Below are 288,358 nucleotides of genomic sequence, written 5' to 3' on the forward strand. Positions count from 1 at the left end.
CATGGCATCAAGAAGGGCACACAACCAGCTGCTTTCAGTTGACCCTGTTGTCAGGTGAGCAAAGACTTGGACAATGTCAGAGGTCAGCAAGTCTGGCCGGTTAGGATGAACCGGGTGGGGGAGGGGTTCACATGTTCGGATGTGAGAGAATGTGATGTGTGGGGGATGGGGGAAGAGAGCTCAGTCAGTAAAATGCTTTCTGTGCAGGAAGGAGGCCCGAGGGCTGGAGAGAGCTGAAGCCCTGGGGTTTGCTGGCCAACGCAGCTAAATGGACCAGCCCTGTCCAGACCAGTGAGAGACTCTGCGTCACACTCCACGAGCTGGATGGCCTTTGAAGAACAGCAGATGAGTCTGTCCTTTGGCCGCCACACACACCTTCACGTTACCCCCGAATGTGATGTTTGAGGTATAACCTGTTAAAGTTCTGTATGTGTCTAATCTTCCGGAAGCTCAGCATCTGGCTTACTTGGAGTTTGCCAGTGAAAGGCAGGCATGTTTCTCTGGTTTGGGGGACATCTACTGCGTTCTCTGCTGTGACAGTTATTTCCTGCTTTCTTTCCTTGGAGCAGGCCCCGGGCTCATATGCATCCCTAGAATGAGGTTCTGGTTTTTAAGTTTCCAAATGAAAACTTCACATGCACCGAAAGGATGGACCTAGATTCCTTCTAACGAATGACCCACTGCCCGTGCAGTCATTACTGCCTGTGGCCTCCCTCACCTCCATCTGGGATGCTGTCACTGTGACCAAGAGGGGCCCAGAGGTTTGACCAGATGGCTCATCTCCAAGGATGTGGACCTCTCCTTTTGACTGGAAGCACATAGTAGCTCCATAAGGAATCTCCTTGGCTCCTTTCTCCAAACCAGGGAATGAACTGGTGCCTTCTCCATCCCAGGCTTGGCTCCCGAGTCAGCTTCAGGAGTCTCGGGCTGGTGCTTCACAAGGGCATGTGACTTATCCAAACCCTGCCACTCTCAGGTGACTCTGTCTCCTAGGCCTCAGCATAGGAGTGCTGGGATTACAGCGTCCAGCAGAGTGCATGGGATCCACAGAGCGAGCTCAGGGCATCAGGCTTGAAGGCTAGTGCCGGCTAGTGCCGTTACCTGATGAGCCGTCTCCCCAGCCCATGCACCCTCAGGCTCACAGGTGGCCATCTTTCCTGCCCCAGGCATGGCAGGTTAGAACTGTGTCTTCCTGAATCTGATGCCCTCCCTGGTGAATGACTTGTAATCCAACTGCACTTTATTGACTGGTGGGACCCCGGGCTTCTATCTCATTGATAACGGAACAGCTGAGCAAAGCTGCTGGCCTTTGATGGCAACTTGTGTTTTTAATAAGCCCCCTCCATACATACTATAGGAAAAAAAACCCCAATATGCTAATTACTTTCAACTGCCACATACTGGGAAGGTTTTGACACACAACTGTTCACCCCACAAGGTGAGAAACAAGCACCTGCTTAATTATTCTGAAATCAAAGATATTTCCTTTATTGGCCTGACTCCAGGATCAGTCTGTAGGCGTGTGTCCTCATAGCAAGTTAATGTGTGTAGTAAAGTGTCAGTACCATGCAGTGCAAAGCTGTTCAGAACTACATGTACCACAGGGGCTGGAAGTCATGTTCAGTTAGCCGTGGAACATCACTTTTGAGGAGTAACGGACCACGGTCACCTTGCCCCCGCGTTAGGCATGGCACAAGACTTGAGAGATGGCTGTACTCTGGTCTTAGACACGTGAGGGAAGACTTAGCCTCAAGAAGATCCTGCTGTCTTGGGCCACGCTGATCCTAAAAGTGAGACTGCTCTCCAGCCGGCTGTTTGGTTGCAGCCTTTATTTTCTCTAGGGTGTGCTTGCCCTACCTGCTCGGCTGCACTGTACAGATCACACCTGCTCTAGATCAAGGCCGTGGGTCAGCTGTGCTCCAGGCCCTGGCCAGACACGCGGTGCACGACTAAGCTTCTGGTACTGTTGTGTTGTTCAACTGCCTTGCAAACAACTCTGAATTTCTCGAGTAAAACACCAATTTATAAAATGAGTTCGGTGAGCCCTGGCTTAAAACCAACCAACTAAATAGTTTCCCACCCCAAAGGAAGCTTGAGCAAGTTTTCACTGCAAGTCAAACTTATCTGCTTATAAGATGGGAACCTCCAGACCCTTCCAAGGACAGAGACTCTTGGGATCAGGGGACGTGGAGCTTAGAGAATAGTGTGTGTGAGGTGCAGTAGTGAATCCTTGGCACTCTGAACCAGCAAGAGGCTAAGAGGTGGCTGACCAGTTCTGAATGTAGACCAGGGTCCGAAACCACTTGCAATAAGATCGCAGGAACGGCCGACGCGTCGCAGCCACACAGACCAGGTAACGCTGCTTCTAACGTTGACTTATTTTGAACATTTATTAAAAAAGCAAAATGTATGTTCATCTCAAATATAACAGTTAAAAATGGAGAAGCAATACAAACAACGTGTTAGCCAGCAGCATCCGGTCCTCAGCTTGCCCACCCGCTTCAGTCAGGTTTGGGTGAGCTCAGTCACTGCCTGCCTGCCTCCTGCCTTACAGCTAGCCCAGGTGAAACAGACTCATATAAAATTAACAAGTTAGGGTTAAATAAGCTTAAATAAGAGCGTTAAATACAAGACACTTTGTCAGAGGTTCTGTACAAAGATAAACAGGTCTGGGTTGTACACAGGGCCCTGCTGGTACTCAGCAGCGGGGTCTATGGGGAGGGCAGACTGACTGACTGCAGCAGAGCAACTATGAGAAAGCAAACTACACGCAGAAGTGACTACCAACAGGTCCAGCTGTTCACAAGGCATTCGCATCTCTTTTCTTAAAAAAAAAAATTCAGAACACTGTTAATATTCAGGCACCGTTTGTTCCTGCAAATAAATACGTCTCTACGGCAACAGTGTTCGTGCTAGTGTTAAACTTCAGGGCTTGTCTCTGACAGAGCTCTGCAGACTGCTTACTGCACCCTTCTTATTGCTATGATAATGTGGCTGTGGAAATAAACTACTGTACATCCAAAAAAATAGAGCACCTTTAACATTAAAGTACACGTCGATTATCTGCCTCCCTATTTATTTACAGTCCGACAGCCCCGCTACGGTACACTGGCTTAGCGTCTCTGCAGGTCACCCGCTCAGGTTAGTGACACCTAGTTCTCTCCCAAAGGGAAGCTGAGGCCAGAGCATCGTCAGGGAACCATTCAGCTTCTGTTAGCATCCAGCAGTTACATTCATCTTCTGCTGCAGCCACCTGGGAGTCCAGGCCCCCGACCTGCCTGCTGGGGTGAGTAGTGAGACACAGACAGACAGTGAGACATCTACCTACAGGTGACAGAAAGCACATGTAAAAACTGCATTGCCGACTTGGAAGGGACCACAGGGAGGCAGGCTGGCAGGCAGGCTGACTGACCAGCCCGGGGTCCCACGGTGAGGAGCGGCGAGCTGATCAGACCTTTTTGTCAATGGTGCTAAAAAACCACTCGGTGAACGTGCGTAGCTGGGCTGTGGCGGTCTGTGACTCTTCCTGCAGTCGCATGTTGTCCTGCCTCAGGTGCTGGACCTCAGCCTGCAGCACCGCCTTGTCCTGCTTCTCCTGTGTGGCAGAGACAGAGGGTGTTACAAGGTCAGCTACTTCCACTGAGCTGCACACGAGGGTCCCAGGGTCTTGCCTGGGTTTTGTTGTTCACGCAGAGCCACCCTAGGCTCTTGGCTCCCTCCGTATGTTCTTAAGGAAGAGCAGAGCTGCTGTGTAGGAAGTGATACTACCCCACACCACTTGGAGGAGACATGGCCAGGCTGGTGGGAACCCCTCCTGACTTGAGGGCTCCTTTCTACCCAAGACTGGCCCAGTGTGGCAGCTGCGATGCTAACTCGGGGACAGCTGTTTGGCCTCTCACGCCAAGCGATTCTGGTGCTGGCATAGCTCCATGCTGCCTTCAAAGATGGCCTCTCAGGACTACGTAATAGGACTTTAAAAGTAACTGCCTTCGATGCTTCTACCATGAGAAACACTTGACAGACTTCAGATCTCTAGAGCTGAGGGGCAGAACAGTCATAGCAGCTACTGCTCTTAGTGGCTCACTGCTGTGATACACAGTGGGTGAGCGGGGTGAATCACTCCCTCAGGGCGTCTGTCAGGGCGTCTGCTTCCACCCTTCAATAGCCTCCCAGTTCCCCAACTCTACCCTGTCCATGCGTCTTGTCTTTAAGGCCTTCTCAACACTAATGGACAACTCTAGAGGCTGGTTCCTCCTCTCTCTCCAACCCACACTTCAGCCCCTTCTAGAACAGCTTCAGGTTTTTACATCCTGGCCCACCGCCATGCCCTGGTTCCAAAGGAAGCTTCCTGGTGTCCACCTCCACTGTCTTCTAAGCCCACCTGGACGGTCCCATTCCACCACCTGCCCCACACCACCATGTCTTCCTTCCCCAGTGCTCCTGCAAGGAAGGCTCTTGTTCCTCTGGCAAGCTGGTACAGACCTCCTCGGGGAGCTCAAACTCTGTGTTTCCTGATGGACTCATCAAGGGTACATCACCACTAATGTGCTACATACCCCGGGGGCCCTTGTGCCTCTCTTGTTGTCCTAGCTAGACCAAGTTAGTTAAACTCAACTGCCCTGGTGTCCATATCTGCAAAGGAGATAAGCAGTGAGCTGTGTCTGTCTGCCTGGGGCTCTGCTGGCTTAGAACAAAGAAACCTTAGTCTAGGCAGACTTGGGAAGGAGGTCCCTGGAGCTGGTGTGTGCGCGTGCATGCGTGTGTACACACACACACACACACACACACACACACACACACACACACATCCCCTCTATCAGGATCACCTTAGCAGGAAGTGAAAAAGCAGCCTTGCTGGCAGCTCAGCTAAATACCCAAATACCCCCTGGCAGTTTCCCCTGCCCTTGACCTTAACTCTAGCTCCTTAGCTGGTGGTGGGAGACGGTGACCATCAGAGGTCAACACGTGAGTGTGCACGTGCACACAGACCCACATGTGTTTAACGTGTGGCAAAAGCTGTCCCAGTGCCCATCCTAAGTCAGCTGCTTCCCTGGCACACTAGGTAAGAACTAGACTCTTGTATAATTAATTTTCTTCACTAGTTCCTTCCGGCTTGGCCAACCCCATCCATGTTTACACCAGCTATGATGTAACACAGCAAACCAAGCCTACATCCCAGGAGGCTTCTGAAGCCCTCTGTGACTCCATCTCCCTCCAAGGGCAGCAAAGGCACCTAGCACAGTAGGGGCACTGCAGTGGGAACCAGCATCTTGTTCCTCTGGAGAGAAGCCAGCACATGGACAGACTGACTGACTGACTGACTAGCTGACTGACTGACTGACTGACTGACTGGCTGGCTGGCTGGCTGACTGACTGACTGACTGACTGACTGACTGACTGACTGACTGACTGACTGGCTGACTGACTGGCTGGCTGGCTGGCTGGCTGGCTGGCTGGCTGGCTGACTGGCTGACTGGCTGGCTGACTGGCTGGCTGACTGACTGACTGACTGGCTGACTGGCTGACTGGCTGACTGACTGGGCTCTTGAAGGTCTCATCTTTGGTGAGTAACAGATCCTCCTCTGGGTTGGCTCACATGTGGCTGTTGCAAGCAAAGCCTCAGGGGATCTCACATTTAGAAGACATAGACACTCGCAGGCCTATTTACACGGAAAAGAGGCAGACCTGAGTTAATTCCTGGGAGCCACAGTAGGACTCTATGTGCCCTCAGGGGAAACCCCACACCAGCTGCCGGTGAGAAGATGAGAGGAGACAGAGGGAACCTCCTTCCCGGATCCAGGTCGGCTGAGGGTCTTATCCATGTATTTGCAGGAATTAAAAGGGGCTCGATGTGGGCAAAGCACTCGGAGGACTCCGCAATCACATACCTTCCGGAGGTCAGTCTGCAGCTGTCGGAGAATCAGTTCTAGCTGGTTAACTTTCCCAGTCAGTGTGGAGGGTGATCGCTCCCTGGGAAATGTACAATTAAGAGGATTTAAGAGACTGAAGGCTAGGATGTTGCTTGTGTTCATGTTAGCAAACTTTTCCCTGAAAATACTGTGTGTAAGTTGACAAGGTCCCCCATAGCTACCACCATGAACTCAGAACTGGTAAGACACTGAGGATGGTAAGCCAACAAAGCCAGGCTTATTTAAGTGGAGAAGAGGCAGACCAGAGTTAAGTCCTGGGAGCCACAGTAGATATGACTTCCCTAACCTGTAGGCAGATAATTGGATCAGGGATCAGATCTGGGAAGAACTGTGCTCTAGGCAGGTCCACAGCATGAGTGGCCTGGCTGGCCAAGACTGACTGACAAGGGGTCATGCCTGGTGCTTTTGTAGTAATTAGGCAGCTGACTGGAGGTTGGCTTCTGTGGCACAGGCAGCCAACAGGCAGGATCTGTCTATGCTGTGTGAAAGTCACATAGACCAGTGACATCTCTTCCGGTATTCAGGTCAGTCCCACTGTAAGACTCTCTCCAGCCTGGCCTTGGATCCCTAAATTTTGGGACAGTGGGAGGGAGGGTCTACATACCCTGGTGTATCCATGAATTCTTTGCCACTGGTGGGATCTACACACAAGGACAGCTCTGGGGCCCCTTCTAGTTCTTGTCCATGCTGGAGGTCGGTCAGGGTGCAGAAGGAGGCCACCCTCTGGTCTGGAGAGGAGGAACATATAGAAAGGAGGTTGGTGAGAGCCACCAGGCCCCGTGACTTTGTACAGACCAATTTACTGAATGGAATCTGCTGACCCTCCTCACCACAATGCCCTGTTTGAAACAAAATGGAGAAACAGAAACTTAGGCAAGCCGGTGGCAATGACGAAGCATGAGGCTGGCTGCCCTCCGCAGGGAGGGTATGGTGCATATATACCGAGCTACAGAGCAAGGCAGCTTTCTCCTTCCCACACTCCCAGGACTCTGGTTGTGTGTGGTTTAGCAAGTGCACGATGTGGCTGTGACAACCATGGAGATGGACCCTGCTGCAAGCTCCTATGAGCTCGAGAATGTTCCCAAGACAGGACAGCCAGGGCACATGTCCCTGTGCACCCCCAACACAGTATGTGGACCACCATGCAGGCGTGCAGATGTATGAAATGTGCACCACCATGCAGGCGTGCAGACGTATGAGATACAGAACAATCTACAGAACAGCAAGAACTGGTGTCAGTCACCTAGGTAGGAGGCATGGTGACAGAGAAGCCCGAGTTCCTCGTCTGAGTCAAGACCTGAAACAAGATTGAGAACTCTCCTGTGAACAGGAACATCTCTCGGACGTGGAGAACCAGGGATGCTTCTAAGGCTCGAAAGATATGTGAGCAGAGCATGCATGGGTGCTGGCATCTGTATGAATAGGTGTGTGCTCCTGCCTCTGAATGTGTAAAAGACGCAACCAGGTATTACACAGTGTCACACAGCACGGTGAGGTAACATGTTTCATGTGTTCTCGTTAGTAGTGTCAACCACAGACACCATCACTGCAGACTGACAGGAACGATCCACGCTTCGAATTTAAGAACAGTGACGGTGACAGCAGTCAGCTGGGCCTCTCACTAGAAACTGCTGGGGAAGCTCAGAGGTGCAGCAGTGCCAGCAGCAACAGCCACAGCAGGGGAGACTCAGGGCCTCTTACCACAAGGCATTAGGAACTTGGCATTCAGTGTTTCCAGAAAGTGGGGTTGGAAAGAAAAGCAGCCTAGCCTCTTGGGGCTGAACTCTGACCCAGCACTCAGGCCAGTAATGCTAAGGTAGGCAGGAAGCACCCTGTGGTTACAGAACAGCGCTTTGCCCCTGAACTGAGTGTGTGTGCATTTGTAGCTGGAAAGGGAGGGATAAGACCTGCTGGAGTGCGGAGGCCTCCTCCTCACAGGGACTGATTAGTGGGGAGGAGCGGTAGCCAGGCACACTGGGAGATCTGTCTCCTGCTGGCTGCTGCGCAGGCCTCCTAATGAGGTGACCTGCCTGTTTGGTTGATGTAGGGTCACACACTACCAGTTAATTAAAAAGGGTAGCGACGCTGAGGCTGCCAGAAGCACATGATGGAAAGTCACTGCTGCCATACAGCACTGAAGGCACAGAGGCTCACACTGCCCTGGGCTTGCAGAAGGCGTGCTGAGTCCACTCAGAGACCAGTCACACCAGCATTCTCCAACTGCATACTGCCCTTCCCAACCCCCAACACCTGCTGTTGGCATGCAGGTCCTTTAACTGACCTTCTGTGACGCTCAATGTAACCTACACATGACAGAGATCCTGTGCCCACTCAGCCCAACAGGGAGCCACATTACCCACGCAGTACTTGAACCTCAGCTCACATGGGCAATAACCTGCGTCTTAGTGAGTGATCCACATCTGCAGGCCTGCCCCACATCTCAGTCGCCAGCTCTCAGAACCACGAGATGCTCCTGACATCCTAAGGATGAACGGGAGCAACTAACTCAGGACCTGTGTGTGTGTGTGTGTGTGTGTGTGTGTGTGTGTGTGTGTGTGTGTGTGCTGGGCCTCTCACTGGCCTGGACCACTCACTGACTGGGGTAAGCTGCCTGGCTGGTGAGACCCGAGGCTTCGAGAGCCTCTGCTTTCCTGGCGCTGAGATTACAGTGCCGTGCATGGCACTGCTCAAAGGACCATGTGTGACTTTTGACATAGGTTGGCTGCTCAAACTCACGTCCTTATGTCTGCGTGCCTAGCACTTGACTGACTGAGCCTTCTCCCCGGCCCTTTACTGCTAGGACTTTTCAAGAGTCCCTCCCTTCTTTCCCTCCCTGCCTCAGTCTGACCCACAGCCATCGGCTTTGATCCTGTTCATGAGGTTACATCCTGTTAAACTTAGGTTTAAGCGAGCACACTGTTAGCACATTATCAGAAATGCATTGACACAGTGCCTGCCGGGCAGCACAGCCCAGCCACACCACAGTGATGAGTGCCTGAGTTCCCCATTATCATCACAGGGCTCATGACACTGCAGGCAGCACAATGGCAGAGGGTCCCAAAGCTCGGCGGATTCCAAATGCAGTTTCTAAGGGAGGTGTGTTGCTCTTGAACCATTGGAAAGTAGAGGAATTACTAAGGACATGAGTCTATATAAACACATCATCAGCAGCAGAAGATAAACTGTGCACCACATGGTGGACGGTTAAAAGACCTTACTGTGTTTTACAGGCAAAGGGCACCATTACATCCCACACCAAATGGAAGCAGAAACAATAGACTCAAGCTTGGATGGGACCCAGCCAGGTCTTAAATGTGACTGCCACAACACAGGGCAGTTGCTGTCCTGGGCCGACACCATTAGCACCTAGATCACCCTCTCCTAGACCAAGGAGATGGCTCCATTCTGACACCATGCCTTTCCAGTGGCAATGTGGTCACCTACCCACTTCTGATTCATTTTAATTTTGCTATATTATTTTATATGGGACAACTGGCTATCAGCCAGTTCTTAGGAATGAGATGTCAGGTTTGAGGAGGGGATGTGGTACATTTTTCTGGCTTGGCTATGAATTGTCACCGTGCTTGAAAGAGAAGATGGATTGCTTATAATTCACAGAACGACATTGGCTTTGAGTGTCTTTGTGGTCTCCTGGAGCAGCAGATGCTCTCACCCTGAGCAGGTGAGCACCTGTGGCTCTCGAGCATTGGAGTCTGCATCAGCATCATCTGCACACGTAGTTACCGTGCGTCTTCTTCATTGTTTATTTAGTTACCGACGCACGCACGCACCCACCCGTTGTTTAGCAGAGGCAGCATCTCCCAACGCTCATTCACACTGGACACACCCTGGTTCTCTCTACCTCGCTCATTATAAACCTTTCTCTGCAGTTCACGTGTCCCTTTTAAAACTCACTCACTCAGGCGTCTAATGCTTACATGTTTTTACCTGGCCATACTGTATTTCATGTTTTCTCACTACTCTGTAATGAAAGCTTCCAAATGAGGATACTGATTATTGTTCACTTTTACAAAGTCGACTTTTCTAGCTTCTAAATCTAAACGGTGTATACAATCGCTTTCTCTCTTAGGTGTTCAATACATTCTGATGCCTATGTTCTTTGTTTTTTCAAAAGGACTTATTCTATTTTTGAATCATTATTATGCTATTTTAATTATTATTGATTTATAATAGGTTTCTTGTTGAATACTGTTCATCTCTTTTTAAATGGGTGCAATTAAGTTCTTAGCATATCTATAGATAGCTGTATTGAAACTGCACTTATCTCAAATTAATTCAAAAAGGACTGTCATTTTTACCACAGAGGATTCTATCCATTCCTGCCCTTGTCTATATTAAGACTCTATAGTTAACAGTGTCTCCGTTTTCTCATTGTGATTCCAACAAATGACTTGATTTACAAAGAACACATAGCTGGATCTAGCTGATTGGCTTACACTGTCCCTCACTACTGCTCCAGTGACTGTGTGTGGGATCTAAGCCAACTAGACCTTCCTCTGCTGTGTGAACGTGCCACCCCGCCATGAGGTGTCGGCCCCAGTCCTAGCCTTGTGTCTGACTGACCCACAAGGACCACAGGTATCACAGCCTGGGACTTCTCAGATCAGATGACAAGTCATCACAGAATGGCTGTTATCCTTCTGGGGACTCCATCCCACACGACAAAGTGCCACGCCCCCAGTTGGGTTCAGAGTTTAGCCAGGGTACGACCATTCCAGCAGAGTCCTCTGGATGAGCCTGACACAGCCAAGTTCCAGGCATGTGGCCCTGGTGGCCCCTGAAGCAGAAGAACCAACCACTAAGCTGGGCCTTAGCCAACTCAATAGCAATGGAGGGCACGGAGCACTGATGGCAGCAGCCAGACATTTTAGGATAGGTCGTTACATAGAAACAGTGGCTAAAGAGTCAGGAACGCTTTGAAAGGTTGCTCATCTGGTTAATTTTAGAGAGTTTGTCTTTTGAGACAGGGTTTCCTCTGTGTGGCCTGGGCTGTCCTGGAACTCGGCTTCCTGAGTGCTGGGATTAAAGGCAGGTGCATGACAATTTTAGAGTCTTTAACAATTCCAGTCGATCCTACTAGATATACAAGCATGACTACAGTTTTAAGCCACTGGAATTTGTTCTTTTTTCTCCCTTTCCACACAACGTTGGTGATGTGTTAAGGACTCGAAAACAAACGTCAAGGATGTGGTTTCGGTGGGTTCCTGTTGTGGTTTGCATGTGTGCTCTCCACGACCTCATCAGTTTGAACATTTGGTCCCACTGCTGGGGAAGGTTGTAGAACCTTTAGGAGGTGGAGCCTTGCTGGAAGATGAGGATCTCGGAGGACCCTAGGACTCTAAAGCCTGGCCCTATCACCAGTTCCCATGGGACAGTGGACAGGAAACTTGGCAAAGTCTGAGCGGGTTGGGAGCCCTGGAACCCAGAGAGGACCATAGGAGCTTCATCTGCTTCCAACCAGGTCCCTGTCACATGACCACACTCCCTATATGGGAACTCAACCTATGGCCACATAGATCAGAACAGAGATCTCTATGCTAATGAGGTATCTCGGGGTCCTGAGAGTTTAGCCGGTAAGCTTCCATGCCCAGACATCCCTTCCTGCAAAATGTATTTAATCTCTGGTCCACCCCCAGGAGGTGGTGTGCACCCATTTTCTACAATGAACAATCAACCAACAGTTTGGAATCAAGGACTGTCTCTCTCGTCAGAACTGTGGTGGGAGCATGGAGGAAGCCTTTGTCTACAGAGTCACGATGCCTAAGTCTCCTGCAGAAGCCTTTCCAGGCTCCTAGAAAATCACTGCTAAGCTAAGGACAGTCGCCCATGAACTGAGCCAGAGTTTCCCATTCCCCTGGCCCTGTCCCAACTCTGTTTCCAACTCCCTGAGATCCAGCGGGGTCTGGATGTCCAGGAGTAATGGAACCCCTGGTCCCAGATCCTCATAGCAGGTCTGTGGACCACAACCCTCCCTTTCAATCCTCCCCCCACCCTCCGCTTTGGCTTCCCACATCTTAGGCTGCATTTCCCGCCTCCCTAAGTAGTGCATTGGCACTTCCCTCATGGGGCAAAATGCAGAGCCACACCACATCTGGTTCCTTGTCTGTGTTCTGTGTGGACACAATGGGATCAGCCAGCTCCCAGTGCCGTGTGCTGCTACACCATGCCTTCTCTGGTGGTTTCAATATGCTTGGCCCAGGGAGTGGCACTATTAGAAGTAAGTGTGGCCTTGTTGGAGGAAGAATGTCACTGAGGGCATGGGCTTTAAGACCCTCATCCTAGCTGCCTAGAAGCCAGTCTTCTCCTAGCAGCCTTCAGATGAAGACGTAGAACTCTCAGCTCCTCCTGCACCATGCCTGCCTGGATGCTGCCCTGCTCCCGCCTTGATGATAATGGACTGAACCTCTGAACCTGTAAGCCAGCCCCAGTTACATGTTGTTCTCATAAGAGCAGCCTTGGTCATGGTGTCTGTCCGCAGCAGTGGAAAATCTAACTAAGACACTTTCCCTGCCACTGTGAACTGTGGATTGGAGTAAAGCTCCTCCCTGCGTGCTCTGCCACCTTATTTCAGCAGAGAAAGGAACGGGGGCAGCTGCCTTGTTGAATTCCTGACGAGCCCTGTTCATCATCATTCCCAACTGCATCATGTAGACCATCTGGGAATAAGGATACATCCTTCCCGAGACTGTGGTAGGATCTCTCAAATCTTATCTTTTATTAGAAATCAGTCCCAATTCCATTAGAAAGACTTTTAGGAAATTAATGTAATCACTCTTAATTACCTCACCGACTATACCTCACGATAATTAAAGCTTCTCTTATTAACTGGTTAGATTCGACTGTAAGAAGGAACGATCTCAGTCTACAGGATCTCACGTGCGCCTTCTCCCTGCAGTCAACACACTGAGGCTGTCTAAATCGGGCTCTCTTTCAGAGATTTGAAAATAAAGAATTCTATTACACAAGAAAGCTGCCTCTAGATTTCAGGAAAGCCTAGCACAAGGGCACCATTATCCTTTGAAACTGAAAACAATTCACTGGGCTTGGTGGTTCTGAGTGACACTTGGTTTTGGAACATTCTCGATGGCTTTTCAGCGACCTCCACACTTTGCCCTTTGTTCTTCATCCCCATTGTTTCTTGCAATAAATACTCAATTATGTCACCATGAAGTTTATTCCTATGCAGTTGACATCCCTCAATAACTTCTTTTAATCTTTCTTTAGTGTCACCCAGAGAACATGTAATGAGAAAGCGAAGGAATGAGGGGTGGGGTAGGGAGAGGTGGTACCTCCTATTCAGTGCAAATAGAGCCAGCCTGGCAGAAGCCTCAGAACAGGGCCAGGTGCACTGGTTCCCTTCATTCAGAAGATGGCCCAAAAGCACTGTGTTGAGGGACAGCTACTGGAAGTCAGCTAAGGCACAGGCAGAGGGGACCGTTGGCCAAGGGACTTTCTGAGCTGCCATCTACAGACTGTCTAATGACAGGCTCCCTTTAGTCTTGAAGCTAATTCCTAGCACTGGGGAAACTGTACCTGAGTTTCCTAGGGAGCGCTCTGCTTCTTGTGATATTAGACAGGGAATCCTGGGCCCTGTGCTCTCTGACAGGATCTCCTCCTGCTGCCCAGGCACACGCTGTACCTCATCTCCTGCTCAGGCTTTCAAGTTGCAGGGAAGACAGGCCTGGCCAAGGCCTGCATTCTGCAGGGACTGCAAGGCCCCAAACTCCACAAGGTCTCCTGACATAGGCCTGGGAGAGGCCTTACAGAGCCTCTGTCTTCTCCAGGGGAGGACAATCTGCTGCAGCCTCAGTAACCTCTCTCACACTAACTCCACCTTGCTCTCCTATGATTTGGGAACGTATCTGCTAAATGCTAACCCACATTCAAAGGAAACCTCCTCCCTGACCTGCTTCCTCAATGCACTGGAACTGTTGTATTTTAAAATGGATTTCTTTTTCCCACTCCTTCTTTAGCTCCTGGATCTGCCTAGTTCTGCTCCACCCGACAAGGCTGGACTACAGGCAGACATGCAGCCAATGTCCAGCTTTGATGAGCTGGGAATTCAAACAGGTCCTTACAGGCTTGTTCAGAAAGTGCTCTTACCCACCGGACAGTCTCCCCGGACCCTCTTCAGCTTTCTGGAATCTTTTGAAATGTAGTTAAGTTAGTTTTCATACTTTTCCCACTAAAATGTTGCTGGACATTGTATATCTCTTTAAGAACTACTCTTTATGGCTTTAGGCTAAATATTCAACATGTGCCACCCTTTTCGTCACTACTCAGTCATAGAGAGAGAGCCGGGCTATTCCTTAGTTCTTCTTGCACAGTTGTCAGAGTAATATTTCACACCATCTCCAAAGTTCAGACCTCAAGTTTCATCTCTAGTTTCTTGAATTGTTTCATTGTGTGTGGTCAGCAAACCTGGGAACACATCCCTCTCTGGTGGTGCTCATGGCCTGGTGACTTATCCTCTGGTGGTCTCAGTAACACACAGCCCTTCTCCACACTCACCATATTTAAACATATTCTAACAGTTATAACGGGGTGGGGGTGATTCTGGTGCCTTGGCTGTACTCCCGAATAACACAAGAGTCCAACACCCAGCTTTAGTTCAGTGAAGATGGCCTTTCTGGTGAGAATGAGGCGAGGCAATGGGACACTTGACTGTCAGGGAGGGACTCTTGTCTGGACTTTCTACGTAAGACTCGTGTTGTCTGTTGTATGACTTTCCCTGAGCTGATGAAAGAAACATGTATTCATTCCAGATTCAGAAACAGCCTTGACAAACCAAAGGGAGGACCCCATCAAGGAGGCGGGGTGAGCCAGTCAGCTTTCTGGGGTGACTTAAGGGAGCATGAGCAACTGGGAGGCTGCTTCTGCATCACTGAAAAGCCCCGCCCTACCCTTCTACCTCTTTTGTGCTCAGGGTAAGAGGGCACGGCAACTGAGTCTGAGGTCAGGGTCCCGTGAGTGCCCTCCTCATGAGGGAGTGCTGGTGGGCTCAACCAGCAAGCTCAACGACCTGCTTGCAGATGTGCCAGCTGCTACTTATATCAACATGGTGCTAAAGCCTGAATCCACCACCGTCAGCAGTTTGCAACAGTGAAATGATTAAGGATACGATACCATTCAGACTGTTTCCAGAAGGGAGATAGTCACTAGTGGGAAGCAGAGAGGGTATGTTGACTTACAGTGTCCCCTCTCAGCTGTCATGCCCCCAGTAGATATGCCAAGAGGCACAGGTATACAGAAGGCCTCTTCAGTGGGCTAGGTCACAAGAGGAGAGGGTGGGTTACAGTACCAGACTTTGTCTTCTGTAGCCTGGCACCCCTCTGGGAGATGATCGAACCTGCTTTCCTGAAGCCTGATGTCACAGGTGTGAGGGGCCAATGGAGGCTCTGAGCCCTAGGACTGCATACTCTGATTAGGCTGGAAGGCCCTGAGTCTCAGAGTGGGCAGAAGGCAAGACAGCCCCTTCATCTGCTGTAGAGGCAGAGCAAAGGAATGCTGGAGTGTCAGTTTGTACGCAAGATTTCCATGGCCCAGTGTGTCTGAGATGTCCCCATGGCCCAGTGTGTCTGAGATGTCCCCATGGCCCAGTGTGTCTGAGATGTCCCCATGGCCCAGTGTGTCTGAGATGTCCCCATGGCCCAGTGTGTCTGAGATGTCCCCATGGCCCAGTGTGTCTGAGATGTCCCCATGGTCCAATGTGTCTGAGATGTCCCCATGGCCCAGTGTGTCTGAGATGTCCCCATGGCCCAGTGTGTCTGAGATGTCCCCATGGTCCAGTGTGTCTGAGATGTCCCCATGGCCCAGTGTGTCTGAGATGTCCCCATGGCCCAGTGTGTCTGAGATGTCTCCATGGGCTAGTGTGTCTGAGATGTCCCCATGGCCCAGTGTGTCTGAGATGTCCCCATGGCCCAGTGTGTCTGAGATGTCCCCATGGCCCAGTGTGTCTGAGATGTCCCCATGGCCTAGTGTGTAATATGTCCCCATGGGCTAGTGTGTCTGAGATATCCCCATAGGCTAGTGTGTAATATGTCCCCATAGGCTAGTGTGTCTGAGATGTCCCCATGGGCTAGTGTGTTTGAGATGTCCCCCTGTGGGTTAGTGTGTCTGAGATGTCCCCATGGGTTAGTGTGTTTGAGTACTTGTCCCCATCTGGGGATGATGCTTTGGGAAGTTGTAGAAACTTGAGAGGTGGGGTCATGTTGGATGGAGGAGGTGAGGAATGAAGTTTATAGGAAGCCACTTCCTGGTCCACTGAGGTGTGAACTAACACCCACTGCCCCTAGTCAAGGCCTGCCTGCTACCATGCCTTCAAGGGTTCCTCTCAAACCACAACCTAAAGGAGGCCATTTTCTCACAAGCCATTGTTTGTCAGGTTTTAGTCACAGTCATGAGAAAGACAATACAAGTGACCAATGGCAAAAATTCCTAAGAGTTGTGGCTCCACATCCCACGAGGCCCAAATACTGGGAAGTAGGTTCTTCATCCACTTTGTGGACAGTTCCCAAAAAGCTGGAGAAGGATGTTCCCTAGGTGGTAGCTTCAACTAGATAGTCACAGCATCAATGGTGATCAAAAGTAGCATGGCAGCTGGAGGGCTCTCAGAACTCAACTGACCCATGGTGGCCCACTGACCACAGGCTTAGATGGAGCCAAGACCCACACAGAGAGAGACTTGCAAGGGGCAAACAATTCTGCTGGAGTCATCTGTGCTAAACTCCGAAGCTCTGGCCTCTGGTGGGTCCCCTCCCATGTCACCTTGGTGTGCTGCAAGGACAGGCAGGCTTGCTTCTCTCACAGGGAAATGGAGCTAAGGAGGAAGGGGGGGGGGGGCTTGTGGGTCAGGTGACAGTTGGTGCAGGGAACAGAATTTAGGGATTCAGTCCTCTGCCAAGTACTTATCAAGTAAATGGCCACCTCTAGATGCTTCCCCTCCTGCCATTTTTAAAGATGGGCAAAGCACTCAATATTTGCCAGATGATCCAATCCACAGATGTGCCCTAAGCTGCAGCCAGGCCCCACAGGAGTGTGCTCCCTGGGCACACAGGAGGACTCTGGGTGTGGGCGAATCTTTACCTTCAAATGCTCGTGCAGCATCCACAAGGTGGGACCAGTCTAACCCTGCAGCTGTGTCTGGCAGCGGCATCAGGCCGGGATCTGCACACTTGGACTTGTCTGATAAGGACCCATCGGAGAACCAGAACTCATCTAAGTAGAAACAAAATCAGAGTGTAAGTCAGTCAGCCTGTTGCCACCAGAGTCACAGCATGGGTGCCACTGTCCCAGAGTCTGACAGTTGACAGTCAGTCAGTCAGTTAAAACACGGGTACCCAAAGACAGTCAGAAGGGCAGTCAGTCACAGCATGGGGACCTTCACCCTCAGTCAATCACAGCATGGGAACCACAGATCCTACATGCACATTAATATGAGCAACACAGTACCCTATATAGACGACTTGTCTCTCAGTCCATCAGTCACTGTCTACACGGTCAGTCACAGCACGAGCACTGTGACCCACAGTAGGTCACAGCTCTGCTGCATCACTTGCACATAGTCAGTCCCATATAAGCACACAGTGCCTATCTGGAGTCAGTCAATGTATCGTGCCACTAGTCCCTGTCCTTACAGATAGTCAGAGCATGGGTACTACCACTGTCACAACCAGCCGGTCACAGAGTGAGTACTATCGGTCCCTACGTACAGTCTGTTAGTCTGTGATTCATTGGTCCATCAGTCCCTGAATAGGCACCACCGTCCTCAGAGAGTCAGTCAGTCACAGCACCAGCAATGTTGATCCACCCAGGGTCAGAGTCAGTCAACGGGGAGAGCATGTCCAGACTCAGTCATGGTGTGACCACCACCGTCCCCAGAGTTGGTTACAGCACAGACACTACATTCCCTCTCACAAAGTAGCCTAGGAAACTGTGTAAAACATTGCCCTGCTAAAGTAGGGACCCTTGAGATGCTCTCACCCAAAAGAGACAGAGCTCTGTCAGAAGCAGCCAACCCGAGACCAACGAGGTGCTGGAGCGCAAGTGGGGGTGGGGGCGGGGGTGGGGTCAGCATGGAGCCTTGTGGAGCATCCTCTCTTGCAGAAGCTTTCACTCCCCAGATCTGAGTGCCCTGGGATCAGCCCCCATTTTCTCAGGGTAGCTGTTCCCCCTGAAAAAGTGCTGCAGCCTCACGCTGCCTTGAGACAGCTCTCAGCCATCTCTTTCCTGAGAGACCTCGCAACCATGCCGAGGTGTGGTGATGTCTGAGGAACAACGTTCAGTGAAGCTGCTTCAATTAACAGGCCGGAGAGAGAAAGGAAGTTGCCTCACGCCTGTGCCTGTGTGTAGAAGTGGCTGCTGGCTCACTTTCCTGATTCCACAGGACAATCCTACTGCTGCCTCACCAGAAGCCTCCAGCCCCCCATCACTTCCTGAAATGCAGGTCTCCTTCAGTCATGCGTTTTCCCAGCATTCCTTTTCTCCTTAAGTGCTTAGGTCATTAATAACACTCATTGCTAAGAACTCATTCTGCATCTGAGAATAAATCCTGAGAGGGCCTGACCGGACACTTTCAAAGTGGAAGCCTTTTCTGAACCTGCCAGGAGCACGGCTTGCAGCTGCATGTGGCCGCATGTGACTAATGAGACCAATCATAGCAAAGCCACCTGGCTGGCTGAACCTGCAATTACGTTCAGGGCGTAATTAAGCAAATGCACCTGTGATTTCTGCACCTCCATCCTTCTGGGGCGCTGAGGTGCTGGCATCTGGAATGGGACAGGCGGCATTTGCACAGGTGGCCTTGAAGGACACCCACAGTCTGTTCCCACTCCACCACTGCAGCCTGAGCAGATCTCTCACAGTGACACCAACCAGACAGGGCTGTTTCCAGGCGACCATGCTGAGGTATGGTGATATCTGCCCAGTGCTTCCAGTCTTTCCTATGAGGGATGCGATGGAGCCCCTCCTACCTCTGCACACTAACAGCAGCTCATGCCTGCACTCTGCCCTGTTGAGCGCTAAGCCAGCAGTAAGGGTGGAACAGGAACTGGGAGAGAAAACACTCAGGATTTTTAGGTCCCTCCTCTGAGGCCTTCTCTGGGGGTACAATGGAGGGGTCATTGGCCAGTGGCTGTATCAGCAGAGTAAGGACAGTGGCTGGCCGGCCTGACAAAGGAGGGATGGAGGTCTATGTGGGAAGGGAAGGGACAGTGGCTGGTTCTAATTTAGAAGGTGGGTACAGTTAACATTCCCCTGTGGAAAGATCAGCGACTTAACGAAGAAAACGGTTGGCAGACTTGGGCTAAACAAGTCAAGCTCTGTTTCTGGGGCGAGGCACAAATAAGGATGTTGGAGCAGAGGCCCACGCAAGTGGCTGGGGATGCAGACGGGTGCACCTTGGCCAGCCCCAGAGCCCGCTGTCAGAAGCACCAGGGCAGTCACCATGAAGAGGTGCTGGGAACTTGGGAAGTACCTGTGACACCCGCCTCCTCAGCTTTCAGACATGCAGGGAGTAAGGGTGGGATACGGCGTGCACAGCTGCTCAGCGTCACTGTCCCTGCGCTGTGCGCTGTGGGGACTCTGCAGACAGACACTGAGGAGGGAGGAGAGGAGACTGTGAGAAGTCCCCTCCAGCCACGTCTTTAGATGGAGACTGCTCCATCATATCATATCATGGGAGTGGGACAGCTGAGTCACAGTTGGGCTCAGCTCTGAGGCTTTGTCACTAGGAGACGACAGACAGACAGACACACAGGCTTCTGCAGAAGACAGGCTAGGTGATGTGCTGTGAGACAGAGTGCTGTCTAAGGAGGTGACACTTGGTTGAGATCCGAGTGACAAGGGGGAGCTGGCAGATGCCTGATGCACTACTGGCATAAGAGCTAAGGCTGAGTGTGGGTAGATTTGAACCTCTGCCTGAGGCTTGACCTGAGCTGGGAGAGCCTCAGGCTGTGGCCGTCTCTCAGACAAGCCAGGAGGCACCTGTGTCTGCTGCAATGATCAAAATCAGGCACATGTAACACTTTTTTCTTCCACTGAGTAGAAATGAGGTGATTAGGAATAAGATCTGCCTTTTAAAATTAATTTTTTGTTCAAACTTCCAAACCAGCAAATCTGTTACATGTCTTTAACCAACATGAACTCTGCCAGCATTACTGGGAAGCCAGCAAGTGCAGTCACCATGACAGAGGAGAGCAGATCCTGCATGGCCCCATTATGGAGCCAGCGCTGGTAGAACATTCTCCATGGTCTGGTGGGGAGGAGGAGCCACCACTCTGCCTGTGATGCACACACTGTACCTGTTCTGTCCTCCAGGTTTCAGGGCTTCTAGAAAAGACCCACTTGTCATGGCTACCCACAGCTATCCTTTCAACTCTAACTCTTTAAGGCTTGGGGGCGCCTCAGGAGATTCAGAAAGAAAGTGACCAGCTGGTGACAGCACTGACTAGCTCCCTGGCCACCAGCTCCGTAGGCACAGTCACAGAGCATATGGTAGCACGAGACTAACTCTCAGAATAGCATCTGGGGCAGCGCAAAGCCAAGAAGGCGCATGCTATCTAATGCTCAGGTCAGAAAAGATGATTCACTCAGAAGGGCGATTTACAAAATGGTAACTTCCTGGGGGCCCCAAGGAGGTGAGAAGAGAGGGGCCTGGTTGGCCTGAACATATTCAAGGGGACAAGTGGGCATGTACAGCTTAACCTGGACAGAACCTGGCAATTTCTCTGCTTGGCCATCCCTGCCCATATTGCATGAGAACCTACATTTTGAGCTATGGGTAGTGTGTAGGCCCTGCTGCCCACGCAACATACTCTCCATGTCTGGACACCAGTCTTGTGGATTCCTATTGTCCTCCACTGTCCTGACTGACTTATGCTGCAAATGCTGAGGGTTCCCCTGACAGCAACCATACAGCTCTTGAATGTGAGCTTCATGGGTGACAATGTTGTATCCCAATGTCAAAAGTCTGACAAAAACTGATACCCAAGCTAGAAGATGTCACAAGGACACTGCAAGTCTTCATGTGACACAATGTTTAGGTCTCTCTGAGAATCTAAGAGATATTCCTAGACACTTGCTTCCGAGAATCAGGCTTTACACTGTAACTAGCAACTCAGTTTGCGGACACATTCTCAGAGGGCTGTGTCCCCTTGGGCATCTGTCAAACAACCAGGAGGGCACAGGATAAATAGATTTTTGGGGGGACAGATGGAAACTCTCATGGTTCCTGAGGTGGTGGACTAGGAACTAGCATCCTCCTAGGATCCCTGATGCTTACGTGTGTTCATGGGGACGCAGTGGGAAGGGACTCAGCGCTTTTGTGGGGGAGATAAGTCACTACATTTATCTCAAGGTTTCTTCCTTACTACAGTCACACACTTGAGTTCTTACTTGTCTCCCAGAGCAGTATCTGAGCAGTGTCAGGCTCCAAGAGGCACATTACCAAGTAAGGGAGTGCACCCAAGAGCAAGGGCCCTGAGAGGAAGCACAGGACAGGGGCATCTGCTTCTTTCCTTAGGCTGTGCACAGCTCTGAAAGGATTCAGAGAAGCTGCCTCAACTGCTGCTACTAGGAAAAGGCCACACCCAGCTGCACCTCCCCCCCTCCCATTGCAGCAACACAGTAACAGCAGAGACCAGTGCTCACAGCAACAGTGACAGCACAGACCAGTGCTCACAGCAACAGTGACAGCACAGACCAGTGCTCACAGCAACATAGTAACGGTAGAAACCAGTGCTCGCCACAGGTGGACCCGCAGGAGGGAAATTCAAGAAACGAGATTTTTAGGGCAGTGAAACAACTCTGCACAACACTGTGGAGACAGACACGCATTACTGTCTGTCCGACATGTGCAGTGTGAAACTGAAAGCAGGGACTATAGGCCTTGATGGCAACGCTGCATCACGGGCCTCCACTATAACCAGTGTGCTGTGCTGCTTGGGGTGGGGTGGGAAGGGGGACAGCACACTTAGGAAAGGAGTTTCCCAGGAGCAGGGAACACATGAAAACTATAGCATTTTCTGCTCAGTCCTTGTAAGAACCTAATACCTAAGAAATTAAATTTATACCATCATCACCATCACTATTTATTTTAAGAAACTGAAACTAAGACATTATGTCTGTCACGGGGGAAAAAGAAGGGTTGAATAGAAACCCTGGCTACAGAGAACCCACTGGTTAGCCACATTTGTACTGTGGAAAATGGGAAAACAACAAGAGCATAAACAGAACTTCAGCAGCTTCACAAACACTCTCAAGGGACACTCAGTGGCCATCCTGAGCTACGGGAGAGAGACCCTGTCTCAAAAGAGGCAGTGGGGGTGCGGTGAGGGAGTGTGTGTGTGGGTTAATGACACTCCACCAGGGACGCAGACACATGTGTCTGAACTTTCGTCTTGCTATTGAGAAACTCAGAGGCTTTCTAACAGGCAGGGCACTGTGTTCACATAAGCACTGCACAAGATGAGGTTCACCCTGGTTTGTTGAACATTATTAGAAGCTGTATGTCAGAGAGCCTGGGGTGTTTATATACACTGCAGAAATTAAACTGGTTCTACAGATAGTTCTTTCTACGATGGAGTTTTAAAAACAGTCTGAATATAAATTTATAGTTCAACCGCCATCCTCTCTGTGCAACAGGAATGGAGGCCAGGGGTAGGACCTAACCTGAGGCTGTAGCCGGCAGTAGACACTAACATAGGCTGCAGAGATGGCCCAGTAGGTAAAATGCTTGCTGTGCAAACATGAAAACCTGAGTTTGGGTCCCCAGTACCCATGACAAAACCAAGCGTGCAGGTGCAGGCCTGTAGCCACAGTGGTAGCAGGGGAGACAAGTAGATCCCAGGGAACTGGTGGCCAGCCAGGCTAGTTGAGATGGCAAACTCCAGGTTCAGTGAGCGAACCCTATGTGTGTGTGTGTACAGTGTGTATGTATGCGCGCGACTGTACACACTAAAAGACACACCATATAGGACACTAAAAATTACAGTTTTTACATTTGACCTGTGACTATGGTGCCGGTGTGGGCTGGGACACAGGGACAGCAGTGATAGCCGAGGGTCATGAAGCTGTACCTAGGTCTCGCAATGCCCGCCTGTTACCACCTGCGACCAGGATTGTGAAGAGGAGGCTAGACTGCTTGGTACAACCTGAAAAGCCACCCTATGCCACTGCTCCTCTTTGAAAAAGTTACAGACTCCACACATTGCTTCCTTCAGAGATAAAGTAAAAACCGTTTTTAATAATAACAATGTCTAATGTAAACCACCTTGAAGTCTGCTATTTGGAAATGACTTAGGAGACAGAGAAATGGTGCCAAACAGTTGACATCTCATCCCTTGTGTATACTTGGATCCAACTCGAGGATCCCAGGGAACCACAGGCACCCATGAGTGCCCCCACCCAGCCTTCACTTACTCCGTAAGCTCCCCATGCTGGGTGCAGGGTGGGTTCTTGGAGGCAGCGTACTGTGGTAGGGTGGAGTCGTGCTGAAGAGAATGTCGTTGGGCAGGGCCTGGTCCAGGATGGAGCTTCGGGAGCTGGCGAAGGAAGAGCCCCTCCGGTTGCTGCACACACTCTCATCGGACAGTGTTCGGTACAGGGACCTCCGTGGAGACAGGTTCCCGTAGAATGAAAACTAGGGGTTGTAAGGGCAGGGGCATTGACAATGTGAAGGTCTGAGGAGTAGTGCTGCACACCTATAATCCCCAATACGTGGGAAGCTGAGGCAGGGGGACTGCTGAGAGTTCAAGGCCATCTTGGGTTGCATGGCAAGTAAAGGCCGGTCTTGGCTACCATCCCAAGACCATCTCAAATCCAAATCAAACGCCCACAATAAATCTGCAGTTGGAGCTGTCTGCTGTGCTATGGCTTTCTCAAGCTTCCGCTAGCCCTGGAAAGTCAGGCATGCAGGAAGGATCCTGGACCATGCCTGACTTCAGAGTTCCCTCCTCTGATCTGACCCTCTGTGACACACAGTCACATTAGACAGCTGTGGCTTTATTCCTTCTGAAAGGTTAAGCGGAGCTGTGGAAATACGCAAGGCTGTCATTTCAGGCGGCTGATACTCACAGAAGCACACACTGGACTGACGGTCATTAGCACCGACTACGTTTTAATATTAGGTAATCGACAGCAGGGAGGTCCAACTGAGTCTAAATAACAAAACTAATTCTGAATGCTGACATTTCCAGATATAAATGTGCTTAAGAGAAGTAATTTAAGTCTAGTAAATCCTGCTGTCCACTTAAAAATTACCACTTGCAAAAGTCTGTATAATTTCTGGAAATTGAATTACAGTTAATGGGACAAAACCATTGTGAGGGTTAGCTTTGTCAACTGACATAGCTCTAGGGCCATCTGGGAAGAGTGTCTCAGATGTCTGCTTCGGGTTAGCCTGTGGCATGTATGTGGAGGCTGTCTTTGGGTTAGCCTGTGGCATGTATGTGGAGGCTGTCTTAAGCTAAGTGATGTAGGATGACTCGGCCTGCTATGGGCAGTACCATTCCCTAGGCATGGACTCCTAAACTGTGTGCAGTAAGTGGAGAAACTGAACTGAGAGCAAACACACACATGCGCGCACACACACACACACACACACACACACACACACACACACACACACACACTTCTCTCTGTTCTTGTCTGTGGGTGTGCTATAAACCAGTTGTTTGAGGGTCCTGCCTTGCTTTCCACACATTTATGGACTGTAATCTGAAATTGAAAGATTAAATAAATCCCCTTTTCTCTCTTTAGTTTTTTTTTTAAATCACAGCAAGAGACAAGAAAGTAGGACAACCAGCTATAAAGGAAGGCACTGACATCACTGCGTTAAATCTCAGATACACTAAGACAATTCCAACAAAGAAGCAGGGACCGAACCTGCAGCACTCTCTTGGCACTGAACCACTGAACCACAATCGTCTCATACCAATACTGTTTCTAACACACACAGAAGTGGCCATTAACATTTCTGGATGTGGCAAGGAGGCTAGGGACTCTGCTATTGCCTATGTTCTACCCATTCTGTCTGGCTTTCCAGTGCAAAATACAAGGTGTGTGTGTGCGTGTGTGTGTGTGGGTGAGCTGCAAAGCCTACTCGTAACTGAGGAAGCAATTTGTCTTTGAAGAAAACCCACAGGTCAGGTTGAGCACAGCTCAGCCATTCTGAGACGATGCTTGCTATGGAGTCGTCTGCCTTTGAACCCAAGCACACACAGTTTCCTGACCGGGATCTGATACAAGCTTTGAGAAAAGGCTCCTTGTAAGGCATTCTGGAGGGATTCCCAGTTCACATCCCTGCAAGTTCTTTAGAGCTGCGTGCTGGTGCTTAGAGCACAGTGGACAGGGACAGGTGCAGTGTCTGATGGCACTGCTGCTCTGGGAACACAAGGCAGCTAACCGTGGTAAGATGCACAGACTAGTGCTCACAGCCATCCTAGGCAATGTCTGGCTTTCCCAGGGAACCACAGAAGCCTGGGTTACAAGTGTGAGAGGGCTCTGTTCTAGAGCCCAATATCAGTGTGTGCCCCACAGTCTGCTACCAGAGCCTGGTTACTTGAAGAAGCGATTGGCCCACACTTACTTAGGCTCTTTTCATTACTCTGCATTATTGCAAACACTGCTTTGTCACTCATTCGTGTGGGGCACAGACATAGTCATGGTGCACTGTGAGGGCAGTTGGTCATCTCCAGAATGCAGGCCATCAGGCTTGGCAGCTCCTGCTTTGCATTATGTTAGGAAGTGACTTAGGGAGAACTTGGGGCAGGCGGGGAGCAAAACAAAGACAGGACTTCCTCCCTGAGAAGGCACTTGAGCATGAGGAGGGCCTTCTCTGAGAGCTGTGGCCTGTGGGGCAGAACACAAGGCTTGACAGATGGGGTTGCAACCAAGCTCCATCCACTTCTGGAGCAGACAGCCTCCCAGGACGACCTGGGCAGGGTACAGGCTGCAGGTCCTGGGGGAGCTGAGCAGTGTGACCTCACTGGCTGAGGTTTGATGGCCAGTTGTGTCTAGGCACCATGCTAGGCTCCTGTGTGTCACTTCCTAGCATAGCCCTGGCCCTAAAGCCATAACCTTTATCGCATCAGCACACAAGGGCCCACCTGCATAACATGTAACAGGTCATAGCTGGAGCCAAGACCTGAGGGGAGCCTGCCTGGCTTCCAGAGCAACTCCAAGAATACAATGGCCGCCCACCCCAGCCTCCTCAGCTTGTTTGTCTTCTGAAGGAACTGGTAGTGGCCAGGGTCAGGGCTGGGCTGCAGCTCTTGCCTGGAATGTGCAAGGCCCTGGGGTTCCATTCTCAGTACTAAAAACAAACAAACACCGAACCCTGACACCCGTGACAGTGGCAATGGCCACTGTACACTGGGCTGTTGGTGGGGAGCACGTGAGTACCCAGAGTTGCACCACAGCCCTCATGGTCACTCACCTTCCGTCTCCCCTCCTCCACTAAGGGGCTGTCAGGCAGCATCAACTTCAGAAAGTCATCTTTGGACAGGACGTGCTGAGCTTCCGGAACAGAGTCTCCTACTACTGCCGGGTGCTGACTGGCTGTAGACATGATGTCCATCTCGCCATATATCCTGACAATAAACCAGAGCACAGGGTCAGAGGAGCCGCAGCCTACCTAGAAGAGGCCCCTTGGCGGTCAGACGAAATGTCCAGGAAGAGTCTGAAGCTGAGGGATAGCTCAGTTAGTCTGAGGACTCGAATTCAATCTCCCAGAACAGACTTTAAAGTCATGTTTGTGTTCTTCGGCTTGGCAGATAGAGACAAGCAGATCCTTGGGCCCGCTGCTCAGCCAGTCTAGACTTAGGAGGCTCTACACCAGTGACAGACGCCATCTCTAAAATCACAATGGGTAGTGCCCAAGGCACATTAGTCAAGGTTGTTCTCTGGCCCAAACGCACGCATGCACTCACTCGCTCCACTGTGGAGGCCCACAATTCTCAGTGCACCATCCCCACCCCCACAGCGTCTCACATCTAGACAATGCACTTAAATACAATTAGATCTCTGAGTAATTCAGAGACCTCCGATTCCCAAAGTCTAAGAAGAAAACACTAACTTTAAAGTAAGGCCAACCCCGCCCCAACCTTCAAGAGTCCATGCCCTCTCCATTAGCCATGCACTCACACGCACGTGCAGCCCATGCCTACACCATGGTTCACTCCTATAGCAGAGCACATGATTCAGACCTACAATTCAGGGTTTCCTGGGCTTCTCTGAACAATACCAAACCTTTAGTTTTTTCCTATTTTCACAAACATGGGCATCCTCCCCCACCTGCCCATAAAACCCCAAGAGTCCCACAAAGCAACCAGGTGAAGTGTTTTTGCATTTATGTTCTCTGACTGTGGGGCTGATGCTGCCTTGGCCTTGAGACGCCACAGAGACTACACCACCCTACCCCAGCCATTACCATGACTCCACTGCAGTCAGCTTTCTGGATAGAGGGTCAAAGACAGCAGAGCTTTACACTTTGCTACAGATAAAAGCCAAGGGCTAGAGATGGCTTCAGGTGGAGGGCTAGCCTTCACCAAGTTCAAGTCTGATGGGCGAGCTCCATCCCAGAATCCCTGTGGTGGAACGAGGGAGTCCACTCCACATGTGCCATGGCAGCCTAAGCATTACCACCACCACTATCACCACTATCACCACCACCACAGCCGTCACCACCACCACAGCCACCACAGCCACCACCACCACAACCACCACCACAGCCACCACCACCACAGCTACCACCACCACAACCACTATCACCACAGCTACCACCACCACAGCCACCACCACCACAGCCACCACCACCACCACAGCCGCCGCCGCCACCACCACCATCACAGCCGCCGCCGCCACCACAGCCACAACCACCACCACCACAGCCACTACCACCACCATCACCACTGCCACCACCACCACAGTCACCACAGCTACCACCACTACTACCACTACCATCTCAATAAAGTGAAGACTTTAAAGAAAGAAACCTAAATTCCAACATTTAAAGAGTTTAAAGCAGAGACCAGAAGTGGAGATGGCCCAGTGGGTAAAAGGCTTGCCTTGCGAGCAGAGACTTGAGTTCCTTTCCTTCCCAATTTGCTTTTGGTCATGGTGTTTTGTCACACCAACAAAAACCCTACCTAGAGGATAGATGGACAGACAGACATGGCAGGAAGGGTGTACAATGACTAGGGTTACACATATGACAGGAAGCCACTTACCTGGGACATTCAGTCACTTCAGGTTCCTCAGGTGGTGGGCTGCCTTCTGACTTTTTCCAGCCGATGACATATTTGTTTGCTGCTCCTTGTCTGTGGTAAGGCTTTGCCACAGCCCCAGGTACCTGCTGACCACCGCTGTGAGTGACGATGTAGACTTTGGAGCTGTCCAGAGACCCAGTGCTTTTGGAGCAGTGAGTGGAGGGGCTTCCTGAACGGTGAGAGCCACTGTGGAGACAGCCAAAGGTGGCATCATCTCAGATGCCGCAGAGACCTGTGGTCCCTGGGCATGGGCTGGAAGGCAGGTGACCTCTCTACTACATAGCTCCCTGGATAGGGGGCTCCCCATGCTCAGACGTGGCTCTCTTGTGGCAGGAACAAGCTGAGAAACACAACTGAGGAAATACAGCCAAAGGCAGGCAAGGGGCAGGCCACTCACTCAGTGCCTAACATTCCAACTCAGCTGCCCAGGCCTCCAGTCTCGTAAGCACAAAAACCCGAGGCCAAAGAGGCGCTCTGGGGCAGCTCCTCATGGACTTCTAATCCCCTAACCTGTCAAAGGAGACAGCTGCTGCAGAAATCCCCCCTGAACACCCTTCCTCCACCTAATGAAGGACGTGCACCGCAGGCAAGTATCCAAGAACCCTGGGCAGCTTCCACTCGGCGGTAACATGAAACTCTCCGCCACACAGATTCCAGGAGTCCCTGAGGTACCCTGACTCTTGACACCAGGTCTCTTACAAGTGGCCTGAACTTTGAAAAGATGCTACAGGGTCCAAGACCCCGAGGTGGCTTTTATACAATGGCCAACTTTTATCCAATCCTGAGGAGGGTGGGAATCTTCCAAGAACTAGAATTCCTGTGATTTCTGGATACAATGTTATCTCGAACTGAACTGCATTGAATAGTATAGTGAAAAGCAGCGAGAATGTCTCCCTGGCACACTGCCCCATCCTCTGTTTCCACCACCCTGGGCAACAGGGACTCCCTGGCATAGTGGCTGTCTCACCACAGCTTAGCAGCCCACACCCAGCCGAGGTCTAGCTTTCCCATGGTGGTGTAAAGTCACGGACAGCAGAGCAGACACAGGTGCTGGGCGGATGTTCAGTTTTGTCAACTTGACTCTGATTCCTGAGGTGACAGGTGTGCCTGTCTGAGAAATGTTGAAAACCCACCCTAAATGTGGCCAGTGTCATCCTGCACACTGAGTCCCGGACTGGATAAAGGGAGACAGAGGACCGAGCACTAGCCTCGTCTCTGCTTCCTGACTGCACATGCTGTGTGACTTTGTTCTTCTGCCTCCACGTCTTCCCCACAATGACAGACTGTACCCTCAAGCCACCAGCCAAAATAAACCCTTCTTTCCTAACTGGGACCTCTCAAGTGAGACTCGTGCCTTCTGTTCTGTAGACACTAGAGAAGAACCCCTTCTCACCTGGGGACAGCCATGAACACAGCCAACAGGTGACAATAAGTTTTAGCCACAAGGGGAATAAAGACAGGGAATCTGGTTTTGGGCAATGTCACTTGGCCTGCTGGGCCAAGCAGAGCCTCGGTAGTTTAAGATGGTTGGGTTACGTGAGTTAGGGTGGCACAGAATGTTACCCCTTGGTTCTATGACCTACGAGGATGCAGTTTTACCTTACTGGTTGTTACCCAGCACTGTCCTTCAGTAATGTCCAAGAAAGGGCAGAGGAGGGCTCCAGGGAGAACGCTGGCATCCGGTCCTCAGGAGCAGAGGCTATGACCAGAGACTAGGGGCCTGCAGGCCCCACCCCTTGGGGACATGCCTATCAGGGTTCTAGGTCCCGAAGGACTGTCCCATACGGTTTGTGCAGCCATGCTCTGGCTGGAAGCTCTGAGAAGCCGGAGAATGGCCCAGAGCCCTGGAGAAACAGCACCAGGGGCAGGAAGTGAATGAGAGTAGAAGCCACACCTCCTGATTAGATCCCACTGAGACACTGACACAGGAGCTGCTTCTCTGAGTCTTTCAAAGAGAACGCAGAGACCTGAGATTATCAGCCTTTAAACCAGCATACAGATGTCTGTCAAGCAGGATCACAAACCCATGCAGACACGTATTATATATCTGTATTTAGAATATAATTCCCTTATATTTAGCTCCTTCCTTACCCCCAACACTGGAGGTTGGATCCACCAAAAACTGGAGCTACTTTACAAACAAGTCAATTAATTTTGAGACAGGTCTCACTGACATGTCCAAGCTGACCTTTAAGTGGAATATACCCAGGAGGCCTTGGTTAACCTCTGAGTAGACAGGACTAGAGGCCTGCACTATCAGGCTTAATCAGCTGTCTTCTTAAAACTCCCCAGTCGAGGGCTGGGAAGACAGTTCAACATTTAGGAGTGTTTACCGCTCTTCCAGAAGACCCAAGTTTGGTCCCAGCACCCACACTGGGTGGATGACAACTGCCTGTAATACACGCCAGCTCAAGAAGGCCCCAACTGCCTTCTGTTCTCTGAGGGCAGTTTCCTATGTACACACATCCGTGCTCAGACCCCAGACCACACCCCAGCTGGACATGGCCTGCCACTGGGCTTCAGGGGCAGGGATGGTGTGATGGTGTTCATGAGCTCACACAAGGGGCTGAGGTGAGTCCCCAACAAGGAGCCTGCTGCTATGCCTTTCCTCCTCCAGGATCTACAACTGTTTCTGACAGGCATGGTGAGATGGCATCATGTACAAGTGTGTTGCACAGTATTCGCAGTTAACCTGGGACACAGGTGGCCTGCAGGATGGACATGGCTGACAGACACTAAAGATTAACCTGCTTACAGCTCTCTAACAAGAGATATCAGGGTCACAGGTTGAGCAGGGAAGAGACAAGCGACACTGCCCTCCAATTGAAAGAAAGAAGAAAACCGACAGGACAAGAGTAACACGCGTGCCTTGACAGCAGAGTTCAGGAGATGGCACTGCTGTGAGGTCAGAAGGCTGGGCAGTCAGCAGTGACAGCCTCAGGCCCCGCCTACACTGCTCTGGGCAGGGCGGGTGCAGCCTGGCACATACTGGCTCACCTGGAGTGAGAAGAGACCTCACTGAGGTCACCCATGCTACCGTCTGCAGCGCTGCTGGAGATGGCAGAGGCATAGCCATGCAGGGTATACATCTTGGCAGGGTCCTCATCAGCTCCTGAGACATCGGCGGCATCTGCCCACTGTTCCGCCCGGCTGTGGATCAGGGACCTGCTGCCCGTCAGATGCATTGGGCCCAGGATGGTGGCTGGCATGCACGGTGTGGTGTCGATGCCGCTGTCAGTGGAAGCGCCTTTTATGTAGGTCAATCCCAGCAGCTCGGGGTCCATCAGGTCCCCTGACCCAAAGTGCTTGTCATCACTGTTGCTGGAGGTGTTACTAGAGAGAGTGTTGCTGCTGGAGTGGCTAGAGCAGCTCTTATCCCCGATCTGGAGAAGAGGACAGAAGATGGCCGTGGGTAAACCCCCAGATACTGCCCTCCCCAAACAGTAGGCCAAGGCTTGGGCTGAATTCTACGTGTGCCCCAAGCCAGCGATCAAAATAGAAATGGCTCTTCTCCTTAACAACTTAGTCCTGTGTGTGTGTGTGTGTATGTGTGTGTGTGTGTGTATGTGTGTGTATGCATGTATGTGAGTGTGTGTGTCTGTGTGTATACACGTGTGTGTGCATGTGTTTGCACCTGCAGTCAGGTCCTCTTTGTTCCTTTGGATAGCAGTCTATTTCCTTTTGGAGTGAGGATCTCTGACTTTTCCCAGATCAGCTGCTAAGTCCCAGGGATCTGCCTGCTTCTGCCTCCCCAGTGCTGGGGTTACACATGTACACCCACAGCTGATTACACATGTACACCCACAGCTGGTTACACATGTACACCCACAGCTGGTTTTCAGAGGGTTCTGGGGATTGAACTCTGGCTCTTAAGATCACATATCAGGCACTTTACCCAGTCTCCTCCACCCAGCCTGGTCTCATGCAGAGGTCCTGCCTCCTGTTTCCTCCATCACTGACAGGGGCGAGCCAACCATGGGTGTATAACACACAGATGCTACTGAGAAGGATTATACAGACAGAAAGATGCAAAAGTCAGGTAGAGGAGGAGATCAGAAATGTACATTTATAAACCTCTTGCCATTTACAGCCAGTACAGCATTTCTCTTACAGGCTCCAATGTCACCCCAAGTTTGGTGAAGGAGACCCAGGTCTGAGTCATAATGGTAAAATGTCCAGTTAGCCCCTGTATGCTTTCTGAGAGCACAGTGCCATTTGGTTTCTGTGCAGAGAAGGACTCTGCATCTGTGAAGCGCCCTGCAAACAAGCAGGCCCTCGGAGCTAAAGCCAAAGCAAGTCCCAAGAAGGAAGAAGCCAGACTACACTGTCTGAAAAGCGCCATACTTTAGGGGAGACCAATGTCACATGTGACTCAAGAGATCCCCTCTGTCCCTGGGCTCAGACTGACTCAGCCCATCACAGTCCAGGAACCAGCAGGACAGGGCCTTGGAGCCAGGACAATGCATCTTGCCCAGGCCATTTCCTGGGTTTTGGACATCCCTCTCTTTTCCTTCACACCACTGGACCCTTATGCAGATCCTGGCTTCTCTGGTTTCAACCTGGTCTCTCCACACGTCATCCTCTATCTACTCTTGACCTGGGCAGTGACTCAGGCCAGGTCAGGGCGTGGCTGCAGGAAGAACTGCTGTGCACGGTTACAGAAACTGCAAAGCTCAGTGCGGATGTGCTGAGGGGAGGGGAGAGTATTACCCAGGAGTTGGTTTCTTTCCCCTCGCACATTTTCCTACCTCACAACTGCAGCTCCTTTGTTCGGGGTCTCACTGAAGCTGTTTCTCCTACCAGACTCGCCTCTTGGGAGACTCCATGGGGTAGAGAAGTCAGTATGTGGGGAGTGCTGTCAGTGGATTGTTAGCAGGCCGTTTGGCTGCTACGGTTACGGACATCTCAGTGATGTCAGCAGAGGGACCTCGCTGCAGCCCCTCTGACGAGACGCCTGTTTCAGTTTCCACTATCGCACTGTCCCATTAAGTAGCTAAGTGGTTGACCAGCTAAACCTGGGGGAGGATCTCATCACTATCACCCTGGACACCAAGGTTGGGAGGGCTGATGTGCCTGTTGGCTTTACCAGGAATCTGCTGTACAGCCTTTCTGAGTCCTTCATGAACTGAGAAAATTAAAAAATAAAACCTTTCCCATTTCCTTCCCTTTTTTATCCTTTTTTTTTAAAATAGTGTCCTGTGTGGAAAACAACATGCACTCAATCCCAGTCACAGGTATTGACCTACTGTGTGCTGGGCTATACTCTACACTCCCAAGCACGGAAACACTGTATGTAGTCCTACTGTGTACTGAGATGCATCCTATGTTCTTGAGCACTGTGGACAGGTGTGCTGTACACCCCTCTATATGCTGACATACATCAATCCTACTAAAGGTGCGATCGACCACACACAAAGGACTCACGTGAGACAGCTTATTGGGGGAATCTTTGCAGCTTCCGTCTTTCTGCAGCGCTCTTTCCTTATAGGAGCTCAGGACTTTGGAAGGTGGGCCATGCCATTTGGTTTCTGTGACACAAACAGAGTTGAACCCACAATTTCCAGTGTTAGTGAGAGGGAGAAAAACAGGGTTCTGACTGTTTGGAGCAATCAAGCAGGGTGACTTTACTACAACTTCCCAGGTTACCAGTGAGTACACAGGAGGCAGCAGAGCTTCCACAGAGGGACTGGTTTCTCCAGGCGTTATAACCAGTTATCTAAAGCCATACTATAACCAGTTATCTATAACCATACTATAACCAGTTATCTATAACCATACTATAACCAGTTATCTAAAGCCATACTATAACCAGTTATCTAAAGCCATACTATAACCAGTTATCTATAACCATACTATAACCAGTTATCTAAAGCCATACTATAACCAGTTATCTATAACCATACTATAACCAGTTATCTATAACCATACTATAACCAGTTATCTAAAGCCATACTATAACCAGTTATCTATAACCATGCTATAATCAGTTATCTAAAGCCATACTATAACCAGTTATCTATAACCATAGCTACCCCAGAGCCACTCAGTCACACCAGAACCAAGCCGCAGGCACTGCCTCTTATGCTGGGAGAATCAGCCAAGCCCTCTCATCTAACTCACAGGGAAATGCATCAACTATGATTGTCAAGTGAGTGAGTGGGGACAGGGAAAAAGTATGGGTCAAGGGACACCCTGGAGGCTGGGTCACCAGGGTTGCATTACCTGGAAGCCTGCCTCCCTCCATGAGGTCCTCATGATCCCCGGATCCATCACACTCCACAGAGCCTGGGCCCTGGGGCTCCAGCAGGAGAGGGGACGGACACCTGCAAAGGAGTCCAGTTATTCTTTTTTTTTTTTTAAGATTTATTTATTTCATGTATGTGAGTACACTGTGGTTGTCTTCAGATACATCAGAAGAGAGAATCAGGTCCAATTACAGATGGTTGTGAACCACCATGTGGGTGCTGGGATTTGAACTCAGGACTTCTGGAAGAGCAGTCAGCACTCTTAACCACTGAGCCATCTCTCCAGCCCCGAGTCCAGTTATTCTTATCTGACACCAACAGCCAGCAGACAGATCAGGGGTCAGAACAAGATGGCTGAGGTTTCCTACGGAGGCTACCACCATTCCAGGGTGTGTGTCATCCCTGGCCAGTGGAAACACAGTATCCAGGCTGATCTCTCCAGAGCAGAGGATGCTGTTTCACCAGGGCTGACACACAGCTGGCTTCAACAGACACACACACTGCCAGCATCAAGTGCAGGTCGTCCAGCTCTGGGGGAGCACAGTGATCACCTTATTTTTGACTAAAGCATGGACACATGGGAATACTAATGTTATTAAAGAAAAGAAAACCTGACTAAGTCTAGAGTCTGCCCATTATGGAAACAGGAAAAAGGAAGACATAATCTTAGAAATAAAGGAAGTGAAGAATGTGTTTGTATTGCAACACAATTCTTATGGGCTGAATCCATGCTGTGGATCTGAACCTACACAAGTTTTACATTTATATAAAAACAAATCAGAGCACCACTCTCATTTAACCACAGCTACATTTAGAAAAGGTATTTGATATTTAGCTGTGAAGACCTCTGTCTAAACATCTGAGGGGAAAAGCTTGGTGTCCACTTCCAAGCCCACATTGGACAACAGAATGCTTGGACTCGAGTTCTGCTCTGCACCAGAAAACAGTGCCATGGTCGCCAGGGTCTTCCATGGACAGGCATGTTCTGTCCACGCCAGCCGAGGCCTCCACGGATGACTGTGTTCTGTTCACTCAAGGGCCCAGCTGCTGACCACCATGGATGGCTGGAGTCACCACAATACACATCTAGAACTTGAGTGCTGTGCTACACGGTACCTCAGGAGTCCCACATATGGTCAGCATGAGTGTGTGCGTGTGCGTGAGTGTGTGTGAGTGTATATATCTACAAGGGTCTCCAGTTGTGCCCACACTGCTGACTCCTGTGGTATGATACAAACCACTAAGGCTCCTGTCAAGGAGGCCTCTCTGGCCAAGGGAGCTACTATGTCGCTTCTCCAACATGAAGTGGAGAAGCTTCCATGGTAATCTCATTCTCTGGCTCTCGGGAACTGTCTCCTATTAGCAGGTTGAGTCAGGGGAACTTTCTGAGAGTTCCTGTCCACAAAATCTCAGATCTTCTCTCTTGTGTTCATAAGTCCATTCCATGTCACAAAAAAAACAGGGAGGACCAGGGAACACTGTGACAAAAATGGAGTTTCCTAGCAGGGCCTGGTAGCACACACCTGCCATCCCAGCACTTGAGAGGCTGACACAGGTGGATTGTCATGAGGTAGAGGTCAGCATAGGCTACAGGGTGAGCCTCTGATTCACTCAGAAGACTGCACTTGCTAACAATGCTTGTTACAGGCGGCTTGCATGCAGCTCACACACAGGAACACTTGAGTGAGTCCCAGGTACAGACACAGGCTCCCCAGGGAGACAGAGATGGGACGGAGCCATACCCATCATAGCCCACTTGTGGTCTCCAGGGTCCGCTCCCACCAGGTCCCGGGTCGCTGGACGATGACTGGTTGCTGGGAGAACTTCTGGAAGAGAAGATCAGCAGCAGCAGGGTTACAGATGCTGCAGTCCTGTCCAGCCCACCCATCCGACTTGAGCTGTTTACAAACAAATGCTCTATGTCCATTCACATCACAAGGTGAATGGAACCAATGATGGATAGGTAATGAGAATTGGTGAAGCCCCAAGACTTCTGGGATTTCTGACAGAAACCCATGACAGGAAGGAGAAGAGGGTAAGTGGACATTTGCTGCCTAAAGACGAAGGTGCAATGATGACTCCAGAGGACAGAAAACCAGGCCCATGGCAGGGGCGTACAGTCAGGAGAGCAGCCCTCGTACCTGTTACACAGAGCCTAGTGCAGGCCACAACTGGGGCCAGTGCACAAGTCAGCAGGAGCAAAGCTGTAATGTGGCACAGCACTGACTTTCGTATGGCCACCTACTGTAAATTCTACAGACCCTTTTCCGAGTACTTATGAGATGTCACTGATAGAAACAATACTCGCCAGCATCCCTCAGGCTCTGGGGCACTCTGGTCTCCTCTGCAATTCTCTAGACTCTTGATAATTAAGGGGGGCTCTGCTGACTCTTGCCCCAGGTGTGTGCCTGGAGCACAGGAAGGCTGTGTTTTATGATCTTTAAGTATGGAGGCTTGGAGCCCAGAGGGCTTGATTAATGTTAAAACATTCCTGCACCCCCTGGGAGTATAAACTAGAAGAGGCGAGAAGGGCTACACATTCTGCTAACTCTGGTAAATATTTGTATAGGCTTACAGTGTGGAGTGCCTGGTTCTAAGCCCTTCAGTGATGCTGATCTGGGCAGTCAATTAGGAGGTTGCCGGGGTCTATCCTTCTCTTCCAGATGAGGGAAGTACATCAGAGAGGACCAGGGGACACAGCCCAACAGGCAAGCAAGACCCTGGTTCTGGTGTGTCCTGACAGGTCTACTAGATCAGAGTGCTCAGGGGTCAGCTGCCCAGAGTGAAGGCACACATCTCTGTGGTGTAGGTTCCATGAATCTTTAGATAGGGATTACACACAGAATAAACTGTTGTGCTCTCAAACATAACCTATGCAAGTGTCCTGAGCTCTCATCAGCTTCTCGTGTTACTGCATTTAAGCTGGTTGGATTCTGAGCACCACTGTGTGCCTGAGGCTAGCCCATCCCTCTGCTTGCCAAAACCCACAACGAGCTATCCCATAACCAGCCAGGCTTGGTTAGTACCTAAGGAAGCTGTGGTGTTACCTGGTGCCATCGGGCAGCTTCCTGTCAAAGGATGTACTTCGTGGGATGGCAGCCTGGGCCTGCTGCAGCAGCGGCTGGCACTGGAGTCGGTCTGGTGTGCCAGGCACAGGCGAGGCTCTGGAAACTGGCTGTAGGGCAGGGGTGGGCACTCGGTGCCATGTGGTGTTCCTCCTAAAAGGTGTCTTGTACTCACAGGGCGTGCCCTCGCTGTCCAGCTTGTACTCCACCATGGGGATCCGGCAGAGCTCTGAACAGCCCCTGTGGAACCAAGAAGAGGCGGTGAGACTACAGCTTTTTGGAGGACCCAGGCAAGGCCTGCTCATAGTTGAGGGGATTCTCCTACAAGTGGCCCTGTGCTTACTGGGACCAAACTGGATGGCACCTTACAGCTACCCTAAGAGGCTTCCTTCCCTAGATGCTCGAAACTGTTCAGCTGCTGTCTGGCCCACAGCCAGACTGGGATTCTAAAAGATCCAATTGTGGCTTTCTCCTGTCTGCCAACATACCATAGGCTGGTTGGGGTGGGAAGTGCTGCACAGTGGGAGGGACCACAGCTCTTTGGATGCCATGGGTTATTGTTAGTTGTTTTCAAAGCCCTTCTGTATCCCTACAAGTTCTGCCTACTGTCACGGGATATCAAAGCTCAGAGATGCTGCAAACCTGCTCAGTATTAATTGGCAGGGTCATGGCCAGACCCAGGTGCTATAAATGTTGTCCACAGAGTTAGACACAGACACAAGACATTGTTCACCAGGGCCCAGGCATCAGTGTCAATCACCCAACTGGCCATGCTGGCTCAGCAGTCAGCTTCTGAAGGCAGTGGCCCTCTGGACACTCAAGGTGAAAATTGTCTTCTAGCCAGCTTTTGAAAGAGCTGCTCCAAGAACATCACCCATTAGCAGATGCTGGAGGAAAGTTTGCCTGTCCCTTTCAAAAGCACTGCAGAGGACAGCAGGAGCTCAGTATCACCCCAGCTCACAGAGGGAAAACTGCCATGCTCTGCACAGCCCACAGAGGCTCAGGGAAGAGACACCAGGATGACCCACTGACAGTGAATGCAGAGGCTTACGACGGGGGCTGCTTAGAAAGCAGGGTCCATGAGAAGTCAGACCTAGGCCCTGAGGTACAACGGGCAGGTAACAACCAGAGGGTCCTAGAGAGCAGGCTCTGAAATGAGGAAAGATGAGACTTAGCCTCACAGCACTTAATGTAAATCCAGCCTGTCCCCAAAGACTGAACAGGGATCACTCCCACCAGAAAGAAAACAGATGTCTGTTCCAGCCCTTATAGAGAAGCTCCCCAGCAGCCAAGGCTCAGATACTGACAGACATTATAAGTAGGTTTTAAAGTCTCTAGCCTGGCAGTAGAAAGGTAAACTGAGGTACTCTTCCAAAGAACTTAGAGACATGAGAAAATTCAAGGTGATTCCAAAACACCCATCTTTCACCAAAAAGAAGTGAGGGTGGGTAAGGTAGTAGATTAAGAAGAAGCACTACCAAAAGGCCAAAATATCAGAATCAGAAGATATGAAAACTGGATCTGAAGGCCCATAGGGCACAAAGCATGGATGGATGAAGAGCCACCTATATTTACAACGTGCCCTGTGGAATTTAGATCCAGGGTCAGAGACCGGGCCTGGGTTTGGCAGGATACCTGGGTAGAGGGCTGGCCAGAGCTCTGCTCTCTGCAGTCATGCTGGGAGGCTTCTGATTAAAACCCTGGCTGAGGGGCTGGGGTTTTAGCTCAGTGGTAGAGCACTTACCTAGGAAGGGCAAGGCCCTGGGTTCGGTCCCCAGCTCCGAAAAAAAGAACCAAAAAAGAAAAAAAAAAAAAGGAAAAAAAAAAAAAAAACCCTGGCTGAAGATAATTTCTAATTGCTCCAACCTTGAAGCTAGGGTTGAAGAGAGAAGCGTCAAGAACAGCCTGGCTTGCATCTCACAACCCTGAGTAGGTGATGGTGCTGCCCTTGGGGAAGCAATCCGGAGAAAGCCCACCGTGACATAGACCTAAGATGTCTTCCAAGGAGGCTCTAACCACCACACACCTGTTCCCCACCATCTAACTCCATCCACCTCCCCCAGAGCCAAGCTTACTTTACATGCTAGCTTATATTTCTCTGGATTTTTCTGATATGAGTCAATATTGAAGTTCAGATTTGCCCTGGATTGTGTTGTTTTATTCTGAATGGAATCTGAGGAAACATTTACCAAAGGACTTTAGTTTATGAATATTTTGCTATGTAATTAGATTCAACTCCTGCAGGGACTGCAGATTCGTCCACATGGCCAATGACCTCGGTGGAAATCACAAAATGGGACTTTACAGTAAGGCTACACCTGTGTCTGCTGTCACTTCCCATGAGTGGTCACCTGGTGCAGGGGAGCCCAGGCTGTGTGTCTCTATGGCTCTGCCCACACTTCTGAGGCCTGCACTTGCAAAGGGAAGGCAGATGGCCGAGAATGGGGTGGTCTACTTAATTCACACTTATGGACTCTAGCTGTCAACAGCACACCACAACTTAACTTGAATCCTGGAAGAAAGAACGGACATATAGGTGTACACACACCTCGTGTTTGAGGGGAATGTCATGCATAAGGGAGAGTAAGGAACAGAGCAGAACTGTCTTTCCAAGTATCTCAAAGAAAGACCTATGCAAGAGGCTTTTCAAAGGCAGGCAAATAAATTAAATAAATATATAAACAAAGAAACAAACGTGCAGCCTTCTGCCACAAGCGTTAGCTATTCTTTCAGGCTACAAGTGAAGCTCAGTCACTGAGGTGCTCACACTGCACAAGCATAGGAGCCAAGTTCAATTCCTTATGTTACCCAGAATGCCAGAGGTAGAGTGTGTTTGTGGTCTCAATGCTGGGGAGGTGAAGACCTGCAGCCCCGGGGCTGACTGACCAGCTACTCTAGAAATCACTGCAGTTCCCTGAGAGACGATGTCTCAAAAAACAGGGCAAAGAGCCCTGAGGGAGAGATCTGACATGGACCTCTGGTTTCTACACACACATGCATCCACATTTACATGTTTACTTGCACACATATGAACACACACATGCACACTCATGTAACTGCTATTAAGGGACAGTTTCACAGCACTAACTCTAAAAAGCAGATTCCTGTGGCTAATATGACAAACTTCACAGACTGTAATGGACGATACCAGACCTGCTCAACCTTAGCTCTGCTCCACAGGTCTCAGAAAATTGTCAGAGAATGCACATACAGAAGAACTGCAGGGTAGCCCTCAGAGACCCCCTTGCAGAGGTGGACCTGCCTGAGCCTTGACTTCACTATCTCTGCTTGGTTTGGATGTGAATTATCTCCACAAGTTTGTGTGTTTGAACACATGGTCTCCAGGTGGTGGTGCTGTTTTGGGAGGTGAGGCCTAATGAGGAAGTGGATCTTTGGCAGACAGACAGGCCTTGAGGTTGATGGCCCAGGCTCCACTTCTTGTCTGACTCTGCTTCTACTCTGAGATGTGAGGAGTCCTAGAGTGCTTCTGCTCTATCTCCTCAGATCATGAGACAGGACAACCCCTCCTCCCTTAAGCTACAATGATCAGGTATTCTGCCACAAAGACAAGAAAGCAGAGCCTATGTGGCTCTCACAACCCACTTCAGGGACATCCTGGGTTTTCTGGATAACCACTCAGACTACTGTAGGGCCAGAAGAGACCCAACTAGGTCAAAACGACCTCTCAGAAAATGACATTTGTTAAGGGAGGTGGGGGAGGCTCTACCACTCTTGTATGTAAGTAAAACCTGTCAAACAAAGAAGGCACACACACTCAGACAGCATCGGGACATAGTGGCTTCTTTTCTACACAGAGAACCAGGTCAATGTGCAGATGCACTGACAGCATTAGGCACACTGTGAGCTTTCTTGCCAATGAGATGCTAACACATGTTGGCTTAAGCTGTGGATGTGATCCCTAGCTTATCAACAGCAATTTCCTCTTTGCTCCACAACATCCACTTCAGAATTCAGTTCCCAGCCTAGGTAGAGATCAAGAGAAATCTAGCCTCTGGGTTAAAAATAAAGTTGATTTTAGCATTTCCCCTCTCTCCAGTGACTTCTCTGACTGTAATCTCTTCACCACGCAGCCTGAGAGCAAATGTGTTGCAGGCCAGGGTCACCAACGATGCACTGGATAGAGTGGGGTTTGCAGGAGGCTTCAGAAGCACCTTTTATTTTGTGCTGTATCTGAAAAGCAATACTGACCTCTGAACTCACACGAGGACTTTTGGGATAGTTTCAGCCTGTACAGGAGTGCCTGTTGACTGACATCCAAGGCTCCCCCTGCTCCCTAATACTGGGCCCCCATCTCTACCACTTGTTTTTCCTCACTGTTGACAAAATACCTGAACAAAGCAACCCACAGACGTGTCCAGGTTTGTCTCCCAGGTAACTTCACACTCTGTTGAATCGACAAGGTTAGCATCATCCTATAGAAGACTGTTTGGCTCTATAGTGAACCCCACTTCCTGGCTTTGAACCATATCTAACAAAGAGGTTATGTCAACTGCCAGTCATGGGTGACAGAAAACCACACTCACTGTGCATGTTGTCAGGTTCAGGAAGGCCCCGTGACAGTATCAACAGTATCACCTGCACAGGCCTTCCTGTAGCACCCCTCCTTCCTAGCATAGTCTCTGTTGGCCTCCATAATTTAAGCACTTGAAACAGTCACCACTGGCCAAGCTGGACTCTTGCTTGGATCAGAAGTAGGGCCCCATTATCCACAGCTTCCTCAAGATGGCCATCCTGGACCATCCTAGAGTCTCTCCCACTGCCAGTCAGACACTCAACACCCATCAAACTTCCCCATGAAGAATGAGTTTGGACTTGGGCCTAAAATCCTACCCTGCCAGTATGTGATGTTGACAATGACTTTAGACTCTGAAAATATTGTGGCAGCAGAGAGCACAGTCTAGTCTGGATCATACAAAACACACAGACTCTTGACATGCCAGCAGGGCTGTGTACAGAAGTCTTCTGAAGGAAGCCTGCACTGGGCAGCAAGCAAGAAGCACAAAGAAGACAGAACTACCTTGGAATAGAGTACAGTACTTCACAGACGGGCAACCTCACTTTCAGTTTCTACAAAATGGAGGAAAACGCAAAGGCTTATAAAGTTCTACCCCCGACCCCTGGAGCTGGGGACCGAACCCAGGGGCATGAGTATTTCTAAGTTTATAGAATTCTGGATTTTAATTTACACACACACACACACACACACACACACACACACACACACACACACACACACACACGCACACTATTCTGGAGGTTGGAGAGATGGCTTGGCAGGTAAAGATGCCTACTGTGCAAGCTTGGAGGTCTGAGTTTGAGCCCTGAAAGCCATGTAAAGGTTTCAAAACCAGCTCTATGAGTCATCCCAGACCTCTGCATGCACTCTAGCATGCACGGCTACATCATGTGCACACAAGTATACACACATAAATGTGAACTGAACAACTGGGTTGAGTCACAGTAGCCATGGCCTGTGCTCAGTTACTTGATGGTGAGCACACCCTAGCTCAGGTACAAGCACCACCTGGCTGACTGTTTGCAAGTGCTCCTCAACAAGTTTCACAGGTGCTCCCGGGAACCCATGCCTCACCTAGTACAGCACACGTCACATATTCCATGTGTCATGTGAGGTTGTGATGGACCAAGAAGTCACCATCTCTCAGAGTTTTCTCAGAAAACTCCAGAAAAAAAATGTTTACTGCGTTGTAACACTTGCTATGTTACATGGAGAAGGTTCCTGGTAGCCACAGATAACAAAGGGCTACCATCTAAGAAGGGAGCACCTGGCTGTCCACCATCTAGGCCATTGGTAACCTGGCTGGCATGGTATAGCCACCATGTTGCCCCTGCCTTCCTGTTATCAAACAGTAACAGCACCATGTGTAAAATGTAAGCTGGAGCTGGCCAACAGGAGGGTGACAGTATCTTACAAAGGCCTGCACAATCTTTGTTATCAGGTAAAAGGGTGCGCAAGTCTCTGTTTTAAATAGTCACTGCGTGCACAAGAAGAACTGTGTAAGAACACTGGGCAGACTAAAGGGGACCCATCAGGGTGAAGAGGAGGCTGTCTTGTCAACAATGCAAGGGATCAGCCATTCTTGGCACTGATTTGTTGGGAATTATGACTGAATGAATTGGACCAACCAACAACTGCACAGGTGAATTACCGAATAAACAAATGGACAGCAGAGAGAAGAGCAGATGATGAAAACACGCAATCCAGCAAAGGCTCTGGGACTCTAGGCTCACACTGAGAGCACAGGTATATCAGTCAACTGGCAGGCACACCAGGACTGAGAGGGTGTGCCAGGTGGCTTGGTGGCTGCTAGAGCCTCAAGTCCTGAACGGTTTCTATGTTTCACACCAACAGTCATTAAAGGGTTGGTAAGACAAGAACAGACACAACACCCATTTTATTATCTATACAAACAAATTAGAATTGTAATCTAAAATCTCACTTGAGTCCAGATCTCTCTCCCCCCTCCCCACCCCCCCTCTCTCCCCCCTCTGTCACACACACACACACACACACACACACACACACACACACACAATCAAGCTGTTAAAACAGAATTTTCTTCCTATTTCTCATTTCCCATCCCCCCTTCTCCCTGTACTTCAGGGAGTCAGGCAGACAGGCAACAGACAAAGGCTTGGTGCACTGGGCTTTAATTTTATAGAATTCTGTGGGAGCAATCATTTTGGCTCCAGATAACCCTTGGAAATCTCTGCTGTCCTGTGTCACATGGAAATGTGGACCCTTGTCAACAAAGCACAGAGAATCACAGGAGCCAGATGTACAGCCTGGTGTTTCATTTCCATTTTTATTGGACATATTTACTAAACTCGCTAGCAGTGTGTGGCAAGTCATGCATGATTCCGGAGAGTCATCACTTCTCATAGACAGCGGCATTCGAAGGATGCCTTGTCCCTAAAATGTCACTGACAGAATGTGAGGGTTAGCGGTGGGGCCTCATCCTTGGAAAACAGAAAAAGATCTTTCAAGAAAACCAAAACCAAAAACCTAACAACATTGTGTATGTAAATGTGGGTGGGTAGGTACATGTGTGCCACAGTGCCCATGAAGTCACAGGACAATTCTGGGTGTTTATTCTCACCTTCTACCTTGACGGGGTCTCCTGTTCACTACTGCACACCAGACTAGCAGGCCCATGAACTCCGTGGGTTTCCTGGCTCTACCTCCCATCTTGCCATAGAACACTGGGCTTACACACTCCCAGGGTTGGTCTCATGTGGGTCTCGGGATCCAAACTCAGGGCCTCATGCTTCCTGGCAAGCCTTGCACCTACCTAGTAATTTCTATCAGAAAGACCTTAATCAGTGGCAGCTTTTTCTGCCCAGTAGCCTGAAGGAGCCCATTCCTCAGCTCATTTCCATTTGAAGAGTCATCCCATGATGCTCCAGTTCTGAAGTGCATGAATTTACTCAAGGGTCCTGGCCCCCACAGGAGATCCCTTAACAAGCTCCCCTCCTCCCTCACCAACTCCATCAAGAAAGCAAAAGTGGCCCTGGTTTCTTTCAACTGGGAGCAGGGTGGGGGCAGGCAGCTGGACTGTCCTTGAGGCTGGATCAGAAAGGACTTCAAAACAGGCCTGGCTTTTGATGTACACAAACACCATCCCCACAGAAGATTTCAGTCACCTCAGCAGTGATGAGTGTCACCAGGCATCGCTGACCAGAGGACGGCCTGAAGTGCCCATTAACCTGAAGGCCCCTCAGGCTGCGGGCAGAAGCAGATGGGTTCTCAGTCAAATTATTTTGTTACTGATACTCTAAGACAATTTCTATCTACCTATGCATCTGTCTGTCTGTCTGTCTGTCTGTCTATCCATCCACCTATCTATCTATGAACGAAGAAGCACCTCCCACAGTTTTCCTTATAATTAGCTAGTTTTGCTGTGTGGAACTTGCACAGAGGACCACTGCATGGTAAAAAAATCACATAGATGTGTGCACATGCACATAACTGCTCATATAGTTCCTTTCCTTCCTGACAGGCTCTAAGAGCCAATTTATGAAAGAAGATAGAGGTAATTTTCCACACCACAAATCAAATGTGATGTCAGAGCCTCAGGCAAATCCTGTATCCTTAACTATAGGACTATGGAATCGAATTAAGCTGCCCTTAAAAAGAGTCCCAGTTTTATTTAAAAGACTTATTATTTATTGGTGTACATGCACATGCATATGTAAGTAGCATGTGCACGCAGACATCAGGGGTCCATGGAAGAGGGCATTGGATTCCCAGGACACAGAGTGAGAGGCAGCTATGAGCACCAAATGTGGGTGCTGGAAGCTAACCTCAAGGGTCTTGTAAGAGCAGCACGTGATCCAGCTCCCTGGCTGTCTATCTCTTCAGGCCCATAGTGCTCGGATTATAAAGTGCACCACAGCGTGGCTAGGACTCTAGCGTGTATGAGGCTATGGAGAAGATGGAGGGTTTCAGGCCAGCCTGGGCTACGTAAGAGGCTATGGAGAAGATGGGGAGTCTCAGGCCAGCCTGGGCTACTATGTAGTGGGCTCTGCTTCCTGACAAGAAATCTAAACCAAATTCAACGTAATCCAACATGGAAAAGTCAATGGCTACCCAGTCTCCTTTCAGCAACTTTTCTATGTTTTCTTAACTCTATAAATGCAGGTTGGGAGTGACAAAGTCTGTGGGATGTACAGGTTGAAAGATTAGAGCTAGCTCAAGGCCAGCGGCCTCAAAACCATGGGGTTGGGAATGCAGCTTGGTACTTGCCTAGCATTCCTGAGGCGTTGGCTTGATCTCTAGCAACACAGGCACACAGGTCCACGCACTCCCTCTTTCCTACAGGGCCTGACTGTGCTGGAACTTGACTGGGCACACAGAACATCTGAACACAGCATGTACCACTGTCAGGGCCCACGTATCAGAAGTGAAAATGAATCAGGAAGAATGAAAATACTAACTTTAGAAAAGCTCAAATTCAGATTCACAAAGAAGGAGGAACAACCGGGAGTTCTGCTTGATGAGTTCTGGGTCAGTTCCTTCCGCAGAGGTGATGACAGAGGTGACTAAGCACTGGAAAGGAGCGGACTGTGTGCTCGGGGAAGAACATCAACAAAGGTGGAGTCTCTGAATAATAAATATCCTGGAAACTTCCAATTGCATTTAAAACAAAGAATTAATTACAGGCAGATCCAGGCAGATAAGAAAGTCTTTTAAGAGGAAAAACATGCTCTTGAGGAAAAGACAGCAGCAAAAACACCCACTCTGAAGTTTTGTTTGTTTTAGCTGAAAAAACAATTCAATATTCTTTAGGAAATTCTATTCTTTGAAATCATGTGCTCAAAATACCAGGCATAATGAGAATGTTACTATTTTTATATCTAACATTCTTAAAAGCTCCTAGAATTTCTTACAGAGAAACAGTAGACTAGACCTACATAAGGTCTGGAAACATTTTACTCAGCTCTGCAGTTGTCTGTCTCCAGGAGAAACTGAAGACCTGACTCTTACTGAGAGAAGAGACACACATCTGTATCCCACCACAGATGCGCTTAAAAGGTGCTGTCAAAGACGTTCACTTACAGGATACATTAGCTTCTAGAAAGGCTGAGAAGAAGCTATGCTCTTATTTCACCTGAGTCATGTTTTACGAAATATTTTTTATCTTCCATTGTGGCTTCTTTATCTTGTGTGGCTCCTGGGGTCCTGGGGCAAGGCAGTTGGGTCTAATGGGCAGAGTCTGGCACTGTGAGGCTCTGAGAAACTCCTGTGTGGGCTTCACAGGATTTGGACCCTTAACTCATGAAAGACTTCAGCTCTTTAAACCTTTATTTTATAAACCTATTGGCAAATGTAGAAGCATGGCCACTGAAAGACTAGGGCTAGGGCTGCAGCTCAGGGTGGAGTCCATGCCTAGTGTGCACAAGGCCTCTGTTCTATTCCCAGCATCACAAAAACAAACACACGAGACTGGGAGCAAATGCTAAGTGCAATCTAACAGACTTTATAAACTGTCATATTAACCAGAGACCAAGATGACACAGGAGTGGTTTGTTTTCTAAAAGATCCCCATTTAGGGACAAGCTCCCCAAAAGGGCAGCCATTAGAGCCACCTGTGGTTAATTAAACTGATTAAAGTGAAAACCCCAGCCACACTTCAAATGTGTGGCAGCTGCACGCGGCTTGGGCATGGCACAGATGCGACCAGGCATGTGCCGCTGGGAGCGAGGAGAAAGGACACCTTTGTGTTATGAGTCCAGAAGGTAGATACAGCCAATGTACTGTCCTCATAAGAAAGCCCCCTGTAATATGACAGGAATTTGTTGGGGGAGGGTATCAGGGAGGGGCCTGAGAGAGGAAGAGGGGAGGGAAACTGCAGTTGGGATGCAATATGAGAGAAGAATAAATTAATTAAAAAGTGACAGAAACTGGGGTTGGGGATTTAGCTCAGTGGTAGAGCGCTTGCCTAGGAAGCGCAAGGCCCTGGGTTCGCTCCCCAGCTCTGAAAAAAAGAAAAAAGAAAAAAAAAAGTGACAGAAACTCGAGCGAATTTAAAGCAATCACTTTTCCTCCTCAACTAAAATGTAGAGGGGACACTAATCGTGCTAGTCAGTTCCGAGTTCTCTAAGGGATCAGGGTCCCTACTGTGCAGATATGATAGGAACATTAGGGTGACTTCGCTCTCTAGGACCACACAGCAGGGCCCCAACCTCATGACAACTGGATGGAACCACAGATGCATGGTGAGATGGCCGCCAGAGCCCCACGGCACCCACCAAATGGGCTATGGTCTTCAGGGAGCACAGTTCTAATTAGCATCCTCTGCCTTATGGTGTGATAGGCAGGCAAACTTCTAACACTGAAATATGACCTTGTCGTCCATGCACACACATTAAAAGAGCCATATGAAAAACAGTGTCAATGTTTTAAATACAGTTATGACTCTCGGCAGTTCTTGCTGAAGGTGCAGAGGTTGGCAGACTTCGTGGTGCTGCCTTGAGGCTGAGTACCAGGATCGTCTGTGCACAGCAGACACCACTTCCCTCATCCACACCCGTTCCTTCCATCCATGTGCGGATACCTGCTCCCACACCTCTGCGGCCTCACTGTGAGAACTGCACGGCCCCAGAATCTGCCTGTTGTCCCACATCCTCCAGACAGGCAGCCCTGTCTTGTTAATTGATCTTCCTGGTCTGAGGTGTGCAGGCCGTGAAGGCTGTGCTATGCACACTCAGTCCTGATGGGCCAGGTGAGTCAAATGGACCCACCCCCTGGTCTGTGGTGACTGAGTTTCACAGTCACATGACCATCTAAAGCCCTTTAACTATTACACCAATGACTCCTGTGGCCCATAGAGAGAGAGAGAGAGAGAGAGAGAGAGAGAAGAGAGAGACAGACAGACAGATAGACAGACAGACAGACAGACATCGCACTGGCTCTCTGAGGATCCTGCAGGCAGTCAGGAACGCCTCTGGTGACAGTGCACACTGCCCAGCCTTCTGGTCTTACCTGCGGGGAGAGCCATCCTCATGGGGCTGGATGATAACCACTTTCACAGTCACAGATGTCCGCAGTAGGTCAATCATCTGCTCATGGGTCAGTGTGGCCACGGCCACCTTGCAGATCTCCACAAGCCGGCTTCCTTGGCGAAGGCCTGCCTTCCAGGCAAAGCCAAAAGGTTCCACATCGGCAACAATTCCTTCAAAGTTCACGTGGAAGCCAAGCTGACCCAACCCATTCCTTCTCAGGGTCATTTCCACAGTCTCACAGCCTCGCGTTACTATCTAAGGGGGAAGGAAGCTGTTAGGCAAGTTTGGTCTTTCTTCCTGGCTACCAAGGACAGGACCCCAGTGGAGACCCACATGCATATTTATGAGTAAGTCCTTCTCCCTTGTCTCTATCCTCAGCCACCCCCGTCCCTCCAAGTGATCTGGAAGGTATCCGAATCTAGAACTCACCATGGTTGCTTTGAGAAAGAGCAACAGAACCAAAGCCCGGTTTTACTATGGCTCAGGTGGCTGCCAGGCTGGAGAAGCCTCTGACCTGCACCCTGTGAGCTCTGCACGTGCTTGCCATTCCCTCCACGTCCTGTCACTAACAGGACTCTGAAGCACTTGAGTTCCTCTCTTTTGGAATGAGATGACCCCATTCTTTCCACCTCAGACTCTGAGGCCTCCTGGGTACTTTTATCTAACTGGAAGCAGCAACATCTGGCCTGAAGTGATTCTGGTCTCCTACTTGGTGCCTGCCCCCGTGTTCAGGAAGGGCCCAGGAGAGACTGGACTGTGAGAAAAGCCCTAACTGTCCTCCACGGGCTGGCCTGAAGACTTCCTAGTCTGTCCTACCTAGCCATAGGAGTGATCACCTATGTCCATCGGGTACTGAGGGCTCTTCTGACCAACATGAGGCTTTGCAGGTAGCAGGAGCCCTCTGTTCCTGCAGCCACCCTTCCTTCTGTCACTTGTGCCATGAAGGCTAAGGTCCACCCCAGGCAGCTCCAATGACAGTCCTCCGGAAGACCAGGAGTCCACACTGTACCCCAACAATGTGAGAGAGCCAGTTTAGTGGCTCGGTGCCACAGTGAGGTAATGAGTCACTGGTACCCTCAGAGGCACTGATGGAATGTGGCTTGCAACGCCATGAAAGGAAAACACGGCTCATTAAACATCATTGAAGATGATGACATCACTTTTCTGTGGGAAATTTCAAGTTGGGAGGTATCATCCTCCATCCCGAAGCCCTGGGGGCAGTGTGCAGGAGTTTCAGTTTAATAAACTCTGCCGTGCAGGAACCTGGCTCTGAACACAGGCATTCCTATTATCCAGCCCCGTGGCTGTGAGCGCAGCTGGGGCACTGTGCCTTGCTCCCTGCATCAGCATCTGGCCTAGGTTTCCATGGTTACAAAAGTGCACACACTGCCAGTTGGCTTCTCTCAGACCAGCGCGATGCTGGGAACTCAGCATAAAGATAGCGCTGGTGTGAGCCAGGAGGGAGGTACGGAAAGGTGCACGTTTTCACTGATCCGAGCTCGAGCTCGTTCCAATGGAGCGATCCCTCAGTGTCTAACATCCACAGGCACTTCCTCGCCTCTTTCCCAACTTCGCTCTAAGCACCACCCCAACACAGGTGGCATCCAGGATGCCTAGGATCTGGCAGATGAGAATACAGCTGCTACCTGAAATGTAACTGCAGATACTGGCCACACAGCATCCATCAGCTGGTGCCGCTCCTGACTTCCTCCCTAGTGTTGTCATATGTCACGTCCCCAGCTTTCAGACATCCCTGAAGGCAAAGCAGGCTCTCCTTGTCCCTGAGTGCCCCATGCAGACGCAGTAACAGCAGCCTCCCACCCATGCGCCTGGGATCAGCCCCATGATTTGTGGGGCCCACTGAACAGTCTTTATTCAAAGTTGAAATGTAATGGGGAACCCTCTATCCAAGCATGGCCCTCTGAGGATGGCTTTCCAGGACTCTCAGGTGGCACATCCAAGGCCCCTCTGGGAGTAAGCTCTCCTCTGGTATGCACAGCGTGCACTTCTGGCTGTACTCTGCACCACAGGCAACAGACAGTGAGCTCTCTATCTGCAAAATGTGGGGTCCCTACCACCTCTAACTCGATGTCTTATGTGGACATTGCCTGCAATGACTGTAACCACTCCAACACTGACAGACACTGGGTGATCCAACTCTCTCATCTAGCCTTGCAGTCACAGAAGAGACTCCCTCTGTGGGAAGAAAGGACAGGAAGTGTGATCTGTAATCCTTTTTAATGATTCTCAGTTGACTATGCAGTATGTCTCCTTGGGAGAGGATTACCAGTGAGATGTTTTATGGCGGTTTCGTGCCTTCTTCTTGTGCTGCACCAAGCAATCCAGACAGCAAACATTGCCGTTGCTCTACTGTACACCCAAAGAAAATCTGAATTTTGCTTTGTTAAAGTTGGGAACAAAAATATGACTATTTCCCATCTTGGGCACAATGCTGGGGTTTGGTGTTAAAAGTCACATTAAGCCGTGGTGACGCACACTTGTAAGCCCAGCACTTGAGAGGTTGAGGCAAGAGGATCTCAAGTTTGAAGCTGGCCTGGGATATACCGTGAGCTCTAGACAGCCTGGATTACATGGAAAGTCCCCATCTTTTAATCTCTCTCTCTCTCTCTCTCTCTCTCTCTCTCTCTCTCTCTGTGTGTGTGTGTGTGTGTGTGTGTGTGTGTGTGTGTGTGTGCGCGTGCGTGCGTGCGTGCGTGTGTGTGTGTGTGTGTGTGTGTGTGTGTGTGTGTGTGGTGAGGTTTCTTCCTTGGGATTTGAGGTTCGAGGACAAGGTGAGGCTGGCAGGTCCCAGGGATTCCCTCATCTCTGCCTGCTCAGTGTTGGGAAGACAGGTCCATGGCACCAGGCCTGTTCCACGGGTCTCAGGAGGAAGTTGAGGTCTTCATGCTTGTACAGCAAGCTCGTCGATAACTGACTCACCAGCCTGACCCAGCCCCAGACCTTAAAGGGTCTCCTCCTCTTTCCACAAGTCTTTCTCTGGACTGATGACTGTTTTTGCTTTCTAACTTAATGTCTAATTTTGTGAAAAATGAGATGTTAGCACCACATTTAACATTTTTAAATTAAAATATTTTCTATACAAACATGCAAAATGGGAGGAGGGCCCAGTCGTTAGCAAACAGCAGATCTGTGCTGTTTTCAAGGGTGTGCAGTGACATTACCAAACTTATGATTGCCTAGGTTTTCTTCAACTGTTACAGAAATGGTTCATAGCACTCTTTGAGGTTGGCTCAGCTCTCCTAGTCATGTGGTTGTTGTTGCCTTTTCACTGCTTGTGTTCACTGACTCTTGTTTAAAACAAAACAAAACTGTAGGCTGTGAATGGTCAGTTGGTGGACTGCTCAACTACCACACAGCCATGGGTGTGAGCTCCAGCACCACACAAAACTGGACATGGTAGATACAGTTGTAATCCAGCACTTAGGAGGTGAAGGAGACAGGTGGATTACAAGTTCAAGGTCACTCTTGGCTACTTGTTGTGCTTAAAACTGTCTGGGCCATGAGAGACTGTCTCAAGAGAAAACCAAAGAGAACCAGGCCTCTCTGAAATAGCAGCTGCTTTCCCAAGCCCTGAGACTACAGTGGAGTTCCCTCAACACTGGGACTCTGAGGTAGAAGCAGACAGCGGGAGACACGAGCCATACTTACTACCAGTCGTTGCACTATTTCTCGGATGTCTTCCGAGGAGTTATCCACGGAGGAGAGCAGGATGCACTCTCCCCTTTCGTAGAAGATTTTGATGCTCACTAACCCTGATGTCCAGCCAATCACGTCCCTACAGGAACAGTTAAACACGACATTCTTGGACTCCTTCTCTATCAGCATGATGAACTCATTGGAGATCCCCAGAAGACACTCAATGTCTGCTGACTGGCCAAAGTCCCGCGCCACCACGTGCCACATGATGGCCCCGATGCTAAACAGGTGGGCGTCCTTCCTGGGCTTTACCCGCTCCTTCTTCTTCGCCCCCAGGGTGATGAAGCTAAATTTTGCAGAAGTGTCCACTGTGGTGGTTGTGACAAAGTTCTCGGCTAAATCCTTTAAGTATTCTTGCCTTGTTCGGGTAGCCATGGCCCGGAATTTCTCTGACTTATGGGCCGCATTTTCTGCGTTGATTACTTTGGCTAAAAGGAAGTCCCGGAAGACGGCCGACTTTGGAAAAGTTACTCCTTTGGGGATTGGGGGACCGAAGGGAGGGACATCCTTTGACCTGGAAACTCCAACGCTGAGGAGGAAATGACATGGGATGAGTTATGGCTCTCTCCTTTAAGGTGACATGTTTCCACACTTGCCGGACAAACGTGAGGACCCGAGTTTACATCCCAGAAACTACCTCAGTGAGCTCTGGGCTTCACTGAGAGGCTCTGTCTAAGGAAGATGAGCCACTGAGGAGTTCTGACGTTAACCTTGGCCTTCCATATGCATGCACGCGCGCACACATGCAATGTGCACGAGCGCATGCACACTCACGTGCGCGCGCGCACACACACACACACACACACACACACACACACACACACACACACACACTGAAGATGTTAAAGTTAAGAAAAAAATAAACTCCCACATGCCCAAGGCAAGCAGCAAGGCAGGGAGCGCTCCTCTCAACGTGCAGAGTGGTCATTATCTTAGTGGCCTCCTAAGGTACAGCCCCAGACAGAAGGGAGGACTCAGAGCAGGCCTAATGAAGATGGCCATGGGGCTCTGAAGCACACACAGGCCTTCAAAGTCATCAAAACAAGTGTGGGCTCTGGGCCCCAGTGGCCCTGCCTGGAAGTCTCTAAGATTTCACTTGCCATTCACTTCCCTGGTGGTGGTGGGTGGGCCACACTATCCTCCTGAGAGGCTGGTGTCAGCCACAGGCCCTGTTTAGCCTTTCAGGAAAGCAGAAAACTGAACCCCACTCCCCTGAGCCTCCATGCACTTCCTTTCTCAAGGGAGGAAGGCAATTACTGCTCACAAAAATATAATTAGAATGTTCTGAGGCTGGCTAGGAAACGCAGCTCCATGGTAGAGCATGTGGCTAGCATACACAAAGCCCGAGGTTGAATCCCCAGCACCACCAAAAATAAATGACAATTATTATCAGGCAGGTTACAGTGAGGCTCAGTTCCTGTCCAGCCTCGGCTATTCAGTGGGAGGGAGGGAGGGAGGGAGGGAGGGAGGGAGGGAGGGAGGGAGGCTAGGCAGTTATGAAGCTAGAAGATTGAAAGCCGATGGGAGGTGGGGCCCCAGCTCACCTGTAGCACACATTTTCTGTGCAGGGGTTGTGCACCTTGACTATGACAAAGACATGCTGGAAGTGCGAACGGATGTTCTTGGGGGTGAAAGGGAGAGCACCAGGCTCTTGGAAGACGATGGTGACGATGTCGTTCCCGATGTGCCTCTTCCTCAGAAGCTGTGCAGGAAAGCAACACCCAGAATGATACAATGTACACTAATGCACATAACCTGCTCTGCTCTGCTGAGGAGGGAACAAAGACCAGCAGAGCCCTTCCTGGGCTCCAGCGGCCTTGAGCATATTGACAACTGGGTGGGCCACAAGTAGAAGACCCCCAGGAAGAGAAACGCAATATACAGTGTCATCAGGGAGAGCATGGTCCTAGGAGGGAAGTGGGTTACCCTGGGCTACAATCTCACCCGTCCCTTTTACATAGGAATTTGCTTCTATTTTCTCTCCTCTTATTCAGCTATTTCTTTCTTTCTAAAATAACACTCTAGTGATCAAAATGCTTTGTAAGATATGTTACAGTTTAAGCACTTCAACTTAGAGAGGAGACAGTTCAAGGAGGAGTGACCTCCTGCACAGAACCCTGGCTTTCAGGCTGGCTTGCATTTCTGAAAAACAATAACAACAACAAGAAACCCAAAAAACAAAACAGGAGGCTGCGTCTGAGGGCAGCATAGGTCTTCAAACTAATTAACTGAAATGTGGCCTTTTGAGGCAATCTAGATTAATTAATGAATCCAGAAATCCACTACGCTAGCAGCCAGAAAATCTATTTTTTTTTTTTTTTTTTGTAATCTTGCAAAACTCAAAGTCCAGGGCGATCCCAGAGCTGCAATGTTCTAAACACATCTTTGCTTCTGACACCACTTCTGACTGACGAGAATGCTTCTCACTGCAAGCTCTTCTTGGACAGTTCCTGTTTGTGTGGAGCGAGGCCTTAGCACACTTCATGGGGACAGCCCTCTCTGCTCATGAAGTTTGGATCTCAAATGTCTCCCAAAAGCTCATGCAGGAAAGCCTCTTCCCCAAGCATTGGCGCTCACTGCGGGATTCTGGCAAGTCAGTGAGGCCTCAGGGCTCTGATCTCCAGTGGGGCTGGAGGAAGCAGGGCCACTGGGAAGTGCCTTGGAGGCCGCTTGTGCTCAGCCCTGTCTCCCAGATGCCAGTGAAGCACAGAACTTTCCTCTACAGGCCCTTCTGCCTCACGCAGTAACCAGAAACAGTCAGGTGACACGGGCTGTAGCATCTGGAGGCTGTGTGAGCAGTAACTCTTTGCTCATCCACACTGACTTCTCGGGTGTCTTCTCAGTGAGAAGTCTGTCCAGGCTGCATCTGCTCCATGCTCACACCTAGGTGCCCCTGCTCCCTATTGGTTGGTTACATTCCTATAAATGTACCTTCCCAAGGGCAGGAGCTATACCGACTGGCTTCCTGCCTTCCACAGGCATGCCCAGCACCAAGCAGGCCCACAGGAAAGCTGGCAAGCATCGAGAAAGCGGGCACATGCACTTCGGATGCAGCCAGTCATCCACAAGAGAGCTGTGCTGTCACTCCAGGGCTGGGCCAGTCTCGGGCAGTGAGTTGCCCTTTATTGGCAACAACAAAGGCCATGACCTTTGCCCTTCCGTATATTTGTTACCTATAGGGCACCTCTCACTGTCCAGAGCATGACATTCAACTTTCAGAAAAATAAAACGATCCCTCGTGAGCTCCATAGCTTTTACTTAAACATAGCAGAGAGCCAAGGAAGTGGAAGGAAAAGTTCCTCCAGAAGTGCTCTCCATGGCGGTGATATCCACGGTCACAGGCTGGATGCGTCCTGCTCGAGTCCTGTGGTTAAATTTCTAAGCATGGGGACATCACTGTACTGTATTGCATAGCTGCAGACTCACTGAACCCTCCTGTTCAAATGTTTAGTTTTAACTCTAAGTAAAATGTACCATTTCAAATTAATGTGAAAAAAACACAGTGAAATCTATAGTAGACAAAATTGGCAAACCAATTCTCCCTGTTTGCTGACACCTGAAAGGCTTACTTTTGTATGCTGTGACCGACCTGGGAAGCAGAAAGGAAGCAGCTCCTACAGTGGAACTTGGCCTGCTGCTGTGGTTGCTCACACCTGTAGGACACACAGCAGGACCTGTCCTGAACACCACTCGCTCAGAGCTGCCAGCCTACAGGACTTCTTAGAGTGCCCCTGGGACAGCGCTAAGAGAAGCTGGAATAACCTTGTTTTACATGAGTGAAGTATGTCTGTGTCTGACTTGTCAATTGCTCGTTCTGTACCAGCAGAGAGCCACAGGATGGCAGGATCATGGTGGTGTCACTTCCGCATCCCATCACCAGCCTTACATCTGTAAACACTCGTCTTTCCACACCTGCTCAGACACTGAAGGGCAGACAGGCCTCATGCCTGCCTACAGGCAATCTAGAGTGGACCAGAGATTGTCTCACTGCTGACTGGTTCTAATAAAGACCTGATGGCCAATAGCTGGGCAGGAAGGAGGGGGCAGAACTTCCAGGCAGAGGGGACAAAAGTAGAGGAGGGAGATTAAGAGCTCAAACTTGGAGGGAAGAACCAGACCAAAGCGCAGCAGAGAAAGGGATGCAGCCAGCCATGTGTGGGTTGCAGGCAGGAGACTGCCCAAGCAAAAGGCCTTACTTTAAACCAGGATAGAAGCCTCCATGTTATTACTTATACTGCGGTGGGTGGTCTGAGAATGCCCCACTGTGAGAACCCGAGGCTGTGTGCGAGGGCTCTACATCACCTGCCTTCAGAACAACCGTGGTGCACTGTGTCCCCTGGCACTCAGACAACCTCTGAGCATGTGGCAAGACCCCAGCTCAAAGCACCAACCAATCAAGGGAGGCAGGCCGCCTCTGTATCTAGCAAGACCTTTATGTCCAAAGGCAACATTCTGCTCCCTACAGAAGCACAAAAGCGAGCTGGCACTTCTTGCCTCCTATCAACAAGAGTTCCACAACCTTGACTTATGGCTCGTTCATCAGTGACTCACCGTCTCCTACGGTCACATTGCTGCACAAACCGGGTGAGCAATGGCACTTTACAATGAAGATGAAGACAGAGACTAAAGTAGGGTCAGCCTAGCCCTCAGTTTCCACAGCAAACCTCCAGCTGTGGCATTCCTACCCAGGGAGGGGGAGGACGCTAAGCACAGAGCCACCTCTGCACTTTGTCCTGGCAGTGACAGCTGAGGGAACATAGGCCTAGGTGTGACCTGCTCAGGTAGTGCTGGAACCAGCCAGGCTGTTCTACCAACGCACAGTTCTCATCAGCTGAAGCAACCAGGATCCAGAGGTACAAAACACCCTTTACAGGAGGGCTTGCCGACAGTCTCAACAGCCCAGGCCTAGCCCAAGCCTTACAGCCTGTAAGCCTGCTATGAGCCTAATACCGAAACCCATAGGACCCGGTTAATCCTCAGGTAATTCATGGGCTTGATGCCCCTTCCAGTCAGGGCCACACATGCACTAAGAAGAAAAGGTTATGGTATTCTAGGCTCCACACTGTCTCCTCTTTTATGAGGCCACTCTGAAGAAAGGGTGTCTCAGCCAAGGTGAAGTCTGAAGTTACCTTGTGGGATTCTGGGTGACGACATTACATGACCACTGAGCTGTGGTCTGCTCAGAGAAGGAACACACAGGAAAAACAGCCACTGTGAGCTTATCCTGTGTAGAGACATGGGGGCCAGGAACATCTGTAATCCCTGGGGCAGGTTAAGGCTTCCTCTGTGGGACGGGGCGCAGGCCTGCTGAAGATTCCCAGGTTTTTTACCGCCTCAACAAGCAGTTCCTGGATTGATTTATTACAGGAACAAACACATGAAAACGGATCCTCTGAGGACGAGTCTGGGCCAGTTAGCAAGGTACGAACGCGCTGGGGCTAATGAGACCAAGTGAACAGGCAGGGCCGGGGCTCCCGCTGGGCTGAGTCTATGGCAGTCACCAAGGGTTTGGCGGGCCCTTCGGACTTTTCTGCTCTTGGTATTATGTTTGTGGGCATCATTTGTGGATTAAGAGGACCCATGATACAATTTTAATCCTCATGCCCAAGGTCGGAGAGCACCACTGTTTAGCTACAGAGCATCTCGACGGCACATGCAGTCAGGACTATTAAATGTCAGGCTGAAGAAAAGTCTCCAAGGTCACTAATGCACCCAGGCCTCACCTTTACACAGCACATCTTCAGGAATGGGAACAAAGCCGACATGCAAATCTAGCCACCTAAGAATAGCTGTGATCCACATCTATGGGATCATAAAATGGTATCAACAAAACCCGGGCACACTGCACATGACACTGTTTTAGGGGCTCACAGCCAGAACTGGTAGTGAAAGCTAGGGATCCCAGGAATCTAGGAAGGTGAAGGGGAAGAACAAAAGTATACTAGAAAGTACTGTGGTAGCTCAGGAAGATCAAGGGACTGAGCCTGAGAGAGAACATTCAGCTGGTGAGCACCAAGAAGGGCGGGCAGTGAAGTTGCAGCACCCATGCCTCCCGTGCTCCCCAGTGGTCTTCCCAGCTCAAGGACCTTTGGGGCTTAGAAGTAGCGAGAGGAGAACAGGAAGTTGGTTTCTTCTTTAGGAAAAGTGTAAGTTTTGACTCAATGTATGCATTTCACACGTGTTTAAGAACTTAGAAAACTCAGGGCTGGGGAGACAGCTGCTCTCCCAGATATCTACCTGGGCTGGGTTCCCAGCACCCTCACGGTGGCTCACAACCATCTGCAACATCACCCCCAGCAAACACCCATACACACTGCTGGTCTGAATAAAAGTGGCCCTCAAAGGCCCATGGGGAGTGGCACTACTATGCGGTGTGGCCTTGTTGGAGGAAGCGTATCACTGTGAGGGCAGGCCTTGAGGTCTCAGATGCTCAGTATAGGCCCAGTGTGCCAATGTTTTCCTGCTCCCTGCAGATCCTGATGTGGAATCTCAGCTCCCTCCCCAGCACCAAGCCTGCCTGCATGCCGCCATGCTCCCTGCCATGATGATGGGCTGAACCTCTAAACCTGTAAGGCAGCCCCAGTTAAATGTTGTCCTTATAAGAGTTGCCTTGGTCATGGTGTCTGTTCACAGCAATAAGACCCTAACTAAGACACATGTAAAATAAATAAGTCTAAAAAATTAAAATAACATAAGAAAGGAAGTGAGATCATCCTCTGCTGTTAATCACGTTTGTTCTTCGGATGCATCACGGTCAGGCCACACCGTGCTCTCTGTGCTTCTGCCTGCACAGGGAGGCAGGTGCAGTATCCAGAATGTGAGCACCAAGCTCAGAAACAAATGTGTCTCGTTCTACCTTTACTCTAATACACACAGCCCGAAAGACAGACAGCCATGACCTCCCGAGGAGCCTCCAGACTCGGGCAGGGCTCGTCCTTCAGTCTTCAGCTCATCTTGGACAGAGCCCAGATTCTAGAGGTCCTGGGGTAGAGGTGCTGCCCCATGGGACCTCCTTAAGTCCCCAAACTCTCAAGCTCCTGGAGCAGCCACGCCATTGCCAGTATTTGTTGTCATTTCTACAGCTTGGTTAGAAAGCTCAACTCATCTTACAGGAAGAAAACAGCCTGCTAATCACTTTGTGAGGTTTTAGGCATCGTTAAGCTTTCAACACTTAAGTGTGTGGGAGGGACGGCCAGCACGGAAGAACCCTCTCCACACAAATGGTCAACACACGTCACTAAAACACTGAACTAAAACCCGGGTGAGGAACAGCAGCAACACCAGCTCCAGCCTGCACTGCACCGCAATGACCATTTTCTATGAATACATTATTTACCCATGTGTAGAAACCTGTCTGGTCAACTTGGTTGTTCTCAACATTAGCATGGTTGACATGGGGTTCTCTTAAAGAATATGTGTAGCCAGATTCTCAGTTTCCTGATCAATGAAAAATGCAATAACATAGCCACGAAGGCTCCATCAGCTTACCAGGAGCAGCCTAGGACTTATAAGCTGAGTCTCACTCTCACCCAGGGTCTGCACAGTATACATGGGAAGCCAGAGGGACATGCTGGTGGACATGGAGGGTGGGGGATACCGTGATGCACACAGGAGCCCTTACCTGCTGCCTGTTGTTCGGCATATATGGAAGCAGTGTCGACACATGGAACATGAGTTCGAAGTCTTTATATGTGGTGTAGAGGGAGTGAGTCCCCGTGGAATCCGCTGAAGACAAAGTAATTATAAAGCTAGTTAGGCGAGCACAGAATCAGGGCTCTTCCACTCGGACAGTGGTTGCTGCACAAGGCCCAGTGTCTGTAAACCTGGACATAATGCCTCAGGCACTCTCTGCTCAGCTCTGGCAGCTCTTACTTGGAGCTGCCCCACCCCCACTTTCCTGTCAACTTTCTACTGAGCATGCTGTCACAGACTCAGGGACCCATGAGGGGAGACTGGTCTCTTTCTGTCTGTCCTTCCTGCATGAACACACAGGTTAAGATGCTAATGTGAGGCTGGGGAGATGGGTCAGTCAGTAAGGTGCTTGTCAAGTGTGGGCACCTGAGTTAGAATGGCAGCACCCATGAAAAACTCATTGAGGCAGTGAATGGCTGTGTGATGGTGTGGAGACAGACAAGGAGGTTGCTGGAGGCCAGTGTAGCCTCGTCAGTGAGCTCCAGGTTCAGAGAAGGACCCTGTTTAAAAAGTCAAGCGGATGGACTGGTGACAGATACCACCACACAAGCCAGACAACCCTGGGACCCTCACAAACCAGCAGGGCATCAGCCTGATGCACCCATAACATTTCTGTGGAGACGGAACTGGCCCATACACACGGCCAGACAGCCTGGGAGATTTCATGCAGCAATGGGAACCAGGTGCCCTTCCTCAGCAACGTGGAGAAGGGAACAGACTGCTCAGACTGTCCTATGACCTCCACAGGCCCCTCACGCTGTATGTGTGCTCAGAGTCATACATGAGGAGTAAAGAGTAAAAGGCACACGGTGGAGAACGACCCAGGAGTCTACTGACATGATCTCCACATGAACATGCAAGTACCCACCATAATGTACACAGACATGTATGTACACACGCACACACCACACACAGATGTTTAAAACAGGAAGTGGCGGCATCTGAACTTGACTACAAAGCTAGTCATCGGTTGTTTTAAATGTATATAAATATACGGACGTGTATATACAGCAGCACACAGGCTACTCATAGACACATGCATATAAACACATGCTCACACAAACACACAGGCCATTTGCACACGCATGTGCACACACAGGAGCGTGCACTTGCACACGTGCTTACTCTTATTGTCCAGCTGGGCACGGTACTTGCTGAAGCCCTTCAGCCGCACTCGCTGGCCGAGGAGGTCCAGGAACTCCTCGAAGGCCGGCCCTGCTGTCTCGTTGTTGTACATTTCCTCTTCCGTGCTCTGCCCGGCTTTGCAGTACAGGATCCCGATTTTGTGCTGGAAGCTCAGCTGAGATGAGAGGAGACATGATGAGCTTGGCAGGGACCGCAGACCTGCTTGCTTCTAGCCAGGTCAAAGCCGTGGACGCCTGGGATCCAGCTCCCAGGACAGAATGCTGGGAAACATCCCAAAGCCAACTCTAGGAGGGAAAGCCCCGAGGAGCAGCGTCTGTGGCCCGAGTCACGTGGGAATCGAGGGAGAGTGGGCAGCCCTGTTGAGACATGAAGCTAAAGTGCAACTGCACAAGCACCTCGTCTACCACACCGCACAGCGTAACTAGGATTCGCTTCCAACTTCAAACAGGGGAAGGCCAAGGACTTAGAACATTTTTTTTTTTCTCTGCCTCGCCTGTCTTTCTGTTCTGTAATTTATTTGAACATTCAAGGAAAAATGTTGGCTCAAAGGAGGGAAATCAAATCAAATTAAGGTCGAGTAAGAAAAGAATTCCTTCGAGGACTGCAATACGTGTTTGTGCATAGAAAATGTTTTGTTTCCATCAAAGTAAGTTTGGCTGTACAATTATAGTCATTTCTCACATTTTTGACTATTTTGAAAAGAAAACATTGGCTGTAGACACGATTCTCAGACAGAGCTGGAGCAGCAACTTAACAGCTCCTGCCACAATTCTACCTCAGAGTCAATACCGTGTTGAGGTGGAGGCCACAGATTTCCTCCAAAACCAGAAAAAGACTAGCTACAGTTTCAGCAATTGATTATTTTTCCCAAAGACCTACTTCTCAGTCCTGCCGGCCAGAGGCCTTGAGCATCCTAGCAGCAGCCGAGCCTGAGAGGCTGACAGGCCATAAACGTCACTGACTCCCTGAAGATGCAGATCCGTAACTCGTTGGACTTCAGGACTGAGATGGGAAACTCAGCCTCTAATAGAACCCACAGTGGAGCCCAGCAGTAAAGCAAGACAGAGGGACCGGCAGTTCTTGGAGCAAGAACACAGTCTTATTTTACCCATGGTGAGAGAGTGCCGGCTGAAGTCTCCCCATCTCTTTGATGGTTGCCTGCCGTCCGTCCGACAGAATCATTTTTCTCTGCTGACAGATACTAGGGTGAGTGGGGAGTGTGAGGCCACAAAGCTCCTTCCTCATCACAAAGATGGCGGTGATGGCTCTGGCCTTGGTGGGCTGAGGAAGACTGTGTGTTATGGGCTTATTCTTTGCTGTGCTCAAAAAGGAAAAAAATTCCCCTCAAAAGAAAAAAAAAATCACCTAATTTAAAAACGCGTTGTTGTCTCTTTATGAACTGGGCCAGTTGGGCCTAAGTTGCTTGGGAGATGGTTTATGACCTTCAGTGCTTTGGGGACACTGAGGGAGTTGACTGAAGTGAGAGGAGTTGACACCAAAGTGCCACAACATGGGCTTTGCACAGTGGGCAATCCTTACATCCTGACTTGTCCATTACCACACAGTCTGCAGTGTTCACTATCAAACACCGAGTCAGGGGCCATGCCCCTGTGTTCTGAGGTGTGGTTCAGGCTGGCTGAACAGAGCCTCCATGGGTCTGCATGCATTTCCTGACCCCCCCACACCTGGCAGACTTCTGGAACCCTTGGTTCTGAGATCCTGGGAGGCTCCCAGCTCAATACTGTGCAGACTCTCTCTGCCAGCCAGGCGCCCAAACCCCACACTGTCTAGATCCAAACCGAGAATGGGGTGGAGTTTCCAACACTAGGCCTGCGTCATGGGCACCACGACCTTCGGGAAATGATGACAGTCAGAATTTAGACCTTGCAAATACAGGGAGATGCACAACGTGACCAGGGACAGGCTGCACCCTGGTTGTCACCACCATACCTCCATCGCTCACTTGCTCTCCAGGGAGTTGCCAGTAACACGGATCATTAGGGAGAAATGGGTGCAGGGATGCAGAGCCACTGGCAACAATGTGACCATATCTGGGAAGTGACTTACTGTCACTTGGACTCTTAGAAAACTAAAACATAGTCACTGCCTTTGACAAGCAAACATTCTGACTCCCTTCTTCCCAGACCGCTCTTCCAGCCCTCACCTGCTGAGCCCGGGCTGATCTCAGCACTTACCTCAAACTCCAAACCAACCTAACCCACCCAAGAGAAACCGCAGGCAGGGGTGTGAGGGAAATAGCAGAGCCAGGGCCTGAGAGCCGGGGCACACTCACTGGGGTCTGGGAGCCGGGGCACACTCACTGGGGCCTGAGAGCCGGGGCACAGTCACTGGGGTCTGGGAGCTGGGGCACACTCACTGGGGTCTAGGAGCTGGGGCACACTCAAACACTAGATTGTCAGTTTCTTGTGGCTCAGGGCTGTGAGTAGGATACACACAGAGACAACAGGGGACTCAGCCACATCTATTCCTCTTGGGTCAGGATCAAGGCTGGCCACTCTGTCCCTACACCAGAAGCTTTAGGTAGTGATTTGAATAAGAATGGCCTCCATGGGTTCATAGATTTGAATGCTGAGTCAGCAGGGGGCGGTACTAGTGAGAAGGGTTAGAGGTGAGGTAAGCCTTGTTAGGGGAAGTGTGTCACTGGGGTGGGCTCTGAAGTCTCAAAAGCCCACAGTAAGCCAACATCCCCCACCCCTCTGCTCATGAATCAAGAGGTAGGACACTCAGCTCCTCCAGCATCATGTGTCCCTGCATGCCACCACACTTCCTGACAGAATAATGGGATATCTGTAAGCAAGTCCACAGTTAAATGCTTTCTTTTATAGGAGTTGCCTTGGTCACAGTGTCTCTTCACAGCAACAGAACAGTGACCAGGACAGCTTGTCATTATCCACAAAAAGATATAAACACAAGTGAAGGAAGCAGGAAAGAAAGGCTATGAACTTCCTTGAAATCCAGCTGCTCAGAGTGCAGCGGCTCAGCCCCGACTCAGCCCCACAGCTCACTCAGTTGGTGATGTGCACCTGAGGCCTGGGGAAAGCAAATGTGATGTCTACCTATGTGTCTGGGCCACGTGGCCAAGAGGGGAGGAGCAGCCAGCCTTCAGGACAGACTTTGTCACAGATGCTCTACTGAGGTGTATGTCTGGAGACATCACAAAAGACCCACCTATGAATTCCCTGTGTGTGAACTAGAGCAGTCTCTAGGAAAAGGGAAAGAAGAAATGGTGTAAGGAGTACTTGTTGCCCATACAGAGGGCCACACTTCAAGTCCCAGCACCCAGATGACAGCTCAGAATCACTGCTGACTCCAGCTTTAGAGAACTGATCCTCTTCAGGGCTCATACATACACAGGAAAACACCCACAGCACAGGGAAAGGCTGCAGAAGGGCTCCGCGGCCATGAGCACCTGCTGTTCTTCGAGAATCTGAACTCTAGCGTCCATGTGGGGTGACTCACAGTTCAGCTACAGGGTATTGGATGCACTTTTCTCCACAGGCAGCACATACATGTGGCAAGTGCACACACACACACGTGCACACACACACATACACACTGGCATTCTAGAAGCTGGGGGGTTAATTTATGGAAACACATTTCAAAGCCCTCATGGCCCCACATCATAATTTCTTTTCAGCTCTCCACAGCGTTCTGGCTCCTTGCTTGAAACATCTTACCAAAATCCAACAACCAAATGAACAAGCTCAAGTCTCCACACTGTGTCCTGAAGGGAAATATGGCCAAGAGCCAGTCACAGGAGACCAGTAGGGCTACAGACCCCGAGACAGAGGAGCCACAGTGAGGTTAATTACTACTTAAATATGTGAACTCCTTCTTGTGTAGGCACCAGTGGTGTCCAGTTAGAAGGGCGGAGTCAATTGGGTGGTGCCAAACTGCATCTCCTTCAGGGGTAAAAAGTTCTCCACAGCTATTGCCCAAGAGCCCTTTATTTTCATGACACAGGAGAACTGTCAGAGCTGAAAGGTCAGCTGATGCCTAGGTCAACATGTCATCACAGAATAAAGCCACGTCAGCCAGGAGAGAAAGCAAGGAAACAACTGGAGTCTGCCTCCTTGACTGGCTCCTGGACATACAACTCTCAGACAGCATCCCCCGAGGCTCACAATGACAGGCAGAACTTCTTTCTGGACCTTCCTGGCTTATGGCTTCATGAATCACCTGCCTCACCGTGAGAACATGGCAGGCTATAGCTGTCATGCGGTCTGTTCCCACAAAGCAAAACCACATGGGTTAGGGGAAAATGCAGCCTCTGTGGAATTGGCTACAGTGGTCTATGGGGCCTCACACTTTACATGGAGGCATTTATTATAAATGGTTTCAAAGGAAGGAACATGAGAATTTAGTGTGACAGCTCATGTTTATAATTCTGGCTACCTGGGAGACTGAGGCAGGGGGATTTCAAGTTCAAGACCAGCCAAAGACACAGTAAGTACTTGTCTGGGGGCGGGGTCACACAAATGGAAAATTCCATTTTCAATCGTACAGTCCAGGTTTGCATGAGCTTTCTGGCCACACGCTGTACGCACCCCTTGTTCTGGCCACACGCTGTACGTACCCCTTGTTCATCCAACTTAAGCAGCTGCTCTGGGACTTTGGGGGAGTTGGCTGCTTGCCGCAGACACGGGATACTCAACTCCGGGATAACGTATTCCAGCACTTCCTTGAGGGGCAGGCCCCGGGCAGTGCCATGCCGGGCTGTGGAGGGGACGGCATCTTCTAGGATTGCTCCTCTCAGAGTTGTGAGCTGTGGCAAATGAGACTCTGGTTAGGATCTGTGCTGGTCATTCACAAGGGGACTGACAGTATATCAAATGGAAACAAGGCTCTCCCTCTGAAAACATCAAATAAACATGCCTTTTATCAACGACATCCCTGTAGCGGGATGGGAAGACATCGGGACGGCTGAGACAACCAGGTGAGAACCTATGAAAGGAGCCAGGGCCTCACCAGACAACTGAAGCTCTGAAGCCCCTGGGAAGGCTACTGAGGAGGGGCACAGGCTGAAGCCCCAGCACATCTTCCTCCTTCCATCTGTGCACTTCTGTTTCCACTCCTTCCCATGTCTTCTATTGAAGACTGAACACATACTGAACACTCTTGGCTGCATGTGGGTGGGTGGCTGAGAGGAGGACCACTGAACCCAGTCTTGTGCTTTGCTCTATACCTTGGAAACCTGACGCAGTGTTCTGGGTGAGAATATAGGCTCATATATTTGAATGCTGGTCCCTGGTTGATGGAACTGTTTGGGAAGGATTAGGAGGTGTGGCCTTGTTAGCCTGGAGACAGGCTTTGAGGTTTCAAAAGCCCAAGCCTTTCGGTTAGCCCCGTCTCTACCTCCTGCTTATAGATGTGAGCTCTTAACGATGGTTCCAGTGCCATGCCTGCCTGCTGCCTGTTCCTCCCATGACGATCATGGACTCTAACCCTTGGTAACCATGAGCCCCAATAAATGTTTTCTTTTATATTGCCTTGGTCATGGTATCTTCACAGAAATAGAAAAGTAAGGAAGATGTCTGGGCCACCATTCCAGGATGTCATGATAGGGAAAGCCACCTCCCTGTGGTCCAAGAGATCTTATTGCTTGACCTTGGGAACTGAATGTCATCCCAGAGGCACATGGCACACATACTAGCCCTTCTGTCAATAGGTGGAAGGACAGTGACTAGCATGAAAGCCACCATGACAGTTGGCCACATCAATTATTTAAATTCCTAACTTTAGTCTGCACAGGTCTGACTGCACAGCTGCCACTCAGGGCAGGGCTTAGCTCACATGGACATAGTCAGCGTCAGGTTATCAGCATCAGCACCCAGTCAGTCTGGCTCAGCAGACATCTGCAAATACCAGCTGGGACACAGTGTCACCATGCTTACACAAGCAAAGGAAAGTAGACTCTTTTTCTGTCTGACCTGAAGTGGTCAGCTGGCACACTGTGGAAGATATGCCAATCAGGCCCCACTCCAATTATGTGGGCCAAAGGACCAAGACCTGCTGTGCAGGGGACCCTGATTCCTTAGGGTGGTTGATGTCTGATGTTTAGAAGCACTATGTGTCTAAAGACCTCAGTTTTTACTCAGTATGAGGCCCATGGGGCACAGCAAGCTGTTCTCCATGATGTGGGCTGGACAAACATGTGGTTTTAAACTCATTTCTAACTTCGGACGGGAACTGTGTAGACCACATCTGTTTTCCTGTCTCAGCCCCAGAACTGCCCACCTTCACCAGGCCACCCTACTATGCAGCATGGTGAGCTGTGGTCACCTGAGGGCCAGGACAGGCTTCCGAGTGGTTACTTAGGATGAAACCACACAGCCGCCTCTCTGTGTCCTGGCCATCAAGATGAGGCTTTCTAATTCATAAGTGTGGCAATGGCGGGGAGAGCTGGACGCCAACAGCAGCTTCCTACCTCACTTGTCCTGAAGGCCACCCTGTAGTTGAACTGCGACCCTTCTTTCTCCCTGGGATCTTCCACCTTCTCCCTCCGGATGCTGACCGCCACAGGGCCGAGATTTTCATCTATTCCGAAGTAATTCTGGTGCTCTGCGATTCAAAAGAGCAGATTAGGGAGAGAGCAGTGCTGGGGCAGCAGTTCATATAGTGGATCCAAGAGCAGTGCCACAGGCTACACCATGATCCTTCCCACAGCTGGCCCTAGACCAGCTTCCCTAGCTTGTGTCACCTCCTGGGTTACCCGGCTCCCCGTCTGCTTTCCTGCTCTGCTCTGCTCTGCTCTGCTTTGCTCTGCGTGTCACCGTGTGCTGAGGCTCCCACGTCAGGGCTGTTGCTCTGTAGATGGCACCATTGGGAACATCCTCACACTGGGGGGGGGGGGGGTCTGCACTGCTCCGTTCCATATGGAAGGTGGCCTTCTCACACTGAATGAGACGCCTGAGGTTACCCAATGAGCCATTCAGACTAGCCAGAGTAAGCTTAGCTATCAGTGGAGTGGCAAAGGTCACCATGTCATTAAACTGTCCCTGGTGTCTAAGGAGAAATTTAGAGACAGGAAACACATGATAGTTCCTGGGCTGTGAAGGTCACTGCTCCTACAAATCCAGTAACTCCCTCCATCAAGCTGTCAGTTCATCTTTCCTTTCCCATAAATCCCTGATCCTTGAAAAAACACCCAAGTCACATAACCCCATGGCCGGGAGGGACCTTGGGGTGTCCCATCTACCAGGCAGAGGACATTACAGGACATACTTCCTAATGGACAGTCACCAGCCTGCATGCCTCTGTGTAACAGCCACATGGCAGGGGACACGTAGCAGCGTGGACATGGGGCACATTCAAGGACGCAATCCCCATTCACAATGCAACCCTCCTCCCAGTGATGGCTACTCCCTGTGCGATGGACAACTCTCTGGACCACAGAACAGCAAAGAGTCACTCACTATGTCTCCCTGTAGCATCCATATTGATGTTTCTTCAGAAATAGCCCAACTCACCACACACAGCTGAGGCAGTCGGGCTTTGCCAAACACAGGAACAATTACCATATACCCACTGACACAGTAAGGGGCACGCCTATCGTTAGCAGCCCCATCAGACAGTGATTCACACAGAATCCAGCGGGGAGGGGGTAGATGAGACCCCAGGAACTGTTCATCCATGCTCTGTGACCCACAGCCTGGTCACTTCTCCAGGGGTAATATCCTTCAACCATGATGTTTTTCCCCACCCTTACAAAAAAACACCACATTTATCCCCTCCCCTCTGAATGCTACCTTCTAGGTTTTAGCTATTTTTGCTCAACTCTCAGCTTTTGAGTTTGGGAAGCCTGCAGCTCTGCAAGGGTCCTAGCTGTGGTTTTGTGCTTGAGAACTTCTGGAGCAATCTGAAGTCACCAAAGGGGCAACTGCCTGCTCCACTCCAGCCAACACTGCCCAAATTGGTTCTGAAATACATACAGGCCATTTGTCTTATACTGCGTGGGGACCAGAATAGTGTGACACAGATACTCAGTCCTTCTAGAACCAGGCAGAGCCAGAAACCACAAAGAGCCTACTTTTGGGTGAAGGTGGGTCAGTTTCAGAATGGAGAAAGCCTATGTGGTAGACACAGGACATGCTGCCAACAGTCAAGACAGTGGGCAGGACAGTGTCACCAAGCACATCAGGTTGGAAGAAGCTGGGCAGCCATTTGCTTCTGTAATCAGTGGTTTAAAACCACTCAGTAAAACAGTACGAGGACGTTAACTGTCTACTTCAGTGTGTCTTGTTCTTTTGAGATGCATTAGTGACAGGGCCCAGGACACTGAACCTGCCTTACAGTGGAACATGCATTAGTGACTGACAGGGGCCCAGGACACTGCACTGAACTCACCTTACAGCAGAACATGCATTAGTGACTGACAGGGTCAGTCTGGAGCTTTCCCAGCCACAGCTAACCTTCCCTCCATGTATTTGGTATTTGGGGCTCTACTGCTCTTGGCCATGCTCTGTAGCACTCTGGTCTACAGAGTCACTGGTCTCTCTTCACAGCTGTCTTTCCTGTGACAAACACTGTTTAAGGCGGCAGTGGCACATAAGCCTCCATCTAAGGTGACAAGGAGTGTAGCGTAGTGATCAGAGAGTACAGGACGGCGTCCCTCTCACCACTCTGCGGACCTAGGTCCCAGCCACATCTTGCTTCCATCTCTGGCTCTGACTCCTTCACACGCCTACATTTCTGAATGCAGAGGTGGAGGTGAGGCCCCCATGGTCCACAGGCACCATGCCTGTGCCTGCGGACCCCTGTGGACCCCTTAGCGATCTGCCTCACCAGTCTTTGCTAGGAACCTCCCAGTGGGGCCTTTAGTTTTAGTAAGGAGTCTGTGGATGCCTGCATGTGTTTCTAAAGAGATTAAAATTTTCCCTGGATTTGAGAACATGCTGTCTATCTCCTAAATAGAGCATGTCCACAGACCATGAAGATGTGAACAGTCTACGCTCTGTCCCCTCCCCCACTTCCTCGGAGGGAACAAAGGCGACTCTTTTAAAGGACATCCTGTACCCCTTTCAGGAAAGATCTGTGTTAATTTTGTTCTGAGAAGCCCTGCCACTCTGGACCAAGGCTTATGAGCAAGCCCCTCATGGCTGTGTGCATTCAGACCCTGGCCCCCCACTGCCTGGCCTTATTTCTAAACCAATGAGCTGATGATTTCCATAAAATTGTTTCAAGAGTGAATCAAACGAAATCCTTCCCAGGCACGGCGGAAACCACGAGGAAGCTGTTGATAAGTTGAATGAAAATCCACACATCACAAGAATACAATAGAACATGATAAAAAGAAGTGGTTAGCAAGATCGCAGTGTGGGAATGAGAGTCACGGTATCTTGGTGTTGTATCCTGACTGCTCCATCAAGAAGGGGGGAGAGGAAGACAAAGGACTCTGTGTGTGTGTGTGTGTGTGTGTGTGTGTGTGTGTGTGTGTGTGTGTGTATGCCTGGGACCCAACCCAAGGCTGATTCTAAACTCCACATTATTTTAAAAAGGGAGACTGGTTCATTGCTAAGTCACCAATGAGTCGAGCAGACCAGGAAGGCCGGGACTGAAGAGATGGATGAGGGCGGCTTTGCCAGGCCGTCCATGTCGGTGGTAAAACACACTGCAAGATCACAGAAGCTGCAAGCCCCAGCACCCATGTCCTCCAGGCTTCTGAAGCCGGTGACTCCTGTATCCTCAAAAGTAGCTACAGGTTCTCTGCCTTTCAGCAACTAGCTGGCCACTGTTTTCGCATGACTGGGATGACATGGCACAGCTGGGCCCCTTCCCTCTAGTCAGCCGTGTGCCTGTGTTACAGATCGCCGGCTATCACCCCACTTTAGGACCTGTGGTCAAAGATCCTGCCATAGAAGACTACTGTGACGTCACACCCAGCCTTGAGAAGCCCATATTCCTACATTATGAGTCCATTCCCTACACAGGAAGACTGAAGTATTGGTGTTGCCACATGCCTCTGACCCAAACCTAACCAAACCACTAATAAGCTTGGAAAACCCACAGCACTAGAGTGAAATAATAAAATGTTAAAAATATTGCACTTGCTTCATATAAAACCAATGAGGTCCATGTTTTAGAAGGGGTCAAAGGTGAGAGGTTATATGACCTGCTGTAGGGTTGCGTCAGACTAGTCAGACTACTGCTGCAAATGTCCGTATGCAGACATCCTGGCAGCTGCACTCCTGTAAACAGCTCTCAGGGATGCCTTCCTTCACAAGGGAGGTGAAAACGAAGCTGTGGGCTGGGAAGATGGCTCTAGATGAGTCACTTGCCACACCCCTCTCCACAGACAACAGTGTGAAGACTAGATCATAAACCTCACCCAAATGCCATCTAATCCCTGACACACAGGAGAGCAGAAGCAGGGGGTCCCTAAGGCCACCTGGGAAGCCTGACCAGTGGCACCAGTAAGTGCTGGTTTCAGTGGGAGACCATGCCTCTAAAAGAAGGGTAAAGAGTCCAGAAGAACTCCTGGCGCCAACCTCAGCTCTCCCAATGCATGCGCACATATGTGACGGCACGCAAGGGATGGCGGGAGCCACAGACAGCCACCTCTGCTTGCTGCAGTTCTCAGTTGAATGATCTCAGGAGGAAGAAGGGGGGAGGGGTAGGAAAGGGAAAGAGGAGGAGAGGCAGCAGGCTGCTGGGAAAGCCCCTTGGTCCAGCTTCTATGCATTTTGAGGTGGAAGGGGCAAGGAGCTTGGAGCTGAGCAGATGCAAAGTGGCTTTACCAGATCCCAGAACCGATGGGACCTTCCCCCTCACTGTACCAGAGCAGAATACCTCTGAGGTCTCCACTTTGGCCATCCAGCAAGCCTCACAGAAAAAGCAGCACCCTCCTTCCTGTTTCCCCATGGCTGACCTAAGACCTGCTGAGGTCTGGTGTGAACAGGCCTTTGCAGGTTCTTACACTGACTCCCTGTGCCCTCATGGCCTGTGCAGGAGAGCAGGGGCCTGGCACTGTCCCTTGGTGCCAGAGTCCCAGGTTCATCTGGGAAGTTCCTCTTGCTATGAGTTCCTGGATCCAATGGACCTGTTTGCAGCAGTGATGAGGGCCAGGGAGAGAAGCAGAGCAGAGTCCATCAACAGTGTCCCCTCAGGGAGGAGCATGTATCTTAGAATAGTCCTCTTGCTGGGTGGCACTCTGCTCACCCTCCTGAATTTAACAGTGACTCCCTTTTAGTCACCAACTCTACAAAATGGGAAGAAAAGGCGGGGACATGAAACTCAAAGGAAACAGTCATGACTGACTCAGCAGAGAGTTTAGGGGATTCATAACTCCCCCAACCCTCAGCCTGGCATTAGTGACACAGGGGGGAGGGGGGTGAGTATGTGTGGAGCCAGGTGGCAGCTTCACCAGACACTTCCAGCTCAGTCCAGCTCCCTTCTGCTTCTCTCCCCATCTTTAACCATCAGAACAAAGTGCTGCCTTTAATTCTGTGTCCGGCTGTGGCAGAGACAATGGCCTCTTTCAGTAGAGAAGGCCTCCCTCACACACTCATGTAAGAAATGCATGGGGCCCATGTGGAGTGACAGGAACTGCTCTAAGTCCTTTGCAGGACGCCCAGCTCACCTTAAAGACAGAGCTGGGTGGTCTGTGCCTCCGTGAGTGTCCTCTGCTGGCCCAACCATAGTCCTAGGTAACCAAGCATGGACTTCCAAGCTGTAGTTACCACGGACAGGCACTTCAGCCATGGCAAAGGGGCAGGTCCCCAGTACCCCAGACACTAAATAGCAAAGTGCTGTTGTGACAGGAGAGAGGGATAGTGCAGGGGTTTGGTTTGTAAGACTGGCCACTGAACTCAGGGTCTTGTGCATGGAGGCAAGTATGCAAACAGCTTTAGCTCCAACCCAGTGTGAAACTCTCTTCTCTGCCTCCCAGCATCCTTCATTCTAAGTGCTGCAGAGGAAAGCAGGCTCTGGAGAAAAGGGAGCTGGGTGGGAGGAGCGGTCAGAAATAATGAGATGTGAACCCCTTCCTTACCTACGCTCTATTAGTAAGTATAATAGACTCACTCACTGATTCTCCAGAGTGAATGCTCATGGAATTGTACCTTGGTTTGTCCTTAGGACATTGGGGAGGGTGTGTGTGTGTGTGTGTGTGTGTGTGTGTGTGTGTGTGTGTGTCTCCCAGGAAGGACTAAAGTGACACAGCAGTGTAGAAGAGTCCCAGGGCCCCTGCAGGAAGCCCCAGTTGCCTACCTTTGCCATAGAAGAACTTGCGGTAGTAGTAGGCCCCGAGGTCAACGTGCTCTATGATGTAACGTTTGACCTTCTCCCTGTGGATGGGCTGGTTTTCCCGTGGCACCTCCAAGACAGAGACACCTGCGTTGGTACAGTGTGAGCTGAGGGATGACTCAAAGGAGCAGCTTTCCCCAGAGCTGAAAGAGGCTGAGTTGGCCCGAGAGAGTGCAATGCGTCTGTCGCCCTCCCCACCGGTCTCGTTGCGAAAATATGGGCAGCTGAGGACCAGGTCGTTGCTCTTCCCATCGCCCTCATCAGCGTCTGGGTTCTCCTTGGCGTTGAGGTCCTCCTTGCTGCCCAGTGGGGACTCGCAGCCTCCAGCCGGGCCTACAGGAACCGGAGTCTGTGATGCAGCCGAGGCCCCTGTGGTGATGTTCTTTCTCTTGCCCACACTGGCCCGTGTGGCCATGGCTTCATTGATGTTGAAGAGGATACTCTGCACATCATAATGGGCAAAACACCTCTGGCAACTCCATGGGCGGATGCCCCGGTCCAGGCGGCCCTCCTCCAGGTCAGAAGTGAACTTGAAGGTCTCGTGCTCACTCTTGACTGTCCGAAGTTTTCGGAAGAGTGAGGTTTCCACAGACTCTGACTTTAACCTGCGTTTGAAGGGCTTGTCTCTGTCCCTTCCCATCAAGAGACCACCATCCATGTAGTCCAACCCTGAGATGCGGACGAATTCTCCTCTGGAAATCTGGGCTGCAGCATGGAGACTGGGGGAGATGGCGGTGTCACAGGGAAAGAAATCTGGAAACCCAAAGGAGCTGGTCACTTTAGGGTCGTAACTCTCTATTCGGTACCCTCGGAGCATGGCGAAAACATTCTCTCCAGACAGACCCTGCCTGTCAATAGATGAAGTGCTCCCGTACTCCCTGTGCAGGGCTGCTCCCGTGTTTGGGTTGACCGCATGTTGGTCCAGGACATCCTCGGTATCGATGTCACTGATGGTGATATCACTGTTGCTCCTCTGCCGTATGGGGTGGAGCCCTCTCTGGGGAGAATGCACGAAGATGTCTCCGATGGTGTACTTTGCCTCTACAAAGTCCAGGTCTAGCTGCTCCTCTTGCTGCCTGTCAACCTGGTCATTTTGGCCATTCTGGATGATGGAGGTGGCACTCTCATAGCTGGACTGAGAACGGCTCTCCCACAGCGTCTTGCAAGCCAGGTCCTTGGAGCAGTCCTTTTTAGGAGGCCACTCAGACACTCTGGCCCTCACACCCATCTTGGGTACTGCTGGGGTACCATTGGCTGGTCCACCACCACCTCCACCGCCCTCACTCAGACTGGACGTGTTTAAAGTAGCAGGCCCCATGCTGCCATTGATGGCTTTAAATTTCCGAGCAAAATAATCGTCAGACTGCATGGCTCTGGAAGGGTCCTTGAATTTGGAGGCAGCTCTGCCAAGCTTGTGCTTCTCTGCCTGTGATGGCCTTGGATCACTCATGTCCACGGAGGCAAGAAGCAGTCATCAGCAACAGTGGTGTAAACTTCCCTCCATGGTCATCACACAACACTACAGTAAACACAGACAGAAAGGTCTGCTGCCTGGAGTTTCTTTTTCATCAAAGGCAAACAGCATCCTCAAAGCACACGGTTTCTCCAAGCCACGATGAGTGTGCTTTCCAATGGCTGTGGTGACACTGTCCTGGCTTCAGCAGCACCGAGTGTCCCTCAGCACTCCTTCGCCTGAATTAGAAGACAGAGAACAGTCAATTGTGATGAACACAGTTCAGGTCAGTACCCGTCTACAGGCGGGTTTCTCATCTTTCACCCCTCCCACTGATGTCAACCCTCCTCATACTGTTCACACAGCTCAGGTGTGCCTGACTATGCTGTTGTGCAAGGCTGACCAGAACTCTCACAGAAAACCACAGCCACCACTCTTAGAGAAGCTTTAGCAGGACACAGGATTCACTTCAGGCACCACACCTGAAATACCGTAACAGATGTAAACGTATGGAGCAGAAATGTGATCAAATGCAGTTTTTGTCTTTCTCTTCTATTTTATCTTTACCCATACAAAAATGTTGCTAACACCACATACTTTCTCAGCTCTCACAGGCTAGGTGACTTAATCATGAACCCGAGAAAGAAATAGCTCTTGTCCCTCGGGTAAGCATCCAACTACAGTTCAGTCGACCAAGATGAAAGATCTCAATTGGCTAAGCAGGTTGAGAACTTTGGGGCCAGTTCCTGGTGGCCAAGACGAGTAGATGTGCATTTTTGAGAGGTGCAGACATTTCCCTAGGGTAGGCCCTGCTTTGTCCCTAATACTAAAAAAAGCTGTCAGCTGCGCATGGCCTCATGCTATTTACCCCAGAGCCATTACGTAACCAGGGAGATAAAGGAATCTTAGGATGTGACAAAGGGAAAGAGAAAATGCAAGAAGATGCACAGACATCCTAACCTGTGTTCTCAGACACGAGGGAATGGCTACCTCTTCTCAATCACCTAGAATTACTATTTTTAAGAGGATTGTAGGCTGCTATGAATTGCCGTTATTTCCTATACAATTTAGACTCTGACGAAACGGTCCCTGGAAACCACAGGAATGACAGCAGAAACACTCTGGCCCTTTTAGACTGACTGAAATGCATTTGATTCTGTGAACTAGGCTTCTGCAGAACCCATCAGTTCTGTGGATGACTGCTTTTTACAGACAATAAAAATTTAAACTTAAAAACTTATGCTGGCTAGGGAGCCGCCTGGGTGGGTAGGGGTGTTTATATGACAGCATAAGGGCCTGAGTTGATATTCTGAGAAGCCGTGTAAAGGCAGGCATGGCTGAAGTATCTGTAGCTGCAACACTGGCAGACAGAAACAGGGGGATCCATGAGTCACTCCTAACATCCCAGCCAAAACGGCCAGCTCCAGGTTCAGTAAGAGATCTTGTCTCAAAATCTAAGCAGGAAGGTGTGAGAGGAAGTGAGCTGCTGTACTCTCCTGGCCTCTCAAGAGCTCTTACGGGGGCACACGCTCACATACACAAGCACATCATGGTGCACACACTCACATACACATGCACGCGTGTGCCCCACACCCTCTGTCTTTAATGTTTGGTATAGAGCTACACGGATCCCCAACCCGGACACTCATCTGTAGGTTCCTAGTATTACTTTGTAGATCTTCTGTGTCGCCACCCTACCCTGGCACCTCATCGTCACTCAGTGAGCTAACTTCTGGAGTCACTACTCTGGCCACTTTCAAGGACAACAACAGGATGTAGCAGAAGAACCCAAGACTGTCAGAAGAGAAGTGGACAGGACACACAACTTTCTGCTGGGGATGGAACCCAGGGCTTTGTGCGTATCAGGTGAGCAACTCTACCAACTACAGCCCCAGCTACAATGAGTCTTGCACTGTGTGGTGTCCTAGGCTTCTGCTGCCTATCAAAGTAAACAACCAGCCCTCTGTGGGCCTGAGCAGGAGACCTGCGGGGAGGAGCTAGGGAGGGCAATGGAAGGCAGCTCCAGGACAAACAAGCTCAAGGCCTGGGAACTTGAGAGGATCGACCCTCAGCTACCACCTAGGGTATTCATCTGAGAAGGACAAGTCGGAACCACAGCACCCCCCTGCTTCAGCACAACTGTCAGTCAGTAAATAAGATGCATTTCCACATCCTCCGTGAGACACCAGTGAGCCTTAAAGACTAATACTCTGCTTGTAACTGAGTCTTTTATCAGCTGCAGCTGTAGCAAATGGTTGAAATCCACAAAAGTGCACAAATTATGAGTCCCATTCATAGAAAAAATGGTTAAAATTATATAGCATATTGATACTACAAGGACAACTGTGGGGAAATGCGTATTCTCCATAGTAGAAGCCAACCAGAGCAGTCTGGGGAATGTGCAGGGAAACAGAGTTCCCCACTGTGACCCTCCCTGTGGCCAAGAGGACAAGAACTAGGCTGTGCCTTCTCTGGCGGTCTGTCACCTGAGCCATCCAGATGCTCAGTGTTTAGCCTAGTATCACGGGAAGCCAAGACCAAATGCTCATCAAACTGCCTTCAATGCACATCAGATCTGTGGTGACCTGAGAAATGGGTTTTATAGTGGTTCATCTTCTCTGTCCACCTGACTGGATCAGGACTCACCTAGGAGACACATCTCTGAGCCCACCTCTGAGGGCATTTTCAGAGAGGTTTTGCTGAGGAGGAAAGACACTCTTGGACGGTGAGGGAGTGAGCTGAGCACCAACATTTATGTCTCTGCTTCCAGGCTACTGAGACACAAAGTGACCAACTGCCTCAGCAGTACAGCCCCCTCCCCACCATGTTGGACAGTACTTTCTGATTGAAATCTTCCTGAAATTGACTTTGTCAGACATTTTGTCACAGCAATGAAAAAGTAGCCAAGACAGCTGTTATTAAATAGCAACCATCATTGACAGGAAGTTCAGTCAGAGTAGGACAGCTTTTTTTGTTAAATCTGGGCAGAAAAATAAGTGCTTCATTCAGAGAGTTTTTAAAGTAAAACAAACACGATCTGCTAGCAACAGTAACAGGGCCATGAAAATGCAGAAAACGGGATTCTTCACTCTGGAGTTCTACAATATGGGGTAAGGTACACTTGACTTCTACCTTGGTCTAAAGCTCACACTGGAATTAAACTCCACGGTTCTTAGGCAAGCCTTGCGGGAGATTTCCCCAGTGTGGGCTTCCGGACAGCAGATCCCAAGGTACAGCTAGGATGTTTTTCATCAGAGTTCAGGACTTCACGATGAACTTGAAATAGTTAATCCCTAGAGAAACCCCTTATGATGAGCCCATGATTTACAGCCTTGGGGGACCAAGGTAAACAAGGGAACTTGGGCCACAGGTATATCAGGTGGGATGCTAGTGTGATTGCAAACCAGGAACCAGCTAGTTCCACATGATGGGCAGGGCCCCAGACTGTTACACAAATTGTCCTCCATTCCTTGCTGCCCTCCTCCCCGACATCCCTTCTCACAATTGTGTCTGGCCCTGAGCTGGAACTCATGATCCGCTTACATCTACATCTACAAGGGTGCAGACCTGGCCAGGATGGAGCAGGGAGCAGGAGCAGTCACGTGGGTCCGACAGAGACCCCTGTTTGCGTCTTTGTGTCCCCTGCTGGCTCCTCCTCCTGGGGCTTCCTGCAGATGCTGGTGTTCCAGCTGACCCTGGCTACCTTCTCTCAATTCTGGTGCATCCTGGAGGTTGCACACACCCTCTCAATGCTGAGGGTTCAGTATTTACCCACAACCTAAAACTCCTTCTTCACTCAATGCTTCCCGTCTGCACTGTGACTGCTCCTGCTTATGGTCCAGCCTCCTCAGCCCTTGTCCAGCACCACCACACAGCAAACTCTCACACAGATGTCTCAGGTCCACGTCCAGCCACAGCCATCAGGTTTACTATGCAGTTTCCTCTGACATGTGCTTCCTTCCCTCTCTGCTTCAGCTGCCACCAGCCTAGTCAGACCCTATCGTAGTCCCTCAGAACAAAGCTTGACTGACTAAGTCAGCAGCGCTGTACCCATCCCGGCCGGGCCTTGCTGGAGCCAGACCTCTGTCTCACATGTGCTGACTCCATGTTCTTACCCAGGGTGCTCTGCTGCATGCTTCTTACCCAAAGACTCGGCAAGGCCTTCCTCCCTCTCCTTAGCCACATGTCTGCCTATTGAAGTCCTACACACAGCAAGTCTTTCAGAAGTTGCCTCTGTGATACAGTCTCAGACACACTATCACGTCTTCTTAAATATGGATGGAAAGAATCCAGTGGGGGAAACGTTTCTAACAAAAAACTAGATGTGCATTTCCAAATATGAAATTGGACCCTATCTAATTCCACATATGAAAATCACCCAAAAAAGATAAATTAGAAAAGTGCAAAAACTATAAAACTCACAGAAGACAAGCACCGGGTCTGGGGAGATGACTGGGAAGGAGCTTGTCCTGCACTCGTGAAGCCTCCAGCACTCACATAAACGCCGCGCTTCCTGGCTCATGACTTATACCAGGGGTGATTGGGGGTGTGACAGGAGGATCCCTTGGCCCAGTGGCCAGCCACACTGAACGGGAACACTCCAGGACAGTAAGAGATCATGACTTAGACATTATGGAGACTAACTGAAAAAGACGTGTAATGTTGATCTCTGCCCTCCACCCCCACAAACACTAACCCTAACCTGCATTACCCCACCCCACACACACACAAGAAACACAGCCCATAGAAGCTGGGAGTATGAGCTCGGCCTTGGCAGCGGCTTCCTGGATAGAGCCACCAACAGCACTGTCACCAAAGAAAATGACTGGGAACTGGGCTTTGTCAGAATCAGGATGTTTGTGTATCTAGAGACTACTGCAGAGTGAGGTAGGCAGGCAGCCCTGGAATGGGAGGGCACGTCTGGGAACAGCCTGGGTCAGGGTAGAGGCCCAGGGTGTCTAGGTCCCAACCACAGCAGGAAGCCTCTCCCTTGCCAACAGGTCTGAGTGCTTCCTCCCTGGGAGCTCCTTGCCCCCACATCTAAGTAACTGGGAGCCCCAAAGTCACCATCTAAATGGCCTTTTAAACTCCTAAAGACTGCACAGTGTAGCACGAGGCAATCACCTCCACCCACAACTTCCGGTTTGATCTTGCACAATCAGCAGACTGCAAACCATACACTGTGGGGTCTCATAAGTCCAAAGACGGACAAAAGAATAAAGGCCTCCAACATCAAGACGACGTCTCCTGCTCACACAGGAAGCACCCGAATGCCCGAGATCCATGCGTACATGCGCCTTTTAGGTCTAGGCATCCAGTGTTTAATCTAATTTTCCCTCATGAAATGGCTGGCTTTGGCTCAAATTGAATCAGCATTTCCATTATAAATCTCCATTTCCACGTTTTCTGGGTTTGACTGTAAAATGTCTTTTGTATGAAATCTGACACCGGCAGAAGCCTGAATTTTAATGCTTTTCATTGGCAAAATGTGTCCTCCCCTCAACCCCTCCCTGCCAAAATCAGAGTCACAGTTTTTACAAGTCAAACACCTGGAAACATGTCTACGAGAGCAAGCGAAATCCAGGGTGGCTCCTCCACCGTCCGATTCCTACCTCAGCTCCAAAGCTCTCCTGTGGGTTTACTATTCTTCTATTAAACCAAGCATCCCCAGACATGTCACATGAGGAGACTTGACCTTCTCTCTGAGCTTCGAGTGCTGAGCCTGCACAGCTCTCTCCTGAGGATGGGGACACACTGCAGCTAGAAGCTGGGGCTGGGGTGGGAGGTGCTCTGCCTTCCAGGTCAGTCAGAGCTGTCACGTAACAAATAGGCCTTGATGCCGGGAGGATGGAGCCCAAAAGGGAGGGAAACAGAGACCAGTCATTGCTGCCTAGAATAAGCCAGTCTCTCAGTATGGCCAGAGAAGTTTCCCATCTCTTACAACAAACAATGGTCTCTGATTGCCACAAGGCTCTATACTGGTGGCCATGAGACAAAGGCTTCTCCAGTGTTTTAGACACACAGTGCTACCCTCGTATGAGAGACCTACACAGAGAACCAGAGGAAATCTGACTGAACCCCAGAAGTTTGCAGACACTTAAGACCACAATGTGGCTTTGAGGATGAAACCACAGCTCTGCAGACCTCGTTGGTTACTCTACTGAGGGACAAGTTCCCCTCACCAGCTTCACATGGTACCTGTCATTAACAAAAGCTCTCAGGACAAGAGAAAATGGGTATTAAATTAAATTACCACCACCACCACCCCCGGGCTGGGGCAGCTCAGTGCTTAAGAGCACAGACGGCTCTTCCAGAGGACTGAGTATGAATACCAGAACCCATTTTGGGTGGCTAACAACTGTCTGGAACTCCAGTTCCAGGAGCTACAACACCCTCTCTGGCCTCAGCAGACAGTGCACACATGTGGCACACACATAAATACATGCTAGTAAACACTCAAAAACTGAACAACAGGCTTTGCAAGAACTAAGAGACAGCCCACAGCACCACTATAAAACTTCATGGAGAGAGTTCAGGAACCAATCCCTCAGAGACCCTTGGCTACGTCTCCCCTTTGAATATTAACTATAATCACCTTACTCTGAAAAGTCATCAATAACCAACTTTTCTGCAGAGATTCACAAGTGACAGAGGAGCAGCCGTCAGAAAGTAAACGTCAGCCCCATCTTCCCTTGGGTCCCAACAGCTGAGGCTTGTCTTACCTCAGAGGGGAGGGGACTGGCGACAAGAAAGGAAGAGAGAACCTGCAAGAGAATCTGCAGATCTCACCCTCCCTGTGTGGTTGTGAGCAGTGAGTGAAGCACACCCTGTTTGTACACACTGGAAGCCGCATATGACAAACCAGGCTTTACCACCTACTATTTCCGCAGACACGAGAAACAGCCAAGCTGTCCAAGCATCAGCAAGAAGCTGCTCGGGGAGCCTGTGCTCTCAGGCTGTGCCGCGGGAGGCAGCGCTGTACCCTCTGTCTAGCTGCAAGTGTCCCTGCTGCTCAAGGACCATGAACTGAGGAGACCCACGGAAGGCAATACTCTCCCATGCCTCTACCCCAGATGGGTCCCTTGTGTGGTACACAAATGTGGTCCCATGACCTGGTGAAAATTTTTGTTGTGAAAACAAAACCAAAACAAAAAACAAAACAAAACCAGTATCAATATTCAAGATGATTTAATTTTAAAATTACTATAAACACGAAGTGTCTTAAACACACCTAAGTACATCTACCCACAAACCCACACATCCCTGTAACCCCCAACATAACCTTTGAGTTTTTTCCTTCTGTACATGTGTGCATGCGTGCAGGGGGCGGGGGGCATCTGTAGAGGCCAGAGGTCAAACTTGGGCATCATTCTTCAGGTGCCAGCCAACTTGCTTTGTGAGTCAAGGTCCCTCCATTGTCCCGGGGTTCCCAGATGAGGCCAGGCTAGCTGGCCAGCAAGCCTAGGGGCCTGCCTGTAGCCAGCTCCCAAGGCAGGGATTCCAAGTGTACAACACCATGCCTCGCTTTTTAAAGAGACTGCTGGGGATCAAACTGAGGTCGTGATGCTCACAGAGCAAGGACTTTACCACCAGAACCATCTCCTAAGCTGACAAGTTTTGTCTTCTTATACATGGACAAGCGACTGACTCACTCCCACATCCCACATTCTAGGCCGTGGTGGACGACAAAGGATGGTACACAGGCTCTGTAATGCTGAGAGACCTGGATGGCACCATCTTTCCTCCTAAAGAGCAGGTTCCCAAACACACTTGCTACCAGTTTGTTCAACATAAACCAACCAGTGGGTAGGAGGGCACCATGGTAACATTAGCCCTGCCCACCTGCCAGCTCTCCAGCCATTACAGGCATTTGAGGAGCACAAGCACTGGGACTTGACACATAAAAAGGGATATGAAGACCAGGAAAAGCAAAACTGACCTCAGCAGTTCCTACCTCACCACACAGGTTCCAAAGTCAGACGGCGGCCCCTTCTGTAACGACTGTCAGGTCTGCAGTTCTTACTGCTTGCTTTTCACACCTGCTTTTAACATCTTCTTCCAGCATGTGTGCGTGCACATGTGTGTGTGTGTTGTATGGGGGTATGTGTAGGCATGTGTGTGTATGTAGGCTGGTGTGTGTGTGTGTGTGTGTGTGTGTATGTAGGCTGGTGTGTGTGTGTATGTAGACTGGTATGTGTGTGTGTGTATGTAAGCTGGTATGTGTGTGCGCACACACATGTGTAGGTTGGTGCATGTGTGAGCACATGTGCAGGCTAGACAGTCGCATTAGGTATTTTGCTCAGTCACTCTTAAACCTCTATGACATTTATTTGCTGGTTTATTTTGTGTGCACACAGGAGTGCATGGCATGCATGTGAAGACATGTCAGGAGACCACTTGCAGGAGTCGCTTCTCAAATTCCATCACAGGGCCACTCTAACCTCATCGATGAGCTTCAGGCTGAGTGACAGATCCTGTCTCCCTCCCCCAGCTGGACAGTGCCTGAGGAACAATCCTGAAGGAAGTTGCTGTCTGGCCTATCCCACACACATTCACGTGGGGTGCCCAGCACAAACATAGGAACACAAGACACAAATATCCAAGACTCAGATGAAAACAACAGGCAGAAGGCTGTGGGAGGAAGAGGCTGGCTTCCCCAGATCATGTCTTAGGGAGCCCAGTCAGCTTTCTGTTACTAAAAAAAGGTTCCTGCTGCTGGGTACTTAATAGGGGAAGTTTAGCTCCAGTTCTGGAGATTTCTGAGCATGGGGTCAGGATGAGCAGAGAAAGCCAAGAGCTCAGGGTTAGGGGTCCCTCTTCTAACAGTTCACTCTTACAAGAACTAGTTCAAGGTACTGGGGGAAAGACCTTCATCCCTCTGAAGGAAACAACCAGGGGTCTTTCCTAGTCCCCACCTAACCTTCAGAATTTGGACTAAGCCTCTACTCTTGGGCTGTCTTCTAGTCAACTGTCTGATGAAGTCTGCCTTGCAAGGTATGTTCTGTGCAAAGATGTTGGAAATTCTTCCGTATCTATGGTCACCTATGTTCCTCCTTGGAGAAGTGGTGGTAGTTTATTTGTGACTTACTGGGTATTTTCAGGTACTGAATTTCTTTTAGTTTATCACATATCTTAGACATTAATCCATTATTTGATACATAGCACACAAAGTTTCCCCCATTCTATGGGCTGCTGGTTCAATCAGTTAGATTGTTTCCCTTGATGTAAGAACCTTCGTAAGTTCAATTACTTTGGGAAAAGAGAGAATAGTATTACAAACAAACAAACAAACAAACAAACAAACAAACAAACAGACTCATCTGTGCCAGCTCAGAACATATCATGAAAGCTGGGTATGGAGCTCACATCCCAGCACTCAGGAAATAGTGATAGGAAGATCAGGAGTTCAAGGCCAACCTCACTGTGTAGAAAGGGCTACATGAGACCTCATGTCAAAATAACCAAGGCAATTCAAACCTAGTACCTTCAGAGACAGTGTGAACCAACAGTGACCCGGCCAAGATAGCGTCTCCAGTCTTCAATCCTCTCCTCTCCTAGTCTCTCCTGTTTCCCTCAGACCACGTGGAAAACATCCTTGACCTATCGGTGCAGCAGGAAAGGCTTCTGACCTGTCTGCCCAGAATGGGTGACTGAAGAGGCTCCAGGCAAGTCTTCTATCCACTTAAGACCCAGAAAGTGGTTTCTCACAGTTGTAATAATTGTCAGCCCACGTGACAGACGCAGCTGGGTCAGAGTGGGGCAGGGCCACCCATGTATTCTGGCTCCAGAGATACCCACATCCCCAGCCCATGTTTAGAATTAATTCTTGTTTTAGGAGTCTAAAGACAGACTTGGGGGTTTTCCTGGATCTCTTTGTCTCTCTTCCCAATGTAGCCACATAAAATAAATCTCGATTTTTCTGTTTTTAAGTTTTGACTCTTCTAACTGGTTGAACCTGACTCTGGACATATGTGGTAACCTAACCTCCAAGTTAATAATACCACAGGGTCCATCAAACACCAGTGCTGTGCAGAGGTGATCTCCAGATACACAACAGCCCAGGAAAGACCCAGCATGCATCCCACAGCAGAATCTCAGTCTTTTCAAACACTAATCCCAAGTGCAAGTTGAAAGCCAATTTTCTAGAGAGGTAATTACATAATCCACTTTTTACAGTCAAGCTTTGCTACAGCATAATTAGTTGAGCAAAAGGAAAATAAATACTCAAATGAATATTAGTGCAGAAATCATGGAGACGCTCAAGGCAGAGCCTCCCTGGCTTTGATGACTTCCATGAGGCTCAGACAGAGCTGCTCTGGAGCTGTGCTGAGCTTGGAGGGTGAGCAAGCACAACAGAGGAGCCCACCCCACCCCGGGACCAGCACAGACTGCACACAACCCCACCCCGGGACCAGCACAGACTGCATACAGCCCCCTCGGCTCTTCCTGTCTCCTGGCAGCCTTTACTCAATTCACAAAGAACTTGGAACCCAAATGGCTCTATTGTGTGGCAGGTACTTCCCACAGCGTGAAGACTTGTAGAAGACACAAACAAACAAGAACACGCTCAATAAAGACACTGTTCATCTACTCTTGCAGCAAACATGAACTAAGCCCTTTCTCAGCCTGGGAGCAAGCCAGCACTGCAGTAGTGAGCCTGAAGAGAGACAGTTGCTCACCTTGTGGAGACCACATGCAAAGTGGAAGACAGTACAGTGCCTGTGTACAGACAAACTGTAAAGAGGTGGCACATCACACAGGGATGGCGTCCACCCAGAGAAGGAGGTTGCAAGTAGGGTTAGTATAGGACAGGAGAAAAGATGTGGGAAGGTAAACGTCAGCAGAGGAGTGCACCTCCACAGAGACCCAGGGGCCTTGGCGAGCCAGAGGCATGGAGGAAGCTGGCCAAGAACAGAGGAGCTTGCAGTCACTGCAGAGGGTACAGGACCCAGAAGCCACTGCCTGCGCTTCTGCTTCTGGTCTGCCTGGTGCCTCACGTGGCTCCAGCACGTCCATGCTGAGGCTCTCCTGTGATTCTTCCCTTCCTTGTCCACCTGCCTGTTTGCTCTTCAGTAGCAGGCTCTACCTGTTCCCTGAAAGGCCCCTGCTGTGTGGGCTGCAGGAAGTATCCCAAAGGAAAACGCCCATTTCAAGGCACCAGTGGTGGTTTGGGGTGACCTGTGTCAACCACAGAGGTGCCAAGGCTGCTTTGGAAGGCCTAGTGCTGAATGCAGTGTCCTATTTGTGGAAAGGTTATATAGACAGATGTTGTTGTTAGAATAAGTGAGGTCACTGGCAGCCTGACGGGACAGATGAGTGAACTTAAGAGGAAAAACTCTTTCATGGCCCTGCTGGTCCAACTTGAACTTGGAGTTTGAACATGCAACCATATGATGGGCTTTACTCTGCTCCTTCCTCCTGCTAACCTTGACTGTGTGTGGTGTGCGCACGTGTGGGAGGATAGTCTATCACTGTTTACACCGACCCTTGAAACAAAGCCCTCTCACTAAGCTTGGAGCTAACCTGGCAGCCTGCAAACTCCAGTGAGCCTCCTGACCCCACCTTCCACAGTGCTGAGGTCTCAGGTCATGACCTACCTGTGGCTGTGTTCAACTTTTTCAAGGACACTGGGGTCTTTGAACTCAGGTCTTCAGGCTTAGACAGCTAATGCCCTTATCCACTGTTTCCACCTTGAATCTCTGTCTCTAACTCTCTGTATCCCTGCTACCGTAGATGACAAGCAAGAAGGAAGGCTTCTGGATCATTCGGAAGCCAACCAGAGACAGAGGCTCCCGGTGAACTGGGTTTGATGGAGGAAACCCATAGGGAGTTTCTTCATGGCAGGCATGGAGACCAGATATGCACAGCCTTGAAAAGGGTCTAGTCTCATACTGTAAAAAACGCTCTGTCCAGTTTTGCTGCTGTGCGGAAATCCTGACTAATAAAGCCACTCCATCAGTTCACCTTGCTGCAGGCGGAGGAAAGTGATGCTCCTCCCAGGAACAGCTCTCTGGTAGCCTGGCAGAAAGAAGGCTGAAAGAACCAAGACACAGCGCAGGAGGAAGGCTGCGCTTCAGCAAGGCAAATATTTACTGTTCTCAGGGCTTTAAATGTGAACATTCTTACTCAGTCACCCGCGAGCCAGACTTTATCACAGTGCTTTGGGCTTGGGGTATTTTTTGTCTTCTTCTGTATTTTCCAAACCAATAGAGAAATTGCAGTGCCAGGGTAGCTTAGCTTAGGCAAACAGGATTGCCAGTCTTCAGAACCTCACAGCCACCTTCATTTGCACAAGAAATAACCCTGACAGCAATGGTACTGCCAGCCAGGACTGTGAGAAGCATTTGGAAAACAGCTGACTGTGCCTCTGTGAGCTGCTGTCAGTCACTGCAGGCAGAAGCAGCCTGTCAATCTCACGGGCATCACCAATGGCTCCATCGACTCAGCTAACATCCACACAGGCAGGCCGCACAGCCAGGCCGGCCCGTCTCTAACAGGGAAGGCAGTAACAACACAAGACACACAGCAAGTGTGGCCTAAGACAGACACTCTGATACACATTTTGTAATATTTAAAATATTCAAAAGGAGAGACACTCGAGAGTACTTCAAACGGGTGCCAGGGAGATGGGCCAGTGGTAAATGCTTCCCTTGCGAGTAAGTGCAAGGGCCTGAGCATGAACTCGAGATCCCACACGGAGGAGCTGGATATTGGAGCTCCTTGTCATAATCCTGATGCTACAGAGACAAGAGGACTGACTGGTGAGTTCTGGGCCAGTGAGAGACTATCTCTAAAAAATAAAAAAAATCACTGTGGATAGGCACACTGAGGGTGACCATGTGTTGCTTTGATCCCTCTGCTGAGTACTGGTAACCACTGGGGCCATTTAAATGCAGTCATAGCAGAGACACAAAGACAAGACAAAGGGACAGGAATCTGGGAGTTAGCCATAGTCTGCCGGCAAGCAGACCCTTGGACACACAAGCTGCACAGATGCCCACCACATACGGGCACATGCTCACCACAGAGATGATGCCCTCCCATGGCTGTGCTAAAAGAGGGGACTGAGAAACACGTGTTTACACTTCAGGACCTATTTTTAACAAACTGTTTTCCTAGCCTCTGTGCCACCAAAGCCTTTCTGCTGTGCTCCCCTAAAAATAGTGATGCTTTTACTCCTGCTCAGAACGGCACGCAGGCTCCCCCCACCCCTGCCACGCGGTTTCTTCGATGGGAATGCACTCAGGAAGAATGCAGCATTTACTATTTTTGTGACAATATGGCCTTCTGTAACACACACAGCTGATGCTGCCACGTCGGAGGACGACTTCCTGCAGCAACTGTGCTTGTTCTGACTCCTGGCCTCCAGGCTGCAGGAGCTGATGACTTACACAGTCCCAGAGTTTGATAGTTTATTTTTACCAACAGGCTCACAAAGGGTCAACTACTTTCTATTACAGTAAGGAAGTAATTTCCAAGTTTAGGGGGAAGGAAGAATTAGCATTCAGCCTTAGCTGGCTTTCCCAGACAGCTTGACATAGCCTAGAGTTAGCTGAGAGGAACTGCCTGCAACACTTTGGACTACAGGCATGTCTGTGGGAAATGGTCTTGGTTTTAATGATGTAGGAGGGCCCACCCCAGTCATGATGCAGCCACATTCACCTGCAAGTGCTCTTGTGCTGCCTAAGAAAACTAGCTCAGCATTAGCTGTGAGTAAGCCAGCAAGCAGCATCCTTCACGGGATCTGCTGCACTTCTCAGCTTAAAGTGAGTTCCTGGTTAGACAACACTGCACTGCCTAGCAGGCAGGCCTGCCTCCAAGTGCCTCCTTTGAGTTTCTGCCCCGACTTCTTACAAAGACGGCTATGACATGCATTGAGGTCAACCCTTTCCTCCCATGGTCAGAGTGTTCTATCTCACAGCAACAGAATCTAACTAGAGCACAGAATACAACTACACACCACCCTGTGACTACAAAGCAAAACCAGGTCCCCTTTCTATGTTCTCTCTTAGAACTAACTACTCATGAAACGAAAGCTATGCTCACCCACCCCAGAGGCTGTTTACAAATGTGAGGCTATCGTTCAGTTTTCCAGGATGCCTTTCCTTTGAAATCAGTTATAACCCCAACATTGAAAGAACATGCATGTGTGCTCCCTGCCATGCAGCTGCTCCTCCCTGTACAGAGAAGACAGTGACACATTAAAGAGGTTAGAGGCGGGGGTTGGGGATTTAGCTCAGTGGTAGAGCGCTTGCCTAGCAAGCGCAAGGCCCTGGGTTTGGTCCCCAGCTCCAAAAAAAGAAAAGAAAAAAAAAAAAAAAGAGGTTAGAGGCACCACAGTACTTCTATTGCTTATCTGCATTACTCCATATGCGAGCAAGGCCCAACAGGAGACATCTCAGGTTCTTCTACCAGAGAGAAAAAGTAGGCTCCACCTTCAATACCCAAGTGTGTCTGGAACAGGTGAGCCCAGCTCTGACCTCGCATACCTCCTTCCTGGGTTGCCTTAGACATGCCGACAAGAGAAAACAGACTCTGACCTCAGCAGAGCCCCTAACCTGTCCAGCTGTGTACAGGACCTCAGAAGCTACTATCCAGTCCTATATAAAAGACACAGCTGAAATATAGTCCACTCCACATTAAGCACGATGTCACACATCTGAAATCCCAGCACTCTGGAAGCTAAGAAAGAGGTTCACCACAAGTTCAAGGCCAACTTGGGCTGCACAGACAGACAAACAGACAGACAGACAGACAGACAGACACACACACACACACACAAGAGAGATGCAGGGGATGGGTCTGCCTTTGGTAAGGAAAAGAAGATGTCAAGGAAAGGACCTTAGGGTACAGAGAACTCCCTCATATTAAGAGTTATAAAAAGTGGGGTTGGGGATTTAGCTCAGTGGTAGAGCGCTTGCCTAGGAAGCGCAAGGTCCTGGGTTCGGTCCCCAGCTCCGAAAAAAAGAACCAAAAAAAAAAAAAAAAAGAGTTATAAAAAGTACAACATCATTTCCTAACTCAACCACCCCACGACTAAGTCATGTCCATCACAGGAGGAGAGGAGGGAAGATCTGCCCATCACAAGGTATGAACCAGCAGCTGTCAGGCAGCCTCCTGAAGGGAGCCACAAGGTCCTCAAAGGGCACTTTGAAGTAACAGCAACCAGGGTTACAGAAAGTCGTGAATGATCTCTGTAGCACACAGGCTCAGCTAGAACAGTGGTCTCCAGAAGAGTGGTCAGAGCCCTGAGAATGCTGTGCTGGCGTTAAATGTCACCTTGACACAAGCTAGACTCAATTCAGGGGAGAGAACCAGAAACTGCCTCCATAAAGAACAGGTTGTAGTCAAGCCCGTAGTGCATTTTCTTAGTTAGCTCACTGTGGGCAGGGCCACCCCTGGGCTGGTGGTCCAGGTTTATAAGAGAGCAGGCTGAGCATGTGACAAGGAGCAAGCCGGGGAGCAGCACCCTCCATTAGCTCCATGCAACAGCTCCATTGCAACAGCTCCTGCCTCCAGGCTCCTATCCTGTTTGAGGCTGGGCTTCAGGCAACCCACTGGGCTTTAGGATATAAAGGCAAACAAGCCCTTTCCTCCCAATGATAACCTTTTATCACAGTGTTTTGTCACAGGAGTAAAAACTACAACAAAGACAAGCATGCAATTTAAAGGGCTATGGCAGGGGTTCTCAGAGGTGCTGGGACACGAGGAAGAGTTCTACAGAGGCAAGTATCAGAGCTCAAGAGGTCGCCTGTCCTAAAACTCATTGGCCAATGCGCTGGAGACAGACCCAGGCCATTGGAAATCCCAAGTGGCCAGGAGTCCTCGTCCTCTAATCGCTGTATCTTCTCTCCAAGGCCAGGTCTGAGCTGCTGCTGAGGTCAGGGTTTTGGATGGTTTAAAATGTCCTCAGAGGTTCATATATTAAACACCTGGTCCTGAGCTCCTGGTCTTTCTTTGGAAGATTCTGGAAACTTCTGGAAACCTAGTTGGAGGACAAAGGTCACTGGGGGGTGTGGACCTATAAAGTTAGACTTGGTCCCTTGTAACTTCCTTGCTCTGTTCCTGTCCACCATCGGGCAAAGAATCTTACCCCCCATACGTTCTGGCCACCATGTTTGATCCAGATAGAGCAGGGCAAGGAACCACAGGCTGTACCCTCTGAACCCACAAGCCAAGCAACACCCTTTCTCCTCAGTGCCCCTCATCCCCACTACGGGCTGCCTGCCTCTCCCATCCTCCTTAATGTTTCTGTTCCTCACAAATGCTGTCTCTCAGCTGCTGTCTTTGGTATGTCACACAGCCTCAGAGAGCCCAGCTCTCTTCTGCCGGGGCCAACCCAATGTGTCCATTACCAACAACACACCTGCCTGCCTCACAGAGGCAAGGAGGAAGAAATCTGAGAACTCCATTCCTGGCTACACTTTCTTACCTGCCTGACACAGAAGGCCAGCCAAGTGAATTAGTGCTAAGAACTGTTCCAGGGAGACAGAAGCCCCTGGTACCTGCATGATCACAGCTTTTCTCCAGTCTACAGATAAAGCACAGGGTCGAGTCCCTGCCAAGAGCTCTCTGTATGAATTACTATCCCGCATCAACAGTGCTGTTGGCTCGGAGATTAAGGCCACACAGAGTAGCAGCTGCTGCCCTGGAAAGGACATGCCGGACACACTGTGCAAACAGAGCCCTGCCTGCAGCTCCCCCTGGGAAACCTGCCCCCTCCCCACCACAGGACCCGAAGGATCAGCTCCTGGGATTCAAACTGAAGAGAAAAGCCTCCAGCAGGTAAGGTAAAGAGACAATCCTACACTGCAGAAGACATTTGGAAAGGGTCTGAAGAGCTGGAGAGATGGCTCAGTAGTTGAGGTACTTGCCACCGACCAGAAGACCAGAGCTCAGCTTCCCAGCACCCACTACAGGAGTCCAGATGCTCCCACACCTGTGCAGCTCACTTGTTATCTCCTGAAGAGGCAGAAGCAAGTGGGTCCTTGGGGCCTACTGGACAGTTGGCCTGGCTAAACTGGCACACTCAAGGCCAGAGAGACCTTGTCTCAAAAACCAAAGAGGTGGTCAGAATGGTTGAGCAGGTAAGAGCACCCGTGCTATTCCAGAGGACCCAGATTCAATTCCCAGTACACATAACACACTGCTCATAACTGCCTGTAATTCCACTTTAAGAAAATTCAACACCATCCCTGCACTCTGCAGGCACCTGGTCCTACTGTACACATAAGCACATAGATAATTTTTTAAAAATATTGGACAGTGAGAAACCGATGGTTGATCTCAGGTCTCTACACACATGGGCACACATGTGTACATGTATAAACACACAAGACAAGGACTTGGGACATGGACTGAGGACATGCTCAAAGAGCAAGTTTTGGCATCCAGACAGAAAGGGACCCCGGGTAGGCAGTCCAATCCTGAAGCCTCTGCACAGCTGACTCATGGTCTGGCCTCTAGGTGCCCGAGTAAGTGACACTGTGGGCTCCTAGGCAGACATTCTCAGCACAGTCAAGACAGTGACTTCGCTATCACAGCAGGTCTGAGATGCTGACTCATCTCAGACAGAAAGGTCCCTTAATGAAAGTCTGAAACCTGTTCCTTCTGGTTGCCATCCTCCACACCTTATGTCCATGTCCGTTCTCTATGTGTGCAGTACTTGTCCATGTCCGTTCTCTGTGTGTGCAGTACTTGTCCATGCCCGTTCTCTGTGTGTGTAGTACTTGTCCATGTCCGTTCTCTGTGTGTACAGTACTTGTTCATGTCTGTTCTCTGTGTGTGCAGTACTTGTCCATGTCCGTTCTCTGTGTGTGTAGTACTTGCTGGAGTTTGACTTATCCAAGCCTTTCAGCCAGTGGCTATTTTTTTTTTTAACCAAACAGAAAATTGACACAGCCAGGGTCCCTCATTATCCTAGCGTGAAACCATCCTCCCGTCTCAAGGAAACAGTTCAGTGTCAACAGCACTAAATTAATGCTGCCTTTGTGAGGCTGACGCTAATTTCTGCAAAATTTAATTTGCAAAAAGTAGCCCAAGGCTACTGCAATATCAAATTCACTTGATGTGTTAATTTCACACTCCAGGGTCTTCATCCCAAGAGTGGGGGGAGGGGGCAGCAATTATATAAAGTAGCAGAGAGCCTGAACTTACCCAAGCAACCCTGACCCCAGAGAGTAGTCCTCCCAGCTCAGCAGCGAGCCAAGGCCCACCTTGCCTGCTGCCAGCCCCTAAGAGAGGGAAGAGGAGGACTCCAGAAATCCACCCACCAGGCTGAATCCGTCCCTCTGCAGAGCTCAACTCCTAGGTACCCACATCCCGCTCAAGAAACTTTGTCTTTAAAAAAAAAGAAAGAAAGAAAGAAAGAAACTTTGTCTTTCACAGAAGAAATTGAGTTTGCATTTAAAAACCAAAGGCAGAGGCTGGATGGGTCAGTGGGTACTGTGCCTGTTGCACAAATGTGGATCTGAGTTTGCAGCCCTAGCAGCCATGTTTGCAGTCCCAGCCACTGGGAGACAGACCTGGGGGCTTATGACCAGCTACTCTAGTCTTACCAATAGCCTTAGACTTAGTGAGAAACTCTCTCGAAATATAAGCTGGATACTTCCCAAGAAGAGACCTAGCTTAGCCTCTTACCTACAAATGCACACGTATGCACATATGCACACAGTCCTGAGTATGTGCACACACCCCAAGTTCTCGTTCTGATACAGGTGACAGTGTGGTGGCTGCAATGAGGAAGATGTCACTTGTGTACCACAGACCCTTCACCTGCGCCTACTAGTTGGAAACATGACAGCAGAAAGACAGGCAGAAACTGGTAACCTGACTATCACAGTGACTTATTTAGTCAACTCAGACCCTTCAAGTTTCTCCATCACTGGACTGCGTCCCATCGGTCATTAATGAGTCTTCTAGACAGCAGTTCTCAACCTTCCTAAGGCTGTGACCCTTTAATGCAGCTCCTCATGTTGTGGTGACCCCAACCACAGAATTATTGCATTGCTACATCATGACTGTATGTTAATGTTATGAATCATAATGTAAACAGTTTTTGGAGACAGAGGTTTGTCAGAGGGGTCTCGATGCACAGGTCAAGGACCGGTGCTCCAGAAGCTAAGATTTCAGAGGCCATCTTTATACTCTACCTATCACTGAGCTGGTGTTTACCTCAGGCCATGCAGCTCAGATGGAGGACGCTTTCTAGCCACTCGAGGGCTCTCAGAGGAGCAGTGTTGCTCGATGGTCCCTCTTGGTCTAGAAGAACAACACTCAGTTGCCTCAGCCTCTTCAAGTGTCTCATGACGGACATTTATGGCTGTGGGCCCTGGGCTACGTGAGTAACAAGTTGTAAGTCAGCTGGAAATGGAAGAGACTACAAAGACAGAATTTCTCACAGAAAGAATGGAAGGCAGCACGGCTGGACAGATGAGAAACAGCTAGGATATACGGACAGTGTGGGGTCTCAGAGAAGCGGATTTCAGAGCCCAGGTCTGTACTAAGAAAGGTGAACAACCCCTCTGTGCTGAGCCTTGTTTGAAGCATGACACCTTTGCTCCTGAAATGTTACTAACCTGTCAGCTCTGTGACTCTGGAGACAGAAGCGGGGAGCAGCGGCCAAGGCTGGTGTGACCACCTCTGTGGTGTGGACGACTCTGTGAGACCCTGCCTCACATTTTAAAATGTGGAGAAGTGTTTTCCTAGCGTGTGCTCACAGGTCCCAAGTTCAATCTCTAGTTGTACAGAAAAACCCACCATGGTGTCTTGAGGTCCACACCCCTATCACTTGTATAAAGAGTCATCTTTCAGGCAATTCCCACCTCCCGTTCTCCTTGTGAAGAGATCAGGACAACGCTGAACACAGACTGGACCTTCTCACCACATCCTCATGATCTGCCCAGCTCCCTAAGCTCATTTAGAGTTAAGGGCCAACAACTCTGAGAAGTTGTCCTTTGATTGTTTAAGTAGATTTATAAGCTAGGCACAATGGCTAACATCTGGACTATCAGCACCCAGGAGGCTCAGGCTGGAGGACAATTATATTTGGAGGATTATCCTGGGCTACAAACTGAGAGTCTTTCTCAGCAAACAAAACAACTAAAAATGTTTGAGTTTTTTTTTTTTTTTTTAACAAAGAGGAACCCGTCTTCATGAAATGTAAATTAGACTACAGTTCAGACATGTCCCTACCAGGCTCTGAATCATCCCTGAAGTGAACCTATGTTTTCTTTTCTTTTTTTTTTTTTTTGGTTCTTTTTTTTGGAGCTGGGGACCGAACCCAGGGCCTTGAGCTTCCTAGGCAAGCGCTCTACCACTGAGCTAAATCCCCAACCCGGACCTATGTTTTCTAATAAATCATGTTCACAGTCATATACCCCAGCGTGCAAAAGTAAGCATGACAGTGCAAGACTCAAAGACCAAGATGGAGGCCAAAATAAAATACTTACCAGTAGTAACTCAGCATACAAACATACTCAATTCTCGAGATTCCACTCAGCATGTAGGCTGGGGCCAGATGGACATCTCACAGTCACCCTGTGTCACAGGCCCTCCAACAACAGAAAATCCGGACAGGCCAAGCCAGCCCCCTGCATCTGGGTGGGATGCTTAAGAAGCCTGTGGGCCTTTCTGCATTGCCAATAGGTATAGAACAAAGGAGAGAGAGTGGGTCCGCTCTTTCTTGCCCTGGGATGAGCTACTTATTGTCTGGGCTTTTATGGTTCAACCCCTGATGATCCACATGGACGGCTCTCTTAGTAGGGTCTGGTGGATAATTTATTTTCTGGGCCCTACCTTAGGCCTACCAAATCAACACCAGAGGTGACAGGGAAGAGGATACAGGATGCTCTGTGCAGTGACCTTGGTAATGGATCTATGAGTCAAGAAGATGTTTGGAAATCACTGAACAGCTTCCACAGTTGAAGTGAGCAGGTGAGCATAGAGCCAGGCCCCTGGGGAACCCCAAGAATGCATTAATACCAACTAGCTGCCAGCCTGGACACTGACAAGCTCAAGGAGCATCAGAGACACTGAAGAAGACAAGTGGGAAAGACGGCTCAAATGGAGTCAACCTAAGTGGAGTCCTCTACGCAGCTGCACACCTGTCCCCACAGTGGCTCATGTCCAGGAGTGCGCACCCCAAGGCCTGGAAGGCCAGCCGTCTGCAATGTCCCAGGGTTACATGGACAGCTTCGAATCTACCACCCCGACAAGTAGCACTAAAGAAACTTTATTTGGCTAATCTGCTAGAAGAAACTTAGTTTGAGAATGAACTTCATGAAGTTGTGCATTTGAGAAAGTCAGTCTCACAGAGTAAAGTCTAGAGTGCTGCTTGGTACAGCATCTTAACTGAGAAGTACCAAGGAAAACAAGTGGCCGGTCTATCCCGTGGCCTCGGGAGAGCATCAGGCTCTATGTGAGGCTGGCATACTTTGGTGATGGAAAGCAAGTCAACCCTTCTATCCTGATGACAAACATAAATCAGAAACTAACAGGATCTAACTGCCCAACTGTTGTTTTTCATCCTCTCTTGATTCTGCCAAAACAGTGTCTCATAAAGACCAGGCTGGCTTTGAACTCACTGTGCAGCCAAGAGTGACCATGAACCTGTCATCTTTCCACTCCTACCTTCCAAGTGTTGGGCTGTCGGGCCTGTGTCACCACCTGATTATGTGTTGCTGGGGATGGCATCCAGGGCTTCCTTCATCCTGGCCAGGATGCTGCCAACTAGGCTGGTGACACGTCTAGCCCAAGTGGTCTTCAAAACAAAGGTAAAGTAGTAACAGGACTTGCATTCCCGATTGGTCATTAGGCCAGGTCAACGGGATCCCTTGGAGAAAACAACTCCAGACACAAAAGACTCAGAAGGAGAACCCACTTCCCTTGTTCACTTTCCCCAGCAGCACATGCTGTGCATATTTCAGCATGTTTTTAAAAGGAGGAGAAATAAAAAACTGCAACTTAACCAGTGTGTGTAAAGCAGAGCTGGAAAACTGCATGGAGTGCTCCTCAGACACCGGAGTGCTCCTTAGACACCGGAGTGCTCCACAGACACCGGAATGCTCCACAGACACCGGAGTGCTCCTCAGACACCGGAGTGCTCCTCAGACACCGGAGTGCGCCACAGACACCGGAGTGCTCCTCAGACACCGGAGTGCTCCTCAGACACGTGGCATAGCCAGACAGGACCAGCAAACCTCTCGGTCCCCAAGTACTTTCCAAGGAAGGAAAAATAAATAAATAAAAGGAAGAGAAGATGTAGAAGAAAAGAAAATCCTACACTCCTGAACAGTGAGGCGGGAAAGCCTGCTTGTAGCTCAGCCTTGTCAGACAGAACACAGCAGCCTCAAAAGGTTCAATAGCCTTTTTATAAACCTATTGTGTGGAGAAGTTCCTAAAAATAGTGCGGTTCCCAGGCAGGCAGATCACAGGAGCAATGCCTGCATGCTAAGCCTCACACAATAGACAAAGGGCAGGAAAGGAGGGTAGAATGGAGCTCCCTCAGTACCAGGTTCTTGAGACTGGCTGCCTTCCTCCTGACAGTCCCCCAGGCTCTGTGTGCTCAGACTGCTGGGTGCACCACGTCTACCCTCACACCCTCTCCATGACGATGAGAGGGCAGGCAGGTGATGGCAGAGAAGTCAAGCCAGGACCCATGACTCATTCATTCGTGGCCACCGAAGAGAACTCTGTAGTTCCTTGAAGGCAATGCCTGTACTGTGACAATTTCCGTGGTTCTGGCTCATTTTCCCTGGAGCCAAAGCATCTTTTCCACCTCCACTGTCTACGGGAATCACCCCGGAAAGCCAGGGAGCTCACTGGTGAGTTGGCTCTCAAATACCAAATACAGGCTTTTCAAGTTTTTAGAGGCAAGGCGGCTCAGCAGGTAAAGGTGTTTGCAGTCCTGGTGACCACAGTTGGGTTCAGAACCCATGTAAAGATGGGAAGACAACTGACTGTCAAGCTGTACACACCGTGGCACGAGGTCCCCCTCTCCAATACACAGATTATATTATGACATTGATTACCTCCAGTACAGTAATACTTTCAAACAGTGTCTTGATTGAGCAGGTAAGAGCTTAATGCAACACTGGGCTTCTGACCAATACAGCAAAGCAAAGCAGGAAACAAAACACTTGGGTACAGGGCTCGCAAAGTGCCAACCGTGCAAGCATGAGGACCTATCTGAGTTTGAGCCCAAGAACCTGTGTAAAAAAAGCCCAGCATGGCACGCACATGGCTGGGAGACAGTCACAGGTAGGTCTTTGGTTCATTGACCAACTAGTTTATTTCTAAGAGAGTTTATCACCAAGCTAGTGAGAGTCTGTCTTAAACAAACCAAAGGTGGCGGGGGGGGGGTGGGGGGGATAAGGTGGAAGTCACCTCAGGAGTAACTACCTGAGGGTGGTTCTGTCCTCCATGAGGACATATACATATGTACCCACATTAGAAATGTACGTGTACACACACACACACACACACACACACACACACACACACACACACACACACACACAGAGAGAGAGAGAGAGAGAGAGAGAGAGAGAGAGAGAGGGGCATACCAGTCTAGAGTGAGCCATTATCAATGTGGAAGCCTACACAGTCTACACAACCAAGAGATCAATAGCACTGCCCCTGTGAGCACCGGCCCTGTGGAGCACCGGCCCTGTGGAGCACCGGCCCTGTGGAGCACCGGCCCTGTGGAGTGCACACTCTGAGAAGCAGGAAACACATAACAAACTGAAAACGTAAAATCCACATTTCAATTCCTCCATCCTGATTTTAAGTTAGCACTTACATTTTCTTTTTTTTTTTTTAACATCCTTGCCATGAATTCTTAGTGAGGGGACAGGGCACACCGAAGATGGAAAAGTAACTGTGCTGAAGCTCTCTGAAGTACTTCTTCACTTGTCTGCAGTAAAGAAGCTGCAGATGGCTCACCACAAGCCCTAGAGGACATCCTGACCCTGTGGCCATCCTGCACAGACCAATGAGGGTACTCTGCAGATGCTGTGTCCCCTTCCCATGCCCAAGCTATCAGAACAGTGAAGGAATGGACCCCGAGAAACTGGAATTTCCAAGTAATCTCATGAAGGAAAAGGCTGATGGCATCTGGTGCCAGACAAAGGAAGAGCTTGTCTGCCAGCAAGAGATGTCACGCAGCTCTGACAACCTGTCAGATCACTGTGCAGGGCAGACTGGAGCTGAGAGGATGACGGTCAGTGACGTGCAGGACCACACTTGACCAGCACCGCTTAGCTGTACACACTCTCGCCCTCAATTCCAACCTAAACCTGTCAGGACTCTGAAGAATAGAAGTTGGGAGAAGGGGTCACTGGATATCTGGGCTCCTCTTCTGTGTGTATGTGGCCACATGGAATAAATCTCCTTTCTTGGTTTTCCCTGTCACTTGTCCCTCTCAGTGGTCTTGTGAGGACAGTAGCCACTCTAGGGGCTTCTAGGGCCCGGCTCCGACCCTAACAGCCCCGTAACAGCCCCCTCGATGTGGAATGCTGCAGGTCCAGAGCCAGATTTATCCTGGGCCCTTTAAAAGTGGATTAGCTTTTCACTTCTGTATCAGAAGTTACTGAATCTTGAAGCTTAGCCCACTCCTAACTACCCCAAACCCCGAGGCTAAAATTGCTGAGATAACCCTGGAAACTGGGAGGCCTGTCACCTAGGTTCTCACCAGCAGAATGGAAAGTGCATTTATTTCCAGGCACAGAACAAAAGGAGGCCATAGAATGCAAGTCATCCCTTCCCAGGTGGAGGATGTCACTCAGGGTCACTTGTGTCGGCTGCCTGTGGTCAGTCCCATCTGGCTCAGACTGAATTCTCACCGTACTCCCTACAGAACAGTGATTATGTCACACGGACATACAGATCTGGATAAGTGTTCTTAGCAACAATTGAGCTATTCTTTTCCCAGCAATCAGTTAAATAGCTTCATCAGTAGTGCCAAGTGCCCCATTAATAAAATCCACCAGAAACCTTGAGAGGGCGGTCATAGAGCTACCTTTCCAACTGCACAGGAAGGAGCAATCCAATCCTGAAGCAGCTGATTTTGCCCACAGGAGACGCTCCCCACGCAGCTCACGGGTCAAGGAGGCTCAGAGCCTTCACGAGGACCTGCCCATCCCAGAGGCCCGGGACTGGGCCGTGACTCTGCAGTGCATTTTGCCTCTATGTGAAGTGAAGCACCTAAATCTAGGGTTAACCTGGGCTCAATCTCCAGCAGCAAACCAAGGGTTCCGGCAGGGTTCCGCGGGTTAAGTGAACTAACCCTGGCGATCTGCTGTCAGTGCTCAGCTGCTAACCAACATTAACGTGAAGCTTCCCTTCACTAAATTGCAGGTCCCACCAAGTTCAGTTTTGGGGTGTAAGGGGTTGGGGTTTCTTTGTGCAGCCCAGCCTGGTGCAGAGCTCACAGCCCCCCTAAGTCCACACAGTAGCGTGTTTGTCTACATGTGCACCCTGTGTCCAAACGGCCGAAAGCTGCGGCTCCTCCCTCCCTCGCTCTGAGGCCTTGGCCAGATCCCAGGCATCCCATCTCCATCCTCACAGGATTCGGATCAGGAGGTGCAATGCCAAGCACACAGAGATAGACAAAAAGATGACGGGCACTGAGCTCAGTGATTAATGTAAACAGAGAAGCTGGTCAGTCCCTGACTCCATGCTATGGTCCCCAGGCGGAACATGTGCTTAGGGTCTCTGTTTACCGTTCAAAGTGGGGGTGGATGGCCAGGCAGGTGCGAAAGGACTGAATGGCCCAAGGTCTCCAGAACTCCGCCCCTAGGAGCTGGAAGCACAGGCGCCTGGGCTGCAGTGCTCAGGATGTGGTAGATTCCCCAACTGCTCTCAGACACATGGTTAATTAACAGAGACAAGCCTCCGAGGAACAAAAACAGTTATTTCACCAAGGAATCAAAGTCTGAACGCTACCCATTGTTCCTCAGTGAATGCCTCCTTCAGGAAACCTTCCACTGCTGCTGCCACCAAACAAACGCTCTGTATAAACAAACAAACTGAATAAAGGAAGCAGCTTATGAAATTACAATGTGTTCTGTGACAGAGCCCAGCCCTCGCATTCATAAACCCAGAGCCGAGGACTCAGCGCTCCTCACTAAGGGAGAGCACGACCGTTCGTCCTTACAGTGAGAAGGCTACACTGTAGGTGTGTCCTTCCATATGTGAGGATGTATATGCACGTGTGTACATGTGTGGATAGAGGTCAGAGGCCACACATGTGCTACTGCATGTGTGTGGAAATCAGAGTTCTCTCCTTCTACCGTGCTGTTTCTGGGGACTGAGCTCAGGAAGTCAGGTTCGCATGACACAAGCTTTTCCCACTCAGTTATTAGTTCCCCTGGGGTGGGTGGGTGCCAACAGTTGTGGCTCAACTCATACAGAACTCAATATGCAAATCAGGCTGGCTTCGAACTCACAGATATCCACCTGCCTCAGATTCTCAGTGCTGAGAGCAAGTCTTCAAAACCACACCTAGGTAATTACACTTTTTAAGATTTTTTTTTATTTATTTATTATATATAAGTACACTGTCACTGTCTTCAGACACACCAGAAGAGGGCATCAGATCTCATTACAGATGGCTGTGAGCCACCATGTGGTTGCTGGGAATTGAACTCAGGACCTTTGGAAGAGCAGTCAGTGCTCTTAACCACTGAGCCATCTCTCCAGCCCCCAGTAATTACACTTTTTAAACTTGCCTGGATTTTAAAAGTGACTGGATTTACAGGAAGTCCACGGGTTCCAGTTACCTTTGGAGAGTGATCCTCTATTGCATGTATGGATTGTATGAAGTAATACTCTTATATGTAACACAATACACTATGATCTGACACACTACAGATCCCTAACAGGTTTGGCAGGCGTCAGACCACTCACCCTGAAATACACACGAGGGACTGCCCAGAACCTCCCTTCCCATGGTGACCCACTCAGCACTGGTCTGGAAACGGGTGCTCCAGGTGGAGAGATTCGAGCACAGCTCTCCTAGGTGAGGAAAGGCCAAAGGGCACTCAATCAGCTGTGTTCAGGGAGCTCCAGCCTCAGCCAGCCACCTGGCTCTGACAGCACTGACTTGTCACCCAGCTGGAAGGACAGATGTAGCGTCACAAGGTTCCTTCCTTAAAGCAAAACCCTGCAGTCCTGCCTACTTCCTGTTCTGGAACGTTCCTCACATCTTTGCACTGTTATTTCCACATCAGAATTTACTTAGGCTCAAGGGTTTCCCTGAACTCAGGAAGTGGACTGGGTCTTCTGGTTCCCATCAAGGGGGAACAAGGCCATGTCAGAAAAGCCATCCTGGCCTCTGTGGCTGCTCCTCAGCAGTCACTCACTTCTGTAGAGACATCCACAGCCTCACCAAACACATGAGCCTCACACACTGACCCTGTGCAATGAGACAGGATGCAATGATGCTGGCATCTCTGATGGTGATATCCTGTTCTTGTTCAAACACTTGCCCTGACAACATTAGAAAGGCAAGCTCAGCTACAGCCGCCAAAGGCACACGCAGACAGAGAGACAGACAGACAGACAGACACACACACACACACACACACACACAGAAACAGGCACACATACAGAAAGAAACAGATAGACTCACAGAGAGAGAGAAACAGGCACGCATAAAGAGACAGACAGATACACACAGACACACACACACAGAAACAGGCACACATACTGAAAGAAACAGACAGAGAGAGAGAGAGAACAGGCACGCATAAAGAGACAGACACAGACACAGACACAGACACAGACACACACACACAGACACACACACACAGACACACACACACACACACACACACACACGAGAATCACAGCAGTTACATGTAGCACCGAGTCCTGGACTGGCCACTGGATGGAGGAGAAGGATGCCAAGATGGACAGGCACCCTGCGTCAGATGAGGAACTGAACTAGGATGCTGGTAACAGATGGATCATAGATGGGTCAGTAGTAAATAAATAACTCAAGGTTGGTAGCTGAACTTCTGTGACTCAACCCACACATTTATTCCTAAGAAACAAATACTGACGTTCTTGGGGGCAAAGGGTAGAAGATCCCATGTGAGGTAGAAATGTGCATGTGTGTGAGTGGGGACTTGTGAGTCGGGGCAGACACAGGCTCTTTCAGAGAGAGACCTGTCTCACTTCCTGCTGTTTCCATGTATTCTGTAATTCATGTAAGGAATGGGGAAGCACCACCTTGACTCAAGGCTGAGAGGGTTAGCCAACAGTCATTCCCATCTGGCCCAGCCGTCTTAGCAGTTCACCTCAGCAACCCCATCGTGTCCTAGACCCTCCAGGGCCGTGGACTTCAGGCAGCCCTTTGCCCACACGATGCTCACCTGAGCCCCTGTCACCTAAGGGGCACTCTCCTACACAGGTATGCACAAGTTGATTATAAAATGCATATCCTCAAAAACACACGGAGGGACACACAGAAACTCATCAGTGACTTGGTTTGAACCCCCACCTGCACCCCGTTAGGCAACTCTAATGTTCAAAGGAGGCTGCGTGAGCCCTGTTACCATGTCTGCTACAGCACTGGATACACCGGGAGAGCACAACCTGCCCAAAGAACCATTATTGGGACGCAGGAGTCCAATTAAAACATCAAATAGCCACGGAGTGTAACTCGGTCTGCACGGTCTGCATGGCAGCCTGCAGCAACTTACCTAAAAAGACTGCAATTTCCGATGGCGGAGCCTGGAGCTCACACAGCCTGCAGCAAGAACCTGCAGGAGAAAACAAGAGACCTGGTCAGATTCCTGAGGGACATTTCAACAACAGTTTTCAGTGTGCTCAGCATCCCTGGGCGACCCTCGGGATGTCAGATTCAGGCCCATCAAGGACACCAAAGCATTATCTTCTCTGTTTCTGCCTCCTCTCCTGGGGTGTAACGGAGCTGCTGCAGTGAGTGAGGGTGTCAAAGGCTGACCAAGAAGTGGGTGAGAGAACCCAGCGGTCTGCTCTGCACCCGTGGCAGAGGCTTGCAAACACAGCCTCTTTGTGCAACGTCACTCTTGCCTTAGACAAGTAATTTTGTAAAATACTGTTTATAACAGAAGGTAAAGGGTTTGTTGTCAGCTTTTCCACATACTGTTCACTGTCATTTCAAGACGTGCTTTGAAAGGTGTACTCATCAGTGTAAGATTGTGTTGCCTACACAGATGTGCATAAGCCCTAGAGGCCAGAAGAAGGTGAGAGGGTCTCTGGAACTGGAATTACATTGTTGTGTGCCACATGTGGGTGCTAGGAACCTGTTAGATTACAAGGGCCAGATGAATGGCTGGGGTGCCTATTTAATGTATTAAAGTAGACACTGGCTACCAGGTTCTCCCTCAGGTCCTACCTGCTATAGGACCCTTCTGGCTAGCTAGGACCCTGCCCCCTACCGTGAACTCTCCAGCCTAGGGAGCTGGAGAGTTTTCCTTATGTAACCCGACCATTTTGGTTACCTGCCCTCTTTGTACCTTTGTACCTCCAGGCTGTTGTCCCTGGTTCCCTCTCCCCACAGGGATCAGGGTCATGTCCACCCTGGACTCTCCCACATATCTGTAACACTTTCTCCTCCATCATACCTAGGAGTAATCATGTACCTTTGGTTTTTATTTCTTCTTCTTTTCATTCAGAACCTGGATCCTTATCACTGAGCCATTTCTCCAGCCTCAACAACCACCCGAGTCCTAATTCCACCACAGGAAACACAAGCACGTCACCCAACAGTCTTTGGAATCACAGTCACTTCTAAGTGTCATGGAGGAGAAGGTGTTCTAGATTACCCTGTTAAACCACAACTGCTCCTGGTGACAGCACTGACTGTTTGTAAACTCACACTGCGAAAGGAAAGGGAGGGAAAGAAGGGAGTGGCAGGGCCCACTGGCTGCTGCTTCCTTGAGTGAGGAAAGCTGTGTTCAGGGAGCACTTCCTGCTTGGAAGGTCAGGATTCTTGGTTCTTGGCCCACAGTGCAGTTCGGTTGGAAAAGTGCTGGCCTAGCATGCATGAAGCCCAGGTTCCGTCCTCAGCCTCACCTAAACCATGCACTGCAGTGCACACTTGGGGTTCAGCACTCAAGGGGTGGAGACAGGAGTATGGGGCGGGAGGAGTATGAATGAATATGAACTGAAGTCAGGCTGCTCCACAAACCACGAGCTTCTCCATCCACAACTCATTTTTAAAGCAGTAGTTATAAGAACTTCTGCAAACTAAAGCTTCCTCAAATCCGCACTCCTGTGTGACAGCACGAGGACCCAAGGTGCAGCAGAGAGGATGTGGACCAGAAGGAACCCAGAAGCAGGCTTCCTGCAAAATGAGGCAGCCCCTAGTAAGGAGGACTCACTGCCGTCCTGCTCAGTAGCTGCTGGCTTGGTACCATCATGAGCCACTTCAATATGACATAAAGACAAGTTTGTCACTTATTCAGAAGGCTGTCACCGGCCTGTTTTAGAAAGCCTACCTTCCTAATTCGGCCTCCATTTTTAGGAGCCCAAAGCAGCTGATGAAACGTTACTGAAGCCCCTTGGCAGCAGCTGGATTTCTTACTACATTCAATGACCAATCGCCCTTGCTCTGAGGTTCAGAATCAGAAGCACGGTCAGCAGGTCCCTCAGCCTTGCTATGGAATCCAAAGAACTTAGAGTGGGCTCTAGAGCACTGGTTCTCAACCTTCCTAATGCTGTGATCCTACAATACAGCCCCTCCCACTGTGCTGACCACAAAATTATTCTTACTGCTACTTCATAACTGTAACTTTCTACTGTTGTGAACTGTGAGTATGTGTGTTTTCTGATGGTCTGCGGTGACCCCTGTGAAACGGTCATTCGACCCCAGATGGGTCCTGACCCACAAGGTAAGAACTACTGCTCTAGAGCTCTGTGTACAGCAGCTCTCTTCCCAACCGGCTGACGGTAGAGCTGACCGAAGTGTCCACTGATGGGTGAACAGACAGAGTGTGGCCCATTCATACAGTGGAATGTTATTCAGCCTGAAGGAGGAAGGAAATTCTGATGTCTGATACATTATGGCTGAAGCGTGAGGGCTGCTAAGTAAGATACATGAGTCGCAAAGGGACAAAGGCTGAGACAGAGGATTTCTCTTAGATGGGGTTCCGGGAGCAATGTAGACTCAACGCAGAAGCAGAATGGGTTCAGGAGGGAAGATGAGGAAGTTGCTTTAGCAGGTTCAGAATTCTAGTCTTATGGAAAACCACAGAAGGACAGACAGAACAGCTACATAAATATATGAATTTACTTACTTGCCAAACTGCTTATTTTACAATATAATGCCCCAAACACCAAAATATTTGTGAAAGATTTGCTATGAGTGTTCACTGACCTGCCTGTCCGAATATCACAGCCACCACTGGGCCAATCCCCACAGGCTGCCTCCTCCCTTCTAGCCACTGTAACAGGACAAGAGCACACTGTGTATGTAATGGTCTCTACCACCGAGGCTGCGCAAGAGGATGCTCCGTGTAACACACTGAGCTATCACCAGGGAGACCTATGCGGGAGACATGACTATATTACAAATAACAAGTATCTCTTGTGAATACCGTATGACCTTCCAGAGTTTAAGAGAGAGGTGCTTCTGAAGCACCTGTGTTTCTCAAAGATCAATATTCCAATTTTCCTGTAAGGAGGGTTCTGTTCTCGAGTGTCCCTGTGGGCATGCACGATGAGATGCCGACTAGTTTGAAAAGTCTGCTGCTGTAGTCAGCTTCAAGCCGCACTTCTGGGTTACAGTAACCAGAAGAGAGCTGCTGTACACAGAGCTCTAGAGCAGTAGTTCTTACCTTGTGGGTCAGGACCCATCTGGGGTCGAATGACCGTTTCACAGGGGTCACCGCAGACCATCAGAAAACACACTATAACTCACATAAACTCTATAGTTTATGGTGAGGCCCCCTACACAATGAACATTCTGGAAAAGCTCCTTCCCATCCCCTGATGCAGCAAGCATCCCATAATAAGCCAGCAAAGCCCACTCTTTTAGCTGCTTTTGTTTATGGCCAGAAAAGGAAGCCACAGATTCTGAGTAGCAGTGAGGACCCGGGAGCCTGGCCACACTTCCCCCTTCACAGGTGGCTTCATGAGGTAAAGGCTGTCTGGGCTGGGAAGGGAGGGCACGCACAAAACTGGGTTTCCAGCAAAGCAGTCTCCCCAGCAACAGTTATGTGTTGGGACACAGGGAAGGGGTGGGGAGGTCCCCATTTCTAGGTCTGTGGAGGGACGCCTCTCAAGATGCTCTGCTTGGAAACAAGCCATGCGGACATGCCCCTCCCCCCACTCCTTGCTCCTACCAGCAGGCTTCCTGATGGAGTGAGGGTCTGAGGAAGGGCAGCCAGCACAGACCCCCAGTTACTCCTTTCAGCTCTTCCTCCAACTGTGGGAAGACAACTGGCCAGTGTTCAGGGAAAGCCAGCGCCTAAGCAAGGCTGGGCTTTGTTTGCTTCTTACTTTAACAGTGAAATTCTTGGAGCTGAGTAGAGTGTTTGCCACATGACCTTGAAGCCCTGAGTTTGATCTTCAAAACCCAGAAGAAAAGTCAGGCATGATGGTGTGCTCCTGTAAACCAGAGTTGGGGGTTAGAGGCAGAGATGGGTAAGGTCGCTGGAGCACAGACAGCTCAGCTGGATTGTTGGACCCCAGGCCAATGGGGGACCTTGTTTCATAAAATGCTATGAACGGAAGCTAAGGAAAGACGCCGAAGGCTGACTTATGCTTCTGGACACCTGCACATTAAGAACATAAACACGAAGCAAGATCTAGTTTCAAAATCATATTTGATCATGATGCTGGAGGACTTCAAGAAAGACATGAACACACTTAGGGAAACACAGGAAATCATTAATAAACAAGTAGAGGCCTACAGAGAGGAATGGCAAAAATCCCTGAAAGAATTCCAGGAAAACACAATCAAACAGATGAAGGAATTAAAAATGGAAATAGAAGCAATCAAGAAAGAACACATGGAAACAACCCTGGATATAGAAAACCAAAAGAAGAGACAAGGAGCTGTAGATACAAGCTTCACCAACAGAATACAAGAGATGGAAGAGAGAATCTCAGGAGCAGAAGATTCCATAGAAATCATTGACTCAACTGTCAAAGATAATGTAAAGCGGAAAAAGCTACTGGTCCAAAACATACAGGAAATCCAGGACTCAATGAGAAGATCAAACCTAAGGATAATAGGTATAGAAGAGAGTGAAGACTCCCAGCTCAAAGGACCAGTAAATATCTTCAACAAAATCATAGAAGAAAACTTCCCTAACCTAAAAAAAGAGATACCCATAGGCATACAAGAAGCCTACAGAACTCCAAATAGATTGGACCAGAAAAGAAACACCTCCCGTCACATAATTGTCAAAACACCAAACGCACAAAATAAAGAAAGAATATTAAAAGCAGTAAGGGAAAAAGGTCAAGTAACATATAAAGGGAGACCTATCAGAATCACACCAGACTTCTCGCCAGAAACTATGAAGGCCAGAAGATCCTGGACTGATGTCATACAGACCCTAAGAGAACACAAATGCCAGCCCAGGTTACTGTATCCAGCAAAACTCTCAATTAACATTGATGGAGAAACCAAGATATTCCATGACAAAACCAAATTTACACAATATCTTTCTACAAATCCAGCACTACAAAGGATAATAAATGGTAAAGCCCAACATAAGGAGGCAAGCTATACCCTAGAAGAAGCAAGAAACTAATCGTCTTGGCAACAAAACAAAGAGAATGAAAGCACACAAACATAACCTCACATCCAAATATGAATATAAAGGGAAACAATAATCACTATTCCTTAATATCTCTCAATATCAATGGCCTCAATTCCCCAATAAAAAGACATAGATTAACAAACTGGATACGCAACGAGGACCCTGCATTCTGCTGCCTACAGGAAACACACCTCAGAGACAAAGACAGACACTACCTCAGAGTGAAAGGCTGGAAAACAACTTTCCAAGCAAATGGTCAGAAGAAGCAAGCTGGAGTAGCCATTCTAATATCAAATAAAATCAATTTCCAACTAAAAGTCATCAAAAAAGATAAGGAAGGACACTTCATATTCATCAAAGGAAAAATCCACCAAGATGAACTCTCAATCCTAAATATCTATGCCCCAAATACAAGGGCACCTACATACGTAAAAGAAACCTTACTAAAGCTCAAAACACACATTGCACCTCACACAATAATAGTGGGAGATTTCAACACCCCACTCTCATCAATGGACAGATCATGGAAACAGAAATTAAACAGTGATGTCGACAGACTAAGAGAAGTCATGAGCCAAATGGACTTAACGGATATTTATAGAACATTCTATCCTAAAGCAAAAGGATATACCTTCTTCTCAGCTCCTCATGGTACTTTCTCCAAAATTGACCATATAATTGGTCAAAAAACGGGCCTCAACAGGTACAGAAAGATAGAAATAATCCCATGCGTGCTATCGGACCACCACGGCCTAAAACTGGTCTTCAATAACAATAAGGGAAGAATGCCCACATATACGTGGAAATTGAACAATGCTCTACTCAATGATAACCTGGTCAAGGAAGAAATAAAGAAAGAAATTAAAAACTTTTTAGAATTTAATGAAAATGAAGATACAACATACTCAAACTTATGGGACACAATGAAAACTGTGCTAAGAGGAAAACTCATAGCGCTGAGTGCCTGCAGAAAGAAACAGGAAAGAGCATATGTCAGCAGCTTGACAGCACACCTAAAAGCTCTAGAACAAAAAGAAGCAAATACACCCAGGAGGAGTAGAAGGCAGGAAATAATCAAACTCAGAGCTGAAATCAACCAAGTAGAAACAAAAAGGACCATAGAAAGAATCAACAGGACCAAAAGTTGGTTCTTTGAGAAAATCAACAAGATAGATAAACCCTTAGCCAGACTAACGAGAGGACACAGAGAGTGCGTCCAAATTAACAAAATCAGAAATGAAAAGGGAGACATAACTACAGATTCAGAGGAAATTCAAAAAATCATCAGATCTTACTATAAAAACCTATATTCAACAAAATTTGAAAATCTTCAGGAAATGGACTATTTCCTAGACAGATACCAGGTATCAAAGTTAAATCAGGAACAGATAAACCAGTTAAACAACCCCATAACTCCTAAGGAAATAGAAGCAGTCATTAAAGGTCTCCCAACCAAAAAGAGCCCAGGTCCAGATGGGTTTAGTGCAGAATTCTATCAAACCTTCATAGAAGACCTCATACCAATATTATCCAAACTATTCCACAAAATTGAAACAGATGGAGCCCTACCGAATTCCTTCTACGAATCTACAATTACTCTTATACCTAAACCACACAAAGACACAACAAAGAAAGAGAACTTCAGACCAATTTCCCTTATGAATATCGACGCAAAAATACTCAATAAAATTCTGGCAAACCGAATTCAAGAGCACATCAAAACAATCATCCACCATGATCAAGTAGGCTTCATCCCAGGCATGCAGGGATGGTTTAATATACGGAAAACCATCAACGTGATCCATTATATAAACAAACTGAAAGAACAGAACCACATGATCATTTCATTAGATGCTGAGAAAGCATTTGACAAAATTCAACACCCCTTCATGATAAAAGTCCTGGAAAGAATAGGAATTCAAGGCCCATACCTAAACATAGTAAAAGCCATATACAGCAAACCAGTTGCTAACATTAAACTAAATGGAGAGAAACTTGAAGCAATCCCACTAAAATCAGGGACTAGACAAGGCTGCCCACTCTCTCCCTACTTATTCAATATAGTTCTTGAAGTTCTAGCCAGAGCAATCAGACAACAAAAGGAGATCAAAGGGATACAGATCGGAAAAGAAGAGGTCAAAATATCACTATTTGCAGATGATATGATAGTATATTTAAGTGATCCCAAAAGTTCCACCAGAGAACTACTAAAGCTGATAAACAACTTCAGCAAAGTGGCTGGGTATAAAATTAACTCAAATAAATCAGTTGCCTTCCTCTATACAAAAGAGAAACAAGCCGAGAAAGAAATTAGGGAAACGACACCCTTCATAATAGACCCAAATAATATAAAGTACCTCGGTGTGACTTTAACCAAGCAAGTAAAAGATCTGTACAATAAGAACTTCAAGACACTGAAGAAAGAAATTGAAGAAGACCTCAGAAGATGGAAAGATCTCCCATGCTCATGGATTGGCAGGATTAATATAGTAAAAATGGCCATTTTACCAAAAGCAATCTACAGATTCAATGCAATCCCCATCAAAATACCAATCCAATTCTTCAAAGAGTTAGACAGAACAATTTGCAAATTCATCTGGAATAACAAAAAACCCAGGATAGCTAAAGCTATCCTCAACAATAAAAGGACTTCAGGGGGAATCACTATCCCTGAACTCAAGCAGTATTACAGAGCAATAGTGATAAAAACTGCATGGTATTGGTACAGAGACAGACAGATAGACCAATGGAATAGAATTGAAGACCCAGAAATGAACCCACACACCTATGGTCACTTGATTTTTGACAAAGGAGCCAAAACCATCCAATGGAAAAAAGATAGCATTTTCAGCAAATGGTGCTGGTTCAACTGGAGGGCAACATGTAGAAGAATGCAGATCGATCCATGCTTATCACCCTGTACAAAGCTTAAGTCGAAGTGGATCAAGGACCTCCACATCAAACCAGACACACTCAAACTAATAGAAGAAAAACTAGGGAAGCATCTGGAACACATGGGCACTGGAAAAAATTTCCTGAACAAAACACCAATGGCTTATGCTCTAAGATCAAGAATCGACAAATGGGATCTCATAAAACTGCAAAGCTTCTGTAAGGCAAAGGACACTGTGGTTAGGACAAAACGGCAACCAACAGATTGGGAAAAGATCTTTACCAACCCTACAACAGATAGAGGCCTTATATCCAAAATATACAAAGAACTCAAGAAGTTAGACCGCAGGGAAACAAATAACCCTATTAAAAAATGGGGTTCAGAGCTAAACAAAGAATTCACAGCTGAGGAATGCCGAATGGCTGAGAAACACCTAAAGAAATGTTCAACATCTTTAGTCATAAGGGAAATGCAAATCAAAACAACCCTGAGATTTCACCTCACACCAGTGCGATTGGCTAAGATCAAAAACTCAGGTGACAGCAGATGCTGGCGAGGTTGTGGAGAAAGAGGAACACTCCTCCATTGTTGGTGGGATTGCAGACTGGTAAAACCATTCTGGAAATCAGTCTGGAGGTTCCTCAGAAAATTGGACATTGAACTGCCTGAGGATCCAGCTATACCTCTCTTGGGCATATACCCAAAAGATGCCTCAACATATAAAAGAGACACGTGCTCCACTATGTTCATCGCAGCCTTATTTATAATAGCCAGAAAATGGAAAGAACCCAGATGCCCTTCAACAGAGGAATGGATACAGAAAATGTGGTACATCTACACAATGGAATACTACTCAGCTATCAAAAACAACGAGTTTATGAAATTCGTAGGCAAATGGTTGGAACTGGAAAATATCATCCTGAGTGAGCTAACCCAATCACAGAAAGACATACATGGTATGCACTCATTGATAAGTGGCTATTAGCCCAAATGCTTGAATTACCCTAGATCCCTAGAACAAACGAAACTCAAGACGGATGATCAAAATGTGAATGCTTCACTCCTTCTTTAAATGAGGAAAAAGAATACCCTTGGCAGGGAAGGGAGAGGCAAAGATTAAAACAGAGACTGAAGGAACACCCATTCAGAGCCTGTCCCACATTTGGCCCATACATATACAGCCACCCAATTGGACTAGATGGATGAAGCAAAGAAGTGCAGACTGACAGGAGCCGGATGTAGATCGCTCCTGAGAGACACAGCCAGAATACAGCAAATACAGAGGCGAATGCCAGCAGCAAACCACTGAACTGAGAATAGGTCCCCTATTGAAGGAATCAGAGAAAGAACTGGAAGAGCTTGAAGGGGCTCGAGACCCGAAAAGTACAACAATGCCAAGCAACCAGAGCTTCCAGGGACTAAGCCACTACCTAAAGACTATACATGGACTGACCCTGGACTCTGACCCCATAGGTAGCAATGAATATCCTAGTAAGAGCACCAGTGGAAGGGGAAGCCCTGGGTCCTGCTAAGACTGAACCCCCAGTGAACTAGTCTATGGGGGGAGGGCGGCAATGGTGGGAGGGTTGGGAGGGGAACACCCATAAGGAAGGGGAGGGGGGAGGGGGATGTTTGCCCGGAAACCGGGAAAGGGAATAACACTCGAAATGTATATAAGAAATACTCAAGTTAATAAAAAAAAAAAAAAAAAAGGATCGGAACCCATCTGACCCCAAGTAAAAAAAAAAAAAAAAAAAAAAAAAGAACATACACACGTACATACACACAAAATAAAAACAAATAAACCCAAGTTCCATGCCAGTATACTGAGATCACTCCAAGTCAAAACCAGGTATGCTAAGCCATGTCCCGTCCATCTCAGCCCACAGTCCCTCGGCATCCTGTGCAGCTATGGTGGCCACCACACTCCCTTCACTGATCTGAGATCCAAGCACATGAACAAGCAGACACCAACACTGGCTTAGTCCGCTTGCCCAGTCCCCAGAGCCCTCAAAGCCCAGCTCACACCTCAGAAGACGAGTTGAGAACAGGAAGAGTCAGTGCTGTGTGTAGAACACACGCACTAGGACTGTGGTCCCAGGGTACTTTAGTACGTCAGATGGCATCAGTCTTCCTGGAACTGTGCTTTGGACACGAATGTTCCTGATGATAATACATGTTCAGCATGCTGACCATCTGTGCACATATACACACAGACACACACACACACACACACACACACACACACACACACACTTACAGATACAGACACACACACACAGACACACACACACAGACACACACACACAGACACACACACACAGACACACACACACAGACACACACACGGCATATCAAGATCCTGTGGAATTCCCTATATCAATGGCACTAAAACTTGGGTGGTTTAAGACATACATACGATTACTCTGGTTCCTTTCAAGTTACTCAGGAAAGGAAGAGAAACTGGACACAGAGACAGACCCTTTGAAGCCATTTAATATCAAACAAATATTTACGTAGCAGATCTAGCACCAGCATGCAGTTCTACACGCTGTCTCCACCAAGATGAAATTCTTGGCAACAGAATCACTGCCTAACGCCTGGCTTCCCACAGAATGAATCCAAGTGTCCTCAGATGGCACAAAAGAGACTGCTGGTGGGTTTCTCCTCACTAGAGAGGAGGAAGTCATATTTGAGTTGGAAGAAGACACAGAGGAAAGGAAAGGCTTAGTAAGGCAGGAGACACCAGCCGGGCCCCCATCCTTTACCTGAAGACTGTGAGGAAACTACCAGACACACTTCCACTGACTTTACACCTAGTAAACTCAGTCAGACCTGCCCCTCTCACACGGGGGACCTGGATCACCACTCATGCCTCAGACAGCACTCACCTCACAGAGCACTCTCACAGGACACTCTCCTCTTCTCTGGCATCTCTAAGGGTGAACACAATTAAAGAGCTTCCTGGTGCCTTGTTCCACACTGCACTCCAAGGACGCTGTGCTTTCTGCTCCAACGTTTTCAGTTTCTTACATGATTTCTTTTAATGTCCATGCCATGCAACTGTGAGTTTTTGTTTTTTTTTCTTCTTCTTTTTCTTTTTTCTTTTTTTCAGAGCTGGGGACCGAACCCAGGGCCTTGTGCTTGCTAGGCAAGCGCACTACCACTGAGCTAAATCCCCAACCCCGAAACTGTGAGTTTTTAATAGGCAGTAGCCTGAGGTGCATTTGGCAGGGATCAACAATTGTAAAGTGAATTAACAAAAGCAGGCGAGCTTCTTAGACTCAAAAACATTGTCTGCTGCCATTGCCTTTATCCTATCCCCCCAACTTTGTGATATTAACTCTTTTGGGGAGTTAGCAGTAAATTACTATCACAACCATATGTGGAATAGGAAATTTCCTGCCTCTTTCAGCATTTACCATACACAAAATGAAAAAGGAAAACTTCAGAACCAAAACTACATCCCTGCTACACTAATGCTAAATACATTCCTGACACACAAATGCTACAAAGTTCTACCCCATAATGAACACAAAAGGCAAACTTGGAGGCAAGGCAAAAAGCTCACCCTGCAGCCTTCCCACCCTCTGTCCACGCAGCTACCAATCCTGCCACTCTAGCTCTCGTGCCCAGACAGTTGGCTTGGGCACAGGGTGGAATAGGGAGAGGTCACCAGGCACCTGGGGAAGCATCCTCAACTCCACCCAGTCTGTAAAACAGACAGGTGCCGTTTTGGTGATGGGAAGCAGACTCACTCACAGGATGCTCTGTGTCAAGAAGTAAGGCACACCACTTAGCATCCCTACCCTGGCACAGCAACGGCCCCTGGACCTGGCACACACAGCTGACCTAGGCGTCCACAATCATCTGCTAGTTTGCATCAGCACCCGCTTACAGACAGCGAAACATTAGAGAGGAGAAGATATCGTTTATACTCATTATCTGAAGAGCTGAGCTCTGATCTAACTCTGGACCACGCAGTGCAATGGTGGCCATGCTGTGCTGTGCTCTGTGCTGAGGCCGATCGGAGCTCCGACTGAACAGCGTCTTGAACGTGTTCAGCCAGGGCGCCCATAGCGTGAACCTGCAGTGGTGCTCATTAAATCAAGGAGAATGAATCAAGACTTGTGAAATCCAAGTGCATTTTCTATTTTAAGGATGCAGATTAAGAGCAACCATAACAAACTAAGAAAAGACCAACTTAAACAATTGCCTGTAGGCACATGGCTGCGGTTGATAATTCCCCGATTCTGCTGCCCCCCGTGTCTATACCCTCCATGGGGCAGAGCTCACAGTCACATGAGTTTCTTCATGCACGCACACCCTGCTTATCATTCTCTTGAAACACAAACAAGAGTCCATGAGCTCCCGTGAGCTCTGCAAACAAAAGAAAGGTACTAACGAGAAAATAAACTAGTTCAGCTGTGGCCCCCACAGGCTAAACCACTCTGGAAGAGAATCAGTGAATGTATCCATTTGAAATTCTGTAGCTGTCTTTTCATGTGGGCAAGGGGGCGGGATTTGGCAGGAGAACAATGAGTATTTCCTCACAGAGCAGGGTCCTAAGTTCACACTTTAACACTGTGCACACCTAGGGCGTAGGTCATCACTTACATACATTCCCAGCGTCTGCAACCCATTTCGTGAGAGAAAAGTTCCAAAAAAGCTTTGGAGATGGAAGGCAAGAGACTCAGCTTTCACATCATTTGGTAGCCCACTGCATCCAGGAGTATGCGAGTTTCATCCCTAGTTCTCTGTAGCAGACAGGTGAGTACACTCTATTGCTCTGGTGCGGGCAACGGCAGAGTCATTTTCTCCTCTGGACCCTATGCTCTCTTCCACTCCCGACTTCCCACTCCAAAAAGGCCCCGCAAAGCGCTGAGTGTCCACCAGACAGCCAACTGCAGCACTGCAGCAACCCAGAGCAGAGAGCGACGCATCTGCTGAGGCTCTCAGCCCTAACAACCCGCAGAGGGAGAGCTGAGTGAGGAGCAAGCTCATCGCACTGGTGGGGAGCGTGCAAATCAAAGGGCCCCAGGCAACAGGGAAAACAAGGAGGCAGGTTTGTAGTAATGCAGCTACCGACTTGCAAACACCCCATAAACGCCTACAGAACTGAATTAAATCTCTCACAGCTTGAATTAGGAAACTGTGTGATGAGAAAGACTGGAAAAGGTGGTGCCTCTAACTGCAAAAATAATTACTATGCACAGCCAACCAGGTAGGACAACCGAGTGGGAATATTTCAAAACACGGGCCAACACCAAAAGCTAAGGATGGCTTCATGTGGGTTCAGGAGCCAGTCCAGGAAGATTCCACAGGAAAAAGCAAGTGAGGCTCACTGTGTCTCAGAGCTGCTGCTGCTCCAGACAGAATGTGTAGCCAGGACTCTGCCTCCAACCGCAGTCACACTCATGTCCTCTCACTAAGAACCTGGGTCCTTGGGACAGTGTGGCATCGATAGGTTCCAGTTCGACACACCTGCAGACTGTCGACTCCTGTGGGAAACAGCAGGACCCTCTTGCCAGGCCACAGGGCTTCTCCAGCCCATGTGCTCCAAGCTCCTAGAAGAAACCCTTCTTGCAGTCACACAAATTCAGCAACCTTTAGAGAAGAACGCAGTGGGGCAAAATGTCAACTCACAGGGAACCTGCTACCCACCCCAAAGCCTTCAAGACATTCAATAAAACCAAAGCACAAGGTGGTGGCCTCGACCCACAGAGTCAACTAAACACTGCTGTCAGCAGGATAGATTCTGTCAAAGGCAGAACCACTGACTGAGAAATCCTCCTAAGAAAACCATACACAAATGGAGTCCCCTGTCTACAGTGTGGATAGGACAGAAACACTGCGGAACTGAGAGTGAGGGCAGCTGTCACCAGCAGGAAGTCCGTTATGCTAGGTCCACTCCAGTCAGAATCCTGTGGCCAGTGGGGAGCATGTTACTGTGTTGAGAACTCCAGAAGGGCACCACACAGCTGCCTGAGGTTAAGGGCCATGGCCAAGACAGACTGAGGAAAGAAGACCGAGTCAGAGGAAGGTGGAGGGCTGGGCAGGTGCAGCTCATGACACTGTTATTTTATTGTATAACATATTTTATCCTTGACTCATTTTTATGTACTAACACAAAATTGATTTTTTTTACACCCTCCATCTGTGGCTCTAACTCCCTCAAATTGTTTAGACTACCAAAGATGTTCACTGGGTCATGTGCCAGGTACTTAGTCACTGTCCAGAGCACAGGGCTGCTGGCACCCCTAGTGAGTGCCATGCCTTAGCAGTTCACATGCTCCTGCTGCTATGACAAAAGGCCAAAGACCATGTCACTTAGAATCACAAGTTTATGTGCCTCTGCATCTGCAAAGTCCAGGATCAAGTGACCATGTCTGGGGAGGGCCTCTGTGCTGTCACACAGTCATGGAGGTCACTCAGTCCCAAAAGATATCATCTATTCAGTAGTCAAGTAGTCACCCCTGAAGAGCCCCACCTCTCAGTACTGTTGCAGGGCAAACTCTTGCCCACAAAGAGACACCAGATTTCTAGTCTATTTCTGAAATACTGAACTGATACATAACCAAATCCTGATCTTTTCACTTACCACACTCCTGTGCGTGTGTTACGTGTGTGCAGGCTAGTGTGGTGTGTGTGTGTGTGTGTGTATGTGTAGCCCAGCCTGCACTGGCTACCCAGCAGCCTCATAGGCCTTCTACCCTGTGCCTCTAGGGTGCTGCTGGGATTACAGGCACTGCTGCCCTAGCTAAAACTCCAATCAAGTCCTCGAGTGTCTACACAGATTTTACCAATGTGCTCTCCAGCTGCTCTGCATCTAGGGCTGTTAGCAGCTCTCAAACTATGTGCTGGGACCACAGCAGTCTCTTGGGGTTCCTAATGGTTATGCAAATCTAACTATTTTCACAATAATTCCAAGATAGGACCGTCTTGCTGTGTCAGTAGTAGAAAAGCAGCAGCGTGTTACATGATAGCCCGTGAGCAGTGGGCAAGGTCATAACATAACACAGCAGACTACTTGGTCACCACCCGGGCCATAGAACAAGGCGCTGTCTCTAAAACTATAATTAAGTTTGGTTTCTAGCATTTACATGGAAAGCTCAAAACATCTGTAACTCTAGTTGCTAAGGATCTGATGCCCTGTTCTGGCTTCCACAGGCACTGCCCCCTATGCAGTATATACCTGCAGACAAACACACACACACATAAAATAAAATTTAGCATCTACGGGGCTGGGGATTTAGCTCAGTGGTAGAGCGCTTACCTAGGAAGCGCAAGGCCCTGGGTTCGGTCCCTAGCTCCGAAAAAAAGAACCAAAAAAAAAAAAAAAAAAATTTAGCATCTACAACAGAACTCCTAAGCTTAAGACTCAGAGATCACTGCAGAAGAGGGGAAGAGAACAATTCTAAAAGCCAGAGAAATGGAGAGTTTGCTGTGACGCTGTGTTTCCTAGAAATGTCAGAAGCTACTCACCACTAATGCCAATGTGAACAAGGAGAAGCTAACAAGGCCTCACCCTAGACAAAGAACTGCAGGCAACTAAGGGAAGCTAACAGTGGAGAAACGGTCCCTAGCCAAGAGCACATAAGACAAGTGACTCTCCAATACTACAGGGTCAGCTCTGAGAATATATACATACAAGTAACACGGCAAGGACTGAGCAAGCTCCATTATGTATTTAGGAACACAACACACACACACACACATACACACACACACACACACACACACACACACACACACACAGAGAAAATGAGACCATGACTTTGAAAGCCAGCAAGCAGGGGTAGAGCACAGGACGGTTTAGAGGGAAGAAGAAAAAGAAGTAATGATCTATTATAATCTCAAAAATTGAATATTTTAGACACTTACATGGACGTCTCCTTCACTGTTGTTCAGGGACAAATGAAAGTAAATGGTCCTGTAAGATCTGGAGATCCAGAGCATCTGTCACTCCTGGGACCACACCTTGGGAGAGACTAGGAGTCACCGAGCTACTTTGTCCCAGGATACAGCTGCCACTAGAGAATAAACTGTTGAGGCCACTCAGAGACAGTTTAAACAGAAGGAATGAAGTGCTTGTTCTAAAGGAAAATAGAAACACTATGCTTCTTACAGCCCTCTGAAAGGTGACACCACCCACCATGCCCTGACATCTCCTGGTCGGTGTCTGCCTGGGCTCCACAGTCCTCGGGCTGAGGCAAGTAGAGTGAGTCTCGGCCTTTCCTCACATCTAAACTTGCTTATTATTTCCAATATGATGACTGCTGACAGACCTCACACGAACAAAGCAAACGTCTCTGAGGTCCTCCATCATTTGTAAGGATGGAAAACTCACACACAACAAGAACCTGGGTTAAACTGGCCCAGAGTCAGTCTCCTCAGACATCACTAAGGCAGCAGCTCCCCTGAGGAAATGCACGGGCGATGAATGGGAAAGAACTGGCTCTGTGAAGGAAGGAAGTGAGCTAACATTTTCTAATTGTCTGACTGACAATGCAAAGGTGGCCCCATTTTAATTCTCTGAATCAGATACATATTCACCAAGGCCTCTCTCAGGGTCAAACGCTTAAGAGGTTTGAACATTTGGGTCTGAGTCTCCGACAGATTTCCCGACTGACTAGCAGCCCGGGCACTACAGAAGAGTGCAGTATGTAAATTCATCCAATTAGCTCCCTGCTCCTGGTGCTGTCTCCCAGGTTCACTAGCATCTCACTGCACGGTCTCTGTCACCACTGACTGAGAGACTTCTCACTCAATTATTGATTTTTCTGCCAATTAATTACCATAGCAGGAGTCACTCAGGCTCAGCTTTGCAGGGATTTTTCTCCCCAGTCCCCAGTCTGGAGTCAGGGGAGGAAGGAGGAATCAAAATAATTGAAACCCTGAGGATGAGACAAGTTCTAAAAACATCTTCTGCATAACTTGTAAACAGTTCAGTTGTCGGCAGACACTGGGGTGGGCAGACTTGTTTCCTACTTGGTCCTGGGCTTGGCTGTTTTCCAGGGAGAACTTTGTTCAATCCTGCCAACAACTTTACTCCACAACTCTCGGGAGAAATGAGGTTTTTTGACTCCGGGGGAGGGAGGCTAAGTGACTGTGTCTTGTTCATAAGAGTGAGTGAGATGCATGAGGTACATGCATGAGGAAAAGAAATAATTTCTCATTATCACCTCCAAAGGAAAGGCAGTTTTACTTCCTGAAGTAATGATTGCACAGCCAACGGTGCTTCCTGTTGTGAGACATGTGGGGTAACAGGGATGCCACACACAGAGACTCAGCCTGTCTCCAGCAAAGGCTTCCTCCACAGGGTCTCCTGAGCCCATGAGGGTGTGTGCAATCCAGACACCCACTACTACCAACTCTCCTGCCCTCTGCCTCACCAGGGAACTGAGACCCCAGGACACCTTACAGAACGCACAATGTGACAGGCCACCCCATCTCCTGATGCAGTTTTACTGTGAAAATCCCTCACAGGCTTGGGGGTTTGAGCATTATGTCTCTAGCTGATGGCTTTGCTTTGGGAGGTTGTGGAACCTTTAGGAGGTGGGGCCTCATGGGAGGAAGCAGATTTCTAGGGGCCTTGAGGTTTACAACCCAGCTGTCTTCCTGTCCTGTCTTTACTTCCTGGTCCACTAAGATTTAAGCAAGCAGCTTTGTGCTCCTACTGCGTGCTTTGCCTCTATGGCGGACCACATCCTTAAACAGTAAGCAAAAGTCAGTCCTCACTTTATTAAGTTGCTTCCGTCCACATCTACAGCAACAGGAATAGCAGTGGATCGCTCTGCCAGCCCTACCCCACTCCAGGGTCTTACCACTGCCTGCTTCTGCGGCCTGTCTCAGGAATGCCCACAAAGGACTGCGCTTCAACAGCTGACAGCAAGATGCATCAAGGGGGAATTATGTTTGCACACAACCTGAGTTTGCAGACGGTAAACAAGTTACAGCAAAGCTCAATACAGCTAAAGGAGAAAGAAACGTAATTCAGTGAGAGCAAGCAACAAACAGCAAGGCTGATGGATGAGGAAAGCAAGCCTGTGTCAGACACTCTCCTGGGGGTTGGGAGGACACAGAGAAAAGACACAGTAGACTTGACAGCCTTGTGAACCCAACTCCAGCATCTCTCCTCCAGAAGCACAGCTTGGGCCAGGAGCTATGCACAGCCAGAGGCCAGCCTGTAGAAGCTAACAGTCCCTCCTCCCGTCCTCCCCTCCTCCCAATCTGCTCCACCTCAAACAGGAAAGCTGGGATGAGACCCTGTAATTCCTGCACACCAGAGTGAGACAGTATCTCCCGTGTGGTACACATGCACCAGGCCAGTAACCAGAGGGAAAGGAGAATTACCAGATGCACATGCAGACAGACAAACCAGGCTCCTAGGTTATATCCATGCAATTTACAACACAGAAAAGGCAATAAACCTTGGCCCCACTGAAGGTCTGGCAGAGACAAAAAGCCCAGCAACACAGTGGGTGTGGGTGTGGGTATGGGGGGTGGGTTCTTGGTTCTGGACTACAGACAACAGAGGTGGACTGCAGAGCCCCCTTGCCTTGTGTGGGTCCCACCTTCAGACATCGGTCTAAAGGATAACCAGGGGCATCTAAATGGGAAGCATCAAAAAGTTAGCAAGTGCCTGGAGTTCAAGTATTTTGGACTCTCCCACTTCCCAGACCAACCAGAAGATAATCCAGCTATCTGTACTGCAGAGCAGAGGTTTCAAAAGCTGCCCAATGGTGGTAGTAAGTTTTCCATAGAGCAGGCCAGAGATAGAGCGACCCCTGTGGGAGCTGCACTGACCAGCCCAAGGCCACTGTAACTGCACAGCAGACAGGAGGTGGCCAGCTCTGACCCTGTCTGCCTCACAGGCTTTGGAACTCCCAGAACCAACTGCCTGCACAGCCTAGGATGCTGTTGGTTGGGTCCTCGGGGTCATCCACAAGCAGAGCTGTGCTTGGCTTCTAACCCTTGCCTGGTGGGAACTTGTGTGACTGCTACAGTTGCCTCTGTAAGCCCTTTCTCTGCCTAGCTAACAACAGCAAGGGCTTTCTCTTAGCTGTGTGTGTGTGTGTGTGTGTGTGTGTGTGTTTGTACTCGTGCACATGTATATGAAGACCAGAGGTCACCATAGAGCATTATTCCCCATTCAGCTTGCTTTCTGAGACCATCTATCAATGGACCTGGAGCTCAGGGTTAGGCCAAGGAATCTGCCTGTCTCTGCCTCCCAGGACTGTGGCTTTTTATCTGGGTCCTTGAGTCAGTCAGGCCTCAAACTTCCACAGCAACCATTTTACAGACTAACCTGTCTTCCAAGCCCTTTCGCATTCTCACTTTTGATTTCCTAAAATGTGTTCAGACTTTCACGAAGAAATGCAACACTGTTGAAAAGGCAAGAGTCCTGGCCTCTAAGGGGCACCTGTCACAGAAGGCCATGCCCACGGCACTGCGTCAGGGACTCAGCCCTGTGCCCTCTCTCTCCATCACTGCTGAAAGACTAGTCCCATATGGCTACAGGGAGCAAACCACCAGAGGGGAGGGAGGGCAGGGGAGAGGGCAGGAATATAAAATTATCGGTTCTCACGCACATGCGCAGCCTGACTGGAGGCTGCTGATAGCAAGAGAAATATTTAGCAGACATTCACAGACGCTTACTGCCAGAATTAAAAACGGGAAGCTGGGCAGACAGAAGTCACTAAGGAATGAGCAGCCAAGACACACTTGGTCTGCACCCTCTGCCAGAGCAGCGAGTGGCAGCCATGTCTCCAGAGGTGAACATTTCTAAACCGGTGCAGTGGAGCAGGGCACCTGCTGCTGGCTTCTCAAAGGTTCTTATCTGGGGAAAAGACTTCACCACCTAAAACATTCACCTCTTTAAAAAAACAACAACCACCACAAAAAAAGTGTTTTATTATATATTGAGTCTAGTGGCTTCACATGGAAATAGTTCTAGTTCGTGTGTAAAAATAAAACAAAAGGTGAATCCTTAGGCATTCGACAGACTCCTGACCTTCAGACACTGGAGGATCAGAAAAACTGTGTGTGTGTGTGTGTGTGTGTGTGTGCGTGCCCGTGTGTGTGTGTGTGCGTGCGTGCGTGTGCGTGTGTGTGTGAGTGTGTGTTGGGCCAGGGAGATAGCTCTGTGACTAAAGTGTGTGCTGAACAATCAGGAGACCTAAGTTTGGATACCCAGCGCCCAGATGGAATCCAGGTGTGGTGGCGTATGCCAGTGACCCCAGGCTGGGACTGGGGCTGAGACAGGTGGATCCTACAGGTTCCTTGGTCAACCAGTCTAGCTGACAGGGCAAGCACCAGACAAGCAAAGATCTTATCTCAAAAGGCAGAGCTAAAAGCCAGAGAGCCATAAATGACAGCTAAGATTGACCTCTGGCCTCTACTTACTCATACACAAACACCACACCACACATGAACATAGTGTGTAGACACACACACACAGAATGTTATCAAAAAGTTAAGTAGGAAGCCTTCTAGAAATTTTCCTGCAGAAGACATGGTTATAGATGAAGATTCCAGTTCTGGAATCTTACAGCCCTGTAAGTCACTGGTCATAGAGGTAACAAAGGTCCCCAAACCGATACGTGCCACTGCTATCATTCTGGATTGCTCACTGAAACTAGACAGTAAGGTCTAGTGCAAAGACACAACATACTTTGGTTGCAGGATATAGGAAACTTAAGCTAGAACTGATGTGAAAATGTCTTTCTACCACACACTAGCTTTCAAAGTACTGGAGAGTGCTCCACAGCCATGGGGAGAAGGCACATCAGTGGTCTTACCCAGCCCTGTACCGTGTTCTTCATACTAATACAATGCTAATACCTGCCAAGCAGGATGTGCCCATTGCTCCCACAGTGTCACAAAGGGGACAACCAACTGCTTTTGGACTGGATTTGAGGCCTGCCCCACAGCAGGGAACATATGCCTTGTGCTGCAAACCTGGTCAAACCATGACCATGGCTCAGGAGGTCATGGGCCCTAGAGGAACCTATTATAGGCGATTTGGCACATGACAGATTGCCAGCCTGCCTTTGAAATATTTATACCATGGATTAGTCTTTCCCTCAACCTTGAGAGAGTCTCTCCACAGTAGGCAGCACCTAATGCCAAGGGTCACAACTGGTTAAAGTGCTGAGAATAACTGCCTGAGTGAGCCCTAAATAGGACGTCTATCTCAACACGGACCCTCCCCAGGGATCAGGGACACCATAGGAGACAGGTGTGGAAACAGATCCAGGTACCAGCGCACCTGAGGAGTCTGCGAAATACTACCTTCTGGACAAGACACATGACTTCACATATGGACGAACTGTAGCTCTGTTACCTGTACAAGATCCAGTCAAAAGCATCAGTCAACATCCCAGGAAGCACTAATTAAACTTACTAAGCTCAGAAGGCTATTTTTAAACGGCACAGGGGGAGCACATGTGGAGATGCCGCAGCAGCTTTGAATATGTATTGCTCTTGTAGAAGATCAATGGTTCCCAGTATCCAACACCCGCAGCTCACGAACACCTGTACCTACAGCTCCAGGACTGGGGGTCAGACCTCCCGTCTCTGACTCTGCAGATCTGTCCACTCACATGTGTATACTCACACATGGACGCAAACACATAACTAGAAATAAAACATCTCTTAATAACTTAAAACACTTAAAGAAAGGAACATGAATGGGGGAGTGACATGCTGGGAGTGCCCGAGGAGTGGGAGGGGTGCTGAGGACAGAGGTGATCACAACACAGTTTACATGTATGAAAGTGCTAAAGAACAAATAAAAGATATTCTGCTTTTATAAAAGCAATCCGAACCTTTCCAAACTTTCCTTAGAGAACTTTAGAAAACTGAAGGATTAATTAATATAAAATAAAACTATGCACTAGTATTTAGTTTTATCAGGAAGGGAAGGGACAGGGACAGACAGAAGGGGAGGGACGTTTTTAAACATGTCTGTTTCTGGCATGTAACAAGAAAATGGAGACAGATTAGTCAGGGTTGGTGGGAATACGGAAAAATGGCTCCTTGGGCTTTAGTATCTAAGCTTGGCAACTCCTGTGTTAGCCATGCTGGCCCTCTGCATGTCCAGGTAACTGCAAACCAGGTTGGCCCACTGCACAGCCCAGGTAACTGCAGACCATGCTGGCCACTGCAAGGCCCAGGTAACTGCAGACCATGCTGGCCACTGCAAGGCCCAGGTAACTGCAGATTAATCCTGGACTGGCTATGCCCAGGAAGTGAGCAGTGGCCTGCCTCATTTGTCTGTACAGGACCACAATGGAAGTCGTCACATCTTACATTACTCACACACAGCACCAAAGCAACCTTCTTTTTTTTTTTGGTTCTTTTTTTTTTGGAGCTGGGGACCGACCCCAGGGCCTTGCGCTTCCTAGGCAAGCGCTCTACCACTGAGCTAAATCCCAAACCCCGCACCAAAGCAACCTTAAAAAAGCCAGGGCTCTATTCTCCCTGGCGTCTTGGGTCAGCTCTGCCTCTGAGCTGTCTTCACAATGTCAACTGAGGCCTTTGGTCCCACATTTCAGAGTCCCTGACTGGGACAGAGGCTGGGGAGTAGCCAGGCAGCTCACACGGGTTATGCTTCTGACCTCCAGCCACAGCAGCCGGTTCAGGTATGTGTGGGGTATGGGGGTAGGGAGGACTGTCCTTAGGCGGCTCCTGTTAGACTGTATCTAGGATTGAATTTTATTAAAAAGGGAAGCTCTGTTGCATAGGAAACCCAAAACCCAGCTTCCTCGAGTTCTTATCCCCAGGGTTCTCTTCATAAAATGATTTATTATGGTTTCATTAAAGTGATTAGAAACTGTCCAAACTGTAAAGCGTTGCTAGGCATCTCCAAAGTCAGCAGAGTGGAAGAACTGCCTAACAAGTGCTCAAACTCAGGAGGCAAAATCTCCACAGTGCACGGGGCAGGTGCAGACGTCCCGTGTATGCGCCCTGTCATAGAAGCTGGGTCTACAGAGCGGCTGCGGGGTGTGCACAGACAACGGGCATGACACTCAGGTCCTGGGCCAGCTCCATAGCACAAAGCTATGCCAACAACTCCCCCACTCGGGCACTCAGGACCTCCGGCAGCCCCTGTGGAGCAGGCACTGAGGCACAAACTCCTCATAGACAAACAGGGAGAGGGGCATGGCTAGGCAATGAGGTGGCAAGTCTGCAGGACGGCAGCTTCTTCCTCAGCCTCCTACCACCTCTTAGGCCTGGTAGACTTTTGTCTCCCAGTACCAGACCCCATTGATGGGTGGGTCCAGCTTGCTCAAGGCCTGCCCAGGGTCTGCCACACACAGCTCTGGCCCAGTCAGTTATCCTAGTTTCCCTAAGCCGACCAACCCTAAGTCAGGAGGAAATTAAAAAAAAAAAAAAAAAACAGAAACAAAACCCAAGTCTCACCCTCAAGCCTTCGAGCCCTCAAGAAGGGGCTTTGGTGGTGGAGGTTTGGTTTGGTTTCTGAGTCCCAGCCTCTGCTTTGCAGAGGGTCTTCTCCATGTTTGCCGTTTCCTCTTTCCCACACGTCTCCCACTGGTGACCGTTTGCTGTGCTTGAGGCTCTGCGGCTCCCTGTTGGGTTTCAGGTCTCTCCTGCCTTTTAATTCTTTAACTGGCAGAGAAAATGAATCCATCTGACCCTGGCCAGGCGTACTAAGTCCCCTCCCCTCTAACCTTCCTATGGCCTCATTCTTGCCTCCTGTCAACTAAAATGGACTCACATAGGTGACTCTGACAGAGGCCACACAGCTGACAGCAGAAGAGGCTGAGCCTCAGACTAGAACAAGAGGGAAAGAGAGGGCATGAAGAGAAGACAGCGCATGGGCAAGAGGGGCACCATCTGATCAGAGCAGAGACGCTAACACAGTAGAGGGAAGCGTGGGAAGGCTAGGAGAAAGGCCTTGGACAGCATGGGCCAGAGCCAAACTTGGTGCTCTTTCACTCTGCTCAAGTCACACAGGGGCCTGGTTTGAAGTTTTAGAAAAAAATCCCAGCACTCCTCTTCCCCTAGAAGCTTTCCCAGGCCCAAGTAGCTCAAGATGCCCAAATTTAACACGAGCCATCTTGGAGCTAGTCAGCACTTCTCCTGAAATAATCTATCATCATGGAATCATTTTAAATTCCTAGTCCCTGAGACCATACAGAGACCATGCAGAGTGCCAACATTACAGGCAATGACAGAGGAGCAGAGCAGGACACAGGGAGCAAACCCCAGACAGGAGTCCTGGGTCCTCACCTAAGGCCACATCACTTCCTGGCAGCCCAGGTGATGGCATCTCATAGCACCTCTGACACTCCTCACAGGAGGCAGAATGAGGTGGGGACACAGTTCCCAGAAGGCAAATGGCAGTGCAACTTCTCAAATGCCTGGTGATTCTCAAGAGCAGGCAGGCTTGAGAAGATCACAGACATTTACAAAGGGCTCGCCCGGAGGAGCCTGTGACAGACGCACGGGTCCCAGGTCCTACCTTACTCCAGCTCCCCAGGCACCCTTCTCACTCTGCATGATGGACTCTTATGGGTAGACAAGGCCTGGCGTCTCTCAGGGACTATCTTTCCACACTTAACCCTACCTTAGCTGACGTCCAGCACAGAGAGTCCCAAGCCTTGGTCCAGAGACGCCTCCCTCGGACACAGTGGCTGAAAATTAAGCTGTAGAAGAGAGCAGCCATGCGGCATGCCCCACCTACATCTGAGGATAAAGTTGAGCCTCGCTCAATCGCCCTTAGAGACAGCAGGGCAGGCCAAGGGCAGAAGCCCTCACCCCTCTGTGCCCCCACTGCTCTTGGCTGCCAGGCAGCTCCTGACTCCCTTCAGCCATCACCTTCCTCAGATCCTGCTCACTCCATTCCTACAGAGGCAGCCTGCCAGGGCCTCTCTCTCAGAGCCTGCCTCTGAGCCTGACTATCAGCACTAACTTCTGGCAGGGAATACCTGCAATCAATCTGTGAGGGGAATGGCGTTCCCTCCCCTCCCCACCAACCCCACCCTACCCCATGAGCAGGATAGGGTCTCACCGACATCTGAACGTTGTTCCTCGAAGTCTCAAAAGAGAAGAACCAGCACTGACTGGGAACAGATTGGGATGTGTGGAGTCAAGCAAAACTGCCTCTGCCTATACTCCCAGAACTCAGGAAGCAGAGGCAGGAGGATCACTGTAAGTTCCAGGCCAGCTATAGCTACATAGTGAGACTCTCTGTCCAAAACAAGCGTATCCAAAACCACCATGAAGCAAGTGTTAATGAAACAAAACAAATCAAAGCTATGCCCTGCCCCCTCCCAACCCCCAGGGTGGACACTCTCTTGGGTTCCACTCTTGGGAACCAGGAGAGGAACTCTTGTCACCTCCCTGGCTGCTTCCCCAGTTCCTCCCATTCGCCAAGCATCCTTCTAGAAGTTTGGTCAGCCACAGGTTTAATTGAGGGGAGAAGAGGACAGCGTAGAAAGCCAGGAAAGCCCAGGTCAGGCAAGAGGCAGTGGTGGATGAGAGAAAGGTGAGTGCAGGCCTGAAAATGCTGTGAATTCTGACCTCTCTCCTAGCTCCCAACCAGAACCCTCCCTTTTCCATAAACAGTAGGAAACAGCAAGACTACAGCTGGGAGGACCTTCCAACACAGGAGTCCTCAGTGTAAGAGGACTTGTCCGCTGAGAGTGGCTCCAAGGGAGAGCTCAGACATTATGGGACAGGCCCAGTCACACACAGGGAAGGACCTGACTGAAACCAGCAGCACAGACCCAGGTGACACCAAGAAGGGTCCTGATTGAAATCAGGAGAACAGTCCATGTCACATGTGAGGAAGGACTTCATTCATTCATTCATTCATTCATTCATTCATTCACACGACTCTGGAACGCTACAGAAAATAGGAGAGCACAGACAGAGCCACCATGCTAGCTGGAAAGTTGCTACTGGGCCAGACATAACCACCATGGCTATCTTAGAGCAGCAAAGATGTGGAGATGTGCAAGAGACTGGGCTTGTTAGTGTCCCCCACGGAGGGCGCAGAAGGGTTCCAATCTCTACCAAACCATAGGTGAACAATCCTGGGGTGGGACCTGCTAGGGGTGAGGCTGCCCTGAGTGCTAATGGATTCCCCCAAGGTGAACTCGGTTGGTCGGATCTATCTGGGATAGATAAGCATCTCTTTTTATCTCTTCAGGAGAAGTCACAAGACAGCCACATCATGTCAACAATGTATTCTAAAACATCAACATCCTTAAGGAGGAAGGGCAGGGTGAGTTCAACAAACCCACTGTGCTTCTCAGAGCTCCCCCGTGTAGAAGCAGCAGCTGTTTATGACCCACTGAGAGGCTCACTAGGGAAGAAGAGGTTTCAAACAAGCAGCTGCGGTTAGCAAGAAGTGACTCCCACCTGCGAGAAGCCCCATGCCCAGGTTCTATCACTTTCTTATGTAGTCAGAAGATGGCCTGACTCACCTCGTCCTGCCCAGCTGTAGGCCTGAGACCACTGGGTGTAGGACCTCATCCTGAGACTGTCATCAGAGCCAAGCTGGGCCCTCCAGTCTCCTCTGTCAGGAGCCAATGAAAGACAAGGAGCATGGGAGACTCTGCCAACCAATCTCCATCTAAAGCTCCTTCCTATCAAAGTCATGTGAGGGAAAGACCGAACTTACCAAGTACCCTAGACACCCAATAGCTGTGTGTGGCTAAACTAGCAAGTTCACTTCCCAGATGGACACATCAACTGAATAGATTAAGTCTAGGAAGGCAACTAAAGCTAAAGAGGACAGTAGCGTGCATGCACGCGCGCGCACACACACACACACACTCTGATACACCTAAGCTTATACCAGAATCTGCTCATGGGGAAGCTGGTCACTGAATTGCTTCTAGAATGGCCACTCATTTATTCCACACAGTGTGCTGGTCACGTGAGATACACAGGCACTTAGCTGGCAAGTGGAGCTCTGACCCCAGCGTGGTTGATTCAATAGGCGCAAACACTGAGGTGTGTGTGACAAGAGCACGATGCAGGCCTAGGGTACAGGAAGGCCATATCAGAGAATCAGAGATGGCCAAGAGGGAATGGGGCAGGAAGGCTAGGAGGAGAGCAAGTACTAGGATAGAGGCCACAGGAGAAGCAATCTGGGGGTGAAGAAGAGGATTAAGGGTCAGGGCCAGCCTTGGTAATGACAAGAGAGAACTGACTTCAGCCTAAACAGGTGACAGGATGATGTGGAAGTCACAGAAAGCTGGTCATCACTCTTTATGGTTCAGCAAGAGAGGCTAGTATGGACTGTATAGGGAGAGTAAACCTTGATCAAAGTCATACAGTGAGAACTGCATGTGGGACGGAGCCTGCCACATGTGCTAACACTATGCCTTGACCTCAGAAAGCATGGCCAACCTCTGTGCCCTCCATGAGACCTTGACCTCAGGATGTCCAAAACCAGCGGTTTACATTGTTGCTCTGTGTGGCACTCCTCCATTAAAGCACAGCTTGCGGTCATCTTGGAGTTACCTGGAGTCCTTTGAGGTACACATGCTACATAATAAACACACAAGCGTGATACAAAATCTCAGTCTGGCCCAGTTGCTGTAACAACAGCATGAGATAGCCTTATAAGCACAGCTGTTTACTTCCCCCTGTGCTGGAGGCTGGAAGTTTAAGGACAAAGCCACAGGCAGGCTGGGTATGAGGGCTGGGGGTACCCACTTTCTGGGTCATGAAAGATACATGCTGTTTCCAAAGGATGAGGTAGAAGAGATCTCCTTCATGGGTTACTAATCCCAGGCCTGAGAATTCACCTGCTATGCCCCACCCTTGTCTAATGAGCCACCTCCTAATACCATCATCTTGGGAGCTAGGAGTTTAACCTGGGCAAGAGAAGGAAGGTATGTTCAGCCCACAGCATGAAGGGACTAGTAAACCAGACAGAGCTGGCCCAGGCACAGGACAACTCCACTCCAAGTCTGTCTGACCTAGAATTGGGCTGAGCACTCCCCTAAGGCCTTCTACAAAACCAGGCTACTGTCTGGCTAGAGACTAGCCACCCCCAAGAAAAGACCTTCAAACCCCATAAAGTTAAGCCTGTCCATTTAAATTTAATTCTGTCCTTGCTTTATTGTGCAACAAAATCCACCAGCTCTGATCACATTTCTTCCCTGAACACACACAGAGAGAGAGAGAGAGAGAGAGAGAGAGAGAGAGAGAGAGAGAGAGAGAGAGAGAGAACCTACTTGGAAACAGAACATAGGAATGTACTTTAAGCCCTGGGGTGCAGCAGAATGGTGGTTTCAGATTCAGATTGTACACTGTGTAAATTAACAGCAGTGGCTGGGGTAGGGGGAGGTCACACATTACAGCTGACAACTTGTTAGCAAGCTGACTCTTCCACTAGAATGGCTGCAGTCACACAGATTCTGTAAATACACCCCAACCCCCACCCCCAAGCCTGTGCTGCTATGGGCTCAGTCTGACCATGGGGCAGGATCCACTGGCACCTCCCGCACCCAAACGTCCCGCACCCGAATCTCTATGCCCTGTCAAGTTTACCACCCAGGCAGGAGACCTAAGGCTGCATGGTGCTGACAGCTATCAGGCAAGCCCTGCCTGTAGTAACTGTGGCCAGGACGCTTTTACCATCCAGGGAAGTTGCACTGTATTCTCTATACTGTCCCCAATACGTGTGGTCAGATCTGGGGAAATCCAGTCTGTGGTGCTCCTCAGGGGAAGCTGCCTGGTTGGTTTCATCTCGAGGCAGCACACAAGGCTGAGTTCCCCCTGAACCTGGAGAGCACCCTTGTTCCAAGTCTCCCCACAGCACTGGCCAGAGCTGTGGCAAATACAATTCTGCCGGCAGCAAGACCTAGGTCTCTCACTGCCAGGATTTCTGCCTCACATCACAATCTGGAAGCCCACTGCTCAGCAGTCTTGCCCTGTTCTGCAAAAGTGCATGCCCAAGAACAAGCCACTGGCCAAGCACTTATCTTCCAGGCTCCTATGCCAGATAAGAAATACTTCCCCTGGAGCCTGTCTCAGACTTATCAGATGCTAAACTGCAGGGCAATACCCCAGTGAGTAGAGAAGAACAAAACAAAACTGCTGGGCCTTGCTCGCACACACACAGTACTCTGCCAGACTCGGGGCACAAACCTGTGCCCTGGAAAGGAGAAAGAACACAGTCACACTGACAGCGTTACTAGTTACCACAGGATAATCAGCAACAATCATTTCTTTGCATTTTGTGCTATATTAAGCAAATTTGAAAACAATTATAGGATCAACTTTTATAGTCACTTTCTATAAGTAATATGCCTGATTTTCTGTGGTTTTGTTTTGAGACAGGATCTCAAAAGGTAGCGTGGCCAGCTGCAATGCTCTATGCAGAGCAGACATGCTCCCACCTCCCACCTCTCAGGATTGAAGGCATGTGCATCCAGCACCATGCCTTGTTAAACAAGTACATCTACAGCCTCTTTATAGGACTCCAGTGTCAGTCACAGTACAAGTCAACCAAGGTCCACCCTAGGGTACTAGGGAGTTTATGGATTACTTATGGAACAGGGTGCCCCGAAAGCAATCACACCACAGTCACAGTGTATGAAGGTTAAGGATGTTATACTCAGAGGATAACACTCTAAAAACACTCACTCTTGCTTGTTTCAAACTCTTGAGTACAGTGAGAGGGTCTCCTGTAGGCAAAATCACCTCCCTACCACCCGCCTTACACACACACACACGCACACACACACACACACACACACACACACACACACACACACACAGAGCTAGAAGTGGGAGCTTCCAGTGTTCAGGGATTCGGGGCCTATGATACTGGGGTGACCAACTAAAACAGCCATCAGGAGCTGACATTTATTTTGCCTGGGACTATGTACTTGTATATATTCATGAGAGATAATGTTCTAAGTTAGAGCACAGGCCCTGAGCACCTCCGAGGGAGAAGGAGGACAGAGAAAACCTGCCTTGGAACTATTCGCCCAACTGAGCCACCAACCTGAAGAACCTGAGGACCAGAGGATCCCAGGACCCTGACACTCACTGTGTGTGCAATTAATGAGCATCTAGACCCTCCTCTCCTGTCCCACTCAGGGTTCCTATTCCTGCACAAACATCGTGACCAAGAAGCAAGTTGGGGAGGAAAGGGTTTATTCAGCTTACACTTCCACATTGCTGTTCATCACCAAAGGAAGTCAGGACTGGAACTCAAGCAGGTCAGGAAGCAGGAGCTGACGCAGAGGCCATGGAGGGATGTTACTCACTGGCTTGTTTCCCCTGGCTTGCTCAGCTTGCTTTCTTATAGAACCCAAGACTCCCAGCCCAGGGACGGCACCACCCATAATGGGCTGGGTCCCCCGCCCCTTGATCACTAACTGAGAAAATGCCTTACATCTGGGTCTCATAGAGGCCTTTCCTCAAGAGAGGCTCCTTGGGTTGGGGATTTAGCTCAGTGGTAGAGCGCTTGCCTAGCAAGTGCAAGGCCCTGGGTTCAGTCCCCAGCTCCGAAAAAAAGAAAAGAGAAAAAAAAAAAAAAAGAGAGAGAGGCTCCTTTCTCTGTGACAACTCCAGCTTGTGTCAAGTTGACACACAAAACCAGACAGTACACCTTCCACACAAGACTTATGAAGAACAGGTGCGCATCCTTTCCTCCATTAAAATCTCCCACAATGCACTGCAGCATGGGGCTTTACATAAAGATACTTCAGAACCTTGACCACTACCAGCCTTTAATAATCAACCTGGCCTGAAGCCCAAAGGCACCACTGCTGCAGGGGGCAGATGTATGCCTGGCAAATGTGGCCTGTGTTGAATACTCGAGACTCAGGGCCAGCAGCAAATGGCCGATGATGAAGGCTTCTTTCTCTTTGCTCTTGCTCTTTTTGTTTGTTTTGTTTTTTCATGACAGGGTTTCTGTGTAGCCCTGGCCGTCCTGGAACTCACTTTGTAGAGCAGGCTGGCTTTGAACTCAGAGGCTCACCTGCCTCCGCCTCCTGAGCGTGGGGATTAAAGGTGAGCACCACCACCAATGAACGGTGAAGAACTTTTCTATACACCTGGATCTCCCCCAATACCAGAAAAGGTTCACACGGCATCAGATATGACACAGGTGACAGCTTCATGGCATTTATCCCATTCATACCCTGTGAAGAACAACCCCACCTAAATCAACTCTCACATTACTCCCACCTTGGCCTTGGGGTTTTTCTATATCCCATAAACCAAAATAAGCTACTTAAATGTGTGATGAAAGTATTAGATGTCACTTCAAAAATGTGTGGATACTCGAATTTTATGCAATTATTTCTGAGGGAGTGGGCTCAGAGACATTTAGAGAGATCCCTAGGAAGCCAACAGGGAGGCCAGCTGAAGAAGGGAGCCGTGCAAGGCAGTGAAGATGTGTCACTAACCAGGGAAGCATGGGTGCTTCTGAGGAGACCTCACCCAGGAAAGCAGGGGCAGGAAGAGGTGCCGAGGGCCTCTGGCCTGCAGGGAGTGCACTTGGCTCTCAAGTTTTAAGCATGGGAGGGTCATCCCCAGGAAGAATAAAGGATGGAATCTGTCCAGAGGCCCAAGGCCGGGAGACTGATGGGAGAGCAGCTAGTGAACAAGAGAGCCTTGTGCAGTCATGAAAGTGCCCCATCATGCTGTCTCGATGTGGGAGCAACCAGCCGCACGTGACCACTGAGCATGTGAGAGGCAAGGCCAGCAAGATGGTGGAGAGTCTGCATTTGTAAGTGCAGTTTGTACTTACCGACACCATCACAGTGGCTGCAAGTGGCCACTTCAATACCTGCCCGTCTGCTGGCCAGTCCAGAACGCTCTCATGACAACTCAGAGGAAAGGGAGACATACGGACAGGGGACAAGAGGAGCATGGGCAGACCAAGCAGGTGTAAGTGACTGCTGCCAGATGACTGCAGCAGGAGGGACACTGAGAGCATGGGGCGCTTCTGGGTTAGGAGCAGGATGGGAGGCAGGGTTAGGGTCATGGGAAGGACTGTGGATAAGGTCAGGGTTAGGATTAGGGTTAGGGGTTAAGGTCAAGGACTATGGTTACTATCAGGGCTGTAGTTAGGGTTAGGGAATGGTGTTCTTCAAGCGGTTCCATCCAGCATCCAGGGGAACCAGAGCCCTTCCGCAGACCCTGTAACCTACAGCTGAAGGGAGAAGGGGGCTTCCCAGGTAGCCAAACAACAGGGTCATTCCCAGCTAGGGTCAGAGAGAGGTTTCTCCAAGCCTGTGTCGTAATGTTCACTATCACCAATCACAGGGACCTTCAGCTTGAACACAACAAGCGTATCCTGTCACTAAAGCGCTCGAGATTGGCTCTCCTTCCTGGTTGTCCTGAAGCTCCAGCATTCTTCACACAGCAGCCAGCCTGAAGGAGTCCTGGAAGTCTGCTGTTCAGACTCATACTGTGGGGCCAACATAGCATCCTGACCATGCCGGGACATGATTTCAAACCTCACACTCCACTCATCCTACTGAGATTACACTGGCTTGTGAGATACTGTTTCTAAGTTATAAGAACAACAGTAGGACAGAAAACAGCATTTCTGATTCTCCACTGATACTGCGTGGCTACAAACTGCTTGGGCATTCACTGTCTGTGTCCTTAGTCAGGGATGGCTACCACCTGCTGACTTGAGATGATGCCACGCTAGCCTCTGCCATTCCAAAGATACTTAGGTTTCACACTCGGGACACCGGGAAGTTGGCATAGAACACTGAGTGTGTCACAGGTATCCCATGTACTCTTTAATTCTCTCATGCCATACTTGCATGTAAACTGAATTCGGGCATTTTTGCCCCTCACTCCCTTTCCCCTCTGACTTCCGTGGCTTTTGTTTTTAGGCCTAGGGAGGTCAAAGACCATAAAGTCGTTCCCCAGGCTGAGGGATGGAGGTCTTCCCAGCGCAGCAACAGTGAGCTCCTCAGTGTGAACCATCATTTCACAGCACTCCTCTCTGCCCCTCTTCAGAGCCTTCAGGGGAAATGTGGAGAATGGTCCCCGACACCCTGTTAGGACCCAGTGCCCAACAGTTACTCTCCACACCTTGGCCGACCTGGAGCCTCCACCTTAAGTGCAAGTCGCTTCTTTTACGACACAGACCAGGCCTCACAATCTGCAGACGTTTCATGTCCACACACTCTGAATGCATAGATTTGAAAAGTGGACTCAGAACTGCTACTCAAAGGTAATGCTCAAACCCAGCTCTCCTACAGCACGTAGGCTAATTCACAGAGAGACAATTAGCCTTTGACACTGCATTTAATTTAATAAGCCATTTCAGAATTTTAATAGAAGCATTCACAGGCGAGAGAGAGGAATGAACTATTTCTTAAGACCTTATAACTTACAAATTAGCTAATTTTTATTTTTAATGTAAATGTCAAAGAGCAAGGTATCAAAGGGCTGGCAATTTATAGCTAAAAAGACACATGGAATTTTCTGAGTCAAGACATCTGTGTTCTCAGAGATAAGAGAAGCTGCAAGGCTGTTTTCAATAAGTGCCAAAAGTCTATGCTTTGTAACAATCTGGGGAAGATGTGCCCCATCACCCTGGTGTCCTGAAGGTAACGTCACAGGAAGGGCACCTGTGGGGTTAAAGGGTGCACATGAAACCAAGCCAGCTGGCCCCTTACAAACAGGGAAAAAAATAAGCAGCCAGCATTAACTGTGGTGCTTCTAAACTATGCATGTATATTATGTAGAGTGCATAAATGTGTGCATATGGAATTCTGAAGTAAGAAGCTTACAGGAAAGGAAAAACTAGGGAGGTTAAAAACCCAGTGTTTGCTAAGTCTCAACAAGACGAACAGTCCTGGAAGGAGTCTCCGACAGGAGACTAAACTCAGACCATCGCTCACAGACCATCGCTCACAGACCATCGCTCACAGACCATCATCGCTCACAGACCATCGCTCACAGACCATCGCTCACAGACCATCATCGCTCACAGACCATCATCGCTCACAGACCATCGCTCACAGACCATCGCTCACAGCGCTTTCTGAAGCTACAGAAGCGTTTGGTAGACACTGGAGGTGGCTAACAAAGTTGCTAGTTAGTTGTCTTTAAAACACTAGCTAGTTAGTTGTCTTTAAAACGTCCTAAATACACTCAAAAGAAAAAGGAAAATCATACAGGGAAAGAAAACGAATCCAAATTACTAAAAAGACTGATCAATGTTAATGGACACACGTTAACTCAATCACTCTAATATATTAATAGCATGTTTTTTCTCTTACAAAAGTAGTACATTCCTTTCAAAAAATCTAGGAAGCAAAAGAAAAACTAATTACACATGTCTGCAACTAACAGCCATCGTAAATGTTTAACGTAGTCTTGTGCTAACAATATGTGCATATCTCATTTCCCTGGGACACTGAGACCATATACGCTGCTCGGCATTAACATTCTGGGAACGCTCTGCCACATCATTAAATAGCCTTATGAAACAAGATATTAAATTGACATAAATTACTTGATAGTGTGGAGTATCATAATTTATCGTCCCACTGCCAACTCTTTTCACCTTATAATTGATCTCCTATTCAGTACATTTATACAGAAGCCAGCTGTGACTGTTTAATGGGGGCAAACTCCCGCCTCAGGATTTCTAAGCTCCCACTTGGCTCAGTGCTCAGAAGACGCCCTAGAAGCTGTGGAGCCTGGAGGAGTGGGTACAGTCCCTCCTGCACCCTTCCCCAGGCCTCTCCCCGGGGCTGGAGCAGGACTACATATTTCAAAGTCTTCAGCACACACAGGGGTTACCTAGTCCATATCTGTGGTGGGGTATGTGCACATGTGTGTACATGCATACAGGTGTCCTCAGAGGTCATCAGATCTCCTGGACCACTACAGTGGTTGTGAGCTACCCAGCTTGAGTGCTGAAATCCAAACTTCAGTCCTCTGCGAGAGCACTTAGCAAGTGCTTTTTTTCTTTCTCTGTCTCTGTCTTTCTTTCTTGCTTTTTTCTTTCTCTGGCTCTGGCTCTTTTTTTCTTCTTCCTCTTCTCATTTTTTTTTTTTATTTTTTTCTTTAGAGGCAGGTTCCCTATGCAGCCTTGGCTACCTTGGAACTCTTGATGTAGATAAGGCTGACCTAGAACTCACACATATCTGCCTAACTTTGCCTCCTAAGTCCTGGGATTAAAGATGTGTGCCAGTAAACCTGGGCAGCAGCCCATGCTCTTCACCACGGATACTTCTCCAACAAGGCAGGAAGGAGGGGACAAGGGTCTCAGCCCACCTCTGACTTCAGCTGAAGGTTTAAAAGAAGAAGAGCTGAACTACTGTTTATTAACTGTGGCGAAGGGGTGTGCATGTGCTGTGGATGACCTGTGGAGGTCAGAGAACAAATGTTGGTCGTCAGTTCTCTTTGTCTACCAGGTGGATTCCAGGAATTGAACTTGGGTCGCTAAGCTTGGTGACATCTTTACCAACTAAGCCATCTCAGCAGCCTGAGATGTACACATAGGCAGTCTTGGGGGAATTGTGGTCTGAACACTGACAGAGAAATCTCTTGGCCAGTTCCCCCAGAGACAATCCATCGTGATGGGAGGCTAGGGTGAAATAAAGCCCTAGTTTCCACATTGCGGTTCTCTGTCCCTGAGACTTCACTGTTCCCGGGATCCATGGTGACTGCAGTCTGGATAGTAACTTGAGCCTCTCCAGTCCCCTGGGGTCTGGAATAGGAAGTGGTAAATGGTAAAAGTGGTAAAAGCTGCTTGTGTCCCAGCCTTGAAGCGGGTAAGTCAGGCTCCTTAAATGACCAACAGGCCTACATGCAGTCAGGTAGTGACTGCATGTAACAGACAGACAGACAGAGAGAAGGCTGAGATACCAGGCTTTCAGCGGTCAGAGACCACGTCCAAGCGAGGAGCCCGGTCTTTTAGCAAAGGCACTTCTGAGTGCCACTGCAGCCTGTACTTGTACCCACTCTAGCCACTCGCTTGGAAAATACGGAAAATCATTGCCTCAGCCTCTCAACAGAGATATAAGTCCTGGAGGGAAATGATAGAGGACAGACCACATGCAAACACGGTAAGGCCTCCAAAGTAACGGGTTAGACAGAGGGAGGCCCTGGAGTCCACACTCTTCTCAATATACCCTCTCTGTGCAGGCATCCCCATCATGGCTGCCCTCTCGGTGCTTTTCTCACACAGTGACCTGAGCAGGTGACTCGAATTCTGAAGGGTTTCCTTTCCACAAGTTCTACTACAGGGGAGTAATCATCACCATAGCAGTGGCGCACGGCCAACAGGTTCAGGCTCATCTGGCCAGGGGGACTCTGAGGTTCCATTCCTCCACTCTAAATTCACAGCCCTCACGTAAATCTCCTGAGAGGTCCTCAATCCACCAGCCACAGGGAGAGACCAGCCTCCCTAAAGCCAGGGTGTTATCTGACCCCAGCCCACACCCCGCCCTTTAAAGGGAGTCACCACCTCCCCATTACTGCTCCACATTTTTACCCTGCTCCTCTGAGAAGTAATTTGGGACAATCGTTCCCCTCAAACCACCAAAGACCTGTCTTCCTCCTGTAGAACTGGATTGGCAAGTAGCTGACTAATATTACAAAGGCAGGCAGACGACTGTGAGATTTTTATAGTTGGCAACTGAATAGAAAAACATGAACAATCTGGAAGCTTGGTGTTCACAGGACAAATTAACCATGGGCCCGCAGAGTGGAAATCTTACCCCCAAGAAGGAATCAAAGAGAAACCCTGGAATCTGAGATCCTGTATTTTACTTTGGGAGCAAAAGTTGAAAATGACTTCACTGAACTTGGGAGCGAAAGTTTAAAATCACTTCACTGAACTTTCTGAACTTGTCTCAAAACCTACTTTCTGATCCAGTACAACAGTGCTGGACTGGAATGCTAGTCATAGGAGGCAGAGGCAGGAGGATCGTAAGTTCAAGGCTAGCCTGGTCTACCCAGCAAGACCCTAAGACAAAAAAAACGCCAATTAATCAACCCCTTTCCCATTTTTATCAACTTGCCTTTAGGACAGAGTCTTTGAGAAGTAGCAAACACAGCAGACTATGCATACACCTCCTGCCAACAGTATTCAAATTCAACCCAAGCAAGAAGCAAGCAAGCTTATCACAGCACGATCTTTACGCAGCTCCTTGGTACTTACTGGAATGTGTGACTGGAATTTCACTGGGGTAGGCCTTCAGCCGATTTGTTTGGTTACAACCACTAAGCAGCAAAGAAACAAGACATCCTTCCTTAAGTTGTCAGCATTGTTTCCTTAGGGTTAACTGTGAAATTTAAATGGCACCTGTTAAAGCCAGCAATTCTGAATCTCTGTAGGGTTTTGTTCTTTTACATTTGACTTACTATTAATACCCATGTGGAAGTATTCCATGTACATCTGTGTCCTGTCTATAAGTCCATCTCACCAGAACCCAGGTAGGCCAGAGTGGAGGGAACGGGCCTGTGGGCAGCCCTTGCATTTCCAGAGAAGCTCAGAAGGAATCGCTCACACTGACAGGGGCCTGAGCTGCACCCCAGTGCCCAGGACAATTCTCTATCCAGCTGGGGGGCAGGGAGAGGCCCTCTGCGGTATGCACTGACTGAGACAGTGCATACCAGCACTTGGAAGACAGAGGCAGGAGGATCAGGAGCTCAAGGTCGGCAACAGTCAGTCTGAGCTACTTGAGACCCTGTCTCAAAATAAGTTACTATTTAAGAACAAAAAGACAAACTGCCAAAAAGTGTTTCTAGTAGGCCAAATCACTTCATCCCAATTTAGAGAGCGCAAGCTATGTCCCTCCAGGTCCCATGACCTTTTCATATCCACTGGACACACCGGCACCTGAGCCTCAGGCAGAGAAGACTCTGACACAGGACTGCGGGAATCTCTCCAGATTCGGGGCGTGGCACAGCAGGCCTTTCTTCGGAGTCCAACAATAACACTTATGGGGAGGGTACTGTGTAAAAACCACTTCTCCAAGGGTTGCCAGAATCTGCAATTTCTCTGGCACCTCCTCCTCAATCCTCCATGAAGACAGGAACTCTGAGAAACTTTACCCTGCTGCCAAGAATCCCCCTTCAACTCATGGTCAGCTACACCACTGGCCAATAAGCCATAGCATCTCAGTGTCCCCTGGCTCTGCTGATGCTTGCCCTGACGGCACCAGCAGAAGGGAGTCCAGTTAATGAACGGCAACTTATGAGACACTTGTGGATCAGTGTGGGTGTCTGTCTGCCAGTGGTCAGTCAACACATGGCCTTTGGGTTTAATCAGACACCCAGAGCCCCCAGGTCAGTGTTCTTGCTTTCACACAGGGGTATATTTTACGTAAGATAGCGACAGTACCCTCAGGTTCCACAACCACCATTAGGTTCCAGGCCACTCTTTTGTTCACTACAAACAAAGAGATATGAAAAAATCAACAACTGGAGCAGAGAAAAGGCTCAGATGGCAAAGTGATAGCTCACCTCACAAACACAAGGTCCTGAGTTCAGATCCTATCATAAAACCCAGAACCCACCACAGAAAGACAAGGTCCTGAGTTCAAATCCTACCATAAAACCCAGAACCCACCACAAAAAGCCTAGCATGGTAGTCTATCTTGAGAGCAAGGAAAGCAGATAGGCAAACCCCTGAACTCATGGCCAGTCAGTGTAGATAATCCGGGCTCCAATATGACAGTAAGAGATCACGTCTCAAGAGCAGTCGGCAATACCTGAAGAGCCACTCCCAAGACTGGCATCTGTCCCCGCACACAGGAGCACATGCACACAAGGGCGTGAACGCACTCGGACACATACATTCCAAACTTCTGCAGCAGGAACAGAATACAGGCCCTGCAGCTGCTTAGCCACAGCCACTGCCCCAAGTCAGATGGAAGGCTCAGGGAAGCTCTCTGCTCAGTCCACAGCCTGAGCAGCTGCTCCCTGACCCTGGGGAGGTCGCAGGTCCACAGCCTGAGCAGCTGCTCTCTGACCCTGGGGAGGTCGCAGGTCCCCCCAGCTCAACTCCTAGACAAAGAAGCAAGCTCAGCGCCACAGTGGCCACACCTGAGCAGACAGCAGCAGAGAAGGGCGGAGAAGGAGCTTGGCCTGGGTGTGGCCTCCGTGGTCCCCGCCCTGTGGAGGCCTCTAGTAGAGAGGAGTGTGGTGGGCACAGTGAATCCCCTGCCAGCCAAGGCTCATCTCAAAAGGGGAAAGGGGATAGCTCACCCTGCAGACCAAAAGGCCAGGATGCCCTCCATTCTATGAAACGGTCTCCAGTGTTGTTTCACCCAGGGTCCTGCCCCCTCTAATCAGCTAAACTGTCCAACGCAAGCCACAAGATTCATTCAAGAACATAAAGGTCTCTACCTTCAGAGAAAAGGACAACTGTAGCTCCCAGGGGACACAGTCGGCGCAGTACAGACTGCACAAAACCAGATGTGGGAGAGCACACTGGAAATCCTAGCACCCAGGAGCAGGAGGCAGGAAGATTAGAAGCTGGAGACCAGCGTATACTGAGACTACTTCAAATTACAAACAAAAAAGATAAGTTGCCTTCGTGGACGGCTCTGCACATCCTTAGGATACACGGGGAAACTAAGGCAGGCCCAGGAACGCTGACCACATTACTACCAGCCCCTGGACTGACCCAGCCCTCAAGCAACCACAGACTGCCCCACAAGCTCCAAAGTGGCCACTAGTGTGAGCCTGGGCCGACCCCTGGAAAGGGCACTGTAGGGTGCTAGCAGCCAGTGGGCCACTGAAGTCCTCCCCTGCGGATGGGACAGAGCCCAAACGCCCATGGGGATTTCTAAATGCATGGACCCCAGCGCCCCTGAGTAAGCTGTCACTCTTACGCCAGTCCTGGACTGTCCATCCCTTAACCTTCTGTTCTGTGTCTGGATTGTAAACGGGAGCGAGGTCTTTCATTACATCCTCAACCCATGTCTCCAGCCGCACCACTTTCCAAGAGTCTGCCCTCACTCACATTCCCACTGAGCTTACTCTCCTCTGCTCCACATGGAACCAACTGCATTCTGCAGCACAAGGCAGCAATGCCTTCAACAGCAAAGACTTTAAAACCGACCGGGGAGCACAGTTAGAACGTCCGCTCTTCCCACAACGGAAGAATACCAACGGCAACACCAAGATGCCTTCTACCACCAAGGGCTGAGACTGCAGACCTGAGCCTGGCTCAGAGGAGCCCACGGCAAATCCCAGACAAAGGCAAGCCTGCTCCTGGGTATCGGACAGACTCCTCCCGGTAATGCTGCATGGTGAACAACTGCCCCCCCGTTCATGGGTAAACTGAGGCTCTGGTGAGAAAGCCCTGGACAGCACAGCCATGGGCACACACATGCTACGGTGTAGGATTAAAGTCAGCAACCGGAGCCCAGGATGAGCCACTGCACTGGCTTTGCTTTCCCAATATGTGATGTCTCAGGAGTCACCTGCTATGGAGGCAGACTTCAGGGAAGCCATATTCATGAGCGTCAGCATCAGACAAGGAGTTGGGAAGCCTGGTGTCAACTCCACAGACCTAGACATAAGCCAGGGAGTAACATAAGTTGGGAGTAACAACAGTTCCCAGCTTCCCCTGAGGTCAGGTAAGGTCATCAGAAGAATGAGGACCAAGTGAGAGGGACCCTTAGTCGCCCACCTCTCGGACGTCCAACATTCCTTTCTTCTCAACAAGTCTGAGTGTGGACCACAGTGAGATGGGGATGAAGCCTTCTGAAGGAGGAAGAACACGGGAGGAGCCTAGGTTCAGGTAGCATCACATCACACAGACCTCAGGCTGTGCATCCCAACAGGATGGCTGTCAGGCTCTAGACTTGAGTGGGCCTCCACCAGACAGAGTACCGACCAGAGCCAGCCTGACTCTGTGCTAGAGTCTCACATTGACAACAAGTGAAGCCACCAGGAGCTGCAAACATTGAGTAGAAGCTGTAACTGCTCAGAGCTGGAGAGGCTGGAGAGGCCTGGGCACCTGAGGCTTCGGCGACTGAGTCAAAGGTGCAGCTCTCAGGTCTGAAAGCTACTTTTAATTCCTCCGGGATTTTACTGCATTAGCCAGTATCACCTCAGCATAGCAGATCTGAAATCTGGTCTTCCCGGTTTAGGTGGTTTGTGTCCTCCAGAGATGACATCATTAAACTGAATTCAAGGAGTTGGAGCAACTGTTGTGTTTGAACTAAAAATGAGTCCTCAGCTTCACAAGGACACACCCATGTCTTCTTTTGCCTCAAGTTTTCCAAATAGCACACCCAGCTGAACAGCTGAGCTCTACTGACCCATCTTCAAAGGCAAAGCAGTTGAGCCAGTGCCAGGAGCCCCTGCCAGCCCTGTGCAGATGCCAATACTCAGAGGCCAGACTCACCTGAGTCTCAGAGTGCACAGGGGTAAAGCACCAGGTGGGCGGACGCCTGAACAAGGTAGGAAGCCACTTATAAATGTGATGAAGGGACCAGGTGATAGAAAGCTGCCCCTGAAATCACAGGCCACTGAAAGCGATCCCTGAGCCCACAGGGAGAGCAAAGCAAGTGTAGAGAGTGATATAGTCAAATGCAGATCTAAAGTAAATATAGTAATATTTCTATGCGTAGCTGAGAGTGTAAACCTTGTAACTGAGTTGCTATTTATATCTTCTCAAGAACATGCAACACTTCACAGTAGAAAACTAGAAACTGGGGTGGGGGTGGTGCTGGCTGTCCAGGAAGGGACAGGAGAGAAGTTCTGGGCAGTCAGTACACTTCACACCCTGACTGAAGCATAGGTCACAAAGGATTACATGCACGTCAAAACTCACGGGATGAACAACACAATTAAGATGTCTGCATTTCGTTCTAGAAATTTCACCTCAGGTGACAGGAAGTGCTCAGTCATGAAAAGCAAGGATTCCGCACTTACAGCTTATGTGGAAATATAGTTTTTAAAACAGACAGCACTGGCATGATGGTGCATGCTTGTAACCTTAGCATGCATGAGGCTAAACTAGGAAGGCTGTCATGAGTTCAAGGTCCATCTAAGTCGTGAGCGCCATACATGGAAAGGCCCCGAATCCCAGCCATTTTCCAAAGCTCAGCTCTGGGCTCACTGTCTCCCACTGCTCTCTAAGCACCCACAATGCAGGGGCTCTAATCCGAAACAGATAGGGAAATGCCACTGAGACAGAGCGTAAGGATGTCTATGAGGTCTAAAACTGTATGACCTGACTGTTGGGGGTTGGAGCAAGAGGCTGGAGTAAAGGGTTCTGCCCTCGGAGGTCTGAAACGCTAGAGGTCCCCAGGCTTCTTGGCAATCCATCAATGGCTCTATCAAGCAGACCTGTAGCCTGTAATCCCCCACCCCCATCATTATTAAAACTGTCTGTAAGAGCCGGGGGGAGGGGGAGGGGGGACGGATCACAGGGTAAAGTGCCTACTGTGCAGACATGAGGACCTGAGTCTGATCTCTAGAACCCACATAAAAAGCGGAGCAAGGTTTGTGATCCCAGCCCTGGAGAATGGAGAGACAAGAACCCCTGAGTCTCTCTGGCCAGACAGTATAGCTGAAAATAACATGGAAGGACACCGACTGTGACATCAGAGGTTGACCTCTGGCCTTCACATGCACACGTGCACCCACGCACAGCACGAAGCTCTAGTTCTCTTCTGTAAGACACTCCAAATAGCTGCGGCTCCTTCACGATTTTTTTTTCTTATTTTTTTCTAGCTTTACATTTCCCAGAAAGGATGGTTAGATTTGGTTTTTAGCTGAGGCTGGCAGAGACCAGAGATTGCAAGGAAAACTGGTCTGAGGGCTGCTGCAGGAAGGTGGAGCCTCCGTGTGTCCCACCCCCTCCTCAGCCTGACACACACACACACACACACACACACACACACACACACACACGCATACCGTGGCCTAAGCTTTGCCTCCATGATGCAGTCAGTACAAGGTGAGCCCAGCCTCTCCCCACCTGCCAGCCTCAGTGTTCCCTCACTGACTCAACATCCCCTGTGCCCCAGGCTTATTCTAGAAAGAACCAGGAGCTGCGGTGCCAAGCTAAAAGGATGGATTTAGAAAGCGCCACTGAGCCAGACGCACAACAGCCACCAGACATCGCCCGGATTTAACTGCCCTAAAATTAGTTGCAAAGCAGTTACGGGGACTGAGTGATTGCGTCAGAGCCCCTGGCTGGCCAGCTGCCAGCATGAAACACACCCACCGCTTTCTCGAGCAGGGAAACAATATTTTGGCACACAGCCAGTTTCAGAGCCTGTCAAATGCAAGCTTCGCTGTTAACGTTTTCTAATTCAGTGACAAGGTGGACAGAGTCTATCCGGGCTGCATCTGCGAGGGTGTTATTTTCTTTGTTGAAAGCATTTATTCTTCGGGTGAGTAGAGAACTGTGGATGAATCCTTTTAAATATTTAAATGCCTGGAATTTATTTAGGGCTTCACATTCAGCTGGCTTCAACAAAGATTATGCAAATGTAGCAAAGGAGAAATGAGAAACAAGACCGTCCCCCTTACAGTTCTGTTAATCTTGGCAGAGATTTTTTCAGAGCTGAAGAAATGGCCTCTGAAGGACCAGCAACTTCCAGGCTGGGCTGCTATGACACCGGCACCCCAGCATCCCTGATTGAGAAACGCAGCTCAACACTAGCCCTTGGCACCCCACTCTCAGGGACAGTAGCTGCCTCCACCACTCTCCTGTGCCCCCACCTTCCTTCAGCCCTCCCTCTTTTCTTCCTTCTCTTCAATTCATCTCTCCTCCCATGACACAATGAGAAGCTGCCTTGACATAAGGCAGCTACAGTGTTCAGGACAAGACAGAGCACCACAGTTGGACCCAAGGGACCCAGGTTTGAAACATTAAAAATGCACAAGATCCAGGAAGAGCACACTTTTCATTAAACCACTGCGTTTTTAATAGGAAACAAATCCCACTGGCCTTGAGGAATTCCCAGGGAGGAGCTGAAGACGCAACTCAGTTGTTAACGAGACTGTCACGTAAGCATGAGACCTGAGTTGAGCCCTGTCACCCCTGCACACACAAAGTAAACCTTCCTAGTGCAGTGTGCTTGTGATCCCAGAGTAGGGCTTGTGGTGACAGGTTAAGTCCCTGGAGACCTCTGGTACTTGGGGAAGGCTGTCCTCTGGCCTCCTCAGGCATACGCACGCACGCACGCACGCACTGAGGAAGAGCAGGAAGGCTCGCACAAAGCTGTCTGGAATTGGCCTTGGTTCTGGCCCAGCACTCCATCTCTTTATGTCAAGCACAGCAGTCTCTTTCATTCCTACTCATCAGAACTTTCAAAACAGAAGTCAGACCTGTGATTCACAGAGAAGGCCTTAGAATGGACCTTAAATAAGACCTGGTAGTCAACTGGATGCCCCTACTATTTAGCTGCCATGGCTGACCCTTCAGGCCCCTCTGCTCTGCGGGGTATGAACAGAAGATTGCTGTGAGGTTATAATTGCAGCTGAAGGCAGGGGATGTGGCTCCTGGATGCAGTGCTCGCCTCACGTGCAGGAAGCCCTGGGCTCCAGCTGCACTGTACTGCGTAGACCTGGCATAGCGGAGCATGTCTGTAACCCCAGCATTCAGGAGGTGGCGGCAGGAGGATTGGAAGTTGAAGGCTGCAGGAGTTCGAGATCAACCTGGACTATATGAGGCTGCATCTCAAAAGCAAACGCTGGAGTTACGCAGTGCGTTACGCAGTGCCTGTCATACCTAAGTCATTAGTGATATTCCAATGCGCCTCTGCTCGTCTTCAATGAAAGACAGTAAGCCAGGGGGTGTGGCCTGTAACGTGCAGACCAACGTCTCACACATCACCATTCCTAGAAAGAGCTTTAAGGGTTGATCAGGCAAGGACAACAGAGTGCTAGAAACTCAGAATTCATTTCCCTCCAGGAATCTGTATCAAGAAGCCCAAGCCAAGGCTTCCAAGAGAACTTGGCCTTCCCCTCAGCCTCACAGGGCTGGGCCCAGCCTGGGAGACCAAACTGATACTGGGAAAGGGAAAGGCAGCCCGGCAGCCCAGCAGCTCAAAGGAGGTCTCCCAGGTTGGGCAGAGCCCTGCTAACCCCTCTTCAGGAACTCCTGCCTTCTGCAGCTGCAGTCAGCCACACCTACAAAGCTCAGTGGCAGCCACTTCCTGTGAACCTGAGAAAGAAAGAAAGAAAGAAAGAAAGAAAGAAAGAAAGAAAGAAAGAAAGAAAGAGAGAAAGAAAGAAAGGCTGCTCAGGGTGACTCACAACGGAATCCATAACTTACTTCAACAAAAATCAAACCCACAACTACAATCATTTAACCACAATGGTCAGGAACCACTCTTGTGGCACAGACTTCTGAAGCCCAGGGAGCACAGTAGGGAGGTCCCTGCCACAGGATAAAGATGCTCTAGGGAGGAGACAGGGGAGGCGAGTGCCTGCAGCCCCTTAGGAGAGCTGCAGGCTGGAGCTGCACCTGCTGAGGATGAGAAGGGCCTTCTTAGGGGAAGCACAGCAGGTAGCTAGACCCACCTTTCTGTGGCTGCCATGCTGCTACCTGTACTTGTTCCTATGACCAAATACCCGATAAGAAACAACTTAGGGAGGATGCTCTGACCCAGTTTGAGGCTACAGTCCATCATGGTGGTAGGAAAACGCAATGGCTTGCTTGCATGTCTGTGGGCTCAGGAAACAGGAGCTCAGGCTGGTACTGATGGCCAACTGTTAACTGTGGAAAATGAGGGCAGTTGGGCATGTAAAACCTTACACACACCCGGTGATCTGCTGTGCAGGTTGCCACAGACTTCTGAGAGGATGGAAGGCCCTGCCCATGTCAGCAGCACACTGCTGCCTTCTCCGTGCTCTGTGGCATGTTTTCAGTTTGGTACTGTGGAACTGTGGATTCAAGTGGTTTGGAATAGCTTATTACCATGGTTAGAGCCATAAGGTCAGGTCCCAGTAACCTACTTCAGGCCCCATTTCTTTCTTTCTTTTTTTTTTTTTTTTGGTTCTTTTTTTCGGAGCTGGGGACCAAACCCAGGGCCTTGCGCTCAGGCCCCATTTCTTAAAGGTTCTCAAAGCATCTGGGGGCCAAGTAATCCAACATGAGCCTATGGGGACACTTCACATAACAGGGAAACATGGCACCTCCTTGATGAGCTAGGGACAGTGTGTGCCACCATTCAGTCCCTTCCTGTCACACAGAATTCAACTGTGAGGCTGCACTCACTCTTCACATGCTTCTGACGAATATCTGCATGGACAGGTGACATGTCACATCCCTCCGTATTCTGTGCAGGAGGCAGGAGGCAGGTGTGATGGTGTGAGGCTTTCCCTGCAGCCAAAATAAACCTGAGCCCCTCACCCACACCAACACCCAACCAAGGCATCTACAAGTAGTTCCAGGGACCAGGAGAAAGGCCACCAGGAAAGACAACAGATACACACAGATACAATGGATAAACAGAGCCCATCGAGAGTGGAGTAGCCTGGGCTCCTGGAAACCCTGTTTCCACCAGCAGAGCATTCCATGGGGGAGGATGAGGAGCTGTGGTGTAGGAGAAAACACTTCTACTTCTATCACCTCAAGAACAGCTTTCTTAAAGTTCATACTTTTGCTCGTATTTTATGATGGCCATGGCATCTTGGCATGAGAAAGCACATAAGCAGATCTAAGACACAGTGCGCGCAAGTGTGCATACACTTTATTTTAGGTTTTGAGGCAGAGTCTTACTATGTAGCCCTGGATGGCCTGAAATGTGTCGTGTAGACTAGGCCGGCCATGAACTCACAGAAATTCAACAGTTCCTGCCTCTCTTGGTGCTGAGGTTAAAGGCAAGACCCAGGATGCCCAGCAACATGTATGTATACATACAGACACATGTATTCATACATGTGTATGCACATACATAGGCATTCAGAGAGATGTACAGTGGAAAGAGCCTGCAGATCCTTCTACAAAACAGCCATTGTTCATTGGATTAAGGCATTAAACACTTGAAACAGTAGTATTTCACCAGATGAGTGCCCAAACTGTAATTCCTAAACCCTTGTTAGACCGTTCAACTCAAAAAGGACACAATCCAGCTACTCCGGAGCCACACGAACCCCATGGCTCCACAGGAATCAGATTTAAAACACACCCCGGAGCACAGAGAAGGCAAAACTGTGCTGGTGATATGGGCATCAGACACTGCACACCTCCCGGTCTGTGGAAACATGCACAACAGGTATGCACGATGTTTTACACGCCCAAGAGCCCACGTGCATAAGGGTGCCGTGCCCATGTTCCGTGGAAACAACTTCAAACACGAGCTCTTTGCTCTGGTCCTCAGTGTAGGTTACTGTGCTGCCGCTTCCCGTGATGCCAGCCCTGAGGCACCAGAGTGAAATCCAGGCTGGCCTAAGGAGACACTGGCTCCAAAGCAACCCACAGCAAAGGTGCAACTGGACACACAGTGTCCACCTGTCTGCACTCACTCATCTAACTGGCAAGGGCCTTACCTGGGTGAGTCTGTGAGGTCAATCCCAGGGCATTAGCTGGGTAGGGAAGACCTGCCGTGGGCGTGGGTGGCGGCATCCCATGGACTAGGGCCAGGACGGAATACGAGGGAAACAGGTGAAGACTGTTCCACATTGGGCCCCCTCCTCTCTTGGCTTCCTGCCTGCTATGATGTGAGCTGCTAGGTCATGCCTCCTGCCACGGCAGCTGATGCCTCAGAAACCACAGCCTTAGCCATGGAAAGCTAACTAACTCACTTACCTAGGACTTCTGACTTCACCACAAATAAGAGGAGGTGGCACAGGCCAAGTGGGAAACATGTGGACAGGGTTCCAGATGCCCGTATGACTGAAGGAGGACAGCACACAAGGAAGGGGTGAGAGCTGTAATGATTAGTGCTCTAGTGAGATCTAGACTCTTGTCGCCCAAGAGACAAGCCTCTGGGCACGCCTGAGTTTCTAGCTTGGTGTTAACGAAGTGGGTCTTCACACTCACCCTAAATGTGAGCAGTGCTATCCCGTGGCTGGGATTTCCACACTACATAAAAAGAAAGCAGGCTGAACGCCAGCCTGCTCTCTTTCTGACTAAATACAATGTGACCAGCGGCCTCACACCCCTGCTAAGCCTTTCCACCATGCTCACTGTGAACCCAAATAACAACCCCCCTTCTCAAGCTGCTTTCATTACAGCAACAATCAATGTAACTGGCTGTGCACCAGACCGGGGAAACACGGGCTCTTCCCTAACTGCAAGGGACACAGGACCATGCGAATCTGAGGGCAAGAGCAAGGGTCCCACACTTTCTGTTGAGTCCTTAGAAAGCCACAGGTCCCCTAACACGTCAGAGCCAGTCAGTCATTAAGTATACATTTCCTAATCACTAACTACAGGCAAAGCAGGTCTAACTAGGGACACACTAAAGCACAGACTCACTTCTGACTTAGAAAAACTCAGTCAGCAGAACTTGTAAAGCAAGTTAGGTGCCGTCTTTCATAATAACCCGTGAGAAGGGGAAAGAGACTCAGCCAGTTCCAAAAATCAAGCACTTAGCATGCACTAGTGCTTGGCTATAAGATCTTGATCCCTCGGACCCCCCCAAATGGGAGCCCCTCTGGCTAAGAATCACACTGGGTGCCCACAGAATTTATCAATCCCACCAAGGGTGCAGGAAGCAGTATAGAGGGTCAGCTATGGTGCATTCAGCATTTTCTTTCCTTAAATGAAGGAAGGGGAGGTGTGCATGTATGTCCCATGCGTGAAGCAGAGAATGCCTTTGAGGAGTTAGCTCTTTCCTTCCACCACGTGGGTCCAGGGTTCAAACTCAGGAGTCAGACTTGGTGGCCAGTGTGTTTACCCAGCCCAGCCTGAGGCGGCACTCCTTTAAGGTGTTAACAGAACCAATTCCGAAACAGAGGAACTAATAACAGTGACTGTTGCAGGTTCTGGACTAAGGGACTCTCACCAAGACAGCAGCAGGCCAGCCACAGATGGGGAAAGCAAGCAGGACAAGGCCCTCGGAGCTCCCTGTTCCTCCTCTGTGTGCTCAATGTCAGCCAGGAGCTCTGCTCACGGGGCCCCACTTTGACAGCTTTGAGGCAGGGATGAATGGCTCTCTAGAGCTCTGGTTCACAACCTGTGGGTCGTGACCCCTTTGGAGTCACATATCAGCTATTTATGATTCCTAACAGTAGCAAAATTACAGTTATGAAATAGCCACAAAAATAACTTTGCAGTTGGGCATTAGCACACCACGAGGAACTGTATTAAAGGGTGTCAGAGAAGGCTGAGAGTCACTGCTCTAGAGAATTTGTTCTGAAGGCCCCAGAAACAGTAAAGTTACAATGACAAGGTAGCATAGGCTATACGTGTATTCTATACGTTCTATATATTCTATAGAAACTTCCTTATGTCAGGCCTGGTGGTGCAGCTACTCAAAAAGCTGAGGTAAGACTAGCCTAGGCTAGTAAAGGAGTTTAAGGTCAGCCTGGGCAACTTAGTCTGAAAATAAAACCAGAAAAAAGCAAGGCAGGTAATGGCTCACTGGTAGAACACCTGTCTAGCATGTATAAAACCAGAGTTCGAGTCTCAAGCATTGCAAATAAAAATTAAAACCTTTTGAGTGCTGAACCCATCAAAAAATAGTGTTCGATCCCTACTCCCACAGGCCCAGCTGAGTGACTACAGGAAGGCCCCCTTTGGAAGTTGTCCAGAGGCTATCGGGAATGAGCTCAGTCAACTTGCCTGGTTGTGCTAAGGCCACAGGTTCAGTTCTCAGTGCAGTCAGAAACCATGTGGTAGGATCTAGGCACCAGAGAACCTTGGGGAAAGCAGGCTGTGCTCGCTAAACCTTCTGCCCAGTGACAGCCTCATTGTCCTGTGAAATAAAGGAAAAGGTGTGTGGGGGTGGTCAGATGAGATGTGAGGTCACTTTGCTAAATGTTCTCTCCAGCTAATCTCTGTCTCTCTCACACACACACTCACATACATAATCACATGTACACACACATACTCTCACACACATGTACACACACCCTCACACACATGCACACATACTTACACACTCACATGCACACATTCACACACATGCACCCACATATACATACTCTCACACACATGCACACACACACCCTCACACACACATACTTACATACACACTCATACGCATGTGCATGCGCACACATCTTTTCTCCTATTATTTTCTTCTTCTCTTTTGTTGTTTGGAGATGGGGCCCCAACTCTGTAGTCCAGACTACCCTCAGACTTCCAGCAATCCTCGTGTCTCAGCTTCCTTAGTGCTGGGATCACGAGTAAGGGCTACCACATCCAGTTCTATGTTATCTTGATTAAATGCACGATAATAGTTAATAAGTAATATTTAAATAATATGGTTAGGGTAGCAAAGTCAAATGCATAAATCTAACCTCCTTAAAAGTCTGCTTTTATGTTGTTTTTCTGTGAGCCAGGGTCCTATGGAGCCCAGGCTACTCGCTGAGGATGGCTTTGAACTTCTGGTCTTCCTGCCTCTGCTCCCCAGTGCTGGGATCATCAGAGTACACCACCACATACGGCTTGGTTCTGTTTTCTAAATTTTGCAGATGAATGATACGTGGTACACATGAAGCTATTCATGCTCTGCTGAAGTCCTTTCTGGAAAAGAGATGCTGGCATGACAATTATACTTGGCTCACAGCCTGACTTGCTGCCCATGACTCAGTTTCTGCCCAACACTGCACAGGAACCAGGTCTCAGGAGCAGCTTACACCACAGTGGCTCTGGCAGGAGAACAGCTGCAGATCTGAGCTGCAGACCCCAGCCACTGTTGTCGCTCTGTACTCAGGGTCAGAGACCAGCAAACCAATTTACCCCTGAAGTTGGGAAACATTTGAATTCCAGATGCATGGTTACCACCCCTTTAAAAGGGTCATAGCTAAATGCGATTGGCAGAGAAAAGCAATTCCTGAGTCACCGATTTCAAAGGTAAACCTAGCAACTATAAATCCATATAAGGAGGTTCACGATACACAAACTTACAATACATGGAATCTAGCAGAACTCGTAATCACGGGAAGTATAAACCATTCTGGCCAGAGAGACATTTTTATTGCTCTAATACATGTATTTTAAACAATAAAGAAACAAAAGGGACTGGTAAGATGGCTCAGTAGGTAAAGGCACTGGCTGCCAACCCTGAGTTCAGTCCCAGGAGCCCTCATGATGAAAGGAGAGAATTGACTTCTATAAGTTGCCCTCTGACCTACACATACACCATGCCATGCACACAGACAGACAGACAAACAGACAGACAGACACACACACACACACACACACTAAATAATAAAAAATGAAATGAAAAAAAGAGAGAAAGAAACTGATAGTTTTGGAGTCAAAAGGAAATGTGCTCTATACTTTATCCAAACTCACCTGCAAACTAGAGAATGACTCCTCAAGGTTCTCGCCCCTTCTCCTCACCCATAAAGGAAATGCCTATGTACGCACAGGAAGAGAATCTAGGCCTCAGGTCTTTGTATTCTGCAAGGCTTGACTTCACATTTCATTCAAGTAAACAATCATAGTCCAAGTTTTCTTAAAATTCATTGTCTTTGTAAAGACACATATCTGAAACTCCCTCCACAAAGAGATCAGAAGTTTAAAGAATCAATTCCAGGTTTCCTAAAGCTGGAGTTAACAAGTACTGCTGGGGCAAAGGGTGAGGGCAGACCCATGTAAACAGAAGCACAGTTGCGAGGTCTGTGCACAGCATGGGCGAGCCAGTTTCAATTACCAGATAATAACGATTTGTACTAACACCTCCTCAATTTCAGAAATAGATCTAAGTGTCTAACCAACTGTCCCTTTTCTGTCAGGTGAAGAGGATTCCCCAAGCTCTGAAAAGGTGACTAAGCTCAGGTATCAAAGAGCCCAGGCAAAATCAGATTGGGGGAGGGAGATTGCACCTTCCAAATGTATATTCCATACTAAGATGATAATTCCACTAGTGAGGCTAAAAGTTGGCGTTACAGAGTACTAAAGCAAATGCTCTTGACAAAAGCCTAATGTTTTACAATAACAAAATCATGTTCTAAAAAATACATACTCAAGCCAGACAGTGCAATTCTCAGCCCAACTCTCAGCCTGCACTCCCAGGCGGAAGCTCCACCCCCACATCCTAACTGGATACTGTGTCACACTCTCTCCATCCTCCAGAGCAAATGTCTACCGGGCTTCTTATGCAAGTTCACCTCACCCCATCTATAGGTAGCACGTGGGTACTGAGGAAAAGTCTTCCCAGTTTCCTTACGTTTCCCAGACATCTACCCAGTCGGGGCTTTTTCCCCTTCAGCTTTTTATGAATACACTTTAATTTAGAACATACAAATTTAACATGTCATATTTTAAGCCAGGCAAGCCACAAGAAATAACTATAAAGGCCAATTCCAATTTCTTTAGCTAATAAGTCTGCCTACTAGGGCAAGACTCGGGCTAGCTGTGAGGTTAACTTGTACAGCAAAAGTACTGAATAAGAACTGGGGCGTGGCAGAGCACACCTGTCATCCAAGCCACTCATGAGGCAGGGAGGACCACAAGTTCAAAGCCTGTTTGAGCTACCCTGTGAGGTCAGCCTCAGCAGCTTAGTGAGACTTCTTTCAAAATAATAAAAAGTGGCTGACTGTTTTGAAATAACAATAAACGAGGCTGGAAATGTAGCTTAGTGGTAGGGTGCTTGTCTACCAAACACCCAAGCCTCTAGGTTTACGTCCCAGATCCGACCCCCTCCAAAACAAAACAAAAACAAAAAAAAAACAAAAATCAAAAAAACAAAACAAGCAAACAAACAAACAAAAAATGTACTTAACCCAGAACATAAAACCTGCTGGGGCCACTGGATCAGTTAACTAGAGGGGCTAGTTTGATGACTAGACTGTACTAGTCATTAAAGAGCAGTGCTGGGAAAAGACGAACCAGCTCTCACCAGGGGAGAAGGAAATGCAGAGGTCTGTGACACAATCCTCAGTATGACTCAGGCAGACGCACAGGGCTACAGATCTTTCCTCAAACGCCGCTGGTCAACCCTTAGGCATGAACAGCCCTGCACAAGCCCAAAATTGAAGATAGACTGTTCCCCCCACCCCTCACCCCCCCTACCCGTATTAGATCCCATCTCTGCCTGTTCCGGAAACCTCTAAACTAACCCCAGCCAGCGATTAACAGCCCGCAGAAATCCATGCGACCTGTAATCACCAAACCCACCCGAGAACTCGACATCCTCCAAAGAAGTCAACGCGCGATGCAGAGCGGAGTAAAATGCAGCTCGCTCACGTTCATCTTTAGAGACCAAAGCCCACTTTCCATATTCGGGGAAAAAATTAAAAAAATAACCAGTTTAAGCCTTACAGGGTTGAGTAGTATGTCTCAAACAGTGCAGCAGTTTGGGATAGTTTCTTCCTTTCGTTCCAATTTGTTAAGACGTTAAATAAATAAATATAAATCCCAGCCTAGGCTGCAGACGCAGGAAACTCAGTCGGGCAGCGGATTAAATGCCCGTCATAAGAAAGCCATCTAGTGTTAAAGTTTAGAAGTGAAACCGCAGACAAAAGGAACATTTCTGGGACTATTTTGAAGTTACTGGGAAAACCAATGAGAATAATCAAGACCCCCCGTTTTCTGCGGGTGACTTGGGTTTCGGGGTGTTTTTCACTCTGCCCTTTCCCCCCTCGCTGCTTGGCCTTCTTTCTTAGAGCCAGCCACCCTTGCGCAGACCGAGTCAACTCTGAGCAGGATCCAAAGCGCCTAAGACCTGTTTTGAACAAAATCAGGTATCGCCGAGCCCCAATTCCTGAGGGCGCACTTGCTGTCCGTTCGCCCGCTCTGACGTTGGCCGGGGCTGAATTAATGTAGCCGAAGCCGGTTAATGACGACAAACGTCTCCCCGAGGGGTGACGCCAAGTTGTCCTCTGCTCTCGCTCTCGGGGAGACGAGCCGAAATTGATTCCTCGGGATACTGCGACCAGGCTCAAATGAACGTGCGGGCGCTGCCGGTCGCTCCCGGACCGCGGTCCTCACCCGCGGAGACGCGAGCCCGCGCGTACAAAGGAGCGGGAGCCCCGGGGGAGCGGCCCGCAAGTTGCGCGCAGCCCGGCAGGTCCGGTCCCCGCGCCCTGCGCACCGCGCCATCGGACGCACCCCGCACCCCTCCCCCGGGCACGCACCTCGGAGCGGCGGTCCTCTGGGCCCCGCCAGGGCCGGCGCGCAGAAGCCAGGGCCTCGCCGCCCGCCGCCGTCCCGCGCTACCCATTGGCGCACTCCCCGCGCGGCCGCTGCGCCCGCGGCTCGAGCTGTCGCCAGGCGCCGCGCTGCGTCCTCGGCCGCCCGGCTCCGTCTGCAGCCGGCTCCCGCCGCCGCCGCCCGCCCCGGCACCGCCCCCACGCGCTCCGCCCCCGCCCATTGGCCGGTGCCCCGACAGGCCCCACCCCGAGCGCGCCGCCCCCTTTCATTGGCCGGTGCCCGGACGGTCCCCGCCCCTAGAGCTCCGCCCACGCCCATTGGCCAGTCGGACAAGCCCCGCCCCGGGCGCTCCGCCCACGCCCACTGGCGCGCCTCCTGGCCAGACTCGCCCCTCGCCGTCGGGCGCGCGCGAGCGTCCTCGGGGGAGCGGTTCTCCCGGTCGCAGTGAGCGCGAGCCCTGAGCTTACAGGGGCAGGCGACCGGCTTCGGAGTGCTCGCAACCCGGGGCTCCCTCGGAGCGACCAATGCTCTTCGGGTGTGGACTCTCAGCCCTACAATGCTTGCACCATATCCGGACCCCTGAGAGTCGCCAAGCCTGGTGAAGCCTGGGGGACGCGCTTGACGCAAAAGTGCAAGCCACAGTTGCGCGGGCCGGGGAACCTGTGCCCGGAGCCAGTCCACGCCTGCTCTCGGTGTTCCGGCCCTGTCTATCCCCGCCGGGAGCCTCACCTGCGGCCCGCTGCAGAAGACCTGCGTTGGGCTCTGTTCTGACCTGCATCCGCACAGGCGGGAGGAGCAGTAAATAAGGCCAGAGCCAGTGGCAGGATTTTCCGAGCCGGCTTCACCTTGCGTCCCCAGAGTCCTGATCCGGTTTGTTTGGGACTTTGAACTCCTCCCTGGGAGAGATAAATGTTAATAATGTTATCTCTCCTTCCCCTTCGCCGTGCTTCCTACTACGCGCACACACCCTGATGAAGTTTAAACAGTGGGCCCCCACCCAAGCGGTATTTCTCCCGGTGCACATTGTCCAATTTCTTATGTATTATTTTATAATACCGGAACAACGCGTAGGAATGGGCCTGGTAAAACATGCCGGCAACCCGGATATGACATTACTAAGCTCCCGAGATTTCCAGACTTTGAGGTCTTTCTGGATGGTCTCCCTATACCTAGTGTTTGCGAAATTGTGTATGCATTCCACAAACACGGGATAAACGACCCGTGCTGCTTGTGCTTCCTGGGAAGCCCTTTTATCAGCCCCTGCTCTGTTAGTGGTGGTGGTAGGGGGTGGGGTGGGGGGGTGCAGGTTAAACCCAGGCAGAGACTGGAATACAGCGCCAGAGAGGAAGGCAGGGCATGGCCATGGGCTCAGGTGTCTGACAGAAAACGAATATAAAATGCCTCTTTTGGCGAGGATAAGGAGATTGCTGAAGTTTCAGAGAAAAATACCAACCATGTAGTATTCAACTGAGCTTCTCTAAAAGCCAGTGTGAGCCAGATTCCTCGGCAGTTAAGAGCACTCCTTGCTTTTGCCAAGGATCTGGCTGCTGTACCAGGCTCCCCGCGGCAGCTCACAACCATCTGTAACTCCGGTTCCAGGGGAATCAGACGCCCTCTTCTGGCCTCTCTGGGCATTGCATTCACGCAGTGAACATGCATGACTGCAAGCGATCTCTCAAGCAAATGAAAGGTAGTGTGAGCTATATCCTAGGTTCATCATCTCCTGTCACTGTCCCCCAAGTCTCCCTCCCTGCCCTTCAAAGACCTCATTACCTTGGGAATTCTTAAGGAAGCAGGCTCTAGGAACCCTTGCCCTACAATTCTTCTACACTTTTTTTAAACTTCTGATGAAGTAATTCCTACATCACTCTTAAGATTTCAAAGCTGTGCCAGCCAATCCAAGGAGTTGAGCTGGCCAGCCATCCTGCCTGCTGCTTGTATCTGTTTTCCTTTTAGCACAGTAAAGCCAGTTTAATTTTCTTAACGAGCCACAAGATTTGACCTACAAGGATACTGGCAGGGCAGTAAAATCCAATGGCTAACTTAGTGAAGATATGGAGCCTCACCTTTAATTCCTCCTTTCCCTTTCTACTAAAACCTTCCTCTTATAGCCTTTCTTTTATTCCAAACGAACAGTCATAATCTGGAACAAACGGGTATTGGTTTTGTGCATAGTTCAGTGTCTGATGATAGACCCAAAGGGCTGGTGGCCACCATAGGAGGCTTCAGGACAAGGAACAGTTTGAGAGCAGGGAGGTGCTCTGGCGCCCACAAGGAGAGCTGGTGTCTGCAGAACAACTTTGGGGAGGGCAGCAAAGGCCTTGCCAGAGCTGTCAGCTGGGAAAGGAAGGAGAGCCTGTTGTGTAGCTTGGCTGAACTGCACTTGCCTGACTGTGTAAAGCTCAGAGTTCCACCGTCAGCTCCAGGGGAAAAAAAAAGGAAAAAATTAAAACAGGAGGAGATAAAGAGACAGTGCCAATAAGAGGTGGCACAGGGCCTGCCTGGGAAGCAGCCGTGCCCTCTGGCCTGCCACAGCGTCTCTGCTTATGTAATGCACACAAGGATGCCGTCTTCCTCTGTTAGTCCTGTTTGCTTGTGGTTGGCATTTGTCTTACATGTTCCCCTGTGTACCGCAGTAGAAGCCTCTCACAACAGGGTGTGGCCTTGTAAGTAAAGTAGCAAATGCCAGGCCCTGCAACATTTGGGTTTTGGTTTTGGTTTGTTTGGTTTGGTTTGGTTTGGTTGGTTGCTTTTTTGTTGTCATTGTTGTATTGAAACTAGGTATCTCTGTGCAGTTCTGGCTGTCCTGAAGCTTCTATGTAGACCACACTGGCCCTTGTTCACAAAGATCTGTCTGTCTCTGCCTCCCAAGTTCTGGGAGTGGCAAAAATGTATCTATTTATATCTGTTTACGTCTTTGGTGTTTCTGGGTGCTCTAGCTGCCTGGGCATTTACACACCAGAAGAGGGCAGCAGATCCCATGGCCTATGGTTATAGATAGCTTCGAGCTGTCACATGGGTGCTGGAAACTGAAGTAAAGACCTCTGAAAGAGCAGCCAATGCTCTTAACTACCCAGCCACCTCTCCGGCTGCTACAAGGTTTTAAGAAGTAGCTTCAGTGGCTGGAGAAATGGATCAGTGGGTAAAGCCCTTGGTACAGGGGCCTGATGACCTAATTTGATCCCCAGAACCCATGTCAAAGTGGAAGAGAGAACTGACTCTATAAAGTTGTCTTCTGATATCTACAGGTATACAGTCTCTCTCTCTCTCTCTCTCTCTCTCTCTCTCTCTCTCTCTCTCTCTCTCTCTCTCTCTCTCATTCACATGCATGTGCATGTGATATGCCACTAGTCCTGACCAAAACAAGGCCTGTATTCCCTTGAAGTGGAAACCAAGAGAATGGTGTATTATGGGACCCTGTGCTAATTGCCATTGTATGACATAATGCATGTCCCAGGAGTCCAAGAATGCCACCTGCTAAAAACCTCAGCTCTGTAGCACACATGGAAACCTGCTATGCCCAGGCCACTCTGGGAACAACAGAAGACTATCTTCTTTAAGTAAGGAGGCAGCTGCCCTCAGGAAAAGGAAACATAGCTGGATTTCTGCAGGGAGCAGATTTAAGCTGTGAAAAGCTGTCATATTTAAAATGTCACTGTGAACCTAAATTAGCATAGATCTCCACAGAGACCTGAAAAGACTCTTTGAGTAGAGTGACCAAATTTAAGGAAAAGTTGAGAACGATGGCCCACACCTGTAATCCTGGCACTTGGGAAACTGAGGCAGGAAGATTGCTGCAGACTCTAGGCCAGCCTGGACTACATAGTTAGTTGTGGGCATGCCTGGGCTACTACTTGAGATTCTGTAAAAGAAAACAAAACAAACAAACAAAAAACCCTTATCGACAGGTACCTTTCAGCAAAGTTTTTCCTGACCTTAAGTGTGTTTCACAGATGAGAAGTCCAAGATGTTGGTCTGTGTGCCAAATACCATGGACCTCTCAGACTTCCAGGATGGTGGATGATTTCTTTTCTGATGATTTAAACTCTTGGCCAAAGCTACTTACAATTCCTATTCCAGTGTCCTCAGGCCAGGCCTTCAACCAAACAAGGAGGCCAACTGTCCTCAAAGTTGTTTCGGGTCCCATTGCCTCAGTATAAGGAGGAGGAGCAGAAGCCACTTGTCAACCCAGAAGGGTCTTCACCACCGCCCCAACTCTGAGTCTCATTAGCAGATGGTTTAGAAGCTTCCAGATACTGGGCTCAGAGGACTGAGTCTATCTTGGAAGTGTGTGTCACTACATAAGTAACATCTTATGTACCCGTGCAGCTAGATGCATAAGTGATATCTTAAAATTCCATTTCTCATCTAAATAGCTAGAATAGATGATAAGGCCCTGAGGGTGGAGGTGGGTGAGGCCTCTGAGTACAGAAAACAGGGCAGGAGCCGGGTTCACCATTTCTACCCAACGTGGGGCTGGGCAAGAAGTTGGTGGCTGAGAGACAGACAGCCCATGAGCACACTGCAGAAAGGCAACGGGACTGCTTCTCCTGTTTCACATCAAGCAGACTCCAGGGTCACACCTCCGTCCTCTGAGTGTATTCCTGCTGAGCAGACTGCTCCGGTGGGCAGTGTCTGTCTTTCACTTCGTTTTTACAAAGTGAGCAGTAACAATGCACTATTAAGTTGGACTGATCTGTGAGCCGCTGTTGCTTCTCGCCACTAGGTGGCATCTATCAGTAGTGAGGTGCAGGAGCTGCAGACGCATTCTGCCAAGCAATAATTCTTGAGGGATCAATACAAGAAAACATTTGTATCCTCTTATATACGCATACATTCGCTTCTTACATGTGATTTCTTTTTGATCCTGGCTATGAATCTACAGCCGCCTGTCAGTTGGTCAACCATGGAGGTCTTCAGTAACATTTTAAAGTTGTTAATTGAATACTGAACAGCTCTGGGCCCACAGTGGGGATGGCTGCTGTGTAAGCCTGGTGACCAGAGTTAGATCCGTGGAACCCAGAGTGTAAGGAGAAAACAGACACTTAAAGGTTGTCCTCTGCCCTCTACATGAATGCCTAGGTATACTCTGTGTGTGTGTGTGTGCGCGCGCACACACACACACACACACAATAATAATAATAATAATAATAATAATAATAATAATAATTTAAAAATAAGATGTGACCATTTTCACTGTGCTAGGCATTACATTAGACACCTCACAGTATTTGGTGACAACTCCTGAATCACTCTGAAATACCAGGTGGCACAAAACTACTCCCTTGGTTTAAAGAAGTTGGAAGCAACCTGGGGAACCGGTGTGCCGGTGCATTATTCTGCTCGTCTCCACCATGCATTCATTCTTTCAACAAGCGGGGGACTGGACGTCTGGATATCGAGTATTTTAAGTGCTCTGGGGGAAGTTCTTGTTTATCAGCTTCCATGACACAAGCCTTGAAGAAGTCGATTTAAAGAATCTGCTCCACCCTCAGTTGTCTCTGTTGCTTCTGCCTCTGTTGCGATGAGGCAAAGCAGCAAGGTGGGCTGCGTTGAGGAGAACCGAGCTGCTCACCTCAGCAAGGGAAAGGGGGCACAGAGGTGGGGGAAACCCGTTTGAGGTACACTCTGAGAGCCTACCTTCCTTTAAAAGTCTCTCATGCTGATTTCCCAGTACCCTGCCGCAGTAGCCCATCAATTGTAGACCAGGCAAAGGATTCGTCGATGAGGTCAGAACCCTTGTGTTCCGGTCTTCACAGAGCCCCGCCTCTGAACGCAGCCCCGCCTCTGAACCAACCCTTTAACCCATGAGCCTTTGAGGGCGTTTCAGATCTGAATCCTAACACAGTCTCATGAGAATGCAGATTTGGAAATGCTCACAACACTTAAATCACATAAAGAAACAGATGTTTGGGGGGACATTCTTACAAGCTACAGGGGAGAGACCAAGCGGAATGCAAAATGTCAGTCAAGACCTGGTAGTCACCGCACCCCAGTTCCTCGTGGAGATGCCTCCTCCGCCTGACATCTGCTTGTCTGCCTTATAGCTACACTCTTTACTTCCAGAGGGGAGCCTCTGTGGTAAAAAAAAAAAAAATGCTGGGGAGAGATAGAAAAGCAAGAAGAGCAGAAGGCAGCCAAAGAGACACCAAGTGTGGCCAAGGACAAGCTGTGCCAACTCTAGCGGCGAACCTGAAGACTGGGTATCTGAACATGCCTTTGTTGTTGAGAGAGGGAGTCCACATTTCAAAGTCAACAGGTAGAGAGAAGGGAGCCGGGTGTGGTAGCTGGTGCAGGTAATCTCTGCTCCCGGGAGGTGGAGACAGGAGGACTGCCCTGAGTTCAGAAACAGAACAGGAAGGAAACATAGAACAAAGCCATAGAGCCTTGGTCCTCCTGACCCCAATGTACCCAGAAACTGAAATCACAGACTCAGAAAAAAAAAAAAAAAAAAAGAACCCTGACAGTAACAAAATTTTACTTCCTTATTTCCAAAAAACGCTAAGGAATGACTAACCAAAGGACTTGTGGCAGCCATTCTGGGGAAGCAACCAACGCCCTCCCCTCAAGTGAAGCACCGGTTTTGTCTGCAGCTCAATGGTGGACACCCAGTCTGTCAAGCTTCCCCCACGGCAGTGCTCACTGTGCACTCAGGATAGATATTGCGATGATACTCTGCCTGCCTCTCTTTCTCTGGCCTCCGTGATCCAGAAGGGAACCATCCTCAGCCAGCCTTCTGGCTGAAGGCTGAGGGAGAGCATGAGGAAGTCTGGCGGCCATGCCAGATGAATGGGTAGCCTGTTACTGAAGCAGGAGCAGCAGGAAGCGGTATAGTGAGGTCTCAAGGTAGCAGGAGTTTGGATGCAGTAGATTTGAGACAATCCTGTGGATCCAGAGAGTCACCGGCTGACTGAACACCCCTCACTTGGCTGCAGCTCCTCCATTCTCTCAGCATCGTCTTCTTCCTTCCCCACCTCCACCCGGCCAGCTCATGCTCTTTCCCTCTTAGATGGAGCATCTTCAGGGAGCCTTGACACCCCACACTAGGCTAAGTCACCCCACCATGAACCCTTAGTGATTTCTTACATGCGACCAAGTCTTTCCTGTCAGAATATGACCCAAGGAAGATAAAGGTTTCTCATTTCCTCCCCCATGAAATAATTACGTCAGAGACCCTAGTATTAGTCCCAGACGGTCCTCTGCACCCATCTCTGGGGGGTCCAGGGAGTGTACCCACTAGGCTATCTTTGCTGTAGGAGGCTCTGGTCCCAGAGGAAAAGGCCTCTCTTAGCACAAAAGGCCACAATAGGTGACAAGGAACTGTGTAACTAGAAAGGACAGGTGGTCTTGAGACATGACAGCATCTGTCACTTGCACTGACCTGGGAGAAACAGTGCTGGCCTTTAAAACCATCACTTAGAGGCCGGCCAGAGAAAGAACTCACTGGGTAAGAGCACGGGCTGCTCTTTCACTGGGTTTCATTCCCTGCACCCGAGTGGTAGCTCACGACCATTTGTAACTCCAGTTCCTGGCCATCCAATACCCTCTTCTGGCATTCAGGGGCAGCGGCTTTATACTTGGTGCACATAACATATGTGCAGGCAAGAAAAATTCATACGCATAAAAATTAAAATCTAATTTTAAAAAAATCATCACTTTAAACCTGGGTGTGGTTATTCGCAGCTGTGAACACAGCATCTGGAAACAGGCAGGAAGTTTGAGTTTGCAGTTAAGGGGGGAGCTACACAGTCTGTTTAAATAGCAGCTCGGGCTATAGAGGGAGACTTCCTCTCGAGACACCAAAGATGAATGAGTGCATAATCTGAGGGGGAACCTTCTGGTGTCTTTGGAAAGTCAGTTGTGTCAAATGATGTTTTGCTGAGGCCCACAGGTGAAAGGCTGTTTTGCTGAAACAGACACAGGTGAAAGGATGTGTTTGCTACAGCAAACATGTGGAAGGACATGTGATGTTTAGATGGACTATAAATATGACCCCACACACAAGAGAGCTTGAACAATGGCTTCCCCTTGCTCTGTCTGACCAGTCTTTGTTGACGACACACATGCATTGGTTTGCCTTACATTGCGTTGCTAAGCTTCACTTGTAGTGACTTGATAGAGAGAAACTCGCCAAAGAACTTCCCGTGAGGTTCCTGTGGCTTCGTGTTGCTTCTGTGGACTCCAGCTGGTTGGTGAGGGCCTCTCGGTTTCTTCTGGATTGAACCGCCCTTTCCGTGTCGTGTGCAGTGTCTGCCGAGTGGCCTGGGCTGCAGCTGCTGGTTTGTGTTTGGTGTTTGCTAGTGGACTGGACAGAGAACAATGGATATTGGGATTGCCGCCAAAGAGCTATTTCTAAGAAGGTCCACTTCCCTCGGTTCTGAATAAGCTTTCTTTTCTATTACCTCTGGTGGGTGGTGAGCTAGAGAGGAGGCTGAACCCTTATTAAAGTAGGTTGAGAAAAAGTTATGGCTACATGTGGTGTCCAGTGTGGCTTAGTCTGCTTCTGATGTGGTAGAGGAAACTGCAGATTACGAGGGGTTAGCAATGTTGCATGAGTAGACTGGCAAAGTAGCAGCTACTGCTGCTGGGTGGCCTCCTACTGTGTTGCCAGAGGGCGTTTTCTGGTTTTGCTTCGTAGTCGCCATGTATACCATTTTGAAAAAGATGGGGAGGGGAGGGGCTGAAAACTCAGAAAGTTCACCCAATTCTCTTGTGTTAGAAAAGATGGCAGAGTTGGCTCTGCAAGGAGAGAGTTTGCGAATAAAGGTCGAAACGCTTGGAAAGCAAAAAGAGCCAGTGGGAGGGAAACAGAGTTTAGGCTTAATGCCTGAGACTTCGAATGTTCCACAGGATGAACAAGGGGAAGAACATAGGCTGGAAGGTAAAGTGCTGCCCCGCCCTGCTCCACGGACTTTCACTACCAGCTCCCAAAGCAGCTCAGTGAGATAAGGGGCCAGGAAGAGCAGGAGGGGCCCCAGGGACAATGGGTTAATGGGCAACAAGTATGGCACCAGAAGGTTTGCTCGGGGCTACACAGGCACACCAGCCTTCCAGTCTTGGTGCCACCTGTGCCTGCTAAGGATGGCGTACAGGCTTGTACAGGCTTAAACTGAGTTGACCTGGCATCCGATAGAAATGCTAGACTTAAAGCATTTTAAAGCAGGCTGTGAGAAATATTTGCCAAGAATAATCAATTAAAATTCAGTGGGACCAGTAGCATTTTTTAAATCAACCACATGTGTGTGTGTACATATGTGTGTATGTGAGTGTGTGTATAGTGATGTGTACATGTGAGTGTGTATATATATGTGTGTATGTGAGTGTGTGTGCATATGTGAATGTGCATATGTGAGTGTGTGTGTGTGTGTGTGTGTGTGTATGTGTGTATGCATAAGTTCTGTTAACTTATTTCTTGCAGCTTTAGTCAGCTCTCTAATCCTTCTCCCCAGCCTACAACTCAGCCTCTTTGGCTCTTTTGGAACAAAACCTAGCATCAAAGTGAGGTGCTGCCCTGCTTCTGTGGGTGCTCTGAGGAAAAAGAAGGCACCAGAAAACGGTAATAAGAAGGAGGGGGAGAGGGACCAGGCGTGCCTCAGGTGGCAGGCTCCTTGCCTAGCATACAGGAGCGGTAAGGTCAACCCGAAGCCTATGTGAAACTCTTTGTTTGTAACCCAAGCACTGGGGAGGTTAGCTAGGGATAGTCAGTTCAAAGTCATCCTCAGCTACATAGTATCCGGACTAGCCTAGGATACACAAGACCCTGTATCAAAAAGCAAGCCAAAACAAAACAAAATGTAACCAAAAAAAAAAAAAAAAAAACGAATGAAAGTGGGCCCACTCCGAGGAAAGGGCTGGCTCTGGGCTGACTCTGTGGAGGATGGGACATGATTACCTTCCTGATTACTTCTCAGGGGCTCACGTGACCTATAGTTGCTTTCACACTACCTGACAGAAGCCTGCTCATTCAGGGAAGGCAGGTCCTGCCACTGACACTCTCCTACGGGAAACTTAAATCTGTCGTTCAGGAAGACAAAGCCACTCATTCAGAGAATCTTATCACAGCCACGGTTGCCTGGGACTGCCGTTTTCTTTACCAGGCCTGGGAGCTCAGGGGTCTGAGGTCCACCAACTAGTTATAGGACTCTGGGGATATATTCAGTCACCAACACCTCGGTCTGCTTGGGTACCATCCCCAGCATCACATACATGGACTGGATGTGGTGGCCTTGGATGGTTTACGATGACCTTGAACTCCTGATCCTCCTACCTCTACCTCCAGACAACTGGGGTCACAATCTTGGGCCACCGTACCTGGCTCATGTGGGGCCAGGAAACAGAACTCAGGCAGGTCAGGCAAGTGCACCACCCACTGAGCTCTATGCCCAGCTGGATGCCTGTGTAGCCTTTTATTCGAGATAAGAGGTGGCACTCCTTTTTGGAAGTGCAGAGTACGGGTGACAGCTATCGTTGGTCTAGGACACACACATCCTCTGATCTTCCAGTAGTTAAATGGCTGCCGTGTGTCTTTCTCCCTACACGCTCTAGGACCTCACCGCAGCCAATGAAGAGGTGGTACTGTCCACTCACCCAGAGCCAGGGTTGGCAGTGTGACTGCTCCACTGATGGCCTGCAGAGTTGGGGCTGCTGTGTAACATCTAAGTCCATGTTGGGAAAGCACCCTGGCCTTGCCTTTTTTTGCCTTACTTGTTCACTCTTGGAATCCTGTGCTGTTGGGATGCACAGGCAGCCATGGAGAGGCGTGCGTGGTGGAGAATGATGCCTTTTATGGAGTGCTCGAGTCCAGTCAGGTGAGCATACATCCTGACGGTGTGTTCCAGGGCTCTGTGGAAGCCCTTCCGCCGCTGCCGCTAGAGACAGAGAAACTCTCCCTGTGGGCAGACTTACGGCAGATTGACAAACAGATCCCATCCTTTGCTTGTTTAAAGAGACAGAGGGTGGTCTGAAGCCGAATCACGGGATCGTATCTAGTCTTGCCTGATATTAGAAACTAACCGTGCTCAGGCCAGGTTAATACGCCAATGGGGAGGAGACAAAGGCTACTTCCTTGCTTGGCCAGAGGATTTTTGTGTGCAGTTCTCTGGGCTCATCCTGAATCTTGATGTCTCAGAGAAACTGGATGATTTTGCTGCCTCCAGGTCTCTATTCCAGTTAGGATTTAAAAAAAAAAAAATAGTGTGTGTGCTGTGCGGCTGGGGAAGGATCGAAGACTCCCCCCGAGCACTCTCCGTCTCTGCCCACAGTTTCTCCTCCAGCTGGCAAAGCAGCAGGGACCTTGGTGCTTGCCATAGCAAGGTGGCAGGGGAGAGGGGGCCCTCTGTGAAAGCCACACAGGTCTTGGCTCGGGACTCTACAAGGGCCAGGATCCACATGGAGGAGACATCTTTAAATGAGCAGCTGCAGACCCACAGAGAAATGAGACACAGGTAGAAACTCATCCAACCTTACAGGCAAGGACAGATGTGAGGTACATCTCTTTTTTGTAAAATATTTAGCGTTAATGTTTCCAAAAACAATAGTTTTAAACCACCTACTCCTAGAGCCAACATGAGTGCTTCCTGCGATTTCTCCAGATTTGAAGACTCCCTCTGAAGTTTTGTCTCCCGGGCCTCTCCTTGGGCTGTGGTTCTCCGGTGTCAGTGTGCTGGTTCACCCCAAGCAGAGGAAACCCTGGTGTTAAATGCTGAAGATGTTTCCCAGGTCCGATAGAGAGACGCACTGAGTCGCACTGAGTCGGCTTGCAGATGAGCCCTCCGTTAGTAATCGGGCCACCTGCCTCAGGGGAAGCAGAGCAAAGGAGATTCCTTAGTCTACAGATTATAGAGAAGAGGGTCTCCCCGTAAGCAAATTACTGGGGTACTAAAAAAAAAGCGTTCTCAAGCCTATAATTTACAAAGGTAATCTTATTTTCCTACCTTAACCTGGGGCTGCTATATGCTGGAAGCTTAACAGTTCAGGGAACGTGCTGGGCCAGAGGTAAGCCATGGCTGACCCCCTCCACGGAGGATGATTTGTGATCTAACACTTGCCCTGAGCCCCAAGCCAACACACCTTGTCTCCCTTCCTCCAGGCATTTCTCTTGGCTCTTAACTCTCTCCCTCCAGTCTCTGGGCTTCTCCGGGCTGGCTCTGGCCTGCACTAGTGTGGTTCTGCAAGCTTCCTTGTCTGTCCTTTTCACCTCTGTCCGGTTCTAATCCATCCTGTTCTCCGTCAGGATATTAGGAATGACTTTTATAAGGTTTGATGTAGTTGTGTAATTTCCTAGGAAGATCCCCAGAGTTCCGAGAGTGCTTTCCCCTGCAATATTACCTGCCCTTTTGTGACTAAATCTGTCATTTATTCAACAAAGGGTCTTGGGCCGTTGGTGGCTCCACTTGCACCCACAGAGATGCAGGATCAGAAAGTAGCCTAGATCCTATCAGGGAAATATCCTCCTGACTTGCAGGGCAGAAGAAAGGAAATTTCAACCACTGCTAACACATTCTGAGAGCATGATCTTTTACATTTAAAAAACAATCTAGGCCCAAGGCCCTGGGTTCGGTCCCCAGCTCCGAAAAAAAAGAACCAAAAAAAAAAAAAAAAAAAAAAATCTAGGCACTGTGGGCCTTTCTTTCTCTTCCAGTCCTGGGTGCTGAGGGAGCCGCCGATTACCGTGCAGACACGGCCAAGTCCAAGAACCACACCACACACAACCAGTCCCACAAATGGCACAGAAACGGCATCAAGAAACCCCGGTCACAAAGATATGAATCTCTTAAGGGGGTTGACCCCAAGTTCCTGAGGAACATGCCCTTTGCCAAGAAGCACAACAAGAAAGGCCTGAAGAAGACGCGGACCAACAATGCAAAGGCAGTGAGTGCTCGAGCAGAGGCCATTAAGGCCCTTGTGAAGCCTCTGGCCATCAAGCCCAAGATGCCAAAGGGCCCCAGCCGCAAACTCAGCCATCTGGCTTTCACCGCTCACCCCAAGCTTGGGAAGAGGATTCAAAGCTACATGGCCAAGGGTCATAGGCTTTGCCAACCAAAGCCCAAGGTTCAAACCAAGGCAGAGGCCAAAGTTCCAACTAAGGCCCAGGCCCCTGTGAAGGCCCCATAGAAGAGGCTCCTGCCAGTGTGAAGACAGACGGACTGCTGTGACACACCCACCTACACGCTATTGCAGATGACCAGTGTCCTATGCTGGTTTTTTTTTTTTTTTTTTTTTTTGTTCTTTTTTTCGGAGCTGGGGACCGAACCCAGGGCCTTGTGCTTCCTAGGCAAGCGCTCTACCACTGAGCTAAATCCCCAACCCCTCCTATGCTGTTTTTACAAATAAACCTGAGACAAGAGAAAAACCAAACAAAACCAATAATGGCTACAACAAAAAAAAAAATCTAAATTATTATCCAGGCCTGGCAGTGTGGGTCTGCTGTGGTCCTGGCTACCCAAGGGGCGGGGACAGCATTACAAGCTCATTAGCCCAGAGACTGTTGCTCTGCCTCTGGTCCTTTCCAGAACCGGAGGATTCAGCAGTTGCTGCCTCAAGACAGCAGGCGGCTAAACCAGTGTCAGCTGGATCTTTGAATCCTTCAGTGTGCAGTATACCGAGCGTTACCGGCAACAACCAACTGGGCATGGTAGCCTCTGTTAATGGTTAATCTCGACAGTCAATCAAACGGAAGCTTACCGAAGCATAGTACCTCCGGGTGTGTCCATGAGCATGATCCAGAGTCAGGGAGACCCAAGGGCTTTGAGCTAACCAATGGGTGACTGGCAGAAGCCCAAAATGATAATAGCATTGATGGGAGAAGATGGGAGGTGCCAAGCAAACCTAGCTGGAGGAAGGAAGTCACTGGGCACACATCTCTGAGGGCTCTGTCTGACCTTTTCCTCTGCTTCCTGCCTGCCACAGAGTGAAGGGTAGTGTCTGCCACACACTCATGCCACCTTGATGTAGCCGGAGTTAAAACTATGCATTGAAAGCATGAGCCAAAAATACATTCTTCTTGGTGTTCCGTTGTGCACTTTGTCATAAAATGAAAAATTAGCCAAGATAGTGAGGCTTCCATTTAAGTCCTGAATGTGTTTCCCATCATCCCTTGGGGGTGTTTTTTTGCCTATGCTGCTTCATACAGCTCATAACTCAGAAACTGACAGATGCATTCCAATTGGTAGAACATTGAGTCATGGGGCTGGTCATGGTGGCGCATGCCTTTAGTCTCAGTACTCAGGAGGCAGAGGCAATTGGATCTCTGTGGGTTCGAGACCAGCCTGGTCTACATAGTGAGTTCCAGGACAGTCAGAGCTATATAGTAAGGCACCCCTCCCTCCCCCGTCTCTAAAGGGTGAGCACAAGAGAGATGGCTCAAGTGGTTAAGAGCACTGACTGCTCTCCCTGAGGACCTGGCTTCAATTTCCAGCACCCACACGGTAGCTCACAACCACCTCTTATTCCATTTCCAAAAGGTCTGATGCTGCCCTCTGACCTCCACAGGCATTGGACACACGTGCACAGACGTGTGTTTTTGCCTAAACAGCCATACACGTGAAAGTATGGGAAATCTGTTTTCAAAATCGAATGTCAACTTTAGAAAGTTTTGTGGTTAATTTGACATAAACACGTGGGTGTGCACGAGTGGGTGTGCACAAACACATGGTTGTGGGTGTGTGCACAGACATATGGCTGTGTGTGCACATGAGTGCGGAGGCCAGTGGCTGTTGCGGCATAATCTTTCTCTATCACTTTCATCCTGATTTTTTTTTTTTTTGACACAGGGCCTCTCACTGGGCCCAGGGCTCAGCAATTAACTCAGCCAACTGGCCAGCAAGCTCCAGGGATCTGCCTGTCCCTGATCACTCTCGAGGCACTGCTGTGACAGATGTGTGTTGCCTTGCTTTGATTTTCATGTGGGTGCTGGGGTCCACAGTCAGCCCTCATCCATACATGGCAGGCACGTTACCCACTGAACCATCTCCCCAGCCCCTTAATATAGACATCATTTATTACCAGACACACATTAGTGTTCAGCTTGTATGCCTATCTCATATTGGTTCATTCTGGAGTCTGTGTTCTTCTAACCTAATACCAAACTCCTCCCAGGAGTTATTTCCCCAGTGACTCTCTCCATCCGGTTGGTAAATATCTAAGGTCTCGCTCGATCAGCAGAGCCTGATGGTGCAAGTCTGTGACCCGGGCACCAGGAGGTTAAGCCAGGAGGATGAAAAGTTCAAAGACCAACTGAGCCTGGGAGTGAGTTCAAGACTAGCCTTAGTACCTTAACTAGACCCTGTCCCAAAGATTTTAGCAGGGCCGAGCTACAGTTCAGTGAGAGAGCTTGACTAAGGTCAGATTCCTAGCACTGAACATGAAAAAGTAGATCTGGCAGGGTAAAAAAAGGAGGGAAGGGGAGGGGGAAAAGAGCAAGGAAAAGAAGAAAGGAAAAGGAGGAAGAGGAGAAGGAGGAGAAGGAGATTGAGGAAGAGGAAGAGGAAGAGGGTGAGAAGGAGACTGAGGAGGAGAAGAAGGAGAAAGAGGAGGAGAAGGAGATTGAGGAAGAGGAAGAGGAAGAGGAAAAGGAGGAGGAGGTTGAGAAGGAGGAAGAGGAGGAGGAAGTAGAAGAGGAGGAAGAGGATGAGGAAGAGGAGGAGGAAGTGGAGGATGAGGAAGAGGAGTAGGAGGAAGTAGCAGAGGAGGAAGAGGAGGAGGAGGAAGAGGAGTAGGAGGAAGTGGAGGAGGAGGAAGAGGAGGAGGAAGAGAAGAAGGAGGAAGTGGAGGAGGAAGAGGAGGAGGAAGAAGAGAAGGAAGAGGAAGAGGAGGAGGAAGAGGAGGAGGAAGAAGAGAAGGAAGAGGAAGAGGAGGAGGAAGAAGAGAAGGAAGAGGAAGAGGAGGAAGAAGTGGAGGAGGAGGAAGAGGAGGAGGAAGAGAAGAAGGAGGAAGTGGAGGAGGAGGAAGAGGGGGAGGAGTTGGCATGTTTTCCCTGGAGGAAGCCAGCCATGTCTGGTTGCGTGGAGAAGGATGCATGAATACACATAAAACTCAAGCTCTGGGTCTGTATAATCTTTGTCATACGAGTCCAGAGCTTACACAGTTCACACACACACACACACACACACACACACACACACACACACACACACACATACACACACATGCACACAAACACAGAACGGGGGAGGGGGAGGGGAAGTGAGAGGAGGAGGGAGGGAGGGAGAGAGAGAGGACATTAAGATGAGAGGACGTCAGGATGAGAGCACTCGATGCTCTTTGCATTCCCCAGTTCAAGAACCAGACTCTGAGGTAACACGACTTACTCAAAGTCACAGCTGGACACCAGCCCTCAGCTCTCCTGTGAAGTCTCTCCACCTCCAGTCCACCTGTTGCTTCCTGGGTGCGGTGTCTGTAGACCCAGTTTCTCAGGGCATAGCCGCCAAAGGCCGGTTGGCTAGAAATATATAAGACAGAGAACCGTGGGCTTCCGGGCAGCTGGAAAGTAGCATGTGGGGTTCATTTTTTACCATTTGTGTGCACTTGTGAGCAGCCATAGCAACAGAGTCACCTGAAAGAACCAGCAGGGGATGGACAGAGGGACAAGCCCTTGTCTGCACAGGGAGTCAATAGCAAGCTGGATACAAACATCACCAGGCAGGAGTAAACTCAGATCAGCAGGGCCTGCCCCACTGCGGGGAAGAACCCAGTGAGGTCATCTGTGGATGCATAATCCTGCTCGTGTGTGTGTGTGCATGTGTGTGTGTGCATGTGTGCGTGTGTGTTTATAACTACACGGGTCAGCGTGTGCATGTCTGTGTGCACAGAGACCAGACAGAGGTCAGCCTCAGCAGTTTTTCCTCAGGAACCGTCCATCTTGGATGGTTTATTTATTTTATGTATATGTCACTGTAGTTGTCTTCAGACACACCAGAAGAGGGCATCGGATCCCATTACAGATGGTCATGAGCCACCATGTGGTTGTTGGGAATTGAACTCACGACCTCTGGAAGAGCAGTCAGTGCTGTTAACCACTGAGCCATCTCTCCAGCCCCATCTTGTTTTGTTTTGTTTGAAACAGGGCCTCTCAGTGAGTGTGGAACTCACCAAGATATTGTGCTGGTTGCCTGGTGAGCCCCAGAGAGCCACCTTCCCAGCACTAAGAATACAAGCATGTAATGTTACCACCACAGTCTAATCTGCTTTTCCCTGTACATTCTGGGGATTAGACTCAAGTCCTCAGACTTGCACATTACCAACAGAGCCACCTCCGTGACTCGCGTGTCGTGACTTGTCAACCACAGTAATTCATAAAACTGCAAGACATGGATGTCAGGACCACCAGGCCTGCAGAAAGGCTTCAGGGGTACCCATTGGACTTCCTCCCCACAGCAAGGTCAATAGCAAAGGTTTCAACCTTCTTCCCAGAGAACCAGTACGAAGGTGGCTGAAGGCACAATGGAGTCTCATAGGGCATAGGCTAAGCCACACTGGCTGCAGAAGACCCTCAGAGTCTGTGAAGACTAGACCTTAGACTGAGCTCCGGTGACTCCTTCCCAGGCCCCTCCCTTCCAGGGTGGAAAGACAGATTAGTGGTCAAAGACTTTGTGCCAAATTAGGACACTCCCTGGTTCCCAAATTTCTGCATCAAATTCTCTGAGCTGTCAAAACAAAAATGTAGCTCTCACCTCATGGGGAATAAGAGAGGGGTTTGTTCTAGAGTCAAATGTGAGTGACCGTGACTTGGGAACACAGATGCAGGTTCCTTGACTTCCACGGGACAAGGCAGTAACAGTTTCATGAGGTTTTTATGGTTATAGAACAAAGAAGTCCATAAATCAGGTCACTAGTCGAATATGTATTGTGGGATCCTCAGAGGGGGTTTGTAACAAGTGGGGAGTCTCTGTGATAGATCTCAGATGCTATCTGGTGACATTTAGTCTAGGGGCCTGTTTCTACATTCCAAAGAGATTTATCCAGTAGTCCTAAGGATATAAGGTAGACGATGCGTGCCTATCAAGAGGACATACATACTCTGGATCCCCCAACTGCAACATTCCAGCAGCCCAGCAGCCTTGTGTTGTGGTTAGCACAAATTTGGCCCTTTTTCCTGAGAACTTCAGAGCACAGAGTGCTGAGAGACTCAGATGGGGATTTTTAAAGACCTGAGTCTGCAGCTTTGGGATGAGAGAGTCCTGGCTTTCTGGGCTTCATGCTTGGGACCCACAACCACACCCTTCCCTTGCCAGCGTGAAGGTTTCTCCCTTCTGCTTCTTGGGGATACACCACAGCAGAGGTATTGAATCCAGTTCTCCCAGGTTATCAAGGGACAGCTTAACACTGTTCTCAGGGGTGTTTGCATTACCGTGCCTTTGCCTGGGCGCTGTTCACGACAACAGAAAGCTGTGAGTGTTTCCTGTTCTGTTTGGTGCATTGCCAAATGATATCCACAAACTATCTGTGGCGCGGTTCAGTGTTATCTTGAAATATGAGTGTAGCTGATGGGATTCTCACGGACAGATCGGCCATAATCTTAAACACGTTTCGATAAGATCCAGACTTAGAGGATTACGTCACCACAGAAGGCTGGCCCCATCGGTCCGCATTGAAGATCTGGGACAGAATTTGTTCACAAAGGGGTCCTTAATAAATAATAAATAGGGCAGGGAGAGAAAGCCATCATTTTAGACACATGGCTGGAAACACCTCTATTGATCTTTGCCCACCCCCCCCACAAAACCCACATAAATATATAATGATGTTATTGAACCAGATTCCACCAAGAGAATGAACCGTGGTATTTGAAAGAGGCATCTGTGAAATTATGGGACGAAATTCTAAAAATGAGATAAGAATGAGTCTCTCTCTCTCTCTCTCTCTCTCTCTCTCTCTCTCTCTCTGTCTCCTTGGAGGGATAATCAATCCATTTCTGATTCCTGTTCCTAAAATAAGGTTCCCCCAAAGCATTCCTGGAGTTGGAAGCAATCCTAGAAGGGGATGAGTCACCACCCCTGCCTCCTATTAGGATGTGTCACACTCGAGTTTAAATACCAGGGCGCTGCGTACCTACTGAGGGCCGTGCCTAAATGCAGGGCAAAGAATGATTCTTGACCCTAGGAGAGGAAGGGGAAGAAGGAATCAGTATCCAGAAGGTTCCTACTCATGGTGCTGCTTCTGGGGTGCAGAAAGTACAGGCTGGGGAGCAGGCAGAGAAATGGCAACATTTGGAAGGTTCTGTATCTGCAGGAGTGGTGTGGTTTCAGCCTGGTGTTCCTCTAGAGGACGTGGAACAGGGCATAGGTTCCCCTACACGTGGCCCGCCCAGGACGTCCCATGGAAGACCGTGAGGGCCCTCGTTCAATCTGTCTTCTGCTTCCAGACAAAAGACAAAGGTCTTCCTTTTAAGTTTTACTTATTGCTCTGACAAAATGCCTGGCCAAATCGACTTAATGGGGGAAGGGTTTTTTTTTTTTTTTGGCTCGCCATTTAAGAGGAAGTCCGCCATGGTGGTGGGAAGGTACCGCGGCAGGATCGTGAGGGCGGATGGTCACATTATGTCCACAGTCAGGAAGTAGAGTGAGAGGGACAAGGCTGCCCCAAGTTGGCTTTCTCCTTTTTAATCCAGTCGTGCATTTAGGGCGGCTCTTCCCTCCTCTGTTAAGCTAATGCAAGTAACCCCTAGCCAGCATGCCCAGAGGCTTATTTCCCAGGCACGTCTAGATCCTGTCAAAATGACAGTCGGCATTAGCCATCACACTGCGTTTTCCCAAAGCAGATAACAGACGGAGTTGATTCCGAATAGAATAGTTACGGAGACGGCTCTGGAAAACTCGCTGTAGTGATGTCACGGCACTTGCAACGTGAAGGGGTGGCTTGGGGGACACCTGCGCAGCCAGGTGGCATGCAGGAGGAGTGCCAGATTCAGACTCAGCGTCTCTATGCCGCAGAGAGGTGGAACCTGGCTTTCCGTGTCTCAGACTCCCAGCGGAGAGGGAGGGGAAGACGGCCTGTGCAGCCTCTCATTCCTAATTGTCCCCCACAGGGAGAGAGAGAGCAATCGATCTAGGAAAAGACTACACTGAGGAAAAAGGATGGGAAGAATATCCAAGAGTGCGGTCCCCAGCACGTCCGCTAAACCCGAGGACTGCTGCTTCCTGACACGAGTCAATTCCTGCCTGGAGGGAGGAGCCATGGAAATGCTGGGACTTGTGAGAAGAGAGTGGACTTGGTCATCTTCCTGTAGTTCTAGACAGTCTGGAGTGATTGAAGCTGCCTAAGAACCGCAGCCGTGGGTCTGCCCAGAGGGCCAGCCGCTGCCTCTCCACACTGCAGTTCATGGCCAGCATCTAAGCTAAACTCAAAGAACCAGGATTTGGAGAGGGACGCATATAAAACCCCGGCCCACCTAAGTCTGGAAGCTTTTCTTTGGCGTTCAGGTGTTATCTATCAAAAATCCTTTTTTGTTTCCTTTAGGGTTTAATATATATATGTGTGTGTGTGTGTGTGTGTGTGTGTGTGTGTGTGTGTGTGTATGTATGTGTATATATGTATATATATGTATGTGTATATATGTATATATGTATGTATGTGTGTGTATATATGTGTGTGTGTATATATATATATATACATATATATATATATATATATACTGTAGCTGTCATCAGACACTCAGAAGAGGACATCAGACCCCATTACAGATGGTTGTGTGTATAAATAAATAGTTCAATAAATAGTTCAATAAATAGTTAATATGTATTAAATAGCATGAGAATTATGTCAGAAGGCGGCAAGACCAGCATTCGTAGAGATAGAGATAGAGAGAAACCTAAAAGGGGATGCTAAACTTAAAAGATGTCCAGGCTGAATGGTACAGGTCTTTAATCTTAGCTCTCGGGAGGCAGAGGCGGGGGCAGGTCTGAGTTTGTACATATTCTACAACCACAATAAAGAATGATGAATGAATGGATGGATGAATGAATGAATGAAATACTTCTATTTTTGTGTGTACACATGTGGTGTGTATATTTGTTCATGTGTGTGTACGTGTGTATAGGCTCGTTGGTATGTTTTTATAAAGCCAAGGTTATGTGTTAGAGAGTTTGGTATGATATGGTGGGAGGGGTACCTCACCGGGCCCATGCTGAGGCATCCCTCCCTCCGAGGTACCGGCCATACAATGGGTATAGTATAGAGTTTATTTGGGGGTGTGAGAAGGGGGTGTAGAAGAACTGCCAACACTCAACTCTCGTGGCCAGCCTTTGTTTCTTCCTCAGTGGATCTCCAGCTAATATGTTGAGACAGGGCCTCTCCCAGAACCTGGAGCTCACCAATTCAGTTGACCGGCTGGCCAGTGGTTCTCCATCTCTACAAGCACTGGGGCTAGAGATGTTCACACAGTGCCTGCCTTTACACGTAGCTTCTGGAGATCCCACATCGGGTCTTCACACTTGCCTGGCAAGCACTTTTCTAATGGAGCCGTCTCTTGGCCTTTCCCAAAGAGGCAAAGGCCAGTCATAACATCTCACCTCCTGGGAAGTGACAGAAGAGAGCTGAGCTTGAGGACAAGCCCACCGGGGAGAAAGAAGCCTGAGCTTGGAGCTCTGATGTAGTGTGCGTGTGTGTGTGTGTGTGTGTGTGTGTGTGTGTGTGTGTGTGTGTGTACATGCGTGTGCGCATGTACAGGACCATTATCACAGATACTCCACACAATACAATTGGTTAAAGTCCCTCAGAATAAACAGTTCTTTACCTGTCACTGTACTGGTACCTGGGCAGGGAAACAAGCATTACATGAATGGCTGTGTGCTGAGATGACCAGGCCCTCGATGTACCTACTAGACAAAGGCAGAGGACCCAGGCAGCTGGAGGCTGGGGGGCGGGAGGACAGGGGGTGCAGGGCAAGCTACCCAGAGCATCGCTGAATTCCTACACTGGAAATGTACATGGTGTTTGATTTATGATGGGGGCACGGAGATTTGGGGTCAGGCCCATTAAAGAGGAGCATCCCTGAGCCTGTACCTGAGCCGAGAGACTGGGGAGGTACCAATTATATTGTTCGGCTGTCTCTTCTGTTCTGGAAGTGTCTATTCCTGCCATGTCATTTATGGGTCTGGAGAGAGTCATAAAGCCACAGAGCAGCGGCAGATGAATCTGGGCTATTAGAGAAAACGAGGTGGATTTGGGGGATCTTTCTCCTCCATTTCCGAAGGCTCTCTCTAGACCCGAACGCCCCAACAACCTCGAGTACTTGGAAGGACCGTCTGTCTTCCTCCGTGAAATTTTACTCACAAAGAAAGCACGGCTCCACGCCTGGAGCCCTTTGGGCCTTCTGCAGTTAATGTTTTACGGTCTGATAATTATGTTATAAAAGTCTAAGTAACTCAGAGGATGCTTTTTAGAATCAGGGTCTGAGAAGAGTGTTCGGGCCAGAGAAGCAGGGTGTGAAGGATTAGGAAAAATCTTTTGAATAAGCCAGGGTGGCCCAACCACCTGCTGGTGCAAGCAGGGAAGCTGGGGATGTGAATCCAGCTGCAATGCCAGGGCAGGGATGGTGGGACCCCAGGGAAATAGTTCACTGAGTTCTGGAGGGGAGTCCAGGGGTGCAAAAGAGGGGATTGGATGGGGTTTTGCGCTCTGGAGATACAGGGAGGATCCAGACTCATGGAGAACCCCACCCACATATGAAAAGTACCAGCGAGAAGCTTCTGAGATGGGGTTAGTTCCTCAGTATCAGGCCATGTGCTTGGACTTAGGTCAGGAAACAGGACAGCAGGTTAGAGGAGCAGTCACCTGGAAGCCCCTCCCTCTGAGCTACCAAGATGGCTGCTCTGGAAGCCCGCCTCAGTGGATCCTCCTTAGAAGTGATCTGCTGGCAGCCTTTCTCTTACCCATCCTTCCTCGCCCCACCGTGTGTTCAGTGAGTGTCATTTACAGTCTCCCCCATCATGGGGGTCTGACTCTGAGCTGATGTGGATCAGACGCTGCTGTCACTGAGGACCCAGCAGCTTCCTACCCTCCCATGTGTCACATCTTCATCCAAAGACAAAACTACTGTCCTTAATCAGACCACTGGCCAGCGTAGGAGCGCATGGTTGCTGGTTTGTTTTCTGTTTCACAAGTATTCACTTCCTTGTCTTTATTGCCCTCAATCCCATGACATTCATCAGTTTACCCCCCCCCCCCAAATCCGAGACTTCATTACACAATCCGAAAGCTTCTCTTTTTCCTTCCTTCTTTAATGAAACAATCATTCTGACGTTGGGTAAAGATCTTTTATTTGGCCCATGTGAGTAGATGTGGCCTTGCTTCAACTTGTGTGCAAGGAGTCACGGCAAAGGAGCTGTCAGTGTCCACGACTCCGTTATTAGGGGAAGGTTTTTTATTGTGAATAAGAGAGAGAGAATATCCAGAGGCATCTGGATGAATCCAGAATAGAGAGAAAGAGAAACAGACCAGATGTGGTGAGGGCACTGAAGTGAGAGAGCTGAAGTGAGTGGAGATACTGAGATAGCAGGAGCATAAGAGAGGGGGAGGGAGAGGGGGAGGGGGAGGGGAAGGGAGAGGAGAGAGTGAAGGGGGAAGGGAGAGAGAGGGGAGAGAGAGAGAGAGAGAGAGAGAGAGAGAGAGAGAGAGAGAGAAGAGTATACAGAGAGGGTAAGAGGAGAACGAGAAGTAGAGAGTGTGGACTATAGGAGAATGAGTTACTGGGGGAGCAGAGGGCCAGGAGCTGGCAGGGACTTTTAAATGTATAACAGGTCCTTTATGCTGAGGGAGCCTGGAGACAAGCCTGGGCTTTGATCTGCTGAAAGGCTAGGCAGGTCTGTGTTAATGGAGACCCATATGCCTGTTCTGCCAGAGGTCAGAAAAACGAAGCCTTTTGGCAGATGAGAACGTGCTTCACAAATTCCTGAGGAATGTTGGCTTTCACCAGAAACCTGTTCTAAGTCCAACTCCAGCTCACTTCTAGATATATAGACGACCTGAGACCTAACTACCGTTATTAATGCATGGTAGGCCCTTAATAAACGCTAAGATTAACATAAAGTAGTAACTGCTTTCATTGTTTGCTTGTTTTGTTTGAGACAGAGTCTCACTGCATAGCCTTGGCTGGCCTGGAACTGGCTGTGCAAACCAGGCTGGTCTTGAACTCCCAGAGATCCTCTCGACTCTCCCTCTCAAGTACTGAGATTAAAACTGTGTACTCCCACCCCACACCCAGCCAAAACGTCACAAAAATCACTTTTAAATAAAGAAAGAGGGCTGGAGAGATGGCTCAGTGGTTAAGAGCACTGGCTGCTCTTCCAGAGGTCCTGAGTTCAGTTCCTAGCAACCACATGGTGGCTCACAACCATCTGTAATCAGATCTGATCCCTCTTCTGGTGTGTCTGAAGACAGCTACAGTGTATATAAAATTAAAAAAAAAAAGAAAGAAAGAAAGAGAGAAAGAAAGAAAGAAAGAAAAATAAAAAAATCCCATAAATTTTAAAGAAAGGTAAACATTCTTAGGGCTTAGTTCAAAGTTCTCTGATGTTGACAGATTATATTGGAGAATCCTGTGTATTAAGATTCTAATTTAAGCAGGTGTTTATGGTTCTGTCTCTGTTTGCTGGTAGTGTCTGAGCTCCACCAATTCACCAGCTCAGAGAGGAGAAGGCAGAGTTCACAGTCCCTGTTTCCCTCTGCTCAACAGACTGGAAGGGAAGGCAGAGTCTCCTCTAGGAATACCCGGGTGCTGACCTCCTAGAGAGCTCAGGAATGGGGTCTAAGTCTCCCTTCAGAGCATGAGGTCACCGCTACATGCCAGACCTGAAGGAGAGAACTGGGGCTGAGACAGCGCTGTGGAGGTCACCAGTGGAGCAGTTCTCTAGCCGATCTTAGCTTGTTCGTATTTCTTTATTGGGGGTGGAGGTGAACATATATGAACCAGGGATTGTACAGTGTGGAGGGAAGGGCATGAGACTATCCAGGAAGGGAAGGTCATTGGCTGAAGGCTAAGGGTACTGAGATGCCTCATTAGCATGGAGAGGCAGCCTAGGTGCTGCACTACCTGACTGACTGCCATGGTCCTCCCAGGTGGGGGTGATGGTCATGTGATCCAGAGCAGGGAGAGGCAGCTCTGCTCCTACTGTCTGCTCTCCGAGGTTCCTGGGGTTTGAGCATGCCCCACCTCACCAGCTCTTCTGCATGTCTGGTAGCTCTGTCCACAGGTCCTACAGGTATTGACCAAGACTGAGTATTGGAAGAATGAATTAAGTATATGTATGTTTGTGGCACACGTGTGTGTGTGTGTGTGTGTGTGTGTGTGTGTGTGTGTGTGGTGTAGTGTGTGATGTATGTGTATATGTAGTATGTGGTATGTGTGTGTTTGGTGTGTGTGTGTGTATGTGATGTGGGTATGGTATATGTGGTGTGTGCATGGGTATGTGGTATATGTGTGTTTGGTGTGTATGTGAGAGTGTGTGATGTGGGTGTGGTGTATGTGGTATGTGTGTTGGTATGCATCTGTGGTGTGTGTGTGGGGTGTGTGTGTGTGTTAAGTATATGGGGTGTGTGTCTGTGTTCAAGTTGCACAGTTCTCACCCCAAAAATTATGAGTTTGTTTTAATGCCAAATATGGCCCAGGAACACACACAGAACTTGCTCATGCCCAAAACATTGGTCAGTTCTGATACATTAACGATCTCATCAAAGTGTTTTGTTTTGGTTTCGTTTTGGTTTGTTTGAGACAGTGTCTCTTTACATAGCCCTGGCTGTCCTGGAACTCACTATGTAGCCCAGGCTAGTCTCAAACAAAGATGTTGGCCTGGTTTGCCTCCCAAGTGCTAGGATTAAAGGCGTGAGCCATCACAGCTGGCTTCATCAGGCTTTTACGGGAACAATGAAAAGAAGTCATGGATCAAGGCACTTTTCAAACACCTGGGTGGAAACTTTGGGCGGGTGGGCTACAGCAAAGCCAGGAATATCCACTGTAGTTTCAAGTGTCACCAGATGGTGTTTTTAGCATTTACCTGGAGGAAGCTAGTGGTCCATTGGTATAATACAGCCACAAAATTTCACCTTTAAAGTACAGGGATATTAGCTCAGACATGGGAAGTGGATATTAAGAGGCTAAAGAGAGCACACGATAACTTATCTGTAGATCAGAAACGTTCCAACTCTCTATAATTATGGAACCTTTAATCAGTCAATTAGCATTTTAGACTCTAATAAAGGTAGGACATTTTGGCCCCTGGATACTCCAGTGGCTTCCTTCTCTCTTGGGCCACTCATAGTTACTCTACAACCATCCATACCCCTTCCCTTTCTTATGTACCCACTCAGTATTTCAGTAATTTCGTTAAGAAAATCGTTATGTTTTTAAAGCACTAAAAACAATACCCAGTAAAAAAAAAAAACACCTTTAAAATAGTAAGGTGCCAAAAGGCAGATCTCCTGGAGCCGAAGTTAACAGGCAGTTATGGGCTTCCTGACATGGGCATGAGAACTAAACTCAGGTCTGCAAGAGAGGAGCTCTTAAGCATTGAGCGGCCTTTCACGCCCCGCAAAGGAGGCTGGGAAGGGAAATCCGAATGCATCTTGACAATACGGATTAAAACCATGCCTGTTTTGAATCCGCGTGCACGTGCGTGGGTTTTTGGAGTCAGTAGTGTGCAACATAGCATGGGAGAACTATGTTCAAAATCCCCAGATTGACTGTCCACTGGAGACAACATCGACTCTTGGGGAATTTAATCAGGGTTGGAGCAATGTTCTTTCCTCCAGGAAGGACTCCTCAGGAGGAGTATGGTGCAATGGGGGGACAGGAGCGAGGAAGAGGCACGTTACCAGCATAGAGCAGCGGAACTCTAGTCCAAGGTACAGGAACAAGTAGAGAGGGCATTAGCATCAAATGGACTAAATATTTCTATTAAAAAAATCAAAAATACTCAGATTAGAGGAAGTGTATTTTATTCGCAAGAGATGCATTGTGGGTAGACTGACCTGAGAGACTGGTCGAGGATGGAGAAAGACAAGGAAGACAAATTTCAAACGAAGGGAAGTAGAGGAACCGTTTTACCGTCAGGCATAGCCAGCTTGAAGGCCGCTAAGGAGAAAGAGGGAAGCGGGTCATTTCCTGTAGCTGTGATCATATAATCTGGTGTAAGCAACTGAATGGAGTAAGGGCATTCTGGTCACAACTCAGAGGTAGTGTTCTAGTTTAGCGTCTGTTGATGTGATAAAATTCTGACCAAACGCAGGTAGAGGGGGAAGGGGCTTACACTTCCTCCAAGCCACTCTCCTTCAGTGGGAGGACCTCAAGGCAGGAACTAATACAGAGGCCATGGAAGGCTTGCTCCTTGTCACTTGTTTAGCCTGCTTTCTTATAGAACCTAGGATCACCAGCCCAGGGAAGGCACCACCCATCATGGGCTGGGCAACCTGAATCAGTCGTTAATCAAGAAAATGCCCCAGAAAGTTGCTTACTGGCCAGTCTGATGGGGGTGATTTCACAACTGGGGTTCCCTCTTCCCAGATGACTCTGGTTTGTGCCACCCATCATGGTAAGTCAAGGAAGCAGGTACCTGATACTGGTCCCCTCACATCCACAGACAGGATCTGCCGTTCAGTTTCCTTTCACTATCTGATATAATCCAGGATTCCATCCAGGGAATGGCACCGCCCACAGTGGGCAGGACTTCTCACCTAGATTAACAGGATCAAAATAATCTCCCACAGGCATGCTTGGAAGCTCTTCTCCTGGGTGATTCTAGGATCTGTCAGGCTGATAATTGATACTATCCATCATCATGGGGGGTCATAAGACATTTACGCTGGCGTAGAAAGATGGCTCGGTGGTTGAGAGCACTGGCTGCTTTTCCAAAGGACCTGGGTTCTCTACATGGTGCTCACAACCCGCCCCCCACCAGGGAGGTTGGTGCCCTTTTCTGCCCTCCGTGGGCACCAGGCAGGCATGTGGAACACAGACATATATGCAGACAAGCACCCACACATATAGGATAAGATATTTTTAAAGTTTTACAGTCATCTAATAATAAGCTTCCAAATACAGAAGGCAAACATTACGGAGCGAAAATAGAAAGCTATGAAGTCACAGCAATTTTAAAAGACTTCCACGCGTCTCTCACAGGAACGGATGAAACCATATGATGACCCATAAGGATCCAGGAAAAAAAAAAAAAAAACAACCAACCAAAACACCGAGGGATGTGGAAAATCTAGGCTAGGGGTTTTTTAAGGCGTGAATGTAGAGATGGGGTTATCTGGCAGAAGGAAAAGACCCCGTGGGAGCTGTAAGAGGGAGAAATGGGGGAGGAACGGGAACCAAGCACACTACATGGATGAAAATGCTGAAACAAACCATTGCTCTGTAAAGTTAACTATTCTGACCATCACTTTGAGAGGTGATGAGGGGCCAGCAAGATGCCCATCATGTAAAAGTGCCTGCTGACCCGAGTTCAGTCCCCTGGACCCACTTGGTAGAGAGAACAACTGTGGCAACCATGGCAAGTTGCCCTCTGACCTCTACCTGTGCACCTACAAGAGGCAAGGAAAATGTCCTGCGTGGTTGTACCAAACCGAGAGAGAGAGAGAGAGAGAGAGAGAGAGAGAGAGAGAGAGAGAGAGAGAGAGAGAGAGACTGGGCTGTTGATTGTAAAGGTCAGAAATGGTCCAATGTCGGTGATCCTCAAAGAGATGAGACGAAGCTCTTCACTCTGTGTTACTCGTCAGCAGTTGTAAGATGGGGCCTCATGTTTTTCCTCTCTGTGAATTCTGTGGTCTTTTCCTTTCCATTTCTATTGGGCCTCTAAGCGTTTCTGAGACTGACACTCGTGGCTGCTCGCAAGCCCCAAAAGACCACCGAGGCTCGGACTCTGATGAAAGCGTACTAGGGTCTTGATTTACAAGCTCAAGCTGCAGAACGCGAGGGTGCAGCCCTGAGTCTTGTTTCAGGCAAGCATTTATAGAGGCAAGAAGGGGGTGTCTAGCCTGGCACACATCTGATTTGGGGGAGGGCCATTATGGCCTTTAACATGTTTGGCTGGTGCTGGGAACCAAGCCATAGACTTAACGTCTGCTCTCCTCCTGATTGATGGGTGTCAGGAAGTGACGTATCAGGGGTGGCCTTGTAACGTTGAGGTGTAGATTGGTTGGGTGGAAACCTAGAAACTGGTGCTAGGTATTCTGCCTGTTAGTTAACTCAAGTTCAGCCTTAGGTCGGACTCTCTGAGATGGAGTCCAAACCCAAAAGATGGGGTCTCTCAGGCTACGCTGGGCCTTGTGGCACACCCCTGTGATCCTAGCACTTGGGAGGTAGAGGCAGGAAGGAAGGTGGAGTTCAAATCTAGCCTCATCTACACAGTGTGTTTAAGACCAGCCTGGGCTACTTAAGATCCTGATTGTTTGTTTGTTTGAATTATCAGAGTAGGTGGTTTCTGTAGTGTGGTCAACCTTCACACCAGTAACAGAATGAATGAGAAAACAATGGATAAATAAATCACTCAAAATGAAATCAAGGCGAGAATTGCAAGCATAACCCATGGCCACCTATAGGAAGGGTGCTTTGACCAGTGACCCGTTGAGTAAAACGTATTTCCGTCTGGCTATCACATCCAAACCAGAAGGAAGGTTTGGACCTTTCCCATGTTGCCTGGTTGGCTCAGGGCTATGTGGCCAAGGACTCAAATCACCATCGGCTTCCTTGTAATGTGGCCCTGCAGGCTAGACTGAAGCTTTGATTTACAGCCCAGTAGGACTGGGAGTCATTAGTCTCTGGTTCCCGCAGGATGGCACTGGACCAAGGTAATTAACCATGCTTATCAGAGGGCACGCTGGGGTGCAGCTGGAGAAGGCGCACAGATGACGGAGGCCGAGAGACAATTTTGAGCATTTTGGATCTGGGCTCTCATCCTAATGGGATTCTCATAGCAAATGTGTGAATCTACTCCGACCATTTCCAGAAGCTTCTTTCTGATTCTCATACCAGTAAGGCGAAGATTCTCCAGTGATTTAAAAAAGAAAAAAAAAAAAGCTTCTCCAGGAATTTCTTCAAAGATTACACGTATTCTTTTTGATTGAGCCAGGAAGCTATGGAGAAACGAGGAGCAGATGTTGGCCGCTGATTGCTAGTTAGTTACTTTTCCAGCAGCTGGCAACCTCCGCTCACTTTCGCTTAGACTATATTTACCTTCGAAGCTTAAAAAAGGCAGTGTGAAGCCCGCCCAAACATCTGGATATTAAGAAAATTGGCCAGATGTTATGGTGAGTGATAAAGGTTGAAGTGGGGGGAAGGGGGGGCGGGGACATGAAAGAGTAAGAGAGTGAACAGGGACAGAACTCATAAAGTAGCTGCCCACTCGTGCCCTCCACCTCCTCGGCCTTCGTGGGAGACTCTGTGTGAGTCACCACTGGGAACTCGGAAATAACGGGATAATAGAATTTGGGACTGATCTCTGAGCCAGGAGGAGTGACCTTCAGTGGAGGGAGAGAGAGGAAATGGAAGTTGCCTCCTACTATTTTTATATTTTGTATCTAGAAGTTATTTCTTTTTTCTTCAATTGCTCATCATTTTTGAATCACCTCTGTATGGTTTCTCAGGAGTCCGGCCAAGGCACTGATTCTCTCAGAGAAACTCTGTTTCCCAGGCTGGAGTTACTGAGGACAACTGTAGGCAGGGCCTTCTAGTCCGGTTGTTTTTCTTTTTGAAGGTGAAACACATCTCGTTTTGCTCCTCCTCTTATTTCTCAGCATAGTCCTCCCCCCTCCCCCGACTTACACCAGTTACTTCTCTTGTAGCGAAGACCAAAAACGTAACAGAGTAACTGAAAGCAGGACGCTTCAGTTCATGCTGGTGGTGGAGTTATGGCAGCAGGAGTCTGAGGTCTCTGGTCACCTGTCAGTGTGATTTAGAACAAGACCAAAAACGTAACAGAGTAACTGAAAGCAGGACGCTTCAGTTCATGCTGGTGGTGGAGTTATGGCAGCAGGAGTCTGAGGTCTCTGGTCACCTGTCAGTGTGATTTAGAACCAGGCCACCAAACCCAACTATCAACACCCCCAGTGGCCCACTCCCTCAGGTGAGGTGTCATCTCCCCAAAAGGCCTACAACCTCCTAAGACAGGCCAGGGAACCACGTGTTCACACACATGAGTCAGTTTGGAAATGTTTACGGGAATTCGGATTTTTTTTTTTAACTTCTGAGTTTCTAATTTAGGGCATCTTAATACCTCAAACTTGAGTTTCTATCTCTGAGAGCCAGAACAATGACAGCAGAGAGCTCTTTTGTAATACCCAGTTTATCTCCATGAAACCTATCAGGACTCTGAGTTGATTCTCCTGAAATCGAACTTGGTGGATCCTCTGGGACCTCTCTCTGAGCATTTTCTCCCAGTTACCATCAGTGCTTCAAGATGGGGCAAGTCTGTTGGGTGTGACTACATCTTAGCCAAGACCTACATACACAAAGTTGATTTCGAATTCTGATTGTCATTAATTAAGAAAGATTAGGAAACAGGACCAGAATGGGTGATTATTGTCTCCCAGTCAGGGTTTCTATTCCTGCACAAAATATCATGGTCAAGAAGCAAGTTGGGGAGGAAAGAGTTTATTCAGCTTACACTTCCACATTGCTGTTCATCACCAATTGAAGTCAGGAGTGGAACTCACACAGGACAGGAACTTGGAGGCAGGAGCTAATACAGAGGCCATGGAGGGATGTTACTTACTTGCTTGTTTCCTCTGGCTTGCTCAGCTTGCTTTCTTATAGAACCCAACACCACCAACTCAGGCATGGTACCACCCACAAAGGGCTGAGCTCTCGAACCTTGATCACTAATTGAGAAAATGCCTTACAGCTGGGTCTCATGGAGGCATTTCCTCATGGGAGGCTCCTTTCTCTGTGCTAACTCCAGCTTGTGTCAAGTTGACACACAAAACCAGCCAGAGCTGTTTAAGTGTGAACTTAGCATGTCGAAATGGAAACTATTCATCATCAAATCTCCTTCAGTCTTTGAACCAACATCCACCAAGTTCCCTACGTGACTAGACATGATTCTAGGTGCTGGGGACAGGGACCTATTACCTGTTTTCCTCTGGCTCATATTCTGCCAGCTGAGTGTCTTGGTTTCATTTTCCTGAAGAAAGCAAGGTGAGGGAGAAACAGTATATTTCATTCACAGTTCTGAGTCATAGTCCGTCGTTGTGAGGCAGTCAAAACAGAAGGACCTTGAAGCAGTTGGTCACTTCTTATCCACAGTCGCAAGAGCTTAAGGCAAAGACTTAATGCAGTGTTCTAACGCTCTGCTCATTTTTCTCATGCTTGTACAAACCAAGATTCATTCTCAGGAAATGGGTAGATCTTCCCACCTTAGTTAGTGTAACCTGGACAGTCGTCCCACAGACACGCCCACGGACACGCCCACAGACCAACCCCCATGAAACCTTCCTCTCTAGGTGATTCTAGAGCTTGGGTTCTCAACCTATGAGTTGAGACCCCATTTGGGGGCCGACCAACTCCTTCTCAGGGGTCATCAATGATCATTGTAAACTACAGATATTTACATTGTGATTCATAACAGTAGCAAAGTTACAGTTTCAAAGTAGCAACAAAAATAATCTATGGTTGGGGGACAGGAATGACATCACGAGGAATTGTATTAAAGGGCCGCAGCATTAGGAAGTTTGAGGACCGCTCTAGATTTTTGTCAAATTGACAACCAGACCATCGCAGAGAAGCAGATAACTAAACTACAATAAGTACATAAAGGACAGACAGTGAACAAGGTAGTTCAGATATTATGTCTTTTCCACGGAAAGGAAACAATCAGCTGCACCACAGAGGAAAAATCAACAGAATAATTCCCACCGGAGTCTTAGTTCAAACAAGACCCGCTCAAGCCCAGAGTTTGTGTGTTCAGCTCTGGGTTGCAGGAGAAAACGCCACTGAAAGAAAAAATCTATTTCTATGCCCGTTAGGTCTTTGAAGAGATGTCTCACGTTTCTGAGTTGTTCTTTGAAGTAAAGAAGTAATTAGTTGGAAAGAAGTTAATCACACACGTAAAGATCTATCGAGACGCCAGAGTGGGTGTCTGTGGGAGCAGCTGAAGGAGTCCTAAAGGACTGTGTTGGTCAGGGGTGCCTTTTCTTACAGGGTACACATTCCCACCCATGTTCATCCTCTACCTCAGGCACATTGAAGGGAAATCCAACGCGAGAAGTGCTTTTGTTCCCGTCTGAAAGTCTCCACAAAAGTAAAGCACGTTTCTGAGGATGGATTTTTCAGTCACACCCACTCTCTTACTCCACGTTTGACTGTATGTTCCCCCTTCCACGACTGGTCCTCTGTGGGTACATCCAAGAAGCACTTGGACACTCCACTCTAGAGAGCCATCTCTTCAGGAGTCACATGACACCACTGTTTTGCTTTTGTCTTTTTTAATGACTCTCACCTGAGTCACGGACTGACTTCCAGGAAATCTGGCACCATCTATAAATGACAGCACACTGGCACACCAGCGCACATCCAACCAGGGACCGCGCCGCCCACTGGGCTTACCATCTAGGTCCTATTTGCAGCCACTCTGGAACTTTGCCTTTTTTTTTTCTTTTTTTTTTTTTTTTTTCGGAGCTGGGGACCGAACCCAGGACCTTGCACTTGCTAGGCAAGCGCTCTACCACTGAGCTAAATCCCCAACCCCGGAACTTTGCCTTTTGACTCCCACCCCCCATCTCGTTCTTTTTCCATTATGTCCATCCACGTCTACACTTTCTACTGCCAGCCGCTCCCCTATGCCTGTGAGCCATTGTGTTACTTGCGTTTTGTCCCTACGATAAAATATTATGACCCGGGTAAGGAAGAGCTGATGTTGGCTTCGGGTTCCAGAGGGAGAGTCCAAAATACTGGGGTGGGGGATTGGATGGTAAAAGGAAGCCACGTTGTTAATCACAAACACAGAGCAGAGAGAGTGAGCAGTGGACTCGGAAGGTACAAACTCTCACAGCCTGGCCCCACTGACGTACTTCCTCCAGGCTCTGCTTCCTAAAGGTTCCACAATTTCCCCCAAATAGTGTCTGTCACATGACATCCACAGTGGGAGAGTGGGGGGAGAGGAGTACTCAGATCGATTTCTTGTTGGTTTTATTTTTTGTTTTTTTTTTTAATTATTTATTTTATGTATGAGTACACTGTAGCTGTCCTCAGACACACCAGTAGAGGGCATCAGATCCCATTACAGATGGTCGTGAGCCACCATACGGTTACTGGGAATTGAACTCAGGACCCCTGGAAGAGCGGTCAGTGCCCTAACCACTGAGCCTTCTCTCCAGCCTGCGCTTTCTTGCTTTATTCCATTTGGGATGCTGACCCGTGGAATGGTCCAGCTGCATTTTAGGGTGGGTCTTCCCACCTCAGCTACCTAATCTAGATAATCCTTCACAGGCTTGCATGGAGATCTGTTTCCATGGTGACTCTAAATCCTGTCAGGACAATCAATATTAACCACACACCCAACTGATTAAAATCCACAGACCCTGCCCGCCCTCTCCTGAGACATAATTACTACAAAGTATGGTTTGGACAGTAGCCGACAAGACCACAGCCATTCAGCCTCACCGCAGAACCCCAAGACGGGGCCCCAGCTTCCGTCCGGGGTACCATCTGGTGACCATGAAGGGATTCGCTAGAGTTTCTAATACATACTCAGTGGCCCGAGCAGGAAGGTACAGAAGGGTCTCTGAAGACAACTGTGACCATAACTTAGGGCCTTAGCAGCAGTCGATACCCAGGGGGGAGGTCCAAAGAAGATCAAGGTGACATCGCTTGCTTGCTGCTCCTACCGCTGATGGGACCTTGAAAGAGAGAGATGCAGAGGGGACTCCAACACCAGCTCCGTTGCCACGTGATAAGATCGATTCATTTCCTACGTCAGACTAAGGAGAGGGGGGGTTATAAGTCACCTGCAGCATGTGCCAGTGTGACCCAGATCTTGAAGGAAATGTCGGGTGTTGTCTGTACTTCATCTAGGCCCCTGCTGCGGTAGGGGGAGGGGTGGGGAGTGATGGAGGAATGGAGGGATAGAATTGAGGAGGAAAGGGGAGTTGTGAAGACAGGGAGAGAGAAAGAAAGCTGTGAGCTAAGCAAGTTCCAATTCAATTCCCAATAACTTTTTCCTTAGAGAATGACCCTTCATTAAAACCATTACATGGTTTTAAAACAAGTGCTAATTGTTATCTTGTCGAACAGCCCTGAAAGACTTAGGATAAGATCCTGGCAAGGTAAGTATTGTTTTGATGTTCAAGCTGTGGAAAAGGCAAGGCTACTCTACCGTGATAGAAATCGCAGCTAGCTTCTGCTGCCCCAGGTGTCATAGCCCCAGTCACAGAACTGACAGACCACTCCCAGACGGTCACTCCCGGTGGCTCATCCGACTCGGATGTTGGAAGCAACTAAATTAAACCCCTGAATGTGAGACATTGAACTCAAGTTACAGAAGAGGAGCCTGGCCCATCGCTCGATTTATAATTTTAAAATATCGTATTGTGAGTGTTTGTGTGCCTCTACATTTGGTGTTTTGAGACAGGGTCTTCCACTGAAATGGGAGTTAACCAATTGGCTAGTCTGGCAGATCAACAAGCGAATGTCTCTTATTTCCTGCCGTGCACACCAGACTCGCTGGTCTGGAAGCTTCTGGAGGGCTCTCTTACTTCCACCTCCCATTTTGTCCTAAGAGCACGGCATTACAGCATGTTACCGTGTCTAGTTTTTATAGGGATTCTGGGAATCCCAACTCAGTTATCAAGCTTACACAGCAAGCACATTCAGCCCATGCCTGGCTGTTTAGTGTCTGTCCTTGGGATATGGATACAGGTCTTCCTGCTTAAGCTGTCTGTACTTTATCCACTGGAGCCTCTCCCCGGTCCCTATATGGCAATCTACCCAAAGGCCTGTTCTTCCTTGCTTTCGGCCCCAGGTCTCTAAGTGAGTCATTCCAGTTTTCTGTGACAGTTGGGAGTCCCACTTACCCTGGAAGTTTTGTGACCACTTCAATGACTTGCCTGTCTTTTGCTTATCTTCCCACTTCAGGCAGCTCCAGTTCCCTCAGCCCACGGTCATAGGCTGAGAGCTGCACTGGAGAGAGGAACAAGAGTCTCCCTCTCCAGCTTGTGTTGTTCAAGACCACCCATCTACCTCTGCCTTAACTTCCAAGCCAGTTCAAAGAGTGTACACCCCAGTCCCAGTGCTCTCCAGGCACACCACTGCCCATTCAGAGGCCAGGCCCCTTAGACTCTTCTCTCCTGGTCAAACTCTCCCAGTGTTTCATTTCCTCAGTCCGCTGAGATTCTGCTCCGAAGTTCCACGAAACTTTTCTCAGGCTGTGGAAGTAGACTGGAAGGTGATGTAGTGGTTACGAGGCAGATGGCTTGTCAAAGCTTATAGAGGAATAGCGTGTTCATTACTGATGGCAACTTGGGTTCACTAAGATCCTATCCCAGCAGTTTAAGTCTCTTGATGATTCCAGGGGTAAGCAGTGATGAATGGTTTCTCGTGAGCTCTTCTAAGGGGAGAGCTGAACGTCAGTCGTTCCCAGAAAGCAAAGGGTGGTTCAGGGACCCTTTGATGAAGGTCCGTGTGCTTAACCAGAACCTGGTCACAGCTCAACCCAGATGATCTGCAGCCTCATAGCTGGTGAGATGGCAACTGAAAGGGAGACATAGAACAATGATCATTGCAGTTCCTGTGTTAGACCCTGACACCTACTGTGTGTCGATGTCACTAAGATATTAACATGGTTGTTGTGGTGGTGGTGAGAACACTTACCACTCTTGCAAAGGATCTGAGCTCAGTTCCCAGCACCCGTATCACCTAATGCCAGCTCCAGGGTAGCCATGCCTCTGGCCTCCTCAAGCCTGCACCCACTCATCCCACCCACCCCACACAGATCTACACATAATTAAAAATAAAGCTTTTTTTTTTTTAAAGCCAGGAGAGGTCTTCTTTAGAGAGACGTCTATTCTCATCTTTTGCCCACTTTTTAATCAAGTAACCCCAGTCGTCCTGGTTGCACATCTGAAGGAAATTAAGCCCATCTCACAGAGAGACGCACCACGGTGGTGTTATGCAATCTAAGTCTCTGTTGACAAGGGATCGATCGCAAAGAATGAGACTGGAGCTGAGCTTGTAGCTCAGCTGGAAGCATGCCTGCCCCACGGCTACACCTTTAAGCCTTGCACTAGAAGTTTGCTGAGAATACATTGTTTAGAGTTCTCATCCCGAAAGGAAGGCAAGGATAACCAGTGAAAGGAGGCTTCTCTCTGTTGGCTTGCTTTTAGAGATCATTTCATGACATGTGCACATGAGGCTATCACAGGATACACCGTAAAACACATCCAGCTCGATTCACCCACTGAAGGATTAGATTTTTAAAAGGGCAGAGAAGAACCTACTGGGACCCACTGCTCAGCTGGGACATGGGGACAGTGAGTAGCCTCTCAGAGTCCTCTACCCGACAGCACTCCCTGAATCCTAAGCCCCAGGAGTGCTTTACATGTTAGGTTGTGCTAAAAACATGCCCTTTCCTCTGTGCCCTTTGGGAGGCACAGGACAAACAGCTGTCTGCACGGCGAGAAGGCAGCCACACCCTGGAAAAGCAGGGTCCAGCCTTTGATGATTCACCCCTCCCACTGGAAAGAGGAAAAGCTGAGACAACAGCCCCCACCTGCCTGTGAGGGCCTGGAAGCTTCTCCTGCAGCTGCCCTGTTTGTCTTCCTCAGTATGTGCTGTATGTCTTGTGTTTTGTTGGGGAGCAGCTTTGCAAATGACTCACTCTGTGTGTGTGTGTGTGTGTGTGTGTGTGTGTGTGTGTGTGTGTGTCCCAATAACTAGATATGCAAACCTTTACTTCCTAGCTGAGCAATTAACTAATTAATTGAGAGCCAGGGTAAACAGTACAGTCTAACCTCCACATTGAATTAATTACTGTTTATGGAACTCTCTGAAGAGCCTGTAGGGAAAGGCACCGCCCAACAGAAGACATCGTGCCTGCAAACACTGGGCTCTGTGGAGGAAGCCTGGAAAGTAGGCCCTGTGCTTGCTCCTCTGCCAGCCACTTGTTTACACCTGTTAAAGGAAGTTGTTTTCTCTGAAAATCGAATTCAATAATATGAAAAAAATCATTGGAACGGTTATGGGTCAGAGCCAGGGCTGTGGCCTACCTAGTATAGTCCTGGCCTAGCATGCAAGAAACTCTGGGTTCAACCCTCAGCACAGCATAAACCTGTAATCCGGGCTCCTGGAAGGTGAAGACAGTCTGTGTGTACCAAAGAAGCCTACCAGCGAACTGCACAGCAGTGGTTCTCAACCTGTGGGTCTCAACCCCCTCGGGGGTTGTACACTAGATCTTTACAATTCATAACAGCAACAAGATTACAGTGATGAAATAGAAATGTAATAATTCTATGGTTGGAGCCACCACAACGTGTGGAACTGTATTAAAGGGTCGCAGTATCAGGAAAGCTGAGAACCACCGTTCTAGACTGTTCTCCTGACTTTCCGTCCCTCCCTTCTTTCCAACAGAGGTGAGGCCAGAAAGAGGAGCATTCTGAGGAGCCTGGCAGAGGCAGCTCTGATCAGCTCTGCCAGGCATATGTAGTGAGATGGGTTCTGGCTTTGATCTTGGGATTTTACGGAGTATAAAGAAAAAATAAACCGGGAGATGGCCAGGCCGCAAAGCACTTGCCACATGAGCATGAGGGCCTGAGTTCAAGCCCTCAAAACCAAAAACAAAATAAATTAAATATACCTGGCTGAGCAAGAATCTGCTGGAGGAGCCATACCCTGGAGCAGCTCAGGTCATCGTGTAGTAAAACATGAAGAATGTATATGTATATGTAGTATATGTATGTGTATATTCAGTATATGTATATGTATGTGTGGTATATGTATATATGTGAGTGTATATGTATATGTAGTAAATGTACATGAAGTATATGTATATGTAGTATATGTATGTGTAGTATGTGTATATGTATGGATATATGTTGTATATGTATATGTAGTAAGTGTATATGTGTATGAAATATATGTATATGTATGTATATATAAGTATGTGTATGTGTATATGCTGTATATGTATATATAGTAAATGTACATGCATATGTAGTAAATGTATATGTATATGAAGTATATGTACATGTAGAATATGTATGTATAGCATACATATATGTATGCATATATGTTGCATATGTATATGTAGTAAATGTACATGCATATGTATATGTAGTAAACATATATGTATATGAAGTATGTGTATGTGTTATATGTATATGTAGTATATGTTCATGTAGTATATTTATATAGTATATATGTTGTATACATATATGTTGTATGTATATGTATGTGTATATGTAGTATATGTATATGTATGTGTATGTGTTACATATGTACTTGTAGCATATGTATATATAGTATATGTATAATGTATATGTTGTATATGTATAATGACTGTGTATATATATGTATAAATAATATTATGTAATTTTAAAAAAATGGATAGAACTAGGAATCATCATATTTAGCAAAATGAACCAGAATTAATAAAGACAAATATCACATATTTTCTATATTATACAGAATCCTGAGTGTACCTATTTATATATGATTCTTGGTTCTTTCCACTTTTTGGATTATGTAGTATTTTTTTTACTATAGTTTATATTAGTTACCTTTCTGCTGCTATAGTAAAATAGCACAGCTGACAGAAACTGAGTTTCAACTCGGCTGCAGAGATTCTGATCTCTTCCTCCAGCTCTGGCTTCTTGGTCTTTTCCTCCTTCCCTCTCCCCCTCCCCACACAGCCCCCACCATTCACACACACACACACACACACACACACACACACACACACACTCACATGCACACATACATACACACACATGCACATACCACTTATGTGTGTACACACACTCATGCATACACATACACACACATGCATAATGCACACATTCACATGCACTCACACATGCTCATGCACACTCATGTACACTCATGCACTCATACACACACTCACATGTGTGTGCACACAAACGCATGCGTAAATACACCCCTTCCTCTCTCTCTGTCCCTCTGTATCTTCCTCTCTTCTTTTATCCATCCTTCCTTTATTCCGCTTGAACCGTGGCCTCTCTATAGAGCCCAGGGTGACCTCTGACTTCAGATCTCACAAAAACCTTCCTCTCAAAGCCTCCTAGGTGCTGGGATTACAAGTGTGGGCTTTGGGCCACAGTTTCAGGTTTTCATTTGTTCACCAGTCAGCCTCAGGAACCACATGGAACTGACTGTGTGTAGGGAATCCACTATTTCCTTCCAGAAAGACAGCTTGTACCCTTCTTGCTTTGGGGATCAACAAAGCGCCCATTTCAGGCTCCCTGCATTTGCCTCATGTTCTCAGCATTCTCAGAGGTCAGGACATCTTGGGGACACGTCTTTCCTTGGGCCACATCAATTTCAATGATAACTGCCCAGCTTGTGAGATCTGATGGAGTCTCAACTCTGCTGAAGCTTCTTCACATGTCAACTTCACTTAACAGTGCTGTCTTTCATGTCTGTCTTGCTGATACCGTGTCCTGCTTACTTCTGGCCATGATGAACTGCCCAGATGTCTATCTGAATCCTGCCCTGCTTAAATGTATTTCCCAGAAAGCACAGACAGAGGTGCTGGGCTGGCTATCTTTACCCTGTGTTGGGAGTTACTGAAACGTCTACTTGTGTGGCCAGTACAGGCCCTATCATGACTGGGGCCCAGGCTAGAGTCAGGGACAGCCTCCATGCCCTGGAGACCTTCGGGAAGTGACTGGCAGCAGGACGGGAGAATGCACATTGTATGTGAGGTAACTGGAAAGCCCTGAGCTCAAGACCAGGAACGGCTTAGCTAAGTGTCTAGGAAGACTGTGAAGAAAAACAGCCCCAACTTCTCTCTCTCTCCAGACAGATGTGTTGCCCATGAATCATCCCAGGGAGTTCACAGGTTAAGCCCTGCAGGCTGACTTTGTCAGACCATACCTGGAATGACTCCTGTTGCCTGCCCGTGGCCATCCTGAGTGGGGTCAGAGTCTGAGTCCAGTGAACCCAGGGGGTAATTGCAACAAGGTCAGGTATGTGGTAACACAGTCAGTGCTCATCCAGCCAGGGACACCGAGCGGCACCAAGAGGTGACAATGCACTGTGGCCACTGCCAGGATGTGCCACACCCAGGTTAGAACATAGAACACATCCAAGATGGCGGCAAGGAGGCAGAAATTCAGTGATGGCTGGATGGTCAGAGAAGACTTGGGAAGTTTCCCCTCAGAAAAGGGTTTGGATGCTGGTAATCTTCCCACGTCCCCTCTTTCCTTGAGGAAACAAATTTTGGAAAGCAAAGATGCCGTTCTGAGCACATGGGGGTGGGCACCAAGAGGTAGGGGAGAGATGAGGGCTTCCCCCTTTCCTTTCAAAGCTACAATAAACTGTGGGTAGACTATTGTGCAGTGAAACCATTTGCACTGTCCTGTGAGCACACAGACACCAGTGGTGAGGGTGTGGGTCACAGGCAGTTCTCACAGGGAAGTCAGCTCTGAGTCAAGGCTCTGGCCCTCCTTCCTCCCCCCCTCCCCCCTCTCCTCTCCTCTCCTCTCCTCTCCTCTCCTCTCCTCTCCTCTCCTCTCCTCTCCTCTCTTCTCCTCTCCTCTCCTCTTAGTGTTTTGGCCAGGATCTGCTCAGCCCAGACAGACCCGAATGGTCCTTCTTCCCCTGTGGTTCTCATGCAAGCAATCATCAGTACTACCTACCCTGTCCACCGATGCCCAGAGAGGCCTCAGAGGTCAGATACTTTGTGGGGCAATACCTAGCATCAAGGATTCTACCTCTGCAAACACAGACAACTTGATTTCCATTTTTGTCTTGGAATTGAGACTTGGGTCTCAGGCCTCAGTGGTCAGACCACTTGCTGGGATTTAAGTTTGGAGAGTCGAAGAAGAATAAGTCCTATGGACTGTATATAGTTAGCACCTTACCGAATATCGTCTTAAATTCCAGAACTCTTCTCTGGTCTTTTCCCTCAGGCCTACCTACGCCTCTATAATTCTATTTGATAAAAATGTATGCTAGTCACTGTAACAGGGATGATGTCAGTGATTCCAGTTGCTCAAATGTCTCTGCAGGCTGCATTCTCCTAGAGAGAAAAAAAAAAATCACTGTTCGGTTGATAATGGCCGGGTTCTACCCCATGATCAACATGGTCAGTCAACATGGGCCATTTTCGTGTGTGTTGTATCTCTTCTGAGAAGGTTTTACTATTCAGTTATCTCCTGTAAGTGGTGATTAATTATGGTCATGTGGTAACTTTTTTATCCCTCAGGAATGGAAGATTGGAGAACACACAACACTAGCAGATCCACCCTCATTCAGATAGCTGCTGTGCGCCTGCCGTCAATAGACTGAGCTATTCTGCTTGCACAGTTTTCCTACACAGTCCATAGACTGACTCTCTCAAAGTCATTTTCAGAGAAAAAGACAACTCCCAAAGAAGTTTGGGAAATGTTAAGTGTCTTTGCCACTTTTTCTTGCATAAAAATATAAAGATTAAGAGAGAGAAAAAAAAAACCCTGGGGTAAGTGATAGGTGAGTTGAGTCTCAGCAGTAGCAGCTGAAGGGACAAGAAAAGGAGACACGCCATTTTGAGTTAGGCACAGAGGTTTGGCAAACAGCCACACGGCAAAAGAAAGGGGGTGGGGGATGCCCAGAGTACCGCTAAGCACACTCAGGCTCTGGCCCACATCCCAGAGAAAGAGACAGACAAGAGGGGAGATAGGAAGCTATCTCTCCCTAAATCCTGACTCAGAGAGGTGGGCAGGTTACACTGGAGAGACTCCATCACTGAATCTTCAGTCTTGGAAAAGCATAGCCCATATCAGTGGTATCAGTTCTTCCCTGTGTTCATCTGAGAGCAGGGACATTTCCGAGGGAGATGATCGTCTTCGTCGTCAATCCGACTGGATTCAAAAGTCACCCAAAAGACACCCCCTTGGATGTATCTGTGAGAGTGTTTCCAGGGAGGCTCAAGTAAAGGAAGACCTGTCCTGGGTGTGGCCAACTCCAATCACTAGGCTGAGTATGGAAAAGTAGGAGAAAGGCAGCATCTGGGGAGATGGCTCCTCAGTGAAGAGTCCTTGCTGCTCTTGCAGAGGAACTAAGTTCAGTTCCATGTTGAACGGCTCACCGCCATTTGTAACTCTAGCACCAGAAGACCCGACACTTTCTTCTGGCATCTACAGGTACCCATACACGCACACATACCAATAAATAAAAATAAAATTAATCTTTTTTTTTTTTTTTAAGAAGACCTCAGAGGACAGGGCCTCTTCTGGGCTCTGCCATCAGACTAGCCCAGGACGGATAAGTCTGCTCAGCGCAGGCAAACTGGCTCGTGTCTGAGCCTTTTCACTACTTCAAAAAGCCAGATTCCCAGGCAGCAGGCACTGTTCAATCTGCTTCCAATTTGCACGTTCTAAACACAATCCAGCTTTAAGGTAAGGGCACGATAAAAAAAAAAAAAATCCGCCTTTTATACTTGTCTTCGATTTTCTGGCTGCAGATAAATCAGAATCATTTAGGAAATAGCTCTCTTTGGAGTTTTTTTTCCCACCACTGTTTCTAAGAAAATGGGAGATCTCACTCCTAAATTGGACAGAGTGTCAGGTTGGTTACGTCCCATCTATCGGTCCTAATTCGGTGTGAAAAAAGGAGAACGAGGGAGGAACAACGTGTTGCCTGAACATCTGGGAGAAGGAAATGCAAGGCGAACGGGATGGTGCTATTGAGGAAATAGCCCGGTGCTGCTGCCATGGGGACTCCGGACTCCTGACACAGCTGCCAGGGTGGGACAGGGTGGGAGTATGAGACCCACAGGGTGACAGAAACAATAAGGGGTTTGGAAGTGACAAGGCCACTGGGGACAGTGACTCCTGTACTCAGGAGTCAGGTGGGGAGCCAGTAGGAACTCCATGTGGCTGTGCTCTTTCCCAAAACTGTCTGTCTCGTGTCTTGATGTCCCTCCAAAGGCTATCCCTGTATTCTACCCCCGTGCTTTCTCTCACTTCTCACTTCCGTGATTAAAATCAGCCCTCAGAAAAAGTTCTTTCAGGGAGACCTGCATGGCTGATGAGTACAGCACATCCAGGTTTGTGATGCTGTTCCTGGGGAAGCACAGTCAGATGACCTAATAGGTGACCCCTGGCGACGCAAGTCCAACGTGGTGAATGAGCGAGGTCATTGGTGTTATGTACAGGGATATGGGTGAAGGGTCACTTACAACAGCAAGATAACTCAAGAGCAGCTGTATTGTCAAAATCATTTCCCAGTCTGAGTGACTGAGAAACTCACAAAAGTTGGAGCCCTGGGGTACTCTGCATACTCTGTAGGCACTGTCTTAGTCAAGGTTTCTATTGTTGCACCCAACATCATGACCAAGAAGCAAGTTGGGGAGAAAAGGATTTATTCAGTTTATATTTCCACAGTGCTTTTATCACCAAAGGAAGTCTGGACAGGAACTCATACAGGGCAGGACCCTGAAGACAGGAGCTAATGCAGAGGCCATGGAGGATGCTGCTTACTGGCTTGCTTCCTCTGGCTTGCTCAATCTGCTTTCTTCTAGAACCCAGGACAATCAACCCAGGGATGATACCACTCACAGTAGACTGGGCCCTCCTACCCTTGATCACTAACTGGGAACATGCTTACAGCTGGATCTCATGGAGGCATTTCCTCAAAGGAGGCTCCTTTCTCTGTGATAACTCCAGCTTCTGTCAATTTCAGCCAGTACACAAAATCAGCCAGTACAGGAAGATTGACAGGACTCAAAGTCTTTTCTCCTAAGCTGTTGTTACTGCTTATATATCCTTGAGGATAGAAAGGTTTTGTGAAGCTGGTAAGTTTCTGGGACTTCCTGAGACTTGTGAGTTGTTTGTTTTCCAAGACTTAATTCCAGGATGGAATGCCTCATGTGGAAGGAAATTGCTACACATCAACTCTGTGGCTATATATGCACACATATTACCCATGGTGGTTATTTTCATTTGTCAGTTTGATGGAACTTAGAATCATCATGGAAACAATTCTCTGGACATGTCCATGAGGAAGTTTCTAGATTAAGTTAATTGAGGTGAGAAGACTCCCTCTAAATGTGGATAGCAAGTTGCAAGCTGGCAGTGCAGACTGGAAAAAAAAAAAAAGAGGAAGTGAGCTGAGCACCAGCATCCATCTCTCTCTGCTTTCTGTCTGTGGAGGTCATGTGACCGGCTGCCTCACATGCCTGTCTCCAGGCTCTGTTCTCCATGATGGACTGCATCCTCAAACTGTAAGCTAAAGAACAGAACAAAACACAACACAGCAGCAGTCACAACCCCACAAGCTCCCTTTTTGAAACTGCATTTATCAGGTATTTTGTCAAAGCAAGGAGAAAAGTAAACAATGCGTCTTCCACTCAATAGTGGCTCAGTAGAACTGTGCTGAGCACTGTGGACCCTGGGCCACGTTCAACCCTTCCTGGAGAGGTGAGGTGGCCGACACCGACATTGTTGTCACCGGCTCTGTTTCCTATCAAATGTGCAGTTGATTTTTAACTAATTGAGTAACAGAAGAAAATGCGGCTCATCCGCTGACCTCTAAAACAATCTAGCGATTGGGCTGGAAGATAGCTCAGTCAAGGGAGTGTTGCCTCAGAAGAACAAGGATCTGAGTCTGAGTTCCAGAACCCACGTAAAAAGCCAGTCATAATGGCTTAAGATCAAAATCCTAGCATCGGCAAGGGGAAGGCAGACAGATCTCTGGGGTTTGGTTGCCAGCTGGCCTCACCTATGTGGTTTATTCTTGGCCAGGGAGAAATCTTGTCTCCAAAACCAAAGGTGGAAGCTGGACAGAAGACTCAGTGGGAAAAAGCACTTGCTATACAAACATGAAGACCGGAGTTCAAATTCCCAGCACTCACGTAAAAGGCCGGGATGTCCAGGAACCCATAACCCCTGTGCTTTGTGGGCAGAGACAGTGCATCGCTGAGGCCTGCTAGTCAGCAGCCTAGCTCTAAACTCAGCGAGAGACCCTGTCTCAAGGAAATATGGGAGAGAGTAATACAGCAGGACACCCAGTGACCTTTTCTGGCCTTTACATGTATGCGTATGAATGTATGCACTCACTCATGCATGTATGCATGTGCTGCACACATGTGTGCCCTACACATAAATCCAAGTGGCTGGTGCCTAGAGAGCTATACCAGAGGTTAACCGTGACTTTCAAAGGTACCAGCATATCCGTGCATGCACATGCACACATTCAAAACCCAATATCCATCCAGTGCTTGTGTTCATGTGTTTGCATGCAACACACACACACACACACACACACACACACACACACACACACACAGGGGGAAGGGGATGGGGAAAGGGAGGGGAGAGGGGGAGGATAAAGGACAATCTTTGGTACTATTCCCCATGGGCTGTTCAACTGTTTTGCTCCAGGGAGAATTTCTCCTGCTTACACTGAACCTGGTCATGTTGGACACTGGGTTTACAAAGAAGGAAAAACAGGATCCCAGACAGTGTGAAACACCTTCATCTTGTATGGGTATACTAGGGCAAAGGACCCAGAGCACTGGAAGCCGGCTTTCTTTTTTTACTTCTGTGAATCAAAGGGTGTTTTGTTGTTGTTGTTCTGTTGTTTGCAATTTGTAAACATTTGATGTCCTAAATTAACTTCTAAGCCCAGAAGAACACACATGGCCTTTTGTTCTTTGGGGCCCACATTAGTGGTGGTGTCTGCCTGCAGCTACACTTTCAGTCTTAAGACAGGTTGCTGCTTCAGGAGAGCTCAGAGGTTCTCTGAGGACAAGCTATAGAAATGAGGCCACAGTACTCTGTCCATAAAGAGCTCCAGAGCTGCAAAACACTCCTCACACGGCAGTGATGGAAGGCTCCGGACGGAGAGAGCCTTCTCCAGAGGCAGAGGTCACAGCCGAGTCTTCAGTCTGAGGGAGTATGGAAAGTTGTAGTAGGCGCTGGCCTTGTCAGTCAGGATACAAGCAAGCCCGGGGAACAAGACAGAGAGACGCTTCTGCACTTGAGCCTCCAGCAGATGAACCACCACCCACGCCAAAACATGAGGCTAGTGAGGAAGCTCGCTGTGGGTGAAAAGCGGTTGCAACTTAGAACTTCAAAACCTGCTTTCACCTACACACTGACGGTTCGCTCTATGGGCTTTGTCTTCAATTTCTGTGTATCAGTTATTTTCCGGTATGTGTGTGCACTGCCTGTGTGCCCGATTCCCTCGGAGGCCAAATGGAGGGCACGGGATTCGCTAGAACTGTAGCTACAGATGGCTGTAAGCTGTCGTGTAGGTGCTGGTACATGACCCAGAACCCTTTGCAAGTCTGGCACCACTCCTAACCACTGAGCCATCTTCCAGCCTTTTACATTGACTCTCCCCAGGTGGACTTTTAAGGATTGTTTTCCGGGGTTGGGGAGATGATCCCGACAATGAAAGTGCTTTCCATGCCCATGAGTGGACCAGAGCTTGATTCCCAGATCCAATGTAAGAAGCCAGACAAGGCAATACAGCTTGCGTTGTGCTGGGGAGTGGGAGCTGGCCAGTCAGGCCAACTTACTTGGTTAGTTTCGGGCCACTGAGAGACCCTACTCGGGGAAAAAAAGAGATAAACGGCTTCAGAGGCCATCCTCCGTTTGCCACACTCACATGGACATGAACACACAAGTGTGACAAGCGTCGAGACTCAGTTTATGTACAGAGAAAGAGACCTCTGGGAATGGACAGCTAAACTTCACACAGCAATGTGGTGCGTCCATAACATGGACTCCTTTGGTGGCGTTCCTCAAATTTCAAATAGTGTGTAATTTTGTAGGGTTCTGCACCGGCATCTCCTAGTCATGACCAACGGCCTGCCTCTCACTGTCCCACTTCACAGTATTCCCTTCGTGCCCCCGCCTCCCCATATGCATCTTCCAAGAGCATCTCCAAGAGTTCTCAGGCTTGGTGTCTTACTCCCAAGATGGCTCATACACATAGGCAGGGCTGAGGTTCTGAGGGCCCGTGAACTCCTGAAACCACAGGTACTGTCTTAGTCAGGGTTTCTATTCCTGCACAAACATTGTGACCAAGAAGCAAGTGGTGGTGGTGGTGGGGGGGGCATTATTTAGCTTCCACATTGCTGTTCATCACAAAAAGAAGTCAGGACTGGAACTCACACAGGGCAGGAACCTGGAGGCAGGAGCTGATGCAGAGGCCATGGAGGGATGTTACTTACTGGCTTGCTCCTCCTGGCTTGCTCAGCCTGCTTTCTTACAGAACCCAGGCCTACTAGCCTAGGGATGGAACCACCCACAATGGGCTGGGCCCTTTCCCTTTGACCACTAATTGAGAAAATGCCTTACATCTGGGTCTCATGAAGGCATTTCCTCAAGGGAGGCTCCTTTTCTGTGATAACTCCAGCTTGTGTCAAGTTGACACACAAAACCAGCCAGCACAGGAACCTACTATGGAAGCAGTTTCTGATGGGCCCTGGGTCTTACAAACTGCTACACAGCACAGTCTCGTTTTGTGTTGCTGTGCTGTTTTAGAGATGGTGCCTTGCTACACAGCTCTAGGGGGCCGGGGGCTAGCTTTGAACTTGTGGCTTCTTATCTCGGCTACTTGAATTCTAGACTTCTTGCCTCATTTCCACAGGACAGAAACTGTGGTCCTGCTTTGCAGAACGAGATGAGGACATCAACCTGATTCCCATCCTAAGCCTTGAGCTTGGTCCCACGGCTTCTGCACTGGGTACCGAGTCTCAGGTTTGGTACCCAGACGTAGAGCATCCTGGTTGTCTCTCCAGCCTGGCTTCTCAGGGCTCAGAAAGCCTTTGTAGAGTAGAGGGTGAAGGACCTGTATGGTCCACATCTGAGGAGCAGAGCATAAAGGACCAACAGGAGCAGAAGGAGGATCGAGTTCGTGTCCTCGCTGCTGTGGGCGGAGTGGGGAGAGTCTGTAAGGCGTAAGGCTGTGATAACTGAGACCAAGCATGGCTATCTTTGTCGTGTCTGTGGACTCTGGACAGCTGTGCTGATGAGAGGAGGAGAAGAGAGAGCTGTTGCCGGCCTCTCAGGCCTCCCGGTTCTTGTCTAGCATGTTAGCATATTACTTCTGTAAAGTCAAGCTCTCTTGTCCATTCACTTCTTTTGGGCTCGCCAGTGGGAGCCAGCATGGCTGATTCACTGACATGGGGCTCTGCCTGGGGTTCTGTCCTTCACAGAGAAAGGTGTTCTCCTCTAAGTCATTTCTTTAATTTGGAAGTGTTTCAGACCCAGAAGTTTATTTTCCCGAAGAGAAGAGACACACAACTTCGAAGAACCAGGAAGGCTTATGTCACTGGACGGGAGATGCCTGCTGCCTTTGCCTGCAGGACAATCATCTGGGGGGGGAGGGGGACTGTGGGGAGCTGGGAAGGAAGGAGCCGCACACCCAAGTCACACACTGGCCCTGACATAAGCCAGGGGCAGATGCCATTGCTGGAACATGACAAGGGTGACTGCTTTCATCTGTGTAATCTGCAGGGCTCACAAGCACCCTTCTCTTTCTGCCCTCCTGACAGGGCTGAGGGCCTAGCCAGGCTTCTGTTGTCACCAGGATGAGCCCCCACTGCCCCTCCAGAGCAGGCCGTGCCAGTTCCTGCTCCTGTGTGGATTCCTTCATGCTCTGGACAGTTTATCCACAACATCCACGGAGGTCAGGAAGTGCTGATCAACCACTGTGGGGAGGGGCCTGGGAGGGGGCTGGGAGGGGCTGGGAGGGGGCTGGGAGGGGCTGGGAGGGGGCTGGGAGGGGGCTGGGAGGGGACTGGGAAGGGGCTGGGAGGGGACTGGGAGGGGTCTGGGAAGGGGCTGGGAGGGGACTGGGAGGGGACTGGGAGGGGGCTGGGAGGGGGCTGGGAGGGGGCTGGGAAGGGGCTGGGAAGGGGCTGAGAGGGGGCTGGCAGCTGAACTGCACTAATGCTTGGCTGTCTACTGGCTCATGTTTGCATCCACCTTGCTATTTCTCTTCCTCACTTTGGCTTACACGTTCAAAACAAAAACCATGAGTACTGTAGATCCTTTCCTGAACTGCTGACTCTTACAACTCAGTTCCAGAGGAAAAGAAGCTGGTTTCCAGACCACTCTTGGGGACCAGTCATCTACCACTGCCACCAGCGGGGGTCCACAGGCTTTATAAGGTTACCCTGCACACACCTGACTCGTCACTTGGCCTTGAGAGGCGGTTGGGGGCCTGTTCTCTGCTACTGGCTCTTTTCCACAGGAACAGACTTTCACTTGGGGTTCCCTGCTGGCCTTATTGGTCTTAGGGAGCTGAGGTGCTGCATGAGGCTGAGAGGCTGCACTGGGCTGTGTCTGAGAGGAGACCGATGAAGGAAACACGAGCCTTTGGTTTCTGTGCTGTGTTCTGGCAGCAATAAAATAACCTAACAAGAATAATGACTTAGAGAAAGTTTGTGTGTGTGTGTGTGTGTGTGTGTGTGTGTGTGTGTGTGTGTGCTCATATGCACACATGCTAGTGCACATGCACTTGTGTACACGTGTAGGTTAGAGGTTATCCTCAGATGCCTTTTCTTGGGAGCCTCCCACCTTATTTGATAGACAGGGTATCTCACTGGGACCTGGGGATCACCGATGAGGCTAGACTAGCTGGCCAGTGACCCACCAGGGTCCCCCAGTCTGACACCTCAGCTCCGGGACTGCAAGGACATGCCACAACGCTTCCCTTTTACTTGGCTTCTTGGAGCCAGACTCAGTTCTTCGTGCTTGCTCAGCAAACACTTTACCGAGGGAGCCATCCTATCCCACGGGGCCCAGGAAGGAAGAACTTCCTGAGCTTCCAATGTCACCAAAGAACAGCTTTTGGGGATCCCTTGTTGCCGTGGGACCCTGTAGTTGGTCTGATTACATCTTGGTAGATCAGGAAGCCCGTGTTTCAGACATCTGAACCCATCACAGATCCTCACCCATTGCTTTCCTGTACATCTCATGCAGAAGTCATGGATGACATGGGTCGATGTTTAGAGGTCCTGGTTCTTCTCTTCACACAGTTTCCTCAGTGCTCCCTGTCTTAAGGTTTCTATGGCTGTCATACACACCACGATCAAAAGCAACTCACAGCTTGTAGCTGAGGGAAGTCAGGACAGGAACTCAAGGCAGGAACCTAGAGGCAGAGGCAGAGGCATGGAGGGGTGCTGCTTATTGACTTGCTCCCCCATGGCATGCTCAGCCTGCTTTCTTAGAGCATCCAGGTCGCAGCCCAGGCATGGCCCCGCCCACAGTGAGATGGCCCCTCCCACACCAATGGTTACTTCCTAGTCATCAAGAAAATGCCCCACCGGCTTTCCCATAGACCAATCTGGAGGGGGCATTTTCTCAGCTGAGGTTCCCCTTTCCCAGATGACTCTGGCTTATGTAGAGAGAATCCCTCATGCACTGTGTGGAAGGGTCACCTGTCCGTAAAAAGCTGATGGCCAGTAAGCTGAGGCAGGATTTGAAAGTGGGATATCTGGCAGAGAGGGGGGGAGGAGGAGGAGGGGGAGAAGGAGGGGTGAGGGGGAGGAGGGAGGGAAGAGAGAAGGGAGAGAGAGGGAGGGAGAGAAAGAGAGAGAGGAGGGGAAAGGGGGAGGGGGAGGGAGGGGAAAGGGGAGGGAGAGAGAAAGGGGAGGAAAGGGGAGAGAGAGAGGAGAGAGAGGAAGGGAGAGAGAGATTGATTGATTGATTGATTCTTGGAAAGAGTCAGGTAGGAAGAGTCCACCCCAGACTCATAGGAGAGTGAAATTGAGAAGAGGTAACCAGCCACGTGGCAGACATAGACCAGAATAAATGGGTTCTATAAATGGGTTATGAGCGACTTGGGAACAAGCCAAAGCTTATGGTCTAGGCATTTATTCACAAATAATTAAGTCCTGGAGTCGTTATTCTGAGAACAAAGAAGCCAGGCAGAAAACCTAGGGGTTACAGGCTTATGATAAGCTGACAGAAAACTAGCCAACACACTACACAACCCTGTGTGAATGTCATTAACTGTGTCCAGAACACAACATTATCGATGGAATATACACTGTTAGCAACTGAGTTGCCTGCTCTGGAGGCCCAGTGGGGGCAGGGTATTCACATGGGTGACACACAGGCCTGTCTAACCCCTCGGCTGTGTCAGGAGGGCAGCAAGTGAAGGGCACTTGGGAGCTTTGCAGGTACAGATGAAAGCAGGCATTAACTGAGATGGGAAGCTGGGCCCTCTGTGGGCGGAGCCATTCCTTGGGCTGGGACTTCAGGCTCTATAGCAAGGGAGAGCTAGCTAAGCACCACCCTCTGCGTTTTGATAGTGGATAGAACATGACCAACTCCTTCAAGCTCTGCTCCTGTAAGTTCCACACCATGACAGAGTCCTACCCTGGAACTGTGAGCATAACTAAGTGCTTCTTTCTAAGTCCTTAGGACTCAAAGCAATAGGAAAAGTGACTAAGACACCATCTCTTTTTGCCTTTTTCTCTCATTGCAGGAGGATCCCTGCCCTCTGTGGCTATGGTACCTGTTAGCACAAGCCTCCCTTCATGAGCCTGTCAGGGGGCTGCCAGCAGCACCACACCTGATGGCTTACAGAAAAACAGTTGCTAAGGGCCTGCCCCAGGCAGTGTGTGTGTGTGTGTGTGTGTGTGTAAGTATGTGTATGTGTGTACATTTGTGTGTGTGCATTTGTGTATATATGTGTGCGTATTGGAAACAGTGTGCATTTGTGTGTGCATGTGTATGCATTTGAGTGTGCATGTGTGTGCGTTTGTATGTATGTGTGTATGAGTATGTGTTATGTGTGTACATTTGTGTGTGTGTGTGTGTGTGTGTGTGTGTGTGTGTGTGTGTGTGTGTGAAGAAGTTCAACTCTGAAGAGCCAATAGACTGGGTGACACTCAGGTTGTTTATCTAAGCCTTAGACCGTAGATATGGGGCTAACAGAGCTTAGGGGATTGCCAGAGTCCACAGGGAAGGGTGGAAAACTCACACCTACATTCGCTCACATTCTGCACCCTCTTTTCCCCTTCCCATGATGCCTTGCTCCCTCTCACACTCAATTGTTCTTTCAGCACACACCCCTGTTTCCTCTCCATCCTCCTCAGGCCTTCCCTCCCACAGCTACTTCCTCCCACCCCCCGCCTTGGTCCCCTCCTTTTTCACCTGGTTCTTCTAAACCTCTTGCCCTTCCTAGTTCTCAGGGTTGAGCTCTGAGCCTGCCCAGGATAGGCAGTAAGTGGCCGTGAGTCCACAAAAAGGCCACTGAGGATGAAGACACACACCTGGGACAAGTCCTTTGCCCTGTGCCAATGGCTGCCTGCCTGCATGGTGCATCGTGAAAACACAGGGCTGATTGTTATAAATTGGAACCTGAACTTGTGATGAGATCCATGAAATATATTTAAATACAGATCAATAGAACTCTCCCCAGCACACACACACAGGCCACTGCATACAAACTAAAATTCCCACGGGTCCTCCATTTCTGGACCCTCTACCCACTTGTTCCCACGTCATTCCTACTTGGAAACAGTGGCTGCCTGGATGGTGGTCCCAGCACACCTTCCTCTCTCTGACATGGTCTTCCTTATATCCCCAGGAGCCCCAATCCATGAAAAGCTCCTGTACTCCTTTGCTCCCCACACTTAGGTCCTCATGGTCAATGTATCTGTGTTTCTTAGCACTTACCAACAGAAACTGATTGTATCAATGTGTTTTGTTTTGTTTTGTTATTTTTTGTTTTATTGTCTCTTCAACCTGCTTCTTACCTTGGTGACTTGTGACTGCCTTTCCCTGTGGGTACTGAGGCTTCTCAGATATTGTGATTCATAACTAGAAAAATTACAGTTATGAAGTAGCAAAAAGAGTACTTTTACTATTGGGGGTCACTGCAACATGAGAAGCTGTGGTAAAGGGTCGAAGCATTGGGAAGGTTGAGGACTACTGCTCTAGGGAGATGTCTGGAATAGGCTTACCTGTCGGAAGTGACTACTGTATGGAGAGCTACTGTGAGCTTGATGGGATTTGAGGGGTACCCTGTGTCACCGTCGGAAACGGGGGCTCAAGTGACTGGGACTATTTGTCTGCAGTTGGGCAACTGCTAACTGACAGGGTGCTGGCATTCATGAGAAGGGCAGCCAGGAGCCTAAGGCAGTGTGGCACTGGGGATTGTCCATTTGATTGGACATTCTGAATCAGGCACCGGAAGACTTTGTCAGAGATCTGGTCACCTGCCAGTCTAGAACCTCAGAGAGCTAGTGACTGGTTAGGGGAGCCTGAGTCTGAAAGGATCAGGGCTACAAAGTCAGAACAGGAAACAGACTGGTTGATAGCGAGGCCACAACAAAAACCGTTCATGGTCCCGGATCTGGGTGCAGTGACTCCAGATAATGAGGTCACCACAGAGAGAAGAGGGATGTGAGGAGGTCACAGTGGCATTCCACACTTTTTAAAGTGCAGATGGTCCTCTGACTTCCTCGGCTGGTTTATTGGTGGCGGTCTCTCCCCTTTCTAATTCCTTCTCCCTCCCCCGACCCACACATAGCATTTACTCCACGCTCAGCCAAGACACTGCGCATCTGAGATCTGGGTTGGTCAATGAAAGAGTTAACATCTATTAAAGCATTCACCATAGGAAACTGCACTGTTTACAGAACAAATGAAACCAGAGCCAATAATGACTTTGTCATCCTTGCGCTAGTGTGGGAGCGGGATGGGAGGCTGAGTCAGAGGCAGGACTTGCGCATGCTCATGGAGACGCAGGAGGTCCAGGGCCAATTTCCCTCCTGCAGACTCCACCATGTTTGTTTGTTTACTTGTTTTTTGAGGCAGCATCTCTCAGTGGCCCTGGAGTCCCCTGATTCAGCTAGGCTGCTTGGTCTACAAGCTCCAGGGAGCCTCTCTTTACTCTCTCTTGAAGGCAGGACCACAGGTTCCCAGCAACACTGTACCTGACCTTTTATGCAACGCTGGGGATCCAGGCTCAGGGTCTTATGGTTGCCGGCAAGCATTTTACTGATTGAGCCGCCTCCCCTTAAATGGAGTTTTGCTCTCTCCTGCCGTGGTTTGTTAGGTGGAAGCATTTCTCTTACTCTGTTGAAACCACCCAAGTCCTGATTAGGCAGAAGGTCTCCGGTGTTCAGTAACAGACCTAGATCTGTCAGTCGGGCTGCCAGCCCTCATTTGTAAGTTCTCTATATGGAGTACACAATTGTACCTATTCTCTGTCCACTCCCGGGCCAGCTAATGGCTCCTCCTGAGTCACAGTGCATGATTCAGCATTACCTCCTCCTGGGTCTGCAGAAGGAACTGATGTCTCCTCCTGCAAATGTGCCCCTTCTGGCCCCGGTGGAGCTCATAATCCAGTGCATTGCATAAGCAGCCATATATAGGGAGCCCTCCTTGCTTCCTGGACTCACAGAGCCATCAAGAGACTCACTAGAGTGGCAGGAGCTTCCTGTCTTTCACCTCCTACAGCTCACACTCGGATTTCAGCCAGTGAACTTGGAAAGTTGCACTTTTCCTGGTGTTGCTGCTGTTCGCTCATTGTGGTCTCTGTGAGGCTGACAGCCCAGGAAGACATTCTTGGAGAGATGGCGCAGCAGCCAGCCTTGGAGGTTGGGGTGCTGGCTGAGGGCCAGGTATGTGGTTGACCTCAGTAGTGATGGAAAGTCAGGAAGGTACGACTTTCAAAACAAAACAGACACAAACAGTTCCCCAGAGTATACATGAGTCTAACCTGTCCACAGCTGAGTTTCTGGACTGTATATGACACAGGTAAGGTACTATGACTAAGCAGATATCCCTAGAGACGGCCCTGGCAACCGTCACTTTCATGTGATTTGCCACACATTCCATTCAAAACAGGAGACGGGAATGGAAGAAGTAGGGTCAGAGGGCTGAAGCCAGGGTCCAGGTCTGCGTCCAGAACAGGAGGGTAGCAGGAGGAGGGGACACTGAAAGCCCTGTCCTCCTCAGTGTCAGAGCACACACAGCACTGAGCCCCTGGAACGCACATCACAGTCTGGAAGGCAGCCAGTGATCTGTGACAGGGATTGGCTAGGAGACCAGCACGGACTTCCTGCTTCACCTTTCTGGGGGGATCTATCCTGTGTCAGATGACTGCCACACGCCCTCCAGGGTTAGTGTGTTCATTCGTGACTGTCTGTCTCTTCACAGGTTCTGTCCAGATGAGACAGGCTTGTTGGAGGTACTTTGAGCTAGGGTGCCATGACTCTGGCTTTCCAGGTAGGAGCCCCATTTCCTCTTCCTACATGGGATAACATCATAGACTGCTACCTCGTGGGTGACAACTGCTTCCTCGTGGGTGACCCCTGTGAACCTACACATTCCCCCACTCACTCCGACCCTACCGCTCATTTTCTCTCCTGTTCTAGAAATGCTGAAGCGAGGAAGCCTCTAACCCTCCGCCCTTCCCACAATACCTGCCCTTCCGAGAAACCACCTCTCAGCCTTGTACTGTCTCCCCCTCCTGTCAGCCTTGACCATCATCCGTCTACTTCCCTGGACTGACAGCTCCTCATTCTTAGGCTGCAGGACTCCTGCATATGGCGGTACATCCTGCTCCCCCAGCCTTTGAGGCCAGGGCCCAGTTTCCCCATCACTCATCCAAAGCTTTAAAGGGTCCTCTGGGCTTTAAGGTATCTTTAGAAGTACCACCAAGTTCTCCTCCAGGTTGGGTGCATGCCACCTTTTGATTTATTTTCTCTATATTCATTATCTATTCCTTGCATACTTACTTCTTGATCTACAGTAGACTCAAGGTAGCTTTCAAAAGGAATATAATCCTAGGAGATACAGTGATAACGGTTGAGGTCACTCAAGTGGGAGGGAGGGGGGGAGGGAAAGAGGGAGAGAGAGAGAGAGAGAGAGAGAGAGAGAGAGAGAGAGAGAGAGAGAGAGAGGGAGAGAGAAGAGGCAGTTGCAAGTTCTTAGAATCTGAGTGTCTGACCAGACCCACATCAGGGCTTTGCTGCAGGGATGCGTGAAAGATAGAACTTCACTGAAATATGGACACACTGCATGTGTGCATCATCTTTGAGTGTGAAAGTGAAGGCCCTCCTATAATATACCACAGGGACTGGTGGGTCGTGTGTGTGTGTTTGTGTCTGTGTATGTCTGTGTGTATGTGTGTCTGTGTGTCTGTGTATGTCTGTGTGTGTCTATATGTATATAACTGTGTATGCATCTGTGTGTGTCTGTGTGTGCATCTCTGTGTCTGTGTGTGTCTACATCTGTTTGTGTGTCTGTGTGTGCATCTGTGTGTGTCTGTGTGTGCATCTGTGTATGTCTGTGTGTGTCTGCGTGTATATATATGTGTGTGTGTCCCTGTGTGTGTGTGTCTGTCTGCACGTGTGTGCATGTGTATATATGTGAGTGTCTGTGTGTGTTTTGGGCATGGAGCCCAGGGTCTGTACATGCTAAGCAAGCACTCTACCACTGAGCCATATCTCCAGCCCTGAGAACATCTCCCCCCTCCCCCCTTTATAGATCAGAAAATCAAGACTTAGTGATGAGAGTCTCATGGTAAATGACACTAAGGGTAGTTTTAGATGGAAAGCTTCACTCCTGCTCGAGAGAAGAACAAGCATTCTATGAAGAGGCTGTGTAGATGGTAACTGGAGTTGTGGGGGGAAGGGCGCAGAGTGACACCCGCCATTAGTAAAAGTGAGGACTCTGTCACTGGTTGAGAAACCCATGCAGGCGTCCTGGCTTTTCAAAGTCGGGTCACCCATACGGGAGCCCGGTGAGTCTGCAATATAAGGAACAGAAGCAGAGGGAAAATGGACATGCTAGTGTTGGCTGGAGAGGACAGGGGAATGCTGGGAAGATTTGCTACCAGGAGTCATGGTAGACTCTCAGAGGTCTTTGACCAGTTGTCACTACTGATGTTTAGATTCAGGTGCCCTGTGACTCAACTCTCTCAGGTCATGGAAAGCAATAGATGGGTGTGATACTCTTTTCTAGCCTCTATGGGCACTGCATGCATGTGGTTCACAGACACACATCTGTGCAAGACACTCATACATAAAATAAGAATTAAGAAACAAGACGTGTGGGGAAGACACAGGGGACAGTGGGGAGCCCAGCTCTTCATGTCTGCTCTCAATGAAAGTGGTAAGAGTAGGGTGTGGGCTGAATGGACAATCTGTCAGCACCGTTAAGGCAATCAATGGGGGGAAAAACATGAAAGAGACAAGTTCCCGCTGGCTGTATGGCGTGAAGTGTTTCGTGATCTGACCGGAAGCATCACCTTTCTCTGGCCATGCATCCCCTTCAGCTAGCCCACATGCACTGAGCTCCCTCAGGAAGCTCCTTAACTCCCAGCACCCAAGAGGCTGTGGTATCCCTGCATCATACACCCAACTCCAGACCTGCCTGAACTATGATGCCGTACACACTCACCGAGAGACATACCCGCCTCTCCCTGTGGCACCTCATGGACCATTCTACAGCACTGCCCCTCACAGACTGCGCATGGTCAGGAAGGAATAGAATGAAATGGTTTTGAAATAGTTACAGCATTAAAATGTGACTCTGGGGTCTGGAGCGGTGAGTCATTTAGTAAAAGTGTTTGCTGCACGAACATGAAGGCCTGTGTTCAGATGCAGCATCCTGTAAAAGGTTGGGACAGTGTGGTGTGAGCCGTCATGACAGGTCATAACCCCAGAGCAGTGTGTGTCGGAGGAGTGTGTGAGTGTGTGTAAGTGTGTAAGAGTGTGAGTGAATGTCAGTGTGAGAGTGTGTGTGAGTGCATGTCAGTGTGTGAGTGTGTGTGTGAGTGCATGTCAGTGTGTGAGTGTGTGAATGTGTGAGTGTGAGAGAGTGAATGTGTGTGAGAGTGTGAGAGTTGTGAAAGTGTGTGTGAGATTGTGAGAGAGTTGTGAAAGTGTGTGTGAGATTGTGAGTGTGTGAGAGTGTGCAAGAATGTGCGAGTGTGAGATTGTGAGAGAGTTGTGAAAGTGTGTGTGAGATTGTGAGTGTGTGAGAGTGTGCAAGAATGTGCGAGTGTGAGATTGTGAGTGTGAGAGTGTGTGGGTGTTTGAGTGTGTGTGAGTGCATGAATGCATGTCAGTGTGTGTGAGTGTATATCAGTGTATGGGTGTGTGAGAGTGTGTTTGTGTTTGAGTGTGAGAGTGTATGTGAGTGTGTGAGAGTGTGTGTTTGCGAGTGTGAGTGTGTGTGAGTGTGTGAAAGTGTGTGCGTGTGAAATTGTGAGTGTGTTAGTGTGTGCGTGAGTGTGTGAGAATGTGTGAGTGTGAGATTGTGTGAGAGTGTATGGGTGTGTGAGAGTGTGTGTGAGAGAGTGTGCATGAACACATGTCAGTGTGTGGGTGTGTAAGAGTGTGTGAGTGTGTGGGTGTGTGAGTGTGAGAGTGTGTGTGAGTGTGTGAGCATGTGAGAGTGTGTGTTTGTGAATGTGTGAGTGTGTGAGTGTGTGAGTGTGTGTGTGAGTGTGTGAGTATATGTGAGGGGCCATGGCTGGAGATGGGAAGATGGCCACCAACCTAGTTCTACATTCAACGAGAGACCCTGTCTTAAGTGGGTGAGGTGGAAAATGATGGAACAGGGCACCTGATGTACTGGCTTCCTTGGGTGACACATACATGTGCATGCACACATGAACCATACTCATTTAAGAAGTTGGCGTCATTATAGAGTTTGATTTGGAAGATTGGAGTGTTCAAAGATGAATTTGGTGGCACAGGCACGATGGCACACTCGAAATTCAGAAAACATAGTGAAAAGACTAATGGAAGTTTCTGGAAATGTTTAAGAAAAGCTGAGGCAGGGATAGCCTGATCTTCGCCACAACTCCTATCCTGTCTTGGGGATGCGCGTGGCCACAGGAACATTGATTGCTTCACTGTTCTGTGCTTGATTCTTAGAGATCCAGGGCTCCCTAAGAGACGAGGAAAACGTTTCATCTGGGGCAGGAAGGTGAAGGCTGTGTGGAAACTGGTCCCTGAGGCAGCTGTTATTCCTGGGTTCTCTCCACCTTTGTGTTCCAGGAGCCTCCAGGACCGAATCCGGTTTTCCCATGGGCGTGAGTCAGACTGTAGGATAGCCTTTTCCTGGCTGTTTCCCTAACGGCCCTCCTGCATTCTCCTGCTTCCTGGCAAGGGTTCCTTAGGGGAATGGGAGAGAGTTCAGGTCTTCTTCCAGGAAGACTGTGAGTCACTAAGGTCAAGTCCCCAACAGCTGGGTCCTGCAGGAAGACGGGGAGGGGGCGGGGCCGGGGCGGGGCCTGGAGCGGGGCCAGGGGCGGGAGGGGGCGGGGCCTCCGAAGCAGGCCGGCAGGTGAATAGGGAGGAGATAGGCTCAGTAACCTCAGATGCAAAGGAAAGGTGCTGAGATGCCTGGGGATGATGCTGCCCTATGTACCATTCCAGATGACAACTTAAAACTCTCCACAGAGCATTCTGTTGCCCACTTATAGAGCACCTGACTTCTGTTCCTCTGGAGCTGCAAAAGGCCACCAGGCTGTCCTTCCCTCAGCTCAGTGAGGAGAAACAGACAGGTGCACAGAGTTGGCCAAAGTGTTCACTATCACCATGGAAATGGTGTCCAGTGGTTCCAAGTTACAACTCCAGTATCAGCACAGCCCTGACTAGTACAACACAAACATTTCATGGGCAGTGGCCACAGACTCTATCACCAGAATTCATTGTATACTGTGGAGTGAAGCCATCTCCTGTGGTAGGAAAACACAGCAAGAACATCTCCACTGCTTTTCTGGGTTGGTTCCACGTGGTTAATTGGTCTTTACTGATCCCTCATTGCTTTCTTTAATCCACTCTAAATTGTCTCCTGGGGAGGAAGCAACAGCCACTGTGGTTAACAGGTATAGGCTTAGATTTTTCAAAATCTACTTTAATAAAGGTTTTCAAACACTTTGTTGCCCCTGCTAGCCCACCATCCAGAGGTAGGGGAGAAAAGGTGGTAACTAGGACAAGAGGGTGTGGACCTATTTAGAAGTAGTTCTTTGGAGGTGGTTTCCATCTCTGTTGTCAGGATACCAGCAGTCCAGTTCAAAAGTGCCACCAAACACAAATCAGCAGTGGTGGCAAGATCCAGCAGAAACTGCCAGGTCTCCAAAGAAACAACATGAGTCAGCAGGAGTGACCAGGACCAGCCAGAATGCCAGGAGTTCTCTGCCATGCCTCTCTCGACAAAGTGAAGATCAGGGAAGACAAGAGACCAATGCTATGCAAGTGCACTGTCCGTTGAGTCCTATTCATACTCTCTCCAAATATCACGTGTCCTCCCAAGGGTCTTGCATCAGCAAAACACCACGTGAGCCTGCGTCACGTGACACAATCAGATACTTTCACTTCAGACAGCACTTCAGCTTCACCTATGCCTAAGAGAAATAGCTATGCTGAAATTTAGATTGCGTGTGCATACATGTGATGTGCACAGGGGTTCACATGCCTCTGTATGTGTGTGTGCATGTGTGTGTGTGTGTGTGTGTGTGTGTGTGTGTGTGTGTGTGTGTGTAGACTAGAAGACAACCTGGACTCTCATTCTTTTAGTACCATCCACCTTTTTTTTCTTTTTTCTTTTTTTCGGAGCTGGGGACCGAACCCAGGGCCTTGCGCTCTACCACTGAGCTAAATCCCCAACCCCCCATCCACCTTTTAAAAACATTTATTTTCCCATTTGTTAATGTGTGCACACACACACCATGGCACTCCCGTAGAAGCCAAAGGACAACTCATGGGGACGTGGTTCTTGCCTTCCACCACGTGGGTCCCAGGAATCAAAGGAGATTGAACTCAAGCAGGCACCTTCCTGTGCTGAGTCATTTCGTTGGTCCCACCTCCTATTTGAGACAAAGGCTCTCCCCGGGCCTGTGTCTTGGTCTAGATGGCCACTGGAAACTCCAGGGAGACGCCATCATTACCGCCTCCCCAGCACTGGGATTATCAGCCTGTATCACAGCACATGGCTCTTTGTAATTTAAAGTGGGTTCTAGGCGTTGAGCTCAGGTCGTCATGCTTATAAGGCAAGCATTTCACCAGTCAAGCTATTTCCCCAGCCATATTTATTTCTTATTTATTTAGTCATTCATTCATTCATTCACTTACTATTTATCTTTATTCATTCATTCATTCATTCATTTACTATTTATTTACGTCTCTGTCCTTTGCAGAAAAGACTTCCCTCAAATGCCTGCTACTCATTATCTGTCTTACTGTGCTCAGGAGCACGGGATGAAAAGGACAAAGGCTGGGCCTGTCACGGTTGGCAGATGAGTTTCATATCAGTTAATCGTGCAGAAATCGCACTTCTTCATACGGGGACCCTGGGTGTGCCCATGGGAAGGCAGCTCTCTTGTCTTTCTCCTCCTCCATTCTTCCTGTCTTTGGCGTGAGTGTCTTAGGATCCCATTAGGATAGGCCAAGTACTGGCTTCCTGACACACACACACACACACACACACACACACACACACACACACACACTGCTTTTTGCTGACACTGACATCCCTGGGTTCAGTGTGAACTGACTGTGTCTCTCTCAGGCTCCTGCAAGTGCTGCCTCCTAACTCCTCAAGCGCACTCTCTGACACTCACCACTCATGATCTGTTTCATCTTCCCAGCATGCAGCTCTCTTCCTCTCCTCCCCAGGGAAGGTTTACTTGGCCTTCAGAACTCAGGTGACACTGTTACCTCCTCTGGGAAGCCAACCTGTGCAAGGACGTCCCCATCTCTCACAACCCTTGTGTCCCCTTCTCGGTAACACCCTATGATTATGGCTTAGCTTCTTTTCTGTTGCTGTAACAAAATGCCTGAGGCTGTGTAGCATTATTATTACATAGCCCAATGTTACGGGTCATGGTGCCAGTGTTTGCTTGGCTTCTGCTATGAGTGTCAGGACAGGAGAGAAAATGGGAATGAACGAAAGAGAAACGTGGGGTAATAAAGACAGAAAGAGATGCCATGCTTGCTTTAGAGCCCCACATTGCTGTGGCTTATCCCATCTTGTGAGACGGAATATAATCCCACGAGACATAACCACCTTTCAACATGTTTTTGGAAAACACATCTCAGTCATGGAAGTCTCTTGGTTCTTTTAATCTGGGATCTTAACGCCTTCCTTTCCTTTCATCCTTCCTTCCTCCTGTCCTGTCCTGTCCTGTTCTTCCTTCCTTCCTTCCTTCCTTCCTTCCTTCCTTCCTTCTATCTTTCCTTCCTTCCTTCCTTCCTTAAGTTGCTATTTCCGGGAATCTGTGACAGCAACACGATTAGTACCTAATACAATGAGAAAAGTAACCAAGGCACTGCTTTTAGGTCTGTGTTTATGACTGTGACACACCTTAAAAACCTGATTAGGCCCCTGGTGTGTGTGAAAGGCACCGCTAAGCAGTATTGAAAATTCTCCTACCCAAGAACTTACAAGGAAACCCAAGGAAATGGCTGGTAAAACTTGAACTTGGGGAAAGCCAAGCGCTTCCGATGCAGGAGAGGCGAGTCATGTGACAGGAGGATCGAGGATGAGCAAGATACAGGACAGCAGTGAGCAAACATGTCTGCCCTACTCACCAGTAACAGGCAAAGGGAGGAAGAGAGAGGCTGCAGTCATGCCAGGTCAGCCTTCCCCTCAGGAGGAAGCAGCTCTGGACATAGACCCTTTAGCCTTTTGTAGGCATTAGCCCACTGGACTGGGGACCCTGACGGTAGCCAGAGAATGAGGTGGTGACCCAAGGCAATGTCACAGCTCAGGGAGCTCCTGTAGTTTCGCTTAGATGTGTTTGTCTATGCTGGACACAGGGAGGTGTTGGATCCCATGAAGCTTGAGTTACAGGCCTTTGTGAGCTCAGTCCACCCTGTGGATGCTGGGAACGCGGCTCTGGACTCTGGAAGAGCAGCACGCACACTTAACTACTGAGGCCCCTCCCTAGTTACATTTTTAGATAGGGTCTTGTGGCCTAGGGTAACCTCTAGCTCTGTGTGGCTGAGGGCAGCCCTCAAGTCCTGAGTCAGCAACCTCCTGAGTGCTGGGACTTACACATGTTCTGTGTCACACCCACTGTGTGCAGTGCAGGGGCTGAGTCTCCACCCACTGAGTCACGTCTCTAGCAGTGCTGAACAACTTCTCCCATGGCTGTGACTGGACGAGGCACCCTGAGTGACAATGGGGACAAACTCTTCAGAGGCCTGAGGGACAGATGCCAGCCTAGAGCTTGGGTGTCTGGCTTTCAACCTCCACAGTCAGGACCCAGACCAGGGGAGAGGCAATGTATCCGTGTAGAGCTTGTAAATGTAAAAACTCTGCCTTACTTTGGATTTATTTAAAAGCCTTTCAAAGACCCACTTTAGGGTGGAACTGGTGTGTAGACAGTGGACATTCTGGGCTTGTAAAGTTCCTTTTACTTTCATAATATGTTATCTTCATTGATGACACTGGCCATTGGTAAAGCACTACAGGCACGCCCAAGGGTGCTCCGGAAGGCTGTGCAACCAGAGGGGCCCACCTCAGAACTGGCTGTGCGGGTCTCAGGAGAAGGGAAGACACCATGAGCTGAAAGGTTCAGGAAACACAGAAGCACTCAGTGTCTGGTGGCCAAATGCCCTTTCGATGGAGTTCTGTAAGTCTACAGACATCCTACCCAGAACATACCTGGAATCCTCTGAAGATGGCCCACGAGAGCAACTGTCATGGAAATGCAGCCACCCGATTGTGAATCTCAGGGATCATAATTGATCAGGAGGGTCAGCTGCTCCTGACACCAGCATCCCATCCTAGATGTTGCTAGGGTTCTTGGAACTGAGTCTCGGGCAGAGAACAGAGTACTGTGGTCCTAAGTCAGGCTGTTTCTGAAAGACCAAAGGTGCCCTGACAGCCGGCTTTGGCTACAGACTTCTGGCAGCCTCGCTGAAGGCTCCACACGCTGTTCACCCTGCCTGTGAGTTCACCGAGGCCAAGCCTATTCCAGCCTGCAAGATAGCTCATCCCTGCTTCGAAAATCTTCTCTGAGGTCGTTCTTCCATACTCAGCTCTATCTTGGGGTCAGCATCTCAGACACCCTAGACACATGTAAAACTCACAAACATTTTACACACAAAAGCCTTAGCAGCTAAAGATCTGCCGCAAAACATAGGGGGAACAGAAGGATTATATAAAAACACCATATTTTAGTGTAACCCTCAGAAAGGCAGCCAAAAGTACCTGACAAAAATTAAAACCAACCATGAGACTTATGAATTCATAAACCATCAAACACCCTAATAAAACTTACAAGGAGCCGAGGAAGGGTTTCTACCATCACCCTACAGATGGAGATGGCTCAGAACTTAAGAGCACTTGCAGCTCCCACAGAGGACCCAGGTTCAGTTCCCAGCACCCGCGAATGGCAGCTCACAACCATTTGTTAACAGGGGATCTGGCTCCCTCTTCTGGCTTCTGTGGGCACTGCACACATGTGGTACACAGGCATACAATCAGGCAAAGCACTTATATATACAAAAAAATTTTAAGAAGGAAAAAGAAAACAAAACACGGAGAGGAACCCAGCAGACTTAATAGTGAAGTTACTGATGTTTTAAAATGTTAAGAAACAAATAAAAAAGTAACTCTAAGAGCTAATTTTGTGAAAGTTCTAGTCCTTTACTCTCAGACTTCATCTTGCTTGTGTCACACACATATATACACATGTACACATGCACACACATGTGCACACACATGCACACAGACACATGCACACACATATGCATACACACGTACACACACGTACACATGTCTACACAAATGCACACACGTGCACACACACACACACACACACACACACACACACACGACTTGGCTCTCCCTCATCCTAGAACCATTGCAGGAGGCCATGGAACTTCAGTGTAAGAAGTTTAAAAGGACGTGCTCATTCCCTAACTCTGAACGCGAGATGATGTGAACTTTTAAAATAAAAAATTAATCTCATAAACCAGACATCTTCCCAGCTTTCTATCTCATGGCTACTGTGGTTTCAGTAGAATTAAGTGCCCAAGAACGTAATCCTCTGCCTCTCCTCCTCTTCTTATTCTCTCTCCTTCCTCCCTCTCCCCTTCTTTTCTTCCCCTTTCCCCTCCTTTTCCCTTCCTTCCTTTTCTCTGTTGAATGTGTCCCTGTAGCCGTGAGTTTTGTGACAGCTTTGGGTTTTGTCGTGAGGAAGGACTAATGGCAGCCTGGTTGTTTCAGAGGACTTTTGGGGAAAAGCCTTCTCCTCTCCACTCCTAGTTTGTTTTCTGTTGGCGTGCTAAAAGACTGAGTAAATCCAACTGTAGCTTGTGCTTGCTCTCTCTCTCTCTCTCTCTCTCTCTCTCTCTCTCTCTCTCTCTCTCTCTCTCTCTCTCTGTGTGTGTGTGTGTGTGCGCACGCGCGCGCGCATGCGAGAGAGAGAGAGAGAGAGAGAGAGAGAGAGAGAGAGAGAGAGAGAGAGAGAGAGACTCATTTCACCTTACACTTTATAGTCCATCATTGAGAGAGGTCAGGGTAGGAACCCCAGGCAGAACCTGGAAGCAGGAACTGAAGCAGCGACTGTGTAGGAACGAGGCTCGCTGACTTAATTCCCATTTCTTACAAGGCCCTGGAGTGGCACCACCTACAACAGGCTGGGCCCTCCCACCAATCATTAAGCAAGTAAGTATCCAACAGACTTCCCTGCAGGCTAGAGTTCCCTCTCCCCAGATGTCTCTAGTTGTATCAATTTGACGAAAACCCAAGCTGCGCAGCCCCCTCACTGAGGGTTTTATGAAATCTGTGGACATTGGCTTCTTCAATGCTATTCAAGCTGTCACCCTACTCCCTGCAAGGGAGAACTGTTGCCCCAGGTTAGCAGGTCACTTGCCCCTTACACTCAAAGGCTCACTCTATCTTGACCCAGATGTGTGCAGCACTGAGTGCTAAGTGACCAGTGGGGAGCTTCCTGGGTTGGGGATGGGCACTCACTGCTGTAGCACCCCAGCAAGTCCTCCCTCCCTGTGAGACGGGGACACTTGCTCTGTGTCCCTGCATGTCCCACTCAGACCTCCCAGAGACGCTGCACTTGTGGGGGTATGTTTGCTTATTGTTCCCTGATAACCCTGGAGGACTAAGCTCTCATGCTGGCCACTCCCCTGCCCCCACCCCACCTGCTCCGTGTGTTTCTTTTAAATAAAACCCCTGTCAGTCTCGGAGCTCCTGCCCTGCTTCCATCCACAGAGACCAGAAGGCTGGCTGGTTTTCCAGAGGCTCAGGCGCTGCTCCACACACACACACACACACACACACACACACACACACACACACACACACACACACACACACACCCCAGGTCCCCCACCGAAGCTCCGCTTTTTATTGTACTCTGTTCTGTTTCCGGTTTCCAGAGCCTGAATGAATCTCCAAGCTGACTGACTTCCTTTCCTTCTTGGCTGGAGGAGAAAAGGCTGAACACAGATGGGCTTATCCACCAGCGCTTAGCATGACCAAGAAGCTCCACACTCAGCACCCGGACGACAGAGACCGTCCCGCACCAGTTCTGGTGACACTGGAAACCATATGTCACCTGCTCACCTGTACCCTGAACCCCACGTGATGTCCTGAGCATGGGAAACTGAGAATCCAATCCCCAGAGTGGCTGAGTTTCCTTCATTTCCTTTACTGAAGACAGGTCCCTGATGATTGGTTAGACATTCACAGTGCTGAGTTCCCTGGGTGAGCCCCTCAGGGAAAGTGAGGCGTGGGGCTTAGTGAATGATCAGTGCTCTCCTTCAGAAACAGGAAGGGTAAGGATACTCAGCACACCTGTGAGGAACCCATATGTGGAGCTGCTGCTTCCGTGTAGACACTGAAAATACAGGAAATAGGGTTATCTGGACAGCCGAGGAGAGGCATGTACGGCGGTTCATCGACACAGGTGCCATGGGCTTTATAGTGTGTGTTGGTATTCTGTCTAAGCTCCACCCCCACAGTTGCCTGGCAACAGCCAGGTATGCTCCGCCCCACAGTTGCCTGGAAACAGCCAGCTGTGCCTGACACTGTGTAAGGGTCTGCTTGCCCCCTCCTCGTTCTCTTTGCTCTTCTCTGCTCTCTTGCCCTCTTTGTCCCTGTCCCTTCTCTCCCCACCACCCCTCTTCCCTCCATGTGCCCATGCCGGCCATTGTTCCTCCCCCCCCCCCCCTACTCTTCTTCTCTCATTAAACCTCTCCACGTGGAACCATGTTGGTTTGATGTGCTTTGTCAGGGCTCGAGCCGAGATTTCTACCCCAACAGTGTGTCTGTCAGGTACCATCAGGTCATCCTCAGAGACGTTTAATTGAGGTGGGGAGATCCACACTGAAGCTGGCAACGTCTCCCGGGCTGGATTCCTGGGACTGAACAGAGGGAGAGAGCAAGCTGGGAGCAGTGTTCACCTCTCTCGGCTTCCCAAGGATTCTGGGTGTCCAACCGCCTCATGCTCCAGCCACCAAGCTAGAACCACTGTTGTCTATCTGTTTGTCTTGTTTTCCTGCGGATGTCTGCATGTGTGTCTGTACACCACGTGCGTACAGTGTCCTTGCGGGCCAGAACAGAGTGTTGGATAAACCGGAACGGGAGTTAAAGGCAGTTGTCAGCTACGGTGTGAGTGCTGGGAACTGAATCTTGGTCCTCTGGAAGAACAGCCGGTGCTCTAACCACTGAGCATCAGCCCAGCACCTTCCCCTTGAGGGACTGGGCCCTTGAACCGTGAGTCAGACCAAACCTCCTCCCTTAGGTTGCTTCTGCCAGGCATTTTGTCACAGCAACAAGGAAAGGGACTAGATCACGTGTCGTGTCAGAGAGATTCTCTGGAAGCTGCCCACGGATACCACGGGCCTCCCTTCTCCCCTTTGTTCCTCCTGCTCATGGCTTCTCTCAGATTTTTATTATAAAAGGATAAAATATCTCCCCCACACGTCATGGAGGCCCATCGTGTGACCACCTTCTCTGGGTGCCCTTGAGTCTGGGGCCAGCTCCATAGATGCGCACCTGTGAGTCCCTCGTCTCTGGAACACCTGAAGGTCACTGTGACCTCAGACAGCCCAGAGACCTCATCGTCCAGCGTTTACTTAGCTGCATGTGCTTTCTCCTAGTCCAAGGTGTCAGGCCAGGAACCCACTGGCCCCTGAACATCCCGCAGTAGCTGGGATTCTTCCAACGCCTTCAAACTGTGTGCAAACCTTTCTGCCTGGGAATTTGCTTTCCAGAGGTGAGACTTCACCACGGTGTCCCTGCTTCACTCAAAGAGGCCTGCGGAGCTAGAAGACGGAAAACAGATGTTTCCTTGGCTCCTTTCCCCTCGTGATGTCCCATGAGACTCTACTAATATCTGCAGCTTCACCACCCAAGCCTAAGTAAGCACTGTCCACCCATCCATCCGGGGAGTATCGGGTAGGATTTCTGGCTGGGCCTAGGCCTGCAGCAGGAGGCTCCCACAGTCCTGCGGCGAGTGTAGCATACGCCCACGCGCGCGCGCGGTGTGATTGATGACTTCCAGAGACTTCTGGGTTTGCTGGGCGGTGCCGCAGATCGTTCGCTGCTTTTTACAATAACTGCTTTGATAAGAGAGTTCCGTCTGTCCCTGGAGATTTCTCAGAGGCGTCCTAAACTCCTCCCCGATTCCAGCCTCCCCCAGCCCTGTCTTGGAGGGGCAAGAGGGGTGCTTCCAGCTGGCAGAGGGTCCCTGCATCCTGTGAAATCTAGGAGGGCTGCCTGGAGTGGAAGTGGGCCTCATGGATGGCTGGAGGTGGAGCATCAGAAGACACTTCACATGGCAGGCGGCCTCTGGCACCGGCACCCCTCCCCCTACCTCAGTCTGGATCCTAACTCGCTACCAACAATATAGGATACCGCACACTTACCCTGTGGTTGCCTCATTCCAGACGCACATCTAACTCCAGCCTGATGTCATTCCTTGGCTATCACGTAGCTTTTTAACCAACACCTCGAATCCGATAGCGCATGCTACCAAACTCCCCGCCTCCTACTACAAACGGGCCTCTCTTCTGTGGGCTTCATGCAGATACATGTGGCCCTTCCCACTTCAGCTGGGCCAGCCTCTCCATGTCCTGCATCGTCCATAGATGCCTTCGCTGCTGTGACAGAGCAGGACACAGGCAACTTGAGTCCCTCTGGGCTTGCAACTTGCTGTGGTCCAGCCAACAAGACCGTGATGATATGATAGAGTATCAGGTATGATAGAGCTCACTGTGGTGGTGATGCCCTCTAGGGTCAAAGAAACATTTTGTTTTCTCCACAGATTAAAGAATTAAAAATGGGGAAGGAAGTGTCACGGAAAGTCTTGAGTCTGGTGGAGTCACTGTGTGATTCTGGGGTATCGGGGGTTCGCTTCTTGAGGTTCTAAGACATGAGAATAGACTCAAACAGAAGTTCGAGGTCAGTTTCTTAGAGTCTTAAGAGAAAAGTCCTCAGGGAAGGCAGACTGTAAATCCCCGAGGCTACCTGGAGGAGGAGACTGGATGAGAGAAGGACTAAAGCCATGTCGCTTACACTGGCGCGAAGGTTAGATCGCAGTAGTGAGGGAGGCTTTAGACTAAGAGTGAAGAAACTCACAGCACCAGAGACAGCATACCTAGGCTCTCTGCTCAGTATCCAAAAGAGACAGAAGAGGAGAGAAATGGAATGGCACACCTTTCTGAGTCATGCCTTGGGGTTGGCCGATCTAGCCAAACCTCACTCCTCCTAGGGACGGCACACGGGAGAGCTCCGGAAGGGAGAACATTTGAGCTCCAGAAGGGAGAACATTTGTCTTAAGGTGAACCCGCCTTTCTAAGAGTGAGCCCTTCGTCCGGCTTCCTGGCCAACTGAACTAACTCTTACGGAAGAGACACAGGCACGCCCTCACCAAGAGGGAATCCCATCTTCACTGTGACAAGGGGAGTGTGTGACTGGGTCTCTGCGCATCCCGGTGGAACCGGAAGCTGGCAGCTCAGGTCAGAACAAAGGCGGGGTTATAAAGCTCAAAGCCCCTCCCCATCTCTGTGGCTCCACCTGGTAAAGGGTCCACAGCTTCCAGAAGCAGCACCATGGGATCAGGGCTCAAACATTTGAGCCTCAGGGGACATGCCACACCGCTGTATAGCCATTTTGTTGAAACAAACATTCCCTCCTGGTGGGTAGAGGGAGGCTTAGGACTTACAGGGACTGGGAGGCTCCTTAGAGTCACAAGACTCACCAGGCCCCTCCCCGGAGTTATAAAAGCTTGAATAATGGCTGCGGAGGGGAAGGCTTGTTGAGCCACCTGCCAGCCACGCAGGGGGCCTTAGGACACAGCCCGTACTGATCTCTGGTGCTGGTTTGGGCCTCTCACTGATGGAGCTGCCGAGTCATCTGTGTTCCCTTCGGTAACCCCAATAAACTCACGGGTTCCCAGAGCTAGACTGGGGTGGGATTGCTATTTTATTTTGTTCTGTTCTGTGGTTGATGCGCTATCTGGGGGAAAAAGACATTAGCTTCTGTCAGAAAAAGTCACACAGCCCACACCCAAGCCATTCTTAGCACATGGACTGGCTTTGTAAATCCTACTTCAAATAGACCTTGTCTGTCTGTCTGTCCGTCTGCCTGACAGAACTTAAACTCTAGCAAAACAAAGGCAGTTAATTAACAAACAGGACAAGGGTAGAGAAGGATGGCCAGTGGTAGCCGAGGGGCATGGACTTGTGGCAGTGACCATTGGGAGGTATGGCAGACACAGGGGATACTTTGGAGTCAGGATCGGTGACGGGTTTGGTAGGGCAGGGTTTGGGGGCCCCACTTGTCCACCTATCATATTCCTGCCCTTGTAAGGTCTTTTCTGAACATGACAGGGCTTGTGACTTGCTTCTAGCTGCCCACAGTGGAATGGTAGCTCCATGTTTACGTTATGTAAGTTCGTGCGTCTGCCTTACCAGCTGCCTCTCCCTGTACTCACCTTGCTCAATTTCATCAAGGGAGCTGCCATCTGGAGAAGCCCTTGTGGCAAGGAATGGGGTTTGGCCGGTAGCCAGCAAGGAGCTGGTGCTTCAGTCCAATAGCCCACAGGGATCTGAACCTTGCCAAGAACCATGGGGGAATGGTAGCCTGAGGCACAGCTGGGACCTCAGCCAGGCCCGGTCTTGTCTGCAGCCTTGTAAGAGATAGTTTAGCTGAGGAGAGGATGTGGTATGTGCCTGGCCCTTGGGGCCTCTCAGGTCAGGTGGCTCCAATAACATCCTCATGCAGCAGCCGGTAAGCACTGCCCGGGTGTGCAGACAGGCGGGGCCAGCGTGTTGTCTAGGTCTGAGCAACTGGATGGAGACGCAGTTCCTTCCGGGGGGTAGGGATGTCCAGGGAAGTGAGAGTCATGGGAGACAAGCACGGAGATACCAGTTAGGTGGTTGGACAGCTGTGCACAGAGCTCAGGGGATTCTGGTAAGCACTGGTCTGTAGGCCCCATTCAGTCCCCTCTGGTGCTTAAGATCATGGGGTCATCAGTGGACAAAGGCCCCTCCGTGGTGCTGTGCCAGTGTGGGATGGGCTCCTCTTCTGTGCTCCTCTCTGCTTCACTGGGACTTAGATCATCTCACGTCATACCACCCCTCCATGGCCCGACGTATAGTCTAGACTGGGTCCTCCCTCCTGCAGACTCTTCTCATGATTAATCCCCGATGGGACAGGACTTGAACATTTACAACCTTTTCCTGACATCCTGGCCTCCCACCCTGGTCCTGCAGCAAATGCTAAATATGGTCACAGGGCTCCTGTGGGAAAAGAAATGGGGATGGGTTGGGTTTGAACTGAGGATCATTAAGAGCTGTCCTGCCTTTGCGGTCACATGATGAGGCACTTTCTAAGATGGCTATCTCTAGCCTGTTTCTCTGTCACAGGAGCAAGAAACTTATCCCTAGTCCAGGCACTTGCTGGGCCTGACCTGTCCAGCCTTCCTTGGTGCCGTCCTGTGAGGGAACCACAGGTGGTGTACTCTAGAAGATTTCTGTTACCTGTGTGCTTCATGCTCACTGTGCAGTGTCAGCCACTTAGTCACAATTTGTAAGTTGAGACTCATGCAGGGGTTTGCATTGAGGTGCATAGTGACCTTTTCTGTTCATGGTTATATCATCAAAAGTGATTTGGTTTTGGCTTGGAAGAGAGCACGTATGTGTTAATACATACATTCTTGAGTTTAGGTGTGTGTGTATTTTCGTGTGTGTGTGTTTTTGTGTATGTACACGTGTGTGTTTATGTACATGTGTATTTGTGTGTGTAAGTATACGTGTGTGTTTGTGTGTTCATGTGTGTAAGGACATATGTGTGTTTGTATGTATATGTCAGATTTTTGCCATGGTGACCAAGTACAGGACGACAGAAAACTACTTAACAAAGGTTTGCTTTGGGGTTGGGGATTTAGCTCAGTGGTAGAGCGCTTGCCTAGGAAGCGCAAGGCCCTGGGTTCGGTCCCCAGCTCTGAAAAAAAGAACCAAAAAAAAAACCAAAAAAACAAAAAAACAAAAAAACAACAACAACAAAAAAAAAAAACCCAAAGGTTTGCTTTGCTCCTGGTTTCAGAGGCATCAGTTCACAGTAGCAGGGGTGGGGTGGGGCGTGAGGGGATGGAGTAGCTCCCAGATGGCAGACAGGAACAGCACAGACAGAGCAGGGAGAAGCCAGGGCAAGACACAACGCACCTCGCACCTCGTGGTCTGCCTCTATGAGTGGAATTTTGGTTCCATCAGCGAGCTGTCATGACTGCCTTATCTCTGGAAATGTCTTCACCGGTGCAGCCAGAGGCCTGCTCTACACATTCCTGTGTGCCTCTCAATCCAACCAGGTGGGCAAGATTAAGCACCACAGTGTGTATGAGTACAAAATTACCACATAATGTTTATGCAAATATACCACACTTGCCTTTTTACCCAACGATGAGGCTGCTAGGGGAAAAAAAAAAAACAAAAAACAAAAACAAACCAAAACCTGTTTGTCAGGATCCAACTCCTGATAAAAACTCTTATGCTCGGAGAGAAGGTAGGGCCTAGTACCGGTGAAACCTCTGCCTGCCTGGAGCCTTCTATACAAAAACCTCACCAAGATGACTGCTTTTCTCTTCGGCCCCAGTTTCCCGTGGCAATGACTGGAGCATGTATTTTTGTGACACGCTTTGCCATGTGGTTTCCAATTCCACCAAAAATCAGTGGTAGAGAGCTTCAAAGTAGCAAAGAGTGACATCAGAAGTCATTAGATTCAGAGCAGACAAGCTACTTGATGCGGCCAGATGAACAGAGAGGGTCGGGTTCACCATTCCCACCCAGAACAGAAACACAGTGTGCCTGCTATCCAGTGGCAACGCAAGGTCGAATGTCTTAAACACTGTCCATTTAGGAAACCAGACAAATGAAAAAACACACTTCTACCCATGTCTACACCAACACAGCTGAACTACTGAAGCTTTTCACTTTGAACAGGCAGGACTTAATCACAGAATTTGGTGGCGGGAAGTGATTTACTCCTTGAAACAGAAATGCAAGGGGCTGGGCTGCAGCCCCCTGACATGGCAACAGGATTGGACCACACTCCACCTCCCAGTCCCTCATGATGCCAGGGACCCTTAGCAATGGAAAGGCAGATCTTTTGAAAGACTAAATTCACAGCAGTGAGGGAAGAGTATGGGTGACACTGAGATGCCCTGAAAAGACGGTGCGGTTTGAGAAGATAGAAAGCAGACAGGATTAAGGTGACAAGAGTTAAGGAAACATCAGACACGTGTTCCGAGATGCCAGGATGATAAGATCAGCTGCAGAGAAACCCCAATGCCCACTGCCAGCCACTACAGAAGCAGGGGAGGGGCCCTCTGGTGAGTAGGAAGGTAATTAAAGAGCTGTCTATGGAACCACTCAGCCAGTGGCTCCGAGTCCCGCCTCAGCCCAAGACCAAACCCACAGCAGCTTCCCATGTGATACTCACTAATCAGCTTATTCATTCTGGGGTATAAGTGGATGTGCACGATCGCCAGATATTTGGAAAGAAGCCATTTTAAAATCAGCTAGGGAGACAAGTCAGTTGGTAAAATGTGCTTGTATGGCAAGCATGTGGACCCAAGTTTGATCTCTACAACCTACCTTAAAAGCATGCATTGCAGCATGGACTTGTTCTGGGGACTCAGGGACAAGAGGACTCTTGCGGCTCCCTGGTTAGCGTGTCTAGCCAAGTCAGTGAACTCGCGAAACCCTGTCTCAAAAAGAAAGATAGTCGGAGCTGAAAAGATGGCTCGGCAGTTAAGAGCACTGTCTGTTCTTACAGAGGATGTGGGTTTGATTCCCAGCATTCATATGGCCACTCATGCTACCTGTAATTTTGGTTTCAGGGAATCCAGTGACTTCTTTTTGGCTTCCTTAGGCACTAGGTACACAAGTGGTACATACATATAGACAACACATACGCATACATACATACACATACACACACACACATACACAATGAAAATAGAGGCTTAGCAGTTGAAAATACATGCCACTGTTGCAGAGGACCTGGGTTTGGTTCCCAGCACCCATACTGGGTGGCTCTCAACCACCTGCAACTCCTGCTCCAGGGACTCCAATACTCTTTACCGGCTGTGCACATACCCACCCAAGACACGCCATTAAAAACACATCTTTTGTTTGTGTGTTTTGTTTTCTCTGTGTAGCCTTGGCTATCCTGGAACTCATTCTGGAGACCAGGCTACCCTTGAAACTCACAGAGATCCACTGCACTCTGCCTCCCAAGTCCTGAGATCAAAACTGTGCACCACCACTGGCTAGGAAAACAAGTCTTTTTTTAAAGTGACGAAAGACACCTGCAAAACTTTTAAGAAAAATAAGGTAGAGACAGATGGAGGAAGACACCTGAGGTTGCCCCCCCGAGCGCACACACACACATACACACACACACACACACACACACACACACACACAGAGAGAGAGAGAGAATGGAGTATATGTAAGCACATGTGTAAACATGAAAGAAAATCATTATAAAAGAAGGAAAGACAAAATATTAATCTTAGATTAAATAGACTATGTATGTTAAAGAGGAACTTCTAAACTTCCCAGCTAATGTTCCCCAGGGGACAAGAGATGCAGTTGCACCATCAAACAAGATTAAGCAGCTATGGGACAGAAGCTAAAACCTAGGACCCTTCGGACGCGGGGCGGGACGGGGTGGGGCGGAGTGAGGCAAGGCGAGCCTTATGGATGGACAAGCAGAGTGGCTGTGCTCTGTCCTTCAGCACTCATTACTACCCTTTCTCGATCCGTAGACCTTGCAACACTTGAACCTTTTCTCTAGGATCCACATATGAAAGGGAATATGCTTACTTTTTTCTTTCTGAGTGCAGGCCAACAGGCTTAATGTACCTTCTGGATTCATCCATTTTCTATGTTTTATGACTCATTTTTCTTTAGAGCTGAGCGGTAAACAGACAATTTGATTTGAGACACACCTGACACACACACTGTTCCTCCTCAACTTCTCTTCCACATAAACAAGATGGGACCCATTGCCCACTTAATACCAACCACAGCTGCCTGATGACCTCTGACCCTAAGTTCCACCTCATGGCCCACAGTCACACGGGCCCAGCTGAAGAGCACCGTGTGTGGAATAGTTTAGACCGTTACTGTGTTGGCACACACATTCTCCAGCAGCAGCAACATTTCTTTGTAGAAATGCTGACAGTGACTTAGTATCTTCTCTCTATGTTGAGTATCTTGAGACTCTCCCCTCTCATGCCGAGCCACATTCTGAGTCTCGGATTGTCTCTGATCGACCTTTAAGTGGATTTGTCAAAGTCAGTTTCTCTGACTGACAGGTTTAGTTGAGGCTCCAATGCCAGGGGCTTTGCTGGAAATCCATCATAACAAATGTCTGTTTCTGATCACGGGTCAGGAGAAAGGCTAACGAGGACGTTGTATCTTGTATCTAAGAGGTGGGAGAGGTGGACGCATAGCTGAGATACTGCTAGAGTCTCCTAGACAGCCAGAACCCCAGACCATGAATCCACTGCTGCAACTGTAAACAGGATTTCAGAGACATCTGCCATCCCTCCATGTTTTTGAATTGTACTGCTATGTTTGTGTTGCTCTTTTTAATCTCACATCATGAGGTAGGAAAGATTATTTCTCATGTCTAGTTAAAGACGACTTTACAAAATCCTGCCTGTGATATTAAGTATTTAGAAACAAGGCAGAAGATTCTCTTAGTGGATTCCATCAAATCTCTTATTCTATCCTTAATGGAGGGGGAAAAATCTTGATTTAGGACTCCAGCTACCTACCAGCCCCATAGGTAGACTCACCAAAACTCCAGTCCTCCTTAGGAGCTCTAATGGGAATCCCCAGCCTGGGCAACAGCAAGTGGAGCTCTTGAGGCTCCACCCACTGGCTGGCTCTGTTCAGACACTTCCTGCTTAGCCAACGAGAGTGTCCGTTCTGCAAACTCCACGAAGGGCAGGGAGGATGAACAGAGTTCTTCCTGCTGTGTGGAGGGGGTGAGAGGCATCTGCCAGGACTGTGTGCTTGGGGCATTCCTAGTGTTCATGAAGACATCTTACTGGGGCTTGCACTAGTGGTCATGACGACATCTTGCTGGGGGGCTTGCCCTGTTCATTTCTCCAGAGTGATTTCTACTTCCGACTCTCCGTGTTGACGATGATGTTGTTGTTACAGCCAAGAAGAGCTATGACAGGATCACTTGGGGATTCTTGGTTCTGGAAGTCTCTGCACCTGCTGCAGCCTTCAGGAAAGATAGCCAATGGCTTGTTAGAAATGCCCATGTTGATTGTTGGCTCTGGCTTGGTGTAATTCCCCAGAGGCCGTGGATCAGTGTCCCTGAGCTTCTCATGGCTCAGTAAGGCAAGGCCATTTGAAAGGACAGACATTAGGTGATAGCTGGGGATCTACGTGTCTGAATTCAGGGCAGGTCCGTACTGCTCAGCACAGCACACCGCCACCTCTGTGATCACAGGAAGCATGGGGTCAGGACCATGCTTGTTCTAACAGAGAGAGCCTTCGGAAAACAGGCAGTGATATTGTTGGCTACCATTCCCACTGCTGAAACCATGTCTACAGCTCCAGGATTTCCTGAGCCACCCACCTTCCACTAGCAACCACCCAACTTCAAAGGGTTTCTTATTAGCATCCTCCCTGAACCTGTTACCTTTCACTCCACTGTGAACAAGGGCTGTCAGAGTAGAGGGCAAGAACGGTTGTAACCACAGTCGTTTAGAGTACAACAGAGTGCTGACCGCATATACGTAATGCTCGTGAAAGGGTGTGAAAGGGGTACCTGAGTTTAGATGAGGAGACTGGTTCCAGGGATGGACACATGTGAGGCTCTGGGGAAGGGATACAGCAGGTGTGTGGAGTGGTATTTAGCTCCCACACACACTTCCAGTCGGCATATTCCAGGAAGGACAGAGGGGAGGCATGCGAGGATTCAGGTGGAACAAACAGAAGACGCTGAAACAAGACAGCACTGGCAGCACGTCCCGGGGGGTACACGCACGTCCCAGGGGTAAACACTGTGACTCAAACTGTGGAGGGACTGGGAAGAGGAAGTCGCCAGAGGATGGGAACTGGGGCAGACAGCAGGCTGCTGCAGATCTGCCTTTTGTCTTGGGGATGACAGCAAGAGCAGCTCACCAGCTCTGCTGGCAGCCAGACTGAGCCAAACGTTGTGGTTTCCCGCTCACTGGTGTAAAAAGGCCAACACCACTCCATACACATTGCTTTCTTTACTTGAAAAAGGCACCACGGAGTTGGAGGTATGGTGTCGATGGTAGAGTGCTTGCTTAGCATTCTAGAAACCCTCAATGGTCCCATCCCCACATAACCACAGCACCACATAAACCAGATGTGGTGTATGCATCTGTAACTCCACCCCCCAGTCCTGGGGATAAGGCACAGAGGATCGGAAGTTCAAAACCACTTTGGGGCTATACGGCAAGGCTAAGGCCAGCATAGGTTACGCAAGACACTGTCTCAAACAAACAAAGTAAATACAACGAATAAAGATACCACTGAGCCGGGTGTGGCTCAGTGGCACAAAGCAGGTTACCGTTTGTGATGCCCAACGATATAAAACTGAAACAGAAAATCAAAGATTCTAGGTCTTTCCCTTTTTTTTGTTTTCAGTTTTTATTAGATTTATAGAGTGTCTGTGTGTCTGTGTAAGCCTGTGCCATGTGTGTGCTGGTGTCCAGGGGACCGAGGAAGACACTAACCCTAACCCTAACCCTAACCTTACACTCCGGCGATGAGTGCTAGGACTTGAAGCCAGGTCCTCTGGAAGGGGAACAGTCACTCTTACCTACGAGCTATCTCTTCAGTCCCTACCATCTCTTCCTCCATTTCTTCCTCTCCCCCCTCTCTCCTCCTCTTCCTCTTTCTCGAAGAGAACTACCCGCTGGGTGTATAGTTCGGTTTCTTCATTCCCACCTCAGTCGTTGTACCTGATTCAGCAGACACATCTTGTTCAATCAAACCACACTTCCCCTTAACAGCAGCTGGCTCTTCTCTGAATGGAAGCACTGCTAGTGAGTATGATGCAGCCAGAAGGTTCTGCGTGTGAGACAGAGAGCTGCTGCACACTCGGGACATACCCTGCTCTGTCAGGAGGACTGGCCTACACTCGGGAGGCTGCCCACTGAGTCAGAAGACTGGTACATTCTACGTTTCTTCATTCTTTTCTTTGCAAGGAAACCTGGAATTAGTGTGTTGAGGCGATCGGATTTATGAGATGGAAATCAAATTCTAGGTAATGCACTGGGATCACGTGAAACCTCTAAGACGTGACTCCCGTGATGAGCATTTAGGAAGTCCTCAAAGCACATCAGCACTCTGAAGTGCAAGTGTATGACCCAGCATGACCTAGGAGTGATCCCTCCTTCACTGTGGTCCCCATGGCTTCCGGGAACAACGTACAAGCACCTGTGTCTGCAGATTCATCTGGAGCTGGCCCCGCCGTGCTAGAGAATGGCTGCCCTGGTTATGTGCCATACTTTGCTTTGTCTGCCTTCCATCTTCTGCTTGGCTCAGCCTGAGTCATGTTTGTGCCCCCTGGGTCTCTCTGGCTAGCTGTGTGACAATTCCTTCAGTTAACCTACTTACCACGGAGGCCTGGGTGAGATGCTTAGGAATTGTTTCTTAGCTACCTGTCCTCTGCTTGCTTCCTAGGCCTCACAGTGTTTCTTGATCTCAAGGTAGAGTGAGGTTAAATCCATTGGCAGACTCTGTGCTCAAGGAAAGCATACGCAGTGTGAGTGCAGGGTGAGTCTTGCCTGCAAACTCTGGTGCACAGGACTTGGGTTGGTAATGTTGGTCCTCATGTCCCTGGCATACAAAGGACTGTAGGAATGGCTCAGGTACTAAAGTGCTTGGCCACATAAGCCTCCTCATCTCCCCTTTAAAGCTTGTAATCTCAACCAGTGAGAAGGTGGAGGCAGGATCCCTGGGTGAGTCAGCTATCTAGACCAACCAATTAGGAGAACTTTGGGTTAAGTTATATACCTGTCTGGATATATAAGGAGCAAAACAAAGACACCTGACATTAAAGGTAGCTTCCACATACATGTGTATGTGCACTGGTACACACAGACATAGAGACAGACCTCACACAAACATCACACGTACATATACATAGATACACAGGCAGACCATGATACACTATACACATAAGCCACAGACACATACACTGCACACACCCACTAATACATACACACCACAGACACACCCACTATTCACACACCCACTGATGCACACACCCATTGATACACTCCCACATGCAGAGGAGCAGTAATTCTCCTAAGAAGCCTTACATGGCAAGTGGCTTGTTCTCCTTAAATTGGGAAAATATATCCCATTGTTATTGTAAAAGGTCAGTGACTGCCACAGACTACGGAATGTGAGGGACAAGTTCAAAGCAGTCTTCATGGGAACACGGGGTTTCCTGGACCCTGGAGGGTGAAGCTGTGTTGTTAATCTGAGAAGGTGACTGCCTTCCTTGCTCTGCTTTTCCATGGTGCCCGTATGAAAGCTACCGTGTATGTGGATAGCCCACAGGGTTACCCATCTTCCTTCTCTACCCTACATCAACAGGGAAAGAAAATTCTGCCCAGTGGAGTCAAATCAGCAACCTCTGCCTGCTGAGCCTGGGGATTACACAGTCACCACCGCCCTCTGCATTTCTAAATGTAAGTTCTGATGTGTGGAACCCAGGTTCTCCTTCTAACGAGTGAGTTATCTCCTCAGTCCTTGGTCTGGATAAACTTAAAACAACAGTACGGCTAAGAATGCAGTTCAGATGGTTTGCCTAGCATGCCCCGGGCTCAATGTCCAGCACTACAAACAAAACCAAATCAACTCCCCAACCCCTCCCCCAACACCACACAGCAACCAAAATGCCCCCAAACCCCAAATCAGGATGTTTAGGCTACTGCTGGTGACAGAAGATCCAGAGCAGGTGCGGGGTGGAGTCTAGTGAGGGCCTGACCCCTTGACCTTGCCACGTCCATGATGTAATCACCTGTAGTACTACCACCACCTTGGTGACCGAGTCTCAAAGTGTGACTTAAAGAGCTACATCAGTCAAACAGCACGGGTGAGGGGTTCCCATGTCTCCAGCCAGTCTCCTGTCTCAGTGAGAGGGACCTGGGGGTGGTGAGTCCGCCAAGGCTCTGGGTCATTCTGGCTCCTACTGGGTTTTCCTCTTTTCCCTTCCCAATGGCCGTGCCCTATAATGAGTTTTGACTCTGTATTGTCTGTGTCTTCTGTACTGGTTTCCTTTCCTCTGTTTGACCCCCCACCACTATGTAGATAACCATTTAGGACAGAGGACACCCTAGCTGTGCCAAAGCTTTAGAGAACCTTCCCAGGAAGATAGGCAAAGTGATAGATTTATCTTACAAAAACTCCACTCTTCCAAGAGCTCAGTCATTTCTTTGTTTTGCCACCTATAATTTTCAGGCTGAACTCTACCTATGAAACTTCCAGGTCCCCATGACTGAAACGGAGGACAAGTGGACCAAACCCCGGTCACTCCAAGTGTGGTGTTGACCTCTGCCCGCATCGAGTGCATCTGATGAAAACCAAGACCATAGGATAGGTGTTGATTCAGATCAGCCATTTCCTTCATCCCTCACACCAGAGACTCGGGGTGACAGCTCGGGAGCCCATAAGCAGATCACCCAGTCGCAGAGCAGGCTAGCACTTGGTTACTAACATTGGGGTTTCCTTTGTTCTCACGGACCCGCGGTGGCCCCTGGGAACGAGGGCTCCAGGGTGAGGCCCAGGCATGCTTTCCACACGTTGTACCCTTCTGCTGGATTTTTTTTTTTATATTAAGTGTGTATATCTTTATCCCTAAGTGATTAAGATGCTGTAATTCGTCTTTGACACGGGCAGAAAGGTTTCAGCGTTTCACTAGTTCAGGGAAAATACAGAGAACGGTCTGGGGATGGAGGTACCGGACTGTGGGGCTCTATGTTCTTCGGGAGGGTGCACGCAGCTCTGCCACATTGGGACACACGCTGGGACACACGCTGGGAACGGGGCTGGCAGTGCAGATGGTGCTTTCATGTTATTTTAGTTACAATAATACCTATGATTAAAGGGAAGGAGGAATGTGAGAAGTATCCAGAACAAAGTAATCCGGCTGCACATCTGCGTCTGCAGCCAGGCCCTATTAACGTTTTATTGTATGATTACTAACACTGTGATTTTTCTCTTGGCTGGGCGTAGTACTAGAGATTGAACTTGGACTCACACACGCCTGGCAAGTGCTCCTCCACTGAGCTGCACCCCCACTCCTCCCTCTGTTTTTTTTATTCTGAGGTGGATTCTCATGTCCTTCCTGCTGAGCTGTGCTCACACGCATGCCGGAGCAGGCTGGGCAACAACGCACACATCCTTTCGGGCCACCTCTCCTCAGTCACACATCAGGCACACTTTCCCAGCACTTCGCCAGGACCCGCCATGCTGGTGGGGCCCTTCTCGGTGATCTGATGGTTGGCTCCCTGCAGTGAACCTAACCAATCCCTCATCTGTATCAACCCGCTTTTTCCTTTCTCCGTGTTGCCGTGGCAGGTTTTGAGTGGGCATGGCTGGTGTCTGACTAACTCACACCGTAGGTCTGAACGAAGCTGACAGGATAGTTAGCTGAAAGCCTTGGAGCCAAGGGGCGTAGTCAGGTGGCTCGGTGGGTGTGCGTGCTTGCAGCCAAGCCTGATACTTAAGTTCTCTTTCCGGGACCCACGGACTAGAAGGAGAAAACTGATTCCCGTATGTTGTCCTTTGATTCGCATGTGCATGCTCTTGTGGGTGGGTGTCCCACCCCACCCCCAAAACACACCACACAAACAACAACATTAGAGCCTGGAGAGAGAGTGCACACGGAGTAAGGTGCTAGCTACGTAAGCATAAAGACCAGGCCAGGTGTCGTGGCACATGCTTAAATCTCACTCTGGAGAGTTGGAGACAGGAGGATCCCTGTTACTCACTGGCCAGCCATATTAGCCTAATCGGAGGGTTCCGGGTCAAAGAGAGGCCTCACCTCAAAGGAGGCAGAGAGCATTCCTGAAACCGACATTGTGCTTTGTCCTCCCAGTGTATACCCATACGTGCCCTGTGCACCCTCACACCCGTGCCTCTACACACACACACCAGCAGAAGCAGAGTTGTGGAGCACTTCCGGTCACATGGGAGCGCTGAGTGGACGGTCCTACATTCATTAAAAACACTGGCATGAATGCCTTGTCTCTGTGCAGATTCTCTGTGCTTTCGTTTGGGTGGGATCTCAGATGTAACACACCTGACTCACAAGCAGACTCACAACCCTACCCTGGGCACGTTGTCCCTAGGCAAAGTCAACCGTGAGCCAAGAACCTCGCCTAAAGTGCACAAGGTGGGTTTGCTCCTTTCCCTACCCACTTTGGGTAATTTATTTTAATTGGCCATTTACAGGGAAAGCATGACCTCACGTTAATGGTTAGCTCTTTAATTGCTGGTGAGATCAGGCAGCTTGTGTGTGATGTAAGTACTGCATATTTAGAGCCTCTTTTGAGAATTTTTATTTTCCTTGTTTTTCCTCAGTTTTAAACATTTTCAAAAGCTTCACATAATCAAAAAGTTCATGTTTTTATAGTTATGTTGTTGAAATCTTTATACCATCGTGTGGAGTTTATGGGGTGTTTGGGTTGGTGAACACTGTTTGTTCTAAGTGGTGTTTTATGCAGGGATGTCTATCACCACAAGGCAGGCAGTGGATATGCCAAAGCAGACCATGAACACAGTTAGTCATGGGGTCCAGTCAGTCCTCAGAGCTGACTGAGGTCACAGAAATCAAGTATGCTCCTGTAAGCCTACACTTGACTTGAAGAAGCAGGATGATGACTTTTGTCACCTGGAAGCTACATTTTTAGGTTCATCAATTCACCAAGGTCAACAAACAAGTTCCAGGTTCCAGACTTGGCAAGGGAGAAAATAAAACACTTCTCAAATGTAATGTGACATTTGAAAAATTCCAGCGCTGATGGGCTCAGTGGTGCAAGGGCACTTGCTGGTAAGCTGGTGACACTTCAATCCCTGGGACCTGCATGATATAAGAAGAGGACTGACTCATACAAGCTGTCCTTTGTCCTCCACACTCATAGGTAGGCACATACATACATACATACATACATACATACATACACATGCATACACACACATGCATGCATACACACATGCATACATATACACATACACATGCATACATACACACTACATACATGCATGTATGCATATACATACACACATACACACATGCATACATACATGCATGCATGTATGCATTCACATGCATACACACATAATACATACATATGAATAAATGTAATAAAAATGTGAAAAATGTCAACATTGACTGTATCACTGAAAAATACTAATTTCTATGCTAGAGAATTCTATTTTAAGGGCAGAGACCTCACTGGGGTAAATCGTCACTCCATCCATTGTGGAGTACGGTATGTTCTTATGACTATGGAACCCACAGATGGTCAGAGAACCATCGTGCTAATCAAAGGGGTGAAATATGGGGTTGGGGATTTAGCTCAGTGGTAGAGCGCTTACCTAGGAAGCGCAAGGCCCTGGGTTCGGTCCCCAGCTCCGAAAAAAAGAACCAAAAAAAAAAAAAAGGGGGTGAAATATCCAAGTGCACTTTATGAACAGCATGAGCATGACTCAGGTATGTGCATGACTCAGTTATTTCTTAAACGTCAAGGACACCTGTGCTGTATCTTGCACCTACAAAAGAAGAAACTCAATGACCTGTAAACATTTGAACCTCACAATCTCATGAGATGGCACCAGTGATTATGAGTCAGGTTCACTGTGGACCATTGGACATTTACTGTGCTCTGTAGGGCTGAGCACACACCAAAGTGTCAGGGAGACTCGCCATCCTTAGATGAGTTAGTATCCTGCTTCCTTGATCCAGTGGGTTGTCTGAACTTACACCACTACACACACACACACACACACACACACACACACACACACACACACACACACACCCTGGTCTGAGGTAACCTACTTAAGAAAGTCCCGCTCACTCAACCATGGTCATAGGAAGCACAGGACAGAAGCACAGCCGCTCTCTAACTCCAGTTGGTCATTGCTACAGTGTCCTGCTAGTGTACCCTCAGGCTAGAAAGTGGCCAAGGTCAGTGGGGTGAATAGTTTCCACTTCTATAAAATATCATGCTTTGAAATATCTTATAACCACAAATAAGTTAACTTCAATTTAAGGTTAATGTTAAAGTCACTTTGTGCTTAGAATGCCCTACATTGGCTTCAAGGTTTTATCTGCAGGAAAGTTCCAAATTGTTAATTTTCTGCCATTCTGGTACAACCCTGTCTTAACCCTCTGGTATATTCTTGGAAAGTCTCCCCAACCCCTACCACAGGGCATAAGACCTTTTAAAATCCTAAAATTATCACATGAGGACATTTAACTTTGTCCTTTTGCTCTTAGAATTGTGTGTGTGCGTGTGTGTCTGTGTGTGTGTGTGTGTATCTGTGTGTGTGTGTGTGTGTGTGTGTGTGTGTGTGTGTGTGTGTGTATGGTGGGGGCTCTAAATCTGATTGCAAATAACTTTACAACCAAGGAAGTGAATTTCTGAGGACCATTTAACTGGACACGCCCAGGGTTCTCTCCTCACCCCATCTGAAATCAAGCCTTCATCCTTTGCAAGGGGCCGAGAAGCAGATACACCCTGGGGAACAGCACTTGAGTCTCAGAGACTATTCCCTTTCAGGTGCACTGCCTGAGGTGTGTGGACTGTCACACCTTCCACAGGGAGTGAGCCTGGGAGTCCTTGTGAGAGGGGTGCTGCATTAGAGCTCAGGCTCACCATATCCTGGTGAGCGTGCTCAGAGGACGACGGAAGAGCCTTGTTCTGTCAGTGCGTTGTGTACAACGTGGGCCTGCAGTTTTGTCTGACAATGTCGAGACCCAAGACAAGGGTTGGGGGTTTGCTTTCGTGACTTGTTTTTTAAAGACAGGATCTCATGTACCCAAGGTGGTCTTGAACTTACTATCAAGGTAAGGGTGACCTTGAACTCCTGATCCTTCTGTCTCTACCCTAAGAACTGGGGTCACAGATGTGAGTCACCAAATCTGACTGAGGACAGTCTGTTCTGCTTCCCAGTTCTACAGGTTCTGAGGCCCACACACTGTGGACCTGAGGTGATGCAGTAGTTAATAAAGGGAGAAGAAGAGAGGCTGTAGGGGCAGAACCACTCACCTCGCTGGGAAGCAAATGAGAGAAAGACAAAATGGGGAGGGAATGGCTTAACTATCCTGAGGTACACCCCAAAGACATAACTTCTGTCCACTCAGCCCCACCTCTCAGAGACCCCTTTACTTCCAAGTAGCCCCTGAGGACCAAGTCTTTGACCTGAGGCACTAGAGAGATATTGAGATCTGAACTATAGCAAGGGGATGGGATTACCTAATGGAACCCAGGCCCCTTGCCCAACCACATCGTCAGAGGGAATGAATGTTTTGAGGGGCCAAGTCTAGATCAGTGATGGCTGCTTGAGAGGCAGAGAGCCCACACTTGGTTGCTGGCCACTGTTCAGGAGGTAGAGGACAGTCATTCAAAAGAAAGAAAGAAACAAAAAAAAAAGTGTATTAGCAGTCATGGTTAGCTTTAACTGTCAGTTTGGTACAACCTAGGATTAGCTGAGAAGAGAATATCAGTTGAGCAATTGCCTAGATCAGATTGTCTGTGGGCATGTCTGGGGTGGGTTGTCTTGGCTGTAAATTGGTATAGGAAATTGCAGCCTACTATGGGCAGCGCCATTCTCTAAGCAGGGAGCTGTTTAAGAAACCTATCTGAGTATAAGCCAGCCTGTGAGCCAGCCATCCAGTAGCATCCTCAATGGTCCCTGACACATTTCATTGGCTGTGGAGAGAGAATATTTGGTCGGAGGTAATGCTGTGTGTAATACTGAGCAAGCAGGCATGGCTTCAAGTTCCTGCTTTGACTCCCCTCATAACGGACTGTGCCCTAGAATCACAAGTAATCAACTTTCTCCCCAACTGTTGATTTTGGTCAGAGTATTTGTCATGGCAACAGAAATGAGCCTAGAACAACCAGCAAGAAGGGAATAGGGTCCCGCTGAATCTATGAGCAGAGAACAGAACCGAATAGACTTTGTATACAAGCCATGACTTTACCTAATGGGTTGCCAGGCAGCAGGCAGTGCATGGCATAATTAAACACTTCACACTGGGCTGACCAGGAAGACGTTGTAGCAAAATTAAGTGATCTATCTGACGGCCCAGGGTGGCCTGCCAACTTTAAGAACAATGGTTGTGTGGCGTCTGTGCCAGACTCATGCTGCTATTGTGATGGAGCTGTCAACAGCATTAGCCCCACACCAAGTCCCTGCCATGGAGCTGTCTAACGTGGACTCTTCTAGTACTTCATTTATAAATTTCTCATTTTGTTTTTTGTTGTAACCATACACCTGGTTTGTTACTTTATGGGTTTTACTAATGTGACTTTTTAGGTTACACTAGCTCGGGTCGTTATCCTGTGTGAGGGAGCCGAGCAGTTTGCTTTGAGAGACTGTATTGACTTATCTGAAGACTACACGTTCATCCTTGGAGCTCAACAGCTAGAATTCCTTCCACTTGTTTGTGTGATGCAGGGGTGAGTCCTTTGGACAGCAGCTGCTGAAGGAGGAAGAGGAGGAGGAAGAAGAAGAAGAGGAGGAAGAGCTGTGCTTTTCAGCAGGTGCCTACCTCCTGCTGGCCTTTTGTGAATATTCATACCTCTTTGCTGGCCTCCATGTACACTGTACACATGCGGTGCATAACATACATGCAGGCAACACACCCATGCACATAAAATAAGACAAATAAAAAATAAGTGTCAAGTGGCAACTGCTACTGATCCATTGAGTCTGAACAATATTCCATCATGACCAAGGGAGGGGCCAGGAGGCTCCACCCTCTGAGAAGCTCTTGAGAGTTAATGGATGTTGGGGAAGGAGAGCCACTTTCTTCAGGGGTGTAACCACTGGTAAATTGCTCTGCTCCAGTAAATACACTCACCCATCCTCATGCCTACAACTCCAATTAAACTCAGTGGGTCCCAAGAAAACAAAACACAACACAAAGACATGAAAATAGGAGAGGATGGTAGGAGGAGGTAAAAATGAACAATACATGTTATACAATGCATCAAATTGTCAAATAATAATAAATACTTCTTTTTAAAAAAAAATGATATCACCAGAACCTAAGTGTGATCTTGGTCTGGTTGCTAACAGACAAAGAGAAAGCTCCTATCTCATTGGCTCTGCAGCTTAGTTATGGCCTCTCTGGGGACTTCACCTCCCTTTAGTCTGCATCTTCCCATGATGACTATAGTAGGCAGGAAGTGAGCCATCCAGATCCTCTTCCAAGGATGGACTGATAACCTCAGTCCCAGCCAACTTGCTTAGAATATGCCTGCCACATCTCGGAAGCCACCTGGCTTGAGGTCTATAGTCCTCCTGGGGAATTGGCACCTGGTGATCAGGGTGGACAGCTGGAGGACACTGATGGACATGTCACTCTGGTGCTTCCCACCAAGCTGATGATTCCTGACTACACTCTGCCTGCTGCTGCTCCCTCACAGGAACTGGTCTCTGATCAGCAGCTGGCCCCTCACCCCGGGTAGCATCTGCTCCTGGAGGGCTGACCGCAGTGCTGGCCTGACCCTGAGGCCCAGTGTGCTTTGTAGCTGCTCAAGCATGAGAATGCTCCTGACAGGCTGCACAACCCTGTCGCTTCCCGGTCGGCAGCCAGGCTTCACTCTGAAGTCCCACTCATGGATGACTCCAAGAGGACTCCCTTGGATGCAGTTGAGCAAGAGACATTTTCAAGAGGTGGCCTTTGGAGCATTGCTGCCATGCTGAAAGTTTCTGAGGCACTTCCCTTACTTACTGACCAGTGTTCATAGCAGTGGTGTGTGGCCACCATCTTTCAAAGGAAGCACCTCCTTTAAGGCCCTAGAATAAAGTCAATCAACTCTCAGGAAGGTCCAGAAGCTGACAAGACCCATGAGGTTCCTCCTCATGGTCTATAACCATTACTTTGAGTCACCATGTTTTTGTAAGTAACCCCAATAAACCTCCTGGTTTAGTGAGTTAGAATTGAGTGCAATCTCATTTTGGTCTACTGTGGGTGTCCTGCCATTTGTTCTAATATGTATGTGAATAAAATTCATTATTGCCCTTTTTAGGATATTATTACTCTGGTTCTGTAGGTGAAAAAATGGAAGGACAGAAAGGCATCTCATTAGTGAGGTGGAGAACTAGATTTAGACTTGGGCTTTCCGGTCAGTGATGAGATAGGTTTTGAACCTCTCTAACCCTAAACAGCTTCCACCTGGTGCTCATGTAGCTGCTCCAGGATGCCCTTCATTGGCTACCACTGGCTACCACTGGCAAACACGACAGCAGCCACCATGTGAGACATAGCACATTTCCTCACACAGAGACTCCTATGAGTATTCAGACAGGGTCTTTGGGGAAATGACTCTCCAGGATTTTTGGCATGCACCTCTACAAATGCTCTCACCTCCAGCTGCACAGCCCCTCCCTGTTTTGCTTGGGCACCCAAATACCTTGCTTCTGAATCTAGACCGTAGAGCTCAGTATTACCTTCCTGGATGGCAGTGGGAACTTGGAACTGGTCAGTGGACTCGAGGAAGGTTCATTCACTAGTCACCCTATGGGAAACCCAAAAAGGAATCAAGGCAGCCAGATGGCTCAGAGGTTAGAAGCTCTTGCCATGCAAGCTTGACCACCTAAGTTCTATCCCCAGAAATCATGCTCAGTCACTCTCTGACCTGCAGTGTGCTATGGAATGCATGTACCTGTACTCACACACTAATGGTTAAACAAACAAAACCAAGCCCCCCCCCCCAAAAAAAAGCCTAACAAGAAAGCTGCCTGCAGTAAGTCAGCTAGAAAATGCTCCACACACCCTCCCATGGTGCCCAGAAGTTTTGCTGACTAGACATTGTGACAGCAGCCACAATTAAACAACAGTGAAGGTGTCTGTAATCCCTTCCAATATTGAAAACCATAAGGTGGTCTGTAGGAGAATTTTAATGGTAAATCTTCTATTTGCTCATTAATTCATTACTAGTATTTAACTATTTATTATTTACCAGGACTATGATTTGCACTGGCAGAAACACATCACCCTAATTGCTGTAACATTAATCACTGATGTTTTTACCATCCATCCATTCCCAGGGAATTGAAATCTTTCCCACCCTTTAGCAGTTGGTTTTCACATCATCTCTGTGAAGTAAGATGATCTAGTGAGTCACTGCGGCCAGGGTGGACCCTGGAGCATAAGAACCCGAGGGTCAGCTCTGCCCCAGGCAGAACCTACACCCTGGGCCTCTTCTGAATCATTCTACCAAACAACTCTGGTCTCTCAGGAGTTGTGTGTCCTAGGCTAATATGTCAGAATACTTACCTGCAATTTTACTTAACGGAAGGGAAAACGCTACAAGGAAGTTAGAAATTACTATCTGTTTTGGTTCTCTGAGGACTGCAGACAGGATGTCTGCTGCTTGGACCTGGAGCTCTGATCGGGGAACTGGAATTCGTCTCTAAGGACTCTGGAATATACAACACCTGGAAAGTGATATTCCAGTCTATGAGGGCTGAGGGGACCGTGTGCACTGTGGGATGGTAACACTCTTGTTCCTTTCCTTAGTGTGTTGGGAATCTGGACTTACAGACACACTCCCTGCTTGACTTCTTACCAGGACCGCCTGCTGTCTTTGTTCTGACTCCAGCACTTACAAAGATGGCACCTGGTCTCATCTCAGTTGGGAGGCATCAAACCATACAGTTGCACTAAACACATTACTACATGAGTCAGAAATCCGAAACGCAGTTCCTGAAAAACAGAGTATGACCGAAAAAATAAACAAAGACAGAACAACACAGGGAATCTAAAAGGGGCAATTCTAAACTGTGAAGTTTTTCATAGGGGTTTACAACTCTCAAGTTTATGCAAATATATTCACTTTACCCAGTTAAACTTCATCTTTTCAATACCTTGCCTATTCATTTAGCTGCTCAGCTTAAATGGTTTCTGTATCGACTGTCACTTAAATAAAGAGACCCACTGAAGCTGCTGACTGAAGCCTTGTTTGGTGCACTCTCTGGAGCGCTCAGTATATGGGGTCTGCAAGGTGCCTAGGGGTTTCAGAGAAGCAACGGCTTGGGGAGTCTAACCTCCTGTCTTCAAGTAGGAATCCAGTGTGGTGTTTATTAGAAATGATAGAAGCAAGGAAGAGAGCTAATTGTGGTGGCACAGAACTGTCATGCCAGCATTTAAAAGGTTCAGGCTGGAGGAAGGCGAGTGTGTGTCTAGCCTGCAATACACAGTGAGTTTGTTTAAAACATAAAGTACCAACGAAATAAAGAGGAAGCCTAACAATGAAAATGACAAAGGTTCCATGTCATCTCTCTAACTTAGCAGTTTAGAACAAAGCCTCCGAATTCCTGATTTGTGCACCATAAGGTTTTTTTTTTTTTTTTTTTTTTTTTGGTTCTTTTTTTTTCGGAGCTGGTGACCGAACCCAGGGCCTTGCGCCTTGCGCTTCCTAGGCAAGCGCTCTACCAACTGAGCTAAATCCCCAACCCCGCACCATAAGGTTTAAGAAGTCAGTAAGATGGCATCTGGAAGAAAAAAAAGGGTGTGAGAAATCTAAATTACAACTCAAATTTACAGTAAACATTTCATCAGAACATGTACACTATTGGGGGAAAAGTGTTTAAAAGTAGGTCATGCAACTTTCCCTAGGGAGAATCAGGAAGTAAAAAAATAACAAAGACATAGATTCTATGCATCTATGCAAGAATATTCATGAGCAATATGAGTTCAAGGTGAGGATGGGAAGACTTCTAATTTTGTGAGAAAATTAAATACTTTAGTCTCATCCTGAAGAAGAGGCGTTCACAAATCCTTACACGTTTTGTTTTTGAGAGGAAGAAGTTTCATTCACAAACAAATAAAAATTAATGGTTATGTGAAAATATCTTAAGAAGCCAGAAAAAAAAGCTGTGAGTGTTTGTAAAGAGATACAGAAAAGAGGCAGATTAGCAGATGGAGGAGCCTGGAAGAGTAAGGGTGACCCATCAGCCTGAGGATTGTGGAGCAGGGAGGGTGACCCATCAGCATGGAGGAACACAGTGAGTTGGGGAGATCCACCAGCAAGGAAGAGCACGGTGAGTGGGGATCCATCAGCATGGCTGATCATGGTGGGGTTAGGGTAGCCATTATCTATGTGTCTAATTTTGTATGCACTCTCTTGTATTCTCTTTGGAAGCCAGTCCTATTGGATTAGAGACATGTCCTAATCCCAGGCACCAACTCCTATTCCATTAGACCCCCGTGCTTCAGTGTGTGGATTCTGAGAGACGAAATCCAGTCCACCCCAACCTCGAGTCATCTCCACAGCAGTGGTAGCATTGCATACTCCCACCAGAAGTTCATCAGCACGCTAATTTCTCTACGTCTTCTCAGTTGTTCTTGGTGTTTTGTACGCCCCTTCTTGTAAGTCCTGGGAAATGTGGTTACAGTTAACCTTGTGCACATTGGTTCTGTTGGCGGCTCTCAGTACTGCCCAGTACGCTGAGCAATGCAGATGAGCGGTGGGAAACAAAACAAACAAACAAACAAACAAACAAACAAACCAGAACCTGTTGGGAGTGATGCCCTTGAAGCCCTCCATTGTTGATGTTATTATTATGGTTAGAATGAAGTATGACTAGGTTCATGGAAAATCCCCAGCCAGCTGCAGAAGACTAATACAAATCTGGTGGTCAAGAAAAATAATAATATGATAAAGACATCCTGCTGACTAATAGATAGGACAAACTTGTGACCTTTCTGACATTCTGTCAAACATCAGCCGACTCCCTGACCACACGAATATTGTGTCCTTGGCCTGCGTAAATGTTTCTTACTTCCCCCCTCCCTCTGTTACCCATGCTATGGTATAAATTCAGCCTTGGGGAAAAATAAAATTGTCGCCTTGATCAGACTCTTGTCTTGGCGTCCTTCTTCCCGTCCCTTGTCCCCCATTTTCTTCCAGGTACCCCCGGACCCTACGCTTACAAGAACCTATGATTCAAAGGGAGGGAAGACCCAAGTCAGGGACCAAGGACCACAGCAAGATGGTTGGTGCTCTTACCAGGGTAAACTGGGCTCCCTTCCCAGGGGCTTCTGCTAAGAACGATAGTTTCAAAAATGCAGTTTCCTGATGCCTGGGGTCATTTGCACCCTCACCTCTGGCTGTCTTACAGGCAATGCACACCTTCAGAGCTGTTTATTGTGGGTATCTGATGGGAAAGAAATCCTGTAGAGAAGCATGCTTGTAGATACGCAAGCCAAGGAGGGACGCTTACCCTGTTTACTTCAATCCTTCTCCCTGGGCCCTGGATCTGGTCAACTGAACTCAGTAGGGACTCTTTGAAAAGGCCCATGCATTCTTGAAAGTACTGTGGGTTTCTATGAAACCCAGTTCTGTACAAAATCACTTCGAATAGAAGGGTATTATGGAGTCTTTTTTTTTTAAAAGATTTATTTATTCATTTATTATATATAAGTACACTGTAGCTGTCTTCAGACACACCAGAAGAGGGCATCGAGTCTCCTTACAGATGGTTGTGAGCCACCATGTGGTTGCTGGGAATTGAACTCAGGACCTCTGGAAGAGCAGTCGGGTGCTCTTAACCGCTGAGCCATCTCTCCAGCCCTATGGAGTCTTTTTAAATGTTTCAATTTTTTAGGTTGGGTTATTTTCTGGACTACTGTATTTTACCCAGTAAGTCCCACAAAAGACTACACTCTCCATTTATGAGTTCACTAAATGCGTTAGCTGCTGTAGCCTGGCAAAAAACAAAGGGACAAACCGTAAGCTGGGTGTGGTGTGCTTGTGACTCTGGCACCCAGGACTCTGAGGCAGGATCACTGCTAATCTGAAGCAAGCCTGTGCTACCCAGCGTGGTTCTTGTCTCAGATGGTACTGTTCATTGAGACCCTGTCTCAAGGTTGACAACACTCCTGGGAACAGTGCTGAGGCTGTCCTCTGCTCTCCACGGGTGCACACATGCTTGTGTGCCTGCACACACAGGTACATGCTCATACACTAAAGGAAGAAAGGGAGTGGAGTCGTGGTGACGGGAAAGGGAGAACGTTATACTAAGGGGCTCGTGGAGAACCAGGGCATGCTCATAAGAGTAAGACAGAATTGTGAGCAGGTACCACGGGGAAGAAAGGCCACTTTCAGGTGGAGAGGTTTGAACGGATCAGAGCTGAGATGGGCGGAGAGGCAGAGGAGGGGCACCGAGGTGGAAGGTCTCACAGAGCCAGCACCAGTTCCTAACCCTGCAGGAAGTGGGATGGGAACCAGGACCAGCCAGGGCAGATAGATAGAGGTGGGAAGGCTAGCCAGGTCTGAGGTCTCAGACTGCTAAAGAGATTGTTTCGTGCCGTTGTTATTTAAAATCCTTGTGTGCTTAGCATTTACTTTTTGCTGTGTGTAAAGCCTGAGCGAGCCAAATTTCTGTTTGAAGTTCCAGCTGGGTTAGTCTCAATACACACGTGCAGACTTTTAAAGGGAGATAAACTTTTAAATGCAAATTGCAGCGATCAACCTAAAATAGTTGGTGGGGAAGTTCGGGAAGTATTATCAAAGGACCGCCTGTGCATCAGAGTGGAGAGCTGGGGAGGGGGCTCCGGTTGCTATATTTACCCAGAACCACCGCTCTTCCTCAAGTGGCTGGCACTAAGAAATGAGCGAGAATCCCAGATACGCTTGGCCTTTCAGATCTATAAATAGCGTGCCTGCTATTTATATTCGACCTACTTACAAACACCCTTTAGGAAGTGGCTACCTGAGACAGTCAGCACAATTGGGTAGACCAGAACCTCACAGCTCCTGCAGGGAAAGGAAATGTCTGTTTGCTGAGAGGATTGCTCAGTAGGTAAAGCACTTGCTGCAAAAGGCTCTTGGAACAGGGAAAAGTGAGACCAGGGAGCACAATGCAATTGCAGCTCACCCCTGCTGGGAGAAGGCCAGCCAGCCTGGCATAAGAAGCAGTGCATATTCAGTCAGTGGGTGTGCTTACAGCCAATCAAAGGGTCCAGATGAGCTGGAGTTACTAGGCCCTCTCACTCCTCTCAGGTTCCTGCTTACCTTGCAACACTTGGGAAGTTTTGGGCGGTCTGCTGTTTGACTGAGAAAAAGGGGTGGTCTCGAGCCCCCAAATTTCATTAACTAAGGCTTTGGTCTTAATGGTCTGAAGTATGTGGCACTGAATAACTGTGAAGAGAGGACCCTGCCAATCAATAAGATGGGGAATTGGGGAAGGGGGTTATGCTAGATTGTGACGAGTACCAGACCATGAGAATAGCTTGGCAGGAGTTGAGTTTCTTGAGATCAGAGATTGCAGGGGCTCGGTAGGTAACACACTTGTTGCTCTTACAGAGATCCTGGGGTTTGATTCCTGGGGCTCACCACCACCTGTAACCCCAGTTGAAGAGAATCAGATGCATTCTTCTGAACTCGGTGGGTACAGGCATACAGTTCATGCAAGCAAAACGCTCACGTGCATAAGATCTAAAAAAAAAAAAAAAAAAAAAAAAAACAATTCAACTGTTTTGCAAACGAGCACATCCATTACTTCCTTCTCTGGTTATTGGGTCCTTTCCCCTTTGTTCTCACTAATCTCCAACTCATTGCTGAGTGAGGATCTGCTTTGCCACATAAACTGCACTCACGACTAGCACACACAAAAGCACAAATACACGGACATGAATACACACACACACACACACACACACACACACACACACAAAGATAAAGGTTTCCGCTCCAGCAACACACCATTAAAATCATCAGAGGCCCTGGCAGGTTTTGACAGCGCTTCCCTCTAGTATGTGATACTCAGACATTTGTGTTTGACAGGAAACCGGTGAAACAAACATGCTACTGTTTCGTGTAAATATTTGAGCACTCACACAAGTACAGAAAATAACATCCCGGTGACTGGCAAGATGGTTTGGAGAGAGAGGCAAGCAGTGGGTATCTGTGGGTGATTCCTTCTCTTTAAGGTCAGACGGAAAGCAGAAACTGGAGGCCCTCCTGGAAGCCTACAGCTCAGCTAATCTGGAGTATGTGGCATTGTATAATCAACAAGAGGAGACCTCACCTCAACAGGGTAGAAGACCCCAAAAGACGTCCTCTGACCTCCAGACATGTGTCATGAACGGTATGTCTGTACGCAGTGGCATACAAGTCATCGCCCCCCCCCCGACACACACACACACACGTGCACTAATCATAAGAAAATGACACCAGGAACTTTCACATGCTTCTTCACAGATGCATCAATGAAGACTTTGGCTGAGGGTGGCCTACCATACTACAAGCTCTAGGTTCCATCCCAGCATTACCTAAAACTGGATTGTGGAGGCACAGAGACCTGTAAATACAGCCCACTTCTGCAGGTTGGGTCAAGCTAGGTATGGTGGCTGATGCCTGTGAGCCTAGCACTGGAGGCTGTGATGGGTGGATCACAGGATCAAACCTGGGTGGCAAAGGAGACCCTGCTGCCTCAAAGACAAACGAGTATTATTCTGATTTTCCTACAGAATAAACCATTTACTATTGTAGAGAATTCTATGGGATAAACCTCCAGAGAGGTCCTGAGTTTGTCTCTTTGCTGATGTTGAGTGTTTGATGGTCCCTTGGTGCCCTGAACCATGTTTTTGACCTGGATGCTGTTAGTTTTTTACACTTGGCTGCCTTTCTGAAGACAGGAAGATCTAATGTCTATTGATGAGGTTGCCAAGAGGACTAAGACCCACTAGACGATGGTAAGGACCTGGCGTATCGTGGAACCTGTGGAGAGTGGAGCTTCACAGCTGATGGGACCGTCACCCACTTCCCTCTCTCCCCTTGATGGTGTAATTGAGGGAGCCAGGACTATGTGTGTTTTCTACTCCATCCATGTGACTGTACTACCATTCTGACAACAAGCCAGGGACTGGAAGGTGATAAGCACAAGGGTTGTGTCTGCATCAGAATCAACCACAACATGAGTCCAACACAATGTGTCTTTGTGGGCTCTGACCTTGATCAGATAAGTAGGAAGGGAGACTCAGGATCTGCATCTTATAAGAGGGACCAAAGCTGGGAATCTACGAGATAAGAACACAACGTGTAAGTTGTGGAACTTCTGAACTTGAGCCTGAGATGTGAAATCGCGAAGTGGGCTGGTGCCAACTTCTCGTTGCACAGCCTGTACCCTACAGACCTCCAATGGCCGACACTACCACCGACACCCCTCCCAGACTTATGTACCAATACCATTCACCTTACTAACTGAACCAATCGCTTTCTCTGCTCTCGTGGTGGTGGTACTTAAGATTGTATGCAGCGAACTAGCACTCTTCCACTGAGCTGCACCCCCTGCCATGACCCTGTCATTTTCAATATCTTGGATATTTCATGATCCCTCTCCCCTGCTCCCATGTTAGTTCCTTGTATTATGTAGCTGGTGGGTTCCCATCTGTAGAGCATCCTGGGTAAACTAACATAGCAGAAGTCTTTTCGAAGACACACCAGAGTGGTCAGATGTCAAGGTGGAAGATGAGGGCTCTGGTTTGTGTTAGGATATCCTATCCCAACACAGAGAGTTTTACCACACACGAACGATGCAAGCTGAGGTCAAACCTCCTGAGAAGGAGGCTTCAAGAAGCTGGAAGTCCAGTGATGGCAGCATAGCCTACTAGTGATCACTGTGTGGGAAGACAGAGGAAGGAGCTGGTGAAAGAGGCCACAGCCTCTGACAGGTGCACAGCAACCACGAAGATGGCTGCCTTGGGTCACCAGGCTCTGAGGCCTGAATGGGCAGAGCGGCCTATTTACTTCCGATACATGACCCCTAATGACGTGGGATCTGCAGGTATAAAATATAAAATAAAAATTATATTTATCTGTATAAAACTTAAAGGGAATACAGTTTTACGTCTAATCTCTCAGCACCACGCAGCAAGCACCAACAAAAGTCCAAAGGTAAAGGAGTTCCCAGGATCACTCAGGGCCGGAAATCAAGTCTCCAGAGATCCGTAGCCGATCACGTGACCCCCGCTCCTGCTTCCTGCTGGTGGGGCGGGCTGGCGGCGTCGCCCGGGGCAACAGCAATGGCGGCCACGGCGGCCGAGCGGCTCTTCTCACTGGAGCTGCTCGTGGACTGGGTGCGGCTGGACTCGCCATGCTTCGCGAGCCCCGCTGTGGCGTTTCGTCTGCTGGACTTCCCGCCGCTGCTCATCCTCCCGCCGGCCGCTCCTGACCCGGAGCCCCAGCGCGGCGCCATCACCTTCGGACGCGGCAAAGCCTGCTTACTGCGCCTGCGCCCCGCCGCCCTCCGTCGCCCACGCCTGCGCGCAGCCCTGCTGCAGCTACCGGCGGTCCCGACGCCTGCCCCACTCCTGTTGGGAGCTTGCGACATCCTGCTGGTCCCCTCGGTGGGTCAACGAGGTATATTCACCCTGCGCGGCCCGGAGGCCGAGCGCGTTGGGGAATTGGCGCTCTTCTACCGCTTGACCGACCTGGGACGCTTCCCCCCGGGGGCTCCACAACTGCGAAGCCCCCTGAGCCCTGCGTGTATCACGGGTTCCGAGGCCCTGGAGGTGTCAGAGCCACGAACCAAGGAGACCTCGAAGCCATGCACCAAAGACACCTCTGCCAGATGTCTACAGTGTGTCTCAAATGGACGCTTCTTGGAGGCCCCAGAGCCATGTGCTAAGGATACCGACAACTGGTCTGCAGGGGACTCAGACGCCTCAGCTGTCCAGAAGTCCTGGGAAGAAGCAATCTTACACAGTAAAGCTAGCTCTGGGGACATGGCTTCTGCCCCTTGTTCCCCTGCTCCCAGTGGGAGGACTGTCAGTCCTGTCAGTCTGGAGGTCACAGAACTGGACTTTGAAACCAACACATTTTGCCCTCCTCCTCTGTATTACACTCACCTGACTCAGGAAAAGGCTCCTTCTGCCAGGGTCGAAATCACAATTGAGCCTCAGAGAAACGAACCTGAGGATCTAGAAGATGCGTTTCCCGAAACAAAACCTGTAGGTCCTACCATAAGGCCAGTGAAACATACGAGAGCTGCAATTCAGGAGAGCCCTCCAGTGCTTCTAAATCTTCCACAGATGCAGGGTCCAGGAGAAGCTAACGAAGCTCCGTGCCCTCCTCAGACTGAACAAAGTACAGTCGGTGCAATAAGACAGCTGCCGCTGTTGAATGCTTTGTTGATGGAACTGTCCTTGCTGTGCAACCAGCCCGTGGCAAATCCCTCCCAGGTTCATCCCCATTTAGCCTGGTTGTACAGAGGCGAACACAAGGGACCAGACCCTTCCACCAAGTCCACATCTCGCTCAGAATCAAAGAGCAACAAGCTTTCTGCGCAAGAAAATGAAAAGTTGGTGAGTCCTCAGTCTACAAAGAACCCTAAAGGCAAACACTCAAAGATCAGTGGTAGCCCCCCACCGAAGGTGACAAAGGGGAGGCTGCTGTATGGCTTAACAAATACACTAAGACTGCGTTTACAGCAGACAAACCCCGGCATGCTGGTTGTACACGAAAAGAGAGAACAGTACAGGAGGTCACAGATACGAGCTGTGGGGCCAAAGTTCCGAATCCCGTCCTGGAAAGGGAAGGTGTCAAGCTTGGCAGCAGAAAGCCAGATGCCACCACAGCTGCCTGGTGACACGTTAACAGACTCTAATGGGAAAGTATCAAGCTGGGCAGTACAAAGCCAGCTGCCACCACAGCTGCCCAGGGATAGATCTTTAGACTCGTATGGGTCCTTTGCTGAAGGCAGTGACACTTCAATGCTAATCAGCTCAGGCTTTGACGAGTCGAGTAGAACTAGAGAAGCAAAGCAAAGCCATGCTATGAAAAAAGAAACGGTTGGCCAAAGTGAAAACAAAACTGTCACTTCGCTGAGAGCACCTGTGAGCCCTGCAGTCTCTGTCATCCCAGAAAGATCTCCTCGATCAAATATTTTGAGAGGAAAATGGAAAAAGCAAGTCCAAAGCCCAGGACTTTCCCGACAGGATCCTGCTGTTGACAAAGCTGTAGGTGAGGGGCTAGATGGTAAGCAAGTCAAAGCAGCAAGTGCTTCGGATACTAATGAAAATAGACCACCCAGTAGAAAAAGTTCCTGCGAGAGCACCTCAGAGCTACAGTGCTGGGATGGGTCCACCAGCCCTTGCTATTCTGAAGACTTCTGCACAACTGAGAATAATAGCAGAAGTCTGCCAGCTCCTGACAGCAGCACAGGGGCAGAGTATGCTCAAAAGGGTTCATGGGCGAGCAAGTCAAGTGAGGCAAGGCTGTCCACAAGGAAAAACAGCAGTGAGTCGAGTTCTGTGTTCACCCCTCCCTTTTCTGCTGGCTCACCAGTGTGTTCTCAAAAAAGATCTCGTGTACTGAAGACTCACGATAGTCTGGAGGAAGCATCCAGTCTCTCCACCAGTGATTTTTCATCACAGTGGACAAATGAAAAGGAAAACCAGGCAGATCCAGGTAGTTCAAAGATCAGGAGGAGACAGGACCGCTCCACTAAACTTAAAGTAGGAACTGGTCACAAGTCATCTGAGAAAAGCCACTCACCAAGGACATCTCAAGTTAGTTCTTATGAACCATCAAATTTGTCTGAGCTAGAACTCAAGGCCATAGATGACATAGATAGTGCATCAACTGACTTCCAAGAAGAGGAAGATGGCCTTGGTTCACTTCGCATCTCCAGACAGTGCAGAGACATCTGCGAGTTAGTAATAAATAAACTTCCAGGATACACAGTGTGAAAGTATGCTACTTTCGAAAACTAGTTCTATAGCTGCTGGGTGCTGATACTGAAGAGTTGTAATAACTCACACATAACCTTAGTATGTATGTGGTAGTTCTTAAGAAATGTAAATAGGGGGTTGGGGATTTAGCTCAGTGGTAGAGCGCTTGCCTAGCAAGCGCAAGGCCCTGGGTTCGGTCCCCAGCTCCGAAAAAAGGAAAAGAAAAAAATGTAAATAGTTTGTGTTTGATGTTTAGTGCCTTACCCTTCAAGCTGATCATACTCTGAAGTCACTGTTAGGCCTAGGAGTGATTCCTTTGTAAAATGCTTAAGATTAAAGGTATATCTGTACACTCTCCCATCATATCTGTCTTGAAGTAAAGGTCATTCTAAAGTTAGCGTTTCACGCACCATTGTAAAAAGAAGGGCTTGATAATAAGCTCAGCACCAATTCCTAATGGGAATAAATGTTGTAACAGATGGATGTGTTAGAGCTTGAGATGCAGAAGTGTATTTGTGATCTACCCCTGCTGCTAAGAGCTTTTGGGTTACTTTCATAACATCCTGTTTTTTTATTATTTACTCTCCCTTTTACTTGTTGAACATTATTTGAGCTTATGCTTTTCAATAAGAGTCTGCCCTGTTTTACACACCAATATTACCTTAGCTTTTATGAAGTTGTTGAACAAATGCCTTAGCATTTAAAATGCCTACCATAGGCTGCAGTGCTAACACTAACAAGAAGCATGGAAACCCCCAATGGAGACACCTTGGGGTAATGCTTTACTTCAGCTGCATATAAACACCCTTCAAGTGTTCTCAGGCATTTAGAACAAAGTGAGGCTTTATCCCATATAGTTCCCCAAATAGGAGTTTGATTTATTTTTAAATACTTCTGTGTATTTAATAAACACTTGTGTTTTCAGGTTTGTTCAGTGTTTATTTTTAATGTGGGAGAGCTTGTTTTATATGCCCTAGTCATCAGTTTTGTATGTCTTCCGTTGACTTTAGACTTCAGTCTGTGTTCTGATATCTGTAGGCACTTTGACACAGCTGTGATACAATCTAGCTTGTAGACTTTTTAATGATGCTAATGTTCTAAGACCTGTGAGGCAAAGCCCTGATTTTCCATTCTCTGTGAATAATTACATAGCTCTGTGGCCATGTTCTGAGTGGTGGTTATAATAGGTAAGACTAATGAGAAGAGGAGTCTCTCTTTGAGGGTCATTGTGCATAAAAGTGACAGTAGGAATGAGCTTGGCATTGCTGGGACAGAAACTGTCACCTTGATGTTCGTGCTAGTCTGGTATAAAGGACATGTGTCACACAAGAGAAGTTCCAGATTGTAGAGAGACTCAAACAAGGGCATAGTCAAGCAATGGGAGACAGGCACAGTACGGCAATGGATTATGTGTGAATCCCAGTAAGTAGCCGTGGCTTTTGAGTATTGTAAAATACTAGAAATAGCTATTCAGTTATAGAAATTAAATCTGGGAATGCAAAGGAACTTTTTAAGGCTACATACTGATTTTTCTTTGTCCAAATATATAAAACAAGTGTTGTGTTTTGATTTTGTAAGACATAGCTTGGTACTCAAACATGAACTGTGTAAATTGTTTAATGACCTTTTGTGTGTGTGTGTGTGTGTGTGTGTGTGTGTGTGTGTAAGAGATGAAAAATATAAGTATTGGAAGAATCATAAGCAGTGAGAGAAATATTCCCCATAAATTAGTGTATTTGAACACTTGGTCCTTGGTTTGTAGCATTGTTGGGGAAGGTTATATAACCTTTTGGAGGTAGAGCCTTGCAGGTAGGAAGTACATGGGCTGGAGGCTTTGAGGATTTATAGTTGTGTCCCATATGTCTATCTATCTTCCTCTGTGTGGATAAAACATGTGACAGACTACCTTCCTGCTCCCACGACCATGCTTTCCTGCTTCCTCCATGCCTTTCCACCATGAAAACTCTCCCCTTAAATTGTTTTGGTCATAATACTCTATCTTAGGAGCAAAAAGTAACTTAATACAGTCAGCATTCTTTAGCGTCAACGCTTATTATTTGAGATTGAAGTCCTCTGTGATGAGAATAGGTGAGGGGAATGACTTCCCAGGTGCAAGGGCACAGGAGCTGAGCCATTACCAAGTCGGGTAGGGCCAGATCTGCTTTCTTTGAGCTACTCCCAGGAGGCCCTCTAAAACTGTGGCTCACAGCTGGATTCTAAGAAAGGTGGTGGGTGTTACCACATATTTAACCTCACCTTTTGCAGCCTGTCCTCCAACTTAGCCATGTGTTTTAATTCTTATACCTTTGGCCTTAGTTATTAACTACTTTCATAGTTGGTACTAGTTTTGAAGCCTGATCGATCTTACATGATTAAAACTACTGAAATGTCAAATCCAGTTTTAGAGTCACAAATAAGAAGGCTCTGTCATTTCACAGTAGAGCAGAACATCTTTTCAAATGGATGTCAAGACAATGACAGGTGAATGTGACTGGGTCTAAACATTGCTAAACATGGCACCCAGAGCTTTGGACATGCCAGGCAAGGGCTCTATCATTGAGCTGCACACTCAGCCCTTGGGACAAGGATTGAGAAGGAATGTGAGTGACAATGTTAGTCCTGGCTCTGTCTGTAACTCAGGAGGCAGCTGACAGCGTTAAGTCTTAGACTGTTGTTCCAGAAAAATTCGCAGAGGTCTGGACAAGGCACACCACCTGTCTCCCTCACCCTAGTTTGCATACCCGTTGGTGTCTTCTTCAGGCAGGAAGAAGATGTGTCATGAACTTCTCTCTTACGCCGTAACTCTGTATTGAGAGCCACCCCTTTACATCTTGTATTTTTTTCTTCATGTACAAGAGTGAATTGTTACAGAACTAGACCTAGGGACTAGACTTTTGTTTACAACATACACGCAGGTCAAGACTGGAAATTTAAAATGACTTCTTAATCATGACATTTTTATTGGCAAGGTGAAGAAATGTCGAAACAAAGTAAACTGTCCTTGGCTCCAAAGAGTGGTCATTCAGGCTGCTTATGTTTTCATTTGCATTAAAATGCAAAGAGCAAAGCAGAAAGGTGGTCTACGAGCCAGGACTTGCAGGGTGTTTCTCGTTTTAACCCAAAACAATTCAATGAGGAGTTACTTGGTTAAGGACCAACCAACACATTCTCTCCGCCTGACTTTCTCCCAGATCTGCCTGTGCCAAGCACAAACACTTTGGGAGGAGTGTCTTTGGGCTACAGTGCCAAACCTTAAGTGGGAGACACATCTCCTTGTTCTTTAAGCACTACTTAAATATACAGATTCATTATAGAAAAAAAGAAACAGAAAGCTCAGATGAGAGTTTTGCTGTCACAATGGACAGTGAAGGTTGTAGTCCTTCCTCAAATCCCATGGAATTTAGCCGGAGAGGTATGCCATTAAGAATTAACCGAGGCCCAGAGAATTAAGGAATTTCCCTTCACTGCCCTCCGCCCTTCACATACGCCTCAGTAAATACAACTTTTAAGAAGGAAGAGAATGGGCATAGAAAAGACAGCTTAGGAGCACCTAGAAGGCATGGAGCAGATAGGATCAAGCTGGTGAGAACAGATTCGAAGTCCTCTTGATCAGACAAAGGTGACACTGGTGAAATAAGAAGCAGTGCTTTCAGGGTTGGGGATTTAGCTCAGTGGTAGAGCGCTTGCCTAGGAAGCGCAAGGCCCTGGGTTCGGTCCCCAGCTCCGAAAAAAAAGAACCAAAAAAAAAAAAAAAAAAAAAAAGAAGCAGTGCTTTCTAACAGACCCAGAGAGATATCAGGTCCCATCAGCAGGGGTAGGGATCAGGGTTAGGACACAGGACAAGTTGGAGGCAGATGCCAAACATGTAGTACAACAGCGAAAAGCTGGAGCTGGGCAACTGTTAACCTGCTAGAAAAGATGTAGAGATGCCAGGGGTGGGGGTGTCATTCCCATATGCTTTTGATATCAAAGTGAGTATCAGAGGTGTATTTGGATTTTTTGGGTAGCTGCCAGGTGTGGTGGCAGTTCAAAGTGGCCTGGTCTTCAGGGATAGCTGAATCCTGGTATAAGGCTGGAGGAGGGAGGGCTGGTTTTAGTAAGAGCATCTCAGTCCCTCAGGAGGAGGAAGACACAGTTGCTAGTTTTCGCACACGCTGCTCAATCACTTGTAAATACTGGTACTTGGAATAGAGTGGAGGTTTGCCACTCCCCCCAGCCCTCACGTGGAGGACTTCTGCCAGTTCCTATGGGTCTGAATAAAATGGTCATTTCATACTACTGACAAATTTGGCATCTAAAGCATACTAAGGGTGACTCATGGCAGCTCCTTGTTGGCTGAACAAACATGATGTTCATGAAGCATTTCAGTTCCAAATATGAGTTCATAAATAGCACAAACATGCATTAACCATCCGTGTTTATCACTTTGGGTATGGTAGTTTCCAAACTTTGGAGGTATTTTTATATGTATAGGTGTGCACCCTATATGTGGTTATGTGCACATGAGCACAGGTGCCTATAGAGGCCAGGACAGGGCATAGGATCCCATGGAGTTGGAATGGCAGGCAGTTGTGAGCTGTGGGTGCTAGGAACACAACGTGGGTCCTCTTCCAGAGGACTGGTTCTCTTAACCACTCAGCCACCTCTCCAGCTACAGAATTTTTTTTATTGAAAATGATGGCTCCCAGCCATCTACGAATGAAGTTTCATCCTAGTGTCAGACTCTGTGGTGACGCTACAACTGTAGCATGTTTATGGTCTTGCAGGTTCTCAGGGGCATGAATCAGTATCCGTGTTGACTCACTTCACTCTTTGGGGGGCAGGAATACTAGGACCGCCCTTCTGCGGTAGCTCCAGGAGTTTACTCCTATTAGCCAGAACCCCAGCATCAGAGTAGACCCTAAATTCCTCAACAGCACATGATTCTGCCATGATTTATTGACCTTCAGATGCCAGCTTGTGTCACCTGCCACCAGTTGGCTCGGTGAAAACTTCTGTGGTTCCTACTGCCTTGACACTGTCGCAGTAAAAGATCGGTCACCTCTGAGGTCATAATTCCCACGAAAGTCACAAAGACAGACGTGGCATGGGATTTTATGCATTTACAGACACAGACCTTTCTCTTCAGTGCTCTCTGCTTTTGCTTCAACGGTTACATGGAGGGGTGATTGTCCCATTGACATCAGAAGGACAAAGAACTTTCGAACCTTGCTCATGTGCTCCAAGTGTGTTCACAGAAGTGGGTGAAGACACTGAAGCTACATCTGCTGGGATTTCACAACCAGGCTGTTGTGAAGTGGTCCACTGCTTGCTGCTTAGTTGAGAGCTGCTGGGTCATCCAGAGGTTCAGGGAGGATGCAGAGGTGATCCTGTATAGGAGTTACCTTGGTCTCTGAAGGACTGAACAGAGACCAACACTTGATTCTCCACAGACATCACCTACTCACTGAATATACTCAGAATGTTGCATAATCTGAATTTCCCAGAGGGGTGTGTTTTCTGGGATGTTACCTCGCAGACAACCGTGCTGATATATGGTGCCTCAGAAGACATTGGGACACTTTGATCCTCATGCTCCGCACAGCACGGTCATAGACTTCCTTTAACATAGCAGATCTCGAGGAAGAGCTAGACAGTCTACACTGAGAACACTCATACCTGGACTTAAGCTTCTGCATTCTACTTGTAGAAGAATGTGTGCGTTTTCATTGGGCACATTTTAAGAAACAACGGTGTAAAGGAAAGTTCCCAGAGCACAGGCTCATGGGCCCTGTGAGCCCATCCACTCACATTAATTATGTGGTGTGGGGGTGTGGGTTAATTCGGATGTTGGGGAGAATACCACAACAAATTCCTATACATACATCACCAGGTTTGACCCGGGGTTGACTCTGGTGTGAGTGCTTGCCTCCACCTTCCTTCCTCTCACAAAACAAACACAAACAAGGGCCCCTTTCTTGACCCCTTTCCCTCCTTTACAGTGTGTGGCCATTACTCTGGGGTTATGCCTTCTCCCTACGCTACTGGAGATGAGTAAGGCATTTCTGGATTCCCTGACTATACTTTAGTTCCTGCTCTCTCGTGAACATGTACATGACTTTCCCGTGGTCTCAAACAATAGGAATAGCCTGGGATATAAAATCTTATACGGTAGAATCTTAAAATCTATAAAATCTTAAACTATGCCATCTTCCACAGTGCCGGATGCTCTTCCCTGTGTGAGCTCCTGTTCCCTCACATCCCAGCCCCCAAAGTTCTGTGATAGTAAGTGAAGGACTCCATGTTGTGTGGACTTTTCCTGTCAGATGACAAATACTTGTTCACTCCACAAAAAAAAGAAAGAAAGATTCCCGCAAGTCCAGCTTGGTGAACCAGCGAGTTTAGTTGAGGTTACTTACAGTGTTGTGAGAATGGCTTCAACTCACTGACCCTTCCTCTTTGGCTTTTACTTTCATGTCATAACCGTGAACTATCAGGGGTCTGTGTTTGCCAGCCAGCCAGCAAGCAGTTTTGCATGACACACCCACTGTGGTCTTCTAACCAAGGTCAACCCTAACTCTGTCCACCTGGAGACAGTGTCAGAGTGACAGCATTTTGTAAGTCAGAGTTCCCATGACCTGTCTCCTTTTTCCGATCAACTGAGTTGCTTGGGCAGTACCTAATCCTGGGATAGGCTTGGGTCACCAGGCACCAGCTTGTATAGAAATAAATACAATCCCTTTGGAGAGTGCAAGAATTTGGGGGGATTATAGGACAGGAACCTGGGCAAAGGCCGAGTGTTCATCTCATGATATCATATTCCCTCCTGGGAAGATCTGGGGATGCCTAGCAACTCGAAGGTCACACCTTATGAGGGACTCCCATGCCTTTCTTATTCCCTGTGAATTCAGGAGGAGGCCAACCTGTCAATACTCACATTACAGGGTGTTTACAGGTTACTTTGCTAATCACAGTGACAAGTCTTATGACACTGGATATCCACGAGCATGCTGTACCTTCCTGTGTCTCTTCAGTCCCTTTAAGCACATCTGGTCATGCCTTCCAATTTGCTCTTTAGGTTTCATGTCCATCCTTTAGGTTACAATCAGGAAAATCAGGATCTTCTTCTTCTTCCTCCTCCTCCTCCCCTCCTCCTCCTTCTCCTCCTCCTCCTCCTCCTCCTCCACCTCCTCCTCCCCTCCTCCTCCTCCCCTCCTCCTCCCCCTCCTCCTCTCCCACCCCTTTGTTTTTGTTTGGCTTGGTTTGGTTGTTTGTTTTGTTATATGGCTCAGGCAGTCCTGGAATGTACTATCTAGACAAGGCTGGCCTTGAACTCACAGAGATCCACCTGCTTCTACCTCACCCGTGCTGGGATAAAAGGTGTGCACCACCACACCTGGTGGCAACTAATGATTTTTTCATTGCTGTTTACTTCTTTTGGCTTTACTTTGGAAACTTTGTTGCTGTGCCTGCCGCCGCCGCCGCCGCCGCCATTGTTGTTGTTGTTGTTTAAGAAATACTAAGCGTATGTGGTATGTGTGAGTGCCGTTGCCCATAGGGGCCCAAATAGCATATGAAGGAGATCAATCGAAGCTGGAGTCTCAGGTAGTCCTGAGCTGCAGATCATGGATTCTGGGGGCCTGTCAATAAAAACACTTTTAGCCAATGAGCTGAGGCAAGACGTAGGAGGCGGGAATTCCACCAGATAGAGAGAGGAGTTCTGGGAAATAGTCAGGTACAGGCGATTTGCCCCGGGAACTCTGAGGGACGGAAGCTTAGAACTGAGACCGTAACCAGCCATGCAGCATGCTTAGACTAGAATAAACTGGATTATCAAGGTAGGAGCTAGTCAGGGAACAAAGCCAAGTTTATTAATCTAGGCATTTATTCAAATAAAAGGCTGCTCGTTATTTCTGGGAACAAAATGATCGGGAGGAAAAGCCTACAGTTACCCTTTGCAAGAGCCTAGCCTCAACTACTGAGCAAGCAGTGTGTGCAAGAATGGAGGGAACGGTGGGATGTCTCAGTGGTAAAGGTGCCTGCCGCCAAGCCTGATGACTTGAGTTTGATGCAGAGGTCCTGTCGTCGTCGTCGTCGTCATCATCATCGTCGTCGTCATCATCATCATTGTCATCGTCATAGTAGTAATATAGAGAATTCCCATTAATTGTCCTCAGACCCCCACGTGTGTCCATAGCATGTGGACATGCATACACATAAGTAAATGTGTTCATTTTTAATGGGCCTGACATGGCGGCGCATGCCTTTGGTACCAGCACTCAGGAGGTAGAGATAGGCAGCTCTGAGTTCTAGGTAGCCTGGTGTAAGCAGGACAACTGACTTCAGCAGTTCTGTGTTCCACCTTCCTGGGGTAGATGAGGTCAGTTGTTACTGTCCGCAGGCCAGGACTCTCCGACTGTGTACAGTGCCACTGTAGGCGCTCCCTAGATGTACCTCACAGCAAGGACGCTCCACTGAATGTTTAGACTGTTACTGAAAATCTGTCTTAACCACGAGTCCATGCGAGATCCATCAGGCTCTTTTCCGTTTATCCTGACCTAACCATGTACCCTTTCTTCCTTAGTCTGGTAGGAGTGTGGAAGACTTCTGATGGTACCATGTTCCTGCCTGCATTCTGACTCATCTACCACACGCGGGACCATGGTTTATGTGCTAGTGTTTCCTCTGTAGTTGTCCTGTCTTGTGCTGGCCACAAGAACTTTCTTGTTTGCACACATGCACACACATCTATGCATGTGTTCCTGCATGCCTGCATGTTCTGTGCATGTGCGTGTGCGTGTGCGTGTGTGTGTGTGTGTGTGTGTTTTGCTTGGTTCTGGGAATCCACACTCAGGTCCTGCACTGAGTCCCTGCACTGAGCCCTTTCATTGGTTGTCTTTGCAGCCCTCCTCCCTGTTTCTGTTTGTTCAACTGTCTCCATGCATATCCACTAAGACCTGGGGGGCTTTTCTTGGTGACCGTGATGCTTTATAGATGTAGAAATTTTTGTTTTGAGTGTTTGCAGGTCCAGTTTTATGTGGCTGGAGATGCCAAGTGAATTTCTATTTCCCAACATTTTAAAGCTGACTATCTTTTGCTTTATGACTGTGTAAGCTTAAAGCTTCACAATAAAAATTTTAAAGCAAAAAAGGCTTTTGCTTTAGCCATCGTTCTACTCCAGGAGATTCACCTCTGTGTCTGTCTTCCCTACCACCACCATAGCCATGTTCACGGACCCGCTCACCTTCCCTTCTCCTGCCCCCTCTAACTGCTGGCCTTGCAGTCTGCTGGCCTTGCAGTCTGCTGGCTTCTCTTCTCCTCTGCACCCTCAAAACCTGCTCCTTCCAGCCCTCTGTCCAGCTCAGCGCCCAGCTCTCTCCCTGGCTTTTGCAGGTGGGTCTAGCCTGTCCCAGCGCTGACCTTCCTAAAATGCAAGTTTGTTTCCCCACTGTTCCAAGACTAATGGATACAAAACATGATTCCCACCCCACCAAGCAGCTCCTCTGCCAGCTTTCCGCAGGAACATTCTCCCTTAGTGCCTCAGTGGTCTTTCTCCCCCTTGTTCCACCCCACTTTGTGCCTGGGTGCTTCCTTTAGGACACACAATTGCACTCAATAAATGCTCACTTAATGCATGAGTACATAGTCACAGAAACAAATGGAGCATTCTTAAAAAGGTCACAGCAAGAGGCAACAAAAAGGAGGAGACAACTGTAGGATGGGGACACACACACACCCCACACACATACACACACTCACATATACACACTACACACATACCACACATACACACACAACACACACATACACACACACTCGCATGCACATGCCACAATAAATACACAACATACACACACACCCCACACATACACACACTCACATATACACACTACACACATACCACACACACACACACACACAACACACACATACACACACACTCGCATGCACATGCCACAATAAATACACAACATACACACACATCCCACACATACACACACTCGCATATACACACTACACACATACCACACATACACACAACACACACACTTGCATGCACACACCACACATCAATACACACCATACATGCACACAACACATGTACATACACACACGTGAACACACACACATACACATACACTCGCATGCACATACCACAATAAATATACTACACACATACCCCACACATACACAACACACACACACACACACACACACACACACACACGCACACACACATCTCACCCCCTACCCCTTCCTCAAGGGAACGGCCAACATTTGCTGAGGATTCAGAAAACCACTTTGCTACAGAGAAAATTTCAATTACACGATTGGGATTAAAGTTTCAGCGCTTGGGAATAATTACAAAGATGGTTTCCATTATATAGGTTCAAGAAGAAAAGGGAAGAGAAAAACAAAGACAGGCATGAAAACCCAACGGAAAAGCCTTTCAAATGTTAATCAAATTATTACCTTTATTTCCATCCCAGGAAAAGTATTTCCAAGCCTCAGACCCAAAGTCTAAGGCCCAAAGACCAACGGAGCTGAGCGATGCGGTTAAAAATCAGGAATCCTGGGGCTGGAGACATGGCTCGGCAGCTAAGAGCACTGGCTGCTTTTGCAGAGAAGTAGGACTTGATTTCCAGCACCCATTCGAGGTGCTTCATAAGCACCTGCAACTCTGTGCCCAGGGACTTTGACCCCATTCTCTCTGGCCTCCTTGGATGTTTGTGTTGTGCACGCACGTGCATAAATTAAAAAAAAACAAACAGTTTTTAAACTACAAGAATTCCAAAAGTGTGGGTTGAGGAGCAATTGCAGAGAGAGCCTGCTTTCGGGCCTTTGTTGCAGGGGAAGCTACTAGTCACACTGAAGTTCCCACCCAGGGAGGCGTCTGTGGTTAGCAGGCAGTGTGTGTGTCTTCGTCTCGCCATCCTTCAGTCGCTGTGGTTTCTTACCGCTCATCCGGGAGAACCATAGCCAACGATGTCTTCTAACCCCCTTTAGCATCTGTGATGGTTTTCATTTCGTCTTCACTTTACGGACTTCTGAAAGGTGAGCCATCTTTGTGTCCCATCGCCCAGGGTTCTTTTGCTTTTCCTCAGATGAGAGAGATCCCGGTGATTCTCCTCTGGGGGAAGCCCTTAACTCCCTTCTTTTGAGCATCATGATTCTGTGAGCATCATCCTTTCCCTCACTTAACAACGGTGTGTTTTCGGGATAACGGTGGTTGGACGGCATGCGATTCCCCTTCGGGAAGTATTTTAAGCCTCTCTCCATCTCAGTGGGTTTAAGTGATGAAGGACGATGGAATTCACCTGAAAACCCTTGAAGGAGGGAGTTCTCTGGACATGGGGCCAACAACAAGAGGGAAATGGGAAAATTGGGTCCTGGTCAGGGTTGAGTCTAGGTTTTGGATCTGAAAAGATGCTAACTCTTGAGCTCTTAAGTTATATAAGAAAACCTATGCTATAGGTTCATTTCTGTTTCTGTGATAAAATACCTCAACTTTAAGAAAAAGAAGTGTAGAATTCCAGGTTGCATACAGTCCATCTCTGTGGGGAAGTCAAGATGGGAACTTGAAGCAGCTGGTGGCATATCACACGGCCAAGAACAGCGAGAGAGTGAATGCAAGTGTGCCCGTTAGTGCTCAATCCACTCTCCACTCACACAGTCCAGGATCTTCTGCCCTTGGACTGGTGCTGCCCACAGAGGCCTGCATCATCTTATCTCAAAGAACATAATCAAGGTAATAACTACAGATGTGCACAGGGCCAACCTGATCTAGATAAACCCTCACCGAGGCTCTCTTCCCAGGTGAGTGTACATGGTGTAAGGTCAACAAGCACAACCAGCCATTTTGCAGCTTAATGGTGATTCGAGCCTTTCTTGGGAGTGCTCCAGAAGTAGAGGAAGGCAGATGTCTATGAGTTTGAGGCCAACACGGTCTATATAGCGAGTTTCAAGTCAGCCAGAATTGCATATTGAGTCCTTGTCTCATAAGACAACAACAGGACAGAATTAGCCATCACAACCCACTTTAAAACAAACTGCCAAGTGTAGGCTCTGGGCAGCTGGTCATTGGTAAAGGGCCTACTGTCCAGTATGAATACCTGAGTTTAATGTCCAGTACCAACTCATGTGAGAAGCTGGGCAGGACGATGGGCACCTGTGATCCCAATGATGGGGAGGCAGAAACAGGAGAACCCAAGGGCCTTGATGGCCAGTGAGCCTAGTCCACTCAATGACCTCCAGGTTCAGTAAGAGACCCTATCTCAAACAGTAAGGTGGAAAACAATAGAGGAAGACACCCAGTGCCAACTTCTGGCCTTCACACCCACAGGTCGGTGCACATACATGCACACACACATGCACACACACATATGCACACACACAAACATAAACATACACAGGCACACACATGAATACATATACACATATGCACACACATGAACACAGGTATACACACACTACCCTCACACACATACACACACAAATATGTACATACATGCACACATACAGATACATACATATACATGCATACACACAAATACATACATATGTGCATGTGTGCGCACACATGCCTATACATGCACACATGCATGCATATGCACAAGCACACGCACATGAACACACACACACAATTAGAAATAAAAATGACTCTCTTGGACTTCAGTTCATGTACATGGTGAACCCTTGATTAATGCTTGACGTTCCTATTTTACCTGTGACCTCTTACAAAGGTCTGAAGAGTTCTCTTGGTTTGAATGGATCATGATGGATGCACTTTAACTATGTTCACTCCAACATCTGTGTGAAGAATAAAAGCATGCTTCTTATTTCCATGTCGTGGGCAACCTGTCCCTCCCCTCTGACTCCGTGAAGAACAAAGGGTGGGATTCCCAAAACTCGTGCTGACTTAAAGTTACAACACAGCTGTCTACTCAGAAAGAACTTTGGTCAACTGCATTTGCAATCAAATGGGTCAGTTTAGTTTAACAGACTCTAAGACTCCCTAATAAAACAGGGTAAGAGCTGGAGAGGTGACCCAGCAGTTACAGGCAGGGACTGCTCCTGCAGAGCCCCTGGGTGAATTCCCAGCACCCACACCAACAGTCTCACAACTGTCCACAACTTCAGTTCTAAGGGATCCAACACCCGAAGGCCTCTGTGGATGTTTGCATGCATATGATGTGTATAAACTCAGGTAAGCACATGCATATCTGCATAAATAAATGAATAAATGAATGGGTGATGAAATAAATAAAGGCTGTAAAAAAAAATCCCGTAACTTCTCAGAATTTCAACTCAATGGTTCTGATACATCAATGGAATCTGAGAATAGCCTATATGTAATCCCATCCCCAAAGGCAGAAGCTGACATATGGAATACATATATTGTCTTCACGGTCTCTACATGGAGATCTGTGTTTCCTATTTAAGAAGAGTATGAATATAGAAAATTTTCCAAACAAAATGTGTAAATACCATGTTTTGCTTCACCAACCAGTGACCCGTTGTTCAGGCATACCTAAATATATTTTCTTGAGACAAGGTCTCACTGTGTACCCTCTGCTGGCCTGGAACTCACTGTGTAGACCAAGCTGGCCTTGAACTCACAGAGATCCACCTGCTTCTGCCTCTTGAATGCTGGGATTAAAGGAACATACCGTGTTTGGCATCTAAATAGTTTTTAAAACAAATCCACCAATTGAGTAACATTCAAATTGATTGCCTGTCAGAAGTATAAGTAAACCTAGTAAACCACCACATATTTGAATAAATCTTATTTTAGACCCAAGGGTGCTGGGGAGATGGTTCAGATAGGGAGGTGGCTACCAGGCGAGTATGGAGAGCTAGGTTATAATCACCAGCGTACTTATAAAAAGCCAAAATAATGGTATGGGCTTGTTATCTCGGTTCTGGGGAGCTAGAAAAAGGAGAACTCCTGGGGCTCAGTAACCACCCAGCCTAGAGGAATTGCTGAGCTCCAAGGTCAGCAATTGATGTCATCTCAGGGTGGACACACACACAGGAATACACACACACACACACACACACACACACACACACACACACACGCATACACATGTGCTTGTACAAAACATACATATATACCAATACACTAAGAATAAAGTCCAAGGAAGGTAACAACTGTCACTACAATTTTTGAGCTTGATTACCAGATTGCTTGCCAAAAAGGTCATGGTGTTTCAACATTCCATGAGGGGTAGGCCCTGAGGATGAGTGGCCACATTTATTTTTACATACCTTCTGTGAGGAATGGTCCTACTGTGCTGCTGGGGTGAGGAATGGTCCTACTGTGTGCTAGGGTGAGGAGTGGTCCTACTGTGCTGCTTGGGTAAGGAATAGTACTACTGTACTATTTGGGTGAAGAATGATCCCACTGTGCTGGTGGGGTGAGGAATGGTCCTACTGTGCTGTTTAGGTGAGGATGGTCCTACTGTGCTGCTTGGGTGAGGAATCGTCCTACTGTGCTACTTGGGTAAAGAATGGTCCTACTGTGCTGCATGGGTGAGAATGGCCCTACTGTGCTGCTTGGGTAAAGGATGGTCCTACTGTGCTGCTTGGGTGAGGAATGCTCCTATGGTGCTGCTTGGGTGAGGAGTGGTCCTACTGTGCTGCTTGGGTGAGGAATGGCCCTATTGTGCTGCTGGGGTGATGAATGGTCCTACTGTGTTGCTGGGGTGATGAATGGTCCTACTGTGTTGCTTGGGTGAGGAATGGTCCTATTGTGCTGCTTGGGTGAGGAATGGTCCTACTATGCTGCTGGGGTGAGGAATGGTCCTACTTGCGCTTGGGTGAGGAATGGTCCTACTATGCTGCTGGGGTGAGGAATGGTCCTACTGTGCGCTTGGGTGAGGAATGGTCCTACTGATCTATATGGGTGAGGAATGGTCCTACTGTGCTGCTGGGTTTCCTTTTTAGTTGCTAATGAATTAGGTGGCACTTTTTCTTACAAGTGAATTATCATTTTTATTATTTTTACTTTATTTTTATTGCTGTAAGAATCTGTCTGTCCTTGGTGGCAATCCTTGAATCCTCTCGAGTTTCCAGGCATTGGCAAGATGCCTCTGCCCTGCTGCCAGGGTCCCTAGAGAGCCTACATCCAAGTTAAGTGGAAGCTGGGCACATGGAGCCAGCTGTATGTCAGGAGGGAGCCGGATGCTGTCCCAGCTGATGGACTCCAGCATCGGACACAAGAGCCAAGCCAGTCCTGGTCGGGACAGGGAGGTCCTGAGAGGGCATGAGACTCTGGCCATTAGTCTTCCCACTGGCCTCATTTCATTTGTCAAAACAAGTCCAGAGGCCAGCTGAGTCTCCAGGGTGTAAGAGAGACTCGGCTTCTGTGCACCAGTCCACAGACTCAGAGTGACAGGATGGTGGGCAAGAAGACAGAACAATTGCAGCCCTTTTCCAAGCCGCCAAACACACAACTTTCTTCAGATCGATGTATCTTCGATCAATACAAATGCTCTTGGAGCTTTTTGGGAATGAATTTGTAGTTTATAGTTAATTCTGGTCCAAAAAGAAGTAACTTCTGCCTGGGAACGCAGATTCAAGTAATCCTTAACGATGTGACTCATTGTGGAAGAGTACTTGAGGTTTCATGGTCACAGAACAGAGGAAAATTATAAATCTCGATGATGTCACTGGGGACAGGTATGTGGCCCGCCTCAAAGCAGAGCCATCTCTTCTGCAGATTTCAAACTCCCTTACACTATTCTTAGCTTTAGGATTGGTGATGGTTAGAGGTCGGTAAAGCTTAGCAGGGCATTCTGAGAAGTTAGGTCAGATATGAAGGTCAAGGTAATTGGAAAGCCATTAAAGGGCGTAAGATGGCTTGAGCTAATTTTGTCTCTGGACACAGAAGAGTCAGTCCTTCCACAGTCACATCTCAGATGGTCAAGGTCACACAGCCTAATAGAGATGCAGCTCCTTTAGAGAGCTCTGCACCGGGGACTCTGACTTAACTCCGGACCCACATCCATTCTGGCCTCTCCACTCTGGCTGTCTGTGGACTCAGCTTTCTCAAAGCTCTCAGTGCTTGAGCCTCAGGCCCTTTCTGCTGTTTCAGAGGCATGCTGCTTTTGTAACATCCGCTCTGGGTCAGGACCAAATGAATGATCTGGAACTTGGGGTCGGGCTGACCTTCTGTCTTGCTTAATGGCTGAACATCTATTTCAAGAAGCTAAATGCATGATGACCTTCCTCGGAGAGCTTTATCTGTATTGGGATTTAAATTACATATATTTTCTAAGAAGACATTAAATGTCTCCCAAGTTTCATCTTCTAAAAGCTTCCAGGGTTTTTTTTTTTTTTATTGTAAAAAATAAGTTCCTGAGTTCCAGCCACTTACCTCCCTAGCACCTAATAATGCTCAAGAAATCTAACCCATAATATGCTTGCCCTGAAAGTCTTGGGTGGAAGCCAAGCAAATTGATGTTCTGTCTGGCAGTTGGAAGCAGAGGCAGGTTTCTGTTTGGGAGTTTTGCAAGGGTTCTGATCTCCAGTTTCTTAGCTAATTTCAAATTTCAGACACTGAAGTTTAGAATTCTACCTAGCTTGTTTGGTTTTCCTGGGTCTCAAGTATTTGGCAACTACAAACTTGAGGTTGGTAAGGTAGGCTGCAAAGACAGGACACATCTAGTTTATGAGTAAAAGGAAATTAATTTTTAACCCAATATAAGAGCAAAATGAAGAAGGAGGAGGAGGAGTGAGAGGAGGAAGAGAATGAGGAGGAGGAGAAGAATGAGGAGGAGGAGGAGGAAGAAGAGGAGGAGGAGGAACTGAGTAACAGGAATACACAAATTATTCATCACAATGTAGCTTGGTCTAAATTCTTGGAAGAAAGGTAAGAGTAATAGATAAACCTCAATGATTTTGCTTTTCGCCAGGCCCTGAATTAATCTGTTTTGATCAGCTCTTTTGTGCTTCTTTTTTTTTTCTTTTCTTTTCTTTTTTTCGGAGCTGGGGACCGAACCCAGGGCCTTGCGCTTGCTAGGCAAGCGCTCTACCACTGAGCTAAATCCCCAACCCCCCTTTCGTGCTTCTTAATGCCTGCTCTGTACAGGGTTTGGGGTTGAAGTTCAAGGAAGACACTGAGGTGTAGACTTATTAGTCAAGTTATTTATGCTGCAGGCAGACAGACAGACAGACTGCCCCTAAAGTTACCTATTAAGAGTGGAATCCCAGGACTAGAGAGATGGCCCATGGCTAAGTACATGTACGGCTCTTGCATAAAAAGGGATACCAGTTCCCAGCCATGTCAGCTGACTCTCAACTGCCTACAACCCTCGTTCCAGGGACTCCGATGCCCTTTTCTGCCCAGCGTAGGGTCCACTCCCATGTACACACACACACACACACACACACACACACACCACAAAAAGAAGAATAAATAATAATAATAATAATAAAGTGTCGTCCCCACTGTATGCCACCACTTTGGAGGGATGGACACCATCCATTGCTGGAGAGCCAGAGCCATCTTAGCACAGATTGTTCCTGACTCAAGCAGGTTGATCTGTGTCAGAAACAACACATTTCAGAAGATCCATTATGGTTCCAACATCACACAGAGTTTCAGCTTAGGTACATTTTGCTGCCTCTAGATAGCACATCTGCAGACCAAGGCATTCACCTGAGAAAAGAGCCCATAAAAGTGACTTATAAACAGAACAAAATGCTCAACATCACTGGTAACCCAGGAAAGGAAGAGAAAACATACACACACACACACATACATACACACATGCATACTTACAAACATACATACAAACACATATATATACACACATACACGCATATATACACATATGTATACACAAATACATACACATATATACATACATATATACACACATACATATATACACATACATACATAAACACATACATACACACATATACATACATACAGACGTACATATACATACATACAAGCACATGTATATACATACACATACATGCATATATACACACATACATATATACATATATACATACATATACACACATACATAAATACACATATACACACATACACATACATGCATACATAAACACATACATACACACATATACATACCTACAGATGTACATATACATACATACTCACAAACATACATAGTACATACATACAAGCACATGTATATACATACACATACATGCATATATACACACATACATATACACATATATACATACATATACACACATACATAAATACACATATACACACATATACACATATACACATACATGCATACATATATACATACACACATATATACACATACATTCACACATACATATACACACATACATGAATACACATATATATACACACATACATATACACATACACATAACATACATACATATGTACATACACATACATACATACATTTCAAGGGCAGATCATGGTGAACCTAAAGCAGTTGACAGCTATCAGTATTAACTAGAAGTGAATGACGTCTTCAGAGGCCCACACCCCTGTTAGAGAAGGTTCTCTACATGAGATACGTTTTTTGTACACATTTCTTTTTCCAAGTACATCCACACACACATCAGAATGCTCTGATCCTGTTGGGACTCTTCGATGAAGATGATAAGGTGGCTCGGTGGTTGAAGAGACCCCAGCCTGGTGACCTGAGTTCAGTCCCCGGAACCCATGTGAAGACGGGGAGAACTGACTCCACAGAGTTGTTCTGTGAACACAGCAGTGGGGAAGTCATTACTCGAATAAAAACAAAAAGCATCACTTTAGGAGAGACTGATGTGGCCCTTCAAAGACCACCGGAGACTCCTACACCCTGGTCTGCGTTGCTCCATGGATGTGCGGAAATGTCACTGTGAAGCCCAATACTTTGTAAAATTACTATAGCCAATTAAGTAAAAAGCCATCACATACAGAAAGTTGCATGTCAGTGTCAGTGAAATAACACATCAGTGGGAGCACTTCGAACAGTCACGGTAAGGATGTCCTTTTGAAAAGAAGCAATTACATTTCTTAACGATATAGAAACCCCTCTTCTTCTCAAGGGTGGCTCTGTCCCTGTGTATAAACCAGTCAGTCTGCAGGATGGCTGCGGTCTCCGATGGTCTTGCTCCCATGATGCTCTCTTCCACCTGTCCTTAGAGCAACCCTGGACCCTGACACCCCACCACCCACACCCAGATAAAACCTTCTGCAGAGGCCGGTGGGCTACAGGGCTCGAGCTGAACCCTTAGGACACACAGAGCATCCCACAGAGTCCCCGGCACTTACGCACATCCTCCATGCCTGTCTCTTTCTGGGCTGAGCTCCCTCAGGCCTCTGCTCCTTCGTATGCATTTGCTTTTGCTAGGAATATTCTTTCTCCTTTCCCTGTCTGAGGTATTTGCACACATCCCATCCACTCACATTTCAGCCTGAGGCATTTGTACACATTCTTCCGGCACATGGTGTGCATATCTGATTTTTTCCAGGCATTGTGTCCACACTGCTGAGCTCAGAGCTGGTGTTTCCCACCACAGCCCCAGACCCTTTCTGTCCTGGTGAAGTTTCAGTGCTAAGCCGTAAAGATCTGTCGATGCACAGGCTCTTCTCTTGTCAGGGCACAACCTGCATGTCCATCCCTCATCTCCTGCTTGGGACCAGGCGGGACCTCGGAAAAAGCTGGTGAAAGGGGGACAGGCAGAGCTGGTGGGCGATGTCAGTACAAGAGAAAATGCTCCCTGTGACTTCAGCTGCCCTATCTGTTCTATTCCTGCTCCTCCTCATTCCTCTCTCTCCTCCTCTCATTTCTTCCCCCTCTTTCTTTAATGGCACTGTAGGTGGAACCCAGGTCCTTTGAGCGTTAGGCACACTCCTTGCTACTGCATTCTGCCCCAGACCTTTTAAATTCCTAGTGTATAAACTCACAAGGAAAGTGAACAAGGGACAGCTCACAAAGATCAGTTTGATCCCTTTTCTCTCTTGTTTTTCTTAAGGGTTTCATTATGTAGCCCTGGCTAGCCTGGTCTTCATCATGTAGATCAGGCTTGCCTTGAGCCTTCAGTGATACCCCTGCCTCAGATCCCAAAGTGTGGAACTTACAGGACAGAGCCACCACAGTCACTCTTTCTTGGACTTTGCCAGCAAGAGAATGATGTCACCCTTCAAGCCGGACCGCAGCTGCTATCTCTATCATCGTGTTTCCAGTAGCGTGCGTCGAACGATAACTGCCACAGCTCAGTAATGAACAGGCTCGTGAGTGGCTCGTGAATGAAGGGGAATTTAAATACCCAACCTTAAGCGGGAAGCTAAAAAGAGAAGATTCCGCCCCAATCCTAAGTATTATTTATGGTGGTGTCAGTGGTAAAAACTGAGAATATGGATTGCAATTAAGAAAGGAAAATTGTTGGAGAAAGAGAAAAAGTCTGTAGACAGTGAGACCCACCAGACTGTGAAATAGGCTTTCAACCTCGTGATGGAAACCCTCCCTGGGACACTCCTCTGAGGACAGTGGGTGACAAAGGACTTTGTAGAAGGGAGTTCTGCACTGTTGACGGGAGCCTGGGAGCCAGTGGGCTGGGGACCAGCTGTGGGCCAAGGAGGCGGTCCAGAAGGAGGACAGCTGGGGGACTAGGGATGGGGAAGACACAGGGGCACCAAGGGGAGCAGCCACCAAGCTAAGTTGACAGAAGGAACTCGGAGCAGAAGATGGCTGTGACATACAGAGATAGCTGAAACTGGGGGAGAAAGACCACCAGAGCTAGTTGATGTCTGCAAGAAATGTGCCTAGGTGGACAGCTCCCCAGAAGGGATGGATGACCAGGAGGACTTTAGTGTTGATGCGGTGGGGAGAAAGGATAGCATGTGACCCCTGAGCACCAGGGACCATCCCTAACCACCCCTTTCCCCAGTCTCCCGAGTGCTGAAGTGGAGCAAGGAGAATCTCTTTCCCTAAATCAGCCTTGGTGGAGAACGGATATTCAACATTTGCTGCATGAAGGAAGGAAGAATGGATATCACCTACATGGTTATGTTAGCCGGGAGAGGGAGGAGGAAGGAAGGAAGGGTGAGGGGTGGAGAGAGGAAGGGTGGGTAAGGAAGAGAGGAAGAGGAGAGGCAAGCAAAAGGGAGGAAGGGTAGGGGAGAGAAGGGAGAGGTGCTGTAGATCAATGCAGTTTCCAGGACACACTGCAGGAACCCACTCCCTTCACTAAGTACTCACAGCTTGTTCCGGACACCTCCCAACGCCCATCGGACTACAAACCAAATCAGAGCGGTGCCAAGTCAGCCGCTTCCCCAAAGCCCAGCACTCGCCCTCCAAGCCTTGAGCACGTGGTCTCTTGAGGGACACTTTAGATGCTGGCCATGACAGTAATCAAAACATAATTGTGAAGACGCTCGCTTTACAAAAGATTGCAAGGAATTAGAAGGGAATCTGGATGTGCAAATAAGTGTGTATTGTGTTACGATTCTGGGCCTGAAGATGCTCACTCCCATGAACACAACTGTCACAGAACACAATGGCACAACATTCACGTACGCACGTGCGTGTGCACGTGCATGTGCCTATGTGTGCCGGCAGGAGGAGGCCAGAGGTTGACGTCAGGTGTCTTCCTCAATAGCTCTTCACACCTTATCCTTTGAGAAAGGGTCTCTCACTGAACCTGCAGCCCTCTTATTTGACTGGACAAGCTAGTCACTGAGCCCCAGGGATCAGACCCTCTTCCCCCACCCTGGCACTGGGGTTACAGGTTCAGCCCACCTCATCTGCTTTTGACATGTGTGTGTGGAGGATCTGAACTCAGGTCCTCAGACTTGAACATCCAGCACTTTATGAGGGGCATCTCCCCAGCCTATAAACGCTCATTTTAAGTCGGATATGCTTTGGAAGTATTTCTTGTTACCCTACTTGATTATTTCCAAATGTTGGTTGAGTTGTGCTAACTTGATCACATGACCCGGTAATGCCAATGGGCCAAACCTACCCTGTGAAAAGCACTGATTTGGAAGCTCTAATCCAATTTCTGTATAGTCAAAGGCAACACCCAACACTTCTTACAGTGGGAAATTTGTGACGACAGCGCCCTGATTGCTCTGACCCTGGAGACGGCATTTGATCTGAGCTACCAAGCGGGAGGCAGATGCCTGCCCTTGCTGGGGCACCGAGGCTTAGGGTTGAACCCTGACCCCGTAAGTCTTTCGTGCTTTCATTTTATCCCCTCTGCCACATACAGTGCTCTTGTTTTCAAAGTTCCCTCTGGTCCAAACCTCTCAGATAGAAGTGCGTTTATCATCCGTTCCAGCCTCTTAGTCTTCCCAGAGCAGACACGGGAAACCATTTCACCGTCTTTGAGTCCCAGCAAGCCACTAATCTGACTCTCGCTTCCCATCTTAACTGGCTTAGGATGGACGTCTGCTGTTCATTTCTTTCTCAGTGCACTGGCAAAAGGCCATCTTCCTCCCGGGATGACTGTACTGTCTTTTTCCTTGCTCGTCCTCAGTGGACACGGCCAATACTCACAGGGATTCTTCTTCCCAGCTAGTTTAAAACCCACCTCTGTCCACACCTCATTTGTCTGACAGCTCCCCAACCCCCACCAGGGCCAGGAGCCTGCCTGGCAGTGGCGGACGCTGGCAAGTTCCTTTCTAATCCTGGTCTCCTATCTGAGTTTTAAAAACTCTTTACAGTGGGTTTTAATTAAGGGATCCTGTGGACATAAATACTTTCATAATTCATACCACACACAACATACAAGACATGCATACATACCACATACACACGCACAGAGAGAGAGAGAGAGAGAGAGAGAGAGAGAGAGAGAGAGAGAGAGAGACAGAAAGGAAAACAACCTATTATCAAGAGGCCAGTCAACAGTGTGTGACAGAAATGGACTACAAAAACTATCACACAGAGTTCTATACCAATAATTAAGTGATTCCAAACAGGGCTACACCAGGCCCAAGGACCCCCATAGTTCAGCAGATCAATACCAGTTACAAGAAGACACAGAATGAAAATTACAGGAGTAAATACAGCAACAGAGATGAAGAATGTCTTCAAAGGGCTTGTCCGTAAAACTGACCCAGATAAGGAAATTATCTGATTATTTAAAGGTAGACCAATAGAAACAATGCCACGCAACAGACGTAATTGCTCAAATAACAAAAACATTCAGCAGCTGTCGGACGGTTACTGACTGAGCAACCCGAATCTCAGAAAGGAGATAATGGCTGATATTTCGCCCAAAAGGAGATGAAAGATATAAAATATAAACCAGAAATCCTTCCAGAGGGGCTGGAGAGACGGCTCTGCAGCTGGGGGCGTGGGGGGGGTGTGGTAGTGTGGGGATGTGGGGGTTGGCCGGGGGGGGGGCAATGGGGGTGGGAGCGCACCAGAGCTTCTTTCTCAAAGCCTCGGTCCAGTGGCTCTTACCTCCAGCTTCACAGAGTCTAGCGCCCTCTTCTGGCTTCTGTAGGCAACTGCACTCATGTGCACATACCCCCATGCCTGTATACACATAATTAAAAATAAAAGTCTTTTAAAAATACAGCTACAGAAAAGCAAGCACTATAAATAAAACAGAGAAGTCCATGTATGTGCTCTCTTCCTCCTCCTCCTCCTCCCCCTCCTTTCTCTCTCTCTCTCTCTCTCTCTCTCTCTCTCTCACATACACACACACACACACACACAGACTTGGGTGGGTCATATACGAATTTCTGAAAATCAAACACAAACAATTCTTGAAGACAGCCAGAGAAAACGAGAACATATCACACACACACAAAGAGAGGAAAAACCAATTAAATGTCTGTGGGACCTTTTTTTTTACACAACAGACGGCGATGAAGTGCGACTTTGGAAGATCTGAGAGGGAAACATGTCAATGAGGAAATATGTGCTGGTAAAAGCAGCACAGAAGCATCGAGGTATCTTCAGGAAAACACTGGAAGGAATTCATTAGCACCACACCTGCTCTCTAAGAACTCCAAGAGGTATTTCATTACGGAAGGAGAGAGAGCCAGGCAGGAACTGAGGTCTGCACAGAGAAATAGACTTATGGAGTAATAGAAGCAAAAGTGTGAAAATCGTCTCTTCACATTGCAATTTCCCCAAAGATAACAGAGTGCTTGAAATAGAAATGGTGGTGGCGACAGTGGTGGTGGTGTGTGTAGTGTGTGTGTGTGTGTGTGTGTGTGTGTGTGTGTGTGTGTACATGCATGCCCCTTGCACACTAGTGTTCATGTATGTACAGGTACCTGTGGAGTCCGTGGGGTCGGGGGGAGTGAGAGCCCCTGGAGCTGAAGTTCCTGTGGTTTGGAGTCATGCAGTGTGGGTGCTGGGAACTGAACTCCTGGTAAGAGTGGCAAAGGCTCTTAAGCCCAAGCCGTGTCTTCAGTCACTGAACCATTCCAAGTTTACAGAGCTAGGGCAAAAGTGAGAGGAGGTGATGTTAAGGCAACATAGTTGTGGTGTGGGGCTGCAGTCCCGTAGTGACCACAGATGTTGGGCATCTTCTAGAGTTCCTACCAGAACAATGGAATCTCTAGAAAAATGCTAACTCAACTTCTGTGGCCATTTCCCACTGGATTGATTATTCCTTTTGCATTTTTTTTTTCGGAGCCGAGGACCGAACCCAGGACCTTGCGCTTGCTAAGCAAGCGCACTACCGCTGAGCTAAATCCCCAACCCCGGATTGATTATTCCTGATGCTACTAAATTGTAAAATATTTATCAAATGTCATTTCCAAATATTTTCCTTCATTTCATGGATGGCTGTTTCACTTCCCAGGTGTGGTCTTGATTTTGGTAACACTTATTCAGTGGTTTTCTTTCCTATGTTTTGATATCTGTGCAGTATCTGTTAGTTACTGTGTCAACTTGACACCAAGTAGGGTCATCTGGGAAGGAAAACTTCAATTAAGAAATTGAAGGACCAGGGTTGGGGATTTAGCTCAGTGGTAGAGTGCTTGCCTAGCAAACACAAGGCCCTGGGTTTGGTCCCCAGCTCCGAAAAAAAGAAAAAGAAAAAAAAAAGAAATTGAAGGACCCTAGGGGCTTTACACCCACCTGCCTCGGGTCAGAGCCAGGCCAGGTTCCATTCTCCACCCATAGGAACATTCTTGGATAGAAAATTCTCAGAATGTACTAACTGCTTGCTAGTCAGTAGATTTAGAGGTCAATATGCTTAGCCAATAAGTTTGAACTGTAACCTTGCTGAGGTAACCCGTGCCCCTAAAAAGTATAAAAACTGCTTGTAGTAGCCATTCGGGGTCGCCTTCTTATCACTCCCCTCGAGGAACTGATTGAGGGTTGACCCTGATGCACTGGAAAATAAACCTCTTGCTTTTGCATCGATCTGTGTCTTGGTGTCTCACTCAGGGGCATCTCGAAGTAAGTACCACTGACCGAGGGTCGGGGTCCTACAAAGTCAGCTCCATAAGATTGGCCCATAGGCAAGTCTGGGGGGCACCTTCTTGATTGTTGATTGGTGAGGGTGGTGCCACCCCTAGGCAAAGTGCTCCTGGGTTGTACAGCAAGCAAGCTGAGCGAGCCCTGAGGAACAAGCTCATAAGTAGCATCCCTCCCTGATCTCCTCTGAGGTCCTTACTGTGGGTCCTGCCCTGCTTGAGTTCTTTCTGTGAACTCTCTCACTGATGGCTGTGATAAGGATGATGTGTGAGTCTTTAGTTCCCAGATCGTTCTGGGTCATTGTCTCATCACAACAATCGAAAGCTAGCTAGAACAATGTAGGAAACCATTACCCCAACCAATGACACAAAGATTGTCTATGTGCACGTGTGTGCCATCATGCGTTTATGTGCACCATATTCATGCAGGTACTTGCATGTAGAGACCAGAAGAGGGCACTGGATCCCCCAAAACTAGAGTTCCAGGTTGTTATGAGCCACCCAGTGTGAGTGGTGGGAACCAAATCTAGGTGTTCTGCGAGAGCAGAAAGTATGCATAACTCTTAATGCCTCCAACTCCAGCAGTCTGCTGTATTCCTGTGTATTCCTCCTAGCATTCTATGGTCAGAGGTAAGTTAGACAGACAGATAGCTTCTTGAGTGATTAGCCTGCTGACTTACCACACACACACACACACACACACACACACACACCCTTAAGGCAGGTCAAGATAACGCGTCTATCAAAGTCAATTTAGTGAGCCATCGAGCTACTGGGGTTACGTACAGGAGAGGTAGGGTCAGCTCAGTGCAGTTGCATTACCAAAAGCCACCCAGCGCAGTCATGAAAGCTGCACCCCAAACTCTGAGCTGTGATTGTGTAGACAGCTCAAAGGGTCCAAGATCTCCTCTCAGCAACTCGTCTGGTCAGCTCCTCCTTCCCAGCAGCTGTTCACTGCTCCATGGCTCTGGGACCAGCCAAGAGCAAGAGTCTCATTCCCTCCCCTCTCCTTCCTGGGAGAAAGGTTTCAGTTTGGAGGAAATGTTGATACGATGCACGTCCATCTGCAGAAGTAGGCAGGTGACCCAAAGTAAAAGCAGACAGACACAGGTGAAGGGGAGGTGCCAGGCTCCAGGCTCCAGGCTCCAGGCTGCTTTCAGTCTTGGAGTCTTCGCTGGGTGTTTGCGTGCTCAGGACAAATTCTACTTACAGAATTTGTATGTCTCCAGGTCTGGCTCTCCTGAACTTTATGGCAAATTCCTGTGTCTGTTATCAAAATGGAGTTGGTCAGCTTCAAGTGCTGGCTTTGTTTTGTTCTAGTCTTATGATTCTATATTATTTGTTCCTAACTCTATTTAGAGCTTTGATTCCTCCTCCCTTTTCTCTTCCTCCTCCCCCTTCCTCTTCTTCCCCTTTCTCCTCTCCTTCCCTCTCCTCCTCTCCCTCCTCCTCTTCCTCCTCTTCTTCCTTTTTTCCTCCTCACCTTCTTCCTTCTCTCCCTCCTCCTCTTCCTCCTCCTCTTCCTCCTTCTCCCCTTCCTCCTCTTCCCTTTCCTCTTCCTCCCCTTCCTCTTCCTCTTCCTCCTCTCCTTCCTTGTCTTCATTTATGGACAGGATAGCTAATTCTAGTTGTCATCATGACACACCCAGGAAGAGGGAACCTCAGCTGGTCAACTTCCACCATCGTACTGGCATGGGATCATGGCTATGGGATGATTATTTTTTGATTGCTAATTGATGTCCGTGATGGACAGTACTAACCTTGGGCAGGCTTGTGTGGGCTACATAAGGAAGGTACAGAACTCGAGGTGTATTTGCAGCCATCAGTAAGATATTTAAATGATTCCTAAGAAGCCCATGCCCACATTTGGATGTGTGCTAACCATTAACACCTGTACTCAATTCTGCGCTAAAGTGGCTTCTTGGTAAGCAACCAGGTCTGCTTCCCACTGGTTCATCCTGCAGTTCTTTCCTGCAGTTGACTTTACCTCAGTAGAGGCCTCTGAGCAGAACTCCTTAGGGTGCCACAACCAATGGCGTGGAGCTGTGTATTCCTCTTCCCATATCCCCTGATGCCATGACACATACAAGCAAATCTTTGGGAATACCGTAAGGAGGCATGGGGAGTGAAAACCTTCCCAATTAACAAGAGTCATCGGGTGTTGCAGGGTGTTTGATCACACTGTGAATCCCAAGGTTATGTGATTTACTGAAAACACAAACAAACAAACAAAAAACCCTGTTTCTAGTTTTGGTGAGGCTCACCCCTTTATTCTCTTTGGTAGGAATACAGACACACCCTTAGCACACGCCTTTAATCCCAAACAAAGAAGGTAAGGTTAGTTTGTAGAAGGAGGCAGCCATGTTTGAAAGCGATGTCTAATTGGATGACAGACAAAGTGACAAATCAAAGTGAATATGCCCAACTGTTACAGGGTTGGGGGTGGGGAGATGGGGACATGGCTAACCTGGACTGTTATAGACAGGCAGGTTGCAGAGAGAGAACAAACTGCACACAGACGAAGACAGAGAATGAGAAGCCAGGAGACTAGGAAAGATTGCTAGAGTTAGAGGCCAAGCCGAGCAAAAAGTCAGAGGCCAAGAGAGAAGCCAGATTGAATCAGTCAGCTTGGAGAGGAGTTTGAGCCAGAATGGCTGAGTTGAACCAGCCAGCCAGAGTTCAGAAAGAACTAGAAACGGTCAGTTTATTCAGCAACCAGTATCAGAGGCTGGAAACATTCTAGGCCTAGATAAGAATGTATGAAAGTGAGACGCTACCAGGCCTAGGCCTTGGGTAGCAGACAGAGGCAGTAAGACCCTGAGATTACAATTAAAACAGGCTAATAAAAGTTATTTTTCCAGGGTTGGGGATTTAGCTCAGTGGTAGAGCACTTGCCTAGCAAGCGCAAGGCCCTGGGTTCGGTCCCCAGCTCCGAAAAAAAGAAAAGAAAAAAAAAGTTATTTTTCCAAACAGGGAAATGCTATTCTCCATCCCCTACCACCACCCCCCATGCCTAGAATAAAAGTGACGGCCTGAATATTTGTTCATGAGGAATGACTAACTTGAAACAGTGAGAGGGGCTGGAGAGATGCTCAGAGGTTACAGGTGCTTATTGCCCTTGCAGAGGGCCTGGATCAGGCGACTCTCAGCTGTCTGTAACTCCAGTCCCAGGGATTTCAATGTCTCATCCTGGCTTTCTGGGTCACTAGGCACACAGGTGGCACACAAGTGTACATGTAGAC

General features: G+C 48.7%; 2 protein-coding genes and 1 pseudogene across 5 annotated transcripts; 2 read left to right on the forward strand and 1 right to left on the reverse strand.

The window, feature by feature from the left end:
* Nucleotides 1-2,366: 2,366 nt before the first annotated feature.
* Nucleotides 2,367-158,337, reverse strand: Sipa1l2 (signal-induced proliferation-associated 1 like 2). 4 transcript variants are annotated; one of them, NM_001009704.2, is given in 23 exon segments: nt 2,380-3,595; nt 5,889-5,970; nt 6,535-6,658; nt 7,174-7,227; nt 17,037-17,168; nt 23,370-23,589; nt 26,386-26,539; nt 28,178-28,402; nt 31,214-31,599; nt 33,641-33,744; nt 34,439-34,539; nt 36,204-36,287; nt 37,509-37,766; nt 49,051-49,325; nt 52,740-53,316; nt 54,332-54,489; nt 60,409-60,512; nt 61,605-61,779; nt 66,223-66,411; nt 68,074-68,207; nt 73,854-75,581; nt 104,049-104,108; nt 158,164-158,318. In NM_001009704.2, coding segments are annotated over 21 exon segments (5,169 nt in total). In that variant the 5' UTR covers nt 75,340-75,581; nt 104,049-104,108; nt 158,164-158,318; the 3' UTR covers nt 2,380-3,448.
* Nucleotides 158,338-159,252: 915 nt separating this feature from the next.
* Nucleotides 159,253-171,342, forward strand: LOC147999615 (large ribosomal subunit protein eL29 pseudogene; annotated as a pseudogene).
* Nucleotides 171,343-257,067: 85,725 nt separating this feature from the next.
* Map10 (microtubule-associated protein 10) lies at nt 257,068-259,860 on the forward strand. The gene is given in 1 exon segment (NM_001277391.1): nt 257,068-259,860. A coding segment is annotated over 1 exon segment (2,667 nt). The 5' UTR covers nt 257,068-257,077; the 3' UTR covers nt 259,745-259,860.
* Nucleotides 259,861-288,358: the final 28,498 nt, after the last annotated feature.

This window comes from Rattus norvegicus, chromosome 19 (genome assembly GCF_021556685.1).
Source record: "Rattus norvegicus strain SHRSP/BbbUtx chromosome 19, alternate assembly SHRSP_T2T, whole genome shotgun sequence".
Taxonomy (NCBI): Eukaryota; Metazoa; Chordata; class Mammalia; order Rodentia; family Muridae; genus Rattus; species Rattus norvegicus.

Bases quoted from the DNA above. Each gene is read 5' to 3' on its own strand.
- Sipa1l2 (XM_087594952.1), bottom strand. From the start codon at position 75,339: ATGAGTGATCCAAGGCCATCACAGGCAGAGAAGCACAAGCTTGGCAGA. The intron at 60,513-61,604 runs GTAAGCACGTGT...CTTTGTCTTCAG, and splicing joins TGCCCAGCTGGACAATAAGA to CGGATTCCACGGGGACTCAC. The intron at 3,596-5,888 runs GTATGTGATTGC...TCTGCCACACAG, and splicing joins TGCAGACTGACCTCCGGAAG to GAGAAGCAGGACAAGGCGGT.